General features: G+C 41.5%; 3 protein-coding genes across 5 annotated transcripts; 1 reads left to right on the top strand and 2 right to left on the bottom strand.

Moving 5' to 3' along the window:
- Positions 1-34,489: 34,489 nt before the first annotated feature.
- On the bottom strand, positions 34,490-217,527 carry utrn (utrophin). 3 transcript variants are annotated; one of them, XM_080047940.1, is made up of 79 exons: positions 217,103-217,527; positions 215,404-215,571; positions 198,275-198,336; positions 197,178-197,270; positions 195,802-195,879; positions 194,277-194,369; positions 193,727-193,899; positions 192,638-192,753; positions 191,834-192,000; positions 184,855-185,079; positions 182,763-182,944; positions 181,745-181,895; positions 181,247-181,366; positions 180,861-180,962; positions 180,366-180,473; positions 180,044-180,223; positions 179,323-179,489; positions 179,097-179,220; positions 178,894-178,981; positions 177,683-177,927; positions 176,755-176,923; positions 175,318-175,445; positions 173,366-173,503; positions 173,133-173,246; positions 172,752-172,907; positions 172,359-172,529; positions 171,428-171,619; positions 170,690-170,824; positions 169,039-169,188; positions 168,302-168,463; positions 167,573-167,704; positions 167,082-167,255; positions 166,734-166,889; positions 166,438-166,608; positions 165,358-165,537; positions 164,615-164,743; positions 163,798-163,968; positions 163,578-163,634; positions 163,196-163,357; positions 162,098-162,235; positions 161,866-161,961; positions 161,544-161,714; positions 160,832-161,004; positions 159,188-159,338; positions 157,644-157,819; positions 157,167-157,302; positions 156,301-156,450; positions 156,031-156,183; positions 155,834-155,935; positions 154,941-155,061; positions 154,299-154,516; positions 154,030-154,147; positions 153,625-153,830; positions 151,564-151,718; positions 150,927-151,116; positions 104,486-104,658; positions 102,736-102,892; positions 90,641-90,770; positions 88,774-89,045; positions 87,241-87,387; positions 84,484-84,562; positions 83,084-83,144; positions 76,940-77,001; positions 75,980-76,054; positions 73,457-73,658; positions 72,555-72,640; positions 70,568-70,725; positions 66,990-67,156; positions 64,403-64,514; positions 60,828-60,964; positions 55,658-55,696; positions 55,054-55,119; positions 53,254-53,319; positions 46,626-46,775; positions 44,924-45,161; positions 41,119-41,194; positions 38,374-38,457; positions 36,803-36,828; positions 34,490-35,917 (listed from the first exon to the last, which is right to left on the bottom strand). In XM_080047940.1, the coding sequence occupies exons 2-79, from the start codon at positions 215,474-215,476 to the stop codon at positions 35,909-35,911; spliced, it is 10,620 nt and encodes a 3,539-aa protein (XP_079904066.1). In that variant the 5' UTR covers positions 215,477-215,571; positions 217,103-217,527; the 3' UTR covers positions 34,490-35,908. The 3 variants fall into 3 exon arrangements, with proteins under 3 accessions (XP_079904066.1, XP_079904067.1, XP_079904068.1); XM_080047941.1 differs by having other exon boundaries at positions 217,455-217,512; XM_080047942.1 differs by lacking the exon at positions 55,658-55,696.
- A 7,517-nt stretch (positions 217,528-225,044) lies between these two features.
- On the bottom strand, positions 225,045-230,814 carry stx11b.1 (syntaxin 11b, tandem duplicate 1). Its single transcript, XM_080048226.1, has 3 exons — positions 230,304-230,814; positions 228,432-229,432; positions 225,045-226,178 (listed from the first exon to the last, which is right to left on the bottom strand). The coding sequence occupies exons 2-3, from the start codon at positions 229,315-229,317 to the stop codon at positions 225,262-225,264; spliced, it is 1,803 nt and encodes a 600-aa protein (XP_079904352.1). The 5' UTR covers positions 229,318-229,432; positions 230,304-230,814; the 3' UTR covers positions 225,045-225,261.
- Positions 230,815-234,078: 3,264 nt separating this feature from the next.
- Positions 234,079-278,333, top strand: mthfd1l (methylenetetrahydrofolate dehydrogenase (NADP+ dependent) 1 like). The gene is made up of 28 exons (XM_080047683.1): positions 234,079-234,480; positions 235,806-235,890; positions 236,150-236,200; positions 236,333-236,386; positions 237,414-237,538; positions 238,186-238,286; positions 239,281-239,417; positions 239,909-240,020; positions 240,362-240,429; positions 240,527-240,624; positions 241,085-241,258; positions 241,535-241,671; positions 242,096-242,142; positions 242,727-242,834; positions 245,649-245,723; positions 246,434-246,536; positions 248,630-248,706; positions 257,203-257,343; positions 258,645-258,713; positions 262,410-262,521; positions 267,107-267,246; positions 267,787-267,828; positions 269,219-269,322; positions 269,668-269,845; positions 271,697-271,804; positions 271,995-272,147; positions 276,747-276,865; positions 277,139-278,333. Exons 1-27 carry the CDS (start codon positions 234,245-234,247, stop codon positions 276,834-276,836), a joined length of 2,925 nt encoding a protein of 974 aa, XP_079903809.1. The 5' UTR covers positions 234,079-234,244; the 3' UTR covers positions 276,837-276,865; positions 277,139-278,333.
- The last annotated feature ends 6,113 nt before the right edge of the window (positions 278,334-284,446 follow it).

Consider the following 284,446-nt stretch of genomic DNA (forward strand, 5'->3'; position numbering starts at 1 on the left):
TGAAGTCACCCTGGGGCACCCAAAGGGGTTAATCCGGGCCTGCATAAGTGTGATAAAACATGATAAAAACCATCAAAACAGACATTGGGAAAGATTTTTACCTGCTTCGCCATTGTAGGCGCATAAACATTCACCCATGTGTCGCTCTGGCGTGCACCGGCAGTGAGACCATGAGTGAGACAGGTGCGGACTACTGTATGAATAAACAGCAATTTAACACTTAACATATTAATATAAATAAACCGCTTACTTCACCTTTAAGCTTCAATTTAAAGTAGGAATGACTATTGAAAGATGTTTAGGTGATGAGCAATTCTCACTAGAGTAAAAAGTGTGCCTACTTACCCCGTTCTCCCCTACTTTCATATCCTAAACTTCATGAAATTTGGTTTCATATTTTTGCTAAAAAGGGGCATTATTGTGTCACACACTGTCAGACCTGATCGACAAAACATTTGACAGAATTCAGCTGGTGTGCTACAGGATAACTATAATAGTGCAGACTTTGAAACAGAGAAAAGAGATAACATTTAAGAAATAGACATACATCTAGATCAGACAAAGCCATTTTCAGGAATTGATATGAATCTTGATAAAAACAAATTAAACCTTCATGAAGTATTGTAAATTATGTGATGATATGCTGAATCTCAATTTCCAAAAGTAGTCATTGAGCTACCTTACAACAGCACAGGTGACCTAACCAGTAACAACCTTGCAAAGAGGGGGCTGGAGTCCAGACGTTACCAATTTGCACATGACATAGGGACATAACAGGGATCACATTAACTGGGGAGCCTATCTATATTGTACTTATTTCTAGCCGACATCAAACAAATGGTTGAGCATGTGTGAGTGAAAACATAAAGGGAACACTGTGCAAATAACAGCTATACAACTCTGATTAGGAAGGAAGCTTAAGTGTAACTATGAGCAATACAGAAAGCATGGATAACATCTGCATAAAGTCGGTGGAAGAAGAAAAGAACAGGAAAAAATAAGAGGAAGAACACAAACAAATATCAAGAGGTTTAACATATCTGGTAGGAAAAAGGATCACTTCTAACCCGCACCCACTGGATATTCTAATGAGAGAAAATGAATACAAAACAACGAAAGCCAATGATGGATGGCTCCTGTACTCACTGGAAGATAATTGAAAGCATCACTCCCTCAGTTATTAGCCACACCAAAAGCAGAGGAATGTCTCTGTCTCAGCTATTAGAAAGCCAAAAGTATAAGCGAGGAATATGAATCACAAGTGATTCAGAATTCAGTTATTCACAAGACTGATTAAAATGGGCTGAATCTGAAGTAGGTGCCACCAGCTGTCAACTTGATTCTCAACTTAACTTTCCTCCTCTTTGGCTTTGGCTACGTTACTATTTCTGCTCATAATCTAGAATATTTGCTACTTGCCTTCCCTCTTTTCTTCGGGTTTGCAGTTTTTTGTCACGCAACAAAATGTAGTTTATATTCTTTCTTTGCTGTGGCAGTAAAGTAAAAATGTTTTAACAGCATTGTTTTTAACAGGACCAAAATGCATTTTCAAGTTTAGTCAAATGAACCCATTAAGTAACATTTAGTCTGGACATTAAAACAAGAAAGAAAACTTTCAGCTTTGAGGTTTTCAAAAACACGCACAAAGCCTACAGGGACAAGTATAAAGAACATTATCAAACCACTTCCATACAAAAGTCCTACTGACATAATTCACTACATTTTCTCCCTTTTTTCACAGGTGGTAACATAGTCACCTGTTGTTTTGACTTAATGTTTCTTATTGGTAATAAGAAACGTTAAGCACAATACATTGTCATATGCAAAGTCAAACAGAAGTTTCTCAACCAACTCTGCCCCCCATGCTCGCAGGGAGAAAGTGAGATACACTGCATAATTTAGAGCATGTACTGTAATTGAACATGTCTAACAGAGAGGTTAAATTATCAGTGGATTTGCAACTGAGAGGCACATTTAATAAGCAAAACACCTGCAGACTATTTCAGAGTGCCCAAAGTTTATCCGCATTTCAACATCAGAACATCAGCTGCACATAAATCAACTATCAATTTACAACCAAAAAAAAATCAGTAACTGCACCTGCAGTATCAGAAACGTTTCCTATATTTTTCTCCACTTTCAAAATATGGACCACATTACTCCAGGTCACAATCTTCTTTCAGTGACTCATCTCAAACTCAACTAGAGCAATCTTTTAAAGCGTTTTTCATTCACTATCTGAAAGATTGTACAGTAGTATGGAAGGGTTTGGGTTCAACAACTGCAACCTGCGAGCCAGAAAGGGTTGTGCATTCTGGCTGATGGTTTGTTATTAAGTAAAGGGTGTGAGGAAAACTCATGACTCAGGGACAGGGAATGTGAAAATAAACCTGCAATTGTTTTGCACAAAATGTACACATTTTTCACACAATTCTCCTATTCACAATTTTCCAGGAATCTTTCAGCAGCCCCCTACAAACAATACAACATGCCTATCATATTGTATTAGAGCCTATGTTGTGTGTTTACAAGTGGCCCAATTGGCTCATACGTCATACGTGTGCAGGAATGTCAGTGTCCTGCCTGCAGCTAATGGTCCATGATGTAATGAACCTGGGAATATAATGACTGATTGATTGATTGATTGATTGATTGATTGATTGATTGATTGATTGATTGATTCAATTTATTTCAGACATAGGGGAGAACGGGGTAATCTGAGCGACTTTTTACATTTGCTCCCCTCTAAGGGAGCTAAAATTATTTATCACTCAAATTTACACATTTCCCATTAATTCAGGATGTTTCCTAGAAATGGGCATTAGCAGAATTTTGTCAAGACAAAGGGCAGTGAAAATATGATTGTTTCAAAAAAAGTTGTCATGTGGCTCACTTTACCCCAGCTGTGGGGTAAACTGATCCACTTACTTTTTCCACTCTGAAACTACCATAACAACACATATTGTAACAGTAAGAATCCTGAAAGCTAGCCACACATTCCAGAACTAATGTCGGACTAGTAAAAGAATGATGGAGTTTGGTCAATTAAGCAAAGCAAATTTTCTAAACACTTGAAAGTAACTCTGAACAAAATCAAATACAACATAATATAATTCATAAGGTTTTAATAAGATTCAAATGAAAGCTAGAACCAGTTAGATTAGAACACAGTCTGGGGGTCGGAACACAGGACCCTTAGAGCCAGCTTGTGTCTGGGGGTCCTGCTCCTCCTTCCCACTCACATTGGATTAGAGACATTATGTCATGTATGAATCTGGAGAAAATACGTTCTACTACCCAGGGATCTGAGAATACATTTTATAAAATATGGCGCCCCTTCCTAATTTTTTTTAAAAAGCCAACCACAATAATTGAAGAGTAGCTACTCCCTCCCCTCTTTTATTTAATTCAATTTTATTTCTTTATGTTTTTTTGTTTCATATTGATTGTTTGTTTTTGTTTTTTGAAGTGTGTGTTTCGTATCTGCCATTTTTTGCATTATTATCCAGACAGTAGTCCTTGCTCTTGTAATTAGTCGCTTGGACTACTGTAATTCACTTTATTTCGGTTTGAGCCAGTCCTCAATTCAGCGCCTCCAGATGGTTCAGAGTGCAGCTGCACGCTTGCTCTCAGGAGCATCTCGATATGAACACATCACTCCTGTCCTGGCATCTCTTCATTGGCTGCCTGTTGTTTTTAGAATAGATTTTAAAATCCTCTTGTTTGTTTTTAAATGTCTAAATGGTCTAGCGCCAACTTATCTCTCAGAGATGATCTCTCTGCACAGTCCTGTCAGAGCACTGAGGTCCTCTGACCAATGTATTCTAGACTGTCCCAGGTCTAAGCTGAAGAGCAGGGGAGACAGAGCCTTCGCTGTAGCTGGACCCAAGTTGTGGAATTCTCTTCCTTTACATATCAGATATGCCACTTCTTTGGAAAATTTTAAATGTCTGCTGAAGACACATTTCTTTGCTCTGGCCTTCGGAACCAGCTGAGCTGAGTATTTTCTTATGTGTTTTCTTTTGGTTTCTTATTTGTAATACATGTGGATTATTTTATTATTATTTAACCTGTACAGCACTTTGGGGCAGTACCCGCTGTTTGTAAATGTGCTTTATAAATAAATTTGACTTGACTTGACTTGACATTATGTATTATTTGGGATTGTTTGTGGCTGGGTGTGGGGGTGGGATGTGGGTGGGGTGTGTTCGGGGGAAAAAAGGGGAAAAAGTTTGTAACCCATTGTGCTACAATTGCTTTGCAACTTTGAAATTCAATAAAAAAACCTTTGAAGAAAACACATTTTTACTAATAATTAGTGTTTTATTTCAGGACATTCAAAGTAGGCTACATTACTAAAAAGACAATTTTCTATAGTATGACTTTCATTAGTTATTAAATACTGCTATGGTCAGCTTTGTTAAGACTTTTGAGAGATTCATTTAAGAAATATTGACAGAAATTGAGGCCTTATTTTACAATGAATTAATTCAATGCCTTTTAAAACTTTTTATGGTTTGCAAGGACACAATATGGCTAAAAAAGAAGAGACGTCCAAATCGTGGTGCAGCTCACTTGTAGGAAATAACTTTATCAGCAGCTTCACATGACTATAAAGAAAACTAGAACTGCAAGCAGTTGTAAACGGGGGCCAAGCCACCCACGCGACTCGCGATCGGGAGTCGTCGTCCGCGGCGCCGGCCCCTCGCTTCACGGAATCCGGGGATGTAAAGTTTTTGAATGTGGGATGTTTGGTTTGGGAGTTATAGACCAAAAGGCAAAAAAATCGCACCCTTTTGGAGCAATTTAAGGAAAAAGTAGAACCAACCTGAGAACCATAGGACAAACACATGTGTGAAGTTTGGTGTTAATAGGATGAATCGTTATGGATTTAGGAGCAGTTTGGTACCAGGTAGCTAATGTGCAAATCTTTAAAGCGCTACCGCTTGGTCTTCTGATGGTCGTAGAAAAATTCTTTACACAACTTTTGCTCGTGGGAGTCGGTAGAGCATAATGCTTTTGGTTTCGTCCAAATCGGGCGAAAACTGTAGGAGGAGTGTGTTTTGGTGACTGACACAGTTTTTGCGATGTAGCGGGAAAAAATCCCATACGCAAATGGGCGTGGCCTATCTCAGAATATGCAGCTGACTTGTGGGCATCTGTGGATATAAAGTGTTTGACTGTGGGATGTTCGGTGTGGAAGTTATAGCCCCAAATGTGTTTTCTTTGCTTTTTGTGGTTTTGGCGCCCCCTATGGATGACAGGGCTTGGCCCCCTAAAAATGGTAAAATGAACCTCAAGAGAATCATATAAATAAATAGTTGGTTGTTGTGTTACCTGATCATTACTGAGGGGTATGAGAACACATTTCTTAACTAAATTAGTTTTATTTATTTTTTCTTATTAACATTATTGACCTTTTTAACATCTATGGTGTTACTAGTCAATTACGACCCATAAATATTTATTTCAGAAAACAGCAAAAACACTTTTATTTCAGCATTATACAAACACACAATCAAAACCAGAACAAGTCACAACACAAAATATAGATTTGTAAGGTCAAATCAACAAATCAAACCAATCGAAATCAATTGATAGTTCCAAAACTAGTAAAAAAAACAGAGTAAAAGTCTCCGTGTGCATATGTTTGGTGTGTGTTCAGATGTGTGGCAAAGAGCAACACTTTCAGTGTTCTTTGCAGAAATATTTCTTGCAGGTAAAGCGCAATACTTTTATCTTTCTGTCCTTAGTGCTTCGGCAGACCTGACACCTCTTATTTTTAGAATCAGGTGGCCATTTTACCAAAAATATGATCCAGAACTTGGCTCACTGTATATCTCCTCATTTTTGAATACTGCAAATAGGAGATGTGCACTCTGCAAGTCAACAACTCTATACTGAATTGACCTCACATGTCTGGATATGCCCGTCTGTTTGTTTCGCTGTTATGCAGGTATAAGGGCAAACAATTTCAAAATGAGAACCCCCCCCAGAGCTCACATGATTGGAAGAGGAGCTGACTGTCATTGTGTTGGCTGACAGTGCACTTATGATTTCAGTTTTGGCTCTAGTTATTGTTTTTTACATCCTATTCTATAACCGGGTCGAAAACGACCTTAACACCATCAGTGTTATAATTTCCACCAGAGCATTTTATAATTAAGTGAAACATTTTTTATTTTTTTTATTTTGTTGAAATAGAGGTTCCTGACAAAGTCAAGAAATCTTGATGCAATAAACAAAATGTAAGTGGTTCTTTTATGCATTTGAAATCCAAAACGGGTCGGTGGCGACCCTAACACGAGAGGAAGGTTAAAACTGTTAATATTTAAATGACACCAACAATATTAATGAAATGTCCAGAGATGCTTAGCAGGGATTTTTAATGACAAAGGAATCAGACAAATAACATGACATGAAATTTGTCATCATTCAGTTGCAGATTAAAACATTTATGACTTCTATGCTTTTATATGAAGGAAAATTAGAAGTTAACTTGAGTTTGCTGCAGTGATTCAGATTAAGATTATAATCTTTTAAATGCAATAATTATTAAAGAAATTAAAAACCTGCATTAGCATCATGGAGGTGAAGATGTTTGTGTGTTACATGGTGAAAAGCAGATGGCCACTGAAGGTGTTGTGGTGATTGTGATTGTCATACACTCTTGAGTTAGCTACAAGACGCACAAACACAACATCTCCAGCCTTCAGAAGCAGCGTGACGCCACTAGAAGCAGAGGACTGATAGAGCGCTCCATAGGACTGCTGGCGCTCAAATGCGATGAAGATGTTCTCTGAGTTCTTCACCAACACAGCGCCGGTAGTAGGACCTCCGAATCCAAAGACGTGCAACTCGAAGTGATAGGCTCCTTTCAGCGGTGCAGTGAAGGCACCTGTGGAAACATTGTTTCTGTCATTTTATTTGGAGAATTAACTGTTTGCTACATCGACCATAAGGGAAATGTCTAGTTCAGGTACCTGTGTCTGGGCTGTAGGCGTTTCCAATGTTGGTGACGACGTGTTTGTAGACTATAGGAGTGTGTGCACGAAAGGGTCCAAAGTATTGACCGCCAGTAGCCAACAGAGAGGCAGAGAAAGCCACATGTTTACCTGAGAGAGAGAGAGAGAGAGAGAGAGAGAGAGAGAGAGAGAGAGAGAGAGAGAGAGAGAGAGAGAGAGAGAGAGAGAGAGAGAGAGAGAGAGAGAGAGAGAGAGCAATAGAAAGATATTCAGCTGTCTGTGAACACAACCCTGGCATCATTATTCTCTGTAGTTTATCATCTACCCATCTGTGACCTGCACTTACTTAGTAACAACAATACACACACTAATTGTCTTTAAAAAGATCTTTTAAAGTTGTATTCTGATCCAACATTGTGACCCAGAAGTTATGAGAAGTGCAGACATTCACACCGCCGCAAAATCGGCGCTAGTTCTGGGCTAGTTTGGAGCTAGAGACAGTGTTTTGGTTTCACACCGCCAGAGAGCCTGCTCCGGGCTGTAAAAACCGGTTCAACTCAAACACCAGGATTGAGCAGGGTTTGAGATAAGAACTGCTTGCGCCAGCGGCTGGGGGAGGGATTATCCTGACCAACCAGACCAACACAAACCTCATGCCCGCCATATTTAAAAACACCGCTACTACGAGACGTAAACATAACATAATTACCGAACGTAGCGATCAAATTGACCGGCGAGAATACGCTGTATGGGTCCTGTTTGGTTAGGAAAGCAAAGCGAGAGCCAACACGTGTAAAAATAAGACGTATTCGCCGCTGTTGTCGTGCTTAAAGCTAGCGGTAGCTTTAGCGTTAGCCACAAGAGCAGCGGCGTCGGGCGACGTACACACACGTTTACAGTGACGTCATGACGTTGCTCTCTTGCCGGCTCCATGGCTGTCTCCGGTCGATGTGAAACCAACCGGTTCATAACTGGGATAAGGCTGTAACCAGTTTTGAACTGACCCCAGCACCAGCCTGGAACTGGCTCATGGTTCTTTTTGGTGTGAAAGGCCTAAGAGAGAATCTATATCGCTACAGCAATTAGAGCCCTCATCCAGGCTTGCCTGCTGCGTTTGATTGCACGTGGGAAATCAGGAAATTCAGACACGGCAGCACAGTGTGCAGAAACCCTTTTCATTAATTTTGAAAAATGTGGGACCTAGAACAATGGGAACTGAGTACTACTTAGTCTGAAGCTCCCATGTCCTGAGTAAATGAACGCACCACTGCAGCAAGGTTAATGCGGCATAGCCTCTCTCATACTATAACAGGGCAAAACAGCAACAGGTGCTTTCATCGGTGGGTCACATGCTCAATCACCATTGTTTTAACTCACTAATTGATGGATAGAAACTTAACAGTTTATTAGATAAAAAATATTTCGGTGTATAATTTTAAACAAAAAAAATATTTTCAGGTTGAACATATGAGGAGACGTGATTAATCCACACACCTTGCAGCTGATCCTCCAGTTTGTCCAGTTTCGCTGCTTGTTCTGAAAAAAAACAAAAAAAACAGATAAAGTTTGACTCCACTGCAGAAGCAGTTTGTTTGTTAATCGCTTTGAGATATATGTGGATGAAGTACAGTTTCACTAGTTCATCTACACCAGGGGTGTCCAAACTTTTTTCACTGAGGGCCACATACAGAAAAATCTACGAAGGGCCGGGCCACTTTGCAAAAATAACACATTTATCAGGACATGTAGCTGCTCTGATGTTTAGTTTCATAGTGTCTTCGTAAATTGTAATCCTTCTTCACGGCAACACTTTACTTGCACATTAAAAAGATACATCCCCCCTCTTGTTAAATGCCATTAATACACCCAGTGTTTTCTGCTTTTACGTCTAATGTCCAGCTTGGTGAAAATAGTAGCCAGCCGAGATCCCGCCCCTCCAAGGGGGTTCCGGGGGTATGCCCCCCCGAGAGATTTTTTTAAGTTTTTAAAGTGAAATGCATGAATCTGGTGCACTTTGAGAGGGAAATTAAGAGGCTAAAGCTGAAGAATTTTGTATGAAAAAAAATGTAAACACTGTGTCAGATGAATTAGAAGCTATTGGAGAAGGACACATGGATTTTCCATAATAATATTAATTTCAATTAAAATATTATGCAGGGTCCTCTGGGATGGCCTTGGTGCTCTTTTTCTTTTATGGGACATATTTCTCTGTAATATAATGAGTGCATTTAGATTATTTAAAAATTAAAAGGGCCATATTACATTATATTTTTAAAATGTGCCAAGGGCCAATCAATCAGTTTTGACACCCCTGCACTAGTGGGTTAACTAAGAAATAAAAAAAAAAAAAAAAAAAAAAAAAAAATTTTCAAAGGGCCATATTGCATTATATTTTTTAAATCGGCCGCGGGCACCCGCGGGCCGTAGTTTGGACACCCCTGATCTACACAAAGCATTCTTGAGGCAGTTCATATGAGCTGTTTAATGAAGTCTTAAAAGGTGGACTTAAAAAAAAACTTCCTCCTTAAAAAGAAAAGATTCTCTTCTAATTGTTTTTCTTCCCTGTGGCCCTGATACTCTCCGGTAGACTGGACACCTAATTATTTTTTTAAACTCATGTTATTTCATGTTGTTATTTTATTTCCACAGTTCCCTATCAAAGTTCTATGGCTATGAGAAAGTCACCTGTTCACATATATCAGACTGATTGTATGAACAAACAAACTCAATAAATAAAAGAAAAATTGTTATCAGTAAAGTTTAAAATACTTAGTGACTTACTGTAAAGGAAAATATGCCATGACACTGAAACCGATGCAGAAAAACAGTGTTTCTAAGGGTTTAAATGTGTTTCTATTAACCTGACAGACACTGTACCTTTATTCTCTGCTTGCAGGTTTTTCACCTCCACCTCCTGCTTAGCCAGTGAGGCGGTGATCTCTCTCAGTGCAGCGTGGACGTCCTGCAGACACGGCTGTTGGTTTGACAGAGTCTTTATCTCATTGGCGTAGACGGAGCAGACGAGCATCAAAACCACAAGGACCTTCATCATGACGCTGATGGTTGAACTGTGTGATGTGTTAACCTGTGATGTGTTTATGTAGAACAGCAGAAAGAGGCGTGGAGGTTTTTTGAGTATTTCATGATTCCCAGAAACAAACACATGTGGATTATCTAATTTTCAGAATCATAAACACACTGACAACATCTTTCACTTGAGGAAGTTCGTGCCAACCAGTGGTGGAAAGTAAGTAAAGCATGAACAGGAAAAGAAAAAAATTTGTTCAGATTCAGTGTCATCAAATTAGACAAAGACTTTATTCATGGTAAATGTTTGGGCAAAATGTTCTTTAGACATTTGTCTTCCTAACTAGACAGTCCAATGTTCAACAGAACCAACAAGTCACAACTCATTAACAAGAGCTGGTTAATATGGTGAAGGGAAAGAGACGTTTGGGGTCCCCTGCTGGAGCTGCTGCCCCCGTGACCTAACCCGGATAAGAGGAAGAAGATGAGTGATCGGGGAATCCCCAGAACTGAAACACATTTGTATTTTAAGTTGGTTTTCACTTTATATGTTTCTTAAATGATTATTTCCTTCTCTTGAATTAATTAATATATATATCAATTTCAAACAGGAAGGCTTATATTCGTTGCATGTTTCTGAATATACTTAGTCTAAATATTTTAACGTGCAGCTTCCTTGAAGTCTGTAGCTTAAAGCAGGGCTGTAACACTTATTTTCTTAGGTGGTAGCACTGGTGCTAGCAAGCAAAAAAATTCAGTAGCACAAAAATAAATTTGGTAGCACACAAAGTATGATCGAAAACTTGCATAACTTTAACCCTTACATTTCGCTCTAATTACCTTTGAGCATGTCATCTTGGTCTCATTTGAGATTCTGAATTAATATTATATCCTAGTGTGTGCAGTAATAATTATATAAAAATTAATAGGGGTGCACTGATTGCAATTTAGACAAAATAATCTAACCTGCCAATTGCAATTTTTTGCTGATTCAGAATTATTTCTCCCCATAAAAATATTAAAATAATATCTATATATGTTTTATATATGTTCTATATATATCTATTAAGTTGTGCAACTTTTCACTCTATGTGACTTTAAAGTAAGGCCTTGACAGTAAAGTCTCCAACTCAAATATGTACATATATTTCAGGGTGTTGTAAATCCCTGGCAATAAAAACTTTAGATCTGGAATAAACTGTTGAAGAAATATAGCTTTCGGAAAAAAAGTTGTCTTGTTGCACAACTTGCCCCCGGTGTGGTGTAAGTTGTGCGGTTGGAGAGAATACCATGGGGTAAATTGTGCCATTGCTATATATCTCATAAACTGTAATGCAAGACAAATCCATTAGACAATCACTTATTTAAGGTGTATTTAAAGTAAATAGTTGACAAAGATTGAAGGACAATTTTCTTAAACAAGGCCTATCAGATCTAATGGTTTTACCTGCAAAGCTCACAATGACAAAGTCACCATCATCATCTTTCTGGCCATCTGAACTCTCATCAGTGGTGTCGTTAAGTGGAATTGAGATGTCACTCTCTTCTGAGCTACTGTAGACAATCACTTTCTTTTGGTGACCAGCGTATACAGCCATGCCACTAGCACAACTCTCAGAAATGTACTTTGCACTAGTTGCTCCGTGCTTGTGGAACCAACTGCCACCTGACAAATGTGATTCCCTCTACATTTCTGCCTTTAAATAAAGGCTCAAAACCCATATGTACACCCTGGTGTTTCCTCCCCATTAACTATCTTACCTCTGCACTACTTTTTTTTTACCTTTATTTATACAGGTAAATCCCATTGAGACCGAAGACTCTTTTGCAAGGGAGACCTGTTTTCCTTTCCCACGTTACCATTCAGACACACATTCATACACCGATAGCAGGCTAACTATCGACATTCACACGAGGCAAGGTGGGTGAAGTGTCTTGCCCAAGGACACAACAACCATGACACAGGTGGCAGGATGGGGATCGAACCTCCAACCATTTGATCATCAGCCGACCCGCTCTACCAACTACTATCTGTGTTTATGTGGATGTATGGGCTTTACGTCTTTTATTTTGGTTATTGTCATTTTACCTTCATTGTTTACCTACTGAATGCACTATGTACAGCACTTTGGACAGTGCAAACTGTCATAAATGTGTTTTTATAAATACATTTTACTTACTTACTTACTTAGAACTCACCTAGGCCCTTTGGCACAAATCACCCCAATCCCAGAAATTTGGATAATAAGCATGATGCAGCAATTTAGGGCTGACATCGTGCTAACTTTATAGACTCAAAATGTATCATACCAAAGCACTAAAACATGTGTCAAATGTTTTCAAACTTGTCTATAAGTGTTCAGACACAATAATCAAAAAACCTTGATCATGGAAATTTTACTTTGAAAGGCAAAACACAGTTTTTTTAGCTTAAATGTCCTTATATCTTATTCCTTGTGTCTCCCTTCTTTACAGGATGAGTCAAATGGATGGCTCTTTTTAAATATGTGGTCACATTTCCATTTTCTTCCACGGTTTTCTAGAAACAAGGGGTGGCACAACTTCCAAAATGCACAACTTAGGCCACTCTCCCCTACATATAATTATTATATTAATAATAACAATTTTTTTTTAGAAAATGTCCTTCTGTTAATAAAAACCAAACTTTAAAACATTGAACATAGCCTATTCAATAAATAAGTATACATATTGGTACAATTTAGGATTAATTAAATAGGTTGTTGTGAATGTGTTGGGAGTAGTTTTTCAGTGGCTTATTTCAAACTTTGTTTAAATAGACTATTGTTGACTTTTCTCTGCAGCTGAAGGATTTGCCTTTCAAGCTAGAGCACTACAGTGCTGTAAAGCACTAACTTCCTGTTCTTACCGGCTTCAAAATAAAAGTCAACTCACGTTTGGCTAGACACAGGCTTTTAATGTGAAAGCGCACAGGAAATGTTCTGTTTGCACACACAACTTAACTGCGTTAATGTTAAGAGCCGTCTCCTTCCGGTTATTACCGTTGGTGAAGTTTATTAGACGCTAGAATCGCTGCACGAGCACAGATCCCGAGCACACATCTTTCACCAGCCAAAGTGGAGGGTGGACTCAATAACTTACTCGCCTAAGACTACATTTACCCGCATTTGGAGTGTTAATGTACATCCCTCTAAGCAGTGTTGTGCAGCGCTCCTCTGTGTCTCAAAGAGACAGCATCTGCTAATTAGCAAGCTGTCGCACTAGTGCGAGTGGACTTGGCGGTCCGCTCTGTGGCGTCGCTGTTGGCGTCTGTGTTTCGCTGCCCGGCGTCGGTGCTCCTCCGGCCGGTCCTAGCTCTGGGTGTGCCGATGGCGGCGGCGGATGCGTCGCGCCCTTTGTGCTTGGCGCCTCTGGCCTTGCCTCGTGGGCTGGGCATGGCCGGTCCGGCGGGCCTGAGTGGGGCTGTACGGGCCGCCCCTCTGGGGGTTTCGGCAGTGGTTGCTCCTCGTGGCAGCAGTGCATTTGGCTATTTCCCTATTCTATACTCTATTCTCTATCTATGGCCCCGGTCCTCCTCAGGACTAGTGCCGCACTGGGGCGTGCTCTCTGGGGGCAGGGTGCTGGTGGGCAGGCTCTGGGTTTGGGGGGCTGGCGCCGATTGTGTGTCGGTGGGGAACGGTAGAGTGTAATCAATGTAATTTAATGTTAATTGTGTTCATATTGTTTAAACATTGTTATAGCGTTATTATTAACAGCCTGAGGAGCTGCCTCGGTCTCGGTTTGTCTCGGCCTGAGTACCGGCTGTCCTCCCACTGAAAATTGTCCTGCCGACGCTAATTGCATAACTGATACCATTTCTCTGACATTTGTTCTCTTCTGTCTATCTTCCATGATTGGCTGAGCGTTGCCCTGGGGGTTCTCTCCCTCGTCTACCAAGCACTCTCCATGCTACTCGACTGACTCCGAGTTCTGTGTGGAATCAGCTGTCCTAGGAACGGATGCTCCCCGCCTGCTATTGCTTCACATCAGGATAGTACTCTTTCTACTCGCTTGCTTGTTCAATCTTTAAATTCATTTTGCTTTGCTCACTGGTTGCCTGTCTGTCCTCTTCCAGTTTTCCCTGGTCGTGACGAGACGGTGTGGATCTGGTCCTACCATCTACCATCTGTGTACACTCAGAAGACTATGCCTGTGCACAAAGCAAACATCCCACATCAAAATGACATCAATCAGTGGCCTCATTTGAAGAATATTCACTTACCTGAACTGGACTGTGAAATTGAGTTGCTTATTGGCTTCGATGTACCAAAGGCTCTGGAACCACATCAAGTCATCAGGAGTGTGGGAGATGGACCGTATGCCGTTAAAACAATGCTCGGCTGGACAGTTAATGGACCTCTGGGAGGAAAAGATGATTATGCTCAGGAGCAGTCAGACATCAGTGTTAACAGGATATCAGTTGTTACACTTGATGAACAGTGGGAGCAGCAGTTCAAGATTGACTTTCCTGAGTGTGTCAAAGATGACCAAGAACCTTCAAAAGAAGATCAGCAGTTCTTGGAGTTGGTTTCAACATCTGCAAAGCTAGTTAATGGACATTACTGCTTTGGTTTACCATTGAAGGACAGGAAAATCTTCTTGCCTGACAATAAGAACTGCACTGAACAGAGGACACTAAACCTAAAAAGGCGTTTCCAGAGAGATCCATGCTATCACTTGGAATACACCAACTTCATGTCTGACATGATATCCAAGGGCTATGCAGAGAAAGTACCAGAAGGGATCTTGGAACGCAGTGATGGCAGAAAATGGTATCTACCACACCATGGAGTTTTGCATCCACAAAAGAAAAAACTTTGAGTAGTGTTCGACTGTGGAGCAACATATCGGGGAGTTTCTCTGAACTCTCAGCTCTTACAGGGGCCAGACCTCACCAGCACCTTGATTGGAGTGATGGCTAGATTCCGTAAATAACCTGTTGTCATCGCTGTGGATATAGAAGCAATGTTCCTCCAAGTGCAAGTACCAAATGAAGATCGGGACCTGCTACGGTTCGTCTGGTGGCCTGATGGAGATTACAGTCAGAACATGGTGGAATACAGAATGACTGTGCATTTATTTGGAGCAACATCATCTCCAAGTTGTGCAAATTTTGCCCTAAGGAAATGTGCTGAAGACAACACTGGCCAGTTCAGCCCACAAGCTATCAACACCATCTTGAACAACTTTTATGTGGATGACTGTCTCGCTTCAGCAGCTTCAGAAGAGGACGCAATAGCTCTTTATCACGAGTTAAGAGCCATTTGCTTCAAGGGAGGCTTTGTACTCACCAAGTGGATAAGCAATAGTCGTCATGTATTGGCTGCCATATCTGAAACGGAGAGAGCAAAAGAAATGAAGGATCTGGATTTGGACCATGACAAACTACCTGTGGAGAGGATGTTAGGTGTTCAATGGTGTGTTCAGTCTGACGTCTTCAAGTTCAAAATCATCCTCAAAGACAGACCACTGACAAGACGAGGGATTTTGTCGACTGTCAGTTCTGTATATGATCCCCTTGGAATGTTGGCACCAGTAGTCCTGACTGCAAAAAGGATCCTACAGGAATTGTGTCGGGAAAAGACTGGTTGGGATGATGTGATACCAGACGCTATTGTGCAAGAATGGATGAGCTGGATTCAGGAACTCCATAACCTGGAAGACTTTAAAGTCAACAGATGCTTCAAACCTACAAACTTCGGAACGGTAACATCTGCCCAGCTACACCATTTTGCTGATGCGTGTCAGGATGGTTATGGAACTGTGAGTTATTTGTTACTGCATGACAACCATGGCCAAACGCATTGTGCATTTGTGATGGGAAAGGCCAGAGTGGCTCCTTTGAAGCCAGTCACCATCCCTCGCATGGAGTTGATTGCTGCTACCATGGCAAGCAGAATGGACACAATATTGAGGAAAGAGCTGCAGATGGAACTAGCAGACTCTACATTTTGGACTGACAGCACCTCTGTGCTCAAGTACATAAAGAACAGGACCACACGATTTCGAACATTTGTGGCTAACAGAGTGACTGAAATTGCCAAAGCCTCAGATGAACATCAGTGGAGGTATGTCAACACAAATGACAATTCAGCAGACATGGCTTCCAGAGGTCTGAAAGTCAAAGCTTTCCTAAAGAAGGAAATGTGGGTGTACGGACCTCCGTTTCTTCTTGGTCCTCAGGAAAAGTGGCCTCAGAACCCTGATGGATTGGATGCAATTTCACCAAAGGACTCAGAAGTCAAGAGCATAACCGTAAATGCTGCTCAGATAACAGCTGAAGTAGTGGATCCAACAACCAACTTCATCCATTACTTCTCATCCTGGAATCAGTTGAAAAGGGCAGTAGCATGGATGCTCAGAATTAAAGGACTGCTTCTGCAACGAATCAGGAAGAGGAAAACGACAAGTGGTGTTCTCTCTTTGCAAGGAAATCTTGACACTCAGGAAATCTGTCTCACAATCGGCGAATTGGAGAATGCAGAGATTGAGATAATCCGCTTCTGCCAAAAGAAGAGATTTGGAGATGAAACCTCAAATCTGAAAAAAGGAATGAATGTTAAAAGGACAAGCCACATTCATAAACTCAACCCCGTTCTGGACAAAGATGTGTTAAGAGTTGGTGGACGCCTAAGCAGAGCAGCAATGCCAGAAGAAATTAAACATCCTGTAATTCTGGCCAAAGACTTTCACATTGCTGACCTCATTCTACGACATATTCATGGAGAGGTGGGACATGGTGGTCGCAACCATATGCTATCCAGACTGCGTCAGAAATATTGGATTCCTGGTGCCACAGTATTGATCAGAAAAATCCTGTCTAAATGTGTTGTCTGTCAGCGTATAAATGCTACTCCCGGACAACAGCAGATGGCTGATCTACCCCTGGATAGAGTCTCTCCAGATGAACCACCATTCACAAACGTTGAAGTCGATTACTTTGGACCCTTTGGAGTGAAGCGTGGCAGAAGTGTTGTGAAGCGATACTGTGTTATTTTCACCTGTTTGGCTACAAGAGCAATTCACCTTGAAATGGCCTCATCGCTTGACACAGACTCTTTCATTCATGCCCTTCGGCGCTTCATAGCCAGACGAGGCCAAGTAAGAGAACTACGATCAGACAATGGAACTAATTTTGTGGGAGCACAGCGCGAGTTGAAGGAAGCTATTGAAGGATGGAATCAAGGTCAGATCCATAACGTACTGCTTCAAAAGGGAATAAACTGGATATTTAATCCCCCTGCTGGCTCACACCATGGAGGTGTGTGGGAAAGACTAATCAGATCAGTGCGGAAGGTTCTCAACTCAACACTAAATGTGCAAAGTCTAGATGAGGAGGGACTCCACACAGTCTTATGTGAAGCCGAAGCTATCCTCAACAGTCGTCCAATCACAAAGGCTTCTACAGATCCCAATGACCTTGAAGCACTCACACCAAATCACCTTCTGCTTCTTAAAACTGCGCCATCTCTGCCACCAGGACAGTTTCAGAAGGAAGACCTATATGCTCGCCGCAGGTGGAGGCAAGTTCAATATATGGCTGACTTATTTTGGAAAAGGTGGATTAAGGAATATCTTCCCCAACTACAAGAACGACAGAAATGGTCCAACATAAGACGCAACTTCACCCCAGGAGACATCGTCATCATTGTGGATGATTCAGCGCCTCGCAACTTCTGGTTGACTGGAAGGATTGTGGAGACCATGATGGACAAAAAGGGACTTGTACGTCAGCTTCGGATCAAGTCAAAGACCGGATTTCTGACCAGGCCCATCAACAAAGTCTGCCTACTACTGGAGGCAGCGGATCATTGACTGACCCGAACTAACTTGACCTCTTGACTTTGTTCCTGGAGACTTGACTGTGACTAATCACTCTTTCTTTGGACAACATATTGGATTAAAAATAATGAAGAAAGAAGATCAAGAATATATTCATAAACTGTTGATTGTCATGTCAAATGTGTAATTATTATTTGAAACATAATAATTAGGGGCCGGAATTGTAGGGGCCAAAATACATTTGGTCTATTTGTTTATTGTTAATTTTGAAAAGGCACGGACACTTTTTTGGTTTATGTCACTTCCTTTTGATTGACACATGTGGGTGTGGGTGTGGTTTAATCTATACCTGGGCACTTGTGGCAGGCGGGGTTGGTAGACAAAGGGGGTTAGTGGCGCACCTGATATTTTCTGTTTACCGTCAAGTTATCGTCAAACTAGCGTCAATTACAACAGTTTATCTTTTCTTTATTTGTTTTCAATACCCTGGTCATGTTTTCATTCATCCGTTGTCATTCTGCTTTCATTTATTACATTTTCAAACTATACTCATCACCGGACTTGCCTAATTGAATGACGTGTAAATGCCTGGAGCCCACTTAAGCCTCTTAGTGGCCTTTATTGGAGAGCAGTCGCTATATATGTAATGTCAGACCAGAAAGAACTTCTCGCAGCTCTGTCACCGAGAACTTTCTTCTTTCTTCTTGCGGAGTATGTAACAGCCTTTATTTGAACTGAACAACAGGTTTGTTTTTGAGACAATTTAATATTTGGAGTAAATTCTGTTTATTGGTTACAAACGCACTGAAACCAAACTGCCTCTGGTCTTTCCCACGGCCTGTAAATTAAGTTTCTTTAATTGAGAATTTACACAAGGCATATCGAAATTCATCTTTTCTCATATCCCTTCTCAAGTTCCCACACTCTAGAGGGGGTCCTTACACTGGGTCAGCCATAGTACAGCGCCACTTTATCTTATTTTTAGGCTTATATAGGCCTATTATAAATCAAAATGAGTTTGCTACAGGACATGATCCCAATTCAGTTATATTGTGTAATCCTAATTCTCAATAATAGCATATGACCCATTGGTCTATTGAAATGGGTTTTGTGTAAACGTGACAGTATTGTATTGACGGTAAGTCAGTGGTGGAACGAGAGATTCGCATCATGGATGAGTCATGTCATCACAAAAAATGACAACACACAAGCAATGCAGCTACTTCTGCTGGATCTATGCTAATTGCTAGCTCATTCTCAAGACTGTCTTATTACTGACTGGGAACATGGTGTCTTCAACCTCCTCTCTTGTCCTAACTGTCTGATTGTTATCAAAATTGGATTTAGAGCCAGAGGCTTGGTTTAGATTCTGCTATATTAATTCCTTTTTGTTTTATTTTCTCATCTTCTTATGGTGGTTAATAAGGAACTTGCCCTTGATACCCAAATACAATATAACTCAAAATGCACTAGTGTTCATTCATAACTCAGGCTACTCTAAAGACAGAAAATGAAACACATACTTTATGAATTCAGTATGACTGTATTAAATCTGATGTGCGTTGTAGATCAGAGTAGAAACTGTCCAATCCTTGTTTATGTCAAGAAGATCTACCTACTATAAAAATGCAAAACATATTAAGCCCTGGGGGTGAGAGGTTTCGTAGGCCCCCTGGGAGTCCGTCTTACAACACAAAACCTGTAATATTTATTTTGATTAATAAACAAATCATTTTAAGGTAATACTCAGGGCCTTTTAGGAGGGTCCGGGGGCATGTCCCCCCAGAAGAAAAATGTGAAACTTTTAAAGTAAAATGTATCAATCTGGTAGCCTGGCATTCCCAGACCTGCCACTAGGCGCTGGCAAATTCAATTTGCTGCGCGTGTTGGTCTGGACACGCTTCGTTGAAGCTTTATCAAGAAAGCCAGAAATCTGGCTGGTGGTTTCAATTGGTTCTATCTAATATGGGCGCGCCAGAGCCCTTTATATGGTGCTCTGGGGAGGACGTAACCGGAGGACGACAGTGACGTGCATGCGACGTCGAAGCCGTGATAGTAAACATCAAAGATGGCTGCGGATATGTTGTGTGAGTTTGAGACTGCTTTGGCCTCGACCCTTAACGATTTGGAAGACGGCACTCAAATCTTTCATTAGCAAGTAAGTGGAATGTTCTATTTTGCCGACCGAAAACGGCAAACGTTTAATTTAACAGTTTAACAGCTGTTCGCTAAACGAAAGGGGCTTACGTCGCCTTGTGCATCGCTCTGATTGGTTGTAGTGCTATCCAACTGCATGCAGTGGCATTTGAAATGCACGAGTAGGAGCTGCCCCTTGAGTTGGAAATTACTATTGATCGTGGCCAGACCCTCTATCGTTCAAGATATCAGGGTCTGGATTTCCAGGCTATCAATCTTGTGCATTTTGAGAAGACTACTAAGGCTAAATCAGCTGCGTCCTATGTGAGCTATTTAGTACTATTTTCTGGAATAATTTTGGCACACAGAATTACCAAAAAGCAGAAAGAAAAAATGTACAGGTTTAAAAAAGTTTTTTTTAATACAGTATAACTTAATATAGGCCCCTGATCTTCGTAGCCACGAACAATGTTATTTGAAAAAATGTACTGGTGCCAAAATGTACTGGTGCCAAATCTCTGTATGCCCCCCCCCCCTACCTACTAAGGCTAGGGGCCTATAATGAGCCAGTCAATTGTTTATTTTTTTTAAATAAAGTTGTTCGGGGCCTTCAAAGATTAGGAGCCTATATTGAGCCAGTAAAAAAATAAAAAATGTATTATTTTTTTCAAGAATGCCATGCGATCTACCCACAATGTCTTCGCGATCGACCGGTAGATCGCGATCGACGTAATGGGCACCCCTGCGGTAGAGTTTTTCCTTCAGGGTTTTCTGTCAGAATTCCAACCAGAAGTTTTAAGGTGAGGCGTTCTGGATGAAGACTGTGGTGAGAAAATCAAAGCACAGTGATACGTTGTAATAGCAAAAGATTTATTTCCAATCAATAATCAAGAAAACTCCGCGGAGTGGTGCACTGGTTCCAACACATGTAACGTTGTTGCAAAAAGTGACAATGTTCCCTTAAAATCATGAACTATTTAAGGACATTGGCAGGAGACAGGAAGGAGACAGGTAGACAGGTTCAAATATACATACTTAAGGAAGCTGGGTGGGGGAAGACGACTAAATTGTATTACAAGAGGAGGGGGAGACAGGTTGGGAGGCAGACAGGTTGAGATACAACAATGGCTTCAGTTCACCATCTTAACAATGCAATGTTCTCAATTTGGCCAGTCATGTGAGGGGGAATGGTGGGGGGGACAGTTTGAAGATGGCACCGGGGAGTTCTGAGCATGGTACAATAGGAGAGGTGTGGCCCGTCTGAGTGGTTTGTTGGATACGCATTTGAGGAATCTACATTTCAGTTTACAACTAAACCACATTCAATATATATATCATTACACTATTATTATTATCCCAAAAAGCCACCGGCAGAAGAAACTGGACATTACAAAACTTCAGTATCCAAAGAAAAACAAAGAGTTTGTGTTGGAACTCAGAAACCGCTTCAGCACGCCAGAGGCTTCCTCTGAAATGGAGGAAGAACCCACCATAGACAGCAAATGGAATACTATCAAGACCATATACACCGAAACAGCACAAAAGGTCCTGGGCTTCAAACAGAAAGGGGCCAAAGAATGGATATCGGCTCACACTTGGCAGAAAGTTGAAGAGAGGAAGCAGCTGAAGGCCAAGATGCTGAACACTAAGTCCAAACGACTCCTCGAGAAAGCCAAGATGTCCTATAAAATCAAGGACAGAGAGGTGAAGAGGAGTGCTAGGAGAGACAAAAGGGAATTTGTTGAACACCTGGCAAGTGAAGCCGAGAAAGCTGCAGCCTACGGAAACCTTGGCACAGTTTACAAAATCACAAAGCGACTCTGTGGCAAATGTACAAACCAAACTACGCATGTTATGGATAAGAATGGCAACATCTGTACATCAGAGAGGGAAAAAGCAGCCAGATGGGTTCAACACTTCCAGGAAGTACTCAACCTCCCTGAGCCGGAACAACCAGCCAACATCACAACAACAGAGGATATACTGGAAATCAACACCAACCCCCCTGACTCTGCTGAGGTTGCAACTGCCATCCAAACCCTGAAGAGTGGCAAGGCATGTGGCATAGATGCTATTCATGCTGAGATGCTCAAGGCCGACATTCTAACATCAACACGAGTGCTGACAGACCTATTCCAAAACATTTGGAACAGTGAAACCATCCCTGAAGACTGGTCCAAAGGTCTTATTGTTAAAGTCCCCAAGAAAGGCAACCCCAAGAACTGCGACAACTGGCGTGGAATCACCCTTCTGTCTGTTCCAAGCAAGGTGTTCTGCAGAGTCCTTCTTAACCGGATGGAGACAGCCATTGACACCAGGATTAGACAGGAGCAAGCAGGCTTCAGGAAGGGAAGAGGATGTATGGACCAGATATTTGCGCTGCGTAACATCATAGAGCAGTGCTTGGAATGGAACACACCCCTCTTCATCAACTTCGTAGACTTCAGGAAGGCCTTCGACAGTGTCCACCGAAACACCCTCTGGAAGATACTGCACTCCTATGGAATACCATCAAAGATAATTTCAATCATAAAAACATTCTATGAACATTTTGAGTGTAGTGTCATCATGGGAAATGAGCTCTCTGAGTGGTTTTCCGTGCAGTCCGGAGTGAGACAGGGGTGCATCATCTCCCCTATCCTCTTCCTGGTCGCCATTGACTGGATCACAACCAACACCACAGCAGACAGACCCAGAGGCATCCAGTGGACTCTGTTCTCCCAGCTGGAAGATCTTGACTTCGCCGACGATCTTGCCCTCCTTTCAACCAACCAGTACAATATACAGGCTAAAACGGATAGGCTGAACAACTTTGCACGACAAGTTGGGCTCAATATAAACACCTCCAAAACACAAGTGATGTGTGTCAATTTCATCCCCACAGCACCCATCCTTGTTAATGAGGAACCACTTGAGTTTGTGGAAGATTTCACCTATCTTGGCAGCCTCATCAGTAAGGACAGCGGGGCATCAGAAGACATAAAAGCAAGGCTGGGAAAGGCTCAGGGTGCCTTCTCCCAACTCCGTTCCATCTGGAGATCAAAACAATACAGCCTTAAAACAAAGATGCTCATATACAACAGCAATGTAAAGTCTGTTCTTCTGTACGGTGCAGAGAGCTGGAGAGTTGTCAAAACAGACATGAGGAGAATGGAAGTGTTCCATAATGGATGCCTCAGACGAATATGCCAGATCTTTTGGCCTAATAAGATCTCCAACATTGACCTTCACAAAAAAACGGGAAGCCGGAGCATCACCAAGGAGATTACGCACAGACGCCTGAGATGGCTAGGACATGTGTTGAGGATGGAGCAGGACCGCATCACAAACGTCGCCTTAAGATGGACACCACCAGGCAAAAGAAAACCTGGGAGGCCAAAAACCACCTGGCGCAGAACTGTAACAAAAGAGCTGGAACAGATGAACCTGTCATGGGGAGAGGCCCAACATGCTGCCATGGACCGAATGCAATGGAGAGTGCTCATTGAAGCCTTATGTCCCATAGGGGACGAAGAGGAGTAAGTAAGTAAGTAAGTAAGTAAGTAATTATTATTATAACAAATGTTTCCTATTGCATTAATAAGTATTCCAACATTTGAGTCCAGAGATATATCATATGCAAAATCTGCCATCACAAGACACATGAAGTTTCAACTGGGGATTAATGATAATGTATTTCCTCATTCTCCTAACAGTGTGACAGACACACAGGCACAACAACACATACTTGTCAGCCATACTGTTATCATCTCTTGCACGGCACTAGACTTACTTTTTCCACTAGTAGCAGTGCTGCTACATACTGATGATCACAAGCACATGACCACAGCAGTTTTATTACAGCAGTGCATATATCAATGAACTTGCATGCAGAGGAAAAGTTGACACATGTGAGTTATGTACCAATGTGTCTGTCACAAGATTCAGCCCATCACAGCCTGAGGAGAATGAGGAAATACATTATAATTCATTCTGATAAAGATAAAGATCAGACTAGCGATTGTCCACTTGTTTACTGTCACATGGAAGGGTTTTTCCTTCAGGGTTTTCTGTCAGAATTCCAACAACAAGTTTTAAGGTGAGGCGTTCTGGATGAAGACACATGATGTTTCAACTGGGGATTAATCATAATGTATTTCCTCAGGAGGAGAGACCCTGCCCGGAGGAAGCCCGGGGCCCCCGTCTGGAGCCTGGCCCAGAAAGGGGGCCCGTTTGCGAGCGTCCTGGCCGTGGAACAACGGACCAGCTTTTCACTCTCGTAAGGATCCTAGAGGGAGCTTGGTAGTATACTCATCCGGTCTACCCGGGAGATACAGTGGGGGGGAGGGGGTCTCTTCTCAGGGCCATCCAATCTCTGTACGCTCAAAGCAAGAGCTGTGTCCGGGTTCTCGGTAGTAAGTCGGACTTGTTTTCGGTGGGGGTTGGCCTCCACCAGGGCTGCGCTTTATCACCAATCCTGGTTGGTATTGTATAAGGATATCAAGGCGTAGTCGTGGTGGGGAGGGGCTGCAGTTTGGTGGGCTGAGGATCTCATCTCTGCTGTTTGGGGATGATGTGGTTCTGATGATATCATCGGTCTGTGACCTTCAGCTCTCACTGGATCGGTTCACAGTGTGAAGCGGTTGGGATGAGGACCAGCACCTCTAAATCTGAGGCCATAGTGCTCAGCAGGAAACCGATGGATTGTCTACTACAGGTAGGGAATGAGTCCTTACCCCAAGTGAAGGAGTTCAAGTACCTCGGGGTCTTGTTTGCGAGTGAGAGAACAATGGAGCGTGAGATTGGCTGGAAAATCGGAGCAGCGGGGGCGGTCTTGCACTCGCTTTAGTCGTAAGGCAAAGCTTTCAATCTACCGGTCGATCTTCGTTCCTACCCTCACCTATGGTCATGAAGGCTGGGTAATGACTGAAAGAACGAGATCGCGGGTACAAGCGGCCAAAATGGGTTTTCTCAGGAGGGTGGCTGGCGTCTCCCTTAGAGATAGGGTGAGAAGCTCAGTCATTCGTGAGGAACTCGGGGCAGAGCCGCTACTCCTTTGCATTGAAAGGAGCCAGTTGAGGTGGTTCGGGCATCTGGTAAGAATGCCCATGGGGGGCTTCCCTAGGGAGGTGTTCCAGGAGCGTCTAGCTGGAAGGAGGCCTCGGGGAAAACCCAGGACTAGGTGAAGAGATTATATCTCCACACTGGGAACGCCTCGGGATCCCCCAGTCAGAGCTGATCAATGTGGCCCGGGAAAGAGAAGTTTGGGGTCCCCTGCTCAAGCTGCTGCCCCCACGACCCGATTCTGGATAAGCGGTTGAAGATGATGATGATGATGATCCTAATTTTCATTAATAGCCTATAACCATTGGCTTATTGAAATGAGTTTTGTGTAAACGTGAGTATTTTATTGACGGAAAGTCAGAGGTGGAACACCTTGTTGAAAGCATGCCACAAAGAATTAAGGCAGTACGGAAGGCCAAATAAGGGCCAATCCGGTACTAGCAAGGTGTACCTAATAAATTTGAAGGTGAGTATACTGTATATCCGTCTCAACGCTGGTTGTGGTTGTTTTCACATGGAGGCTCCATAAAAGCTCTAGCCAGCCAAGGCGCTCTGCTCTGGGACACAGCGATGGAGGCGTTTAGGGGCCTCTCTACCTGGGTCACGCAGATGGACTTACTGGTCTCCCCCTGCTCACCTGCTACCCAACCCCTAACCCAGTGCTTCTCAAATGGTGGGGCGCGCCCCCCTGGGGGGGCGCCGTGAGTTGTCAGGGGGGGGCGCGGGCTGCCTTGATTTCCAACTGACAAAAAAAATAAATAAATAAATAAAAAAAATTTAAGTGCTAGCTAGCGCTATGTGTGCTTGTGTATGGTCATATCCACGCGAAAGGCCGCGATTTGCAGTAAATAAATGTCCACATGTGTCTCCAAGTGTCTCTGTAGGCTATTTAAAAAGAAATCAAGCAAGTAGACTAATAATAACGTTAATGAATTATTGGTTATCGCATCACAGAAGGCCTATTGGCCTATAATAATAAAAAAAACACCACCTTAACTATGTTTACAGTTTAAAAATGTTTTGAATGAAATGCAAACCTCAGTGAATTATTTGCTCTAGTTTCTCTGTCCTGAGATTCACACAGACTGAGCAGTCTTGTTTAAATGTTACAATTTGAGCTAATAAACTGAACTTTGAATGTTTTTGCTGCAGAAGTTATCTCAGCTAATTTTTGTTATCTAATTTGATAATAAGGTGATTGTATGCAGAATGCTCGTGCCAGAAACTCATACAGTGGTTTTGTACAGATAAATAAATAAATATTGGCAGGTTCTCAATAGTATTTCAATTTAGGGGGGGCGCGAAAAAATTTCTGTCCCCTAGGGGGGGCATGACAGAAAATAATTGAGAAGCACTGCCCTAACCCCCGAACCCCTAACCCAGAGAGCCTCTAGTAAACAGACTAGAATATATTTGTTTGGACCTTGACATGTTTCCACTAATAGAGATTTACTGTCTAACTATTCAACTAGCACCAACTCCATTCATGAGTAATTTTCAAGTGTTAACTCCTGTAGGACTTATAGTGATGCTAGCACCTCATCCAGCCACTAGGGGTCCCGAGCATCAAGTTCAGCCTCAATATACTCTCCTGAACAAACTCTTAAGACCGAGGGAAAATTACAAGTATTTGCATTTCGAGTTGGTTGATCATAACCAAGTTGTAAGTAAAGGTTCAAAATGCAAACAGGAGCAAGAGACAAAAAACTAATTAAGCAATATATTGAAAACTGAAATCAAACTGAATTTAAACTCAAACAGGCTGTTCATCATCTGATCAAAAGTTAAAGACCAGAGAAAAGAGAAAAAAATGGATAACCTTTTTTTTGTAGCCAGCCTAGCCCCCCCCCCCTTGTGTGTTTACTGTATATGCTTAAAGAGCACCTATTATGCTATTAGGCACCGCCCCCTAGCTTCACGTTACACTGAGCGTACTGCAGTGTGAGCACGGCAGACATTTTTATTTTTTGGGCATTTTTATGCTTTATTGATAGTGCAGAGAGACAGAGGTGAGTGACATGCAGAGAACGACCGCGGGTGGGAATCGAACGCGGGTCTGCTGCTAGGCCTGGCCCGGGAGGGGGACGCCTTACCAACTGAGCTAAAGGCGCCCCCAGGACAGGGACATGCCTGAGCGTGTAGCAGCCGGTAGAAGCATGACTATACATGGAAAATCCGCTTTGTACACAATCCAAGATAGTAGGCACTAGGGTACAACAGCTAACCCTAACCCTAAACCCTTTTGTGCACAGCCACCTCAGACAGTAAGCAGGGAATACGTCTAAATGCATGTATGTCATTATCTGACACCTTGGTATTGTTTAACATGACTATATGACATTATAACAACATTCATAGGTCAGAAAAGAAGAAAAAGTGTAATAGGTGCTCTTTCAAAAGTAATGGTTTCATACCATCTTCTGAGGGCTCAGTGGCGCCCTCCAGAGGCGGTAACGTGATTCCTGAGTTCTGGTCTAAAGTCGGCATCACTAGCTGTGACAAGGCGCCAATGTCTGGACCTGGACACACACACACACACACACACGCCAATCAGGAGGGAGAGTTTAGTTTAGTGTTTAAAAAAAATCAAACAGTATTTCTGTGAGCACTTTCAATCGTTTTGTGTGTTGTCGTGTGAACAGTAAGATATTCAAAATTTTCAGCAAACAAAAGAAGGGAAAATGCATATTTTTTTTAAATATCCCTGTTCTTGTGTAAATGGCCTTAAAAAGTTTATTCAGTAGGTTTTACTCACGTTTCCAAGATGGCGCTGGAGTTCACACTGTGGCCCAATCTAGATCCACCCCCTACACCCTATCCCTATCCCTATCCACTATCCCTCCGTTTGCACGTTCGCGGGGAGGGCCCGCCATATTAAGTGCTGTCCCAAACCACCGAGCCTCGAGTGTAAGTGGGTTATAAAGCCCTCGATCACCGAGTCTGCATCGATGTTGGCTCAGCCCTACGTTTGACACAGGTGTCCGCCAATCAATTATGTCCAGAATGGAAGAGCCAACCTACAAATGAGAGTTCCAGGGAGTTTGTTTCCCGAATTATAAATTAAACGTTCTCTTACCTCAAACAGACATTTGATTGATTATTTTTATGCATAGCCCTAAATGATGGAACCGGAGGGTAGCCTACAATATCAGAACGAATATGTTGTTTTGCACTGGCTGAGTTGTATTAAACTGGCTGAGGAGCTATCTACAGAACAGGCAACAGTTTGTGAAGATGGGTGAATACGTGTCAGTTTGTTTGGACATTGCTTGTGGGGTCCCCCAGGGGTCAGTGTTAGGGCCAATTCTTTTTATTCTCTACATAAATGACATATGTAAAACATCAAATATTTTACAATTTGTGTTATTTGCAGATGACACAAATATTTTTTGTACGGGAGAGGACTTGCAGCAGCTTCTGGAGTCAATTACATCTGAAATGAGCAAATTAAAAAGGTGGTTTGACAATAATAAATTATCATTGAATTTAAGCAAAACAAAAATCATGTTGTTTGGAAATTGTAATTTAAATAGTGATGTAAATGTTAAGATAGATGGTGTTAATATTGAAAGAGTGTATATAAATTAATTCCTGGGTGTGACAATAGACCACAAGCTATGCTGGAAACCTCACATAAAACATGTTAAATCTAAACTGTCACGAAGCATCTCAGTCCTGGGTAAAGCAAAGCATATATTGGATCACAAATCATTGCATATTCTTTACTGCTCAATGATCTTACCTTATTTAAATTACTGTGTGGAGGTCTGGGGGACCACTTACAAAAGCTCACTGCAACCACTAGTCACACTTCAAAAACGAGCCATAAGAATAATCAATAAAGCTGGATATTATGATCACACCAACCTCCTCTTTTTACATTCCCGCATCATAAAGTTCAAGGACCTGGTTGAATTTCAAGTTACACAAATCATGTTCAAAGCTAGAAACAAACTGCTACCAGGTAACATTCAAAAACTTTTTTTTGACAGAGAGGGTGTTACAATTTGAGGGAACAGTTAAACTTTAAGACACTGGCTGCACGCATGACTTTAAAATGTCATTGCATCTCAATTGGTGGTGTGAAACTGTGGAATGGTATGAGCACGGAGCTAAAGCAATGTCCAAACATGATTCAGTTCAAAAAAAAATTCAAAGCAATGATTTTTAACAGATACAGGGATGAGGGAGAGATTTAAGACGGAAAGTATATGTAAGTGTGGATATGGATATGTGAGTTGTACAAATATGGAGATATGGACGTATGAATTGTATGGATGCATATGATGGATGTATTTTTGTATGGATGTATGTGGTGGATATTTCATTTCATTTTTCGTTTGATTTTTGTTTATCCTCGGGAGACCAATTGAGGGGTGGCCCTCATTTGCAATGGCGTCGAGTATATATGGATATATGGATTGTATAAATATAAAAAAACATATATATAAAAAATTATTATAAAGTTATTGAGCTGTGGAAAAGGGGTAGGATCAAATAAGTTTATACTTCTTCCTACTCCTTTTCAGGCATATCAATTCAATATGTTATTTGTTTATTTTTTGTTTATTTTTATTTGTGAAATCATTTGAACATATTTTTTATTGTATTTTCATGCTTTTAATTTTTCTTTTTTGATATGTCTGAAATAAAATTGAATCCATTAATCAATAAAATGTAATCAATCAATCAATTATGCCACTTGTCTACCGTTAGTGTATTTTCAGGACCGTGGATAAAAGATAAAACGAAGCAGCTGAAGAAAATGCCCACAAGTTAATAAGGGACAGTGATTATTATTTCCTTAAATTGTTAGTAAGATTTGTGTTACTGTTATTTAAAGCCGATGAGGGGTAATAGCGGCGGTGACGTCAGTCAGCTGGAGCGCATGGCTTTTCTTATTTATGACCACCCTTGCAGTGCATTACAATGTATGCACGCTAATTAACTGCCGCGATTCGCGGGTCGTAATGGCAGATTAACGTATTATGACAAGTGGAATACATGCCTTAGCAGACTATTGTTCTTATCCCTGGTTTTGTATACTGTGCATGTAAACTAAAAGGATAACTAGAACTGCAAGCAGTTGTGAACGGGGGCCAAGCCTCCCACGCGACTCGGGATCGGGCGTCGTCATCCGCAGCGCCGGCCCCTCGCTTCACGGAATCCGGGGATGTAAAGTTTTTGAATGTGGGATGTTTGGTTTGGGAGTTATAGACCAAAAGGCCAAAAAATCGCAGAGAAAGATTCTCAAGTGTGTTTTTGGCGCCCCCTTTTGGAGCAATTTAAGGAAAAAGTAGAACGCACCTGAGAACCATAGGACAAACACATGTGTGAAGTTTGGTGTTAATAGGATGAATCGTTATGGATTTAGGAGCAGTTTGGTACCAGGTAGCTAATGTGCAAATCTTTAAAGCGCTACCGTTTGGTCTTCTGATGGTCGTAGAAAAATTCTGTATGCAACTTTTGCTCGTGGGAGTCGGTGGAGCATAATGCTTTTGGTTTCGTCCAAATCGGGCGAAAACTGTAGGAGGAGTGTGTTTTGGTGACTGACACAGTTTTTGCGACGTAGCGAAAAATCTATATATACGCAAATGGGCGTGGCCTATCTCAAAAGATGCAGCTGACTTGTGGGCATCTGTGGATATAAAGTTTTTGACTGTCGGACGTTCGGTTTGGGAGTTATAGCCCCAAACGCGCTTTCCTTTGTTGTAGCGCCCCCTAGTGGTTGGCGTGTCTGAATTCTTTTGTCTGCGTACCAGGCACGGACCTGGATCTAGTCATGCAAGTGGCATGTCCCAACCATTTATGGTTTGGGCTGCAGCACCACTTTTACGTAAGGAATAGGAATAATCCCAGCAAAAACAATAGGGTTCCCTGCCCAGCAGGGCTATGGAACCGCGTTGTTCTGCAAAACGTGGTCCCAGGCCCTTCTCGGGCTTGGCCCCCTAATAAAAACAAGCAAAGATTCTAATGTTGCACCATAGTAAGATATCCAGTTAGCTAGCTTATCTTTAGACTATCTTAGCTTTGTAAAAAATAGCCTACTGAACAAATAAGAGCTTTTTAAGAAGAACACTGGACCACAAATTGTAAGTTGCAGCGCAAATGAGATGTAAAGCGCCATTGAACACTTTTACCTTCTCCTTTCTTTAGAAAAACTCCCCACTGTCCGAGGACTTTGGCGCGAAATCAAGCAGCATCAGCAATATTAAGAAATTATTATTAAGACTCTCCTAAACATGTGGGAAGGTCCATAACTTATCCAGATAGAAGGGATTCATAAGCAACGTTACCGTGTGGAAACATATCTGGAAGGTGTAGCCTACGGTTAAAAATATACATTTTATCCAACTTGGTGAGGGGAACTTGGATGTTATGACGGCAGCATGGGACGGCAGGTGGGTCCTCTTTGATTTGCTGGCGGCTCTAAACTCAGTGCTTCCACCTGCGGCCAGGATTGCATCAATCATTTGCTTAGTTTATTTTTTTATTGATAAACCTTACAGTGCTCAGAGGAAGAGAAATTCCAACATTAACAAAGATGGTAACTCATTTTCTTAAGGAAAATAATGATTGAAAGCTTTGTCTGTCAGGCTCAAACAGAGGAAGGGCAGACAAAACACAGAGTAAAAGTTCAAGGTCTTTGATACAGGCAAGGTCGGTACGTGGGTAATCAATCCACAGGGATAGGTCTCCAAAACGGCAGGCGAAAAGGATGGTCAAAAAGCACTATCAAGGTTCACAAATAGCTCTACTGAAACACTAGAAAGCTCACATGGAGGTAAAGACAATCTGGCATAGCGGAGTGGGGAGACAGACGTTAGCTGGATCTCAATCCAGAGACCGGGTCCTTGAAAGGACGCGGTCTACGCTGTCTATGAAGGCTATAGCCTATGAAGGCCGATTCGAAGGCAAAACCAGGGCCGAACGAGCGTTGTTAAACGAGATGGTCTCCGCAGGTCTCCGTTTACGAGCATTTCCAGTTTGCGTAACAAGCCGTTACCTTGCGTGACGACTCGCCGCTCCTGTGCTGCCTAGCAACCCTGATTGCTGCCAACGGAGACAGCCTTGTCAACAGAGGAAAAAAGAAAAAGAAGTTGCCTACCCGACGAAAAGAAAAAAAAGTACAAGAAAAAAAGAAAGGAAGATAAAAGTTAAGAAGATGGAGCAACACGTTGCTGTTTTGTTATTTTTTATTTTATTTTATGCCATCTCTGAAAAAACGCAATGAATCTTAGGATATGTTGGGCCGCGAAGGATCCATCTGTTGCAGCCTTCAAAACCGTGAAACGAAGGCTGCATTTCTCGGCCGCATATGAAGGAGCCTTGCAAATCAAGCCTTTGCGCGCCGCTATGCCGCAATCGGTCTTCAAATGCAGCCTACGTAGGCTGTAACCCCTGAATTGAGATCCAGCAAGAGACTATAGGCTACACTGCGGCAGGTGAGACATGACACACAGGTGAAACACATTAGGGCGGGGCAGGTAATCACACTAGAGAGAAACTTGACAGGAATTGGGATCAGAAACTAGAGGAGAAAAAAAGAAATGAGAGGAGATGTGAGACGAAAATCAAACAGGAAATACCAAAACTGACAAAAATAGGCAAATGAACTGTGAGACATGACATTGTCAGCAACTGAGTAGACTCTTGTAGTGTCTGCGTAGAAAACTAATTATCCTTCATCCATTCCATATGCTTATTTGTTGGTGTGAAATGAACAACCACACGGCTCCAGGGCAGCACCACTCAGCTGAACCAGACCTTTGACCTCTATCTAAAATTCCCTTACATTGTCATCATGTGACATATTTTGTTAACAGCCGCATTCATCCACATTATTCCCATACATTTTGTAATCTCTATGTGATGATTGTGTCCTAAAAATGTGTACAAACTGTGAACTGTTAACACAGTATCTATTGCATGTCTGTGATGCCAGTGGGATCCCTCCTCTGTTTTTTGTATTTTGGGGAAGTTGTTGTTTATCCAAATCAAGAGTGTTGTATGCTGAACAGATTGGTAAACCCCCTGAGGGAAATTGTGATATTAGGCTGTAAACGAGTCTAGCAAGCAGACTACACTTCACTGGAGCTTAACCGTCTAATCTAAAGTCACAGAGGGTTGCTTCTGAGCAGGATTAAAATACTTTGGAAAGATTGCTGATAACTCAAGCGATTCTGTTTTGACTAAGTTTCAAATGAGCAAATCAGATTGTTACAGTAATTAAACCAATCCGTCTCGACATGTAGCCTAATTGGAACATGAATATTAATAACAATACCAGTACAGTTCTTTCTATAATGACATGCTAAATAATGGGCAACACCTCTCCTTTGTGTATGCTAGTTTGCAACTTACAAACTTTTTTCTCCCTACAAACAAGTTGATTCCATTAGTGCATTACAGAAATTGGAGTGGTAGACCAATTAAAACACCTCAGAGAGCCCAGAGGATGGGATGGGAGCACATTGTCTAAAAGGAGTCCGAATATGTACAGTTACCCCAGATCCAATTAGGGTGCACTGCTGCTTCGCCTCTGATGCATTATTGAAGAGTGTAATGGAATGGGTGGACCGTAGATGAGTTAGGGAGTTCTATTAAGTCAAAACTTTTCTAAATTAATTGATTTTGAGATGGATTTGCAGGAGAAAGGATCTGGGGATATGTCAGTAATCACTTTTTCTTCTGAATTGCAGTTAGAAATAAAATACTTATGCAACTATAACTCGCCTTTTAACATTGTGTGATGAAGCCAGAACGAGAAAAAAGTACTGTATAGCTATAGGGAGGAGCAGTTGAAGGAAGGACAAAAAAACTGATTTGAGTCTAGTGTCTTCTAGTAACTGCAACATTAGTAGAACAGAGAGTTTCCTGTTGAGAAATGTAATCCAACTCCTTAACACGGCAATTTTACACCATGAAATGACTTGGGGGGTCAGGTCTTATTTATAACCAAAAAGAGGTGACAGCAGGGCTGAGCTGGACCAAGGTCAATGTCTTTAATCGAACATCACACAACCTTTAAGAATAATCAGTGCCTGCGACCACAAATGAGCAACGCAGCTCAGATAAGAAAAAATGGGTTTGAAAGTACGGAGTAAAAGGTGAAGAGGCTAATTATGTTTCATCATTCATCTGGAGTTCTCATTTAAAGCTCAGCATGCTCGGAGCAAACATGTTATAATAATAATAATTCAACCTCTCCCTGCGTGATCAGTTCCTTTGATAAATAATTATGTGCATGCTGGGTGACAGTGAGGAGTTGGCTGTACTGAGGACTATATTCCAGGTGTGGGTGTAGAAGCTTAAAATTCAAGGCATGCACTGCATATGAAAACGCTTTTAAGCGGCGGCTGAATTTCTGATCAGCATTTATTAAATTATGTGAAATGATTAGTCTGTATCACTTTCTATAAATATTTACAGCCTCACTCTATCATAACAGTCCTAACAGTTAAATTCACAGAACACAGCGTGAGTAAAAACCGAACGACAGAGGGGATGTGTACTTGTTATAAAATTTTTATTTAGAATAAAACAACGTAGCCATATTACACGTAGTGTGGTCAATCTATTTTACATACCTCGGGAGAAGTGACACAGTTCTGCCATGGTACGGTTCATCATGATTGGAATCATTTAAATCATCACCAACATCATCATTAGTCTACAGTCAGAGGAGGTTATAGTAGTGTTGTTCAGTCTCACAAGTTTTACAGGATAGCATATAGCACAACGACACAATGCAGTGAGGGACCAGTGCTAGAAGGCCAGTGGAAAAACCAACCACAAACAAAGTAATACTCATCAGAATGGGGGCAGCTAGCTTCAGCAGGCCACACACCCATTGTGGTACAGTAATAGTTACCTTTTTTTAAAAATTGGTATCTCCTTGCTGCAGTGTACACTAATACAGTAAGCTAAAGCCTATAATGCTAAACCAGTTGTTCTTGTTCTGTAAATGATCACAAGTGTTTTAAACAACTTTACAAACCACAAAATCAAAACTGTGTCTATAAGTCTGAGGTAGCAAGGCAATCATGGCTTTCCTCTGATTTCTGAACATATATCTTTAAAAAAAAAGCTATTCTACATAATGACGGTGGGCCTCTTTCAAAACCCAAATTTGTTTCAGAACAACTTTAGATTTAAATCTCTATTTTTCCAAAACTACTCTCTTTGTACACAATCCCACTTGAATTCATCAACTCTTATCTCTGTCTTCCACATGTGGAATGACAAACTGTATAGGCACAGAAGGGGTAAAGTTTACATCAACAAATTGCAGTCGACACAAAGTGTACCGGCATTTCAATGCTTTAAAGGGGAACTTGACATCAAACATGCTACAATTTTCAAAATCAAGACAGATGCTTTCAGAAGTGACCGTCTAACATCTTCAACATAATCCTTTCATCCAATAGATGTTATCACTCAGGTACTGGGCATGCTCCAGGATGTACAACAAACACCTGTAGCTTCTTTCATTAACAAATAATTTCAATTTGGGGGCTAGAGGGTCAAATGCAGTGGAATGACAGAAATAAATGTAACAGTTTGATTCCCAGTGAAGGCAGAACTTAAAAAAGGACAAAACACAAATCTCACACCACCCTCTGAACAACAAAAAAAAGAGCATATTATACTATACAAAGCCCCGTGTCCATATACTCATCTGCATATCTAAACAAATCACTGACAAATGTTGAACCAAGTCCAGGTACAATCTACAGTTCATAAAATGTACAGTTTGCATAGTACAAGACAAGGTGATAAAAGTAGTTAAGTTGTCTGGTCCTGTGCGTCTTTGGGATTAAGGGGTCGTGGGGATTGTTTGTTTGGGAATGGTCCTGTCTCTTCCCCCACACACACACACACACATTCGCATGTGTGCACACGCACAAACACGGCATCCTCTGTGCTGACTGTCCTCACATCACCTGCAAAAGAGAGATGACAAAGCTTAAATCATCATGTCGAAGCAGACAACAAAACCTAAAACTTTTATAACAAGCTGTGTGTGTCTGCCTGGGTTCAAGTAGGACTAGTGGAAGTCACTTCTCTTGTCTTTTTTTCGTTAGCCGAGTGCGGCAGGTAAACACCCACCTCATTTCTCTTCATAAACCCATCACTAAGTGGAAATATCAGAGGTTTGTGCAAAGTAATCGGTTTTGAAAGCTAGTAAAAGGGCTGCAGTCCCTCAAGCTACTGCTAGTCTGTAAAGAGCTCAAAGCCGAAAAGAGGGAGGAGGTGGGTGTGGAGATTTTAAAAAACACAGCTGTCTTTTTTCCGAAAATGTAGTTAAGCGCTCAAACCTATTCGCCTGTGCAGTTATGCAACAAACAAAAAAAAAACTGAATGTGCACAATGAAGTGTGGGTCACATCATTTCCTGAAGTCTACTGAATACTGTGTGTTTATGACAGGATTTTCAGAGAGTCATGATAAACTTTATCCAACTGAAATTGAAGGGTATAGAATGCACCTTTCACAAACCCTCTGTCCCACAGAGCACATTGGCCTCACAGCATTAATTGCCCTCTCCAGATATCATTCACCATGTCTTTCTCACAGGCCCCAGAATGTTCAAGGCAGGTGCAGGCTACATTGTGGGGGACTACTTTTGTCTATTGCAGCAGCTATAATCACCTCTGTGGCTGTGCTCAAACTTCTCTCACATTGGCCAGTTACTAAAACAGTGAACCGCAAACACACGCTATAAAGCACAAAAGAGGAAAAACAGGAATGTCTCTACAAACTGCAAATACACACACTGATGTATAGAACTGTTGAGTATCTAAATAGGTGGAGGAAACCACTTCTTACCTGTGGTCTTGGGGAGAGGCTTGAGGCTGTGGGAGACAAAGCAAACAGACAAGAGCTTAACATTTGAACTTCACGGTCTTTGGCCTCCCAAATGTAGGTGGACACATTTAACGCTGTTCCTCTTAGGTTCTGTTCAGCAAAGCTGTGCCTAAACCAAATGCTAATAACAGTGGAGCGTCTGCCAGATTAAAATTGATTTTTTTAACTCAAGCCCTCACTGGAGTTTTGCCAAAGAAAAAAAGCTCTAACTGTCTACACGACCATTTTTGATTGATATCCAACTAGGTGGATAGTTTTTTCAAATTCCAGTATTAAAAGTATTAGAGTCCAAGGTGTTATGTCAAACACCAAATTTAAATGAGAATTTAAAAAAGCCTCAAGGCTGTATTTACAATCAATGTGACTGAGAAAGGGTTTTATCATGATCAAAATCACATTCACAATGAAGAGGAACCAGCATGCACTACAACATTCATGATTTTTGAAAAAGCTATCCCTCACTCTCTGTCTTTAATCTCCTCATTTAAAAACATACACAGGCCTTTTGAATTCATGACTACACACGTACACAAAGCTGCTATCATTTATACATGACACCTCACAGGCCCCACAGACACGTACACATACCTATTAACATTTACCACCCAAAATCAAAGCCAAATGACAGTATGAAGTCAGAAAAGAAAGAAAATACATATGTGGGGCAAGAGTGTGTGAGGTGGTTAAAGACAGACACATGGAGAGGAGAATGATAGGAGGTAAAGGAGAAAATAAGGGTGGATGATGAGTCATGTGGAAATTACATTGAGTGTGTCTGGAATCTAACAGTTTCTCCCCCGCATCAATTTTCTGTTGCAATTTCTTTTCAGCCTTAGCCTGGTGTACCTCGTAAAATATGTCATGGTAATGAAAGCATAACTAACATGGATAGACAAAATAAACCACTGTATGAATACTTTCATTAAAAACCAAATTGATAATAGGAACAACTTAATCAAATTAACAAATGAACCCAGATTCCACTTAAACACTGCATTAATAATAACATATTAAATGTACAAAATATTGCAGAAGATTTAAGCTCAAAACAGCCGTCATTAGTCCAGTCCATTCATTGGTTTAAACATAAATGTATTAGCAACTCTGTTTATAATGAATGCATCATCTCAGTCATGTTTCAAATCATAATACCAACCATTCTCTTGCTCAAGCTTTTCAATTGTGAGGATGTGGTGTGTAGACTTAACGACTGATGGGCAAAAAAAGCTGTGGATAAATTGATTGATGCTGCCCTATAAATTCTTGAAAAGTGCAATAAAGTCTATGGAATCACATCCTGGCGAAAGGCAACCATTCCTCATATTGCTGTACAAGGAGACCTCAAACTTGCCTAATTCACACATCTGGTACGCTACACATGAATTTTCCCTGTGAGGGATGAACTATGAAGAGTCAAATGGAGTGATGCGCACTATTTTTTCTGCTGACCAGCGTCCCTGTGGGCGAAACACAAATTTTGCCTTCAGTGACTGGTGAGACACGGTGTGAGAGAGGAGGAGTGGGAAACTTACGACTGCATGCAGGGAAGGAGTTGTTAATCTGCTCCATTACATCTGCCAGGTCAGAGCTGCTGTTGTGGGAGTCCAACAGCTCATCTAGACACACACACACACACACACACACACACACACACACACACACACACACACACACACACACACACACACACACACACACACACACACACGTTGAATTTCAGTTAGTACACACATCATTTATGTGCTGTCTTAGCAGAGTGAGCAACAAGTTTTCATCTGCAGAGGAACAGTGCAAGATCTGTATCTTTTCTCTTTCTTCTGTATACAGTGGCTCGCAAAAGTATTCATACCCCTTGAAATGTTCTACATTTTGTCACGTTACAACCACATAGGTACATTTATTTTATTGGGATTTCATGTGATACACCAACACAAAGTGGCGCATCATTGTGAAGTGGAATGAAAAACTGAAAAGTGTGGCGTGCAAAAGTATTCAGCCCCCTCAGTCAATGCTTTGTAGAACCACCTATTGCTGCCATTACAGCTGCAAATCTATTGGAGTATTTCTCTACCAGCTTTGCACATCTACAGACTGATATATTTTGCCCATTCTTCTTTGCAAAATAGCTCAAGGTTCAGATTCAGCATCAGATTGGATGGAGAGTGTCTGTCAACAGCAATTTTCAAGTCTTTCTCAATATTCTCAATTGTTTTAGGTCTGGCCTTTGACTGGGCCATTCAAACACATGCCTATGCTTTGATTTAAACCATTCCATTGTAAATCTGGCTGTATGTTTAGGGTAGTTGTCCTTCTGGAAGGTGAACCTACACCCAGTCTCAAGTATTTTGCAGACTCTAACATGTTTTATTATTATTATTATTATTCTTTCGGACAATTCCACACAATTATCTCTTTCACATCATACATCATACTTTGTGTTGTCCGAAGGGTGACGGAAGAAGCCAAAGGCTTACCAGGTCCCGCCCCCATTTTCATCAGATTCAGATTCAGATACACAGATACACATTTACTGTTACAGAAAAAATAAAAAAATAAAAAACACAATTTTGTTTTGTTTTTGATGATTTTGCTAATTTTTGTTGTTAAGCAGCTGCAGTCCAATACACAGTCAATTTCCATTCTCATTATTCATTGACACATCTGCAAAAGTATTCAAACCCATACAAGTCTGTCTGCTGACCTCTATTATTTGTTACAATAATGTTATGATAGTGACATTCACCTTGTGCTCAGCTTATTAGTAAGCCCAATGTGCTCAGCTTTCAGTCTGTAATTTTCCATAATTTTTTAGACATTTTTTTTTTGAAATTGCGCAAACTGCAACTCCCTGTGATATCTTCATCAAGTTCATTCCATAATTTAATACCATTTACAGAAATCGAAAATGATTTAAGTGTGGTCCGTATATTTTTCTCAGTGAATTTTCTTTCTCTTCTTAAATCATGCGAAACTCCTCTTTCTTCAAACATTACTTATAAACTGTTAGGAAGGCTTTTTTTTAAGCCTTATAAATCATTTGTACGGTGTGGTAATTTACCACGTCACGTAATTTGAGAATTCTACCTTCAATAAAGAAGTTATTAGTGTGTGCCCTGTAATTGGCTTGGTATATAATTATATTTGGCTCCATCCATCTTCCCATCAACTCTAACCAGCTAAAGAAAAGCATCCCCATAGCATGATGCTGCCACCACCATGTTTCACGGTGGGGATGGTGTGTATAGGGTGATGTGCAGTGTTAGTTTTCCACCACACATTGCATTTTGCATTAAGGCCAAAAACTTCAATTTTGATCTCATCTGAACAGAGCACCTTCCTCCAACCCTTGCCAAAAGCCATGCATAGTCAGATGAGACCAAACGTGAAGTTTTTGGCCTGAATGCAAAATGCAATGTGTGGCGGAAACTAACAAACCACCCTATACACACCATCACCACAGTGAAACATGGTGGTGGCAGCATCATGATATGGGGGTCCTTTTCTTCAGCAGGTACAGGGAAGCTGGTTAGAGTTGATGGGAAGATAGATGGAGCCAAATACAGGGCAGAAAACCTGTTAGAGTCTGCAAAAGACTTGAGACTGGGGTGGAGGTTCACCTTCCAGAAGGAAAACTACCCTAAACATACAACCAGATCTACTATGAAATGGTTTAAATCAAAGCATAGTCATGTATTAGAATGGCCCAGTCAAAGTCCAGACCTAAAAACAATTGAGAATATTGAGAAAGACTTGAAAATTGCTGTTGACAGACACTCTCCATCCAATCTGATGCTGAATCTGAACCTTGAGCTATTTTGCAAAGAAGAATGGACAAAATATATCAGTCTGTAGATGTGCAAAGCTGGTAGAGAAATACTCCAATAGATTTGCAGCTGTAATGGCAGCGATAGGTGGTTCTACAAAGCATTGACTCAGGGGGCTGAATACTTTTGCACGCCACACTTTTCAGTTTTTTATTTATAACAAAAAAAATTAAAAACACTTTTCATTTTCATTCCACTTAACAATGTTGCGCCACTTTGTGTTGGTGTATCACATAAAATCCCAATAAAATAAATGTACGTGTGTGGTTATAACGTGACAAAATGTGGAAAATTTCAATAGGTATGAATACTTTTGCAAGCCACTGTAAATTATGCTGTAAAATGTAGCTTCTGGCATAGTGACTGAATTCCAAGAAAATATGTTCATATAAAAAGATCATTGTGTTTGTGTGTTTGTGAGTAAGCAAGACTTTGTGAGCTCGAGTGTCTCACCTGAGTTTTCAGTAAGTGGCCCTCGTTCGTGGACAGTTGGAGAGGACACTCCATTTATCCTCAAGTCCACATCCGGCTGGGAGAGTGAGAAATAGAGAAGAAAGCAAAGATGAATACTCCATTATTATAACTGAATTATGCTGCTTGGCATTCACTTGACAACTTTAAAATGAGCCATGCAGACAAGTGAATTAACAGAGGGCGGCACAGAGCCGCTGTTTTCGTGTACATAGGAACCTCAGACTTCAGTTCATCATGCTACAAGTGTAAATCTGCAAAGCTGGACATTTAGTTTTGTGACTAATCAGTTCATTTAGCATTAGGAATTCCTGGACTGCCAATATGAACAATTTAAACTAGAGAAATAACACCCTGCCAGAAGGTCTAACATATTGTGTCCGTAATAAGACACAACAAAACAATAAGGAGGTTTCTGCACTGAGGCAGAATATGTGTATTTGTCTTGCCGTTGTATCCACATGATTCTGCTCTGACAAACAAGAGCTGAGCCGCTGTTTGAAAACCCATTTTAGGGGCTGATGTGACTGACACTAATGCAGCTGCTGCAGGTGCTGAGGGTAGCACACAGTGAAGGCAGGTGGCCAACAATAATCTAGCAATGTCTGTATTCGCTATGTTTTTGACAGATGTTTTTTTCTTTTGGTTCGTACTGTACTGAAGTAAAAGCTCTGGTGCCCAAAAGATGTCCTGAGCATTCATGAAAGGGAACAGAGAGGATGCATATAATTACAGATAAAGTGATAATGTGTAATCCCATTGTTTACATTCTTATTGTTGAAACAAATGAATGTCAATGACCTGTTTTCACGGCGGACATACAAAACCTGATGAAATCAATTTGTTGCTGTACTCCAAAAAAAAACAATATCTTAATCGATCAACTACAGATTAGGAGTGCATAACTTGAAAACTGTGGACAGTGGATCAGTTGGTGAAAAAAAATAACATGCTGTGATGCACAAAAGACTTGATGGCTGGTAACAATTAGTGTGGAGTGACACATTCCCTTTAGCTTGTCAACTGCAAGAAATCAAATTAAATGTAGCTCCCCCTCCACCCCACCCCACCCCTCCTATTTTCTTCCATCCCCTGCTGCCTCCCGGGTGCCAGTAAAGGGTAACATGTTGGAAACGTCTCCAGAGCACAGCCAGAGTCTTAGGGCTGGGGCTAGAATAGCTAAGGTCAGCCGTCAGGAGTGCAAATTGGATATGTGCCATCAAGCTGGCTGGGTCTATCATTCTGCAGCTTGGCAGCAACGTTGCGGTTGATGGAAAGACATGATGACATATCGTCAGGACTCCGGGGACTTCAATGTCAGAAAACAGAAGTTCTTATTTAGCGCGGGGATGTTTGTGTGTGCCAATACGTTTGCCGTTTGCACTTCCTGTCTTTTAGAATCAGCACCGTATAGACACTACACAAGAAGTCTGACAGTATGTATACTCATGCATAATGAGTGCTGCCAACATACAGAAATTAAGAGTTGTACTTCAATACAATTTTGAAGTACTTGCACGTAACTAAAATACTTTAACTGAAACTTTTCATCTTCAAATGATTTTTTTTACTCCACCACGTGATAGTTAATACTACTTTTTTTTATTTTAAATTAAGAACTTAAATAGAAACCCTATGATTAGGTTTAAATGACCCGCTACAACAATAAAATACTGTTTGAATGTTAATATATCATTAATAATAGTCCCAAAATATGATAAACAAAATACTGAAACGGCTCATTGCATTACCTTATTAGTACTTTTACTTTCACAATGAAATAGTCATTCATTTTACCTTCATAGAAATATTTCAAATCTGCTGTTTTGATCCTTTCACTAAAACGTATGAAGTCGTATACTGAACAAATCCCAACGTGAAAAACTATAATGTCTAGAAATGGAGGGAATTCTCCGATAAGGTGGAGGGTGGGTGCAAAAATATGTTTTTTCCCGTCAAAATGTTAATCTTTCTCCTTTAAAAGAATCTGCAGAGTCACATCAACTGCCTTCCTCGGGCCATATTTGTCGTGAGTTATTACTGTGCTTCCAGCTCCACAGCTTCCAGAGAGCCAATACCTGCCCATGTGTTTGCTCAGACTGATTTGTCGGGATTGCTATTTGTTTGGCTTGAGGCTTGTGCATTTCTCACTTGGCACAAACAATCCAAAACCAGGAGAGCAATTAGGTCGAGCATAAACAAATCCTTAGGTTATTGATAGAGGGACTGGAGACTAATGCTGTAGAATGGTAATGATGTGATTAAGACCTAATCTGAGCATTGATGAGCAGGTATTGTTATTCAAAGGCACAAACAACAAGTGAGAAATAATAACTGAATGGGTTATTGTTTACACACAGACAATGTGTGGAGGTGAATAGGTGCACAAGTTTGTATGATATGACGATGATTTATTTAAGGAAACCTTACATCTATTAAAACGCATTCTGGATCAGCATTGCACTTTTTAAAAGGAGTTCCATTTATTTTACGAGTTGCACTGAAACAGCCCCGCCAGCTGGTCTGTGTGTGTGAGCCTGTGAACTGTGATTACCGGCCTGCTGCTCTCCAACCGAAAGCTTAATCAACTAAAAGAAAAGATAACTTATGGAAGAAATAAACTTCGAATTACGATTGTGTGTGTACTGTGTGTGTGTGCGTATTTGTGTGTTGATTTAATTATTTTTCAAGAGAGCGTCACCAATATCAGAGGTGAATGACCAGTGCACACTCAGCTATACAGATGTATCGTACTAAGTTTTAACCCATTGATGACGGCTGCTGCGCGATGCCACATTGGCTCTCCTGCCTGATGCTGCATCGCGCAGCATTATTACTTTATCTAATTTTCATGGCATTTCCAGCATAGAATGCACTGTCATTGGTTCAAATACACATGAGGTGGGTTTTGTTGATTTTTTTAAGACCACGTGACCACCCAAAAGTTGTGTGGTTTGCCGAAAATCATGTCAATCAAAAAAATCAAAAAATAAAACAAAATAATAAAAAAAATACGCCAGCTATGTCGGCGACAGAACAGTTAGTGGCGTTTGGTGCGCAGAATCAAGGTCTACTATAGACTACTGACGAAAATCACACAACACATTGCATCTATTTATTAACAATATTTAATAATTTTCTAATTCATCTAATTTTGACGATTTTTAGAAATATTTGTTGGTTTGTAAGCGCTAAGGGAGCATGTTTAAATGAAACCTGTGAACCTTAACTTTTAAATGTTTTTTATTTCATGTTTCTATGTGCTACACAGGCTTAGATATTAAGGTTTTGGTAGACTTCACAATTCGTACTATTTTTTCAGAAAACCCTCAGGCATTAAGGACATGCATCCTAGATTGCCATAGTCATCAATGGGTTAATCAAGCAGTAATTATATACCTCCTATCTGTCTCTTGTCACTTTAAAAGCTCACATACAAAGTCCTCTGAAGCTGACAAATGCTTCTTACTTCCATTTATACCACCTAATTGTGATTGAACTACTCCAGGTCTGAGTTCTTTTTCCATTACAACAACATCTATGTTGTTTACTGTCAGCTAAGCACCAATACAACAGAATTTCTCTTTACAGCGGCAGTTTCAATCCCTTATTTTATTTTTAAATCCATTTAGCGGTTGTCAGGGAAAAAGTACAAAGTAAGAGTAAATGACCCAGATATACGGTTCATTTCTATGAACGTCCATCTGTGTCTCCTCTCAGGCATAACAACCTTTTTGGAGGGGATATACTGTAACAAGCCCCGAAATTGGTGTCAGTGTATGGTTACCTGGTGCAGTAGCTGTCGGAGGCGATGGAGCTGAGACTCCAGCTGTTTGTTGTGTTCCTCCAGGATGTGCATGCGGGCCTCCAGTCGGCCCTTGTGTTGTCGTAGTAGTTTAGCCTCGGCTAGAAGATCGGCCTCATCGGGTTGGGCAAAAGACGACTCAGACTCCCAGGGGCTCCCAGCAGGGGCCCCTCGCTGGCCGTGCTGCTCCTTTAGCTGATCGTACTCTCCCTGCAGGGTCCTGGGGAGAAAGTGATAGTATAGTTATATTTTATCATTGGATCATTACTTAAGCTGCATATCGAGATAGCTTTTTCTGTTTTAACGAGTAGCAGGTGGAGCTGGTTTTCGGTGCTTTACAAGAAATATTGTATAGGATATGTACATGTTTTGTGTATAAGAGTAACTCCAGCTGTTAGATAAATGTAGTGGAGTACACACATCATTTTGCTTTATTTTGTATGTATGTAACAGACAGGTGACAATTTACAGGGAAAAATGGTTGGGTGATGTGAAAATGGTGCGAATAAGCAATGACCTTCACAGTCACCAATTCTAAACCCCCTTAATTTTGACCGATATGTTACACAGTGCTCCTGTAACTGTGTGTATATACAGCACCTGTGCATTATTTTGATATGATATTGTACACACTGTTTAGCAGAAGGAGATGTGTGAGCCATGTGTAACCATTGATTCAATAGTGTTGTATTCTTTGGAGCCTTGTATAAATAGACCAGAGGAGGTGTGTTCTGACAGCTGAGCTTTATTGTTATTTTTACATGACTTACATGACCATGTTTATCATATATATTTATGTAGATACTGTAAATGCTATAATATGTTGTCCTGTGGCAAGGCTTAGAGGGGTTTTCTCTCTCGCGTGATATTTGCTATGATTAAATAATAATGAAAACAAATATGGTTACTTATTATTATAATGTTTATCATCATCACAGAATGACTCACAAAACCCCCACAGTGGGGTACCAAACAACAATACCACAGCCATGCTTACCTCTGCTTGCCAGTGAAATCCTACACAAAGGACCCCCATCAAGATCCCTCACCTCACTCTCTCCACACTCCCTCTCTCTCAGTACAGAACCATAAGCTGTTGTGCTTTACTTAAGTTGGCATTTATGAGCCCGGCACTAAAGCTCTCTCTTTCTCCTCCTTGCTCTCACGGAGCGCCTGTGTATGTGTGTAATCAGTGTTAAATCACTCCAGTCAAGCCACTGGCTAGGCGAAAGCCCCCCTACAACAATACATTGTTCAGTGACTCTGTCTCTAAGCCTTTCCATCTCCATTTACTAATCAAACCGGAGAAGGACTTGGCGAGTGAGGTAGACAGGGCGTACGGGAAGTGTGTGTATGTTTATGTATATTGTACATAGGGAGTGTGACAACAAGCCCATGTACTCAGATGACCCCAAGGAGCTGTGAGTAAACGTAAGAGCAACTAAGAGCAGAACCATTTTAACACTGATTTATATTAAGTATTTGAAAATTTCAGTTTCCATAAAACAGATTTTTCAGTACTACGGATATTAATAACTCCATATTGATCTTGAAGAAATCTCAACTGGGAAATCTTTGTTCTTATCTTGTTCAAACATGATAGTATATAGTTTGGGGCTTAACCACGCTCTCCTCAATGCCGAAATCTCTCAAGTTAATTTGACAAACATTTGTAATGGGTTACCTCTGTTCCTCCTCCAGACGGGCTATGATCCGCTCCAGCTCCCCACGTTCCTCCCTCTCCACAGCCTGTAGGATCTGTGGCTGACTGCAGGGGGAGCCCTCCCCTCCCAGCGTCTGACAGTACTGCAGGATCAGGGCATGCTCGTCGTCCCTGTGGAAGTGAGTGCAGAAGAGTCATGCAATGAGTGAGGAGCCCAACATGTTGTATCCCCGCGTTAGTCAGTTCAAGTCACATTTTGTCCATTCACGGACAGAGGGCTTTTTTTTCAGCCCTTGATGAACTTGAACAGCTGGAAACTTATTAGAGATTTTCTATGAACTAATCAAACAAATGCAGAACATTCGGATTCCTTTGTAAAATTCATTTTGAACAAATATGTTGCTGGTGACATTTGGCCTAGGACATTAAATAGCATATTGCAGTAACAAACGTAGTTGTGAGAAGAATGCCAGCTTCCAAATAAAACCTGAAGCTTTCAAGCAAAAATCTCCAAAGACTGTGGCAGGCAGCTGCCATGATATATTTAAGAACTTCAACTACTGTCCGCCTGCTGCGCTGTAAGCTCCACAATCCCTGGTGGAACACAGATGTGTCAGTCTCTACCATCTGATAACTGGAATTAGGGAGCGCTGCGAGGAGATGGACGGAGCAGAGAAGAGAAGAAGCCTGGCAGGCAGATGGAATGAGAGCGAGGGAAGGAAGGAGAGATGGCTGCTGGTGTCTGCTGTTGTGTATCAGTATGTGTGTGTGTGTGTCTCCGTCCCTTTATGTGCTATCTGAGTGATCTGAAAGACAGTGGCAGGTTTTGCCAAAGCCCAGCTGTCACCTTCATAATGAAACACAACCCGAGCCTTGAAGACTAAACCTTGATAAAAAAAAAGATGACAGACTGTTATTTAAAAGTCGTCTTCATTGCTAAAGTGACTGTCATTTCTAGAGCAAGTCTGACAGCTTGAAATATGTTTGGGCGAAGAAAGTTTAGAGGCAGGGCGGCTCCGCGCGTCACTTTCTATCCACTACTAACTTTATTTTGGCATTTTTTGGCATGGATTTAGCCTGTGCAAACACCCAGCAGTGCTGAGGCTGTCACTCTGTCACGGTATAATCCCGCAGTTATATAACATAAAATATATATAAAATCTCTGGCCTATAGGAAAAAAATACTATTTTAAAGAAATGGTCTGCTATTACTTATTATTTGTGTATATACACGATGTAAAGGGAATTTAAATTGTATCACAACTTTGCTCGTATTTTCCCAGCTTTGGCTGGTTATGACACATGATACTCACCATGGTAACTGTTGAATCTATCTAGGAACATGGAATTTCTCATTTCTCTCCTAATTAAGTTTAATTTACACACAGTCTGTCTCAGTATATAGATCATTGCAATTACCTTGAGTGAGCACAATAGTACTATTGCCAACAGTAATGGTGGCCAATATTACAAAGACAGGTACAACCTCCTTTACATTACTAAAGAAAACAGCCAAGCATGAAAATCAAGAAGCAGCCATTTTTTAGCATTTTGTGAAATAATATGCTTCAAGGGACAGAATAATGTATAAATTAAATTACATAATATTTATGAGCTGAAAACGGTGCTTTACTCTAAGCCACAACTCAATCAGTGATAACATCCAGACACCTTTTAAAATATGCGGCGACTCGCTATTAACTGGGTTCACACACTCTTATCCGGTACAGACCATAATGGAGTGCATAATCTTCTGCTATAATGAGCAGGTTAATCAAATAATGCTCCGGAGAGCAAACTGGCAAACTGAAATATCTCAGGTTTTTCATGAGACACCCTTTATTCTGACCATAGGAAACAATCAATAAGAAAAGGTATTCAGACTGATATTATCACCACATCACATGCATCATTTCTCAGAGATTACATGAATTAAGCAATTTCATGAGCAAGGACTGGGCCGAGTGGATAGCTGATGAAAGCTTCGCAGAATGAGGCTTTGAACTCTTTTCACTTTAAAAAGGACCAATATACGCAGCCAGAAGCCTTCAAATGTACACTGGAGAATAAATAAAAAGAACTATCATTTACCAACCAGAGCTCTTCATGTGGGTTGAAGGTAAGAGTTTTCTTTATTTAGGAATGGGTTAGAGTTACGTTTTGCCTTTTCACAAACCAAACCAAGGATACAAAAATTACATTAATTAAACGGCCTAAACCTCAGTATGTTTTAAACCTTTCAGCATTCTCATTTAAAGAATTTTTTTATTTTTAATCTCCTTTAACCAGCAGCTTCAATACAGTTATCTTCATTCATTCTTTATGTAGTTTTGCCCTTTTCATACACAGACCTGTTCTAGCAATTTACCAAAACACACAATTAACCTCTTTGGAATATGGGTATGCTGTGACAATGGAGACGACAGAGATAGGCTTAGTGGCCGTGGAGAAACTTGAAAACTGGTGGCACTGTTGTCTGCTGGGATTAAGGGACAAGAGTCCTGCACGACTGAGTGACCAATTTGGCAGGACTCTGGCAAACTCTGCAGCGGGACATTATGGCTGGCAGGGGGAACCCGGAGGACAGATCATTACGCCTGGAAAATTGGGACAGAGGGGGTAGAGAGCTGGTTCACAAAGCACCTGCCCAGGAATATTGGAAGAAAGGGGGTAGTGCAGTGAACTGACTGGAGGCTGAGGCAGAGTGCTGGTGTTTTAAAAGGTGGAAAATAAGAGATAAAAGGGATGATAGAGGTGGAGAGCCTCAGTGTGGGGGAAGAAATAAGTGGGAATAATGGCGATGAATGGCGAGGCTATAAGCCGTAGAGCATTGTGAATGCTAGGGTCACGCGTGGTGAGGGCGAGCGAGGACACAGCTGTGGAAACTTTTACGGTTTAACAATGACAAAAGTTTCCAGGCCTGATGCCTAATAATGTGCCATAAAAGGAGGCAACTTCACTTGGGCTGAAACGCTCCTAGCCCTGCACTGAGCACAGACAAAGGGAGAAGGATAGACAAGGAAATATGAAATATGAAAGAGAAGTATGACGATGCTGAAAGAAGACCAGAGTAAAGTCGAGAGCAGGGCTTTAAAAAATGTTTACCTCTGTGCTTATTGTGGCTTCTGAAGGTTACCTGGGCCCAAAGGTAAATCATGCTTTGAGTAGGAGGAAAAGTGAAAGAGGGTAGGATGGGGTTTTGAAGAAAAGGGATGTAAAAGAAACAGAGTTGGTTAAATGAAAAGGGACAGGGATAAAAGGGCAAAATATCAAAAGACAAGAAAAAAGGACAGCTCTGGGGGAAAGACTGGAGGTGAGAGATAACCAAACAAAAAAGCAAAGCACAAAGAAAGGATGTGGGAAGTCACGCTTCTCGGTGAAGTCCCGAGGCATCAATGACAACATTGTGCTTTGGTCAGAGAAAACAGGCAACACTGACATCCTAATTAAGAATTCCCTTTTAGATAAAAGCAGTGCAAGAAAAACAAATTAAATTACGTATTAAAGCCACTTGCGCTCGCGCACGCACGCACGCACACACACACCTTAAACAGATCTCTCTTATATACACACACAACACACACACACACACAACCACACTACTTATTAATATCACTGCACAGCTGAGCTGGCAGCGAGTCCAAATAAGTGTTTGCAGGCATTGGATGATCAGAAAATACAAACCAGAAGCCAAACATGCACGTAATTGGCAAATGCAGTCATCCATGTTATACTATGCAAGTTTTCAGAAGCTCAGATGCTGCCATCAAGGCACCTTTCACTATCATGTCAAGCACAGGAATCATTTATGAGTGTGTGTCCTCACAAACAACAAGATGGAGCCGTGTGATAGACAAAGAGGCTTGGGGGGCAATCCGCTTCAGGCCCAAAAGAATAAATATCGTGACAAGAGAGGAAAGACAATCAACCACCCAAAACCAAAGGCATTAAAATGGAGGAGGAAAGAGAGTAAATTCTGTGTGGAAAGTGTGGCAACACAATGCACAGCTTCTTCTGAGAAGTGGGCTATTTTACTTTAGTGGTATCTATAAAGCACACTGCTGCTATTTTTCAAAGGAATTCAAATTGACTTTCTTCTTAAAAGCGGGTCTTGATAAACACTTTGGTGTATAAAAAGGAAGTTGATTCTGGCTTTTTCAAAAACCGCCCGCACTTCAAGCACCACTAATGCAAATGACATTTAAGTTTATGACGCAGAAGAAAAAAATATCCTTTTAAAGACCTACTACGCACAATACATTAACTGTTTTTTTTAATGTATTTATTTATTCAGGGAATTAAGCTGGCTGCAATGACTGTTTTCAGAAGTGGCATTTTAAAACACAGGGATATTAACATTATTTAGCTCTTAGTCAAAATTGAGAGCCAATTTGTGGGGAATTCATTCAAATGAGTTAATTGTCCTCCACAAAACAACCAATTATAATTTCCAACAGCAGACAAACTGGATGTAATTTAGTTTTTCCTCCTTATTAATGGCACAGTTCCCACTGCAATTAATAAAAGTTTATTTATGTTCCCTGTTGAATACTTAGTAATTCACGTTGTATAAATAACTACATCTTGCTTTGCGTTACTAAAGAATATTTACAATAAATCAAAAAAAACAGAACCATTCTTGTAGGAGGAGACTACTGGAAAAATGTACCAGCTCTAATATATTCTAGGATTGTGGCATTTAAATTCTACTTTTTCTCTTCACAGCTACATTGAGGCCATCGTTGTTTTGCAGAAAAGCGGAACGAAAATCTCATAGCAATGACACTGATGCATAAGTGAGTGAGAGTGCGAGGACTATGAATATGTTCAAAATGCACGCTGGTGGGCGTTTTTTCTTCCCTCTGCTGTTAAACCCATTAGCCTTCATCTAACCATCATCTCCCTCACCTCATTAGCGCTCTACACACTTGCAGACGTCAGTGTTGTTTCAGAGCTGGCTAAAAGATAACGGCTTGTTCTCTTAAATAAGCCAAGTACAAAAGCATGGAGCAAGCAGGAGTGGGGGATTATGTGTTTGTGTCCCGCATTACGAGAGCTCAGAGGGGAAAATAAATCCACTTCCGTTTCCTCCTTCTGCTGCTCACCAAAACGTTTTGTCTTTCTTCTATTCTTCTGTCCTTCTATTGATCAGCTGAAAAGCATGGAGAGCTTTTGGGAGCCTTCAATGCAACTTCCTCAGTTTCTAAAAAAACGCTATTGTATACGGCAAGTTCGGATAGAGTTGAAGTGTGGGAGCAGTGGTCCATGATGCAGGCCCCTCAGCAGAGTATGCAAACTACAACAGAATAAAGCCATCTTCACTCACAATTCTCAAAAGGTTTTAAAAGGTCTTCCCATGTGCCTCTTCACTGCTGCGCTGTAAAACTCAAATTTATTTTCCCTTATGCACAAATTCATTTCCATATGTATACACACACATCTCTGATTTCCACACCTCTGATGACGATTTATGATCTGGAAAATATTTAGACTGTTGTGTCGAAACAGGTGAACGGAAATGAAAAGTAATCCCCTCCAAAGAGAAAAACACAGTTAAAGTGTGCACCTGTGTGTGTGTCAGACTGTTTAAACACTCCGGTTAGTGTGTGTACACGAGCTTAGAGGGCACTTGACCCTCAAAAGCTCATTCCCCCGATTAGGATCGGAGTTGAGAAAAGGGGAAAATACGTCCTTCAACTGGAATGAACTGCGTGAGACATACACACGCCGTCACACAAAGCCCATCTCCCCTTCAGCCCTTTATTCCTTTTTGTGCAAGTTCTCATTTTTCAAGTTTGTTCCAATCCGCTCTGATCAAAGATAATTGGCCGTTATCAGATATGCTGAAACCAGTCGCGCTCGCTTCTCATTGCTGGCACCCTAATCCATTACATGTCTTCTAAAGGGCTGTCATCCCTGCTGCATTTAACCGCACCCCATTGTCTTTTTTCCCCCTCACTCCACACTTCTTTTATTATCTCGAAACTGTTCTCAGTTCACACACACACACACACACACACACACACACACACACACACACACACACACACACACACACACACACACACACACACACACACACACACACACACACACACACACACACACACACACACACACACACACACACACACACACACACACACACACACACACACACATGCCCTCTATTGATCTCTTTCCAGGGAATGTGAAATGTCACCTTGTTATTTCTTAGACAGGGTTTGATACACTGAAAGCAGGTAAGGCAAGTTTTTTGGCTACCATGACAGGTACACATGAAGGGAAGATGTTCAAGAGTTATAAATTTTTTTAAAGATATGTTTTTTAAATAGTTTTCACCTTTATATGAGAGTTGAAGAGGAACATAGAGTATAATGGTGAGCGAGAGGGGAATGACATGCAGTTTACTGAGCCTTATTGATACGTGCTCTACCCACTTTGCCACAGGAGCAAAGATTTCTATTCACAAGAGTTATATTAAAATCATGTCGACATTTTACTTTTTCTTTTGGACCACAATTTTAGTTTTCCTAAAATGGGAAGCATTATATATATATATTTGTATGAAAATGTACAGTAGCTGGAAAACATAGACTGTGAAGAAAGAAACCTGTACACATTTTCAAAATGACCAATGTTGACTTACATGCTTCCTGTGGCTGAGCTGCTATCGGTGGGCAGGGAGCCGTTGGAGCGCTCCATCTGGGCCAACCTGAGAAAGAAACCCACATCAGTGACTTCATTTAAAAAAACAAAAATGCCTTTCTGCATCTTCATCATCTCATCAAAATGCAGAACACAGTGAACAAATTAGGATCTCGGAGCCACATTAAAACACCATTTAAAATACAATGTATGTAGTGAAGTCTCCAAGCAGGTTAAATGATGAATGATATATGAAGTTATCACCAAATACAACTTTATGAAGGCATGCACTACAGTATATTTTTCATAACCATTTGTTGAGACCCTATATGTAGAGCAGAGATGGCGCATGTGGCACATGGGGAAGCCAGCAGGGTTGACCAGCAGATTAAGAACATGATCCACACCATCAACTTCAGTAGGAAATAGATTTGTATTGACTGAATATAAATGAAGGGAGACGATCAAAGTTGTAATTTTGCTTGTGAAATTTTTATATGCATATGTTCAAACTGCACTACAATGTCAGCGTCTATATTTCAGTTAGTTTGTAATTCACAAGGCTCGTGTCTCTGTGTCATTGGTGATAAAACAATGCACCCAGAAACAGTAAGTGAAGGTTAATGGTGTGTGACCAATAGAAGGCTACAGGCCAGACAGAGCAGCGCTGCATCAGAAAAGCCCTTCATGATTAAAGCTTTGTTTTTGGAGAGAGTACGCTGCGGGTTCTGTTTCGACACAACTAACCCCTTGTCCATTTGAGATAAGATAAGCTCTGGACTGATTAAAGTTCCATCTAGGGGGCAAGATAGGATTTGTGTGACGTGTGGGATCTCAAAATCAAACATGGCAGGTTTTCACTCTCAGCGCAGAAGAACATCAGGGTGGTGATGTTGGTCATGATTAACAGCATGTCACACACTGTGCACGTGTGTGTATCCATGTACGCAGCAGGATCCTTTAAAGCACTCGTCTAAAACAGCTATCAATACGATCTGTTGCTGCTTTGATCTCAGCAGTAATAAATCCATAATGTAGCCAGCAAAAGTGATGGGTGGCTTAATGTTTTTTGAGTTCACTCAGGGAGCAGGCTTTGACAATCAACCGATTTGATGTATGCGAACACCGCAAAATGAAAGGCACATAAACCATACAGACACTTCTTATGTCACCGCAGCATATTCCCACTTCATTCTATGTTTATACACTACCTACAGATGAAGTGTTTTCCGCTGTGTATATATTAAAAAGGTTAATAAGTCTCATTTTTAACTGAACTTCTGAAGAGCATTCATCTCATGAGTAGTGCTGGCTGAGGGGAAACTGGAGAATAACTTTTCAGCTTTCCCATTTGTCCGTAATAGCATGGTTAAAACAAATTTAAAAATGACAATTTCAGTATATAGATGATGGCAAAATGTTTATTTCTTCTGGAATCTAGTGGTGAATGTGCCAACACTTCTTTCAAGGTTAATGTGAAAATATCAGAGATTTTCAATGTGTTCTCTGACTTTCCGATTTTGATGCTTTACATTTCTGACCCTTTTCCAAAGCATAATGTAGCATTTTCAAATCTCAAATGTGATTTTCCATCACTTCCGGGCAGACACTGGTAATCCATTTATCTTACTCAACTCTTATAATAGTTTTATGAGGGTTAAAGTATTTTAAAAGTCCTTTCTCATTTTCATAATGGAGCATTTTAAATGTGCAACATCTAAATGCAGTTAGCAAATTATTTTGATGTGTTCTCTCTGGCATCTGAGATGATGAAATGATGATTGGAGAATGCAATGCCTACCTGCTGGCATACTGCTCTATCCTGGAGTGGGTGTCATCATGAGAGAGCTGAGGTGACTGGGACAGCCTGGAAATGAATGGCGTAATGGAGATGAATGAGATTCAGCGTGCTCACACAACCTCATTAACACAAAGAAATTCACAGGCACATGCACACGCTCGATCACACACACTGGCGCAAACTAACACACACACACACACACACAAACTAATGGCCTTGCACAAAATCACCTAGATAACACGTCTGATGATCCTAGAAAGAGAAATAGGAGAGAAGAATGATCTATGGAGCTGTTGGGTGGTTTTTGACAGCCGCTGCTCTGATGAGCAACTGAATGCTAGTTGGATGCTTTAGGGAGGAGGAGAAGAAGGTGACGGTAAGGAGACGGTGGATGAGTTTGGAGGGGGGGGGGGGGGGGGTTCGTGTTCAGCCAGTGAATCGACAGGCAGTCAGGCAGCATGCAGTGTGCAAATCGTGGCTTAGTCGGAGTGAAAACTTAAGGAGGGGGGATGTGAGTGAGGAGAGAAGGGAGTAAAGGAGGTGTCATTAAAATGCATTCCAGTCGTGGAGACGAGGTGTTGTTGCCGGTGGCGTAGATACTCACTCATACTGCTCCGGACACATGCTGATGAGGGTGACAGGGCTGTAAGAGAATCGGATGGGAGGAGGGAGGGGGGAAGGAAGGTTTAGGTACCACAAAACATTTTAAGGCCAAAACCACTCAGAAACAAACACAAATAAACACAACAGGTGGACAAAGAAGTGGAAGGAAAGTCAGTCCAGCAGCTGAGTGGCTAGACACATCACAGAGGGAAGGTGTGTAAAACAGTGAGGAATACAATATATAACCAACACGGTTGTCAGTATACCCCATGACATTATCCAAAACCTACTTCAAAGTAGACTTGGGACACAACGTGTACAGATTATAATGTGTAAGTGTCTTTTGGAAAGGGTCAAGAATAGCAAGTGGACATTTCAGCAAACTGAAATACACCCAGCGTGTGACTAAAAGCTCGCACAGGAAAGAGCTGATAATGCTAACTGACTAGTACCCCGCTGTCACACGTTTTTAATGTAATTGGTTTTCTACAAATCCCACTGCATACAGAATGACATGGCCAAAATGTAATTCTCTTCTCTTGTGTATTTCCAGCAGGATTTACTCAAAATGCATGCTAGTAAAAACATATATAACAACTATTATATAGTTTATCTTCTAGTAAATAATGTATAAGTACATTATGTTACAAAAAAAAAGATAAGCTTGGTGTATTGAAACCAGGCAAACAAAGCTCCGGGCCATTAATGTTTTTGGAAATAAAATGTGGCAAACCAAGATGCTAGAGGGCATAAAGTCTTTAAAAGTTCCTGGTTTATAGTCTGTGATAAATGCAGCTATTCTTAGAGACGCAGAGCATAAATAGTTTTTTTGTAAACAAAGAGGAAAACCTCAAACCTAAAAAACAGAAGAAAGAAATGTGTTGTTTTCAAGGAGGAGGCTGGCTAGAAATTAGTAAGATATTGGTAGAGCTTGACATAAAGTTCACCTCACGCTTCCGCTCCCACATTAAACAAGGGGAATTCAGAGAGACGAGCTGTGTGGTGTTTATATTACTCACAGCGGAGCAGCCAGCGTAGTCACACTTCTGTAGCTGCAAGGAGAATTTGTAATGACGCAGGGGATTCAGATCGAGAAAAGAGAAAATTTGATCGGGGTCGGCCGGGCAGACTGAGCTAACTATTCAGTGCCAGTGGTGCTGGCGTATTATGTGCCTCCGCTTACATCTTTTCCAGAAGGAAATAGTCAAGGCTCTCATTTGGTTTTCCAGGATGGGTGTTGTCAGTTATCATCTTTACCAAAAATGTACAGCCCTGTAGAGTTTAGATGGTTTTCCTTTCGCTCAAATTCATCTAACTTTAAACTTTAGATGAAGTTACTGGTAGAAGGAGTAGTTTGTAGTGAAGACAGGAACACAAGTAACTGCAGCACTGAGGGAGGGAGGGAGGGAGGGACAAGAAATTGGAAATGAGGCGTGACAGGAATATGTGTAAAGGAAAGGCGACTAAAGGAAAGAGAGGGACGGGAGAAATCATGACAGGAGAGACCTTGGGAGTATTTGGGGTCTGACAAATGTGGCCGCTGCAAAGACTGTGTTTGGATCGAAGGCTTGTTGCCCCTGTCCAAGTACAATAACAGGGAGCAGAGCAGCGCCCTGTTCACATTTGACTTCCACTGATATTTTGGTGATAATTTTAAATTTTTTAATTTAACCTTTATTCTTCCAGATAAAGCATTAAGAACAGTTTCTTATTTACAATATTGATCTGGAAGTAAATCTGAGAGCATGTTCGAAATACTATGAAGCAAGGTTATGTTTTAAAGACAACAATATTCTTAACGTCTGTATTTGGCACTGAATGAGCTCATACAGGGTAACTCAAAGCTCGGTTGGAAAAAATATTACAAACACACTCAGTAGTAAGATGACGGTGACATTTTAATAGTATTTGAGCCTAGGGCAAATAAATGGTAATGGGCCTGTGGGCATGTTTTTAGAAGAAGTTGGCTCAAATAAAGCTGCCCAACTTAGGGCACTTGCTACTTTAAAGTACTTTAAGCCATGTCTCTCTTTTTTCAAAAAATTATGCAGCATGTGTTTAACTGTGTAAGCAACACTTTTCTGATGGCCCTAAAAGGTTTCTGAAAACCAATTTAGTCTGTCACACTGTTGCAGTAACTCTGTCACATTGCTGTCCCTGTCCTCAGTTTACCCTGTCAGGGAGAAAAGACCATCTGCATATGCCGACACCTTTACCCGTCTGTCAGAAAGACAGCTCGAGGGCTGGAAAGAGACACAGATGTGTGAATGTGTGAGTGAAATGAGCGTAAGACACTGACACACATTCAGACTTCTGTTTTCACCTTTCATATTCATATTGAAGTAAACACAGAAGGGACTTTTGTTTAAATGTTTTTGCGTGTGTCCATCTGCAGATTCTGTAGACGTACATACAGAGTATGATTAGAAGTTTAACTGCACAATTTGGAGGCTGAGAATAATGCAACATGTTATCTACTCGATGCCTAAGAGGAGTTTAATTACCAACACCTTTATTACTATGTCTCATTAGTAAACACAGACAGCTGCTGTGTTATCGCGATCGTTTGTAATGTTTTAATGTTCGATTATCTAGGTTGAACAGAAGGTTTGCAATGCAGATATCTTTGCTACATGTGCGCAACTGAAAATGAGAAGACAACTATGTCTTCCTTGAACTTAAGGAATGTTGTCTTCACAATACCGATTCCCCACAGGCATCTGAAACTTGCAAGAGAAAAAACACAAGCAGCCGTTGCTGATCAAAACAAAAATTGAGGAGAAGAATTTAATCTACAGTGATGTTATGGAGCAACAATTGCATTGATGAATCCGAAATCCTATCTGCCGTGAAATGAAGCAAAGGCATAAGTAGGAGGTAAGAGTAGGTGGTGTGTTCTGCTCTTTCAAGGTGGTAAGAAACACAGTGGGTGGAATAAAAAAAAAAGAGAAATATTTATACAAGATCAACATATCCAAGGGGGGTACATTTTTCTCCAAATTATTTAAAATTCTACATAGTAAGCAAAACTAATCTTTCAGCATGATAGCTGGGAAGAAGTTAGAACTATGATAGCTGAATTATCAGATTTGTATTAATCAAATATATATAGAATATGTTGCATATACTTTGAAGTTGAAAAGGGTTAGTCTTATTAAAACAGACGGATGGTAATGTTATGTTTATCTAATCTGTACAATTCCTCTTTTTAAGCAGGGACCTCTACTTTATTGGAACTGCAGACAAAACCTATTTCAATTTAGGCTAGAGTTTTCGTTTTAATGACATGGAGATAACAAATGCACCTACACTTTAACAACACAGGTTGAAAAATAAGTGGGGTATGAAGAGCATTTCTTGACACTGATTGTATGTTTGAGGCAGGTTTCACAGAAAGTCAATGGGCAAAAATGCACTCTCAGGCTTATTTCTGCACATACAGTGTAGACCAGCCTCTTACCGAATGACTAATGCCGTAAACCAGACGGGGAACTGATGATCATAAAATCGCACTACATTTCTTTTAAGTCTCCATTCCCTTCTGCCATACTGTGAAGGTTTCTCTGCGTTTCGCCACAATTCCTCTACCCTTTAGAGGCATTCATCAGGCAGACATCTCTGCAGAAGTCATTTTTCAAAGAGGAAAGGGAAATGAGAACCGAGCAAGGTGGGAGGTGAGAAAGAGGACGGACAAGTATGGGAGGGATTAAAGATGGAGCGCAATCCATCTGGGAGGTGACTGTGTGCGACTGGCTGTCGGGGGAAATCTATCACCGGTGAACAGGTGAGTTGTTGTGAGAGGAGCACGCATAAACATCTTTGAGATTTAGTTTTGTTGCCTACAAGATGCTCAACTGTATTGTACAAAAGACAGCGATGTCAGAAAGTAGCATTAGGAGTTACCGAGTGATGGCATATTCAAGAAAAATACAAAATGACTGAGAGAAAGGAGATAATAAATAGATGATAAAATGTAGGAACAATACAAAAATGAGTATCAAAGGCACACGCAGCAAATCGGCTGGTATTTCTAAATGGCCACAACTCAGATATACACTACACAAGGGGGAGGATGAGGAGGCTGCCTGGGGCATGTGCATAATGTGGTCCTAGTTAAACGACTCTCCAGGGGGGATTTATGGCTGGCGGGAGTAAGGGCATAAATCAGACGTAGTCGCTGGGGCAGGTGCTGCAGAAAGAAGAGCTACGGTGTTGCGATGGCACTTGGTAAAGACTGAACCGACAGGTAAATAAACACATAAACTGAGAGAGACATTAACACTCTCCTGATACTGTGGCACAGCTGTGTGTGTGTGTGTGTGTTTGTGTTTGTGTGTGTGTGTGTGTATGTGTGTGTGTGAACGGTGTATGTTTTTCATAACAAGCGACCTAAGGATACTTATGACTAAGTGAGAATTCTAAAAGCACACCATCAATTTTACATTTCCAATTCAGGCATGGGGAGTACTACTCAGTGTGGATAAGATGTGTTATTATGTCATGTGTGGTTCTTGAGAAGCTAATATTATATTAAGAATTATTACTTGACTAATCTTGGCCCGGAGACTAAAAAGCAGTAAAACCAAACAGGGAAGTTCTAACAATCGACACTAGCAAGTTGCTGTTAAAGCCTTTTTTGATGACTTATGTATGTTGAGCTTAGGGCCTTCACATAAATTATACATACATTTGGGGTGATTAGCTTACTCTTCCCATAATGTAAAACAACAATTGACCAATGCCTTGTGGCAATTTCTTCCCCTCATCCTCTTCCTCTTGAACTAACGAGACCAATCTATATCAAAATCTATAACTTGCTGGAGGTCCACATCGAGTTGTTTGCACTAAGCCACTCACATTTTTCGAGCAATCCAATCAAATTCAGAGATCTGAGTAAATCCCCCCGGGTAGCTAAACCTCACCAAATATTCCATTTCATTCACAGACAAGTTAAATTACTGGAGGCTAGAGACGCCTTAACTTCCCTTTTACAGTGACTTAAGGGCCGCTGAAATGCATTGTGGTGCATGACACAACATCAACCTAAACAAAGGGGATTCTGATTTTGGTCTAGACATAAACATGTAAACAAGGAGATTTGTAATGTTTCATAACTAAGCAGATTTTAGCATTGAACTGTTATATTATAAAGGACAATCAAGTGTACATACGTTTCCATGTTGTCACCTTCCAAAACTGTCTGGACTGGTAAGTAGCCGAGCCGGGGATGTTTGGCAAAGTACTTCTTCGATCGGAATTTGTTCTTCAGCACTTTGGTGAAATCACGCATGTCTTCACCCGACGTGGTCTACGAGAGAAAGATAGACAAAAGAGATAACATTTAGTCAGTGTTATTTACTGCAGTGTGTGAGTTTGTGTGTGAGGTTATGCATTCCTAACAGTCACTTGTACACAAACACATCGGCAGCAAATGCATTCGTGTTGAAAGAAAGTGTGGTTTGTTAATTAGATACTTAGCCAAGGTGTTCCTCCTGCAGAAGAGGTTTTTGCCGTGCAAGCAAACAACAAATTACCACAGCAATCTGACCAGAGGGGGAGAAATTCCCTTTGCAGAGGATTCAAACAACCACCGAACACACACACACACACACACACACACACACACACACACACACACACACACACACACACACACACACACACACACACACACACACACACACACACACACACACACACACACACACACACACACACACACACACACACACACACACACACACTTGACAAAAATTCGTAAGTGAGCAGATTCTATTAAATTCTCTTGGCAAATTGACTAAACCAAGCATTTAAGATGGTAGGTTGGGCAAATCAACAGCAATTACTGAGCAATTACAACAACAAAAAAGCTAAAGGCGAATTTGTACACATTTATATGTGTGTGTCTGTTGATGTTCCTTTCTGTATGGCTTAAAATATGTGTTTTATTTTCTTTCTGCCTTCATGACATAAAATGAAACCAGTCACAGTCAAACCCAGACAAACATCTCCACTGAGGGAAGGTAAAAACATTGAAATTACAGTTATCAATTCAGCATGGCGTCCAATGGAGCTTGCTCAATACAGCTGACAAAGCCCACTGGGACTATGAAAATGACACTGCCGTAAAAATAAAAACATAATAAAAAAAGAAAGCAATGTTGTGGCCATAAACGAAACTGTAGGGCAAAGACAAAAGAACGAATCTTATTAAATGGCCGTATAGAGTCTCACAAAAGCCACTATCAATCTTTAGCTCCCTGTAAAATTTGTTATTTTGTAGCATCATTATTCAATATAGGCTTGATATTATAGGTATAAAACTCAAACAGAATTGGCTTGAGCTTGGGGAGATGGGGAAATATAATTGAGTATGATACTGATGTATTTTCGTAGGAGAAATAAAAGAACTTCATATGTATTGAATAAAGTTGAGTCAAACTGCAGGATTTCAAATGACTCTGAACGTTTCAGATGACTCATTTCTCATATTTCCCTCCGGCAGGAATTAGAGATTTAGGTCTTGGATAAATCGAACAGCTGGGAGCTGGGAGATGTGGGTGATACCCGAGCAGTCTACAGTATCTTACAGTTGGATAAAGCTCTGCTGAGTTGGATATGTAGGGTTTATGAGCACACTTCATATCACAGCTTTTCCAGCATTTCATAGGTTTTCTTACTTTTCATTCTGAAGCTGTTTCAGTATTGATCTTACTGTATTGTATGCCTCAGGTCATTGTTTTATTTAGCAGAACATAAAGCATTGCAGTCCAATTTATTTGGCATGGCGAAACAACCGATCCTCAATAATTTGCTTGTTTTTGGCTCCATTAGCTGTTCTTTTAATGCCCGCTCATCGTCTTCCAGTTGTTTGTGCTGAAAAGCCTGCGGACAGCATGCAGCTGCCACAGCCATTCTTCACAGCGGTGACGGTGATAAGTTGGGACTGCTTTCTGGCAGACAAAGAGCTTAACATTAAGCCAGATAAGTATACATTTTGATTTAATCGGTGCATACAATCGTTTTTCATGTCCCCAGTTTTTCACGGGACATTTTTGCTGCTTGCTTTCAGGCTGCTCTAATGAGCCGGATTTTGATCTTATGCTGCACTGATTATTGTCTTAACAAGATCTAACAAGGGATCATAGCTGTTTAATCAGCGTGGTCCTTGGGTTCATGATCTCATCTAACCAAAGTCTGTGTTGCTTAGCTACTCAGGTTGTTGGGCAACCAGCTCTCACTAAGTCAAGGAGACTCATAATGTCCTTGTTGATTTACAGTACGTAGATATGGAAAAAAAATATTTCAAAATTACATCTTATTAATTGAACTGGCCGCAGACGGGGTCAAGTGGTTCAGGCACCTTAGAATTTGGATCAACCTTAACTGTCATTTTGGGTTGCTTGGTTTTCGATTAATTGCAAAACTCTGGCAACACATACTTTAAAAAAATACATTTTGATTTAAAGATGTGACACTGACAAATGTGGAAGAAGTTGGGGGCGAAATCCTCTTTTTCTTCTTTCTATAAAGGTTGACAATCAGTTAACTCTTGAGTGATTAATGTAGCCTAAAGCTGCATAATAATCTTTAAGCGACATTTTAAGTGTTTGTCGTTGCAGCAGGGCTGAAAAATAAAATAACATTCCCTCGGCCTTTTGTAATTTGTGGCAAGCAGCTGCTGGGCATCTCAACTCAAGAAAGAATGATCACTGCTCCCTACAGCTGTCTCCTCTCAAGTCAATATCTCTCCCATTTGCAAAATTGAAAGAAGCAAATTATAAGACACAAATGTGAATAGTCCCTACTCGAGTCAATCAAGGTTTGACGTTAAGCAATATTGAAAAGAGTTGGCCCACAAGTGAGTAATTCAAATTGAAAGAAGAAAGCAATGTTCTTTTTCACCAAGCTCTCAATTTTCTAATTTTCTCTCTGTGTAGCCGTAAAGTGAAATATTGCTTCTTGGCAGAAGTAAAGGGAAAGAGAGCCATGAGTATTTTACCATTTGCTCATGTAAATTCAAATTAAGCCAAAGGTCTTTGGGGAGAGTTTTTGATTTGTGGAATGAGTTGGGGAAATCAACTGCATGGGAAGTTGAACCTAGATGCAAGGGGGCAGGGGCAACCCAACCTGAATTAATCTCAGTCAGGGGATGGAAATCTGTTCCCCACAAGGTTGACCATTAAACATTAGGGCTATGATTTGTTTTTTTTGGTTGAAGGTAAGGTAACATATACATTGGTGTGGGTACTGGAGTCAGCATGCACAGGTTAATGTTACGGTTAGGCATGTTGTGTGCCTAATGTGTCTGATGTTCTTGTCACTAATGCACAGTTGCAATGCTGTATATGAAAGACCTTAACAGATACACTATTAGGCCGTGAGTGTATTCACTCGCTCCCTCTACTTTGGGTCTGTTTGGACATTGTGGACTGCAGAATAAAGGAAAACCTACTGCTAAAGCATGCAATAATATATTCAAACAGCAATTTGCTTCCAAATGTGTTGGAAGTGTTCGGGGGAAAAAAGCCCAAAGCATTACAAATAATGTGGAAATATAAGTAACAGCCTGTGATCGGTGCAAGGTAATAACTGAAAATTGATGATCAGTAAAAAATGTGGGCCGTAATAGACAGAGTCTGGGAATGTGAGTTTATGTGCTTTCATTAAATGGATGGAGATATGAGATGAGCTTCTGAACAAAGTGTGGGTCACTGTGTGTAGTGAGTGTGTGTTACTAACTCACCGGTGTGCAGTACTCAACCATGGGGTAGTTGAGCTTGTGGCCCTTGGCGGTGCGCCCAGAGAAGAAGCAGCTCTGACATACGTCGTAGTTGAAATGTTTGAGACTGCGATACCTAGACAGAGAGAGAGAGAGAGGGAGAGGGAGAAGGAGAGAGAGAGAGAGAGAGAGAGAGGGGGGGGGGTGAAAAGTAAGATAAGTTGACTTGGGAAGCAGGGTGGGCAGATGTCACTTTTGTGTCCTCAGGGTGTGGGTGTGTTCGAAACGAGCACATATGTAGCGCTACATCATGATACATCTCAAGGCTCTGGGGCCTGCTGGAGAGTTGTAGATTTTCAACCATCCTTGTCTCCACACACACACACACACACACACACACACACACACACACACACACACACACACACACACACACACACACACACACACACACACACACACACACACACACACACACACACACACACACACACACACACACACACACACACACACACACACACACACACACACACACACACACACACACACACTTATATGCTGACACTGAGACGGACACTGGATTTCCACCAAGACACAACAACGTGACAACTGTCAGGGATGTTGTCCTCAGCAGAAGTTGTAGCCAGAAGGCCATTTAACGGCTAAATTGAGACAGGGGCCATTCAGACATAATAGCTTAAGTCTTTTATCTTTCTCTCCTCTCCAGCTCTCCCAAGGTTAGCTGACTGATGAGCTACGAGAGGGTGCCATATATCAAAGGATGAAACAGCGCACATGACACCGCCAAGTCAAACGCGCCATTACGTACTGACATGCAGCATATTACTATGAGGAGGGGGCAGTAATTTACCTTCACAGCGGGAGAAGCTGAGAGGCCTTGAATTAATGAGTTTATCCACTAACAATTTTGGTTATTTATGCCCCTGTATTGTCTGGTCTTATTAGGTGAAAGCCTTTTATCTGTTAAAAAGTGATTTTTTCTTTTCCCCTGATGTGCAATATTCCAGCGCAAATTATTTACAAAGAAATTATTCAAACATGATAAAACAAGCTGTGATTGAAATAGGAATAGGAACAAAAACATGACTGCCGGGGGCGCCTTTAGCTCAGTTGGTAAGGCGTCCCCCTCCCGGGCCATGCCCAGCAGCAGACCCGAGTTCGATTCCCACCCGCGGTCGTTCTCTGCATGTCACTCCCCTCTCTGCCCCATTTCACCTCTGTCTCTCTGCACTATCAATAAAGCATAAAAATGCCCAAAAAATAGTTACTTAGTTACCCTACAATTTCCCCGATTTCCTCTGGCAACTGAAAAAATACCCATTAAGGTACAAACAAATATCCCCTTGTTGAGAATTACTGATCCAAACCATTCCACAATGAGAGCAAATAATGATATACAAGGGTAGAGAAATAAAACTGTATTACAAAAATGAAAGGGCAACATCCAATTTCACATTATTATTCCTACAAATTATGACATTAAAAGAAACCTCGAAGGCATTTTGTCTCGCTGACATTTTGCAGAGGAAGCTTTTAAGTTAAAATAATTACTGGCAGGTCCAAAATTGCAAGTAATTATGTGAGTGTAACACGTGTTCTTGACAAGTTTGCTTGAATGCGAAGGAAATAGTGAATGACGACTGTGACTGGCTGGCTTGTTTACTAGTTAGTATCCCACTAATCTGGGGTGGTTGAGTTGACATTTATCGAATGCAAAACCTAGGTGCTGACACAATACCCTTTAATATCAGTTGACTTTTTTTTGAATGATCCCATGTAGAATGCCTGTTTAAAAAGCTACTGCTACTCACAAGGAAAAGAAATTTAACAAAATGCCTGCTATGCATTTTCCTTCTCCTTTCTCTCTCCCCTTTCCCTCCCTCCATCTCATCGATCAATGACAGAAGTTGGGAGACGTGTGCTTCATCAAATGTCTGAATGTATTTCTCTTTCTGCTGGCAAAGCAGGCAGTCTAAAGGGGACGCTCTACTTCACTTGGTGTGTTTTTACACATATCTTGAACCACGGGAAAAGCTATTCCCTGCTAAACTGTTACAAACTGTCAGCGAGAAAAAAAAATATGTTATGATAAATTGGCTGAAGCTGTTGAACAGCAATGCACATCTGTTGTTACTGTATAGGTGTTAGATATTTAAGGATTAGGAACCAACAGAAAAAAGGCAGCTACGTGTGTGTGCGTGTGTGTCAGTCCTGCACAGTATCACAGGGCGGTCTGTTATGGATTATTTGCCAGTGAATCGGCTTTTTGTGAACTTTGTGAATGTGTCCGTGCACTGGATGTTTATGTGTATGAGCGTGTTGTTGTGTTTGTGTGTATGTTTCATTGCAAACCTCCGGATGGTATTTAGTCAGTGGTGTATCAGCTGTTGACATTTAGATAAATGCCTGCCCTCCAGAGCAGATCTGCCCTTTATGCTCAACCAGGAGAGAACAACACAGAACACTGCCACATTTGGTGTTTGTGTGTGTGTAGCCGGTTACATATTGCAGACTTGTCTCCTTTTCTTAGTTGATGTGCATCAAATATCCTGAATTAAATGCAGAATGCGAGCGTCCGTGTGTTTACCTGAAGCCGACAATAGGACACTCCTTGCAGATGTTACACTTGGCCTGATGTTTGGCCGTCTCTGCAGCAGCCACCCTGTGCAGGACGGGTAGCCAAACCATCGACTGGGGCTCCAGACGCATCCAATCAACAAACTGCCTGGGCTCCAACTCCACCTTGTTGTTTACCTGAGCAGAAGAGGGGACATTCCAAGGGTTAAAAGCCTTTGAATCAAAAGTAAAGCAAACATGTACGGTAACAGTTTCAATAAGGGTTCAACAAAGAGAGCCGATAAACAGAACATGATACACAAACATACACACAACATCATTCGCACAAATTAATAACAGGCTATAACTCATCGCTTGTTAATACTTGTGTAATAAAGACGCAGACAAATTTAAGATGACCATACAGAATGAAGCCAGGATCCCCTCATGCACATTATTGCCATGAATTGTGGACCAGGACTAAATAACTTTTACGAGCTCCTTATTCATGTTTATAGGTTGAAATATCTTACGCCCAACGTTGATTGATTTTAACACCGTCACTGCCCTTTTCCTAAACAGCCATAGCTTTTTTTTACTGATTGCAAGAAAGAAGCTGTGAGAAAACGCCACAGTCTCCTTCCCTTAACTGCTGCTCCTAACTCATGGAGGTGTAACTGTTTATGTAAGGCTCTGGATGTGAAACAATTTCTAGGTTTCTCCGAGAACGAGCTAGAAAAATAAATTGCTTCCACTTTTCCAACATTTGTCCCAACACGTCAACAAGAAATAACTTTTACCAAATGTATTTGAGGATAATCTTTGTCAAACCACTGATTACAATGAGACAATTTGAAAAGCCAACACAGGGAGAGAAGCTTTGACGTGGCTGTTGTTACCACCAAACAAATCAAAGGGTCGACCTTTCCATCATCCCTGACACTCAAAAAGGGCAGCAAATGCAGCAAAAGGGCTGAATACATTTGAGAAAAAGGGGGGGGGGGAAACCATCCAAATGGCTAGAGTGTGAGTGTGTCTGTGTGTTCCCCTGATCCGTTCCCAAGGCCTATGGTGTGCAGTTTTATTAGCATATCCTTTTGGAAAATAAATTCATGCAAAAAAGAACAAACAAGAAAGAGGCACGCTCCAACCTGAATATTGAAATCGAGGATTTGCTTTTATAATCTTTTTTTTTTTGCAGTCGGTTCAGAAAAACTACTTTCGCCAGCCACTTTGTTGTGTGCTGAGGTTAAGTGTCTTTATAGCTCCAACATTAACTGGCATTAAATATTTACTCTGAGTTGTACTTCTCTCCACGCATGAAAAGTTCCTCTCCCCTAAAATATACCAATTAAAGACCGCATTCCACTAGGCAAGTTCTTCTACAGTTGCCTATGTGTATACAATTTAACATTGGAGAACTTTATAGAAAGTTACAGAATAACATTAATAAATTAATAAATGTTTATATTCACGAGATATCCAGACCACCAAACGGCAATCATTAACTATGTTTAATCTAGTCAATTATATGTGTGTGGTTCTTTTAGATGGGTTAAGGTCTATAGGAAGGTTTCTCTTAGTTATAGCCAGACAAGTCAGAATACTACCAATACAACGTTCTCACTGATGACACCTCAAATAATATCTAAATCCTTCCCATTTTCATTTGACCTTCCCCTGAACAATCAGATAACCTGTGTCTCTACTTTCTCATAGGCGAGTCTCATCTCTGCCTCCCTCCTTCCTCCTTGCCATCTGATGGCAGATTTATAGCACCTACAGGTTAATTACTGCAGAAAAGAGACGGCTGAAAGGATTTCTAGATAGATGGATGGATGGACAAATGAAGGAGAGGGACAAAGTAACAGTGGAAGAGTTCGTATTTATGGCGGAACAACTCGTTCATCACAGGCTCATTAAACCAAATGGACTGGGTGACTGCGCTGCCACTGGCAGGGTTATACAGACACGCAGGTGGCATAGGGCTTTGCCCTTGCATGTGTGTGTGTCAGTGCGAGGGAGATTTAAGTGTGTGTGTGTGTGTGTGTTTGTGTGTGTGTGTGTGTGTGTGTGTGTGTGTGTGTGTGTGTGTGTGTGTGTGTGCGTGTTTGTCAGCCTAGTTGCTACCTGCCAACTTGATGATTGAATGATTAATGAGCAAGTGGACTACTGTTGGCATAGTGATTCATAATCAAATTTGTGAGCAATTTGTGCATGTACTTGTGCATGCTCAACTCTCAGTGTGTAAGTGTGAATTGAGAGTCTTCAAGAGTGTGAATTGAAGGCAAGGAGTCAAGTTGTTTGAAGGAGAGAGAGAGAGATTAGGTGTAGAACTGCTTCACTGTGCTATCCTGAGAGGCGCAGCACAGGAAATGAGCGAGTTTTATAGCTTCTCTAATTTTAATGTTTGGCTCCCATTTAATACTGCCGAAGAATGAGCCAGGAGAGAGAAAGTGTGAAAAATTGAAACGGTGATCCTGGGGGACGAAGAGTTCATAAATACGTCCAGAGATAAAGCCGGGGAGTGGTTTTTCTGGCCGCAGTAAAATAGGAGAGCCAGCAGAAGACTGGAGGCTATCCGAGGCTTCATGGTTGGTCAGCTCAGCAGAGCTCAAACATTGAAGCAATTTAACTAGGATTGAGAGCGGCAGGTGTTTGATGGCAGCACAATGTTGAGAAGACTGAGATGCATGATGACCATTAGCTCTGCAAAGATGCATTGAAACTTTATCTCTGACATCATGATTACTAGCCAAACAAATACAGTATTACTAGTAATGTTACCAACTCTAAAGATACTGACTATCCAATCTTTACTTACTCTGTGGAAATGCTTTACATGTACATTTATAAGCCGAAATGTTGTCAGACAGCTCCAGCTCTGTGGCAATGCTGTAGAAAAGCTCAAAGCTGTTTGCACACTGTATCAGGCAGGTGTTGATATGTGTCAAAAACTGGCTCAGAGAGTGTGACAAAAAGGAAGAAACCAGAATCTTATTTGGATAGAAGTGAAATATCAGCCAAGTGTGTTTAAGCTGCAAAGGATTGCAGCCACCACTAGTTTATTTCGCAGCAGATACAAATACAAAGATCTCCAACCCTGGCAGAAATAAACATGATATATTAGGTAAGGTTTAAGAGGTAGGTATGAGGAATTTAGTTCTATATTGCAATATTGCTATATTCTATATTGACTCACTTTGTTGTGTGGTGAAAGACTTTCTCTCGCCAATCTCATATTTGTCATTAAATCCGATACGGTCTGTGAATTACGACTTTATTTAGTATTGTGATGGGTAAATATTCAATGTGCATTGTTCATCCTTTGGTTTATAGAACAACAGTGGCCAAAATAGCATTCCAAAAAAATATTTCTTCCTCTTGCCTGCAATCCATCTTTGTATTAAGAACATCACTATACAGTATGTGCTTATACCATCTATTCCTTAGATGTGCATATGAGTGCACTAATATGCATGTTGCCAGTGCACATCTGACTACTGCGTGTGTGTGTGTGTGTGTGTGTGTGTGCACGCATGTCTGTGTGCGTGTGTGTGTGTGTGTGTGTGTGTGCGTGCGTGTGTGTGTGTGTGTGTGTGAACATACGTGCTGGAAGCAGCTGCGGACACTGGGTTCGATGTTGGAGCCTCCGAAGGCGGCCACCTCTCCCAGCTGCCTGGGGACCTGGATGGCTTCATGGAGCAGCAGACCAAGCTGCCTCTGGTCACAGGTGTCACCTGCCGACGCGACCTGACTGAAGAGGTCTGAGTGAGGGAATGGGGGAATGTGGGTGAAGCAGAGAGAGGGAGTGAGAGATAAAGTTAAGGGATGTGGGTGACATATAGGTATAAATAGATGAAAAGGGAGAAAGTTTGACAGTATAGCACGGAGTGGGAGGAAAAGTGTTAGTGTGCGTATATATCTATATATATAGATGTGGGTGGGACGTGGTTGGGAGGACACAGGAGAAATCCTGGAAAAAAATCATAATTTTTTTATATATATCTGTGTTACTGCTCATATGCCTTTCTTCCCTAAAAGCTACTTAACTGGATATATATATGGATATGGATATGGATGCATGCCTATAAACATGCAGGATCTGCCAGTTAAAGGTGGCGTCAGCAATTTTGTCAAAATAAGTGAATATCTCCTCACAATCCACTACCTGTCTGTACTGTGTGTGTGTGTGCTGAAAAAAAGTCCAGTGTTAATACACAGCATAGGATTTGTAAACGGGCATGTTGCTAGCTACGGTGGGCCCCTTTGTTTACATACAAGTCTACAGAGCCTGAGCTGTGTATTAACACTGGATTATTTTTCCCCCGGCGCGCACACAGTACAGGTATGTAGCAGATCCTGAGGAGATATTCACTGATTTTGATAAAAAGTGATTTGAAAACAAGCGTTCTCCAGAATCGCTGACTACACCTAACACATTGAAAGAGTTACATTGCAAATGAAGGTATCAAAGAACTCCAGAACCTCATGTGTTAACTGAGGAATGAGAAGAGACCGTAATCCTGAGAAAGAGAGGGAGAAAAGAAGGGCATGACAGGTCTTTCTGCTCCGCTTGCGGTTGACTTTGATCTCTGTGTGAGGTCTGGCCCTGATGCCAGCTCCTGTTTTATATATGTGACTATGTGTGTGTGTGTGCGCGTGTGTGCACATGTTCCTGTGTGTGTTTGTATGTGTGTGTGTGTGTGTGTACGTGTGTGTGTGTGCGCGCGTGTGTGAGCCTGTTCCCGTGAGGTACATGCAATGACGTGGGTTTGTGACCTAATTCCGACACACGCCTCATGTCATCTGACTGATCAACATCCATGTCTCCAACTCACTCACTTTCTGCTACAAGATTACATTTGACATACGCAAGTGTCACAAAAAGAGTGTCAAATGGCAGCACGCCTGGTTAAGTGTGTATGTGTGTGTGTGTGTGTTGCAGACAGTGTGTAGCTGTAAGCACGGGACATGCAGCCAATAAGAATCTAAAAGAGTAAAGGAGGAAGGATGCAATCAAGCGTGCCTGATACCCTTCTCAGGCTAATAGGAACTGCCAGTGGAACGAATAGGCTCAGGGATGCCAAGGCAAGAGAAAGGGAGAGAGAGAGATAGAGGAAGAGGGGAAGGAGGATGGAGGAAAGAATGGGAGCAAGAGTAAGCAAGCAAGATAGGGCAGCAGACAAAGTGGCCCTGTTGGATGGATGAACAATGGTGTGAGCAGTGACAGCAAAGTAGCAAAAACAAAGAACCAGGAAGCCAAAATGACATGTCTCCTCCCAGTGCAGCAAGCCTATATTCACGCTACATAATCCTCAAAAATAAATCAGAATAGAAAATTGAATAAAGAAACAGGGGGAGCGCGTAGGAGGTCTCTCATCCAATTAGAAGACCCATTCTCCAGCTTGTCGTTCTCTCTCTCCCTCTCGCTTGCTCTCTCTCTTTCTGCCAGTTTGATTAATACTGCTGGGAGTGGAGCCAGGCCAGAGAGCAGACTCCCCGCAGACTGGCCTGGGCACAGGGGGTTGGGCAAGCGGTGTGTTTAAGTGCATGTGTACATCGGCAGATATCTTGCCCACTCGCTGGCACTTACATTTGTATTTCTCCTCCAGGTGTCCCTTGGAGAGAGAGAGCAAACCAATCTTCATAGATAGGACGCGGATTTTCCCACTGCGACCACTGTAGGGACCACACAAACACAAACAAACACACACACACACACACACACACACACACACACACACACACACACACACACACACACACACACACACACACACACACACACACACACACACACACACACACACACACACACACACACACACACACACACACACACACACACACACACACACACACACACACAGACTCATTATATTTATTGACTGAGTTCTTTTGTGTATAAACGAAAGGTTTGTGTGAGTTCAGCTGAGTTCAGATCTAAATTCAATGCAACAACAGTGACAGAAAGTCATTATGTGTTTTGAAAAGAAGCATCTTCTTTTCTGTTTACCTGCAAACAATGTTTAGAACAGAAAAGCATGTTTATTTAATGTGGAAAGTGTAATGTGAACACACAAGTGATTACACAGTACATCCTTGCTGTCTATGCCAGTGCATTGGAGTGTTTTGGAGCGTTTGCGTATGCATGTCTGCTCTTAAAACAAACGCAGCGTTCAACAATCCATCCCATGCCGACTGAGGCACTTGCTAGTGCGAAAAGCATCATGACAATGCCAAAATGTGTAAAGTACGAGCCTATGAGTGTGCAAATAAGTATAACCAAAATAATTACGCACAGATGACATCAATGAAGATGCATTTGAAAAAAGAAGATGATGCATCGGCTCGACCCCTTTCATTCAATTTGATGTATTTTGTGGTGTGGCGTTTGTTTAAATGTGTCAATTTACATGTTTTGTCATCAAAAGGAGGGAGGTCAAATTCATTATCTTCCATCTGAAGTGCCAACCTGACAGACATATTACGTACGTGTCGTAAACGTTGAGCAGCCAGTTGAGACACATGTCCACGCAGAGCGGCACGTTGACCAGGTCTTTGTGCTCCTGCTCCAGGCCGTCGTAGATAGACGTCAGGCAGTTGATGACTTCTGGAACGGACATCAGCTGATTGTTGTTGGTGAGCTTGTGCTGCTCGAAGGTGTTCTGGGCCACGCTGAGGTCCAACAGGTCCACTGCACAACAAAAAAGAGCCTTCAGTGAGCATTCAGACTTTTTAAATTCGGCTTTCACAATCGACTCAGGTTTTGGTTAAAAATGCCAAGCAAACAAGATGAGGAGCTATTCATAGAGGCTACTTCAAAACCACAGCCTTCCCTTGACTCGATATTCTTTCTGTCCAAAATAGTTCAAAACAACTAACGGAGAGAGTTTGACGGGAGTACAGGCAAAAGAACAGACGGATCACTGTGATGAAATATTAATTCCGGGTAGAAATCTGAACAGGAAAAGAGAAACAAGAAAGTAATGGAAGAGAAGCCGACTGAGAGGCAGTCTAATTTCCTCTAATTTCATTTGATGGCTATATCTTTAAGCAAAAAGAAGAAAAGGAATGTTGTATTTATATCAATATGTCAATTATACTCCCATCATCTTCTTTGATGTAGCTATTACAAATATATTTTGAGTAAAAGGGTAGAGAAGAAAGAGAAAAATATGGAAAATAAACAAAAGTAATATAAAATGCTAAACAAATACTTTATGGGCAAAAATACCAAACAGAGCAGGGATATATAGACAGGTACATTATATTATTTTCTTTTTTTCAGATTCATCCAACAACAAAGTCCAGAAGTGTTCTTTTCACAGATAAATAAGAGAGGGAAATAATGGACACGATTCTCGATAGGCATGAACCTTGGTCTTGTTCTGTCTTCATGTCAACCTCTGACTCTGTAGTACCTTTCCACAGGCAGTTTAAATTCTTCTCTCTTTCCTGCAGCCCTCATCCCTGTCGCTTGCCCCCTGGTCATCCTCTCCGAGGCTTCCCTTGCCTTATGTTACCCACCCTGCTCCCCAGACAGTGCTAATTGCTCGGGTGTATCCACGTGGAGCGGAGGGGGGGAGGGGCACAGCAGCTCAGTGTGCTGTCAGAAAGCAAAAAACTTTACTTCTCTCCGGTTTTCACACTTCACACGCAGATATGAAGCTGAGAGGCTGTGGTACATTAGCGGGATGCCACGCAAGCTCATTTGTACTTCTCCAGCCCCCCCCTGGCACAGACTTAACCCAATTAGCCATAGTATCCCTGTCGTGTGTGTGTGTGTGAGTATGTGTGTGTGTGTGTGTGTGTGTGTGTGTGTGTGTGTGTGTGTGTGTGTGTGTGTGTGTGTGTGTGTGTGTGTGTGTGTGTGTGTGTGTGTGTGTGTGTGTGTGTGTGCATGTCATTCCCTCAAACACAGGCATGTACACACACACACACACAATTACAAACCTTCACGTAGGCAACACACAGGTCTCCAAGCATATTTTCCACATGAATCCAGGATAATAATTAATAACTTCTCATTCTACTGCTGTTTGAGTGTGTGTGTGTGTGTGTGTTTCTGTGTCTGTGCGTACGTGCGTGCGTGTTTTGCTTTGTAACTGTTTCTAATCTAATGGATGAAATTGAATTGCAGTTCCAAGTCGAAATCACTCACACTAATGCATTCCCTTTGCAAACACACATATGCAATCACAGAGGCAGTACGAGATAGCAAACTCAAATGCTCATTCAAACTCATTAACAGCTAACAAACACAATAACACACTTTGATACCCGCAATTATTCAGGTACATTTGGGGCACACACACCTACAACATGAGGCATTTGTGTCAGACATGCACACAGAGCAAACGTCCTACAAACAGCAGGATGTAAATGAGCAGTGTTTGCTCGCAGTGTGTGTTGCTATAATAATGTCAACAGCTGGATAATGGTTAAGATTTGTCAACATTGCTTTGCTATATTGCAATGCGCTGAGCCCAAGTAGCTGTGGCCATGCTGTTTTATATCTCAGAAAGAGAGAGTCTGCATGCACCTGCAGAGTGTGTGTGTGTGTGTGTGTGTGTGTGTGTGTGTGAGAGTGTGAGTGTGAGTGTGTGTGTGTGTGTGTGTGTCAGTATGTGTGTAGATGGATTTGATAGCCACCTGAGACTGTAGAAAATAGCCCCCTTTATCAAAGCCTCCATTATAGACGAAAAACAGCAGCTCTCATTTTGAGGGGGGAAGTGAGCACTGTCACAAAAAAAATCCCCACCTGTGCACACCAAATGAGTGTATGCGCAACAGGCTTCACATAAGCCCCAGCTGTGATTTTGTATGGGGATGAAAATCATACACGTACACACACGCGCTGACAGTACGAGTAATTCTAAAGCCAAAATATCCTTGGTTCAGGCAAAGCTTCAAAACATTACTCCACCCCCTTCGTTGCACTAAGACTTCAAAAGCAGCCGACCACAACTGTGTGTGTGTGAGCTTATGAGGTAAATATGCGCAGGTTTTACTTACAGCACAGGGCTTTCTGTAGTCTGCGGATCTTCATGGCTGTTCGGTATGCCGAGAACCTCACATTGTTCAAATCCGCTAGAGCCAGGGAAAGGGAAAAATAGTTGGACAAAATGAAAATCAGAAACACAAATCGGCATATTGGGCAACATAAGCAGGACCTCCATATCTAATGAAAGACGACTTTTTGTCAGTTATCGTATGTGGAGGATGACAGATGGGAGGGGAGGGGTGGCTGATGTGGACTGTGTAATTAGGTTAGTGAGTTTGGTCTCATCAGGGGGCCTGTGCTATTTGTCGAGCTGCTGGCCTTCAGAAAAACTGCTCCCAAAGTTTCACAGCTTATTACTTATCTGACTGCTCATTAAGGACCAGTCATGCCGGGCCGGCCACCCCGCTGAGGCAGGCACGTGCATATGGATACTAACAGAGAGCAGCAGTCGGAGCAAAAAGATCAGGGTGCAAGTTCCATCAAATTAAATGGAAAGAGTGAAGTTACTAGACAAGGGGAAAATGGGTCTACAAAAATGTTGGCGATCCCTCATAAAAAAAAGTAATAGTAATAGAAATAGACACATTTCTACAATCAAAAGCATGATGTGCCATGATGTGAGCAATACATGATCATGATAGAACCCTGTATTAGTTGCAAATTATTTATTATTATTATATTAATATATTTTTTATTATTATTATTATTTGTGCCACCATTTATGATTGATACTTTTAAAAGTATTCTTTTGAACTTTTTACATAAGAAATGTTCTAAATCAGTGACAGGAACATGGTTTCTCGGTAGAAATATTGCAGATGGAATTTTTTAATTACATTATCTTAAACTTTCAAGCACCACAAATCTCCACTGTTCTGAAGGGTTCAGGAGCAGTAATGTGAGAGAGAAAGAGTATGTGTAAGATCTCTCAAAACAGTGCCTGAAGAGACTGTTGTGTGAAAGTTTCTTACCAAGTGACTGGTAAAGCTCTGTCATCTTTGGATGGTCCCAGCAGGTTGTCTGTGTCTGATGACTGAAAACCACAAAAATGGAGAATGGACAACCATTAGACTTGAGACACACAAAAGAGAAAACACATAGGGTGACACACAAACAGAACAGGAGCCGCTGACAAAAATTGTACACATGCAAATACTGACAAACAATATCGAGCCTTATCACAAAAGGGAAGAAAATGAGGGACAAAAATACAGAGGTGCACAAAAACATACACACAAAACAGAAGTACACAGAACAATTTGGCAAAATTAATACAATCGTATCTCTGAATTGCACACAGGCTCACATTAACTTTAGCTGTTTTTGGGGACACGAATTGGGGCCAGAAGCTTTTTTTTTCTCACAAATCATAAACCACAAACAGAAAACAAACAAGATATACACAGACAGACACACTCAGACATAGACATACAGTATACCACAAATCCCCCTCTTCACCAAAAGGATCTGTCTTTCAATACAAAAAGAAACATAAATATAAGGGGACCACGTCTCAACTCCCCCTTTACATTTCCGCTTCAGAGAGCAGCCTCACGAAAACACATGTACACAGTACACAAATAAAACAAAGTTAACAAACCAAATCTACTGAAAAGCTAACACAGTTAAAAAAAGAATAGAGAAAAAGAACAACAAACCAACAAATAACAATGCATCAAACATGGTTGCTTTCACTCACAGGGCTGCCAACAAACTGGCTTTTCTCTCAAATTGAAGCTACCAAAAAGAGCATCTATTTCAGATCTGCTGGCACTGATGTATATGTGTCAGTCCGCCCTACTGTGTGTGTGTGTGTGTGTGTGTGTGTGTGTGTGTGTGTGTGTGTGTGTGTGTGTGTTTCAACAAGGCAACTTGCTGTCAGAAAAAAAACTCGGGTCTGTGTGAAATGTTTGAGGAGATAGGTGGAAAAGGGTCTTTTGAAATAAAAAAATACTTTTCTGAATGCAGGGGCTCCCTTGTGGTTTCTGCTATGGCTGCTCTCTTCTGACAGGCATCAGAAGTGAAAGCCAGTGCTGACACTGAACCGAGGTGGACGACAGGGGCAATCCACATGCACAGATGTTCATCGCTATTCAAAGGCCGTACAAAGCTTATGAGCACTTTCGCACCTGCACTGGCAACCCTTAATGCTCAGAACTACCCGTGTTAAGGGTGAGCTCGTCTTTTATTCAGAGCGACTACAAAAGAGCTTGCCTGAACTGACAAAGGATTTCAATGAATCAAAGAAAGGGATTTGCTGATATTTGCACAAACAGACTTCTGGGAGGAAATATTCAGGCTAGCCAGGCCACAATTCTCCAACAGCAGTCCGTCATAAAACCTATTTATCGTAGACGCTTGGAAGGGTAAATCATGGACAAGACCAAGCCAGCACAATGATGAAAAAGTCTGTATTGTATTTATGTTCACACACACTCACATATGACAGGCAGCGTTTTCATCTACAAAAACATTAGGATGCTTGTGCTTATATCCACAGCTCATGAATCCCATAATGAAAACGACCGAGTTGTCAGTTTCGACTGTCCTCAACGCTCCCCCTTGACACATTCCTTTGCTCTCTAAGCTATTTTTTTTTATTCTCCTGTAGGAGCAGAAAAAATCAAACTCGTGCCAACTCAACTATAAAGATGCAGATAGAGTTAAGATAACACAGTCTGAAACATTCATAGGTGAGAGGAGAGGCGTCAGAGAATATTAAAGAGCAGGGGACCAAACTGAGCTTTTCTGGTAGATACTTGAAAGCTTCTTGGAGACACATACAGTACAACAGTACTTCCTAAAAGCAGTGTGAGGACTTCTCAATCATTGCTTTCATACCTGTAATATGGTTTTAGTTTTTCCTTCACAATACAAAAAAAAAAAAAAAAACTTTTCATGCATCATAGATCATTTAAACTAAGACAAACAGTTCATCCTTTGAAACCTCCTCAGCAAAGGGACGCATGTGCATAAACAACAATATGATTATCCATATACAAGTTAGATGACTACTTCGTGTCATATTTACAGTTTATGGTTGCAGCTTTTTAGACTAACAATTACTACTGCTCTCTGTTTTACATGTAAATTGAATACGTTTTGTTAATGGCCTGGGTTCTTTGGCCTTTTATACCATATATTAAAGATGTATTCAGAAATGAATCAATAAAAGGCAATAAGTGGGAATTGCAGGCGTATAAATGACACCACATCTCTATCCATGCTGTATTTGACAAAACTGTTCTTTAGGCATGTACACAGTATCTCCCAAGCAAGAAATTACTTATTGTCTTTCGCAGATACAAAGCAAATTAAAACTGCAGCGCTAAAAGTGGGCTGTGATGTGAAAAGGTGTTTTTTTTTATGTTATTTTCTTTCACAAGATGAGGGACAGTGTCTGAGGACGAAGCCCCTTGGGTCTTGAACAGCGCACGTGACATTTTCCTTCATAAATATCATTAAATGGCATCTCGGAGTAAGCATCAACAAATCAAATCGGGTCACGGGAGGGGGTACCGCAGCAGGCAGAGAAAGGATGAAATTAACTGTAGCCACAAGGGTAATGCGAGGGTGGGGGAAATAACCTTACACAAGATGTTTTTGTAAGATTTATCTCTTAGCGCACAAACAAAGTAGGCTGCTCAAACCATCCAACAGGAGTGTGCGGTCTGACCCTCGCAGACCAACAGATCGCCATGATAACAATTAGGCTTGTCAAAAATAATTGTGATTTCCTGTGACATTTTCCATGTAGCACAGCCTTTTCCAGAGCTGCTACAGAGTCCCATATAAGGTTAAAGTATTGGTAAATAGTCACTTCTTCTCTCCTGCTCCACAACTTAACCATAACCAAAATGTTCCACTAGTAATGACTAGGCCCGTCTTTATTACAGAAGGACAGTAAAAAAGATGAGAAATAGTCAATTGCTAAATCTGTCTGGGATTCCATCACGCTATTGGCTGCAGACCAGCAAACACTTGTCTTTGCTGCTGGGAGTTTGTCACTGTCGCGGCACCGAGAGTGCGTCCTGAATAACCATGAGTGTGCAAATGAATTATTACCTCCCGATCGGGATATCCAAAGAGACAAGAATTAGTCAAATGTCAGTCTAAGCAATGGGAAGATATCAGTAGTTTTTTTTTTTCTTTTCTTCACAGTGACAGCAGCCTGCCAGACTTCTCAAGACGTGTCTCTGACAGGTGATAAGTGCCTGCAATCACAACCTGACATCTTACTCTGGCTTTCACGTCTCCTCCCCTGCGTCTTTGTTGCAAAAAAAAAAATCCTCTCTTTCATCCCAAGGTTATCTGGATTCCATATAAAAAAACACACTTCAAACAGCTGTGCATTCTTCCTAAAACATTGTTCCACAAAATTTTGCATAAAACCCCCCCGACACACACACAAACACCCCCCCACACACACCGCATGTGAGGCTGCCAGCATGAGGCAGCAGACACAGAAGTTGTGTGAAGCAATTTGATTTTCCCCCCAATATGTCGCTTGAACTGCTCGCGGCAGGGGGTGGACAACGAAGGCACAGTTTTAATCAGGGCCCTTTTGTCGGGAGGAGTTTGGAGAGGAGACGAAAAGGGTTTGGGGGAAATGGATGTGTCAAAGACTGACGAGGGTGTCCCAAGGATGTCACGGCACTGAAAGCGACCTGTGATTAGTCCCGGAGAGAGATGGATTCAGAGTTCACTGTTCAGGCTGAAAATAAAGTGATAATGTAAGAGTGTGAGTGTAAGCCAGCCTGCATGTACATCTGTGTGTGAGGGAGTGGGCACTGCACAGCAGACCAGCTTCATTTTACAATGAAAGAAGAGCCACACATTGAGGTTAAAGTTGAAGGAGGTTTGATTCCTTTCTTCCCCATTTCTCAAAAAAGCAATTAAGGGTTAATTTGAAAGCTGCCCCATGGAGAGGAAAAAACCTATTCAAACCAATCTAGAGGCGTGGATAGAACGTGTGTGTTTAGTTTCTGTTGGGACACTTCATACGCATCTTTGGGTGTGTGTGAGTGTGTTCTTGTAAATGTTAGGATGTGAATCTCTATTTCTTGTGAGTAGATGCATGAGAGTGTTTTGTTTTGTGCGAATGCCCTTGTGCACACACGTGTTTTGTTTGTGCGAGTGGGAGGATGCGGGTTCATTGGCTGGGCACATCTGTGATCACAGGCTGTTATTGACTCTTAAGTTATAAGCCTGTCCTCCTGTGTCCAGCTTTCATCTCTGATCCCCCTCTAGAGAAAAGCTGCAGGCCCAAACAAAGCGCAGGTGTCCCTCTGCCTCCCCTCTTCTCTTGGTCTAAAAATCCCAATCTCTCTCCTTCTCTGCCATGTGTCCTTATTTTCTGTCTTATCTTGACCTCCCCAAAACATCAACTCAGAAGTTCCAAAATGATTCAATTCACCGTTTGAACTTACTGGTGTATTGTTCTGTATCAAAAACTATTTTGAGACATTTCACCTATCACCAATATAAGACCAGACCTGTACATCTCCACAGCTGAAGCTTTTATTGCGTGTTGTTCTGTAGACAATGGCACAAGGGGGAATCTTTCAAAAATGGCAATTTCACATTTTAACTGAGACAGTGACATTGCGAGGCAGGGCGCAAGGCAATTGAATGGGCCAGCCCTGAAAATGACTCCCATTTTATCATCCTAAACCACATAGGTAAGGCTATAACAATGTCCCAACTTAAAGAAACAAAGAAAGCAGGACTGACAAGATAACTGCTACCCAAAGGCTTTTCTAACTAATGGCTAAAATAAGGGTGAATTCAAGTTGGAACAGCAGTTTACTGACATACAGCTACATGATTTCTGGATAATGAGGTCCTTCTAACTGTCAAGACTGACAATTCATGAAGAGTAGAGAATTCTTGGTAGCCGCCTGTTTAAGTAGAAACCTGCTGTTTTGGCCTGATTTGGCAGAAATTAGATGGGGGAAGCAAGGCCCAAGCTGTTGTAGCCACTATTAGAATAATCTGGAAAGCTTTCCTGGGATTCAGGTATTATCTATTTAAAGGGAGGTGCTAAGGTTGGACTGAATGAGAAATGTGCAACTGAAACGGCTTGAATTTTAATATGCACAGAGGAGCAAATCGGCAGAAAGGAGCTCCTAATTGGGAGAAGAAATAAATGATGTTCGTGCACAGAATATATATGGACCAATAGCTACCTGGCCATTTGTGATAGATGTATATAAGAGGTAACTAACTAGAGGTCAGGCTTTAATGTGAAAAAGATTAAAAGACTTAAGTATTAGATTCCCTGCAGAAAAACGTTTAAGATAATGGACTATTTTATAGTCCGCTATGGACTTAAAAAAAATACAAAAGGAAAAACCCTAAATTCATCACCATCGTCATCATACTGGCCACACCATGAAGAGAATACATCAGTGGGAAATCTACATTCACATCCATTTTCCTTACAAATATGGCAGTTAAAGCAATCAAGATCACACAACAATCTGACAGTATGTCAGGCATCAGCATGATTGCATTAACCTGAATAACAATGTGGTCCTATAGGTGGCTTAGAAAGCATATTCCAGAAATGTCTTTTTGAAGATATTTTGCACAATATGCAGGTTTGAATTAGGTCAAGAAACACAGTTCCATGACCGCGGTTCCCAACTTGGGGGGGGGGGGGGGTCAAGACCCCAGCTGTTGCCACAAAATTAATCCAAGGGGTCAAAAAGGGGGGAAAGAAGCCAAATAAAAGTAACGTGCTGCACATAATTCTGTTCATTTTTATCACTGTTATCTAACCTTCGCCTTTCAAGAAATGCACAGTTTATTTCCTTCGGGCAAATGAAACAAATAAACCTGAAATGGGGTATCACCCTTCAGAAGTGCTCACAACCCAAACTGCAACAACTAAAAGACAATGCATTGAACAAATGAAGATGGGGATAAATACCAAATAAAAATGAAGCGTTTTGAAAGCAACAGCATTTTACTGACAATATCCTCACTGTTCTGCCTTGAATGCTTACCCCCATCCAAAAAGTTTACTGACACACACTGATGCACAAACAAACAAACACACACAATTCATACAGACACAAAGATGGCTATCGAAGCAATTTCTCGCCACTTACTTGATGTAATATGGAACCTTATTCTGAGAAACAGCACGTTGCCAGGGGAGCTGTACAGAAGCTGCAGAGAGAGAGAGAGAGAGAGAGAGAGAGAGAGAGAGAGAGAGAGAGAGAGAGAGAGAGAGAGAGAGAGAGAGAGAGAGAGAGAGATAAATAAAAAGAAATCAGTTAAAATCCAAAACACCATCTTAATAAACATTGCACAGTTTTGCCACGCAATAATCCATTTAGTGTTTGGGGCTTGACTTACAATTATTCACACACCTAACACATTCATAACAACAAAGTGTAGCTATGAAAAGCTGAGTCTTGCTGTGCATGAAATTGACAGAGAAAAAAATAAAATAAACTGGTATTGTTGTCTTGGCAGAATGAGGGAAAAGAGCAAATAGGTCATGAAAATGATAAATAACTTTTAAACTGTGGAGAAACATAACATGCTGACACATCAAGGAAATGATGGAAGTGACAAGCCGACACGGTGTTGAAACCATTTGAATAAAAACACTTGAGAAGCTTTCAAGAGCAGATATGTCGCTTGAAATATCCCCCTCCCACTTTCCCACCTCCTTGACACAGCTTTACGCTCAGATAGAGAGATGAAAAGACAGTAAGAGAAAGAGATTGAGCGAGATTGGGAGGTGTACGAGACGGATGGCACGAGATAAGGACGCGGCCCTTTTATTGATCCCTGAGGGAATATTAAGCTTGTGGTGGTAATGAGAGGGAATGTGTGATGGAGTAGATGGAGTCATAGTGCCAGGAAGATGAAATAAGAGGCGGAGTGTGGTGTCGTGCTGAGCTCCCACTAGGACTTACATGGTAAATGTGTGTCTCCACGGCGGCCTGACTTACCACCTGCTCTGAATCACACAGCATCCATTTTGTGTCTGACAGCCAGTAAAGTCAATCAGGTGGAGTAGAAAGGAGAACCACTAATGGCTGTATCAGTGTAGCAAATGAAAATAGAGGGACACGGGAAGCGAGAGACCAGCTGCATTGTTTAATGTTCACACTCCTTTGCATTTGTCTCGTCTCTGTAGCTTCTTCTCGAACCTTCTAAGTTACTCTCTCTCTCTACTAATGACCCCCCTAAAGAGGAGGGAGTCAGTGGAGAGCTGTAATTAAGATTTGCATTATTGAGGAGGAGTAAAACGCGTCAACTGCAAAGTAAGTGTGTGTGTGTGTGAGAGAGTGAGTGAGTGAGTGAGTGAGTGAGTGAGTGAGTGAGTGAGAGAGAGAGAGAGAGAGAGAGAGAGAGAGAGAGAGAGGGCTGAAGGTTAGAAGATGGGACAGGGGAAAAAAAAATCAGGGGATGTGTTACGGTGTCAGCGAGTAGGGAAAAAAAGCCCCCCAAAATGGTCTTGTTTCCTACGAGAGGTAATTGGTTCTGTACTCACTGGAGAGGAAATGTTGGGAGGAGGGGCCAAAGTCTCGGTGGGCTTCCTGAAGCAACTTCAGTCTGTCCTCCACCGCCACCTGCATCATGAACGGACACGCAGACAAGGACACAAGACGGTCAGCTGTGGGACGGAAAGTTGGACCAAACCTGAACTATACAGTTGGTGGATTGGGCGTCATGGTTGGAGTGAATTCAATTTAAATGCAATTAAGTTGGAAAAAGGATTTGCTGTAAAACCCCAAGCTTGGGAAACGTTTTAGAATTATAAATATATACTGTGTCATATTTTGAATGGGTATAGAGTTAATATACCCTATGTTTATGCTATGTCATTTACCAATGTACAATTGTATTGAAATGATATAGCACAGCTGAAAATCTGATTTAACTAATGGAAAAGAGGAGAATTTTCCCCCAATCTATATTTCACATTGTTTCTAACCTGGATACCAACTGCAGCTAAGACAGTGTGTTTACATACAAACAAGTTGGTTCATTGGGTCACAGTTGCAAGCTATGTCTGGTGAAAACAAACATACTAGCTGCAGTAAACTTATCCATGATTCCTGATCACTGTTATCCATTCTTGATCCCTGTTTAACTATTAGCATAACGTTTATAATATTTCCAACCACATGTAAATTGTGATAAACTGCAATACATTTTTTGGGAATATAGAATTGTTAAGAAATACAAAAAACTAGATTATAACGTCTGTTTTTGGGTAATCCAGAGAATTAAAATATCTGACAAATTAAGGTATTTGACCACACGGACCAAAACAAACAACAGCCACAGTAAATACACAGCAGATAAAGTTATGCAGAAGATAGTAAGTAACACAAGAAAAAAATATATTAAACATGACAATATCACTTTTACACTAAAAAGTCCGGCAAGAAAATGTATTCCATTACTAGTGATTTACAGTGAAAAGTAAAGCAGACTTGGTTCATCCTCTGCAGTTGTGGTAACTCAAGCGGTACAGAAAAAAAACATGGCGAGACATGGAGGAGTCATGTTTGTATCACACACAGATCTGTAAGCTGAATAATATCAGAATCATGCACTGCCTCGAGAGGAATGTATCATATCCTGAATATGATCAAAACCATCCGTGCACAGTTACCCGAGATGTCCCCATAAAGGACACAATTACATGTTATTGTTCCATACTGTATTTCAGAAGGAAATGGATACCTTCGACATAAATAATGCTAGATTGACTGTTCAACTTTGCAAGCAGCGTACTCAGTGTTAGGGTAAGTGTCACACAGGTTTGAGTTATCAATCACGCACACCTTCCCTCCTGCATCCCTGGGAAGGATGTGTATTGACCTCTCCAGCAGTGCACCTGTGCCCGACATGGCTGTGAGGTTGCTTTGCACCATCGGGCTGAATAGCAGGACAGAACTGGCTGTCAGTAATACTTAAACTTTCTCACACACACACACACACACAAACACCAGGCATTATGGCCGCAAGATATCAGCTATCCACACAGGGATCCTGGAAATGGGCATTGAAAGGCCAGTAGCTCAGTTTCTTTCTGGACACTAATGGCCACTGCCCCACAGAGAGGAAGATGGGAGCTGTCTACATATGAAAACCAAATCATCAAACTACACAGTCGGACCTGGCTTATTAGTGGCGCTGTCAACTTCCTCTAAACTGAAAGACATAAAAAGAGCGGACAACACAGACACAGTGTGCAGCCCGCTGAAAGCTTCCATCCTGTGACTCAGTATTGGAGTTATAGTCATTCTCCTTGGGCAGTAAGACTATTAGTGGATGTCTGTACAGTACAAGGGGAATATCACGAGGAAACAAATTGGCCCAACTACCCAAGTCTGACTCTGCGCCAGCGCCCCACTTTAAAAGGGATGACTTTAGTTTTCCAAAGATTTCATTTCTTTCTTGACACATTGCTTCCCTTTCCTTGCTTTATTCTACCCACGCGCCTTTTTTCTGCCCACATTACATATGCCTACAGCTGCAATGTAGACAAGAAACACTTCAAATGAAGTCTGCAAAATGACAACGTTTGGTGACAGTTGTCTTTGAAATCTCTGAATGTGACTGCTTTGTGTCTCTAACAAGTATGCCACCGCAGCAGGGCGGTCTGACCTGTATTCGGTCCTCCACCAACTGACTCAAGTCACGTGCACACTATTCTGATTTGTATGCTCATGTGCCCATACAAACTCAACAGAGACGATTTCCCTCCCCAATTCACAAACGATACCACTTCTCATCTCTCCTCTTTCCTTTTGATGACTTGTACATAAACTTCTTTACATAGACTGAGAAATTCTGCCGCGCAGAGATAAAAAAAAAAGTCCCTCTCCGAGAAATACAAGTGCGTGGAGAGCCAAGGATGGGGACTGGTGTCGTGTCACAATGGCGTCATTTGATTTGCAGTGACAAAGTGTTGCAGCGAGAATAGAGCTGCATATAAATGAAACAGACAACACAATGGAAGAGGGACAACTAACTCTATGGTCCCATACGTGTTTGGCTAACGCAAAGTGATGCAGCCCGACGAGAGAGAAAGCCGAGGGAGACGGAGACAAAGACAGGAGGAGGAGGAGGTAAGAAAAACAAAAAGAGGGAGACAGTGGGGGAATAAAGCCTTAATTTAGTCAATTGTGGACAAAAACGCTGGGGGAAGAAAAGTGGCAGAGAACACAAGGGAAAGCGATACAAAGTACAATATGTGTGCTCTGGCGTGACGATTGAGGAGGATTTGAACTACCTGTAGTAGCTTCCACCTCATGTTGAGCTGGTCCAGTTGTCTTGAGGCGGTGGATGACAGCTGAATGTCCAATGGGGTCAGCTCTGCAGAAAGCTCGTTGACGTTTCGGACATCCTGACGTAACGGGGCGACCTCCTCTCTGAAGGCCTGAGCAAGAAGTTAGATGTTGTTGCAGGACTAAGAATTGATATTTTAACTTTATTATAACTGTAAAAAAATAAATAGCATCACTCAACACTTATCCTGTAGCAAAGAAGGTCAGTTATCCTCAATGTCATCTTAACTGCTCTTTATTTGTGTTGACTTTATTATCCCTTATTGGAGATAGAGAATTGAATTGATTTTTTTTCCACCTGCTATCATTTGTATTTAAACTCTCCAGAAGCTTGGAATAGAACTTCATGACAGCATATTTTGACTGTGTTTCACTTACAGTTGCAGCAAAGTCTATAAATAGATTTTTTTAAGTAGATGCCAACAGGAAATGGGCATTAGAAGATAATTGGACAGACATCCGTACCACAGGGGAAGCAGTCTCTAAGATATGAGGTGGTGAAACAGAGAGCCAAACGAGTGCAACAGCAAAGGAGCAGCCCTCTATTCATGCAACCTGTCAGCCACCATTTGACTAAGTTTGGTGCCACGGCTTCTCCTCGCCTGTCCTCTACTTCTCCTTTGTCACTTTCCTATTGATTTTTTCCTGTTTATTAGGAAGTGCTCTCAAATTCCTTCTTGTTAGCTAAATGTGGTGCTTGTTCCTCGGCCAGGTCCGCTTGGGAAAAGACATGCTCAAATTTGACGAGTCGCGTTTGCAAACAATACGAGACAGAAAGATCAAACTCCATCCTGCCTTCCATCCTCAAATTAATTGGGCGAGATTTCACGGCCAAGTCTCACTCACAATATTGCACAGACTTATTTTTATGGATGTGCCGTTTCCGCTAGTACTTCTTATACTGAAACAAATCACAATTGGCAGCGATGTCTTTGCTTTTGAATTTACAAGTTAGACTTTGAGCAGTCTTCCATGAGATCCTGCAAGTTAACTGTGGAGTCAGTCAGTCTGGAGAACGCTTGTTGATGAAATCACTTTGTCAAAATCAGTGAACATATCCACACAATCCAGTCCATACTATGTGTGCGCTTAAAAAATCTGGCGCTCATACAAAGCCTAGGCTCTGTAAACAGGTATGTTTACAAAGGATATGTCGACAAAGGGGCCCACCATAGCTAGCAAAATAACCGTTTGGCTGTGTATTAGCACTGGATATTTTTTTCAGCACACACACAGTACAAACATGTAGCAGATTGTGAGAGAATAATAACTGATTTTGGCAAAAAAGTGATGTTGACAACCAGCATTCTCCAGAAGCGCTTATTCCATCTCTAAAAAGGGAAGATGAGATGTATTCAAATTGATGTCGGAGCAGCGCGCTGTAATGATGATACAGATGGATTCGGCTGTCTAACTCCGGGCCTTGATGTCTTGATTATGACTGTAGTAGTGCGGCAATGCCTACTCCTGTGACTCACCACGGTCTTTTCGATGTGGTCCTGCAGAGAGTCTATGAGCAGATCCCCCACAGGCTGCCAGGTGGCCTTGGTCTCCTCTGCCTGGGTCAGCCTCAGGTCCAGCTGGTCCATGGAGCTCTGCAGCTCCTGGAGACGCTCCAGCGCGCGCTCCACCTGGTTGTGCCAGCCGCCAATGTGTCCCTTCAGACGCTCCCACCGCTCCCTCACCTCGCCCGTCTGCACGCGGATGGCCCGGGCCAACACTCGGGCCTTCTCCTCCGGGGTGTTGGGATCTGGAAGGAAGGGCAGGAAGGGAGAGACAGAGAGAGAAAGAAAGAAGAAGAGGTTAATTGGGACACCTCAGAGGATGCGGACTGCGGAGGAAAGAAAAAGTGTAGGCAGATGAGAAGACTGCTCTCCAAATACCAATTTTAACTACAGAAGAAAGAAGAAAGATGAGCAGCTTTTATGAGTTCTAAGGTCTCGTCTCCAGGGTAGTGACTGGATTACCATCTTCACCCGATGGCCCCGATGCAGTCTCTTTTTTAGCAGAAATGGGAGATACTTACTTCATACACACACACAATGTGATGCTGTCTGTCTTTAGTTATTTAGTACATGTGGTGTAAACTAAGTGGAATAGACAAGGGGAAGTGACAGAGATTGAATGGAACACAATTTTTAAGACTTTTCCAAAGTGTCACTCTGAAAAAACCCCATCCCCTCTCTGATTAAATAACAAGCACAGCTTCTGATCTTAAGTCAGCTTTTTTATCTATTTATACAATGAGGCAACGCTTTGATATCCATATCAAAGATCACAGACAACGAGCCTATCGGAATCCACTCTGAAGTCTTGCCACGCCCCTACACAGTCCCATGGGTCAGTTTAATTATTTACACAGTGGGGATTCAGTTAGAAGGGGAAATGTGCTGACTTAAACAAGACTTCCCTGCCACATCACAAGAGACAGAGAGGGAATGCTGAATGAGTTGATGCATATTTAATTATTTGGATCCTCTGTTTGATATGGGTATGACCACCAGCTCAGCTTTTACTAAATGCTGTTTCAAGGGCACTTGACCTTAAAACTGGGCCAAATAAGTGTGTAAGTGTGTTGTGTTTCCTTTAAAGGCAACACGACAGGCTTATTGTGAATTTTAAAGAGATTTTTGTACAAAATGTACCAAATGAGCATCACTGCTATTCTGCTACTACTGTAGATGTGAAGTCTACAAAGGCATTTTGGTGAGATTCAGAACATAATCTTAACATCACCCCAATTTTAAATACAGTCAAGAGCCTTTTGATGCATGTGATCGCGCCTCTTTCTGTCCACTAATTTTCTCTCTGCTGTGTTTCGTTAAATATTCAAACAAAAATGGATATTATTAAATGTATTAATATGTAGTCCTGCTGAGAATTCTTAAAGACATCCCACTAATGACAGATATCTATAACTTTGCGTGATGTCAAGGGTCCGTGTCAGAAATCCCTCTCCCAGCACAATTTTTATCATCCGCCATTTTATTTTAATGTCCGAGTGTAAAAGTCAACCACTACTTTTGATTAAGTGCTGAAAGACTTACTGTACTGCTGCAGGATCAGACTGCTTGAGACTGATATAAGGTCCTCTTTTATACTAGAAATTGCTTTATTAGGAAGCAGGAATAAAAACCATGAAAACTGGTTGATATGGACTATAAGGGACAGTTTTAGTAACATTTCTTATTTCAAAATAGTTTGCCGGGGCCATAACGTTTTGACATTTACTCCGTGCACAGAGTGATGAAAGCTGAGCTGATGCTAAAGATAATGGTCGACTTTTCCCCCCAGACAATGGTATAAAAATGCAGATGATTTTTAAAAAAGGGAGTAAAAACGTACCAGTCTTTGGCTGCAAGTTCTTGCGTGGCTCTCCTGGACCCTCTATGGGCTGGTCAGCTAGAAACATCCGGGCCTGGTCCAAAGTACTGTTCACCAAGTGCTCCCGTTCCTTCAGTTCTGACCGTAGCGTCTGCAGGAGGAAATGTAAGGCCAAAGGGTTAAAGGGGCTTCAATTTATATGGAAGCCATTGTGTGTTATCCAGTCAAGCCTTCGCAATGACTGAAGACAGAACAAGCCATCACCAATGAGAAATACAGTTTACTTTTGTAAGCTACGTTTGTTTTCAACATAGAATACAGAAAAAAGTCATTGATGCTTCTCCGCTGCAGGTATGCGTACTGTGTGTTTTGACTCCAGATGTCGTCTGCACCAATGAACTCCCATTGAACCTGTATTTATGAACCAAGCATTGTATCCAGATTGCTGCTCCCCCCGCACAGAATATCTACTAATCAACAACTTCTGTTTAAATCAGCTCTGACTTTCATTCTATTATGAAAAAAGGCATTTAGGATTAACTAGCACACGCAAGTATACTGCACGAGCAAAGAACAAGAGCAGATGTTCGCGTTCACCTTATGGACGAGATAAACAACGCTCTCAACAGCTCATTAGGGGATTGCATAACAAAACACTTTCTCTGCCATGTCTTTCCTTAATAAAGGGAAAAGAAAGAGGTCAGAGCAGGAGAGCTGCTATGTTAGGAGTGTCTGTGGGTAGGTGGAGGGGGGGCGGGGGAGTCCAAGAGCAGAGCAGAGATTGAAGGCAAGCGTACGAGGTCAAACCGGGCATTTCCTCGAGGTCGGTGTGAAATTAGCTGAGAGATCAGCAGAATAAGTGGAGCTGCTGGGAGCTATAACCCAGCAGGAATTCTCATTACAGAGCCAGCTAGCAACCCCGCCACCCATCTTCCCACACAGTAGCTCACCACTCCAGTATAAAAAAAAAATAAAAGAAAATGATACCAAAAGTTCTGAAACCAATTTGACGGACACTTTTCTTAACCTTATGTTAAGTCGGCCTTGCCCCAGCACACAGAAGGCGTTAACACTAGATATGGGGAGTGAGCATGGCATGTAACAGTATAATTATTCTTGTTTTAATACAAGTGTGATCCCGGGGGACTTCAATGCCTATTGGAGTGTGTGATTGCTTTGTGCGGAGGCGATGTAGTTTAAAATGCTGCGAGGCAGGTTGATTAGATGGGATGGCTCGCTTTGATAAAGTCTGAAAATTATCAGACTTTATTAAAAACTGAGGCAGCGGAAAAAAGGAGATGCAAAAAACTAATTCTGTTTTTAACATGTGCCCACAACATGCCGGGGACAGTCAGTGTGATAGAGACGAGAAAGAGATGAAGTGTGGGAAGACTGGAAGTGACAGTCTGCTCGGAGGCCTGGTGATGTAAACACTTCACTCTATGTTCTAATTTTTTTTAAAAATCCCTTCGGAGAGATTCTGTTTCTGTAAAAGTTTCTGTAAAAGTTAAGTTCAGCCCTCTGCGATGAGAATTTTACACAGCCTCCCGTGGACAAACGTACCATCATGATGGAATGTAAAATCCTGCTAAACACAAATTAAATCACCCCTGCTAATAAATGGTTTGCTCCGTTTCAGTGATTTCCTCCGAGCTCACACGGCGGTAACATAATAGACAGGGAGCTCTGAGAGGGGACCTTGAGAGATAGAAACTAAATGAGAGGGAAAAATAGGTGCGTATGCAGAGCCGAGACACTAAGATGGAAGGAGGGTGGGGAAGCGAAGCTGCGAGGACCACAACCGGTAGAAACCAACCTCTTGCTTTTTCGGTTTTGCACTCCCAGATTTGTTGGTGCCTTAAATCAAGCTTAAAAAAGGGATTGCATTGAGTTTGATAGAGGTTGTTCATTCACCAATATTATTTGCATGTTGCTTTGAGTGCAATATTCTGATATCAGTTTTGTAGAGTCACACAAAATTCATCCTTGCATATCACAGATAGTGGCTCAGTGTGAGCTCAAATAACATCCTGGAGCAAAAGTCTCTGGTTGGATAAATCCAGATAACAACCAGACGTAAAAAGGGACACAAAAATATTTATGACATCAAACGAGCAAGCTGTATGCTCCACAGTGTGCTATTCTATGTACTAACCTAGCATTGGTTTAGTTAGTGTGAAAATAAGCAAATTATGTATGAACTGCACATACTTCATCCACAGATAGATAGCACAAAGATGTGGTTTAATGTAGGCCTAAGTGGACCTTGAGTTTGTTGTTTTCAAAAAAGATGATGCCGATTCCTGTTCTCAACTGACAGGCATGAAAACCACTTTCATCTGACCTGCATAATGATAAATACTCAAATGCTACTGCTGCCTATATCTTCACCTACTCGGACCCTGTTTTTATACTGTTGACTTTTATGAGATTTGAGATTATATACAGCATAAGGCATATTTTGTAAATGTTGAAGGTTGATAATTCATCATCGGATGGATCATCATTTATAAAATGCCTAAATAGGTTTTAATAATATCCATCAGTATATACAGTATATCCCCAGCTCCAAAAGTGGCATCTTTAGATTGCTTGTTTTGTTCTACCAAAACCCAAGTTATTTAAACTACACTTACATAAAAACGAGAAATTAACATAGTCTTATATTTGCAAAGCTGGGACCAGATGTTCAATTCAATTACATTTATTTTAATTCAAGTAGCAAAACTTTGTTGATTCCCTTTCCATAGACTTTTGAATGAATTAATCTGTTAATTATTTCAGCGCTAGATTGCTGTTTAAGGTCTTTCAGTGTGCGATAAAAAAAATCTGATTACTGTTCTGGAAATCTATGCTGTCCAATTTATAATGATTACAAGCAAGCTATGAAGAAATGCAAAATAAGTTTGTTCTAATATTTATATATTGTTTTTGTAATAAAAAGAACACTTATGAGCTTTCCCTTGAGCTTAATTGTTTAATTATTTTTTTCTATTGTTCAGAAAAAAATCCATTTTAACATTGACATATGATTGAAAGCTTAGGAAGGCCCACAAAATGGACCTCATGATCAGAATATTTTCTCATGTGTTGATTCTAAGTTCATGTATGAACCCTGAAACTCAATAACAACATCATGATAACCACACTTAGATCTCTATCTTGCCAAATGTAATTGTATTCATTGTCTACAATCAATAAAGGTTGATTCAAAAGGTTGGATTTCTGACGGCAGCATTGTTCTTCCAAACATTGCCCTTCAGTGTTAACCGAAGGCTCCAAAGAGACACAGCCAAAGCCACAGAAGGTTGCAACAATGGCGACACAAGTGGTGCCAAGTGAATCCCTCTGTTGAGACACAGCCTCTGTTTCTGTCATCCAGCCATAGGGGACCATTGCACTTCCAACAGACAACAATACCAAAGACCAACACTAAGTCTTTCAACGCGTTGAAATGATCGCGTGTCACACAGGGACACACTTTTCAAAGGGAGCATAAGACGTAGATATCAAACACATGTACAGCTTTCAGGTTGAGAAAAAGGTGGGTATTTCTTCTCTATTGAGTCCCAGCTGGCCTATGAGAGATAAGACACGGGTGTCTATGTCAAAGATAAAAAGGGACAGGTCTCGACTTTTACTTTACTCCTTTTTGATAGTTGTAAGCACTGGCACATAAGAATATGATCACGCTAGAGGAAGAAAGGAGTCTTATCAATCCACAATACTTATACGATCTTCTACTGTATCTTGTTGCCATGAGTGACTTTGACCTTGGTCAAGTCTGTTTGGGGGGAGGGGTTTGTCTCCAGGTCTGTGTATGTGTGTGGCCGTAGTAGTGCAGCAAACTCTTATCACTGTGTGCCCTTTACTGTCGAGGCAATAAGATAACATCACAACACAGCTAGTTCCAGAGCTGTGCCAAACAATCCTCTTTCCGCACTCCCTGCCATCTCAGCGTCTCCACATATTACCACATCTTCTTCCAGGGGGGAAAAAAACTGATGAAAAGACCACAACAATATATCATCTCTCAACATGGCAAAAGCCCCTGATGGGGAATGAAGCAGCCTTTCACAATAGGGGCTCACTCACCTCCAATGAAATTGCCCATTGTCAGAAAACTGATGAGTTCTTATTTTCCTCGAGCAAGAAAAGATTAATAATAGAAGTGAGAGAGTATTTTTAAGTAATTGTAGTGAAGGCAAGTGTGTGAACTTCTGTTTTCTAACCCAAATTAGATTTTGTGTCAGAACAGCCCCAGTGAGTGCTCTGCAGCTAATGAAATAGTAAGGCACAGTTAATAATGAATGCATACACGAGTTTCTTCAGTGACAGTTACTGACACAACATGGTTATTTGAATATTTTCTTTAAAATATGTATTGGATATGTATATTTTACAATGGTGTGTCACAAGGTTTTCCAGGGATTTTAGATCACTGCTGACACATTTTATGCTTCTTACTGCGAATAATATATATTCGAACCTAGTCAGAATCAGAACTACTTCATTGATCCCCGGCGGGAAATTCGGTTCGTTTTAGTTGGCCCAATTTAAAAAAGAAGCATGGGAAAGAAATAAGTGTAAGAATATTTGCTTGATGTATAACCTAACAATGAAATATAACAGTATTTATATAAGAATAAGTAAACAAGTATGAACATTATACTAAAATATTTACACAATGTAAGTACAGGTATGCAATATGTACAAATATTGCCATCAGAAGTGTTATCAGTATAAATATAGTTTAGACAAGTAACATATTAAAATATAATTACACTATATATAAATTCATTTTTAGAGTTAAATTAAATTATTGCACAGCAGAAGTATTGTACATGGGGGTTAATTATAAATAATAATTGCTTATTCAGAAGGTTTAAGTTATACTCTGTGCTGCATCTTGGTAATGTGAGTCTGTAACTGAATGTGCTCCCGTGCTGGGCTAGCACATGATGGAGAGGGTGGGAGACAGTCATTCTCAATGTCAATTGTAGACATGAAATTATAGCCCTTCTGGTCTCTTTTATTATGACTGATCACAACTATTCAAAGGCAAAGAGATTAATCATTCATGTCTTTGTTGTGTTGAGATAGGCAAGAATATTGCTTTTCAACTTTTCATTGTACATATCTTGTTCTTAGGAGAATGTGAAATGTATATTTCTTGTTTTCGTAGGGAAAAGTATGATATTTTGAATAAGACAGGCAAGGTAACAAGTGACCTTTAATATTAAGGTAGAATCACTAAAAGTGTTGTATTCAAGTTTTTATCCTGAAATATATACATAATTGTGAATTCATAAGGCCTCTCTGAAAAGGCATGTCTGGGCTTGTCCTGGGACAGGTCAGGGGTGAGAGAGACAAGGGGGGCAGTGGGTCCTTGAGCTGGACACACACACCCTCATCTTTACCCCCACCCTCTCTCCTCCTAATACACACACCCACTCTCTCTGTCTTCAGACTATTTAAGGCCAGGGTTTTGAGCAAGAGAGTAGGGTTTTTGGGAAAGTTGACTGTTCCACTTTTTTGTTCTTTTAGCATGGACGAAAAACTTAGAAGAAAAACTCGAAAGAAACACTCTGAATCCTTTTGAGTGCAAAATACTTAGAAAAATTGAGGGGAGTTATTTTTTCTTTTCAAGAAGGGGAAGAGGCTCGGAACCAATTCTTCCTCGTCTATTCTGAGAAGTTTGGTAAGGGACTATTTGGGTTATTGATAGTAACTAATTGATGAACCAGGTTGGAAAAAAAGCATCGAGTTGAGGTTTTAAAACTGTTGGAACAACTTAACTTGACTATTTGTGTTGCAAAATCACCATTGTTATAAAAATTTGAAGGAATTCAAGTTTATATAACTTTGGTTGAAAGCTCGGCCATCAGTCAAGGATTTAAAAGTTGGCAGACAGTGGAGCTTTGAAAAACCTGAAGATGAGAATACTCCTGATCTCTTGTGGAACAACAAAATAAACTGTTGGAACAACTTAACTTGACTATTTGTGTTGCAAAATCACCATTGTTATAAAAATTTGAAGGAATTCAAGTTTATATAACTTTGGTTGAAAGCTCGGCCATCAGTCAAGGATTTAAAAGTTGGCAGACAGTGAACAAGCTTTGAAATAGGAGAACTCATGAACTAAATTCAATGTGAACAAAGGACATACAACACATAAGTTAAGTCTTATACTTCTCTACATATATTAACCACTTTAATGGGAGTGTAGGTACTTATTTTCCTTCCTTTAATTTTATTTTATCTTTTCTTTCTATATTGTGAACGTATAATCTTTTTATATTGGTTGAATAAAATTTCTTGAAAACGTTATAAATCTTTGGCCTGAGTTTTTAGTTTAGTGTTGGGAACAAGGACCTAATTAGGGTTTTTCTTTAAAGAGATCGCGGCGCCCTTGAGGTAAGCAATTCAAATCTACACTACGGCTACACTACTGATAACAAAGAATACACATCCCATAAACACACTCCTTGAATTAGGAGGGAATTGCATTTATCTATTGGCCAAGCTCATCCAGGTGCATGAACTTAGTGAGGACTTAACGGTAGTCTTTTGAAGCCAGGGGTAAATGTGAGGTATTCATCCACCAGAATAATTAAAAACCTATTATCTAATCTCCTCCTTTCTAAAAACTTATCAAGGATAAAGGTCTGAAATCTGGACTTAACCTAGGATAAATTAGAAGAGACAATTGTAAGGGTCATTAGGGGATCAACACAGGGGGAGATCTGGAGATAGGCAGGGGTCAAAGGGTAACATGCTTTAAAACCAGAGCCTTTAAGGTAATATAAGGTGTGAAGGTTTTTGGGTGAAAAGTAAAACCTTTTGGGAATTGTGTAAATCGGCTTTTGGTCTTTTTTTGCCATATAAAAGTGTAGGGGTCGATGAACACATAAACTTTATAGTGGAACAGGTTTATTCAAGGAACAAATAGACTTGGCGGGCTATATATACACAAAAACGTCCTGATATTAATTTAGGGGTGTTTAATCTGGTGAAGGGAATACCGGCATAATCATTAGTTGATTGTATTGTTTTACCTTGTCTCCTGCCCCACAGGGACAACAATGGAAATAAGCCTTTTGGGCTTTATTGTGTCATCCCTGACTATCCATGTATTTTAAATGTATGACACAGAGTGCTGTTCATATTTTATATAAAATAGTCAAATAAAATCAATCAATCAATCATTGTCCCTAAAGTTCAAAGTTTTTACTTTACTGATGTCGTGATGACTGTGGAAACCAGATGCAAACATCACACATCCAGCACACACAGAAATGTTAGCATTCATTTAAAGTCACCTGAAGAATGCACTGAAAATCCAACATTCACTGTCTTTTTACCTCTGTGTTTTTTTTGGTCTACACTATGCCTGAGGGAAATAGCTGAGTCTCAAGCTGCTACGTGCTACGTCTGCTGCTTGGTGCTAGGCAGGTAGCTTACACTCAGTTTTGACAGTAATTTTAATGCAACAGCTGCCAGCCAGCTCTGAGAGAGAACCAAACCAATAAAAGTGGTAAAACCGAAAAACAATGAGCTGAATGGAGTTAAACGTTATTTAGAGCTTTAAGGGGAACTCCTGAGTCGGGTGGGTTCATCAGTGCTATTGACACATTTCACATAGTCATTTAAGCCATTTGCCATTGAGAAAAATGGACCAAAGCAGCTGTAATGTTGCAATGCGTTCTACTGCTGAGGTGTGAAGAGGACATATGATCCTTTAGTGGACGATAAAGCAATACCATTTTTGTTTTTAGCAAGCACTTGACTCAATCCAGCCGAAAAAGTGTCCTTAGCCAGCTGGAATACAGACTGTCAGGAGACAAGTACTGCTGCCAACACACACAAAGTAAGCAGACAGAAACAATTAAAAGTTACACAAAGAGAGGCAATTGTGATATCTTTTTTTAAGTCCTTCCTTTCCTGGGAGATAAGGCAACATCCAGCACAGCAGTTTAATCCATTTTATTCTCCTTTATACGACCTGTCCGTTCAGGCGCAAATGGTGCTAATCAATCATGCAGGCACAATGATTAAGATGGGTTCTGGAGCAGATTAGAAGACCCTCTCCTCACTCTGGACAGGGTAATTGTACGCTGCTTAAGCATATTGAGACTTATTTAACCGCCCAGTTAAAAATTCAATTTCAATTCAAATAGAATCACACTTTATGCCCGTTTGTCTTTGTAATTATTCATTCAGAAACATTTGGAGGAATGTTTGAAAAGACCAGACTGGACCGTCCTATCGATGTCGACAAAAAGGCAACTGTTGCTCGAAGATAAGACTTGTTTTAAAATGCCCACAAGCGCTTGGTCCCTTGATCTGAAAGCTGTTCATTTAATAGAGTGGATTGATGAGTTTAATCAGCTGGGTGTTGACAAAAGGGTCTTATTTTGGATAATTGAATGTCCGATTAATAAATGCTATTGTGGCCAGTTTGGCAGGGCAACACCCAGACAAGGATCAATACACAGAGGAGAGAACACTTCCCTCTTCCTGACACATTTTTTCAGAAATTCCCTTGGCGAGTTTCCCAATTAACAGCCGCTTTCGGGCAGAATTGAATGTGTTAGAAACTAAATGTAGTGAAAAAGAAGCTGATGAAAGTGCACAATATTTATCTTTTTCTGTCTGTGCTAACCTCCTTTCCTTTCCTTCACATATAAACCATTTTCCATCATATTCCCCCAGTCTGATCGCCTGATCTAATTTTGTATCAATTTATTTCCTCCTGTCCATCACTTTCTCCTCTGTTCGGACCGCTGCACTCCAATATTTTTTCTTCCCTCTTGATTCTTAAAAAACAGTAATATCAATTACTCTCTGGTTGGGTTAAGTGGCTTAACCCTTACTCTTTTATATCTTAAAGTCTCCCAGAAAAGAAGAGGGGAAAAAAATATACCTTTTAACTTGCCTGCCCTGCCTCATAGATACCAATTTCCATATATCTACACATATTTCCCCCTTCACACTGAAAGAGCTGGGGTGTGTGGGTATCAGTCAGTGTCTGAACTGCATGTGCTTGTGCGCGTGTTTGTGCGTGTGCATGCGCGTGTGTGTGTGTGTGTGTGTGTGTGTGTGTGTGTGTGTGTGCATGTGTGTGCGTGTCAGTGTACGCAAGTAATAGAGCATGACGTGTTCAAAGCCCTAGCTTTTTTGTGCTGCTCAGCACCCTTGGCCTTCTCAGGGTCGCCAATACCTGCAGGCCAATCTATTAAGAATACAGTGTAGCAGGATGTGACGGGGAAAAATTATAACAGAGCCAACATGAAAAGTTCGCCTTCGACTCCCCCTGTTCCATTATTTCCTGTTCTAGCGTTCTCAAAGCTGAAGACACGCAGATGAACAAGGGAATGGACTTGAGGGAGGGAGGAAAACTAATGTGTGAAGAAAGGCTGTAAATAAATAGGAGAAGCAGGAAAGGCAAGGGACACCATCAGCAGGACATACACCGCAGAGAAGAAGAAAACCAGATAGAGGGGCTGAAAGAGGGCAATGATAGCAGGGAAAGTGAAAAGTGGAGATGCAGGAGAAGATTGTCTTTTCCAGCGGTTATTGTGCGCTCCTCAGCCCCCATACCTTATCTAATGGACCTTGTCTGATCTGCTGGGTAGAGGCCTGTCTCTGTTCTCTGTCAGCCACTCGGCATCGACATCTTAAATGTCAGGAAAACTTCATTTGATTAGCCAGGACAGGCGTTTATTGTCGCGTGGCTCAAATCACAGACAGAAATGAACAGCACGATATTCAGTGCTTGATTGCAGGTCCTAACTGGCAGACAATGTAGCAGAAAAACACTTTCTTCCAATAAATTCCACTGAATTCCTATACTCTTTTCACTCGGCAGACTGCATATAACGAGGGCCAGATCATTGTCAAAGTGTATTTTCTGCTCCCTGGATACAGTATGGCATTATGAGGTTTTTTAGCCACGGTCTTGGGGAAAACTATTCTTTAGCGTTATCTGTTCCGCGGTTAAATGATGCTTTTTCATTAAATCATTAAAAGACTACACCTAGCAGGCATTACAGCAGCCAAGAAATTGATTGTCTGTCGATGACAAGAGCTGCTCTTTGGCTCCAAAGTAGATCAGTTATCTGCCTTTATCCATGTTTTGTCACTTAAATGAATGGCCGCAATAATGTCAAGTCAATTCAATTTATTTAAATTGCCCAATATCTCAAATTGACATCAAGGGGACTATGAACGCACAAAGTCGTTATATAGTATAAAGCCTGTGTTTCTATTTCTGGACTTCTATTAAGCGTGAAAAAAAAATATCCTATTGCATTCTTTATTACTTTTTTCTTTTTTTTCATTGTTCTCTCCTTCCATGGACTCATATTGAGGCGTGAATGATTAACTTCTTTATAAGTGAGATCATATCTCATTTCAACATCTTCTGGTGATGGCGGTCTCTCGCTGCATTATTGCTTCATTAGATTATACTGGTAATCTTATCCACCAAATGTAATAAGAACAGCTAATGTAATACATAATAACCTAATAATACATTGTAGTGAAACCTTAGACATCTGAAAAATAGGTGCACGTGCACTGCGCGCAGGTTATTTTGTTAAATCCAGTAAGCATCTTACGCACCCTCACACATATGTGATGGATAAGCGTGTGTCTTTTTCACTGGGAGGCTGTTCATTTGTCTCAGTGTGTCTTTTACACTGCGCCCACACAAGACAACACATGTGTTTACTCCCAAGGCGTTTTGCAGGAACAAAATAATAGTCTGGTGAACGGTGGTGCGATGAAACGCATTACGATATCAAGAGCAGCATCAACAGTATAGTAGCGGCCAGCAGACACGGAGTAAACAGAAGCCAGAGGGTGAGTCATCTATCTGAAAGCAATTACACGCCAATACACTATCACGGTAACCAGTAGTTACGATAAATAATACAGTGGGGAACGAGTGATGACAAATAGCATTGATGATAAAAGGCGTGAATGGGGCTCGTACAATGAAGGAATTGATTGCCTTTTCTTGGAATAAATGATACAGTTGGTTATAGAGGTGATGGATAACAATAAGTATAAGGGAAAAGAGGAAGGAGCAACGCTAAAGGCGTAATAGTGATTTTGACGTCGGTCATTAACCTAGCTCTGTTACAGGTTTGGTGCATGAAGACTGCTGATTGGCCATGACAACATTGCTGATGATAAACCATGGAGAGCTAAACTTACTGTAGACACTGTGCTGGCCAGCTTGATGCCTAATAATGTCAAGGGGGAGTACTGCTGCTGCATTACGATCACAGTCACAGTATCCTCCTGTTGGTTTCATTCTAAACTGTTCAGCACAAATGGATGTATATGAGCAAATGCAAACGCAATATAAAACACCCTACATCAGCCAGGTTATCGGCGGATGTCGGGGAACATTACAGAGTATTGGTAGTGTGTGCAAGATTTTCTTCAGAATAAGAATATTACAAGAATATTACAGTCTAATCCAGTGTTGTTTTGATTGACCTAGTCTGGGAGCAGATTGATGCTTAATTAAGCAGAAAGTTGCCACCTCAGTGTGTTTTTATTTATCTAGAGAATACAAAGTATATAGGCCATTTTCGAAAGAGCTATTTTGAAATGTAGGACAGTAGGACAATGTAGATATAAATAATAAAACGAAAGAAGACTGAGGCACACTTTTACTTGGGTTTACTGCTCTGATACTGTGCAGTCATCGTTATTGTTAATAGTAACACCTGCACTTTTCTTATTATGACAAGAAAGATCAACAAACTCCAGGAACCAATAGGAATGACAAAATGAACCATAGTAGCAGGAGCATAACTAGTTACTACTTTGATCAGCGAGAGTCTTGAGTGAATACATTTTAACAGCCTATTAACATAGCACATTTGACTGTAGATAACTGAATGCATAATACTCAACGTGAGGAGCTTAGCGTATGCTTACAAAATCCATATACATAAGCGATGAAAACACATAAATCTTATTTGGAAAACTGGAAGAAACAAAAACATTCTTGAAAGTTGAAGAAGACTGTGAGTGACGAGGTATGATAAATCTTAAACAGCTTGGCGGGAACATTGCCTGTGGCCGACGGTACGTACCGTGCAGTGGTTTTGCTGTTGCAGCAGAGTGGGCACATCTCCTCCAATGGGCATCTGCTTGGCGAGCTCCTCGTCCTTCATGCACATCCACCTCCACAGCTCCTCCAGGAGGCCCAGCAGACGAGACCAGCGCTCAGCACTCGCCTCCAGATGAGCTCTGCCAACATTACACCATTTGCATATTAAATGAGTTAAATGATGCAGTATGCATTTTTTAAAACCTTCACAGATGAAGCGTATACAGTCTTTTCCTGATAAGATTGATGTCTGTTCAAGAAACACATCTGTCCTGCAGCACTGCCTCTTCCTTTTTATGATATGTCCACACAGATTTTCACTAACAAACATGTAGACTTAGCACCTATTACAGGCAGATAATTCTATATAGAAGTAACGCCACATTTGTTCTTGCATTTTTATGAAATTGATTTAAAGCTTATAAGAAAAAACACAAAATCTACTTAAAAGCTTTTATTACAAATCCCGGTAGAAACTCGATGTCTGACCCCCTGGGGAGAGCTTGCTGCCCACCTGGTAGGAGTTGTCACTCGTAAATGGGAACACAGTTGGCTGCTAATTGTGTGGGTGGTACAACACATGCAATATGTGTTGATAAGCACGTCTATTTTTCTCCTGTCCTCGGGGCATAATGCATCTGAACACTGTGTACAGAGACCTCCTATTGCCGCTCGCCGAGTTGGCCGTAATTACACATGTAATGGAATAATTAAGGCATTAAGAGCCGTATGCAATCAACACACATGCACACTCCAATGCTCACACATATGGACACACAGAACGCTCTCTCACTCTCTATTATTTTCCTTCCCTTGTCTTCCTGTGGAAAAAGTCCAGCCTGTAATTTCTGCACTGCTTGACCAAACTATTTCCAGTACGGAATCTTTCCTGGCACCTTATTTAATTTATTTATTTCCACCGGTTTCTGTTCAGGCTCTCTAACCTTTCCCACCTGCCCCTGTTGCTTTGTTGCGCTGCTTCTCTCAATCCTCCCTCCTCCTTCTCTTTGTCTTCAAACATCTCCATCTGGCCCTGTCAACTTGACTTCCACCTTCCCTTTCTTCACCCTCCACTTCCCCACCCGTTGCCAAATCTTATTTTATTCATGCCAAGGTTGTGGCTGACGCGGCACAGTCTCTGTCCTTAGAAGTTTATGTGCCAGTGGTGTGGCTGGCTCTCTGGTTTGATTCTTTAGCTGTATTTCATTCCTGCCCTTCAGGGCGATCTTGTGCAAAACAGGAGTTACTGTATCTGTGCAGCTGATAGGAAACAACAACCCACGTGAATATTCCACAATGTGCTGCACGTCAGGTTTGGCTATCCAATCATTTACAACATGTAAGTTATGTTCCATCATGAGAGTAGGGAATGGTCCAGATGAAAGCAAGAACATAGTGTATCATATTGATGAGTTTAAAGTGTATAGTAGCCTTGGCCTTTATGTGCCTGTGAAGAATCTGTACTTTTCAGAAATAGTTCGTTTTTGTTGTTCTGTTTTCTTTGTTGTAACAAGAAACACAAATCGCTTTCACAATGTTCCATTTCCTAGAATACTGGAACAGCTGCAAAATTACCAGTATCCCATGTTCTATCCATGGGCTATTGATAGAAATCAGAAAGCACAGACCTACTTGAACCCATGCCATCTTCCAGACATACTGTCAATATGGGTTTTTCTTACCAGAGTTGAGAACATCAAAAGAGAAGGAAATCTGGATAGGGATTTACTCACCGGATGTTGGCGGATTTGGCCTTCAGGTCACTCCAGCGTTGGTTCATGTCATCCAATCTGTGTTGGAGGAACACAGCCTCCTCTGAGGTGCCCAGGGCCTTGACCATCTTCGACTTGTTTGCGTCCACATTCTTATAGATGTCATTGTGGGCATCAATCTCCGCCTGGATGTCCTACAAACACACAGATGAAGGAGAATTGTCAAAAATTGTCATTTCTTCAGGGGAACACATTTTTCAGAGCAAATGTACAGTCAAGGGCAGCAATAAAACAAGTTCCTATCAAAATCACCCAAAGCTGGACATCACAGTCTTCTAGGCTGTCACAGCTGATTATTCACGATTCAAAAAATAGCATTGGATTCTGACACGAGGCCAAGTTTTGCGAGAGTTCACACACAGCGTGCTGCACACCACATCTCCAGAGGGCAGAGAAGTTGATATTTTCATGGAATACCCTCGTGATACTTTTTGACTGGCTCTTAAAAAGGTTTTTACTTCTACCCTCTCACTGATTTCGAAGGCTCACCCTACCCAAGAGCTGAATCCTAAGCTATGTCTGCCTCAATACTTTTGCTCCAATAGGTTGTACCAGACATAGACAAATGTTGATATCCTAACATTTTGCAATATCTTCTAAAATACTTTATTGATGTGTGTCTGTGTGGCGGCAAGAGGCCACTACAATCAATACTGTGACGAAGCACATGTATGTGTGTGAGATTCCTTAACAAGGCAGGTATATTACACAACCACATCCCAAAGGGTGTCTGTGAGTATTTGTGTGCGAGCGTTGAACCACGAGGGGAGCTGACGCAAGCATAGGATCCTGTCAAACATTTTATTTTTAGATGAGTAGAACCACTCCATTTTCTTCTCTCTCTCTCTGTCTATCTCTATCTCTAGCGGGACTCCCTTCAGTTCAACCCATCTGAACTGCCGATAAAGAAAAGACTTCAAGACCATATGGATGTATCACCGCCTGCAGCGCAGAGATTTGCAAATGGGAATACATTTGCATAGATAAGAGAAGTTTAATGAGACCTATAGCCTACAACAGCATAGTTATAAAGAAACTGACTTTGGTCATTGTGTGTGAAATGACCCGTCTTTAGTGCCCGAAGGTGCTGCAGTGTATTTTTTTTCCCCCATTGTGGCAGAAAAGATTGGAAACTTTACAACCAACCAAGTTTCATTTTACAAGGTCTGTAAAACTGCCTTATCAAGGGAAAGGTTTGATTACATTTTCAGTATCATTAAAATCATTTGGCAACTACAAAGAGAAGTTATTAACAGTAAGCAAAAGAGTGTTGGCAAAAGTGCTTTCACGATTCTGTTAATTAGGCCGGTGTATTCTTTGTTAGAATGTTTGTATATTGGAATCGACCATAACCAATGTCTTCTGAATAGAGGGGAAATACTATAAAGGAAACCCTTTCATCAAATATACAGCATACACCCACCACCGAGACACACAGCAGCAAGGGACAGAATATGTGGGACAATGCATGGGAGACACACAGTGGATGTACAGTACAGCTACAGTAAAACCAGACTACATTCAAAACAACTATTAATTGCCACAGTCATCTGTGGTACGGTGTTGCAATTTGCGAAATGCCAATAGACATTTCACAATGGCAAGAGGCAAATCCCGCCACTGTGATCTGTGTGGATAATCACCCGCTGGCTTTTCGACACAAATCAAATGCCTCTAATGAAGGTCATAGAGGAGAGAAATGTAAAGAGGGGGGGCAGGCAGACAGACAGACACACAGACAGACAGACAGAAAGAGAGAGAGACAGACGAAGAGTGAAAGGCAGCGAGTCATTCTGTCCCTGAGCCAGCTGGCCGGGTTTCAAGTCATTACCCAAGTGCTTCCCTTTTACTTTTTATTTAGCACTTCTACTGTCCCTGGAGGTAACACTAACTTTGCGCACACACACACACACACACACACACACACACACACACACACACACACACACACACACACACACACACACACACACACACACACACACACACACACACACACACACACACACACACACACACACACACACACACACACACACACACACACACACACACACACACACACACACACACACACACACACACACACACACACACACACACCACTAAAGGCACTTGCTGTGTGTGAATACAGAGGCACATATATTCATTTACAGAGCTCCCTTTAAAAATTTCTTACTGAAAGACTTCCTTGAGCTAGTTGGATTATGTATGTCAATGTGTGTCCTCTGGTGCTGCAGTGAGGTGATAGTTTGCTTGCTTTCTCTTGCTCTTTAACACACCCATACACAAACATTACACAAAAAATTAATAAAAGTAAAAAATGAAAAAAGCATTTGGGTGCAACAGGTCATCCTGTCAGCTGGAAACTGCCTCTGTTTGCCACTGTTCCAAGCTTTATTTATGGGCTATTGATTGAAATAATCTCAATATGGGGTTTTCAATCCTGGCAAAGGATCTCTTCCGTACACCTTCATACACTCTCACACCCAAGCAAGTAAGCTTTTAGGCTAATTCACACACCGAAGTGGCTAAAAAGATGTCTGCATTAATCGAAGAAAGTGAAATAAATTTGTGAACACACCAGATATTCAAGCATACACAAGAAGTACATATACATTACTTAACACACAGGCAGATAATGCTTCAAGTGAAACTCTACTTATCTGACTTGCTACCACACACACTCACACGCATAGATCTTCGTGTGTGTGTTTGTTTGTGTGTGTGTGTGTGTGTGTGGAATAGGCAGCGGAAAGGTTAATGGGTTCTGGATCTACTGCACACTGTAATGAGTGTCAGAGATGTGTTGGCCATGGGCTGGTTGGAGCGCAGATAGCATGCAACAAAATCTCCCCATGGAAACTGATGTCACCACTACTACTTAGAGCTTTATGAAGGATAAAGGCATTAAACACACAGTTAAGCTGTGGCTGAAGTATAAATGCACATAAACACAGTATTTTCGATGATTATTTTGCCTATGTGAAGTGCTTTATGTTGACAAATTACAGTGACCCTTACCGGGCTAAGCCATGTTTGTCTTCAGCACTGAATAACGCAATTACTGTCGAGGTTTGTTTTGACAAATTGAGCCTGATGCAAGGCTCCGGGTCTCTTTCTATACTAATTCTGTCTATGCATGGTAGCTGTTCTCTAATAACTAGCAAAGCAGGCCAGAACCGATTATTCCATTTTAATGAGTCCAATAATGGCTGCTCAGACCTCATAAAGTGTACAAATTAGGTCCACAACCACAAACAGAGAGTGGAGAATGAATGGTGGCGGTGTATTCATGGTGCTTAAAAAGGCTGCTTTCAAAACAATCTGTGAGACCAATACCAAGTCGTCATTAAAAATGCATCCTCAAAAAATCAAGATGTATATACCTGTTCAAACTTTCTAAATAGCTCCTGCAAGCCGAAGTTCAAGCCAATCATGTTGGGAGTCTGTACACTGACTCCTCCTACACTCTCCAGTGCCTACATCTCCTCTGCTGTCAATACAGGTGGAAGATTGTCAGGGAGTCAGCACAGGTAGGCGAGTCCGCCCGTCGTTAAGGTCAAAACAGATACCACGTCCAAGGTCGGGGATCGAACCAAAAGTAAATCCAAAGTTTGAGCAATCTTGAATCCAGACGCAGAGAAACCCCTCTCTAGTAAAAAATTCAAGCGGGTCAAATCTGGGTTGCAGTCCCAAAGCAGGAAATCTACACACATCACACACCCCTTGGCAACACTTGTGCATGCGTGCCGGTGTGTGCGCTCGCCTAATCCCACCACATGTTAGTGGCATCCTCTTGGGAATGGCAGCCAAGCAGAACGGGTGGGTTACAGCTACCCTGCGGGCATGCTTTGGACTGAGATAAACGGGACGATTGGTGCCACTGGAGGTTTGACAAAGCAGAGGCTGGCAGTGGTGATCCTCTGGCCAGGACCGGGCCACTGGAACTGCAAAGGAAATCCAAAAGAATCTTGGGTGGAGGGGTCTGCAGCGTAGTGATAACGGTTTTGTGTCTTGAGGGACGGGCAAGCTGATGTAAACGTAAGACCAACCAACCGAGGACAGGTCTGGCTTTCTTCTATATACTATACCCTCCCTCCACTTCCTCTCTGGGCATGAAGGCAGCTGTTTACACCATGTCCGGCAGTTCAACCCAGGGCAGGGGCATTTTTTCTCAATTACTCTGATAAAAAAAGCTCTCTTTATGCCTGCCAGTTACACAACCCCATACACTTCAAGAGGAGAGACGGCAGCACAAAGAGGCACATGGTTTACCCCCTCGTTCCCTTAAGCAAAGGTAAGAGGCTCAAAGACACAAAGTCACCTCAGTGTCTGCCTTCCTACCCGCGCCTCAGGTCTCCAGTCCCGGTCTGTTCTCGCTCTATCACACCCTCCTAATCACCGCCATGACCGGGCCACTTAGTCAAAGAATGCCTTCTTCTTTTTCTGGAGCCACGTGTTCGCAGGGAGCAGCCTGGGGACTCTGCGTTCCGATCCTGGACAGGGAATCCGACTTGCTGCCCTGTTTGTTTGGAAGTTCTGCCGATTAGTTCTTTGCATCTTGAGAAGGAAGAGAGCTCGATCTATCCGTCATCCTCTTCTTTCCCGAACCCGGTACGAGGAAACTTCCTAAAAAGTCAAGGTTCCTCTTTGGCTCTGGGCTCTCACAAACTTGTGATGGTATCCACATCCCTCTCTCTTCTTTCTCTGTTGCTCTCGTTCTCGCTGGCCACTGGCCCCACTCTTTCACACAGCTGTTTATTATTTTGATCAGTATCCTCCCTTTCCCCTCCTCTCCCTACCTCTCTCTCTTTCCCTCTCTCTCTCCCCCACCTAAACTAACTTAACAGTGCACACCCACTTCCTGAGGCCCGAATGGGCAGAGAGCATGGTCGAGAGAGGAGAGTTTTTAAGAGAAAAGTAATGATTTCATACAGACTTTAGTAGCAACATAGGTATCAGTATTCAAAGATGAGAACGACTTAAAGATGGAAAAGATGGAGGTGGGATAGTGGGTGCATCGAAAGTCCAAGATGGATAGAAACCGAAAAAATAGAACGAAAATAGGATGTCAGGGATGGTTCAAAGAAAGAAAGTGAGGGCAGACGGTCAAATGAATGGAGCTATGCTCGTGGAACATTATACCTATGAGGAAAACAAGGCTTCTTTGTTAAAAGAATAGAAAATAAAGGCATGGGAGTTGGGCTTTAAATAGTTTGAAAAATAGGGGTTTGTAACATGTTTGAAGAAGCTTGTGTAGAGGCAGCGCTCTATTGGGATATATTAAAGAGGTGCACATTTAAAATGCGTTCCACATATATTAAACCTGTACGTGGAAGTGTGTGTTTGAGAGCCTGCGCTGGCGTTTTGAACAGCAGGTTAGACATGTGGTGTGCATCAAAGACATGCAGACAGATGGCTGTCAAGTGAGAAAAAAATAAAAAGCACAATGCAACGTTGCATATTCATAGGAGAAAGACTTTGAAGTGCGCTAAGGTGATTGAAAATACTTACATACTCAAGGCCTCTAAACTGCATTTTTGATGTAAGCCGACAAATATAAACTATTTGAGGGCTGTCTTGTCAGAGACGCAAAATAAACTGGTGGAAAATTTGCACATTTGACGAGCATGACTAATTCAACAATGAGCGGAAGCTGAGATCAAAGAAGAGAAAACGATGTTACAACCTTTTTGGAGATGTTTGACAATTTCGGCTCACCGGGGTTTTGATACTTTTACCTTGTGTTAGGAACTCCAAGAATGTCAGTCACAAAAAGCGACACCCATTAAGAATGCACACACACACACACACACACACACACACACACACACACACACACACACACACACACACACACACACACACACACACACACACACACACACACACACACACACACACACACACACACACACACACACACACACACACACACACACACACACACACACTTTAAGAATGGAGCAGTGGGGGTTAATGTTGGGCTTCATTACTAAGATAAATAGATTAGGACCATTACAGGGGTTGGAATGTAACGCTTCCATGGCCTCGAGCAAGTAAAAGTTGACCGATTGAGAAGAGAGAGGCAGTGACAAGTAGCATTGGGACGATGTGTGTGACAGGGGGGAGGGGGGTAACATGAACGATAAATAATACAAGTCATAAGAGCAGAGAGGAAAGCGTCAAAAGAAAAAGTGAGAGGGAGGAAAGAGTCGGAAATTAAACGGTTCCCACTTTTTACACCGAACTTCGGTGTAGGAATCAAAAGAGTGAGAGGAAAGAAAAAGTTGAGGCATTGGAGGGGATTGTTTTCCACAACATTGATGTGTGACATCACGTTTATGTCACCAGACCCACTCTCTCTGTCCTCTCTACTATGGCTTGGCTTGCTCCTCTTTTGTACATTCTTTTTGCGTCAGTATAGTTGTGACTCAGCCTTCCTGGCCTTCGAATTGGACAAAGAGGTTATTTTTTTTACTGAAACCTTTAAAAGCAACATAAATCAATACTCTTATACACGTATTAACAATGGTTAAAATGCCCATGTTATCGTGAGAGTGGTGAACACAGTGAAAAAAAGCCACAGAGATTTTTTGCATCTTTTAGCTCATGGTTTTTATGGTCATTTTAGGAACATTGTGAAGCGTTAAGCAGCTACATATTGTCGGCATATATTCCCCTCAGGAGTTGGGGGAGAAAATAACAGAACTGGGAGCGCAAAAAACAGGACTCCAAATGAATGCTAATTTTGCTCAGCTGGATATGTAAATAGGAAAGCGTTTGCTAAGACATTCGCCACGACAATTTTATTAGATGTTAACATGTTAATGTTGTGCTTACGGCTTGATTTACTGCCCCTTTAAAAGTAGCTGAAAATACTTCTGGTGATTTCAGTAAAGATATCTTTGACAAATAATACGGGTCGGTCGTGCATGATGTTTTTGTTTCTCAGAAAATTATGAAAAGGGTAAAGGCCAGGATGGTTTAGGCTATGTTTTACAGATTGATATCACTTCAGTGTACCAGGAAGACAATGATGTATTCAAACAATCCATTCATAAACCTGTAAGAGCTGTTAAATCATGTTACTGTAGTCATGTTTCTACTCTCTTTCTGGTCTTGGCCAATTGCATATCGCAAGAAGCATTTTTTACTTTCCCTAACAGCAGTAAAAACGTCAGAGACACCAGAAAAGAGAACATTTTGGACATAAGAGAGCCAAGAGACACATTTTTCATCTAAAGCGGGCTATGTTTGATTAAATCCTCAAACATGCAGCCAACCTTGCCTCACTAAAAACCAGTTTGGCTTTAAGAAAAAAATAAATACAGGGAACACTGCCAGAAAGGGAAAATGTGAAAGAGTCAACGGGCATCAACTGAAGGAGAGAAGGCAGAAGCAGAATAGTTTTACTGTCTCAGATGATGTAAAGAGGTAAGAGAGGCCGTACCGTCTAAATAAAGTTTGACGACTATATCGCACGATCACAAACTGAACAAATGAACACCGGAGTGAACAAACACAAACACCGCCACATGAACACAGATCCACAAACAGAAGCAGAGCCAATTTCACTGGCAGACCCATCTACTGTGGTGTAGCTCGGTAGCTACTCCCCAGTGGCATCACTTAAGATTCATCCAATCCCATCTAATCCAGACTTTCTGCCTCTACAATGTACAGAGTCAGAAGAAAATCAATACAGCTGCAGCATTCCACTAAAATTCTCAACCTCACAAGTACGCCTTAAGCAATGAAGTCTCTTCATGTGCCGTGGGTTATCACAGGCACTCCTCTTCCTGTTAGGAGGGCAGCACCCTTCTGGGGAGATTAGGGGCCCGATTTGTGTGTATGTGTGTGCGTGTGCGTGTATGTACATGAGCTTGTGTGTGTGTGTGTGTGTGTGTGTGTGCGCGTGTTTGCGTGCGTACAGAAGAGAGTAATCCCCCTTTGCTTCTCAGTTGGGAGTACAACAAGTTCAGAGATACAATCTCTTATAGGGTTCTGGGGCTCTACATTCAAATGTTTATGCACTTCTATTTAAATAATTGTGCTGTGGTAGGACCACTTTGCACATGAAGGTCATAAAAGGTCAATGTAGTTTAAGCCTTGACATCCTGGGAATGTATTATTGCTTTTGTCAACACAAGGTAAGCAGAGCTCTCAGTTTGATTGTTGTGTGAGAGGATAAATAGATTGGAATAGCTTGGAATATGAAGAGAACAGCATTGGCAAAATGGTTCTGTTTGACAGTAGGTTTGTGTCATCATCTGTATCCTAAACCTGAGCATTTTTGTATGGCCACATAACTCAAGATTAAAATCAAGATCACTCCATAAAAAAAAAAGAGAGAGCGATTGGAGTGTAATAAAAATAAGCAGAAAATGACAGATCAAGGCCAAATAAATCAAGTACGTCCCTGAATCAGCAAACTGTTAATGTGAACATTATAAACCCCCTGTCCACCACTCCACCAATTGACAGCTGACCTCTGCTGATGTGACAGATTTGCCATTAGGGAAGTCAAAGGTCACGCAAATCGCTAATAACTTATTCCAGGGATCCAAGATTTGACCATGAGTCACATTCTTGTAATCATAAACGAGTAAAAGGACATCCTGCAATTCATATACATGGCCCCTAAACAGGGAAATTGAAATTGATTAGTTGCGCTGTGTGCTGCTGCCTGATAATCAGCTATTGATTCTGGTGGGGTTTTTTGTGTTTGTGTGCGTCAACAAGACACTTGGGAGATGTCCTCAAGACTGAGGCTCTTAGATGCTACAGCTGCCTTGGGGTTGTGTTTAAATGTTTTATTTATTTATTTAACTTTCATTTATCCTCGAGAGACCAATTGAGGGGTGACCCTCATTTACAATGACGTCGAGATGTATGTGTGCATTTAATTTGACGGCTCGACAATAAAAGACATCTTGTGTTTTGCCAGTTGACTGAATTTGATGTGAACCGGCATCAGTAGAACAATTTTGTTTTGCAATAGCAGTAACTTAATACAGCTCTTAATTGGATGTAGGAAAGTGAAAGTTCAACAGTGAGGCCGATATCAATGAAATAAAACAGTATTAACTGTACCTTTGAATTCCTTGTGTGCATAGGTAGGCAATTTATGTCCCTCACCGGGAATTCCACTCCACCGGGTTCCAAACTGAACCGGATTTCTCGAGTGCAATATTTAAAAAAGATAAGCGCTGCCCCCTTCTGCAACGGTACAATACTGACTTGTGCTACAGCAACATCTCCCTGAAATTATTTAAATTGACTGCACTGACCGCCATCTCTGTAAGGTAACACACTCACTGGGCATAACTACCTCATACAACCCCCACTTCAAAAATACTGAACTATCCCGTTATGCAAAAAATTGTTTCCGAATCAACTTGCTGAATTGACAGCCAGCAAGCAGAGGCCTGCTGAGGGCCCTTTAAGTTCCTAACTAGTGCTAAAGGACTTCTGCCGCTCCCCATTTCCTTTTATCACTGCTCTTCTCCAGCGGGGCATCTCTTTCAGTTTCTCACCAATCCTCACAACTATTTGAAGCTTTGCCTCCTGGGAACTGAAGAGATCTTGTAAGTGGTTGGTGGTCTGTCAGCACATAGCAGCAGTAAACCTGATGCTGCTGTCGCCTCCACCACGGGCCGACAGAGGTGTAGAATTAGCGCATGGACCAAGGCTAGGTGACTGCACCAATTAAGAGTGTTGCAGACAGTAAGAAAGTGTTGTTTCCTGCTTTAGGAGACCAGTGTGAGAACAAAAACTGAGTGGATGGTCCTGCATTGTATATGGAAGACCTCAATGTTAGAGGGGGGACTCACTAAATGTGTTGAGAGACATTATGTTGTACAATGGTGTATTGTCTCCTATAAAACAGAAAAAGGCCAATGGTCTGTTTGGCTGGCCCAGAACAAGGAGATGATGATGGATAAGTAGGCCATGTAGTTAAGTTAATGAAATACAAAAAGTATCACAGTAGAGAAATACAGCAATAGAATGAGTATGAAATGAGTAAAGAGAATGTTGCAGCAAATGAGGCGTCTAGTTACAGAGGCGTGACGGGATAGCCTACGGTTGTGTTTCAAGGCCCTCGAATTGTTTGTTTCAGTAGCAGAGCAAACAGACAGATGAATTACAGGTAGTGTGGGAAAACGGCTGGATTCAAATCATTCTCTGCCCCCGCACCCCCCAACAAAAACATTCCAGTGAAGTTTGTGATAACAGCCACTAAATCCACCAGGTAATCATACCGTGTGCTTTCCACTGAAGTCACATGTACATCAACATCACCACCCACACACACACATTATACACTTGCTCTCATAAATATTGACTCTGCCCTGTGTTTCAACCTCAATGTCAATAATGTTCCCTCGCTTCAAATGAAAAACTAAAGAAAAACAGAAAGACTATCGGGGGGAACAAAAGGAGGAGCATAAAAATCATGGACACTGTGAACTAGTTAAAAGTGACCTGCTCTCCACATATTGTTTACAAGCTGCCTTTTATTGTAGTTGGAGACTTGCTGTGCCGCTGACTTGTTGCGACATTTACCCCCCTTCTGTTTCTGAGACAATTTATTGAGAGTTCACATCGTTCAATGGAGGAGAAGAGTTTTCCCGGTCGCAGTGGCTGTGCTGGTTTGGGTTCAGGTTAGAGCGTGCAGAGATGAAATAATCAGACGGTTTCTGTGTGCACCCTCCGAAATAACTGCTCTATCAATCATACAGATAGCCCGGCTGGGATTTTGAGGCGATGTCTTGGGTGACACTTAGAGCTTCATTAAAGTTGAAAAATCGATATGTAACACATTTCTCGTTGATTAAACATTGTTTGGATTAATGACCTGTGTTAGACTCAAATGTGATGAGGAGTAACACCACTGATTTGATGATAAATGATGATGCATATTTCCATGAACTGTAATCACACCATTGCAACGGGTGTGTGTGTGACTTCCCACATGCTACAGGCACAGTTCCTGTTCTGTCCCCTCAGGGACTAACCACAGGGTGGGACTCACAATAGTTCTGCAGTCCAGATGAAAGATTAGACCCCGGAGTTTCCAAACACCATTCCCCTATGCTGTTACAGGACAATACAGCTAGGACATTTGAAGGGACAACAAGCAACACCACACATTCAGCTTGGTTTTAAAAGAGGGCTCACATGTTTACAATTGTTTTAAGGTAGAGTCAGCAATTCAGGAGAACGCTTGTTGTTAAAAAACAAATCAAAGTCTGTAAATATCTCCTCACGATCCACTACTTGGCTCTACTGTGTGCATTGAAAATAATCTAGTGTTAATACAAACGGGGCTTGTATTCAAACTACCGTAATTTTCGGACTATAAGCCGCGACTTTTTCCACATTTTTCGACCCTGTTATTACACAGCACAGTATATGTTCTGTAGCTACTAGGGATGGGCGTTAGTAATCGAGTACTCGAGTACTCCTCGTTTCAAATGAACTCGATTGGTGGATGAGGAAAATAATTTTTTTATTTTTATTAGTGTCTGTAGCCTTTAGGCCGGCGGGCCACGGCCGCCCCTATTTTAAAATGTTATATACGTGTACAAAACGGCAAAAACGGATAAAATAAAGTTTAACAAAATTAAATATTTTGATGCAAGTGCAATAAACTGAGCGTTGTGTCAAACATCAACTGCAAATAACTGCCACCTCCGTGCCACCGCAGCGCAGCCTGTGTTCTCCACAGCGGAGCTGAACACGGTGATAAAAGCAGATGATAAAATTACGTTTATAAAAAGGGGAGATGACACCTGTTACTCTCAGTTAGTAATGAGTAGACTCCAGGTGAGCATGCAAGGTGCTCTCCGCTTGGAAAGAAAAGAAGAAGCAAGGCTTACTTCAGGCACATTCGCTCCGAGCCAACAACAGTTAAGAAGCCTTCAATAGGGAATATCGGGATAAGATTCAAAAACCGACCGGTGTAACGTTCCGTTAATGAGGAATTAGTCGCGGTAATTATTCACGGACACGGAGTGAGCATTACGCGGTTGGATATAGGCCTACAACTATCTGCTTTGGTGAGTTATTTATATGTATTTAAATTGTAGGACAATAATTTTATATTATCTGCTGCCCTTCTTATTTCAAATGGTGACTTAGGCTATTTTTTTTTGTTACAAGTACAGCCCATGCTTTTTTTCTCTTTTTTTCTCCCCATTGCAGACCTACTGGATCGGTTTAAATTGTGGCCCGTCTATTTAATTGTGCACGAACTCTTACATATGGTAATTAAACATTATAACACCTGCGGCATATAGTCCAGTGCGGCTTATAGTGCGGAAAATACGGTAGATTTTTTTTTTCAGCGCACACACACAGCACGGACAGGCAGCCGATCGATATTCACTGATTTTGACAACGGTGATTTTAACAACAAGCATTCTCCAGAATCGCTGACATTTAAACAAAAACCTTTTGCCGGGGCCCCTGTGGCCATAGTGTTAATGGCACTACACTGCAACTTTGTGATTTCCCCTGTTGTTGAATAAAAGTGGAAAAAAAAGACTGTTAAAAGAGTAGAAGTTTCCTAAACACTCAAAGGACACTGAGGAAGAATTGAACAAGATAACAAGCAACTTGACTGAACAAAAAAGAAGTGTCGAGAGAGGTAAGAATAAGTACAGGGACTTGATTTAAAAAAGTTCTCTAACCTGAGGGAGAAGAGGAGGCTGCAAAAATTGCAGAGATGCCTATCAGAATCAAAATAGCAGTACGCCACTGAGTCAATGCTGACTAAAGTGTAGCTGAGATGACGGGTAAGATACATCAGTGTCTAATAATAAAAGCTGTGTTGTTAACAAAAAAAAAAGTGGTACCTTTTAAAAAACAACTAAAAAGAGGCTGGGTATTTTTCTCTAAAACACTGACGCTTTGCTGTGATGACGTCCTAGGTGAGCGAGTCAAACCTTGAGGGAGATTCAACCAAACACTAAGAATTCTTTGTGTAACACAATTAGACCCACGCCAAGGTGCCAAACAAAAAAAAACAAAGACGGTGGTGTTCTAGGAATAAATAATAACAGTTTGCCAGAGCCGTGTTGAGGACAGGAGACAGCGAGGAGGGAACGATGACACTGACATAGTGGGCGCTTAAGTGTGTGATGAGTTCTTTTTTATTGCAGTGCAGCTCTCCCCGTTATACGGCCTATGTATGTACTCCTTCCTTACTCCTGCCTCTCCATCCTACCCCTCAGAATAAACTTTTCATCTTTGCTCTTAGTCATGTTCGTCTTCCTCCACTGCTCCTCTTCACTCCAACTCTTCTTTCTTCCCCCTCCTCCCTCTCTTGTATCTCTCGGTTTCAGCACCTCTATTTCATCCTACTCATTTCTCTCTCTCTCTCTCTCTCGTCGTCTCCATTTTCCAGTTAGGTTATTTCTCGGGGAAGGTGAGTGAGATATCTAAAACCACAGGTCGCCCTTCCCTCTGAGTTCACCCCTCCCCCCTCCACTACAACAACTGCCTGACGGTTGCCTTATTACTTTCTGTAATGTCTGACTGTAGGGGAGCTGTCTGATCCATAGCACCGCTAGTGTGTTCTGTCGTGCTGTGAAAATTACCTCAGCCATCACTCTCGCAGGACTCTGGTTGACGTTTCTGTCTTAATTTGTCCTCTTTCCTTTTCCTATCCTTCATTCAACTTCCCTCATCATGTATATCTCACTACTTATGTTACTGCCTTCACATTCCATAGATCCTGATATTGAAGACTAGTTAGAAACGATTTGCTGTTCTTTAGTGAAATGACTATTTGTATGCACAATGATATTCAGTGTGCCCATCACATTTAGAATAGATTTGACTTAGAGTCATCTTAGCAGAAGCACATTCTTAACTTGGTCTAAACTGACTAAATTCTCATGCTCATGTAGTTTCATATTCAGTACCCCACTGTGAATCTAATAGAAGTTTTAAAGAATGTCATCAGCGTACAACACTATTCCACTCCCTGAAGATGGTTTCGCACAGCGCAACAACACTCAATTTCCTCCATATGGACTGGCTGCTTTTTTCACTCCGCTGGGTATAAGGTGAAAATTATAAAAATTGAAAGCAGAGAGTGTCCTGTGGTCTTTCTCAAAGCTCTTCCTCTCCAGAGATGCATTTCTCATTTTCATCACAAACAAACGCAATGTTCTCTAGTCTTTAGCATAAAAATGGTATCCCTTCTGACTAACAAAGATCTTGCTTGTTGGCTTTTTACAAAGACAGAACACAGGGGTCTAACCATGCAGTCTATGGGTATAAAGTCGGCTTAGGTAATATTCTGTGCATCATGGCATGTCTTCAGGTTTCTCTCCGGGGAACAGATCCAGCTCTATAATTGCAGTCAGGACAGCAAACTCCTGCAGACCTGCATTCACTCCTACTCGCTCCAAAAGGGGGGGAGTTAGGGGACGACTTGAAAGATTTTTTATTTTCTTCACTTTTGAGCATGCACACCTCCACTGGAATTTGAGAGGAGTCAACCACCAACACCAACGCTGCCTTCAGGCTCTGCTGTCAATTGCAGCATTCAGCAGTTTCCCTGAGCTCTCAACACTGAGAACTGACAACTAGCAAAAAAATATTTTTCAGACTTTATGTGACTGGAAATAAAGAATGAGTGAGGGTCTCCAAAGTTATTGGTTACACTGGTTGGCCAATTTACTGAGGTATGTTACACACTTAATAAATGCCTCAGCACTCCTTAATAGATCAGAGTTAACTGAGTGATAGAGCTTCCCTTTGTCTGGCTGTGAAACAGGGTGATGCAGATGATAAAATATAGATTCCATGCAGCGATGTTTGTCTGCAGGTGATATGCCTCATCACTGCACACGCCCCTTAACCTTAAATTCCCCTGACTCCCTAAACAACTGGTGTCTGCTAATGAGGACTGTTCTGTCAGACGTTAACTGAGGCGCAAATTTGAGATCTGACGATTCAGTGTGCTGGAATGACTTTCAACATTGGTTTGGTGTCCCTACGGATGTCGGCCAAAAAGGCCCTTTTATCATGCGATGAGAAGTAAAAAATAATTAGACAGAGTATCATTCAGCTGACTACCAATCAGTTCTTGGAGCCACTATGACATAATGGTTCAATCAACAAGGGGCAACTATCAGTAAATAACAATTTGAGAGTTGAAGAGTGACATATTGTATAGGCATGAAGGATCATTCCTGTGAGGCCAGATTATCTGCCTCGCACAGATTCACATAAGCGTTACCTTTTAATGGATCTGGTTGTCTCTTGGTGTGTGGCATGTTTATATGTGATAAATAAGAATTCAAGGTAATTTATTTGCGCTGCTCTTTGAAGTCGCTCTACAGAATATATAGGAGTCCCACATTCTTGTGTGCGATGCCGCCATTCCTTTTAATGACATAACACCTCTAACATAAACACACACACACACACACAGGCGCACCAAGCAGTTCATCATGCACTGTACTGATGGGATAGTGGGTGCTTTCAGCTTCCGTGATAAAACTCTATCGTTCCCTTTCCTGCGGGTACAGGGTCAGTCTAGGACAAGCGGGGGTACAGATACACACATAACAGATGTCAGATTTGTGTGGGAGCAAGAATACATCCACAAATCCTGTTCATTAAAATGAATAGCCGTGATGCAAAATGCATCTACTCTGGAAGAATATCATCCGTCACCTATTATGTGGGTGTCTTCACAGCAATTTCTCATAGTGGAAATATGGAGGGAATGACATTTTTAAGGATTCCAAAATTCACTGCATTTCCAAATGTTTTTGGTAGAAAAAGTAAAGAGGAGGTGGCTGTTCAAGGTTAAAAAACACACACATAAGAAACCTGGATGTGACAATTGTGGTTTTAAGCAAACTAGGTTGCTGCTAAATGCACTTTGCACAATGATAATGTCTAGTGTCTTGACTATATACGGCTTAGCCATCCATTTTCACAGTAGGAGATGCTGTACATAAAAATGCGATTTACAATTTCTTTCATTTACCCCACTCATTTTGTGTGACTTTTAATTTTATTTTGCTACACCACATACTCTCAGCAGGCATTACTGAAAGGGCAGTCATTATCCAGGGTACAGTAGAAAATCAAATAAAAAAAACTTGACAGGCTGTAAATGAGATCTCTGGGGGTTTGACAGGGCCAATTATAGTGGATTTGCTTCTGCTGTGCACACGAAGATTGATGGGGGTGCAAAAATCAGTTCTAAAGTTACATGCCTCTTATTTGGAAGTAGCATACCCCTCTGATCAATCGGTGAGAAAAGTTCACTCCTACTTGTCATAGCAAAATTTGTGCAGATCATGTACATTATAAGATAATCCTAAAAACACAAGCGGAGAGGGAAAACCTAAGCCTGTCAAGCTGTTTCTGTATGCATTAGGCTGACATGACCTCGCTGCGGAAATCAGGACAAATAAGATTTCAATCAAATTTATGAGGAGAGGACACGGTGACACTGCTTTGAGCTTGCAAGTTCACCAGGGGGGTTATCCAAATTAATCTAAAAGAGGGACATGGAAGGTGAAGAGGGAGACATTCAGATCAGAGATTGTGGCCTGAAAAGACTGACATTTCCTTTTCTGCTTAGATTCCCACGGGCGGTAATCATTTTGAGCCTGTACGAAAATATATACATCCACCAGTTTGAGCCGCGCCTTCTCTCTTGCGCAGATTCTCTTGACTAATCAAAGAAGAGATCCACTCTCGAGAGGGGTGTTGTAAGATGTTTAAGACCCTTAAGAGACAGAAACAAACAATGAGAGAGCAAGATTGAGAGAGAACTGTGCTGAAAGGAAAACAAGATGTCTTGTGTGTATGTTCGTGTGGCAGTGTCTGCGGCACGTGCCTGGATATCTTCGGGTGTGTGATTGCACGACCACACCACTTAAACACTGTATGGTATGTGTGTTGCCTATATACAAAAGGCTAACGAACAAACAACAGCTGCTTCCATCACTGAGGAACAGGAGCACAAAGAGTGGGAGGAAAATGAGAGAGAAGAGAAAAGTAAAAGGAGCACTGCTTTTGCTCATCTGGGGCCTCTGCGGTATCTTCCATGGCTCAGTAACTCCAATGAGGAGAAGAGGGGGGTAGCTAGGGTGAGGACGGTGGCAAACACAGACACAGACTGGGTCAGCCCCGTGGAGGCTATACCCTGCACACTACTCAAACAGCCCGGGAACGAGACCCAAATGTTGTGCCTCGTGACTTCAAAGCCACAGATGGATGCAAGTGTACATGTTAAACATCTTTCTGCATGCCTAGGAGGTCTGTGTGAGTCATGTTGGGTCATAAGAGAAGCCGGGGACATGTTGAAGTACGGAACATGTGACATTTGAATAACAGCATAACACAAATCCTAACCCACAGATTGTGTTAATATAATACAAGACAAAGTGTAAATAAAATAATCCAAGATAAAGTTTGAAAAAAGGAGAAAAACTGGTAACTCTCACCTCGAATGTCTTCAAATTTCACATCCATACTTCTGGCCATTACTTATCATGTTGGCCGATTTTCTTGGTCAATTTCCACAAAGCAGGGAAAAATACGTCAATAGATGCACCAGCAGGACATTTTAGATTGTTGTTGCATCCAAACTAAATGCTGATTTTGTTATTGTTGGCTTATGAAACATCTTGTGAGTGGTGACAGAAAAAGCACATCTAGCAGTCACTAAATCAGATAGACAAATACAAAGGATTTAGTGGAAGTTTAACTATTAAAAAGTCTTATGTCTCTTGATATCGTCACAGTAGATAAAATGTATGTTAATGTTTCCATGGATTTTTTTTATATATTTTTTTTTTATCTCAGAACCAATTTGTTAACCTTTATGGCCCATGTGCTTTACCTTTATATGCAAACTGGCTTCAGACAAGTACAGCCACGTCCTGTCATTAAAAGGCTGGAACATTCTGTATAACTCTACTGTTACCGAGCAACCCAACTCACTGTCACCGTGATTTTGCACTCACTTTCCCCCTTGAAAACTCCATTCATCAAGTTCGCTACTCAGAAAGGTCAATCCTTTTTACAAAAAAAAGGACTACACTTTTTTCTTAAGATAGCTGTCAATAGGACTACACCAGTGAATGAAAACATTTCTATGTGTGCTGAAATACTGGCCCACAACTGTAGAGCAGCTGCACAGTAATACAAGAAAAGGCTCCTTCGGTAATTTATATCATATTAACATTGAATTAAGTGATTCCCTACGACATGAAAGGGTTGCTACATGTGCCAATCCAAGTGAAAATCATCACCAAGTCTTCAAAATATTCTCAAAAGTTTCATAACTGCATATAAGCTCACACAAGACAACTTTGTTTGATATGTGTCCAGCACAACATTAATTAAATTCCAAGTTGGTAGTGATGAAAGACAAAACATCAGGGAAACCAATGGGAACTATTTTTTTTGGAGTTTGAGATCCAAAACAAGGATAAATTGGCAGACTTGCACGCCACCTGCAGAAAAAATACAAATATAAAGACTCCAATGAAGGTTTTGTATTGCTCTGGTACTGCTGCACATTTAAGTAATATTGGTGAAGTGTCTGCTCACATGTTGAGAATAAGTAAACTCAGTATAGCAGGGTATAGGTCTATGATAGCCTTTCGGCCTGGTGCTAGGGCCGGTTCAACTTGCGTCCCTTGTACGACCTAAGACCTACTTTTCCACGGGGTTTAGACCAATGCCATTACATTACTCTGTACGTGTCTGCTTTTCCAGTAACACTTGCGGCAACTTCAAGCACAACCACAACAATGACGGTCTGCATTGCTAGCTCAAGTTTTTTGGGAAATTCTGCTGTGGAAAACATTGCAGTGAGACAGTTTGTATCTTCTACGGACCACTCATGTAGATTTTAAATCCATGCTGAATTTTAGTAGGCCTTGGTCATCACGATAATCCCATACTAAGCACCTGATACAAGCGGTTCTGGGTTCTAGACCAGAAACAGTGTTGGTGCAAAGCTGGTTGCTGCACAGTTAAAAAGGGACATATTACGAAAAACATTTTCCGTGCTTGTGCACATCTATTTGGGTATTCGGTGTGCCTATCAAGATCAGAACAGGTCAGAAAATGTGATTTAGCTAACTGTTCAGATTTGCTGCTGCTTGTTCGTACTTCCCAACTGGCGATCACTAGAATTATACCGCTGGGTGGAATGGGAGGAAAATTAATGACTAAGAAATGCTGGGTTTTTCCTAATGGGTTTTTTGAACAATAAATCATGAAAACTGATTAACACCAAAAATACTAATTTAAACAGAAATTAGCACAATGTCCTTCCCTTTAAGTTAGATAAGGAGGATTAACACAAACAAAAAGTGATAAATACAGAAAAGAGGGAGTTGATATCAATGCTCCCTCAGATGTTCTTTCTGTGATGAGTATTGAGACACACATGCATGGATGCAACACCATCACACACATATTTATACCGTCTTCTTTTTAATCTGTAAGTGGTGCCTTTGATCTGCTTGGATGAGGAAACTCATATTCAAAAAGGAGCAGGAGTGAGAGATGAAAGGCCTGTCCAATTATGGCAAACTAAAGGGATCCGTAAAATATGCAGTTGTTCATAAACACTTGTACACATTAGTTTGATGCACTGCGAAAAGACCATACGCCGACACACAAACAGCAACGCAGGGGTTAGAAATCGGTGCGAATACATAAATTAATCCTGTTAATGATTTGAACAGAGAGGAAGCATAGTCTCATTAAAACAGAACATTTTGGCTACGAAAGGCAACACAGAGAGAATGTACTGCATTTTAATGATAAACTAGGAGACATGATAACTAACTGAATTGTTTTAATAAAGCTTTCCATTACTTAGTGACACCAGTTCTGACTAACAGTCTAGTAATGTAAAGGTGTGTGTGCTTGTGTGTGTGCATGTCTGTGTGAACATTTTCACAGCAATCATAATCCTCTACTTACTCTCTAATCTCCTTGGTTAAGATCAACCATATCTACCATCCCACCATACAATAAATTGCCGGCACACAAATATTAAAACATTTAGAAAATACAATAAGCAAAATGATATAATAAATTATTTTTTAGAGCACTGTATATAGTTAACTGTGTACTGTTTGCATTGCATACATGTTATGCCTAACCTAAATGGATTGTTCTTTAAATGGATTCTGTGGATTACTTGTTAGCTTGTCATCAATTTCATGGTAAGCTTCAAAGGCCTGTCTAATCATTGAGACTTCTGCTATTACAGCTGTAACAAGGAGATGCTTTAAATAGAGCAAAAAGCTGACATGGAAATGACAACTGAGACAGTACTGTTTCCAAAGCACATTTTGTATGTGGTAATACAAAAGGGATGTTAAAAGAAAAAGACCAAACTAGCACATCTAACATAACACATTACTATGATTTGCCTCCTTATTTCTGCTATAAATAGCATCAAGAGTCTAAAGCCACACTACAGTAATGGCACATAGAGGTTGTATTGAGGCACAGCAGGGCTTTGATCTAGATAAGTATGCTACCATGCTACAGTGACAGTGTTAACATGCTCATATGCTGCAGGAATAATTAGTATTTGGTTATAAAACAAGTAGAGGACACATGCATTGATGATGACAATAAAGAAAGGTTAAGGGATCACTGCAGTTCTATCTTGAGGGGCACCTGAATGCACGTTACGGGTTTCCCTGCAAACCATCCAGTAAAACACTAAAATGCCACATTACTTATGGTGCTAGTGTCATTGTGATGGCTGTGTTCATGTCCCTTCCCTGTGTCATCCCAGGTTTTCCCACACACCCGGTTTCAATCCACTCATCAAGTTCAGTATATTAACCCCTGCTGCCCATCCACTTTTGGCCAGATTGTTGCTCCATCTCATGTGGTACCAGCTTAAGGCTCACCTAGTGTTATATCTACCTCTGTCGCCCAATGAGGAATTATATGTAATAACAACAACATGGTCGGTTCATCTACATGAGGTAAGCCTTCTGTGATCATCAGTTACTTTCTTTTTTGAAATTGTATTCCTTCTGCTGAACATCCAGGTTTTTCCTTAGCAGCAGAATCAACAACTGAAACATTTTGTGGACGCCCCTTTTGAACTTTGGCGCCAATGTCAGGGGGTGACACCAGTTCGTAAAGACTGCCATACTGAGCAATACAGAGAGATTTTTTGTGGAGCTGATGGGCTTAATCAACTTTGTGACAATTTGGCAATGGCATTTATATGAAAAAAGTTCATATAGCTAACGACTCCTTTCCATTCTCATTGTCTGTGTTTCACGCTTGGGTCCACCTCTGCACAAACCCCTAACAGCTAGACAAAAAGGCAGGGATTGCAAATGTCATTAAATAGCACATCTTCTGGGAATCAAGCAGAACTGTACAATTATATTCCCGGACCATTTAGTAGATAATGAGATATGTCAGAATAAGTGACAAATATGCTAGTCAGGTGTTCAGCATCCTTTGGGGACTACAGGACTCTGTACCTAATTTAAAAGGCAATTCATTTTGGAGTTGTCATAGACATTTGGAGGTGCTACAGTAAAGGCCTGGAACCCCCTAACCCTTGGAACCATACATGTATTATACATAACATCATTGGAATCCATCCAATATTTGTTGAGGTATTTCAGTCTGGACTTGAGTCATGGACAGACAGATATTGCCACCCCTAGAGCCATACCTCCAGTGTGGCTAAAAATATTAAATATACTGCTGTACTAGTGGACACACTCAAGGCATTTGCTCATCTCCTGAGTGCTCCTACCAAAGACGAAAAAAGAAAAAAAGTTAAATAACATTCCATGTCATATAAATCACCTTTCATGCCATACATCATTCAGAAACAGCAATTATGCATTTTCTAATGTGGAACATACTAAAAAGTACATCAGAACGTTTATTGCAGATCCTTTTAAGTGGCCGTAATATACCTTAACAGGTCTAAGTGAGAGATGACCGCTAAGATCAATTTTCATGCCTATGATTTGCATCTATTTAGTGCTTTCAGGTATGTGGGGTGTCAGCAGCTGCTCACCTTTTGATCCTCAATTAACCCTCCTCTAACCCGATGTACCCTTTGCAGCTGTATTAAGAAAGTAGAAAATGACAACTGAAAAAACTGTTTCGTTTTTTGTTTGTTGACCTTACAGATTCTGGAATCCTGCAAGAGAAGGTTGGAGACAACAGAAGCCAGCCGTAGGCAAGCTTGGAACTAATAACGCTATGGTGCCAAGTGCACACAAACTGTAAAATGGAACGAAAAACAACAACACAGTAATATTACATAGCACTGAGGCTGCAGTGGCTGCGACATGAGACCTTTGAAATTCATTTTATCAGGCACATAATCAGCGATGTAGAAGAGAGAGAGAATGAGTAAAGCAGAAATGCCTCAAGTGTATAAGAACACTGAGTAATAGGAGGCGATTAGTTATCCGTTTGAATATCTTCCTACAATCTCTTGCTGAGAAAATAATAAAAGTGTTTAAATCCACTTCCCATTGAACTGATTCCTAACGTGAGTCATGTAAATTACAACGCATGCCACACGGTTTCTTTGTAATTGTAAATATAAAAGCATGTCCATAATTGTATGCTGTCCTTAGTAAAGATAAACCATAGAAGGGTCAGACAAATCCTACGTGTAGCACAGTTTTAGTTTCACAACTGGTGCTGTGTACATTTTCAGGTTTCTGATAGGCAGTGCTTAAAAATATCATAATAATGCAGCTGACGTTTCTTAACGAAGCCTGAATTGCAGAGCCGTCCTCCCTGATGATAGCCGTCTCTGTAATTGAACCTAGCATGTGGCTGAGATCCTATTTTTCTAGGGTAAAAATAATGAAATAAAGAAATGCTTTGAAGAATCCAGGACACGCTGGCGATAGATGTTTACCGTCGCGAATGTTCCAAAAACAGACTCACTTTCTAAAAATGTTATTCACTGTGTGATGGCCTCAAATCAAGTCAGTTTAATGCAGAAAACAATAAAAAATGAGTTACCATTGATGTTAAGGCTATCTGCACTCAACAATCTGATTGAGTGGAACTTCGAAAAGGAACATTACAGGATTATGTTTTTATAACCAAATTTAAGGTCCCAACTCTGCACTTATTTTTTTCCATAATTCCCCCCCCCCCCCCACCACGACTGTCATCAGACCCACTTGGAGGCACGACGTGATTTACGCTTCATGCCTCTCTGTAAGTCCACTTAACCCTGACTGGGAGAGTTGTGATGCAGTAATTGGCTTGACTTGAAGCCCAATCTCTAAATCATGTTGCAAGCATACTCAAAGACCCCCCCACACACACACACACACACACACACACACACACACACACACACACACACACAACCTCACATTCATTTTACTTTGCTTGGCCATTTCTCCCTGATACAGCACTCTTCGGACACATTCAGACGCTCTAAGGCTTCAAAATGGACACCATGCTTAATGCGGCCCAAGCAGAGAGCTCTTTCTCTGTCAAACACAAGGAATATATGAGCACATTTCAAAAAGAGTCAATGTAAATACAACGGTCCAGAGTAATGTCAGTGTTACAGGGCTTCTCTTCCATGGAAGACAGCATTGATTCAAACTCAAATAAAGTGCTCTAAAAGCTTTAGGAAGAGCACAATGAGTATCATCTCTCTCCACGTTAACTTGTTTTTTAAGTATTGCTGATGCGGAGGCACTGCAGCACAGTAAGGCTGCCATATCTAGCTTTAGATACACATTTGGGGGAAGAAAAAATATTCTGCCATTACGTACTGTTCTAATGGGCTAAAACATTAGGCAGTCAATTGTAGTCATTAATCCGACTGGCTCGTTGACTTTTAGATATTTTCAAATCTCTACCATTGATCCTGGAAAATTAAGCCAAAACGGATGGCTCTTTAATGTTGACAGGCATACAGGAAAAAAAGACTTTTACAATGCATGCTAGTTAACTGTGACCTCCAAATTGCCAGGCACAAGAGACACTGAATCGAAAGGCAAATGGGAGAAAAGGAACAAATGCTGCATAGGTCAAAAGGGCAAAAGTGGGTGATCTGATGTGACCCACTAAGTGTCATGATTGATTTTCTTCCACTTAGCTGCACAATGTTCTTTAGGGTGTATTTGTGAAAAGGTCATTTATGTGCATTGAACAGTGTGAAGGGCAAGGGAGACAAAAGGGTGTTGGCCTAATTGCAACACTGGCTGAAAAACAATTTAAGGTGACTCTTTTGATTGATTCGATGAGGCAGATAATGCATTGTTCTTGCAAAGAGAAAATGTAAAAGATAAACCTCAGGAGCACAATGTCAAAAGGGTTTATCTTAATGGGATTATTCTACTCCATGTAGTGCATTTTACTCACATGACCCTTTTATTGTGTTGGAAGTCTATACTTTGACTCTGAAACATAAGTACATCTGTGGGATCAAGGCTAGTTTTCAAATCACAGCACTGTGGTGCAGAAACGAGGCATATGCCAGTCCCACGTCTGAAGGCATAACATCTGTGCCAGTTCTATGAAGGGCTCAGGGCGAAGCTAATTAAAAAAACCACAGAGCAAATAAATCGAGAGATATTTTGTATTTTTTGGGAAAATATGTTTCGTAATTGGTTCTGAACAAGGTCATGCGTTATTTTTCCAAATTTAGACTGGGAACCTTACACAATGCACTCTTCTTTCTTTGTTGCTGCAATAACTACTCTCTGCCCCATAGTCTTCGCTAACAGATTTGTATTTTGCATAAAATAATTGGCTTTTATGAAGTCACAGAAAATTCTGTAAGAAAGATTTCAGATTAGAAATAATAATGATAATAATAAAGTTTTTAAATGGTATTTGAGGCAGGAAGTTACATCCCATCCCCAGAATTGATATGAACAAATAAATCAGACAATGCACATTGACAGTTTAAGGATAAGCCCAGCAATTGTGGTCTTGACAAGTCTTGAAATGAAAACCAAGTCCTCTTTGTCTGAGACGGAGAAAAGACAAAGTTAGAATTTTGTGGATTCCGAGACCCTTCAATTAGAGTCTAGACCAATCAATTTCTTAACGCCATATAACGTTTGTTTGTTTTTAAAAGTCTTGCAGTCAAAGAATAAACTTAAAAAATCCTAAAGTCTTAATGTGTTTTTCTAGGATCCACTGCCTTCTTTCGATGGCAGTGTTTTTTTGAATAGCATCCGATCAGCATATAAATGGTTTCATAAATCAGTGATCAGTGAATTTTCTCAAGGCATAGAAGAGCAAGCAGGTGATCCTTCAGCTGATTTGGAGAAATGAAAATCACCTGCCAACTGCCGAAATATGCAGCATATGATATTATCATAAAGGTCACCCCATAAAACTAGAAAGCATCAATAAAACAAAATGCCACAGAAAGGCAGCATGACAAACAATCTCACCCGACTCAGCCTTCAACATCAATAAAAAATGTGAGATACTCCAGGCTTGGATTAAAAATAATATCAAATCAATTCAGATTTGTTTTCCCATTGATGAAACAATTAGAACAGCAATCCTCGATTAAGAAAGGGGAAGGATGAGGAGCTGGAAGGTGAGTCCTTGAGTAAGTGGAGCAGGACAGCCAATTTTAGAAAAGTAATAAAACTAGAATCTGTAGCCAGAAACTGGGTCTTTTCATGTACTGGATGCAGACTGTTAATGTGCCTAGCTGCTCATTCTGTCGGAGGAAGGGAGAAACAATGGGCTAATAGTGAGTCACCCTAATGTATTGGCAAAATTACCTACTTTAAGTTAAACCCTAAAAATAAAAAAGGAAATTTCTCAGAATAGGGATTTTTCCTTTCACAAACATATTGTTACAAAAGGGGCTCTCAAGACATCAAAGCAAAAATGGATCATGAATATATGAATCATTATGCAAAAAACAGCTTTCTTCAGGCCAAGTTTCCTGTTTGTGCCGGTTGTTTTCTCTCCAAATTGATTTTCTTTCAAATATAAAACAATGTGTCATTTTGCTATACCAGCCCCCATGAAGTGGAAAACATTTGAGATGTTGCTGGCAGCATTTAAATCACATTTGTATGTTGAACTTGAATAACTAGAATCCCTCATGGATAGTAAATAAACATAAAAATGCCATTAATTTTCATCTGTTGGCTTGGTTGACAAACTACAACCAGGTGTATCTTTTTAAACATAGTTAAAGGTAATTATCAAGTACAACAAGATTCCATATCTTCTCAGTACATATCCCACTGAAATAATAAAAAAGGAAAAAGGCCATTGTAGAAAGAGATTGGTGACGTCCATAAAATCAAAGCTGTTTCAGTGGTTCCATCAAATCTACGGCTCAAACAACATAATCATTATTAAGGAAGCAGCCACGACTGAATTTCAGTCAAGCATAAACAAGGCGCTATATGCTGTAAAGAGACAATGGAAATAGGAGACTTAGAGACAGTGTGCATGTGACGTCTTAACTGTGCAGCCAATCAGCATTATGGTTCACAAACACCAGTCAGCACCTTCTGTGTTAAAGTTGTGAATCAATCGTGCGTGTGTGTGTGTGTGTGTGTGTGTGTGTGTGTGTGTGTGTGCGAGTGTGTGTGTGCGCGTGTGTGTGTGCATGTGTGCATGTCAGTTAATTAAAGTATACTAGTGAACTGAGCAATTAGGTGATGAGTGTTAAGTCTACAGAAAGGTTGGAGCCCTAAATTGATTGACCACCTGCTTAAGGCTCAGGCCTGTCAGTGCAAATGGTGTATAGACTGAAACAATGGGGCTTGGACTCAAATAAGAAAAAAAAAGTGTAATCTCATATGACCAATTTTTTCACCATTGGAGCATATCAGGTCTTTCACAAAAACACTTGAAAAAGTAGACGGAGACGAAATAGAGGAAAAACCCGCACTACCTCCTATGGAAACGCTTTACTGAAATTGGAGGACGGCAGTGAATAAAACCCACAATAGCCTAGGAACCTGAGTCCTATCTCAAAAATAGCCTAAGGCCACCTTCCATTACAGGGACTATTTGTCCCTTCCAATTCATCTCATACATGCAATTTCCACAAGCAATTCAGCAACACCGCATATCAGCCCAATATCCTTCATATACTACTGGGAAGGTACCATTCTGTGGTTTGAGAGCCATCCAATCAGCCTAGCAACTGTTTCATATGATGAAATGGCATTGTGGCAGCAATATAGCCTGCAAAGCCCCAGAGAGCTTTGGTTGGACATTATGATTCAGTATGAATTCGCATCCGAGTACTAAGTGCATTACATCTCGCTCAGCTGTCAGTTTTTTGTAACTTATAATTGTATTTTTACAACGGCAGTGCAGAGCTGCCTCATTAGTTTCCATCAAAGATGAACTCTGGACAGTGTTTCAGTATTCATCTTGCAAATCACACTTCCTTCCGATCAAACAGTTATATGCTTAGAGTATCTACAAACACAACAATGGTGACAAGCTATAAGCGTTAAGGTGATTCGAATTTCTAACAGCCGCACACAGACTTCTCTTGTTTAAAAAAAAAAAGTAATCAAAGATCATATACCTACAGAAATGTTTAGCAGGTGAGTGTTTCAAAAGAACTGTTCTAAACAAGACGGATACAATAACATCAACGCTGGGAATGGATAACTAACAGTCTATTAGAACCAAATAACTCTTAAGGTGCGAACACACTGCACAGCGCGGCGCGGCGGTTGGCCGCGCGAATCGCAGGTTCCGCGCCGCGTGGTCATTTTGGCTCATTTGTGTCCGCCGCCGGCCGCCCCCCGCCGCCCGATGACTCATTGAATGTGCACGCCCAGTTTCTTCCCGCTATTTACATCTCTCTCATCATCGTCGTCATCCTCACTGATTTGTTTTTGTTGGGAGCGTCTCTGAAGTAGGCTATTCTGCCTTCATCATCTCTGCCATCAGCCCTTGTATTGGTCTCACTGCACCTCTCACACATTTCTCCCCGCCACCTGCCACCCAAGCTTCGTAAACACACCCACACATGCACCCACACACACATACACACACAACCCGCCCACACACACACACACACACACACACGCACATATGTATCGATGGCCGTGCATATAGGCTACACATTCACGCCGGCATATCAACATGTAGAGAAAACCCAAACAGATTTTCAGATGTTTAGGGAAATGTTTGGAAGTGTCAGTTGTCGTATTTAGTTTTTATTGTCTCTGCATATTCACTCATCTGCAGTACATCTTCCCTGGCTTTCTCTCCTTCTCTCTTCTATAATGTGAGTCTATTCCTTGCTCCTTTTACTAAAAGGTGTCTCATTAAACTGCTGTCATACATTTTATCGATGTGTTGGAACTTTCTCTCTCTCTCTCTCTCTCTCTCTCTCTCTCTCTCTGTCTTTTCCTTCTTTTTTCCCTTTATCCCTCCTTTCCCGACTGCACCGCCAGCCAGGTTTCACGTGTCTTGTAGCTCAGCAGACTCACCCGAGTGACGTCGGGAGGAGCTCAACGACGGTGATTGGCTATCGCGGGGCGGCCGGCGGCGAAAAGTTCAATATTTTCAACTTCTGCGGCGGCCGCGCCGCCCCATTCGCGCCGCGCCGCCCCTGGCCGCGCCGCGTGATCCGCTCTCCGCCGGCCGGCGCGGCGGCGCTCGAAATACATTGACTTTCTATTGAAACTCGCCGCGCGGCGATGTGCAGTGTGTTCGTACCTTTAGAACTCTTTTAGGCACTTAGGTCAGTTCTGTGTCCAGAACTCTTTGGAGCCTGTGTACTAACTAACAGGTATTTCTGATTAAACTATGAATCTGCTACTCAAGACTAGTATGTAGTCTAATTATTCCAAGAAATATTGAATGTGTTTTTTTTTAACGTCTGCTGATAAAAATATTTCAAACATATTATCTAATATGTTTGTATTAGTCGTCTTACATCAATGTAACCTGAAACAAAATCAGTTTGTCCACTTCATTATGTTTGTTGTGGTAAATGTTGTGCTACGTGTATCTGTCCATGCTGGTAAAAAAGGGGTTAGTGTGGTAAATAATAGAGTGGTGGTAAGATGGCAAGGGGTATATTGTTCTGAGACCTTCTCGCAAACTGGCTCTGGCATTTATTAAGCTGTGACCAAGCTATTGAAGTATAGCCTCGCCACATGTGTAGGGTGTAGATGACATTTCTTGTTTCTTCATTATTTTCCCTTTTCATTTCCTCTCACCCTGCCTGCTGCTCACTGGTCCTTTTTCTCTCCCAAAGGGCTGCCAGTGACACTGTCATGGCAACCAGCATTTGCTGTTCTTACTTTCCGGCTGTGCAGCATTGTAACCCATACACAATGAAACCCACACCGTATTAATACCGTCACTCTTTTCACACAAACATGACGTGTACTGTAGCTAGGGAAAGGTATGGTCCCTTCTTTGGAAGTATCGAAGTATGTTGATGAAAAAAGATTTGAGAGAGCAGAAAACAAATTGGAGCACAACAGAGTCCAGAGGTGAACCTTGAGCAGGCACAGATTTTAAGAGCATAATTAGATGTGTGCAAGAAGAAGAATCGTTAACCTAACAGATTACTTAAGCCTGCAAGAGTAACTGTGTAACACATTTGAGGCCAGCAATAGGGAGTGTCGTGTTGATAATGATCAAAGCTACACACGCTCACTTGTGGCACTCTAAATGCCCTGGGTACAAACTCAAACTGAGGAGCAGAGTGTCACCTGTTGTGACCATTGTCGTTCAGTTTCAGCTTGTTTGCCAAAGATACCTCTACCTCTTCCAATCTCAAGTGCTCATGCTGCCAAGCTGGAGGATATTGAGAGAGCCCTTGACTTACATTCAAACTCCTCAACTACGGTCACAAGTTTGGGTCCTGACCGAAGTAGATATATCATAGATACAAGCAGTCGAAATTGATTTCCTCCACAAGGTTTCTTATTCCCTTGGGTGTTGAGCAATCTGGCAACTGATTGCGATGTGTCCCAGACACCAACTGGTGTAAGTATTTCAGTGGGAACTTCTCACTGGAAGGAGACCTAAGAGGCAGACCCAAAACATGTTGGGAGGATTACATTAAGTATCCCACTAGGCCCAGGATCCCCCAGGACTAGGTGAAGGACATGGTTGGGGTGAAAACCACTGGTGCCACTCCACTTTCACTGCCATGGGTGGATGGACGGATAGATGGATGTCTTTCCATGACAAATAATCGTAACACTTGCTTATATTGCAAAAATATATAATAACAAGGACGATGAGATTGAATGATAATACTTCAACTGACAGATGCAGATAAGAAGGGAAAACACTATTATCTGCTTGACTCTCAGACTATGCACTTTCAAATAGTTTCGTGGCCAAATTCTTATTTTCTGACCCTATCTAAATGCTATAATGCTATCTTCAGACACTACGCTCCCCAAAGGTTATCAACAAACATTAGAAATGAAAGATAGTAGACTTTAAACTTATTTTTTTGCTGCAAGTATAAATCAATTTGAATTTAGCACCATGGAGTGGTTCGATCAAGCTTTGGAGTACAAATAAGTTGGTTTGGGCTTGTAATAAACATTGTGAGTCAATAGTTAATCTTTATCTGAATAAACAAATCTCAGTCCACCTCAAAAGTGGGGTTTGGCCTACCTGCCAGCACGTCTATTGATTTTTTCTTGCTGTTATTTTTTTTTTGCCCTGAACCACTTGAATGTGTCTCGCAAATGAGTTGTTTTTTCTTGGAGATCTGATCAACTTCATGTTCAAGTTCAAATGGTGCTCTTCTCTTTGAAAGTGCAGCTATCTCCGTCGTTACTGCTACTTTCTTTTAATTATGAAAACACTGTTGCTGCTATTGCAAATGTAAAACTTGATCTCCTGAATACAGACACTGGTGGTTAAGAACCAATTAACTTGTACGAGTTTGACTGCTACAGTTCTTTAATCTAGCAGGATTAATCAGTATAGCAAAACTAATCTCTAGATAAATCTGCGAAGTCACTGTCAAAAAAAAATATATAATCAAAAAAGAATTATCATCAACAACAAAAAAAATCAAACAATCTTGAACAAATGCACAACTGATTTGGATGCAACCCTTATGTTGTCTAGATTTTTAGTTTTACATGACAGAGCTTTTAAGGAAAGCTCGAAGTGTGTTGGCCCAGTTTATATACAGGCACAAAGGTTGGGGCTAAGGTGTAGGTAATGAATGTAGTCAAGTATAGTAAAGGTAGTTTATGTGAGTGAGTGTGTGCTTCATGACCCATATCCCCTCTGTGAGCGGGGTGCTATATCTCTGTGTGAGGGGACATTTAGCAGTAGCGTCGCCCGAACTGAGTTATGATCACACACACACACACACACACACAGACAGTACAGAGTGAAGCCAGACAGTCAGACACTGGTGATGTCACAGGGAAGGTCAACAGGAGGATGGCGAGTGCCAGATGGATCGAGAGTACTCCTCTATTGGCCTGTCAATCATTCAGTTGCCATGGTACCGTCTTGCAGGGTGGGGCTTAAAATGGACTATAAATAGAGCAAGGCATGATGGAAAGGACAATTATGATACATCAGGCAGGGATAGAGGTGTGTTCTTGTTCCTGTGCATGCGAGTGTGTACAGTGTGTGTGTGTGTGTGTGTGTGTGTGTGTGTGTGTGTGTGTGTGTGTGTGTGTGTGTGTGTGTGTGTGTGTGTGTGTGTGTGTGTGTGTGTGTGTGTGTGTGTGTGTGTGTGTGTGCGTTTCTGCTTGTGTATTTTTTCCAGAGTGGTAATTAATGGACTCTCTCCAGGACGGAAAACATCAATCCAAAATGAAATCCTGATCTACTACCACACCACACATAATCTGTAGCTAAGTTTCTTTGTGAGGACCCTACATATTAATGTTCTGTGTTTGTAAGTAGGGGGGATTCTAGTTTCCAGACTGTTTTATTCTGCAAAAACGTTAGTCTTGGGTTGGACTTTTTTTTCTTTTTTTAAATGCAACTTAATATGAAAATTCCCTCTCTTTGGCTCTCTGACTATTCCAATTATGTGCGTCGATGCGTGTCATACTTTGCAAATAGATATGCAAAGCCCACTGGAAAGTGGAGAGAGAGACAGAGTCAATGCTGCTGACCAGAGGAGGCTGGCACTATAACCATTGACAGTATATCAGTGCTCTTCCCGCCACAACTCCTTCTCTTGAAGAGGATCTAATTCAATATTTCAGGATGTTATACTTACATGCTGGATCTCGCCTAATATGTGTATATTGCTTCTAAACCTATGGCTTATCAGCTATTTGAGATTGTATATATCCAGTGGTGGTGGGCCGGAGAGCCATATTATTTGTTGGTTTATTGCTGTTGTCAGATTAGTTTTTTTTTTATTTGTGAGAAAGTCTTTCAAGAGCAGGCTTTATACAGATATAGAGAACTGTAGCTCAGAGTGACTTTGCCCAGAGAGTGGCACTCTTTTCCCAAAGGACAAATTCGTAACCCCTTGCCCATAAATCTTCAGTTTTACAAGTGAAAAGGGAGCATTCCTTTGCATTCAGAAATACAGGTCAGTGTTATAGTTAAGGAAGGGACCCCACACACTGGCAGTTTTTTTTTATAGATTTCCCTTATACCTTTTGAAGCATAGAGGGATTTTTCAGCGTATCTTAGAGAGACGATCTAATTACTGTCATTAGCAACATTTAATTGGAGCTTTAAAATTAAAAGATTGGCTGTGGTGGTAACTGTGCTAACCTCTTTTAAGGGTTTCAAAGAGCAAGAAAGCAAAGATCTAGTAGAGAGATAAAGAGAGAGAGAGAGAGAGAGAGAGAGAGAGAGAGAGAGAGAGAGAGAGAGAGACAGAGCATGCCATCACAGCCCTTCATAGAAAATGAATTTGGTTCTGGGTGTATCACTTGCCTAGCCTGGAAATCCTGACCCTGATATCTTGAACGATAGAGGGTCTGGCGACGATCAATAGTAATTTCCAACTCTAGGGGCGGCTCCTACTCGTGCATTTCAAATGCCACTGCACGCAGTTGGATAGCACTACAACCAATCAGAGCGATGCACAAGTGACGTAAGCCCCTTTCGTTTAGCGAACAGCTGTTAAACTGTTCAATTAAACGTTTGCCGTTGTCGGTCGGCAAAACAGAACATTCCACTTACTTGCTAGTGAAAGCTATGAGTCCCGTCTTCCAATTCGTTAAGGGTCGAGGCCAAAGCAGTCTCAAACTCACACAACATATCCGCAGCCATCTTTGATGTTTACTATCACAGCTTCGACGTCGCATGCACGTCACTGTCGTCATCCGGTTACGTCCTCCCCAGAGCACCATATAAAGGGCTCTGGCGCGCCCATATTAGATAGAACCAATTGAAACGTTATACCAGATTTCTGGTAGTCTTGATAAGCTTCAACGGAGCGTCTCCAGACCAACACGCGCAGCAAATTTAATTTGCCAGCGCCTAGTGGCAGGTCTGGGAATGCCAGGCTATCACTTGCCCCCTTAACCTCATAAATAAACACACATGGGCTATGAGAGGCATAGGGGAATGCATTATATCTGTCCCTACTGTCCCTTCAGTCCCCTTTCAGCCACCACCCCTCTTCATTTATTAACAATTGTTTTAATCCTCCTTTAACTCTGCAGACAATTGCACAATTTGTGTGCGTGTAGGTGTGTGTGTTGCACGCTAAGGGTCCCTCACACTATTTACCAGATTAGTCGAACCACTCTCGCCCACAGCGACGAAAGGTAATTGCTTTTTAATTAAGCCCCAGGCGCTAATCCCAATGATATTTAGCGGGCACGAACTGGGCACATATACACACACACACACACACACACACACACACACACACACACACACACACACACACACACACACACACACACAGACGAGGTGACAGAGGCTTAAAGAGGGAGACATTCAACAAGACCCATCCGGCTGTAAACTGGACAAATGTCTAATAGGCTTTGTTGGTCTTTCTCAATTGTCCACAGTGGGAAGCAACGCATACGTGAAAATGAAGTCATTCATGTACTGAAGCAATAAATTAATTTTCACCCCAGTCACAATCTGAGAATATCCTTTAGCCTGAAAATGAGCATGTGGATCAATTCTGGAAAGTGTGTGTGTGTGTGTGTGTGTGTGTGTGTGTGTGTGTGTGTGTGTGTGTGTGTGTGTGTGTGTGTGTGTGTGTGTGTGTGTGTGTGTGTGTGTGTGTGTGTGTGTGTGTGTGTGTGTGTGTGTGTGTTTGTGTGTGTTATAGTCTCTCCAGTGACCCTCAAATAAGCCCTACACACCTCAAAGATGGAAAAAAGCCATTTCTAAGATTTCTATCGACCATCTTTTCTCCTCTCCTTCGCTCCTCTCTCGACTCTCCAATGCTTCCTCTCATTTCTTCTCATCTTATTCCACCATTTCGCCATGTCCTATGACCTCTAATTCTTGTCACAATATGCCTATTTTTTTCTTTTTCTATTCCTCCGCAATTTCATGTTTCCATTTCTCTTCCTTCACCCTTTTCTATTAAAAATAAATGAAACACACATTTGGCAGCCATTTTCTTTTCAGTCGTGACATGCTTTTCTTCCTCTCCTGTGGTTTGAGTCACCCTCCTCGCTTTCTTTTTTGCGAATCCAGACTCATCTCCTTCAGGGTGGTGAGTGAAAATGTCCCTCTTTTCAGACATTTGGGTGATGGCTATGAAATATGCTGAACCAATGAACCCCCGCACTGTAGTAAATCTAATTTGCGTCAAACAGCTCTGATGTCTGTGGTCCCAAATGTGAAGGTACCCCTCAAGAGGATTTAAAGCTGGTGTTGTTGGACAGTTTTTTCCCCCAAACATTTTCATTTCTCACACTGATCCTCTCCTGACATCTCTGATCCCACTCAGAACTTTCTTGAGTACCATATTTGACAGAGCTGTCTCATGTATAATCTTATAACCACGTTGGGTGAAAAGGATATTTTTGGTGGAGAGCATGTTTTTTTAGTTTCACCGAAAGCTGCTCGGCTCAGAAAACTACATGTCAACAGCAAGAACTCATTTGGACGAAGTTGTGATTTAAAAACAAACTCTGCTCAATATTCCAGTGAACATGGATTCTGACAGCCCTTCATACTGATCAAACTCAGTTGTAGTTCTACTGGCATTCGACGCTAACTCCTCTTGCACGCCGTAACCTTCTGCAGATTACAGACTATATATAGCACGATTCCTCTTTAATCTCCCTGTGATATAACAGCGGAGGGTAAATACAAAAAAAAACATTTTCAGTTGCTCTTTGTTTTTGCCGGCCCACAATATTTACCTCCGAGGGCATTCTCCTCCTCCTTTAACCAATGGACACTCCCATTTCCTTCATCCTGGTACCTTCTCACATAGCATCATTTTTTCTGTTCTTCTTCTACTCTTTTAACTTTCCAATGTTTTGATCAGCAAGGCATTATTCAAGATAATCTATACGATGCGTGAGCGGGTGTGGGTTCAGCGATAGGAAAACCAGTCCTCTGAGGATCGGACCCTGCATAATTAGATGTTGCCGTGTTGATGAAAGCGTTTGATCAATGTTTCAGCAGCATGTAATGATGTGCTTCATAAGCACTGCATCATGGCGGGCTCAAGAAGAACGTCAGCCATCTGTCTAAGACCTGAGGAACAAGATGGGCATACAGTTTGAGAAGGATGGGAGGAAAAGAGGGAGACCATGAATGATTTAGGAGTGGCATGCGAAAGGCAGATGATGGAATAAATAGAAAAAAGGACGATGGGAGCCAGAGCATATGCTAACTTACCGGCTTACTGAGGGGTGGTATTATGGAAATGTGTACTAAAGGGAGTGATAATAGAAGATGAGGAAGACTTGTACAGCGAGAGAGAGTGGCTACATATTTTTTCAGCAAAAATACAACGCTTAAGTTGTTTGTTTTGCCTCGCATGTGATTGTATGAGGATCCTATATGTTGGAACCTTGACAAATGAACTGCACGTCTCCACGGAAAGGCCAACATTCAAAAAACAGAATGCTCGCAAAACAAAGACATATGCTAGGATCTGAATAAGAGCTTTGAGGAATTTTGCGTTTTCCACAAAACAGAGGAGAATCATTTCGGCTCAGTGCATCACGGAAATGTAACACCAAACCACAGACAAAAAAGGAGGAGGAGAAGTTATCTTCTTGCAAATGTGCTTCTTGTTTTTAAAGAATTAACTACGCATAACAGGGTGTTACTGTCAAGGTGAAAACACAGAAGGAGAAAGCGGGAGAAATGAGGAGAGAAGTGACAGCGGCTGAGAGGAGGAAATGTCACCATGATTTGTGGGTAAATTCTGCATAATAATAATTGGGTAAAAAACCTACTCTGGTGATTATTCTGTCCTTATAGTATTTGAGTGTGAGTGTGTGTGCGTGAGTGTGAGTGTGTGCTCACGTACACGAGTGTGCATGTTACGCTGATTGAGTGAGGGCCGCTATGTCTTTGGAGGAGAGATTACGGTGTGTAATCCTCAATCAGCACCATAGCGGTACAGACGCTCACATACCCACAGAGAAAACACAATATGGACCGTGAGTCAGCACTGAGTTTGTGTTTGCCTACCATAGATATTGGCAGGGTGGGACGCTGGCGGGGTGCGGAGCTCAGGCCTTGTCCCTGTGGATTGATTGTCGGGCCAAGAATAGAAGGAGCAGCAGCAAAAATGATTGCACCCCTCATCTTATTTCCCCCACTTACGTCGCCCCCTGGATCACACCCCGACTGTGTCAGGGAAGGGGAAGTGAGCGAAACTCGAAGGTCAGAGAGATTTCAAGCTGGATGCTGGACGTAAAAAAAATAAAAATAAAATCGCTGCCTCTTGTTGCCTCCAGGTCATTAGAACCCTTTTCCTCTCTTTCCGTGTTAATTCTCTAGAAATCTCTCAGTATTGTTGCAACATATTTTTAAAGCAATTCTTCGCTTAGGGGCAAGGCTGTCGTCACATGAATGAGAGAGAAAAAAATGGCAATAACCTTGAGATAGAGTTGAATGCATCACTGTGTGGTTTGTGCATTTTATCAACATTGCTAGGATATCGTATTGCTTTCAAGGTGGTGTAGTTCAATATGTCAGGTAAGTCAGAGAGTTCTGGCTGAGTCTAAAAACAAACAAGTTTATCCAGTACAGCTTTGGATGACTCCCTGAAATGTGTCTGTAGTGTCAAAATAATCATTAATTGATTTTTTCGGATCAGTGATTTCTTGATCTAAGAGATGCATTTTTCATAGTATCTTTATACTTATCAAATGATTTTGACTTGTTTCTGTAAAATCCTCTATCCAGATAAGGAAAAGCTTGAGCCAGGTTATCTGTTTCCCTCTGCTTCCAGTCTTTATGCTACGATAAGCTAAGCTAATCACCTAAAGACTAAAAAGGCACACACCAATGTAACCCAGTCATAGCAGTACTGCAACATTTCAGCTAAAAATCCAGCTCTAATGGCAAGAGCTGAATACTTCCCTAAATGTCACACTCTCCAAAATATAATGAATCATCACACTTAGAAAAGCAATATACTAACCAATTAAAATGACTTTGTGATCAAAGACCAAATGCCCAAAATGTAATGCACTCTAAAGATAAATACACGTTATTCTCCATGGATGGCCTAGCTTCTGTCTCTTCCTCCTTCTCTCTCTTTTTTCAAAGCTACAAACTTGTTGTTTACCCCCACCATCCCATTTTGAGAGGGTGATAATGCTTTCCTGCACCATAAGTTTATCTGATGAGAAACCACAAAAGACATTAGCAGGTTTAACTTGTTGTTGGGACTTGCCTGAAAGCCAGTAATGGAAGTGCGCTCACCGAATCCATCGATATTGTGCACAAAAACACAAACGAGCATTACTGGCTCAATAAATGGACTCGCTGGATGTGGATGATGTAGAGAGATACAAAGTGCAAAGATGGAGAAGCCGAAAAGTTGAAGGACTTTCTCTCCATCTTTATTTGCATCTAATAATACATCTTTTAGCTCGTTGCATATTTCACCTCATCCCAGGAAGGCATTTGTCAGTCGCATGGCCTATTTCGCCTCATCTCCTCCTAATCGAACGGCCACTTGCTGCAGTAACGGGGATTTAGAACAGGAGTGCGTCTTAACTCTGGGTTGTATCAGTGATTTAAACGCTATTTGAAATCACAACTACTGCCAATAGAAGTCTATCTGCAGTGATTTACATGTAATGTTGATTGGGGGCAGAATCCCAATCTTCATTTTTCTTGTATTGTCCCTGCTCTCTCCCAATACCATCCTGATGAATTTAAATGATCTATATTTATGAATCTGTTCGCGCATAATTCTCCAGACTGTGACTCATCACTTAGGCTAGCTGCGGAGTAAGTCGGTGTCTATGTCTCAGTGTTTGAGAGAACAGAATATATTGTGGGCATGTGTCTCTTTAAACTAAATGTGTCTAAGCATGCGTGAAAGAATAATATCTGTCATTTGACTGTAAGCCAGGTTACCGAAGGGGGGTGTATGCCCTACATCTAAGGCTCCTAGTGATAATGCTAACACTTGCTAATAACCTAGAGGACCCCGGTGGAGCTCAAGGACGGGGAGGTCAGACAGCTGGGCTCTATGCCCATGCCCGAGTCACCTGTCATTGGGGTAGCAGTGGGCCGCAAGCAAAGGTAGAAGGACTGTGGAGCACATGGCCAAAGAATTTGCCAGACAAACAACAGGGAAGACAAGGCATAACTCCACACTGTCTACGCTTTAGGGCTGTTTCCAACGTGGGTTTTGGCTGCACACACACACACAGTCGTAGCCAATGCCACAGTAATGAGAGTAGGAGGACACTCCTCAGGAGAGAGGTGGGCCCTTCAGCCAATTCTCAGCTAGTGATTACACACAGAGAGACAGAGGAGAGCAAAAGTGAGCAGATAGAATGAGCTGTCGGGTCTTTCTGAGTGTCCCAGTATAAACTAAACCAGGCATGCTACTCAGAAGTACTCTTTGCCAGCGAACTTCTCATGTACAATATACAACCTCACCTGATTAAACATTATTGCTTTGAATTGGAAAAGTGGGAGAAAAAAACTATTTACGCACCAAAACAAAAATGCAATTCTAAAAACGGCACAAAAAAGGCATACACCCAAAAGCTACCAGCAAAGCCTGGTTACCAGAAAAAGGCCAAAAGAAGGTTATGACTCAGTAGATCTTATAAACTTCCTATTATTCAGGACGTCCCCCTGCTCTACCCTGCCACTGTTAAGACATAGTGAGGACCCATATGATGGAGGTCAATATGTTGAAAATGATAAGCTTGGCTTTGCAGCTTAATAGGACTGCCAAGAGTAAAATACAGCATGCTTGTAATATACAGCCTTTATGTGAGAGCATGATGACAAGAAAAAAATGTACTTGGTCATTCAGCTCAGCAGAATATTATTCATATGTTTTTCAGTTACAGTAAAGTATTAGTTAAGCATGTTTACCAGGACAATGAATAATAATAAACGTATTAAACGCGCTTAAAGGAAGGGCACTCGTATATTTAAAAACGCATACTCCCAAAGCAGACAATAGCCAGGTGGCCTGGTTTAGGACTGTCCTGAAACAGAAAGAATGGCCAGACCCCAGAGGTTGAGCCTCGAGCAAATCCATCATGGAAAAGTCACTGTTCCAGGCTGGCAGCCAGTGAGAGCACCCCACGGAGGCAGGACAAGCCCGGCATTACTGATTCCCCCAAGGGAAGGCCAAACGAAGCTGGAATGACTGATGCGACCCAGGGGAGGGTAATCGAGTGTGGAATGACTGATGCCTCCCACCGGTAGGGACACGAACCAGGAAGGACTGGCCTCTAAGGGCGATGCACCGAGCAGAAAGAGCATCCAGCTCTGGAGTAAGTTTACAATGAAATAAAGGGCAAGTGCTGATTCCGCAGATGCTTTACACATGTAGACCTGTGGGAAGGATCTGATTGCACTTGCACATAATTAAACAAGATTTTTTTTTTTTAAACTGCAGTAACATTTGTGGACATTATCTTGCACGCCATTTCTTATGACGCATTTACATTTTCTTAAGAGGCTACAGAGGGTAAGTGATATCTGTATAAAAAAAATAGAAAACAGTATATGACTTTACCCACGACACGCTTTGGCAAAAATACAAAGAAACACTGACAAACAACCCAACACACGCAGTACAAAATAGGCCAGAGCACTAAAAGAGTGATGGATTTATAGATTAGGAATGGATTAAGTCCAACCACCACATGTTCGTTGAGACAGGATTGAAGCTGGCAAGCAATCAGTAACTGGTCTGATGCATTTGTCTCTCACTGTCCAGTCTCAACAGCTGGCCTCCTCTGCCCTCTGACTGAGAGTCCGTCAATGTTGTGGAGCACGAGAGAGAGCCATCGCTCAATAATGATCAACAGTAGTACAAAATGACACCAGGTCCACCACACACCGCTGGTCGTTTCCTCTAAGGTGAAATCAATAGAAGCTGACAGGCTGTAGCAGCTTACAAAGTGATGCAACAGACTTTGTTTTTCCATTAACATCCAGAAGCACAGTCCATTAAACTCCTTTCAAATGAATGTGTGTGTCCAGCTGCGTGTCATTTTAGCATGTATATGACTTCATAACAAAGTGAGTTTACAACTGCAATTAAGAGACTTAATGGTTCAGAGGAAAGACTCTTGTCCTTTCTTTGACCACAGAGAATCCCATAGCCTCACGACCCATCCACTTCACCAACACAAGATATACTGTCAGGATGCCTCTCACAAAAATACATCACAACACATACTCTTCTCTGCCTTGTTGGTTTGTTTACGCCTGGCGTCACTATAAAGCCAATCTCACTTCAAAACGAACAGTATGCAGACAGAAATATAAAGCGTACACACAGGGATTCACAGCTGGAATCATTATTTGTTATTCAGAGGTATATATTTAAAACAGCAATACTGTGGAGGTGACAGAGTCCCAAAAAACAACATTGTCTGAAACAGATGAATGACCTATGTATAAAGAAAAACTAAAATTGAGAAGAAACAATATATGAGGCAGAAATAGACTACTTTGTGAGCCACTCCTTGTTTATTTTTCATACAAAAGGTCATTTTTATATTGACAAATCTACACAAACCCAGCAAAAACTTTGCGTCTCTCTGCTGATACACAAACACAAACAGCCTTTACAATGGTAAAAGGTCCAATTCTCAAAAGCGTCAAGCTCCCTCGAAAACATGCAAAATCGTGAAAGTTTGGATAGAAAAGACAAATCATAAAAATAAAAAAAAGTAGAAGTTTAAAACAAATTGCCATCTAATTTAGTAAAGTAAAAGAAAGGGCAAAACTAAATGAGAAACTCTCCATACTCCAGCCTGCTCTCTCTCTCTACTCGAGCCCACATACCTTGCAGAGTTTCTGGTAGCGCGGCGAGGAGATGGCCATCCTCTGGAGCCTGTGTAGGAAGACCACCACTTTCTGGAGGGAGGTCCGGACCATGGCCATCATCTTAAGACTGCTACAAGTCTGCAGCAGCCTGCTCCTGGTCCGCATGCTAGCACTGCCCTACCCCGCTCATATTGTTCTCCCTCTCCCTCTCCCTCTCCCTAGCCAGCCGACGAGACCCCAGCCAAGCTGACGTGATGCTCACAAACACACACACCACACATGCACACACAAGAGAGAAAAAAAATAAAACACGCACACACTCGCGAGCGTACTTAACTCAGCATGCCCCTGTGTTTTGTCACACACACACACACACACACATAGACAGAAACAGAGTGAGTGCAGCCTCAGTCAGCTCTCTCTTTATAAACACTCTCGCACAGCTCTCGGCATGCACACACAAACACACACACACTCAAACAATGATGCAGGCGAGTAGGACAAGATGAGACACTCACTTTCTCCTCCACGCGGACATTTACACGCGCAACCCCGACCGCAGAGCCAGATGAGAATCAAACAAATCACTTGTGACGGCACCGCGCAGAGTCAGAGATGAGTGAGAAAGAAAAAAGAATACATAAAGAGAAAGAAGAAGAGAAAGGGGGAGGACAAAAAGAGACAGGGAAAGAAGAGTGGAAAGTGGCCGAAAGCAGGGAGGAAAGAAGAGAGCAAGGCACGAGTTGCACTGGACTGAAGAGAGAAGCCGGACGTACGCGGTTCACTTTTTACTGCCACTGATCCGGAGAGAGAAAGAGACGAAATGAGAGAAACACACAGAGAGAGCGAGAAACACACAGAGAAACACAGAGCGAGGAGAGAGGGAGGGAGAGAGAGAGAGAGAGAGAGAGAGGAGAAGAAAAGGAGAGGGACGGATGAAAAGGATTGTAAGGGACGGCATTCACTGCCTCAGCCTTGAATGGAGCAAGACATTAAGCAAGGCAACAAACAGATCAATGAGCGTGAGACAGGCAAAGAGGGAGAGCGAGAAGAGGGAGAGGAGGAGTGAGAGCAGGGGACTGAGCAAGAAGAATGAGATGCAAAGGAGGAGTAATTTTGGCCGTCCAGGGTTCCTGGAGGCAAACGTCCCATTCATTTTCTGCCTTGGCAGTGACTGACAGCTTGGAGCATTTCCACGGCTTGGATGGATATGAAACTCACCTGGTTGAATCATGGGTACAAAAGCTGAGTAACTGTATTCATAAATAGCTGATCCTTTCATAAAAGTCAGTAATACAAGTCTATGTGCCCAAAAGACGTGCTGAAATAAAACAAGGAGCATTTTGGTAAATAACTTAAATTCCTGCTATGCCTGCAACGTATGCAGGGCTAACACCAGAGATTAGACTGTCCATGTGTTTTAATACTACAGGGTTAATCAGTTGACTTTCATATAAAGGGTACATTTTTTTTAGATGAATTTAGCAAATTCCCAATTGCAACAGCACAGCAGTTTTTTAATTGCAGGTACAGCTGTGATTCACACAACTGACTGACCTGTTCTCCGTAGCAATGGCAGCTGAGGCTCATGGGTATCGTAGTGTTTAAAGCCCGTCGTTTTACCAAACTGGCAGAAGAAAACTCATTTTTCTTTTTTATTCAAGCAGCAAACCATAGAAACAGGGGCTTGAAAAATTCCAGTCAAATTCCACTTGCAATCTTTATCTGAAGCTTTCATTTGCATCTCACCGTCTTCCCTGGCAAATAGAGTTTGCAATGCCTGTGGTTGTCTAAGGCACCTGAGCCCTCTCAAGGACAACTTAACAAAATTAATCTGTCGAAGAATGCTTTTATCAGTATGAAAGCAACAAAACAAATTAAATGGATCTTGAGACTTTTGTTGCTTTTGGTCAGTAACACTTTCTCTGCATTCCATATTTTCTCTCTACTATGTCATAAAAAGACCAAACAGAACAATTAATAAAATGTCAAACTAAAGGTATATATATTATAGGTAAATGTATAAACTGATGGTTAGAAAATACAATCAACAGGAGTATTTAACAATCCAGGAGACCGATGGTTTTCCATGTTGAGAAACCCTGAGGATATCATTAAAATAGGAAAAGTACAATTGAGCAGTGGATGACAACAACAGCTCCACATATTTATTGGATTTCTAGTGTGTGTGTGTGTGTGTGTGTGTGTGTGTGTGTGTGTGTGTGTGTGTGTGTGTGTGTGTGTGTGTGTGTGTGTTATTTGTTATGTTTGTGTCGCCAAAATGCAAGCTTTCAAAAGACTAATGGAGACAAAAAGCTGGAGTGCTCAACGGTGCTCAAAGGCAGAGATAAAACACAACGAAAAGTAGAAAAGTGGGAGCAAAGGTGCGCAGGGGAAGAGATGGTGGGAGGAAAAGGTCAAGAGAAGATAAAAAGGCTTTTAAGCATCTTTTATCGATGCAGAGAACAGCTAGGTCTTTGGAGAATGGATTTGTTGGATGCCCGAAAGTGGCGGAGTGATGAAAGCCAGAACAAGAAAAAGAGAGTCACGGAAAAGCAGAGGTAGGTCCTCTATCAACACAGATTATCATAAAAGGCTTCTGAAGAGCCACTGGTCACACAGTATTACACACAGGTGGGCATTTTCAAGCTATTCATGTTGCCCATGACCCTCTGTTGACTTTTATTTGAAGTGCTGCTAAAAAAATAAAAATGTTTCTTCCTTCCGCAAGACAAGAGGCATTTATTTAAAGTGATGATGAAAACCTCTACATGGCCCAAGAGCAGCAGGCACGCTTCACACCGACGTTGTTAGGCTCCCCCGTAACTGTGACTCATACATTTCAAATGAGCACAGGCTGACACACATACACCAATGGTGCACTCTGTGTGGTGCTCACAACAGGATGCATTACAGCACTCAGTCCCTGCTCGCCGTGTCTCTCTGTACAGATGAGGGGAGACTCCGAGGCAGAGACGAGAAACAAACGCAAACAAATTCCTTTAAACCAACATGCAGCTTACCTACACAGCCAGCTAGAGTAATCATCATTCACAGAGGGGTTGATGCACAAATATACACACACACACACACACACACACACAGTCACTAAGAGATGGGATCATTATGAGCTTACTGAAGAGATCTGTTTAGTCAAGGTTTATCTGAGTACAGCGTCCATTTCAGTTATTCCACAGAGTATCTATCCACTCTGGGAGAGTGGGTGTGTTGTTGGCTTACTACTAATGGCACTGACAGTACCAGGCAGCTCTCAACTAAAAGGTTGGGGGAGGCATTTATGTCTCTGCTGCTCACAATGCTACAGTATGGTCCACACACACACACACACACACACACACACACACACACACACACACACACAACTCTAATGGTCACAGACAAGCACATACATGTTCAGCTTCATGAAAGTACATTGATGCTTGATGCCATTATTGCTAAACCTGTCAACAACTCCAAAAGCTCCCCTATTTAACACGGTGTGAGTTATTTGTTTAATCTTTTCACAAATTAAACGTACAATCTTGTCCCTTGTTCCTTTATGAGTCCCAATTGGTCTTTAAGCTCCAGTTTCCGTAACTCACAGTAAGGTATCAATTATCTCAACACCAAGATACAGGTGTTTGACTCACAACTCATTGACTGTGGACGTTTTATGAAAACAGCAGTGAGAATGACAACGGCCATGTGGCCAAAAATTGTGATAGGACACGCAACAGAGGCAGAAGAGTCATTGCATTGTGAGTTAATGAAAGAGTTAAGTAGATAACTATGTCAGTACACGCTCTCTAAGGAACAATGTTTCATTATCCCACTTTCTAGGCCCAATAGCTGGCCATCAATCTCCACACCAACTGAGACAGAGATGGAGAAAAGAAGAAGATAAAAGTAGGCAATAAACAATTCAATAAGATTCCAGTAAAGCAAGATATTAGCCTTTGACTGATACGCAATTCCTTTCAATAATGAATTCCTTCACTCATCTTTTTACTACATATACCAGACAGTTGACATTTTTGAAGAATAAAGTGCAGTAGTTGTATACAGTATGTGTCCTTTAAAATACTGAAAGGATTTACTAGCGATCTGAATCGTATTAAACCAAAGACCAAATCCTGCCTGGCCTCAACAATGAGATGCAGTAGTCTCTCTCATTGTCACGTCCACACCCAGTAAATGAATCTTCTAAAATACTTTGCAGCCATTCATGCAGTCATTCCGTGTCATTTTTCTCTATAACCTTGGCCTGCTTTAAATAATTGGGCACCGGAATTTTGAGTTATAGCACTGTGGCATTCATGACAATGAGACCAAGAATATTATTATTGGACCGGTGCGTTTGGTTCTGAATGTACGACATTGCAGCATTTTCTCAGGGACAAAGGACTGGATTCAAAGAGCAGCCGGAAGCCCATCAAATCATGAACCATTGCTGAAAAAAGAGATAGAGCAAATGAAAGCTTCTCAGTGAACGATCCAAAAGAGTTTAGGACAAGACTGACTGCATCAGCATTAAAAAAGAAATGTTAAAAAAAAAAAAAAGATTACTACCGGTTTTATCTGTTAAGATGGCGAAGGGATGAAGTGATTTTGGGATTTAAATGTTACATAAAGCATAAGGCGATGTGTGTCAACCCATCCCTCTGGGAAGGTCTGGGTAAATGACAAGCAAGTGAGAGGAAGCGCAAACACCCTCACACACTGTCACACACACAGAATTTCTAAGCAGCAAAAAGGACAAGAGGATCAATGAGCCACACTCAATGCATACAAGCACTTACCCGCCCTCTGGGTGCCCTCCCATTTACACACCTTATGCAGCATCTTACACACGGATGCACCCACACACACACACACCCACCCCTGCCCTGCCTCAGTTCCACTGGTGAAGGATTCGTTAATGAAGGATGACACAGAGATAATAGGCTATCACCTGTGCATAGATTCCACACACACACACTTTCTGTTCTGATTACTGCCTTACCTCCAGTTGCCGCCTGAGTTCCTTGACATGGGCGGAGTCCTGCGACAGGTCTTCCCTCTGGGAGGCGTCGGCCAAAACGTTGACTGTCGTCTCGGCCTCCTGGAGCCATTTGAGGAAAGACTCCAGCTCCCTGAGAGACATCTGCAGGCCCTTCAGTTCACTGTCCAGCTGGGCGTGACGGTCACCCGCCCTGCCAATCAATAACTATGATTAAGATACAGGGACTATACAAAACGCATGACTATGGAGTCAGCGATTCTGGAACAAATGTTGAGCAAATCACTTTTTGTCAAAATCTGCGAATATAGTATTAATACTGTACACAGCCTAGGCTCTTTACACTGGTATGTAAACAAAGGGGGTCATCTGTAGCTAGCAACATGCTCGTTTACTTAGCCTAGGCTATTAACACTAGATTTTTTTTCAGCACAAACAGTATGTACAGGTAGTGGATTGTGGGGAAATGTACTGATTTTACTGACAAGTGATTTTTACAACAAACATTCTCCAGGATCGCTGACTCCATCTTCATGAGTCAATCATGAGTCTAACTACTGAAGCAGTTAGTTCACGCTAAAATACAGCCTCCCATGTGACACATTCAAATGTAGAGGCAAACACGTGAGTTTGTGTTCACCTATTGTTGATGCTGTTCCAGGCGGCGTTGTGTGTATCTGTGACCTCTTTGATCCTCCGGGTGTCGTCAGTAGAGTACTCCCGCAGAAGATGATTGGACAGCTCGTTGAAGGCCACAACGGTAGCTTGGCCTCGGCCCAGGTCTTGGTGGAACGCCTGTAAAGCGATCAACGCAGAGCATTACGGCCTCCACACACATCCTGCGTCTACCTCTGGAGCGCGTCGCGTTACCTTACTGCTGCCTCTCTCGGACTTTTCTCGGACACACATGCAACGTCTCAGCAGCTGCTGCTGCTGCAGCGCTGCTTCTAAAAGCCCTATCTTTCTACATAGAGTTTTCATAGATAATTCCCATTAAAAATAAAGTTCTTTCATGTCATCTATGATGCATATGATTTATATTGAGTCTGGACAGTAATCCGTGCGCCCCATTGCCATTTTTTTTCTTTTTTTTTGCCATATTTTCGCTTGTTGGAAGTTTTATTTTGAAGGGGACACACCAGGAAATGGTGAAACTACAGCGAAAGCTGCCAGTATGAAGTCAATATGACTCTCAGCAGAGTATTTCAAAAATCACTTTACTGATTTATACGGGAGAGAGAGAGGGGTGTGTGGTCGGTGAAGAAGAAGGCCGTAGACACAGATAGAGCAACGGAAAACTGTTGCGCTCATCATGATCTTTTTTATTTCTTCACTATATTGGATCTCTATATGTCATTTATCCAAAAATGAAATGCCAGAACTAATTGAAAATTAGGTTTTAAATCCCTCGGATTTTGATTGCACAATTAAATCGTGAAATAAAGGGATTATTCGCGTATACGACTGAGGGATGTTTTATTTTGAAATAAACACACCGGGTAAACGTGTAACTAGAGTGAATGCTGCTGGTATGACTGTCAGCAGAGTATTTCTCTATCAGTTAAAGCACAGAGACGCGAGAGAGACGCGCTGCTCTCAGAAAAAAAATAGGCGAGCCTCCTGAGGTGAAGGGGAGCGTCGCTGCAGACGTGCCTCCGACGCGCCTCAGCAGTGCGTCTGAGGTTGGATGTGTGCTCGCTCTACGTTGATTTCACAGTCACTGTGACAAAAAGTCAGACGCAGACGCGAGGTAGACGCGCAGTAGAGGTAGGATGTGTGCGGGGGCCGTTAGGATCATCATGACACCGAAAATGTGACGGATATGACTCAACCATTGTGTGTCATTTTGAAGGACACTGTTTTTATAGATATAATTTATTTGCACTGCTCTGCTTTTTATATATTGTTAAGGTTCGTATATGCTTGAGCTAAACAAATAGCTATGCAAAAATAATAATGACCTATTGTCTAAACTTAAAAATCTAATTAAAAACTAACACAGGCACTTAAACACCAACATGTAATATTCTCCTGCTCAGCCAGCTGACATTGTTAATGCAACCTCTACTTAATCAAGCAAGTTACATAAGACCCAGCTGTTATTCATGAGGCCAGATTATTATTTGCAATTTAGCATTAGCAAATAAGTCATCCATATATGACCCCCAAGGCACCTATTATTCTATCCAAAAAGGTACACCAAACCATTTTTAATAGACAATTACTCATCTTTACAGAACAACACAAAGCAGGAGGAGAAAGCTGTGAAACCTGCTGGATTCTGTTAAACTCAGTTGCCCTCTAGTGTTTGCTTCCTGTAATGTGTCAGAAGCAGAATGTGTGTCCAGTTACTCTCGGCCCGAGTCATCATCTCAAATTAAAATGATGGATGATGTGGGTGTGCGAGTGTTATTAAGGCCCAAAGTGAAACTGCAGAGAAGTGATTTACTGTTTCTCACTTTGTAATGACTTAAACAGCTGTGTGAAAGACCTCTCATACTTTATAAAATAGCGTTTGGTTTGGCCTGAGATTCTTCTCTCTCAATTAGCAAGGTGAGCAGACAAAGTCCCTGGAGTGCATTTCTTGTCTTCCGTAAGGACAAGGATACAGAATAACAGTAAATGAACTCGGGAAGAATTGGGAACTAGACACCCAGAGGACAGGGAGGAGAAGTTTAGCAGCGAAAACTTTTCCCCTAACCTTGGTGTCAGCAAGCTGTTTAGTCAGGGGATCTCTGGACTGCTGAAGAAGGTTGTGGAATCGTCCTTCGTGGTGTCCAATCATAGCGTTCACCTCCTTCCTCTGATCCTCCCACTGGTTGCTGTGGCCAATCATGTTGTCCAGCTGCTGGAGCCGCGCCTCCACGCCATGCTGAGTGCTGTCCCACTGGCTGCGTACCCGCTCCACTAGAGAGATAGAGAACAGGTAGAGAGGGAAAACAAGTAATGATGATGATTTACAACAAGACATTGTTAATACAAGTGCTGTTCGATAAAAAACAATCCAAAAACAGGCACATTATTTTAAATACTAAGGGGAAATAAATACGTTGTTACGTTGTTGTTTTTTTGGCTTTCTAGTGTGATCATCCAGCTTTGTACATACGTTTCTCGGTAATGGATGTGCGAACGTCCAGATTGGAGGTCTTGTTTTTGATGTTCTGCGCCAGGGTGAAGATGTCCTCGAGCTGGGGGTGACGCTGTTCCAGGTCACTCTTTGTCACCTGCCAGGACGGGAGCACAACAAGACACAGACACACAGTCAGACATCAGTTTATAGCTCGTAGGATTGAATTTAGCAATTACATTTTTACAACAAAACGTGTTCTATTCGATTATAAAGTGTTGATCCACAACTTCTCTCCCATTTCTCACCTGAAGACGTCCCATAGTGGTCCTGATCTCCTCCGTGTCTCCCACAGTGACAATGTTAGACTTGAGCATCTGCGTGATGAGGAGGAGCCAGTCTGCCAGCTCTGTGGCCGTTTCGTTGAGGTCGGTGGGCGCCACATTGTCCGGTGTGTGTGGGGTTTGGTGGTGGGGGTCCTCACTCATCAGGCTGGCCATCTGCACAGCTGAGGGGACAGGCGACACTGGGAGGGGCCAACAAAATGCGGGTAAGTCAAGGTAAGTAATGTTGACCTATGGACTTTCTTTGAAAGGTAAAATGATGCGATGGACATTATATATGTTAAAGCCCCTGTAAACCCACATCCACAAAATCCTTCTAACTCTTTAATATGGGGTGTTAGTTGCATGATAATAATCATCAGAAAAGTTAGGCATATAACTTTCATAAACTTTACAGAAATTCAGTTTAGATGTGGCGGGCAATGTTCTGGTTCTTTTGACACTGTAAGTATTATAAGTACTTATAACCTCCAATACAAGTACATGTTCAATATATTTGCTGTATATTCATTCCGACACTATTGATGTACAATGAAGATGGCGCTAGTGATACAGAAATGAGAGACATCGTGACTTGTAAATGAGTGCGTTCCTAGATGTCTTTACCAAGCTGCTGGTACTGGACGACTTGCTGGTGCTGCATCCATGGAGAGATGGGTGGCTGGAGAGATTCCCTCAGTCGACCGTCCAGATCTTTCCAATCAGCTGCTAGCTCCTCAACCTTAATCTGTAAAACATGCAACACGTTGTTATCTTTAATAAATTATGGATAACAAAACCAAGCGAGCTACTGATGGATTGGATTTATATAGCGCTTTTCAAGGCACTCAAAGACGCTTTACAGGGTTCCAGGTTCCATTCATTCACACAGAGTCATACTGGTGGTGGTAAACTACCATAGTAGCCACAGCTGCCCTGGGGCAGACTGACGGAAGCGTGGCTGCCATTCAGCGCCTACGGCCCCTCCGACCACCACCTCAAACATACAGCAGTCATACACATTCACACGAGGCAAGGTGGGTGAAGTGTCTTGCCCAAGGACACAACAACCATGACACTGGTGGCAGAGCGGGGATCGAACCGCCAACCCTTGGATAATTGGCCAACCCGCTTAACCACCTGAGCCACGGTTGCCCGGGTTGCTAAGGTTGTGGTGCTCTAAAGCTGGAGTCAGCAATTCTGGAGAAAGTTTGTTGTTAAAGTCTGAGTATCTCCTCATAGCCCGCTACCTGTCCGTACTGTGTGTGCGCTTATAAAAAAGAGCCCGTTTTAATACAAAGCCTAGGCCCCCTTTGTTTACATACTCATTTACAGAGCTTAGACTCTGTATTAACCACATATATATTTCAGCACACAAACCATACTGATAGGTAGTGGATTGTGAGGAGATGTTCAATGACAAAAAGTGATTTTGACATCAAGCTCTCTCCACAATCGCTGACTCCACCTTTAAAATGGTGCAATATGGTATATGTATATGCGATGATTAGCATGATTACCTTTTCATGAGGCGACAGCTGCTGTCGTCTCTGTAGCTCTATAGAGTGAGCCAAAAGGTCCTCCAGGTCCTTCTTCCGGTCCTTCATGGACATCTCCAGAGCCTAAAACATGTAAGAACCCATATAAGGTGCCACAGCTGTGTCTGTGAAAAGGTGGGCGTGTTGTTGTTTTTCTGTGACGTATTCAGACGTTGTACCTGTGCTTGGCCGGGGTTGAGTCCTCGCGTTATGATGGTCTGGTGCGTGACCACCACCCAGTCAGTGAGTCTGTTCATCCTGTCCTGGAACTGGCCATGGCTCTGCAGGTTGACCTCCACCTCCCCCACTTTTTCCAACAACTCGTTGGTCACCTGCATAGGAAAAAGGGATTAGAAAATAAAGGAGTGGAAGGAGAGACATAAAGACAATTGGGAGGACAGGAAATATTGTGACGGAGTGATAAACTAATCGATCTATGTTACGCTCACCTTGCTCCAGTTGAGGTTAATGGCTCTCAGTTTGCCAACATGCAGGTCTCTGCTCTGAGGGTTCACACTTGGACTGGCGAGGATCTGAGGGGCGTGCTTGTTAAGCCATCCGAGACGTTCGTTATTTGAATCCATTTCCTCTGCAAGGGCCTGTGAGGAAAAAAGAACTGACCCTTAATTCCACAGGGATTGATTGATTTGGTGATGTATTAACAAATGAAAGTAAAAAAGGCAAATGGGAATTAAGAATAAAGTGAAGGTACAGCAGTTAAACACAGAGTTGTTCCATGTAGCCTCATACATATGTATCATTCATTGTGCTTTTCCCATTGTGAGTCTGGCTGAGGTGGTTGTCAGGAGGAAGGAAAAGAAGACATAAACATTGAGTGATTGTCATCCCTTCAAAAAAAATGAATTGCTCTAAACAAGACGTGAGAGTTTGGTTCTTAGCGTGTAAGTTTGCTGGGTTTGACAAGTGTTGCTTGTCATTGAGAAAACAAACAAACAGACCATCAGGGATGGACAGTGATTAATAATGACTCTATATGGACTTTGTGCTGACCCGCTGTGTCTTGGTAGGTCTCCTTCCCATCACGGGAAATAATGTAAAAGCAACCCTTCTCACATATGATTTAACTATTGATATTGAGTTTTACTTTATTACCCTCTGAAACCTGACTGTTATGTTTCTTAAAGGTTTATGCGCTTTAACCTACAGACCAAAAAAAAAGACCAATGAATAACACAACATAATCAAAGCTGACCATTGAAAAGAGCTTGATCTAACAAGCTCTGGAGCCAAAATAGAAATCGCTGCGTTTCCCACGAATCACAGCGTCCAGGGCATGTTTTGTGCTTTGCTGTACCTTGAGTTCGTTGAGGTCTCCGTCGGTGGCAGTGACGGGTGAGGAACGGACAGCGTTTTCTGCCTGCTCCAGCCATGCAGCCAGCTCCTCGCGTCTCCTCACCAGGTCTGTCAAGGCCGAGTCCCCTCCAGCCAGCCTGCCCACACACAAACACATACACAGACTTATATGATGTACCCAGATTAGGATCTCCATTCCCCGCAGGTCGCAGGCCTTATCATAAAATTTACATTTAAATAACTCCTACACTCCGATTGACTACATGGATAATGTTAACCTGCCAAACACTGATAAAGAAACATGACTGTTGGTGGTGATGGAAAGGGAACGTTAACTTCTGTGCAGCAGTATACTGTAAAACCAAATGTAACATAGTCAAGAAGACACAGCGATGTGACAACCCACATTTGAACACATATCCTTCATTTTTTATCCATATGTTACTTAACATCCTATCTGTTTTTGAGGAAACCATACCTGCGCTGCCTTTCGAAGACTTGTCGGTTGACGGCTCTCCAACGCAGGCTGATGGTGTCTAGCTTCTCCTCCAGCAGGGACGCGTCAGGGGATGACAGTTGCCCGATTATCTGCTCCCCAGTGCGGGTAAGCCCGACCAGGACAGGCTGCTGGCTGGAAAGACCTTCCTCCAGCTCCTGAAATACATATAAAGGAATTAAGTAAGACAATGCACAAGGGACAGAGGAGGAGGAAAGACACACAAAGAAGGTGGAATTGGGGGATCGATCCAACAGCGTAAGCGATTTCACTCAGGTCCAAATCCCTTTGCTCAAGTCCATTTCTCCAAGAAAATCTCTGATTGACACACTGGCATGAACTGTGGCACATCCAGGTTTTAAGCTGCCAAATCTCCACTTTCTCTAAGAGAGATTTAACTTGCCAAGACAGGCCCGTAAAAGCACGGGTGAGTGATTGTTAAAGGCTGCTAAAAGGTTGGTTCAGCTAATTGATTTCTCAATGCCAGTCCACTTGATCCCTCGTCTCAAGACTACAGAAACGTGTGAAAGAGATAGACGGATGAGGAGTGTAGCTCGAACTTTGCAAATCACACTGATAAAAGGTGTGAATGGTGGAGGTTTGCTGTCAGCGATAATGCAGCGGCTTCAGAGAATTTTAATCCGTCTGGGAAATGAAACCGTGCCTTAGTCATCATACAAAGCGAATTCAGAGGGTCTTTCTCATCTCGTTCTTCAGTTCACTTCTCTCCAGTTCTCGCTCTGCATAATGAGCAGTTAGATATACAGTCTGGTTTGTTATTATTAGGTACAGTAAAGCACAAATTCTTCCCCTTGGGGAAGAAAATGCAATTATCTCCTGGGTTACATTCTCTCCCACCCACCTGCTTGTATATCAAGCTTATTAATGCTGCATCCAGGGAAGGGTTGAGCTTGGAAACAAAAGCATATGGGTTCGTGTGAGTCCATATTTGCCTAATTAGTGTATCAAATGAACTGCCAAGAAATCTTTTTTTAAATGTAATATCAATATGTAAAAATTTCAATTAATGAAAAGTATATATATCCTGTACTTGTGAGACTTAGTCGTCTCTGAGGAGGAGTGACAAATCTGGTTATACATCAAACATATTATTGCTGCATCCAGGGAAGGTTTGAGCTTGTAAACAAAAACATATGGGTTTTTGTGAGTCCATATTTTCCTAATTAATGTTTCAAATGAAATGCAGAGATATCTTTTTTTTAAATGTAATATCAATAAGTAATTAAATAAAATATCCTGTACTTGTGAGACTTAGTTGTCTCTTAGGAGGTGTGAGAAATGCACATGTTACAGTCAGATTTGTAGCAGTCACACACACACACACACACACACACACACACACACACACACACACACACACACACACACACACACACACACACACACACACACACACACACACACACACACACACACACACACACACACACACACACACACACACACACACACACACACACACACACACACACACACCTCCACCTGCTCATTTACCCTCCACTGACCTCTTGGTGTTGCCGTGCAGAATCCAGGTCCAGCTGCCCATCAGGGCCAACACTCTCAGACAGCAGAGACTCTGTGTCAGTCAGCCACTGGCTCAGGTCATTGGAGTCACAGTGGAACTGTCTCCACTCCTCTATGGCACGGTCAAAACTCCTGCAGAGGAACAAACAAATACACACGTCACACTACTCCCATGACCAACAGCAGTTGTAGGGAATATGCACTAATGCCTCAACAAAGGCAGGAGAGCGGAAGAGTGCTGGGAAGTAAACATGGACGTAAACAATGCAGGGTTTAAAATACTGCTTAGTAAAATCGGCTTTGGAAATGTTTCGTGAGGAAGGAAATTATTCAGTTTGTTTTTTAGACCTCAAACTTCAATACAGACAGCTAAAGCCTCAGACAGCTAAAGCCTTATATTGGCTCCGAAAAAACAACCTTAGATAACAACGAGTATGAATTATTTCTCTACACTTACTTTTAAAACCCATAAAGAAGGGATATTTTACCGATCAGTATGAGCAGGAGGAAGGATTAAAGCAAGCAAAACCTCTTTCAATGTTCACCTAGCTATTGACAAAATTGAAAAGGCAGAGTGGGCTAAATATATAAGCGGATGTGAAATTAATCCTGTTTACCCAATGGGAAATTCCGCAGTTTTTGATAAGAAAAGATGGCACAGCTGACCTCCATTAAACACCAGGAACCTTTGACAACACTGGAATGTTCACAGAGACGCGTTTGAATAAATGAGCATAGACCGAGAGGCTGATTACCCAAACTGCCTAATACGAAAAACAGATCTTTGTCGCACTGATGGTCTGCACGCGGGCTATCTCCTCTGACAGCATCGCTTGGAGCACAACCAATATGATCAGAGAGACAAGGTCGGAAAATGAGTTTGGGATGAGCAGTTTTACAAAATATGTACCATTCTTTTTCGTATTAAATGATGCCCAGAGGTTATTTTGATTACAGACGGAATGCTTCAGCATTCGTGTGCTATGTTCAAAATTAGCTTACGAGTTTATTCTAGCATGTGCACATACTGTGCTCAGCAAATGAAGACTGTTTATGCCCAAAGAATTGTGTCGATTATAGTCAAGGTTGCCCAGTGTGTGTGCATGCATGTGCGCGTCAGTGTGTGTGTGTGTGTGTGTGTGTGTGTGTGTGTGTGTGTGTGTGTGTGTGTGTGTGTGTGTGTGTGTGCGTGCGTGCGTGTGTGCATGCAAGCAGGTGAGTGAGTGAATAGGCATGAGATTGTTTATGCCGAAGGAACGGTTTAGATTGTAAATCAAGGTCAATGTGTGTGTAGGATTCTTGATTATGTGCCTTGGTCTATCTCTTTATCCGTTCCTGCTGTCTCCCGACGAGCAGACAGCTGGCATTTAATGTCCCTGCAGCCCTTACCATATATCCTGACACACATTTTAAGCTAAAAATAGCGGTTTGTTTGTCTCTACACAGTCAAGACTGTATCGGTGAAACACTTTGGAAGGATTGAACTATAATTCAACACTTTACTTCTAGTTGAAAAGCTGCCGCAATGAAGGAGCTAATGAGGATCCTAAATAGACAACAGAGGGTTGATGAGTACAGATATAGGGTTTATCTGTTGCACTTGTGTGTGAAGTAGGTGTACACACCCTTTGCGGTGGTTGTACATGCGGTTGATGCGGTCCCACTCTGCGTTGAGCTGTGTGAGGGAGTCTTCGATCTGGGCGACCTCTGCAGGTGAAGCATCCCGCATGGCATCAGGCTGACGCTCGTGGATCCCTGTGATTTGATCTCCTAGACGCTCTAGATTATCTTTGATAGTCTAGAAAAAGATCGATTCAAGATGAAAGAAATTAGGTACAGCGAGGTGACAAATAAAGACTACAAATTAAAACAGTGTCTGAAAAGTTAGTAAGATTGGCGCCAGTGGCATTCACAAAAGAAAATCACATCACTGTAAGTGTAGCAGCTAAGTATCTGAAACAGACTGACTTTAATATTGTGTTGATCACTTTTTAAGAGATTCAACCACGGTTTAATCCAGTTTAATCCTTTATGGTGTATGGTATAACCTTAAATTCCATAAAAAGGTCTCATTAACTTTAACTCCAGATGTGAGGCTTTGGCTGTTAGAATACTTTGTTGTGCAATGCCCATCCCTTATGTGCAGAGCTAGTGTTCATAATTATTCAAAAAAATGTAAATGTCCATTACCTTTCCCTTTTAAACATGTTTCATAACACTTTTTATAATGCCCTGGATTTGCTTTTGTATTGCAGTTTTTATAGACAATTTTTGCAAATTCTTCACAGAAAGAATTTTATCTAACATAGTGGCTTTGGTATGTGAGTAACAACCCACCCTCAGTGTGTCATCCTGGCTAGAAAAGTCTTCGTAGAGCCCCCCGCTGAGCTCGGAGGAGTTCAGAAGCAGCTCGTTGTCTGCCATGGCGAGCAGCACTTTGTTGATGTCTAACAGGTAGTCGGAGGGAGTCAGCGAAGGAGCCATGCTACACTCCGCTGAAGACATTTCCTATGAGGAGCAGGAGACAAACACAAGGCAGACAGAAGTAAGAGAGTAATCATTTTACTGGCTGTATTACATGACAATACAGCATGGTGCAGTATGCTAAATAAATGCTACAGTCTACGTGTACATGCACATGCATGTGTGAATCGCTCACCTCGGCTGAAAACTCTGTTATCTGCTCTGTGAAGGTAATAGAAGAGGACGATTCCACAGAGATATCCATCTGCCTGATCCGTAGCCCCCTCAACTCCTAAATCAGGCAACATTTAACACATAGAACTCACACGTGACAGGTAGCCAATTCTTATACAAAACAAATATATATATTCCCATATAAGCCCTGCTTTAAGAAGACAGAACAGGGTTTTTTTTTTAATGCTTCTCACCCTGTGAGCAGAATATTGGCTCTGCAGCGGGATCAACATAAGTCTCAACTCCTCCCTCTGGGCCTCGTCTTCAGTTTGCAGCAAGAGTTCCTCCCCTCTTCTCAGCAAGTCTTCCATGCCGGCTTTCTCCTCATCCATCTGGTGCAGAGAGACAGAGGGGGTCAAATGAGCAGTTCAGGAGGATGTGATTCCGTTCCAACCTCTTTTTTCTTTATTTTCTTTTTTTTTAAACTACAGCAGTCTGTAAAAGCAACTTAAAGTGAACGATGGCATTGAGCTGTAAGTCGCCTCTCCCCTTACACACAGGAAAAGCTGTTCAGAGTGAAGACGCGTTAAGACACTCCTCAGGAAAATGCTGTTTAAAACACAATAAGAGCTTTCCGACTGGCGCACTGCACTGACCTTGCTTTGGACTGGTCAGGTGTGTTCAGGCAGTGGATTTAACGTCATAAACCTTGATAACACAGATTGAATTCCAAACTTGTTTGGCCTTGAAATGCCAAATCCAATCCTATCTTATCAGGTGGCGGCTTCATGTAGCCTGTAGACCGGCATATGCTTCATAGGAAATCTCGTAAGACTTCAGAACGGGAATAATGGGCAACCTGGGGCAATTTTATATTTGTGTTGTGAAAAATTGCGAGTGATTTTTTAACAGAAGCATTTGACCAAACATATAACAGAGTGGGCATTTTCCTGTCCACAATAGTAACAAAGCAAAAACTACTTTGAAGGACGATGCATTGGGGCCTCTTTAAAAATACAGAAAAGCATACATAGCAGTCTCATAAAATGTGTTCTCAAGACTGGAGGTGGAGATAGATTAAGCTACAGGACAGGCATATGGGAGTATGCTAAAAATATATGAGCTAGAATTTTGGTTGCTAAATCACTTTAAGAAATCACCTCAATTCAGAAATGAAACAGACTTAAAGAAGTCGGCTTTGGGTATTAAGTGGATGAATAAAAAATTGGGGCATATGTGAATAAGACATAATGAATATAACCATAATTATCAACCCTCCTAATTATGAGCACTCAATGAAAACTCAATGAAAATGCTACAAGAAGATGAAATTGAAAGGTGACCTTGTGTACCTTGTCATCATCCAGGATGTTGGCCAAGTCGTGCTGCTGTTGCAGAGCCCTCAGTTGCTCCCGGAGCTCTGCCTCCAGGTCCTTGACCTCACTGAGAAGTGGGGCCTCAGCAGGGCTAGTCTGAGTCTGACTCTCTGCCCGGATCTCCTGGCTGAAAATGACCTGAAGAGAAAGAAGAAAAAACACACCTCAGGCAAGAACAGGAGAAAAAAATGTAATTAATCCTCTGTGGTATAATTTGTGATCATACACAGATTCCAAAATAACCATTTGTAGATGTTACAGTGCAGTTTGGATAAAATTAATCGTTGTCACTGGCAAAGTAGTTTGTTTCGAGATGTGATTTAGTCCCCCTCACAGCTAGTGCCACGGTGGTTTGTACCTTCTGAGGTGTCTGCTGGTTCATATCAACACCACTGGACTCCAGACAGCTTATCATCTGAAACACAAGGAACAGATGGAATGACGTAAACAGACTACACCAGGTGCTTTATATCTGACAGACTGAACTTAAAAAAAAAAAAAAAAAAAAAAAAAAAATCCACAATGAATCCACATAATTATAAATGACAGACACACAAATACAGTTTGTGCTTTTGTACCTGTGCAGTTCTGATGTGTTGGGAGACCTTGTCGAAGTTGCAGTTGAGGTCAGCCAGTTTGGGTTCCACCACATCTCGACAGGCGGGCCCCCTGCTGGTCATCAGAATGATGGCCTGATCCCTCACGTTGTCCACACGCAGGCCAATGTCCTCCAGCTCCTCTAGCATGCTCTGAGAACACACCAAGGAATAGCTGCGGTTATTCATTTGTCACATCAGTTTTTTTCTTTCCGCTATCAGTCACTCTCTCTCTCTCTCTCTCAGACTGGATGGCAGCGTAGCCTTGGTTCTGACCAAAGAGTTTAGCACAGCACGTACTGATCAAGGTTTTAAGGCACAGACACCAGCTAATATTCAGAGGAAACCTTCAGATATTGTGGTGGGAGGAAGGGAAGGGTTAAGAACTTTATATAACTACAAGATAAAGGAATTTGACACTACTGTAAAATGCTCAGCTTCTCCTTTTTTTCATACTTCAACAAACATCTTTATTGGCCATAAAGACGTCGTCTTCATCATTTTTTTTATTTCATTCTGTGACGCATGGTGGAGTTTGGGAATTATAATAAAGAACTACACAAAAATGGCCTTAAACGTTCTAAATGTGTCCTAATGGGTTTGCCTCTAAAAAATTGAGCATAAAAAGTTTCTGCTCAAACAGTGGAAAATCTAAAAGGGCCATTTATTATCCCAATCTCTCTATTAGAAAAAGGCAACAGGAGGGAGTTTTTCTTCATCGACTCCAGTAAAATGTAACGGGCAGTAACTTCCATGAAGTGAATCTAAAATACTAGACTATGGACTCCCTCTGCCTCACCTTGACCACCTTTTCCCTCTCTGTCGGAGCAATCCGCTCTGTCTCATCCAGGTGGATCTGGGTCTGGTAGAGCCAGGTGCTGATGTGAGCCAAGTTCTCATCGAAAATTTCCACCTCATTCTGGTGACTCTGCACACATACAACAAAAAATGTGTTTCCATTAAGAAATAAAAACATTCATCACTGTCAAAAGGTCCCCTTGTGTTTTCCCCATTTTCTACTTAATCTAAAACAAAGACTATTCGCTGATTCTCCAAGTTTTCCACAACATCTTTATGACTTGCTGCCGTGTGCAAAACAAGACAAAACCCTTGTATTTAGTTTGAATGGTAAATATGTTTTATTGAAGAGGTTTTTTGTACGTCCTTAATTCGAAGTAGCAGTACTTGAAGTTGACCTTGGTAGCTACTGCAATCACTCGACTAACACAGCATAATGAGGGAATGTTTTCATTGAGTTCTAAATCTTTTAAAAGAAATAACCTTGTAATGACATGTGATATGTCCCAGGTTGGGAAAAACAACTTTCTTAAATCATACGTAAAGGCCAAAGTCATTTAAATAATTCTAACTACCAGGAAAAATTGCAAAAAGTCAAAGGGCGCAAGTAAAAGTCTTTGTCTACGCACATTACTATGAAAGATTAAAGCAGGTAGGAGATATACTTACTCAAGTGAATATAAAATAAAGAACGCAGCAACTCTTTATTTATTATGCCTTACTGTACAAAATATTTGCACTCACCAGCACAGCACTCAGCCAGTCCTCGGTCCAGGTGCGGACGCGGCCCCAGGCGTCATTGAGGCCACAGAGTTTGTCCTCCAACTCCACCTCACTGCCCTCCACCAAGGTCTGCAGACCAGCGCTCGTCTCCGTCAGGCTGGACAGCTCCCCCTTACGACGCTCAGACTCCTTCAGCAGGCCCTGTTGGAGTCAGGGACACACACACACACACACACAAAACACTTATATAAAGTGCAATAAACAGTATATTTAACAGATGCAATGACCTTCATGTTTCAATAATGTATTGCTACATCAGCTATGCTGTTGTGAGGATTTATTGTAGAGCAGACACACACACACACACACACACACACACACACACACACACACACACACACACACACACACACACACACACACACACACACACACACACACACACACACACACACACACACACACACACACACACACACACACACACACACACACACACACACACACACACACACACACACACACCAAAAAGAATAGCCTGCCTTTACATCCAAAAACCCAAGATTGAATATTGAGCTTCTTATACATTTTAAGACTTTTTTTTAAAAGTGTTTTACTTTCTACATACTTCAGAACATACTGCAGTGCTGGCTGAGGAATAAGTGTGAAGCTGTGGATCATTTCAAATTCACACTCTTTAAGTTTGAATACTGAATGTAAAGTCATAAGGGGGGCCTACTCAGTGTTTTGGATCTTTAAAAAGTCTGTCCTTTTCAATTAGAGTAATTGGGTTCTCATAGAGAGAGGGGTCGTCCATGACATGACAACATCCATACAATTCTCAGCACATTAGCTCCACATAAAAAAGGTGGATTGATTGGATTCAATCAATGCTGTTTAACACTCAAACATTCCTAACAGTCCTGCTTCTCTTTTCATATCGCTGATACAGTTAATCTCCAATGGTAAGACAGAGAGAGACTGGTGTCTTCAGGAACATTCCACTGTCCCTGTGCGCCACCTGCTGGCTAGGGATCAGAAGCACTTATTTTGCTGCTGCTGATATGATTTGATTAAAAGTACGAATGAAAGGTTACTCACATTAGCCCATGCAATCTCAGCATCAATGTCAGCTGGCATGTCTCCACAGCTGTTCTTCTGCTGGAGCTCAGCCTCGTTAGTGGTCAGCCACTCCTGCAGGGCGGCGCTCTCCTTCTGGAACTTTTGAGACAGAGACAAAGCTTTTTCCAGGTCCTGCTTTCCCTCCGTTACCTGGAAAGAGAGGGGATAGAAAAAGAAGAAAAAAAGGTGTTTTAAACTGGTTTCAGAGATATTGAATGTTACCTATGATTCAACATGAGTTGCATTATGTTGTTCAGTTCACAAAAATACATTACCTGTGCTCCCAGGTCATTGTAGAGCAGTTTGAGAGCCGTGAGCTGTTCGTCCATGGCCTTTGGGTTCTCTGTCTGCTGTTTCTGCACAATCTGTCGACCAGTCTTTATCACCGTCTCCACCTCCAGCTTCACCTCACTCAGCAACTTGTATAGTTTCTATGAATACAAAATACAAAGTGAATATTAGCTTTTGAGTGGGGTTGAGATGGACTTTTTATCTTTGTGTTAGTATATAAATAGTTAGCTAGGCTGACATATTTGTATATGTATCCTTAGATAATGTACACCTTGTTGAATATTTGTTAAGTGCACACAGAACAGTTCATTCATTCATTGTATTTCTCTCACCATGCAAGCGCTGAGGTGGGGCTGGATTTTTTCGGGGTCCACATCACTGACATCCAGAACGTGCAGCTCGGCCTTGGCACCATCCAGGACCCTCTTACAGTCCAACATGCGCTGCTCAAAGTTTGCCGGTTTCTGGAATAGTTGGAATTTTGTGGTGATCTCCCTCAGTTTCCTCTGCAAGGAGTAATCGTGGTTAGGAAAGCCATACATCTGTATCACACACAACACAGATAGCAAACACACAGTTCCCTGACCATTCTGCATTGATTTAGTTTAATTTTTTTCACAGTTTTTAGGGTGAAAAACAATTATCTGATCAAATCTGATAGAAATCTGGCATGATCATCAGAAAAGCCCTTAATAATTCTCCACTGAAGGAGGATCAGTTATATAGTATTCATAGTAGTAACGCATGTGGCATGATGATGGTGGCAAAAAGGAGTAACCAGTCCCTGCAGTTCCTGGTGTTCCCCAGCAGGAGTCAGTGTTACCTGTAGTTGGTCCAGCATGGTCCCACCTCGAGCAGCTTTGCCGTCAGCGGTGGGGGGAGGCAAGTTGGCCACGTTCTTCTTTTTCATCTCCTCCATTGTCACCTCGTGGGTTGCGATCTCTGCCCCGATGGTCTAAAGGAAAAGTAGATTTTTTTATTTTTTTTAAATGACTGTGTTCATGCATTCATTAGGTCTTCTCAGAGTGTGTATGTACATGTAACACCCTGTGTAATACAATGATTTGCGATTCTGGAGCAGGCTCCATGTCAAAATCACTTTTTGTCAAATTCTGTGTGCATATCTCCTCCAGTCCGTATTGTGAAAAAAATCTGGTGTGAATACAAAGCCTAGGCTCTGTAAATTGGTATGTAAACGAAGGGTATGTAAATAAAGGGAGTCCAACCTAGCTAGCAACATGCCAGTTTACAGAGCCTAGGCTGTGTATTATCACTTGATTTTTTTTGTCACCGTACACAGTGACATACTGTACACAGTGACATACCGTACACAGTGACATACCGTACACAGTGACATACAGGTTGTGGATCATGAAGAGATATTCTCTGATTTTGACTTGAAGTGATTTTGACAACAAGCGTTCTTCAGAATCTCTGACTCCGCCTTTAAGGGTGAGACTTCAGAAGCAATGATTCAGCTACCTCGAGCGCCAGGTTCTGGCCTTGTCTCCTCTGGGTGTGAGAGGGCCCGTTGTGCACATGTGTACCGTACCTGTGCCTCCTGTGGGAGCTGGAAGGCGTCAAGGCGGTCAGTGAGGTAGGAGGTGAGCGTGTGGTCCAGCTGGTTGAGAGACTCCTGCAGTGTTTGGAGCGCCTGCTCGCTCTCCTTCAGAGACTGCAGCTGCTGCTCAAGGCTGATCTGCCTGTTCACTGCCTGGAGGAACATCAAGGGTTTGAATGGTTCACAGTCAAGGAGCTCAAGGGGAAAGTTCATGAAACTGTTCATGAAACTGTTCAGGAAAACAGACTGAAGATGGAATATTCAATGGTCAACAATCTTACACAGGAATGTTAAGTATTTTGACGTGATAGTGCAAAGTGAGTACTAAAGTGAGTACTAAATGCTTTTTAATATACTGTGCAAAATGAAAATGCAAACGTTGTGCTTAAATGGGTATGGTAAAATGGTAAAATACAATGGAAATACATTTATTTTATACAATTTTATTAACAAATGTGGTATAATTGTCAATATATATCTCGATAATTTTCAATATAAATCTCGATACAGTGATTTCAGCTTTCTGTGTAGCTTACGGAAATTTTTGGAGGAAGTTAGATAAAATGAAAACAAATAAATGCTGGTAAATGAGAAAATCAAACCTAAAATCCTACTGTAAAAGAAGAAAATGCCAAAAAATCTGGAAGAAAAATTAAATAAATAATTGATGCCTTTTTTCTACAGCAACACACACAGACTAACATCCCACAAAAAGACAAGGTCCTGACCTGGTGGTTGAGTTGTTCGTAACGGGAATTGAAGGCCTCTAGTTTTTCGCTAATGAGTTCGTCCAGTATGCCCCCATCTATCAGCGTCTGACCCAGCTCTCTGATTTGCGTCCTGTTGTCCCCGGGGTGGCGAAGCGCACTCTCCAAAGACTAGTTGTGAATAGAGAGACGAGAAAATTGTTATTGTAATCAAGCAAAAAAAGAGAATTTATCCCTAGAACACAATAAAATAATCCTTTGAAAAAGTCCCAACAAAGATCAGGAGAGTTAAACAGCTTCACAGTTCCAAACAATGTGCCTAAGAAAAGAGAAAAAAAATACAAGAATGAGAAAAACATGGACCAATGTCAGAAACCAAACACTCAAGGCCAGAGAAAAATAAATAAATCCAGTGAATGAATGAAAAAATATGCATGTGTCCATATGTGTGAAAGATTGAGAAAGAGGTAAATAGCTGAGCAAACAGAAGAATGACAGATGCCGAAAGTGCCACGTTAGGTGAGTAAAAAAAAAGGTGATAACTAAGCGAGAAATGAGAGACAAGTGAGAGAGCGTGACGAATGACGGCTCTTGTTTGGATCCAACATTCATTATTTATGTGGGGGTCATTAAAATTAGCTTTTCCTTACCGGAGGTAATGGACAGAGAGAAAGAGTGCGCGCGAGAGAGAGAGAGAGAGAGAGACAGCCCTCCTCCAGGGGGGGTGAGTCTATTTAGGAGAGAATGGGACGGGCGAAGGGGTGAGAGAGGAAGGTTTAGATAAATGGAGAGAGAGAGAGAAAAAGTGAAAGACTGCGTTGGAAGAGGTAGCAAGAATGGAAGGAAGAGAGCAAAAATGAACTGGAAGAAGAGGGAATCTTGTCTTCAAGGGTCTTCATTTCCTTCCTCACTGTGCAATGTTACAGAAACAACACTGTGATATAAGTGACTTTGACAGTGACGCTGCAGGCCGTCTTCAGATATAGCAACAGAGCAAAACTAGGCAGAAGGAATTTGGAGGACAAAGCCGTAGACAAGGAGATTATGAACATAATTAAAATATCAAATGGACGGTTTGTTTTATGAAATGTTCTATTTTACCCTACATTATGCCTGTCTCAAACCCAGCAGACCATTTGAGAGCATACAGATTGGTAAGGGGAGTTTTTAAAGCCTAGTAAATTGGCCTGGGTGTTGGATCAAGCAACAGTTTTTCTATATAATAAACCAATATAATGTATGAAAAAATGCAACTCCAACCATATTCAAGGATGGACGGCTGGTCCATCTAAACAACTGCCGGTACTTACTAATTTCCACAATAAGTAAGAAAAAAGTATACAGGATATCAGTCTACTACTCAGTAAGTGCATTAAGTGCAGTATCATTTTATGTTTTTTTGTTGGTGTATTAAATCCCTTTGTATAGTTTGGATGTTTGAATTCTAGCTGTCTACATGTGGGATTGACTCAATGTTTTTGGCATGAAGAGTAAATAAAAACAATTGGGCAATGTTAAGAAACAAATGTAAAGTTAATTCAGATCCACAACAGCTCTGTGTAAAAAGACAGTGTAGTTTGGCATCATTGACACACCCAAAAGAAAAAGAATCATGTATAAGACGAAAGATGAATCAAATGTGATTGCATTAAGTGTGCGTTTGCATTTGTACCTCCAGAGCTTCATTGACGGCCTCTGTGCTCCCTGGTAGGTTGTCAGTGGCTTGGACCTTCTCCTCCAGAGTGTTGAGCCAACTCTGCTCCATATCCAGATACTGAAGCAACTCCATCCAACAGGACCAAACCTCCTAAAGAGCACACCCCCAACACGACATAACACAGTTAAAAACATTTTTAATTCAGTTGTGCACAGTCAGACAAAAACATAAATTACATTAGTGTAAAGTGACAGCTCGATTACGTATGCCTTTGCTAACATCCTAAAAGTCCAATATGAAGAAAGAAAGTCGCTGTGAGGCATTTTTACAAGAACAGCAAAATGAACAAACAAATTAGCCGATGGGAGCCCACGAATGACGATAGACCAACATGTCATTCCGTTACTGAACCATGGGAAGTACAAAGTTGATGGAAAAAAATGGCCATTCATGCATTCTACATTCTGAATGACGTTAATGTGAATCGGTCTCACAACAGCTTTTTATCCAAGCGAAAGACTTAAACTTAAAGCTAACTTAAATGAACTATGACCAAGCACTTCTTCTTTTTCCATTGTCAGTTTAAAATAACAAACTGTGAAGTATATTTATACAACAACACAAATATTAGAGGCCATCATTTTTAACTGAATTCAGTCCAGTTCACATATTTTCATTCACACACACAGATAAAAATGCTTTTCTTTTAACCTTCTCCCACAAAGGCAGACCTCACATAAACACACATCATACCTCCAGAGTGTGACACTTGCTCTTGAAGCGTTCGCAGAGCTTGCTGTAGTTGGCTAGTACCTCCTCTAGCTCTGAGGTCAGCTCCTGTTTACTGCCCCCACCAGGTGGGGTTGTTCTGGACACCAGCATGTTGATGCTGTCTTTCAGGATTTTGACCTTCACCTCCTTCTGTAGCACATCCTCTTTAGCCCTCTGTGTGAGATGAGGACAGTTTAGAGGAGTGTGATATGGCAGCGATAGCAAAAGAGGAACATTTGTTAAATTAGATTTAGATGAGTTAGACTATATTGACTTATTGTGCGAAATGTAAAATTGAGCTTGACAGTTTTCCTGTCATAGATATGGCCTTTTACTTGCGTGTTTGCTTACATAAAGACATTTTACCCAGTCTTCTTCCTACTTTTTTTTTTTTTTTTTTTTTTTTTTTTTGGCATTTTTATGCTTTTGTTGATAGTTCAGAGAGACAAATGGGGCAGAGAGGGGAGTGACATGCAGAGAACGACCGCAGACAGGAATCGAACCCGGGTCTGCTGCTGGGCCCGGCCCGGGGGGGGGGGGGGGACGCCCTACCAACTGAGCTAAGGGCACTCCTTCTTTCTACTTTCTAAACGTCCACCAACCTACGTATGACTTTGCTTTGCGTGTGTTTCATTTTTGTTATCAGAGCCAGAGTCTATTTTCTTAATTGTTTTGGCTGTGTTAGATTTATTTCATTCATGAATCAAGTTTCAATTCCAAAGTTGAATATTCTTGACTGTACCTGCATTATGATGATATATTATCAAAAAATGGCCTTGGACGTTGACAATAATATCTTTTATCGTGATAGTTTATAGGGAAAATATATCGTCCAACAAAATGTAAAGGGCCTAGTCAAAATCAACCTATTTGCCATAAGTTCCCAAATGTTCATCTATGGTCATATCCACACCTTCATCTCCTCCAGTGAGGATTCCAGCTCCTCTGGACTCTTGTATTCAAAGTCCCTCATGAGAAACTCCTCATCCACCTGGCTCATCCACTCCTGCATCTCCGCCAGGTCCTTCCTCAGATTCACCTGCTTCTCCCGACTCTCTGCCACGCGATCCTTATGGCTCAGCAGCTGGAGGGAAGCACACGGCATCAGGTTTATACATGAAACAAATGTTACGGTGCCTCAAAAGCAAAGCTGTAAATCCAAAAACACAATGAAAATCTGCTGACGACTCCCTGAGACTTTGAACTACAGAAGAACAAGCACAAAATAAGAAGACGCATTCGTTTCATACATGAATTGCAGGACACAACAACACACGATGCTGTCGGAGAAAAGTTTTTTCCTCACCTGTTTGCTGAGAGTGTCCCATTTTCCGCGACACTCGTCCAACGCATCCTGTCCCCACTTGGCAAGTCCTGGAATTGCAGCCGCCTGTATTGCGCTCACGTTCTCTCCCATCTGCTTCAATGAACCTTCCACTGACTCCATTTCATTCACATACTCCTTGTTACCGGAAAGATAAAGAACGAGGAATAATGATATTTTGCAGATTAATAAATACATTATAGTAACAAGTAGTAGTTACCAATTCAATTTGAGTGAAACAGGCAAAATCTATATTGTCAAATGACTGCATTCTTTGCATAAACGACAGTAAAAGTAAAATCGCAGTAGTAATGAAATGATGTCTGTATCGTGAATGTCAAAATCCAAATTTCATCCTCTAACCTTGCACTGGTTAAACTCTTCCTGTAGACTCTCCTTGTCGCCTAACCCTGTGGCATCTCGAGACAACAGTTCCTGAACCGCATCCAACCAACGTCCCACTTCCACCAAACGCACCTGACAACAACAATAAAACAATTAAATAACATTCAATTGAATTAATATTCCCATTTTAAAAAGTAAAGACAAAGTTTACACATGTAGGCTTTCTATATCATTCATTTCAGCTACTCTACCTGTTTGTCCTTCATGCTACCCAGAACGCACTGCAGTGTGCCCAGCTCCTCACGGGCCCTGGAGGAGAGTTGACTCCATCTTTGTAGTTCTGCAGGATCGGAGGCTTGCTGCGTTTGCTCAATCTCTAGACACAGGCCCTGTGGTTGAACAGGGGTTAAGGGTTATAATGAAATGTCCAAGCTGTGTGTACAAGTAATGGTCAACAATGGAAACTCTAATGGCCTGTAAAAGGATTTTGCCATGAGAAAATTGGGCTGTAACACTAACAATAACAATGGTTAACAGTGAGTCATCCCCTTCCCTGTTGGAATAAAAAAAAGTTTGCAAACATTTGCGGCATTCATGTCTATTTTAAGTAAGGATTCTAAAAGTTTGCCAACTTGGGATTTCTCCCAACTGATACCACATCATTTGACATAGTACGTCACAGTGACATTACATAATGAAACCCTTTAAAAGTATTTTCATAATATCCTCATATTTGGTAGAAATACATAGTAGACCTTTTTGTAAACAAGGTTGATTTACTGTTGAGTTGTGGTGTGACAGTTGAAACTACAGTGCACTAACAATATAACACTACACTGCGTTTGGAAATCATTACCTTGATGGACAGTGGACTTTGGCAGACATGAGGCATCACTGTTTGTTTGGTTTTATACGTGAATGCTACTTACAAGTCGGAAACCAGTAATTACAATAACTCAAATATGACATGTGGAGTGACAAGTTTGTTCGTTTTGCCACTGTCAATCATGGAACCTGCATGCAGTAATGGGTATCATATCACTGATGTACACTGGGAACTGCTCCTCAAAAGACTCAAAACATAGGGCTGCTAATCTCTACTAGACACATTTAACTGAGAAATCCCTGTACATAAAGTACACAAATATTAGAGTTTGTTCAAGGCTATGTTACTACTTTGCAATTACAATTCCTTCCTCGAAAACACATTTTTTACGATTCATTAATAATTTAATAAAGCAAATCGCCTTTCTCAATAGTGAAATATAAATCTATTTTAACATAAACAAACAATATTTAGTCAATCAGATCCCTATCACCTGCTAGCATTAGGCTAATTAATAGGACTCAGGGATGCCGTCATGGTATGGCATGTGGTGGTGGTTGACAGGCTGAGTGACTGGTCGAGCGGCTCCACACAGAGCTGTTAAGAGCCCCATGCTGCACGCACGGGCACGCTGCCCAGAATGTGCCGCGTCCCAGCCTCCCTCCCCAGGCACCATGCCCTATCTGCCACGATAACAAGAGCCCGGCCCTGAGCCGCATTCCACCAAAGGATGGAGGGGGGAGAGAAACGCACAACCGGTAACACACACACACAAACGAAACACACGTCACCAAACTACATACCACAACACACACACACACACACACACACACCCCCCGTTTTCCTCCGACACGACACTGAGGTTTGATACAGTGCAGAGGGAAGTGACTGGCTGATAAAGGGGCCTATTGTGTGCTGGAAAAGGGAAAAACTGACAACTGACTGAGATAAGCACTCGCTGTGATATAAGTGCAAGCCCATAGGCAGACACAAACAAAGCAACTGGTGAGAATGAAATCCTTTCAGCTTAGAGGTCAGAGGACACTGGAGACAGTTATCAGCTACAGTCTCCAGATAAATGACACCAACAACAACAAAACAAATCTTGAAAATTTGCATTCTTTGAAATATGATGTGCTGTTGTTTCTGTCCTTTTTCCTTGTCTCTGTCCTTGAGACAACCTAAAACTTTAATTTTTTCTTTTTTATCCTAAAAATATCAAAAACTTGTGGCCTACTCTGTGATGATACCTGGGAGTTTAGGGTTTTGGTTCCTGGTTGGTTTTCTGTCCGTAGTTATCCTGGTGTGTTTACTTTGTGGGTACTTGACCATTGTTTTTATTAGTGTTTTTTTAACGGCATGACTTTCTCCACTCACCTGTGCTCGCTCCACAGCCTGCTCAGCAGTAGGTATGTCTGCTATTCCTTCTTTCAGAGTTGCCAGCCTGGCCTCGAGACCCTCCACCGGGCTTGGTAACATCTGTTGGGCCTCATGACTGGCCAAAGCTGGAAAAAGAAATGGGGGGGAATGGGGGAGCAGGTAAGAAAGAAAACTGTTTATAAAATGAAGTTATCAAAACTTTTGCATCAAGGGTAAAGCATCAGGTTTTCAACCACAAGGGGGCAGTGAGCCGGTCTGGTTTTCCCCATCTGTGCGTGTGGTGTGTTTTCCATGCTGCAAGAGGTTCCCAGATGTTTGACAGTCTGTTTCTTAAGGCAAAGTCAGTTGGGATCTTGTAACCATACATGGAATTCAGAGGAACTCGGAAAAAATATGAAGTATGTTTACTAATAGACTGTAAGGTGATTACATGAATGAAAAAAGATAAGCTGTGCCAATGTATGACTATTGCAATCTCATTTATATCAAAAGGCTACATCTGTTTCGGTTCCCATTTCTCTCCTCCACTGTCTCTCTTCTCCTCTCCTTCTCTGGAAGCATTATTAATTACCAGGTGATTGAACGCTTAAATAGTCTGGTTATGTTTGTATACACATGGAACAGGGATAGAGGGTAACTGGGAGGGGATGGGGTGGGGGAGGGGGGCAGAGAGTGGTCCCAGTGCGAGGCAAACTGCCCTCAAGCAGAAACAAAATGGTTTTCCTTGGCTCTCATCCAAATCCTCATGGTCATAAAAGCCCAAGAAGCACAAAAAGACAAACACACACACACACACACACACACACACACACACACACACACACACACACACACACACACACACACACACACACACACACACACACACACACACACACACACACACACACACACACACACACACACACACACACAAACAAACACACCAATGGTCTCGGGCGGACCAGAAGAGCATTTAAGTCTCCCTTTACAGACTCACGTTTGGCCAAAAGGAGTGCACATAAATCCTTGGGTTAAAACAGTGACTGGTTTTTCAGGACTGCTCCCGGTCCAAGTCACGTCAGGTAGAGATGGAGCTGACACAGAGGGTGTGATCTTACTCTAAATCGTTCACATATACACTCAGGCATCTGGGAGAGCTTTAGGAGGCCATATAAGGGCAGCATCTTTTACTGGTGGCCAAGGATCCACATAAAAAGTGACGTCAAATTTACAGAATGCCTGTGGGACTGTGCTCTGCTATCACTCTTTCAGTCGTCCTGTGAACCTGAAAGCTCTATAGGCTGAAAGAAAGAAGAGAAGGGGTAGGATTTGTTTTGATGTCAGCATATGAAAAGCATATGTTGCTGCCAATTCCGAGGAACCTGCTCGTAGTGTTCCTCTGCACAGATTTTTCAACAAAAAAAAAAACTTGATACAGTTCGGCAAAAGTACCTTTGTTGACATCTTGCTCTCTGCTCTGCAGCTGCTGCAGCGTGGAGGCTAGATGTGCCGATACCACCACCATGTTGTCTTTCAGAGAGGGCAAGGCTCCCAGTGACCTCGCCTCTGCAGAAAGCTGCTCCAATCGCAGACTCAAGGCGGTGACCTGGACAAGTCGGGACTGGAAAACAAAAGAGGAAGACCAAAGTTCATCCATCTGTATGAAATGATGTCTTATCATTGGTGTGTTACTTTTGTTTGCCGGTCCAAGTAAAGAATTTGGTGAAGAATAATTCAGCAGGGAAAATCTTTCCTGTACATCTGCACAAAAAGGGATTTTTTATCGCTAGGCTTTAAATAGGTTTATTCCCTTGATTTTTTTTTAAAAGACAGTAATTTTGATAAACAGACCTGACATTACAGAAAGCTACAGCTATTATGAGTAGTCAGTTTGCTGATTGGACAAAATGCATGTGTTTGAGCAATTTGTTTGATTTTTAATTGATTTATTGAGTGCCATTAATCATAATCAGTGTCATATTAATGAATTTAAATACAATTTAATTTAAATTAGGGAAACCTGCAACACACACAACACACACACACTGCAACAATAATTCAATAGATTGAAATGTACCGGTTACTGGATGGAGTCATGCATTACCCTCACAGCTTTTTCCCTTCCCTCTCAAATTGAATTCACTGACTTTACAAGCACCAGAGGCGCCTCCTAGCCTTCTTTTTCTTATTTACTGCATTTTATTTTGCCCTCATGGTGGTATAGATCTATGACTGTGTTTTAAGGTGTTTCACCTCTGCTATGAAAACTGAAATATTGCAACTGCATGAGCTGAATTTCAGAGTAACGGTTAGACAGAAGGGTTAGGGGATGAAATTCAGAAATGAAGTGACAATATGGACGGGGGGCAGAGGCTCTTACCTGACATTCCCCACTCAGGCTCCTAAGCTGGGCCTCGTCGCACTTTTCAACAGCCGAAGTGGAGTCCAGCCACTGGTCCTGTTCCTCGAAGGCTCGGTCCAGGTCTGAAAGCTCCGTGGACACAGCGCTGAACCGGCTTAGGGTGCCAACTCGCTCACTGGCGGCCTGCAGCTCTCTCGCACAAACATCCCACTCAGTTTGTATCTGGTCTATGTCTGCCCTCACCGAGTCCACGCACACTCCCTCTACAGACAGACACACAGAAGCCAAAAGATGCTGAGGATCGAATCAAATACACTTAAAAGATGGGTTTTTTTTTCCAATTCTGGAGAACGCTTGTTGTCATAATACCAATTTTTGCATTATGCTTCTGCCTGCTCCTTTTCGAACTTATACATTTTCGTACTCTGAAATAGTCTGAATGCTTTATCTATGTTTGCGAAAGGGGCCTCTCACCCTAGCAAGTCACATTTTACCAGTTTACAGAGCCTAGGCTGTGTATTAACGCTGGATTTATTTTCAGATATTCACTGATTTTGACAACAACCGTTCTCCAGAATTGCTGACTCCACCGTTATTATCTTTGTGTTATTATATGTTATTGTTTGTGAGTTTTTGTTGGGAGAAAAAGACCCAAGAGAGAGTGAAAACACAATCAAACAATTGGAAAGCAGACCAAACAGACGAGAGACCTCCAAGTATGAGGGAATTAAACAAGTCGAGTTCAGTGGAAAGTTTGGTGAACAAATCCACTCAAACTTAGCAGCGCCGCTCCACCACCCCTCAATGCCTCCAGAACAGTGTAAACACATAAAAATCCTGAGTGCCTATTCATTTCAATGAGCAATGATATGAAGTCAGCAACCCTGCAGGCTAACGGATTTTACTACTCCGTCCACATACACACACAAATTCTGATAACTGGCATAAACTGGCTAAAACTGAATGGCAGTAAAATATTTAGGCTTGTAAATAACCAGAAAATACCAGGCAGCAGTGGAAAAGTAATAAAATCGTTCAAGAGGTAAACTATTTAACAGGGAAATGGAAGATTTCTGGTGGAGTCTGCAGTCATGGGCCTCGAAGTAACGATAAATATGAGCCATTATCTTAGCCCACTTTAGAAGAATGAGTGTAACAATTCTTGGATAGATTTGTTTTGAAATACTTTTTGCCCAATAGTGCAGAATCCTTTCGGTGTTCTTTCATACCTCTTTCCAGCTGGTCCATCAAGACCCGTCCCTCCTGGGTCACTTGACTAACTGTGGCTTCCTTTGCTGCGAGGTCCAGCTCCAAACCCTATGGTGATTGGTCAACACATTAATAAATGAGCAGTGATCTTCTAAACGTATGCTCTAACCATGAGTCACGAGGAATAGTTTGTTTTAAAATCTGCATCATTGACGGATTTTACCTTTATTTTCTCCTGCAGGTCTGACGTGTCAGGTGTGGTTTCAGGGTGTGTGGAGGCCAGCGCCTGAGCGGACATCCTCCACGTTTTAATCCAAGTCAGGAGGTCAGACAGCTTCTTTTCATACCTACGGAAACACAGAAAAAAAAGTGAGTTAGTGTGGTTTTTTGCATTTCTATTGTTCTATCAAGCAAGCTATCCTCTGTGCAATGTGTGTCCCAGTTCTTACAGTCGTCTGACTTCTGCATCCGTCTCTACCAGTCGTTTCTTAGGGGGAGCGGGCGGGGCCAACTCCTGATCAGCGCACGAAGCAGCCGCAGCCGCAGCCACAGCATCCACGACAACAACATCCTCTCCCACCTGAGTCATCCCAGCATCCGTCACAGCTTCCATTACCTTTGTGGAGAGTTCAAATATCAGTGAGAAACTGCAAAAATAAGCAGGAGGATTTTTCTATGTAATTATTTTTACCATTTCTTCAATGAACCTCAAATGAATCACCCCCCACCATACTTCCTCTACTTCCCGTCATACCAAGGCCTCTGCAAAGGCCAGAATTACAAATGTATAGGTTCCAGCTGCTCAAACAGTCTTTTTTTAATTTTAAGATAATTTTTTGGCATTTTCAAGCTTTATTAGATAGTACAGAGTTGAAATGGGGAGACAAAGAGAGAGGGGGGATGACATGCAGTAAAGGTCCACGGGTCGGATTCGAACCCGCGACCACTGCAACGAAGGCCAGAGCCAATATGGTACGCGCTCTATCCACTACGCCACCGGAGCGCCCTCTCAAACAGTCTTTCTTTACAAAATAGGATAAGCTTTTGTTGTAACTTAATTTAGATAACCTTCTATGTATTTTGGTCAGATGGATATGTACACCTGTTAAAAGAGCTAGGAGAACACCCCCACACACAACCACACAAAAACACACACACACACAAACACACCTGGAAGGAGCAATCCTCCAGCTTCTGCACCAGGTTGTCCCATCTATGTGTCAGCTCTTCAGTGTCTGCCGTGATCTTGGCTCCTGCCTCAGGGCTCCTCAGTAGCGATATCACATCCTGTCCTGCATCAGACAGCTGGTCCAGAGTCTTCCTCTTCTTTTCCATGTCTTCCTTTAAAATCTAAAGGATTTAATGACAAAAAAAAAATCAAAAGGCATCACCAATTATGGAAACCTTATTATAATAAGTACACATATTTGAAGATGATATAAGTATCTGCTGTGGCTGCATGCCAACTACAGAGACCTAAGAGACTACTTACCGCCATTCGACGCACGTTAGAATTCATTTCACTTGGGTCCTTAAAGTTGCTGGTCTGTACTTCACTCAAGGCCTCCTCTTTTTCTGCCAACCACGATCGAAACAAACTCTATAGAATAGTGAGGTGGGAAAAAAATGTATTAACTTAAGTTACTTAGGAAACATTGCCAGAACCGACACAATTGGTGTCCCACAGCCTAGTTAACAGTGTAAAACGTTTTCAGTTCTCAATTCAGCAACCAGATCCATATCTACTGTATATTCAAAACCATACCAATATTTAAAACAACAGTGTGTTCCGTGTTATACAAGAATTGCAGGATGAGGAGCATAATATTTGAATGAAAAGGTTTCTAATAAACAAAAAAATTGGGGTTCTGAAAGGCTGAAAGGTTCGTTGTTCATTGAAAAGTGTTTTCAAGTGGGCCTTTCTAACTGGTTGTTTTATAAGAAGGGGGGGAGGAAGAAAAGATGGAGAGCTTGCTTAATGTCCTACCTGGTCGGATAGAAGTTGTTGCCACACCATAAAGACTTCCTGCAGCTTGTGCCACCTCTCCTCTGTCCAGCGACACACAGCCGCCCAGCGCTCACCCAAAGTCTTGAATGCAGGACAGAAACAAACTTCAATACAACATGTTTGCATTCAGAGACACAATGTAAGGCAGAGGAAATACTTGAGTACACGGATCTCTATGTCCAAAGACACCTGAAATCAAAAACAGCTTCCTATTAAGGTCTCCGTCTTACAGATGATGTCACAGAGAAACTATTTACAGCCTTACAATCTATATAAAATGGATGTTTGCTAGAGCACATGGATGAAGTCATTTTTCTTTAATGGGCCTTAAAAGGTCTTGAATGTACTTGAGGAAGACAACGTACTTGCAGTTGATCCTCCAGAGCAGCAGTGGCACTCTCACCACTGTTCTCATCTACCACGACCACCATGTGTGTTAGAGAGTTGACCTTCACCTGCTCCGCCTCCAGGTCGTTCTGAAGCTCCTGAACACAAACACAAGTTGTTTATTCAGCACAATGACACGTTTGTTATCCATTCACAGAGCTGGCAGTGAGGCTACTCTGCAATATGGTGCCACAATTGAGACAGTACATGACTCATTAAAAGAGCCAGATCAAGCATTTGACAACACAATCACAAGACCTCATCATTTTAAGAAAAAGAGCTGTGTAGTGGGATGGTGGCAGTTCCCTAAAGAAATACAAATATGCGATCATATCCATGCAGATAGCTTGAGAAACAATCAAACAGAGACCTGGATTTATTTCATATTATACTTGGATCATGTCCACAATACACCAATGACACATTCTTCATTGACGTGATTCATGCAAGATAGGCATCACACAAACTCTATTTACTTTGTGCTGCTCAATCTGTTCTTTGTACAGTTCCACGTCGTTAGCTGTCGGCTCTGTCTCTATCTTTCTGATTCGCTCCTCTGTCTGCGTCAGCCAATCAGAAAGCTGCTGCAGCTGCTGCTGCTGGAGGTCCATCAGCACTTCATGGAGCCTGGAGAGGGAGAAAGTAAGGACGGAGAGTCAGTGAGATAGGCGTGTAGAGGGAGAGAGAGGACATGTACGCAATATACACTTTAAGGTCAAACCGCTTGTTCAGCTACTTGTTTAATTGCCTCACAGTAGCACACACACTACAGTGAGTGACAACACTGTGTAAAGACTCCAGGGAAAATGAGTCATCGAACACAGAGCACATAATATATCAGGGCCAACTAATGCTCATGTGGATATCATGACGTGTACGATTTATGAATTGTTGTGTTGTTTTTGTTGATGTATGTGTGTGTGTGTTGTTTTTGTTGATGTGTGTGTGTGTGTGTTGTTTTTGTTGATGTGTGTGTGTGTGTGTGTGTGTGTGTGTGTGTGTGTGTGTGTGTGTGTGTGTGTGTGTGTGTGTGTGTGTGTGTGTGTGTGTGTGTGTGTGTGTGTGTGTGTGTGTGTGTGTGGCTATCATAAACCTTGATAACAAATATTGAGCATCCGACTTGTTAGACCTTGGAGGGCTCAAGGCTTATCAGGTGTCACCCTCACACACCAGCTTACAGCCTTGTACATTCTTCAAGGGAAAAACTCGTAAAAGATAACACTTTGAGAGACAGAGTAAAATTACTTCCACTAGACAATGTGTGGTTCATGATGCGTGGCCACTGCACACTACACTGTATATAAAATTAAAATAAAATAATTCAGTTTTAAGTCGTGTCTTACGGTTTGCTTCTCTTTTCTTTGAATGACAATTTCACTTGTCTCCAATGGAAATTTAACTCATGTCATGTTACCCATTTTGAAATAAACAACCGCAAAAGGTATTACAATAAATCTAATGAAGTTATTCAGGTGTTTATGTAGGTGCATCTACCTGGCCTGGCGGTCCATGCTAGCCACTCGGAGGCTCTCCCAGCGGGCATTGAGGAGGCTCATCTGCTCCCGGATTTCATCCTCTTCCTCCTCCATCAGGTTGGCCTGGGCAATCAGTTGGTTTCCTGCTTGGAGCACATTACCCACACTGCTCTGGTGCGCCGTCAGTTCCATCATGAAGGCCTTTTAAGGAAGGAGGGGTAAACAATAGTTAGGGTTAGGGTTATTTAAATGTACTATAAATATCTGTCTCTGAAACTATTTCAAAATTAAATGGTAAATCCAAGTTCGTTGATTGCAGAGTGGTTATGCCATATAATCGTGACATGACCGGTTCGATTCAAGATGATTCATCTTTTGAAGCAAGTCATTCCCCCCTCTTGCTCCACATGTTTCTTGCCTCTTAACTTCACTACTGTGCATTAAAGGCAAAAATGTCAAAAAACACAACAGGCCTGAGACATATTTCGAGATAATAAACATTGAGAAAGATACTCACCATCTCTTTGAACACTATGTTAAGTCAAGGGAGGCAGTGTAGAACTACATAACCTTAATATTATCCAGAACCAGTCAAAGGCCTACCATTGCCAATGCTTATATAATCTACGGCTTCATGCTGGCACTTGGCACCCACATTTTAACATCTGGATATGTTTCTCTCCTCAACCTCCAACTTCACTTGGTACAACACTTAATAACGCCCTGCAGAAGCACTGGGCATCACCTCTGCACCATTGTAGGTGTGAGTGTTGCTGTAGCAACAGTCAGACAAGCCCTTTAAGCACAAACTGAAGGGGAGACTGTCAAGTAGCCAACTGAGGCCAATTGCGAAACAGAAGAAGAAGGAGAAAATGCTCCAAGAAAGAATAAAAGACAGCTTTGAAGGAGTTTGGTTGTTTCTTAACTCAACAGAACAGCTGCTTTTTGCTGCTTTTTGTAGTGAGCGATATGAAAACCAATGAATTGAGTTATTGTGTGTTCTTTGTGAAGCCCGCTGGATGAGTAAGCATTTTTGTCTGCACCTCTGAGCAAATTGTTTTTGATGAGGCTTTGCTGTAGCAGTTGGTGTATGTAGGTGAACAGCAAGGCCGAAAGAAAACTGGATTGAATTTTTTTTTCTTTAGAGCTTCTGAAAAGCCTCTTTAACAGCCAGCTGTTAAAGAGGCTTTGGGTCATGTTGCTCACATTCTAACTACCAGCTTTCTGCTTTGACCTGGATTCCAGACACAAATATTCACATTTTAGCCAGGGGAATCCTGCCAAAGCCCCTTTACACACATGCAGACACAAACCCCATGCAACTACGCCTTCTGAAGCAAGCAAGCAAGCACTGCGCCAGGGCACCATGGGGTGCTGCGCTCCACTGTTCTCAGCAGAATTCCTGGCATTCCCAACAAGTACGGAGCATGTACTGTAGGTTGTGGGAGGCCTCTATCTCTAGGACATTATCTGCAGTCTCACCAATGTACTGCTACAAATAACACACGTGTTGAATACAAGTGTCAAATGAATTCATCTAAAAAATGTGGTCTCTGTGGGGCGCTCCGGTGGCGTAGTGGATAGAGCGCGTACCATATTGGCTCCGGCCTTCGTTGCGGGTTCGAGTCCGATCCGTGGACCTTTACTGCAGGTCATCCCCCCTCTCTCTCTGTCTCCCCATTTCAACTCAGTACTATCTAATAAAGCTTGACAATGACAAAAAAATTATCGAAAAAAAAATGTGGTCTCTGTGTTTGTTTGCAAGATTTGTGACCCTTTTACATTGTTACAGACAGCTTTTTTTCTATATGAGCATGCATAACACTGTGCTAGCCTCAAGACTCTTGCACACTGAGTCCGTATATTTCATCTGCATTTCATGTATCCTGATCCTATGCAGCGGCTGGCAATATGGTAGAAACCCATAGACAACCAACAACACCTGAAGGATGCTTAAAAACACAAGAAAATGGAACCTGATCCGAAAACATGTAAACGTGATTGACGCAACGTGAGCTCATATTTATTTTTTTAACGTCTGACAATTTTGGAGGAGAAATAGGGACTCAGTGTGCAAGAGCCTGTAAGCCGAGCTGCGGGTCACCTCCTACCTCGTGAGTGTGAAACTGCTCTTTGACTTCTTCCACATCATCCGAAACCTCGTCCTGAATCTGTAAGGCGTCCTCAGCCGACAGCAGCCAGGTCAGTACCTCCTCCAGCGTGGTCTGGTAGCTGTCCAGGTCCACTTCCATCAGACCGCCCTCCATCTCCCCCTCTGTCTCTGTCAGGGTGCTGGGGGTCTCAGGCCGGGGGCTGCTGCCTTCCATCTGCACATTCTGACAAAGAGGTCAAGGAGATTATAGAACATTACATAAGGGGGTTAATCATTTCTGCATTCAAGGTGGAGTCAGCGAATCTGGAGAACGCTTGTTGTCCAAATCACTTTAATTATTGAATATCTCTCCACGATACGCCACCTGTTGGTTGCTAAATCTGGTGTTCATACACGACCTAGGCTCTGTAAAATTGCATGTTGCTACGGTGGGTTGGTCCGAGCCCCTTTGTTTACATACCCTTTGTTTACATACCAGTTTACAGAGCCTAGGCTGTGTATTAACAACCAATCTTTTTTCAGCGTGCACACACACACAGTACGAACACGTAGCAGATCGTGAGGAGATTTTTGCTGATTTTGACAACAATCAGGGTTTTTCCTGCATAGAGAAAGTTTTGGCGCGCGCCAAAGCGGATTTATCCAGCGCCAAAGGAAAATCAGGAGCGCCAAAATGATAGAGATTGAGAATAAATATAGGCTAGCTATTTAAAACCTCTCCAAATTCAGCCCAATTTAAGTCGACCTTCTTGAGGGGCTGGGCAATAACTTGAATTACATTTTCGATTACTATTACGGTTTCCCTCAATCATGAAAACAAAATAATCGTTATTAAACTATCATTGTTCCGCACGCCGGGGCATGCAGGCTTGTAAATGCAGCGAACCCTTCTGCTATGCGCTCCGCTCGGCCCCTCCCTCACCTGCTCCAGAGAGTACGAGGGAGATGTTGCGCATTGCCGGGTGTTTTGAAAAACTTCTAGATGACGAGAATAAAAGGTAAAACTAATTGTGTTGTCTGAAAACACTTCAGACTCACAACAAACTAAAATAATGTGCAAGATATGTCACGCGCACACACGCGAGTCACGTGACATAGCCTAAGCGACCGCGAGAGAGAGAGAGAGAGAGAAAAAGGCATATACGACCTGATCTGCACCTCTAGACATCCCGACCAATTTGTCGAATCATAGTGGTCTATGACCAAGCAATCAATGAATAAAGAACACAGGAGGTTTAAAGCTCCTTGACTCCACAACTGTCACTACAATGCAACTGCCAATCCACCCTGCTCCTTGATGTAAATAAATCATGCCCTTACATTTAATGCTATCAAAAGACGTGCCCTATCAACACCATTTACAACTGGTTATTTTTATTTTGACATATTTATTTTATTCAATTATTAAAAATATGTTTCACTTATTTAGCCTATTTCTATTCTCCCTGTTTTCAGTTCAATTAGGCCTTTGTTTAAAGTCCAAAGTCATGGTGTTATTAGAAAAAAACCTTGTTGTCTTAAATCAATGATTAACTGTTTTTAATAATCGTGATAACACAATGTGATTACTCAAAATAATCATGATTATGATTATTTCATAATCGAGCAGCCCTACCTTCTTGCAATTTCCATGGTTTAGATCAATTAGAAACAATTAAAGTATTAAATAGGTAGTCCTAGGCATTATTAGTATTTTGACTTCATATCTACAAGTTGTTTATTGTGATTTCATAAGCGTCAGTGAGCTCCATGGTAACGCAGTGATTGACAGGCTGACTGAAATGCTCTTTATATGGACAGAAACTGCCCTCTCCCAACCCCACACCCTCTTAAAATACACAAACCGTTTGCCTTTACTGTTGCACAGAGTCGTGACCCCAAAAAAAGTCGGTCGCGTACTGACGCCCCAAAGGCCCATTCTGAGCCAGGAAAAACCCTGCAACAAGTGTACTCCAGAATGGCTGACTATTATTTAACATCTTTATTGTAAAATAGTAAGATGTTGGCTTAAAGCTGCGGTATGTGATTTCTGATTGGTCAAAATTAACATGAGCTGTACACTTTGACCAATCAGAGCGAGGCTCCGATCCTCTGTTCTTATTGGCTGTTGGGACTGTCCATTCACTTTGGCACGACTTTGTTGGTAGAGCGTGTCTTGGAGGGACCATAGGGGAGGGACCAAAGAGAACAAGTGGAGCGGTTGAGGCATTTGGATTCGAATCTCTATCCCAACTGCCATTTTCTCCCCGAATCCTCCACCCCAGCTTTAACACAGACTACATGGATCAGGATACAATTACAACATGTACAATTGTATCTTCTATGTCTTTATAGAAGGTCACATCTATGGTATTTAAAACAGGAAATAAATGTTTTTTCTTCCCTGATGTCACATCAAATGGTCATGATAAAACGAAAAGCTAAAGCTCCTTAGACAACAATGTACATGAAACACAAACATGTTCAAATCATCTTGTTTGTCCTCTACTATAGTTGTCATCAGAACCCATCAGTTGGTGAGCTTTAAAATAGAACCAGACATCTAAGAGGGGCCTTTGCTGCACTGAAGCATGCAGAGAGACATGCCCTGCCCAGTTAAGAGAGAAAAAAGAAAAATGAAAGAAACAACTGCAGGCCTATTATGGGTAGCTGGGAGTTGCCCCTGGCACGCTGGGCAGGTCAATCCTCATTCTAGGAATAGCAGCCACTTTGAAAACATTGTGGATGGCAGTGGCGTTTTCTCCCGGAGGCCAAGGGAAGCCAGGCTTCCCTGTTTTTTAGGCTGTAGTTGTCATCCAATAAAAAAAAATGTATTAACAGTTTCAGTAATTCTTTGGTGCTGTGTTGCTGTCATTTCTTCCCCATTTTTCTCCTCTCATTGGGCATTTCACAATGCGCGAAACAGCGCCCCTTTACATTTAGAGTCTGAAGACGCGGCGAAACACGATACTGCACACTGTATGTCCGCGAGGAAGCCAGCCCGAGCTGGCATCCCTTGGTGAAAAAAAGAAAGAAGGATTGACCAATCAGATGAGGCTATTGTCTTGACACTGCCTTCCTGTGATTGGTCAGGAGGGTGCCACTCGGCCCTTGACTTCACACCAATCAAATCAAAGCATCATTATCAACGTCACTGAAATTGAACAACAATAACAATAGCGGGAGATTAGCATGTTTGCATTGTTATCATATTAGCAAGAACAGTTATGGAGGGTGGAGATTTTGAGTATTTAGTAAAAAAATATTTTACCAAACTGCCAATTGAGGAGCCATTAAAAATCTAATCTGACGGCAGGCCAATGCGTGTGGAGAGAAAGAAAGTTTATCGCACTTTCAGGGAGGAGAACTATGTCCGCACCGAGTGGCTAGCTGGTAGCGGCAATCTTCAGCTAATGGCCTTCCTCTACAAATAGTGAGTAAAATACACACCTTCTCCCGGCGCGGGTTAACTGTTCCCTTTACTGTCCGTGTAGCTATGTGTTATGTTTTGTGTTATTTTATTGCTAATTGTGCCTTGATTAAGTTGCATTGGTATCCACTGAAGTCGTTCTGGGTTGTCTTAAGTAGTGTTGTATAATGAACATTTGCCCTAGTTCTTAAACGAAAAGTATGGATAGAAAGTATGTGTGTATGTCAAGCACATAACTGATTGTGTGAGTCATGTCTCACGTGAACGTGAAACTTAAGGACGTGAAAAATAGCCTATAAAACGTCCCCTAATTATATTGTGAATGAATTCAAATTTGTATTGGGCATTACGCGGCTAGTTGTGCATTCCGGTCGGGTGGGGGGTGCATTTATAATACATTGTATAATTTAATAAAACAATTAGGAGGTGTGTGAGTGAGAGAGTGAGTGAGTGAGTGAGTGAGTGAGTGAGTGAGTGAGTGAGTGAGTGAGTGAGTGAGTGAGAGAACGAGCGTTGTCGGACAGATTACAGGCGTGTGTAAATCCTGGTAAAGTGACCAGGCGCTATAATAGCTCTTGTAGTTACATTAAATACAAGCTGCGACGTAGCCTACTCTTTTCTGTCCCCCACCTCCCAATACACATGTAGATTAAAAGGTGTTGTCTCACTTGGCTTCCTCAAAAAAAATCCCCACGCCACGCCACTGGTGGATGGTGCACCCTCAAAATAAGAAGTAGAGAAGGAAAACATGTCTGACTGTTACACATTTTTACTTGGCAATAAACCTTGTTCTGAAAACAGGGTTAAACAACAGCATTAACAAACAATCCCAGATGAAATGTGGGGGGAAAAACATGACAGAGCTTAACGGATCTACCTGATGCTGAAAATAACGGGAGATAAAATCTTTGCAGCAGCAGCCATGAAGTCAAAGATGACAGAAATGCTAATGGGCTTCTGGGGCCTGGTACAGTAACCAGTCAAATGGACCTTTGTTTTCCAGCCTGGAATTATCTAGCAGTAATGTCTGTGTAGTGAACTCAGGAAAAGGTCACCTGCTGAAAATATTCAATTACCTTTTGGGATATTTCGGAATAAGGCACAAAAATACTATAGGTCAGGGGTGTCCAAACTTTTTTCACTGAGGGCCACATACAGAAAAATCTACGAAGGGCCATGTAGCTGCTCTGATGTTTAGTTTCATAGTGTTTTGGTAAATTGTAATCCTTCTTCACGGCAACACTTTACATTCCCCCTCTTGTTAAATGCCATTGATACACCCAGTGTTTTCTGCTTTTGCGTCCAATGTCCAGCTGGGTGAAGATAGTAGCCAGTCGAGATCCCGCCCCTCCAAGGGGGGTCCGGGGGTATGCCCCCCCGGGAGATTTTTTTAAGTTTTTAAAGTGAAATGCATGAATCTGGTGCACTTTGAGAGGGAAATTAAGAGGCTAAAGCTGAAGAATTTTGTATGAAAAAAAATGGAGACACTGTGCCAGATGAATTAGAAGCTATTGGAGAAGGACACATGGATTTTCCATAATAATATTAATTTAAAATAAAATATTATCTCTGGGATGGGCTTGGTGCTCTTTTTCTTTTATGGGACATATTTCTCTGTAATATAATGAGTGCATTTAAATTATTTAAAAATTAAAAGCGCCATATTACATTATATTTTTAAAATGTGCCACGGGCCAATCAATCAGTGTTTGACACCCCTAGTGTACTAGTGGTTTAACTAAGAAATGCAAAAAAATAAAAATAAATAAAAAAATATATATTTTTTTTTTTCAAAGGGCCATATTACATTATGGGCCAGTTTCACAGACATGGATTAAGCCTAGTCCTGGACTAAATGGAATTTTGAATGGAGATTGTCCATTGAAAGTACAATTTAGTCCAGAACTAGGCTTAATCCATGTCTGCGAAACCGGCCCTATATCTTTAAAATCGGCCGCGGGCCAATAAAAAGCGGGCCGCGGGCCGCAGTTGGCCCGCGGGCCGTAGTTTGGACACCCCTGCTATAGGTCCTTATGTTGGACCAGTGTGGGTTGGCAGAGACAAAGCAACAAGGAGAGGAGGAAAGACATGGGAAAATCAGAGTAAGAGAGAGTAAGAGAGAGAGAGAGAGAGCGAAAGAGAAAGAGAGAGAGAAAGAGAGAGAGAGAGAGAACTGCAGCCTTGGTCTATTTATTGACTTGAACGGCTGTAAAATAGCTGTGGTCTGGCTCACCAGAACACTTTATTATCACCAGATGATTTGCACAACTCCATCCCTGTATTCATTACTTTTGCCGTTGTGATTCTGAAGCATGTAATGCACCCCATGCATGCGCCAGTGCACTTATCGGTGATATATTCCAACTTAAAAGCGGGTTGTGCAATAACATGGAAATAGATTGAAAACAATCATTGCCTAAAAAACAATCAGCCAATAGTATAAATCTAAAAAAAAAACTAAGGGGTGGAACCAAAAACATTGGTCAGAAACAAAAGAGCCTTTATTTTTCCTCCACTCAGCCTCACTACCAGCAGCATTACGCATCACATCCTATGAGTAGGGGAAGTGTGCCAGGAAAGTAAACCCCTACTTGGACCAATCAGAGCACTTTTCAAAAAGACTTTTCCAGCAGTCGTTCCAGGACGTGTGAAGTATGTGCCCATTGGGCAATACAAAAAAACATATGAGATGGTTTCTGGATCTTCTGACTTCTAACTACAAACCTCTGAAACTGGCTGCATCTATGTGGGTGAAAGCAAAGAGTATAGTGTGCTAGGAGGGACTGAAAACAAACAAAGTGGAACAAGTGATAGTAGGCTGGGAATCTCCTTCTGTCCGTTTAAGATACTACAGAAATAGTTATTGAGAAATGTTCACAGATGTTGGGAATTGAACGTGCATATCAGCCACCTGCCCACTATCACAGCGACGTCCTTAATGCTAAAACAACCTTTCCTTGCAACTCCCTGCACTCCCAATTTATTCCCTTCATTTCCCTCAGTCCATTTACAGCCCTGCGTTTCCAGCGGCATGTGGCTCGTTCCGTTGGTTAATGTCAGAGGGGTGAGTCACGGCTCTCCTCCCCGTTTGCCTGCGCCTGCTGCTGTGCTTTTCATGAGCAGCGGCGGAAAGAAAGAAGGAGATGGCTTTTTCAGAGAGGGAGTGACTCATTCTATCTGGGGTGGGGTGGCTCTGACTGACAGCAACTGGGGAAGATATATCTGCAGGTCTGTAGCACTGTGTCACTACTGAAACAATGTAACCAAGGGGATTAAGGAGGTTGTATAATACTGTATTCTTTTTTTGTTTCTAATTTTTGTTAAAGGGGTGTATCCCTACACATAATCATCATGTAGGAAATCCGGTAAGCCCTATTCAGTTCAGTATGCACCAAATAGTCACAGTCACGTACAGTAAGATCTTTTTGCAGCCTGTGTATTGCCATGTGCAGAGCACAAATGTAAAATTCAAAAGGGAAGTTTTGTTCTCTGTTGGCTACTACAGCATCCTAGTGAGGTGAGCCCAGCTGAAGCACAAAATGTGCCTTGCTGTGTTGTACATTTTTACCTGAGCTCTTATGCCTGGACCCGAGTCCTCGGACCCCGTTTTGTATTTGCGTGGCAGCGTCTCCACTTCTCTGATAGCCTCCATGCTCACGTCTTTGGGCAGCACAGCAAACAGGGACGTGACGTACATGAGGATGGACTTCTTATCTGGTAACTGAACCGCCACGTCTGAGAGAGAGAGGGAGAGAGAGAGAGAGAGAGCACAGAGATCAGAGACACAAATGAAGCATGATAATGGGGGATAAAGAGGTGTAAATTGCAGGAGTGGAAAAGCGGCATGGCAGATGGAGCGATGCAGAAGTTAAGGGTGACGGATAGATGGTAAGAAAGGTGGAAGGGGAGAAAAAAGGGCAGGTTGAGGCAAGTCTTGTTGATTACAGCTGGCATTCACACAGGTCATGTGTGAATGCCCATCAGCTTTGACATAACAAGAAGTACCCGAATAGACAGCTCATATACATGTACACAGAGCATCTACGTGCTGCAGGAACTTGACAAACGGCCTGAGCAAACACCAATTATTACAGATCTTCAGCCAAAGAACACACAAGGTATTTGCTCCACCGTGACTTTCACTGGCAGGACATGAAGCTAAGCTTTGTGAACACATATGTATGAATATGATGGGAGATTTTGGCAGTAAAATGGTTGTCATTTCCTAATCAACTTTAGTTTTTTGCGGAATACTATAAAAGGTAGTGAAAAGGTACTTTTTCCCTGGCGATATTTTCATAAATATTTCTACAGTTTTTCTTTTATAAATCAGTGAATAATATGGGAACATTTAAAATAGCTCAGAGTGTACCTTCGGAATCCAGTAGCGGTTCAATAGCCAGCTTGTCTTTGGCTACAGTGAAAGCATGGTCCAGTCTCTCCACAGGGCTCAGTCTGACAACCTGATCCCAGCTGAATGCATTGGGCCTGAAAACACAACAAACATGTAACATGTAACAAACATACAAATAACATGTATAATTGAGTGGGTGGGCAATTCTAGAAGATTTTTTGTAGATTTTATTTTTATATGCAGTATTTTTATTTTTTAATGTAATAGATATTTGGAACTTATATGGACCCTGGGTACAGAAAAGGTTTATCCCTTGGTTGTGCAGGAGACTTGCAACTGAGACTTGTGTTGAGGCCAGTCGGGTGTGGAATGTGTGTGTTCAGTGATCCACCTAAACCCTGGCCCAGTTCTAAACCAACACCTTTCTCATAACTCACAGGCTTGTGTGCGTGTGCGTGTGCGCTTGTGTTTGTGCGTACGTGTGTGTGTATGTGTGTGTGACTAGTAAGGACAAGGGGTTACAGAGAAGGGGGAAAACACCGCTAGCGCCTCCCCCCATACTCTTTCTTTCACTGACAACAGTGTACACGCACACACCGAGCGTGTGCAAACAGTGACATGGCAGGCGTAAACAGACTAAGTCAAGCAGTGTACACACACCCGGCAGGCGCTGACCTGTCACCCTGACCTCCCGCCACTCACACAGCCTCAGCGTCCTCACAAGCTCTCCCTCACACACACACACACACACAGAAAGATTCATACATCTGCTATTTCTAAATTCCAGGTGTTGGTTTCTTGACGGCATTTGGTCTGTGATTTACATTCAGAGTCAAAGGGCGTACGTGAAATATGCAATGTCAACTTGGAGCAGAAAACTCATCTCCCAGCAGCAAATATCACAACATGGCAGATAAGACACAGCTCTCAAGTCTGAAAAATGCAGTCTTGCAAAATATGGTATGCAATAAAGCACTACAATTTAATCTAAATCTACCGGAAGATAAATAATTTTTGACCTTTTATATGGTTCAATTATTTTGCTGCGTTAAAAAAAGTAATAACTGTTGTTACCATCACTTCCCGGAGTCTATTATCACAGCTCACCTGAAGTGGTGTAGGATGCTGTTGAGAGCCAGGCCATCAGCCCAGCTGGTGGTAAAGTTTAGCACATTGACTTCTGGGTATGAGCGGGTGCACTGGCGTACCCAGCTCAGTAAGATCTTCTCACTGTTGGTCTGCTGCAGGTGGGACATGATATCCTTCATGATGTCTTTCACCTGTGAATCAAGAAAGGCAAAAACATACAATTTGGGAATTTTTGAATAAACTTCTCGTTCACTTACTTTTGCTGTCATGGTTGCTTAATAAAACCTTTGGATCTTACTTTTTTTAATTTAATGGCTGTAACAAATTTTGGCAGGTCAAACTTTACATAAAGAAGTGGATGTTAAGCAAGCATGTTTACAAACATGAAGGCATGTCTGCACATCAATAATAACTTTCCATCATCTGTACTTTTTGATCCCACTGCAGCATCAGTCGGTTGTGAGCTCACAGTAGACGCAAACACCAATGAGCCTTTGTGTTTGTATCTGTGTGCAGGATGCGTGTGGAAAGAAATGATCAACACATGCATGGGAATATGTGTGCTCACCTGCCAGTGAAGGATAATGCTCCAGATGAGGCCCAAAGTCAGCTTGTGGTTCCCGTCTACAATGTCTGTGCCTCCTATGTTTACCAGATCAACCTGAAAGATGTGAAAGATAGTGAGACGCTGCTGTAACCATAATGTCCTCTTAAAAATATAGATGGTTGATGCTTTATATTACAAAACGTAGCACTGTCGTTAAAGTCACAACTGTGATCTTTAGTGTGCCTTTCTGGAGAGTATTTCTTCAAATCTTAATGAGGGTCCACACCGTTACAGTTGAATACTTGTGAACCATGCGTCTCCGCCTCACAGTGGATTATACCACCCTAATTACAGCTTTTCCAATGCAACCTATAAAGTCTGACAGTGGCCTTGCCAGACACGTAACATATGAGGTGAGGCCAAGTGTGGATTGATTACATATAAATATTTCGAAGAGGATCAAGGCACAGGGCGGAACATGAGGTCAAGTGTCTGGTCAAACTGAAAAGCAACCTCTCCATCTAAGGCGGAGCTGACCTCTGACCCATCTCTAGTCCCAATTAACTCCATCCTGCCACAAGATCTCACGTCTCTCTCTCTCTTTATATGCCTCTGTCTCCCACACACAGAAAAACACTGAAAAAACCTCTTTTCTATAAATGCAAAGGTGTCTGGGTCGCCATGATTGCAGACTACGAACATAATGACCGTCATTCACGTTGCAGGTGACAGTGGAAAAGCTTTACACTTGCCATTCACGTGATTTTTGCACTTTATTGTGACATTGTAAGTAACACATGTTTCAGTGCTGTCTGTGGAAACCGCTGCTCTTTAGATGCAGCTTCAGACTCAGGTTAAATGTGCACGAAAAAGTCACATTTGTCCACCGCTAATAGAAGACCTTAAAGTCAAGATATAACAATGATATATGTGGTTTTTATATATACTTGTTTTCCCCTTTTGCTCCATTCAGCAAACTTTAAAAACTCGTGGGAGCTATGGCTTTCAGTGCCAGCTGACAATCTCCGGCTCTTGCAGGAGAGAAAGACGCCTCTGCTACTTCCCATTAGTATGCCCTGCCCATTGTATTCTACCGCTAAGGTCAAGGCATTAAGACCAGCTATTGTACACAGAGATGAGAAGGAGGGATGAGGGAATGAAGGAGCAAACGAGGACGACAGAGTGAGGAAAAACACAGAACTGTATAGACAAAAAAAATGACACATTCAAATAAAAGGACACAGGCAGACATGTATCCTTATATTTACAGGAAGTGTTACTGGTTTGAATCTAGTGCCAGCTAGGCTAGAAATGTACACACCTCTGGTAGCTAGAGAGTTTGTGTGGTTTTACTTCAACAAAACACAGTTACATCTAATGTTACTTCTGCGCATTGTAGTTCCCTTTTTCTAGCTGTAGCATGCTGCACTGTATGTTACCTGCAGACTCTTTAACCTTAATGGCACCTGGTTGAGCCCATTGATTTGGCTAAAAGCAACCACAAAACACGCACAAGACCACAAGCAGAAAAACCCAAGGTACTCACATTATTTTGGTGCAGGACTTGAAGTACTTTGTTGACATTGTTGAGAGCGTGCACTCTGGTGGAGCCTCTCTCTTTGGTCTGAGGAACAGGAAATACAGCGCAAATCAGGTGTCAGCATGTTTACTGTTCACTGGCCAATAAGGCCACAGGAAAAAATAAACATCATGTAAATCAACAGTGCTCCAGTCTTGACAGCTCATAAAAGCATCCTAGATGGATGGTGTTTCAACATATGAAGGATGGAATGTGACATTCATTTACAAGCATTCATTAATGACATTAAAAGGAAAATATTGTCCAAGGTTCAAACTACACAACGTGAGGCCATTCTTAACCAAGAGAAGGTATGCCATCACTCAGCATAGTGCTACTCACCATACATTCATCACACCCATTACCCCATTAGTAATGTCCACAGGCCAACTTATGGAAAGAATGGGAAAATGAAAAGCTGCCAACTGCAAATCCTTTTTAAGTCTCCACATACCTCAACCACTCATTAGCACCCAATTATAGTATTATTCTGGTATCAGGGAGAAGGAGTGTGTGTGTGTGTGTATGTGTGTGTGCCACACATGTGCATACCTCTAAGTATGGCATAGAGGCAGTAAGCACTTAGTATGATGCAGGTGCTAGAAAGCAGATATGTTGCTGAAGGGGTGACAGGCATGTTGCCCTGATAAAAGTGGAACATCCAAAAAAAGCATGCCTGTAAGCACATGGTTGGTCACTGAAGACTTGCATACATTGGCATGGCCATGAAAAAAAGGATCCATCGGGCATTGTACTGTAATACCTTCTTTTTTAATCTATTTCTATTTCTCATCTTATGTTGAGAAAATCCTTTGTAAAGAAGGAACTAAAATGTCTTTCAGGAAAAATGCAAAAATGGGCAAAAGTCTAAATAATATAAGACCATCTATTAATTTACAATTGATCAAATAGGAATAGGATTTGTTTGTTTGTATTCCAGGATACATAAATAATTGTGCTGAGGCACTTTGTGTTGCTCTGAAGTTTACATTGGATTTAGGTTAGATTTTGAAATGCGGGTTAGGACATGTGCTTGAACAAGCTTAAGTGGATGCAGCAGCCACGTCTCAGCAACAAAAACACTTTGCTCCTGTATTTTAAATGCATGGGTTTCCCAAAAAAGTCTGGAGTATGTTAGTGCGCTTGGTGTAGCTTGATAAAATGCACTCACAGGTCAAGTTCCAAATGAAGTCAAACTTTGGCGAGTGTGTATTGATAAGAAAAACCAATAGTAGTGACGCCAAACAAATATCAGGGATTTTGTCCGAATTCTTATTTCTTTATAATTTGCTGGTTATCGTGTGACCAAAAAAAGGTCTTAATGCACACATATGCAAACTGACCAGGACAGTGCCAGTGAGACCCTCCAGCAGGTCCAGCAGTTTCCTCCCATCCTTCAGGTCTGAGAACATGTCCTTGATGGGAGCCTTGCCCGCCTGATTGGAGAAAAACAGCACAACAGGAACAGGTCAATTATCTTGATTCCAATGCAGCTAGCGATCAACCAACAAGCCAAACGACATACACACTCAGACATTTGTATTTCAAAAGTAAAATATCAACTATGAATCAACAAAGGAAATACAAAAGTGGACATACATATGTTGGGAAGGCATAAAATGTACATGGTGTTGAAAGAAAAATGGAACCCAATGCAGGCCATATTCATTAAGATATGATGCAGCTACACTTAACAGGCAACGTTGGAGAGTATCATAAGTGGTCAAAAATAAAAAAGAGAAAGTAAGGCAGTTAATAACAACTGCTATCACAAAGACAAAGACATTTAACAACCAGAAAACATCGAAGAGAAGTGGAACTAGGGCTCAATCACACTAGGCCATCTGTACCGTTAAGAGTAATGAGTAAGAGTAAAGAAGGGCCTCACAGATTACGTTGGCCTGTCTGAGGAGAGTAGGGCAAATATTTAAACAAGACCAGTTAGAAAAATAGTCTTAAAATGTTTAACACAATTCTGTGAAAAGCGTGTTTACGAGCATGATGAGATGTAACAGGACCACACATATAAAGCCATTAGCGCTCTGAAATAAACTGTTGCTGGGTATTGGAGTAATGGACTAAGACATGTCTTCAAAACAAAATCATTTGTTAAGTCCACTGTTTAGAATATTTGCAATTAGGTTTGGTGCTTTGTTTTTTCAAGTCAAGAGGAAAGATCCCAATGTATTGCCATGTGCCAAGTGTAAGTGCAACAATAGTTATACAATGATACGTATACATTGTAAAAGTTGAGTCTATAGCAGTAAATCTATAGTACCTCTTCAGATTAGGACAAAGTCTCCTGGGACAGTTTTGCATCAGAAATAGACTCATAATCTTAGGACTGAAATAACCACTACAGTCACACTTTAAAGACCTTCATTTGTTGATTCATTTGTTTTTGCATTGATTTGAACTGGTCCCAAATCCTTCACATTACCTTGGAGAACTGTGCGTTAAGCCATTTGGTGAATGTTTTCTTCTGTACTGTATCATGCTCATCTGAGGAACAGAAAGAAGAAGAGCTGTTAGAAAGGTAAAACAGGTGTAACAAAAATTGGGCCTCAGGGCAACAGGTACGGTCAATCTCATGATGACAGCAAAGTTCACAGTTAACACTTCGGGAGCCACCGACATGCTAGTAAATGGTAATTATAGCTGGAGGTGTCAAGCTTAAAAGCATCAGGGTCAATGTGGCTGGAACATTAGTGAATTACTGGAACACAATGTTGGGGTATTTGGATAATGTGTTCAGGACATCAAAAGGTGTGCCGTGTCAGAAGTAAAAGGTAACACACCACATAGTCCAAAAAGAAAAAAAAAGCCCAAATATAATGTTCCCCTGTTCTCAGACTACAATTGTCCAAATATTTCACATTCTCTTCCCGCTTGACTCCACTCCCTCACTGCTCCTTCGTTGTGCTCTCCAACATGGCTCTCTAATAAGGCCTCATTGTGTGTCAGGCAGAGGGTCAGCTGCTTTGAAGTGCCTGCCCGATGGCTGGCTCCTGTAATGGAGCAGCTCACACAAAGTCTTGGATTCGACTAAGGAAAATATTTTTCAGGTCATCACCCTGGATTGTAAATGGAAGCCACTCTGATTCGTCAGATCAGCATCAGCCCCTATACTGAACTTATTTAGCTGATCGGATATTGGCCAGATGTGACAGATAAGCACAGAATACGTTCATATTTTCTGTTAGACTCCATCAATTTGCAACAGTGAGCTTATTTTGATGTGCTGAGCTATGAACGCGTTTTAACGTGGATGAACTGGTAGTGAAGTGCATACAGCAATGAAGCACTGTAGCAAAGAGCACAGTTATTTGGCATCGGGAAAGAAAGATCATATGACAACAACAACAAAATCAAAAGGAGAATTATGAAAAAAAATCTTTATTTGTAGACAGCAGTCCAAAGTCCAGGCCTTAAAAAGCCTTGTGGAGAATTTATCATGGACATATGGACATATAGTCATGTAAACTAACAATCACAGGATGTAGAGTGGTAGATCATTAAACTCCATACACCAGTACATCAAATCATTGCAGACACATAATGACATTCCTAAACAAAGCTCGGCAGTAGTAGGAACTTCCTGTGGCAAAGACAGAACAACAGCAGCAACAACAGGATTGTTCTTAGTTTTACAGGTGAGGAAACAAGCGTTATCTGTCACACTATACCAGAGAATCTACACCTAAAATACACCAGCTATTCACTGATGTGCTGTGAGGAGCTTGCCATGTTGTGCGAGTTTAGTTTCTGTCTCTGGTGTGCCCTTCCAGCCCTGTTGCCTCCTAAATAAACACTTCATAAAGCTGTCTGTCCACCTGAGGGAATGGGCCAAGAAAAAAAGTAGTAGATTTACGTCTGCTTGCAAGCACCGTGACTGAGGTCTAAGACTGTGATCTAGGGGTGGAGAAGTGGTGGAAGGCTATGTGTTTATGAGCGTTAAACTGCCACTGTCATTCAACTAGCCGCTGTGTAAAGCACCATGAACTGAACAAAAGGTCAAAGGCTATGATCATCGTCCCCCGCAGTAGTCGGCCTCTTTGTTTGGGGTGTGTGGAGGGTATGGTGTGTGTGTGTGTGCAGTGTGCACAGCCGCTGGCAGGGTGAGAAGGGGCATAAAAACAAGAATGTTCTGCAAGAGGGAGGCCAGAGGTGAAGGGGTGAGAGGATGACATAAATAGTGGTGGAGGAGAAGGTTGTTTTGGGACTTTTTCATTATCTAACTGAAAGGTTTAAGTATCGGGGGTGTGAATGTTATACATTTTCCATTTTGTTCCTTGGAATTCCATACGTTACATTAATCCATGGCCTGAATTTGGAAACTTCTAAGTTGATAAATATGTTGGACGCAGCATAATACATATAAATGCGTGGTAATAAGTTTGAGGACGAAATGACATTACATTCACAGCAGGAAAGAGACAAACATAATTGATATGACATAACGTAATGTTCTAGAAATCAGAGGAGAAAGAGACTAGGGCTGATAAAGCAAGTATGGAGGGTTATTTTTGTGTCAAAAGATAACTGGAATGAGTCAAAGGCTACTTCGCTAGACTGGATACTTGCACTCTGTCGTTTTCTACGTGCCCTTGTCTTTAAAGTGTTATTAACCATAACACTGTAAAAGGCCCTCCTGAGGACATGTTGACCCATCTTTCCACATAAATCTCTAGTATCTACAATAGCACCTACTGGATTCTTTCTTAAGAGGTGACAAGGACAAAGCGGTGATGGGTGAAGGCGGTGACTAATGAAGAAGATGATGGAGAAAAGGAAACAGGAGACAGAAAAAGGGTCTTGTTGAAAAATAGAAAACGACAGAGCGATTGACAAAGGGTAAGAGCCATAGCAGAGGGAAAACTGATGGGAAATCAATCAAAGGGGAATAACTCACAGGTGGAATGGTTACACACGTCCTGATAGATGAGAAGACTTGAAGAAAGAAAGACAGGCATGTGGAGTACAACAAAAAAACAAAATGGAAAAAAAACCAAGGGACAAGATTTAGAGAGGCAGTCAAAAAGAGAGAAAACTGCTGGCAAAAACACTTAGCGAGGCTTAGGCATACAATTGCAGAACTGTGAGAGTACAGTGGTGGTGGGCAATGCTTTAAAGAAGGTAAAGCTCCTGAGAAGTACAAGGTCACTGCAACCTGACAATATGTAAGGTTGCAGTGACCGACCTCCAAAATGTATTAAGTGCATCTTTGAAGTAGAGAGGACATTTGTGCAAAGTTTGAAAAAATTCCCTCAAAGCGTTCATGAGAAATTGCGCTCACAAGAATGGCCCTGCCAGAAGGACAGATGTACGTACAGGTGGAAAACTCGAAAACAAAATGCTTTCGGCCTTGGCTATCACCGGCGCGGAGAGATAAAAAGACAGATGAGGAGCAAGTCAGGAGCAGGACAGGTATAGCACAGGTATGCTTTCAACACACTATCAATTTTCCTTTTCTAAAAAATGTGGCCCTATGTGGAGGCCCTCCTGTGCCTAAAGCCCTATCGGCACCCTATGTAGGGCCTCTGAGGAGAGGGACCCTGTGGGCTCACGTCTCCTGGGCTTTCCACCGTTCCAACTTGACAGGACAATGCACTCGATTCATACACGCTGCTCCGTCTCAATCTGTCCGCTGCTCCTACTCACCACCGCACAGGAATGTCTTACCACCGCACGGATCAAAGCATGGCACAGGTTTCCGTGTGCAAGTGTGTGTTCAAGAGTGTGTGTGAGCAAGAAACAGGAAAATACCCTTACTGGAGGGGAAGTCTGTTTATACAACATTAATATATCATTACACGTGTATGACTATTTACAACTGCCCACACAAGTACCGCCGTGGGTGTGCTACATACCTCTTATGTGCTGACATATATACGACAGGAAATGGAAAGATACACACACTAAGGTAGTTGTAAACAACCTGCCAAATCAGCTGTGATCGTAAATGTACATCTGTGGTCAGTGGTGTTGAGTGCATGTGCCTGTACTGTACAGTGAGACCAAGCCTAATGTACTTGGTGTTCATCTTCACTTGAGTGTTATAGCTTCAAGAAGATTAATTCAGAGGGTCCAGTATGACACAAACAAAAGTCTATTAAATTCAAAACTACCATAGAATGGATTTTTAATGCAAAAACACACTCATAACTTAAGATGGAATATCAAAGTGAGGCAGTAAACATAAGTATTTATTTTTAAAAAATTATTAAAAAAAAAAACCCCATACTTTGTCAGTATTCTGCTTTTAAGGGGCGCTGTTCTATGGCTGTCCCTTCGCTCTGACCCCCTCCCAAAGTGTGGTTGTCTTTGAGAGCGGATATGCGAAAAGACACATTTCAATGTGCCTTGTGTAAATTGACTGAATTTACTAACTTAAAAAGGCTCATCATCATTGTCACTGAACCTCAGGGGTCCTAATAAAGCCTTGTCCTATCCAAGACATCTCAGCGAGTCTGGTAAAGTGTTCGCTGGAAATCTGTTAATGGGTCACTAGGTCATTTGATAACAATATCCCATCATCAGCCCATTGAGTAAATGAGAAGACTGCACTAGCCTGGTAAAGCAATAGACTCATGGACACATTTATTTGCATTACAAACAGTCAACCTCTTTCAAATAACCACACACTCACACACATTAGTAAAAAGCAGAGGGATGTCACAGACGAGCTCTTTTGAAGACAGCGCAGAGTCATGTACAGTAAATTTGCTGAGAGACAAACAGGAAATAGTGATTACATCAGGAAGAGGAATCCCACGGCTATATTCTCACAGCTCACTGAGCACACGCATGACGCAAATACATATGTACACAAATGCACGTTCACGTCACACAGCATAAAGAGCACAGTGTTTAGAACAGCTAGCGTTTAAAACCCCACCGCTGTTCTCCAAAGGGACCGCTAAAATAATAATAACAAACTGAAATTTCCTCGGAGCCACTTTAATAATTGAATTAATTCATTATGAAAAAAAAAATTAAATCCTTGACCAAGTGTTAACCAACATTACGTAAGGAAAACTCATCAGCTCTGAGAAGATTGTCAGAAATAAACCACAAAAGAAGCCTCACAACATGACATAACAGGGCAAGAAAAACATTTTGCGGAAACACACATGTTACTTGGAGCAGCCAGCTGGGAACACAGAGCAGACACATAAACATATACAGCCCCCAGTCTATTAGCACAGCCCCTCCCTCTCTCACAGGTGGAGAGAGCCTGTGACCACACAGCAGAGTGAAGGGGGGGCAGTGGGAGGCCCTGAGGTGAAAATCAAACAAGCCATCAGGGTTTCCAAGGCAGCATCACACAGTCAACATGAGAGCCCACAGCTTATACAAATATAGATATTTACAAAGTGTAGCCTCACCAGTGAGCAGCAGTTACCCTACTGACACCAAGTTATACTTAACAGCTCAAACCGAGATTTTCCATGTTGTTCAGAATTTTAACTGAATAGATCAGCTGAAGTTACTGAAAGTCTATTTGGCAGAATCACAAACTGGGAAGTGTGTTTGAAAGCTGTCAGTGTTCAAAGTCACTTTTTCTGTGAAACTGGCTGCAAAGTGCATGCTTTACTTGGGTCTCTACAGATGAAAACAAAATAAAAAGTAAAAAAAAAAAGTTTCCCAGGGTGAACTCCACCTTTGATGACAGTAAAGACGAAGGATCAGCTGCTGGCTGTCTTGTATTTCAGCGCAGCACCACCCACAGCCTACTGGGATGCAATCCTTACAAAGGAGGACAGACACACAGACCTACAACAATATGTAAGGAAATCTTTCTGCTTTCCTTACATATGTAGGCTACTCACAAAACTGCATGTAAGCTCTATCCTACTCACAGTTTGATTGCATGTGCTTGTATTTTGACTGTATCAGTTGAGTGGAATGCATAGAATTCCTATCATTTCCCCCCCTGCATTCCTCCCTCCTCCCTCCAGTGGTCACTTGTCTAAGCTTGTCCCAGCCGGCACAGCTTGTTGACACTCTTCTCTCGCCAAGATCTGGGAATTTGTAGGGAAAACACTTGGAACGTCCAGTGAGATTAGTCCATATCCCCGCTAAAAAGCTTAAAAAAAACACCTCTACGGTGTGCCTAGGTGCGTGCACGGGTGTAATTAGGGGTGAACAAGCATGGGTGAGAGGTCCTCGAATCGGAGCAGGCTGGTGTGAAGTGTGAGTAGTTAGCCAAGTCAGAGAGGTATAACAAGCAAACTGTAAATCAGCTAAGAAAGGGTATACAACTTGAGAGTGTAAGAGTGCCTGAGCAGCAATGAAAAATAATCCAATAAAGTATAATTAAGTGGCAAATGTATTTAAAGTCAAACATATTAATATAAAGATACAGAGGCCACTTACTGAAACGTTGCTACTCAACTATTGGCTTAACTTACTGATAGAGGAATACATCGTTGATATGAAATCTGGTTGACATAATGAATGACATTGCTTGCAATGCATATTTGTATACTCCTCCTTAAAATAGTAATTGACAAAAGCTTTAAATATTTGTGGTCATAAAATCAGACTGCAGGATGAGCGCTAACAATATGCAGCCTTTGTCACCTTTGTCTGCCGTCTGAGAGCTCCACGCCTAGCTTCTCCACCTGTGGCACACCTCATCATCAAGCCATGTGTCACACAGACATAGACAAGACACAGACACCTGTCAAAAAAGTTCCTACCTCTGAGTTTAAGCCCACACTCTGCCATCTTTAACCGTAAGTCGACCACAAGGCTGAATCGAAGAAGTAGCAAAAGCGGAAAATGAGCGATAGTCCAAGAGTATCAGCGCAAGACAGAATTTGACATTCCTGCCTCCCTCTCCTCTGTTGTCTTCTGCCTGTGTTGCTCTTTGACCAGCGACAGAGGTAAGGATCAGAGGAATGCCGCAGAACAGAGCGAGAGAGGGGAGGGAAAGTGGGGACGCTGTCAATGAAAGGGAACCAGATTGGGGGCTGAGCAGAACAGTCCGAGGCAAGGCTAGGGAAGGCAGTCATAAAGTGTGGTGGGATAGGGGATGAACACAGATAAAACATTGTTCGGCACCGTGTCTGCGTGCAACGGGACAGAATGCAGGCAAGATGTGCAATAGAGACAAAGGAGGGGGCATATCGGCCAGAGATCAGCACACACACACAGACACGAAAGATCAACGACTGTTAGTGGAGGCACATGCATTACCTATCTGATCCACCCAACTCAAAGTTTGAGAAACAAACAATCTATAAAAGCCAATCCCCTACAAAAAAGGTATGTTCTATATGCCAACATGGAAACTTTTACATAATGTATTGATATATATGTGGAAGTAGTGGAGTCAGGTGTGTGTAGCCCAGTTAAAAAAGTTCAAAGATTTAAAAAAAAACAAGCGGGAAATAGTCTTTTGAACTTATTTCACTTTCACATACAGTTTTGCACCTAAAAAGCCTCTATTATTTGTTTTCTAAAAGGGTTAGGTTAGGGGTGAAAGTGAGACATCTATCAGTGTATTTTGTTTTAAAGATATAACCCAATGCCAGTGCTGGTTCACAAAAGAAAAAGTAGGTAGATGGTTGATGGTTGATAAGATAAGATGCAGCAAAGACTGTGAGCCACACAAATGCGAAAAGGATACAGGTCATGACATCATCAGTAACCACAAATATATGTACGTATATATAGAGAAGTGAACACAGACGTTATTAAATGTGCTTTAAACACTACAGAGGCTGATCACTTCGTACGTTAAGTGGATGAAGACGTGTTTATCCACTTCACTTAGTTTCCTGCAATGCTTCATGTAATTCAGTCAAACTCCCCCAGCAGATGGAACGAACTACAGATGTGCTCCTCCACTTACCCAGATCCAGACTGTTTTCATGCTTTGTTTTCCTCTTGAAAAAGTTACGCTTTCTCCACGACATCCACTTGCTCAAATTCATGACGGAAAGCAAGTCTTTGTACAAAGAAAAGAAAGAAAAAATAGGAAGAGAGCAACATAAACAAAACTAAATCCGGAAGAGAGACAGGAAGACAAGGTGGTGGTGGTGGAGGAGGAGGAGGGAGTCAGCGTAAGAGAAACAGAGAGAAGAGAAAGAGGAAGTAGAGGTGTGAGAGCACTTATTGGGTACACCGGGTCTGTTTATTTGGGGTGCTGGGCCGGGTTTTAAGATGTGACATCACACAAGCACGCTCACACACACACACACACACACACACTCTCAACAGGGGGGTGAGAAAGTGAGTGACAAGAGCAGGGACTACTTCAGCTTGCAGAAACAAAAAGTAAGTAACAGGTGAAACAAACAGGTGTGTGCCGTATGCAGTGCTGTAACTGACAGCTGATTCTCCCCTGAAAACAGCACTTCCTTTGCTGTTGTAATCAAAACACCCACCACTGAAACTGCATAGTGCACCTTTAAAATTGAAACCGAAAATCAAGGAAAACGTGTCGGAAAAAAGCAGGACAGACGGTCAAAGCTGTGACATGGCTTTGTGACCTTTGATGCAGGTATGTGAGCCAGTGCACTGGAACAGGGAGACCAGTCCATTTGTTCACTGACATATTTACTCAATGAGGGGCAACTGAGAAAACAGCTCAATTCCCACAGAGAGGGTAAGGTAGATAGAAATGGTCAGGGGAGTAGAGGGGGAAAGAGGGGGGGGGGGGGCAAAGAGAGAAAGTTCATTTTCCTGTGTTTTGTTTTACTCTTTTCCTTCCCTTCACAAAAGAGGAAGCAGAGGAGGAATAGCAGCCCGGGCCACCCGTGACCAACTTCCAGTCTGAGTCTGACGGAATTGAATCCATTTCCTTCCTTCCAGCAGCTGGTCTGGGTCACAACTCAGAGGAATGACTAGGGGTTGGGTGAGGCCGGCCTTGGCAGGGACTGGAGGAATCAGAGACCAAAAAAGGGACTTTCCACTGGCCTGGATCCGTCATGATGAACCCCAGAGACAAGTGTGTCCCCCCGCCCCTTCTGTCATTCCGCTCCTCGCACACAAGGCAGAGTGGATCCATCATTGAGCTGCCTTCAATGAAGCCATGCAAGCGGTCATCTACTACACTGACATTAATATCTCCTTGTGTGTCTCCCTCTGTTGTATACACAATGAATGTGCATACAGTAGGTGTTCGAACATAGCTTGAGATGAGCTGATATTCAGAGCTGAGTCCTGAATGAAAAGTTTCTGACTGATGTGACTGTGAGTCCGCTTTCAGCCTCCCCCACCATAAGCCCAAGAAACCGCTCCAACTCTAGTCCATGCGCTAAATAAATAATTTAAAAACAAGGATAGTCACACACACAGTAGCATTAGTAGGCTTCACTATCGTCCACTTTCCATTAAAGCCACTACGAGTAACATGGCACGTTGGCGTCCCCTTTGGACAAAAGCGGTAGTATTTTTACGATGCCCGCTGTCGCAAAGCGCGTGCCAGGCGCGTGAGAGTGAACTGAGAAGGGAGCAATATAGTGCATGTCCGTGTGTTGAAAGTGTGAGGACTCTTTTCGGCTCCGTGAGAGTGGTTTTGACACTGCATCAACTAATGCCAGTCACTGCCACACACACCTGATTGCAATGAGTTGAGCAGTGTCACCTAACTACTCTCTCTCACGGAGCTGAAAGATTACGTGTCCGACCGTGTCCGACTCCTCACAGAAAGCGAATGAACGATAGACGGCAGTTAGTATGGATCACGATGAGGTAATGTGTTTATGTTGTTGTAAATAATGACTATTTCAGATAATGGTTATCTGATTATGGTGAAGCAAAGCAAACTTTGTGTTAGTACCAACCGCTCATTCATTTAGGAGTAAACACTGCAGTCTAGTTTCGCTCTCGTGAAATTGTATACACGTTGCTTGGCAACGCCCTCGTCCCCCGTAGCCTATACATCAGGTCGGCAATACGTCATCTGGACGGAACTCTCGTGACCACGCCCCCTTTGGGGGGAAAACAATACACAGCGCTCCATTCACTTTGTATTGAATGACACCCGTATTCGGCAAACAAACTTAATAAAAACGTAATACGACATGCCTTTCACAAATACACGTTACTTTCTTTAAAGTCACGGCTCTTGTCTGTCTATACGAGCTGTTTTGGTGAAAAAGTATTGAGTCATTTTCAATATCGAGACAAAACTCTTAACTAATGTATGCTGAATGCTAGGCTAATGTTAGCCTTCTGCTGTAGGCTAACCATAGGCTAACCCTCACGGACGGGAAAAAACACCTCAATATTGAAAATTACTCAATAATTTTTCACAAAAACAGCTCGTATGGACAGACAAGAGTCGTGGCTTTAAAGAAAGTAACGTTTTCTTGTTAAATGGATGTTCGATTACGTTTTAATTAAGTTTGTTTGCAGAAGACAGGTCTTTTCAATACAAAGTGAATGGAACGGTTTTCAACGGTTTCCCCCACGATGGGTCCGACCCGGTCCGACCGGACAAAAACACCTCAATATTGAAAACTACTCAATTATTTTTCACAAAAACAGCTCATATAGACAAACAAGAGTCGTGGCTTTCAAGAAAGTAACGTTTTTTTCTTAAATGGATGTTTGATTAAATTTTAATTAAGTTTGTTTGCAGAAGACGGGTCTCCTTCAATACAAAGTGGATGGAGCGCTGTTCAATGTTTTCCCCCCAAAGGGGGCGTGGCCTGATTGCCGACCTGATGTATATCACTCTCCCTTTTAGCTTTTCTTCATTGCATTCTCTTTTTTTTCTTTGATGGTTCAGCCCCGTTATCAGTCATTATGACGACAAATAACTGTCTCAAACAAGGCTCCCGCTCCCCTTCCCTCACCTGGAGGGATAGGCTTCTCAATTCACGTTGCAGCGCCACACTGAAATCTGCGACCAATATGGATATGTGACCATAGAGCATGTACGAGCGAACCGAAAATCAGACTGGGTGTGCGAACAGACCAAAAGGAGTAATAAAAACTATTTAAAAACGTCTTTCTGTGCACTGATGGTCTCGTTTGCTGTTAAAGGTAATTTATGATTATCAGAGGAAACATGAGGCTGTTTAAAAGATATTTAAATGTTACTCGTAGCCGCTTTAAGGAAACTTCCACCATACTGTGTGTGTCACTCTTTGATATTCAATGCATGAATTTGTGATGAAAATTAGGGAGTGACTCTTTTGTTGTGCCCTCTTTCTCCCGTCCCGATTGCCAACTTTGATTAGGGATCCGCACCAGTCACCAAAAACAACAAGTCACACCCTTTTACTCAAACTCAAACATCTCTTTTGTTGCAGCAACCCATTATGGCGTTCTGGGACTACTGTTGTGGAGAAGATGTGGCATGTGCTAATTATTTTAAATTAGGTTTCTACTTGATTGATTATTTCGTATACATTTTTGGCAGCAGTTAACTGGACCAACAAAAAGTGTATGTGGGGTGAATTTTTCCTTTAAAATTTTCTTTCAGAAGTGGCGGTGGTAGTCATGGCTTTACACACACACACACACACACGCACGCAGATGAGTCAGTGGTCCCACCAATATCCAAGAGCAAGAAATGGAAAATGCAAATCTCCCACGTTGCCACAGGAACCACCCTTGGAAAAAGTAGATTCCCGTGTCCAAATCCTCAAAATCACTTTGTTGAGTTGCATTACGTGAAGCCACAGTGTCCTTGATTCGAATCTGACCTGTATTATTTTGCTAGGTTGATTTCTGCCTCTCTATGCAACACATGAAAACCACAAACACAACGGAATTTAGGAAGGATCCATAATTGTCTAAACAACCCCCCCAAGGCTAGGTAATGAAAAACCACCATATCAACACCACTTTCAACACTGTGTAAAAACTTGAAATGGTTAGACTACCCACCAAGTTTTACAACCATAATAACTACAAGTAGGCTCACACAAATTTGTTAAAAACCTAAGAGTGAGCATTTCAATATAGTGATTCATTCCCTTCAGATTATAGAATACAACAGTAGCTTCTAAGGGTTAATCTAAACTCTGTTGGCCTCAGCCTCTTTTTTTTTTGTTTTAGTAAATCCTGTCATGCGAGGGGTCATAAGGTAGATTGGCCAACATGGCTTTGTAGCCCTAATGGGCCAGGGAATAGGGGGCAGAGGGGAGGATTTAGACTGGATGATAGGCCTCGCTTTTGGAAAGGGAGATCCACAGAAGGAGGAGACCGGTTTTCTATGTGTTCAACGACCACAGGAACATTTCAAGACTGATCATTTTCCGCCATTTCCAGCCTTCTCCAGAAGAGTTTAAATGTCATCTGTGCTGGGTGGGGTGTCTGTTCACTGCACACAAGCGTCACACACACACACACACACACACACACACACACACACACACACACACACACACACACACACACACACACACACACACACACACACACACACACACACACACACACACACACACACACACACACACACACACACACACACACACACACACACACACACACACACACACACACACACACACACACACACACACACACACACACACACACACACACACACACACACACACACACACACACACACACACACACACACACACACACACACACACACACACACACACACACACACACACACACACACACACACACACAGAATCCCACAAACAACCGCACCCAGGGGGAGATGTTTTGGCCGCTGCTTCCATTCCCAAATTTCCAGCCAGGAGTTTTGCAGAGGTTGCTTCCTCCTACTTCCCAAGCAGCCACATCCAGCAGCAAGCAAACAGACAAACACAAGCAGAGCCTTGTGTCTTTGTCTATATATTGCTTGTAGGGCACATCCAGCTGCATTCCCTGTGGAGACTTTGCTTCCTCAGAATCAAAATACACTCATGAGAACTTTCCCTGACCACAGACCGCGTACGAGCAAAGTGAAGCTCGAACACCAGAGGCAAAGAAAAACACAAATTCAGGTCATGACATCTCAGGACCAAGGGGGCGGCGGCCACAGTGAAAGCTAGCTTTGTTTGGATTTGCTTTCCATGCTACCCACACATGCAGATTCACACCCATGTGTTCTGTATCTTTTGCGTAACACTGCATACCAGAAGGCTTTCAATTTGACAGCAAAAATATCAGTCCAGATAGCTTTAAAGTTTCAACCATTTATTTCTGAAATATGTAATTCAATCCCTTTCTAAACACACACACACACACACACACACACACCAGCTGAGACATTTCAAAGAACTCGGTCCACCCTGCCACAAGAGGCCATGGCTACAATTAAGGACCCATGACGCGTAGTTGAGCTTGTATGGTGACATATGCTCAGAGTAACCTTTTCCGCTCCCTCCACGCCCTTTGTTAGGTGACAATCGCATTCCTGTTCTTTTGTAAACAAGACAACATTTCTTTCATTAAGCTGCATGTCACACCCAATCATAATGTGGAAGCAGATGGTCCTCTGTCTGTGTGGCCCAACAGGTAAAGCTGACAGGGTTATGAGTTCCATTCAACAGGGAAAAACATTTCACAGCTGCACAGTAGGGCTGCACGATTCTTGCTGAAATGTGCATCATGGATTTTTCTCACCAAGAATTTATGTTAGATCACGATTCTCTCATACAATTCTTTTTCTGTTCTTTTTTCAACAAAAGACATTTACTGACACATCCTTAACATAACATTTGTGCTGGACTTCCAACTTCAAAGTTTCTTTTAACATAAAAAACTACTCTTTTCCTCTCTTATTTTGGTATTATTTTGTGTAAATGCTACTGAACAATAAAAAAAAGAATGTGGAGCCTTACAATAAATAATCTTTTTTTTTTAAACAGTCCGTTTAGACAACCAAAAGCTTATTGGTTAAGTCTACATGATCAACATTTTGGGGCTTCAAGAAGGAACATGGAAAGTTGCTAGCGTGAATGATACATTCATAGCTTGTTTTGTTCAACATTGTGTAGCCAGTTGTCATTGATATACCAACTGGAGTTGTTCCCAAGCTAAGAAGTGACCATTCAGCGTGAGTAGGGGAATATGAGCGAGAGACTCCTCATCATTTATAAAAGAGATAGCATAGATATACGAATCAAGATAACGATTTTAAGATCAATTATGCAGCTCTTCTGTCACACACTTAAGTTAAATGTATACTACATTGCTTGGGAATGCACAGACATACACTTTAGTAAAAAGTAATGGGTGAAGGGATGAAAAAGGCAGGAGGGGAAGAATAAGGCCAGGTCAGGTAACCAGAGCTGTGGGAGTGTGACTTTGAGAAGGCCCTTCCACGGCACAGCTCTCAAGTGACAAATATACAGAGAGGGAGTAAATGGGTCAGGTGATTGTCCCATTATTGTGTAATGGTTGTTAAATAACAGCCAGTAACCCCATGGATGATATTTAACAAGGAATGGGCGAGGGGGAGGGGACGTGCTCTGGCAGACTACTGTAGGTGGATAGGACTTCAGGTGGTTAGAGGGGTTATCCAACATATGTCAAAAATATGTTTCTAATAATCACCCCTTAACATCTGTTTCAGCCTTTCCAGAGCTGATGTGGAAAAGAAGAAGAAAAAAAAACATACATCTGGGTTAAGACTATTTTAGGGCCGCAGTTTGTGATTATTTTCAGTACGGAATGTCTACAGATGATTTCTTTGCATGAATAATCTTTCATTAAATTTGGGACTAAAGTCTTACTGTCCAAAGGTAATTTGAGGATTATCTGACAACGAGTGTAAGTCATACACACACTAGGTTAATGTTTGTCAAATCTTTTAATGCTTAAACTCGACAATCACATGCTGTAAGTCGATACATAGCAGGTTCAAGATCGGTATAAAGTTATTTCCAAATTAGAGCAATTCTTTACACTTTTCTAACCTTCACCCCTTTCTTTTTACTGAACATTTTTCTCCCTCTTTCCCCCTGGTCCACATTGCAAGCTTTCATAACAACGGGACATGCTGGAAAACATGAGCTACCCCCTCCACACAACCACACACACACACATACACACGCCCTTAAAGAGGCAGGACTCAGGAGTGTGCGAAAGGGGACAGACTGTCTAGCATGCCGAGCTCCATCATATGAGGCAGCGCAACACACACACACACAGTATGGTGTTGGTTTCTCTTTTTAGTACTAGTTTACAAACGGAACACACCAGCTGAAATAACTAAACAGGAGCTTCAAAACAACAGAATTGGCTCACTCTCGACAATCCACTTTCTGTCAATAAGTAACTATGACAAAAAGAGAGAGAGAGAGAGAGAGAGAGAGAGAGAGAGAGAGAGAGAGAGCGAGCGAGAATGAGAGATGTGTGTGCGCATGCTGTTTGCAGGTACGCTCTTCAAGCATTCAAACATGCCCCCACGGTGGCCAGCATGGAGATCACATGGACAAGTGCGCTAATGTTTTTCTCATGAGGCTCGTCTCAGCTGTGAAAACATCCTTCCACCTACCACAACACACACACACACAAATCACTGCTCAGCATTCTGACATTAGACACCACAGGAGACAAACCCAGGTTTCTTGGGCTGACATGTTAATAATCATTAGCACCTAAAATTGCCTTGACTTCTAAAGCCATAACGTTGTGTGTGAAGATGGAAAAGAAAAATTACATTTCGGGATTTTCTCATTGTGTGTGCAGACGTTTCCCCCTGTTTAACCTGGTTTCACAGAGTTCACATATTCTTTGCATCGTAAAATAAGACACCTAATTTTAACCACATTTGTGTACGCCCTCCAACTATGCACAATCCACAAAAATCCCTCCAACAGTTGAAGATAAAGAAAATTAAATTAAAATAAAAACAGTTGGGCTCTGCTATTTTTTGTGGGTTTGTTTGAGTCTGCAGCTAAGCTACGAGCAAAATGTTCTGCTTTTTGCCATAAAAGAAAACAACATTACTTTTGGGGTTGCTATGGGGATAAGCAGAAATCTTTGTAGGAAAAGCTCTGTGGTCTGAACACAAGTGTTGTAAATTACGAACACCATCAGCAGCACAGTGTGGAATTCCTGGCAGGGAATCTGCCAGCACTCAGAGGCTGCGCGGGCAGAGGAAGCTGGCACAGTTAGGCAGGGACTAGTGGACGGCATTGATAGAATCTACACACTTTCTCTTATCGTTACTTTTCACGTTACAGTAGAGTGAGAGAAACAACCCGTAAGTATGGAGAGTTGGCAGGGGGGGGATGCTGGCCAAGATTTGTTACGAAGGAGATGCCAGAAAGAGCAATTCCTGATGCCAACATAAACCTTTCCATTAGGACTCTCCTCAGTGCACCTCAAACGACCAATGAAAGGTTCATGAGGCACATATTAGTGATTGTCTCCCTTAAGTTGTTTGCTGATCTAACTTGTGTTTCCACACATGGCTCAGTTATTTGTTGAAGGGTAACCATCACCACATGGCAGTGTTGCATGCTTCATTTTGTTGCATTTCAGTCTAATATTTGAGACATGTGAATATAGAGACCCACATGTTTTCTCTTGCTTTCCTCTTTGTTTTCTCTTGCTGCTGTATTGCATTACATACAGACTCAGGATATGTGTCATGTTCTATCCCAGTACCACATTTGTATGACACTTAATATGGATGTATTCATTTAATAACTGCATTATGATCAATATTTTGAATGCCTTACATTGTCTACAAAATTGATTATCAACCAGCATTTTGAATGTGTTATTATTCATCAACCTTTTCAGCCTGAGATGTAAGTATTCCTAGTCTTTTATCAATACATAGTGTGTTCTTACACCTTTCTTCTGATCAAACTAAAGTCTTCTAAGTCAAAAAGAAGATTATAAAAACACTTTTTTTGGTGGCCTATTACCTTCAAATGTATTGTTTTTATCTCTCCCTAAGTTAGTTACTGATCATCACACCAACACTTTTTTAGGCAAATATACAGCATGTGATGAAATAGCCCACAATAATGGACAAACAATATCAGATTCAATATTCTACATTATGTGCTGATGTTGACTGTTTACTGTTTGCTCAGCTAAAGCACTCCTCCTGCTAGAGCAACAACTTGTTTGTGTGTCTCTCTCTCAGGGGGTGGCGTCTAGAAAAGATTAACCTATGGAATGATCCACAGAGAATAGGATCACAGGGTGCGGCCCTCTCAACCCATCCCTGCATTCTTGTATTCCCTCTTTCTCTGCTGCCATTGGTCACCTCTCCTCTGACTTTCTCTTTCTCCTATAGCAAACGTGTTAGTCAACCATCTCCTCTTCTCTTGGAGCCTTATTTGCTTTGCTTTGAATTACCTCAGACCCTTTCCCCCCTTGCCTCCATGGGAACTGAGGTTAACCATGCACAACAGGATTTCTGGCTCTGTCAGAGTTTCCCTTTCGGTGAATGCTCTTGTGCACGTCGGACAAAATGCACTCTCTGCGCAGTTATAAGATAACCAACCACTCATTTCAATAAAATAAGCTATCCGTGATCTGAAAAGCATTTCGGTTTCTTAATCTTCACACATCTGACACTCAGCAAGCAGTGTGTGCTGTGTGGAGCATCAAACATTGCCTCAAGATAACAATATTAATTATTACCAAAACAAGAAAAAAAAAACATACCAGATCTCCACTTGATGATGTCACTGAACTCTTCATTGGCTCCTCCCTCTGCCATGTCACCGTGGGATGCCATAGTAACGAATCAATTCAATGCTCCTATAAGTCCAAAAATGCCTTGATACAGTATCCGGCCTCTTGACACACGGTGCAACAGCCTTATTTCTGCACCTGCAAGGGAGAAGAAAAGCATAAACTCACATTCATTTCCACTGTTGGTAAGTTTCTCACTGAAATCCAGGCTTTCTCCTCTCGAGCTTCCCTTCTGCTTTAATGTGACGTTAAGTGGTGGAAGTAATCTCAGAAGGAAGCCTGGAGAGTGGAGGTATCATGTGCCATCGGGGCTACACACCCAGACAAAAACATTCAAACGTGGTCTTATAAAGGGAGATCTGGCACTTCATGAGGGAACAACAGCGGGTCATTAAAACACTAACAGCTGTCTGTGAATTCACCTCAATGGACAATGGTCATGAACTGGCTTTTACGCCATGGCCTTGGGCTGACAATCTGTTCATTGATTTATGTGGAAAACGGCTCCTGTAAAAGGTAATTGGTACTGTAATAATGGGCAATCACGTTGTACTTTTTTTCTTTGTTCAAGCTCAGGAATGAAGTAGAACCATAGTCTCAGTGTTTGAAACACTGGTATAGGAATAGTTATTGTTATCACCAAAGGACGCTCTGATGTGTGCACAGCTGCCAAAACAAAAACACCATTTATGATTTTCTCCAAACTTGAGCAAGGTAATGGGTCAGTTATAACTGCAGCTTCACATGTTCACTTTCTGAGTCTAGTTGCAACTTTTGAGAGCTTGCTTTTTTCTAGGTGGAAGGTTTGAAGCTGTAGGAAACATGCTGCCTTTTTTTAATTCAGGGTATGCTTTTCATTTAAAAACAAAACAAAAAACTCAAGCATGTTCACTCCCCAAGATAGCTTGCCTTTACCATGAAAGGAGTTTTATCGAGCAGTGCTTGGGGAGGTACAGTTCTTGAGGGATGATGCAAGAACCAAAAATAACAACTGTAAACTAAAGGAAAAGACAGCCTCATCTATCTTGATGGTGACTTTTTTCTTTTCCTTTTTTTCAATTTCGGTTCCTCTCACTGTGGAGGGGAGTAGCCTAGGCTAGCCTAGGTTTGACAACGGAGCCAAAACAACTGAATGGATACAATCAGCCAGTTTACTATGAGCTCTGTCAAGCAGTAGTCCTAATTTACAAAAGGCACAAGTGCAGTTGAGTAGCCTAATTTCTAGTTTGGATGATTTGAATATGAAGGCTAAACTTTAACCAATTAGTAGGCCCTAAAGCACTTGTGTTGTGCTGAACTGACTGAGATTCCTAAAAACACACACACACACACACACACACACGCACACACACGCACACACACGTTTTTGTTGTTGTTTTTTTACTGAAAATCCATGTTGGCTTTGTCACGTTATCTCTTTACTGCTTTAAGGAGCATATCACTATGCTCTTTAAGTCATTTCCAAACCGGTTACCATGCACACCATGCGTGCGCGAGCTCGCCTTCAATAACAGCGCGCGACTGACGGCAAGTTTAAACCTTTTATCGGTTACTTTAAAACCGAAATACTATTTTGAATGTCACAATAACCATTGTATTTAGCTGATACGGTCAAGGTTGAAGATACAGGTCGGAGTAATTTTAATGGCTTTCAAAACCACACACTCACCTCTGCTGTCACCGAGGAGTCAGGAGACTTGCTCCTTAAAATTAAGTCCAAGGCGTGTTGTAGAGTGTGAATAGACAAGCTACAAGTAGCCTACAAGTAAGAGGGGGTTTAAAAAGTACATAAATCCATTCTTCATTTAAGGCATGTTCTACGAGATACGAGGCACTCTTCTTAACTAACCAGCCAACTACAGAGAACTGACCTCAACGCGCATCCAGTATCCACAATGTGCCAAGAAAAAAAGTATTTCAGAGACGCCTTTTTTGCAAGGCAAAGCAAAACGCACAAACTACCGTAAGTCCTGGAAGCACACAGTGGCCTTTCTCTTGGAAACGAAAGATATGGTTATTACATTTCACGGGTGGACGCCGCAGTAGGCTACTGTGGACTCAAGTCCCACAACTTTGTTCCTGTTGCTTACTTGACTGTTTCTCCCTGCTGCTCACATCGACGTCGTTAAGCTCCGCTGAGTTACCTAAACACATTTGGAAAGCTAGGGCATGTCCTTCAAAATAAAAGGATCTAAACACGGTCAGTAGGCCTAGGCTAGGCCTAATGCAATCACTGTCTGGGAGGTGGCAGGTGCAGTCGTTCTTTTTGACTTTTCTGACTATTGTATATCTATATAATGCAGTTAAAGCTATCTCTTGAGTACTGTAATGAATAAGTAACGCTTCAAACATGAACAGTTCCTCACCCAGCCAAGGCCTCCATTTTTTAAACATTAAATGTCATGAGTTGTTGTGACAACATATAGTTAATGACAGTGCTGCTGATACAGCAGCAATGCACCCACAGACGGCCTAAATTTAAATTATCGGAAGCTACTGTATAAATGTCGCTACCTTTATTTTGAAGTTTAAGAGCGGAACTGCGGTGTTAACTCCTGGATACTTGAAGCTTGTCTCGAGCCTTTTCCCTCTGGCTGTAAAAGTTTTCCTGACGCGAAGATGGAAACATGGCGCGGTGTGCGTCACGTGACGTAACACCAACGAAACCAGTGATTCCCACTGCGGAGCATAAAGCATTTACAAGAAACTTTAATGGTGGAATAATAACTGGAATGTTTATTGAGCCTTCTCATTGGGTCTTCGAAACTTTTCCAAGTAGCCTAAATGCACCATTAAGTGACTATTGACACAAAGCCATGTAATCCAATATGGGTTTTATTCTAATAATAGGCATATAGCCAGTGTAAAAGTGACATGAAAACTATAGGCCCTAACGGTGGTGAAAAAAGTTGGAGTAAAAGTAGCAATATCACAGTATAAAGAGTTTCCTTCATCAAAGAAAGTGAGTAAAAGGAGCCTACATAAAAGCATACAAAATCTACAGTAGCCTAGCCTATGGCCTTAGAGGAGCTATTATTGGATTTGTATAACTTGTAACATGTTGGCATCATGTGGTACAAGGTGTTAATCAGAGCTACTTTATACAGTTAAGAATTATATTTTAATCTAGTGCACTATAGGCTATGTAACATTTTGTAAGGTATATGCCTAATAACTGAATTAACAAACTTTCCCCATATGAAAATTTGATTCCTGCAACACTTGAAAAGTTACTGTTTCACTGTTGTTTACAGCAGCAGGGCCCACAGTTTTGTTTACAAGCATATTCTAGCCTTACGTTTGGTACCAGCCAGGTGCCTCAAAATAATTTTGTTATTTTATGATGATATGATTATTAAATACTAAGAATTACATGTAGGGTTTATATGTTTTATAAACTGACTGCAGGCTCTGAAAATGTAAAGAAATCCCCGCTCTCCCTGAATCTGCATAGTGCACCTTTAAAATAAATCATATTGATTGATTGTCACGGAAAATGTCTCGCTACACGATTTACATTTACAGTTTAATTTCCAGATGGTATGCAAACAATAAGTTAGTTAAAAAAGTAGCATTTATATTAATAAGAAAAAAAGAGACCAGAACTAACAGATAAAATTAAGAAAAAAACTTTAAAATGCATAATAAATAATAGCCATTTAAAGAACTAACAACAGTGTTTATCATTACCTTAAACCCTTCCATCACCTTTTTTATATTTCTGATTGATGTGTTGGCCTGAAAAGCAACAACTTTTCCAGTAGCCTATACCTGAGGGGACTGAATAATGGATTAGGGCCAATTGGAAGAGTATCTGAGGCTTTGTGGATCCAGAGACGTGGATCCTCCATTGTGAGCCCTCATCCTTCTCCCTCCCTCTTATAGGTTGTCAGGGCTCTTTTGTGGATGCACCCTCACACAGCTCAGAGGAAGAAGCTCAATTTCACAAATTGGTGCTCTCTTAGGCCTCAAACACTTATCAAGTTACAGCATATTCATTTTGGGTGGTGAGGGAGCAAGGGGACAGGCGTGAATGCTTGCCGATAGTTCACTGCCATTAGTGAACTTTTTCTTTAACACACAGTTAAAGTAAGGCCTGTATGGGATTTCGACAGGTGGAGAAAGTTTCAAAAGGCTTATTTTCCATCTACACCCTTTTATGGAACAATCTTTTTGAAACTACTGTTGAAGAGTACATATATTTTCTGTTAAGCGTTTTCCTGTGGCAGATGCAGATGACGGGGTATTCATGAGTCCAAGGCATCACCCTGGGAGTGAAATTATAGGGGTTGAGAATGTAAAGGCCGTCAGTGGGACTGTGTTGGACTCCAGCCCAGAGACTACAAGGAATGGCTTAGAGTGCCCTCTTGTGTCACGCCGATGGAACTATGCCTTAACACATAGACCACAATTAACTGGAGGACTTTACAATAAAATACAGCGTAAAAAGACAGATATACATTTATGGATATGTTTCCCATAATTAGCATGACTGAAATCAGTGATTGCTGTCATCACATAGGCTAAGCAGTTACATAGCATATAGGCCTACACTTTCATATTACACTAACTATAGGCCTAGGTTATAATATTTATAATATCAGCCGCTCTGGATGACATCCTTTTAATGTTTGAGCACCTAGAGTAAGCAGCCTAATTATACCATTAATAGCCTACTGGGATAGGTTGTTGCCAATCTAGGCCAGTGTCTTGCCAATTTCTGCTACCCATCAAATTTTGCTTCCTATAGTGGCAAATAATAATCCTGCATGAGCATCCATCAAATTGACCTACCTTTTTGGCTGATGGCGAGTATTTTCTTTAAAACATGTTTTAAACTGTGCAATTATGTTACAAATATGTTTCACATTGCGGCGTTTGACTTATGAGCATGTACAAATGTGCATGTAGACACTGGCTTTGCTGCTGAATGTAGAAATAAAATTATAGGCTATGTGTTATCGTTAAGGGACTCGGAGCGGAGAAAGTTTGGGGGGTGTAAATGGGGTGAGTAGGCTAGTGGAGACAATTGGTCTCACATTGCCTAGTATGTACCCCTGAAATCTTCAATAAACACGTTAAAAAGCAGCATCAAAATATGCTCCCCATATTCTTACATAGTACACTAGGTGAGTAGTGGTGTAAAATAATGTGATTCTGTAGTGAGGTAATTGGTCTACAGATCAAATACGCTACCAAAGACATAAGGTAGCATTTTCTGATAGGGTAGCATGATTTGATAGACCCTGAAATCAAGTAGGCTAACACTATGGTATAGCAAAATCTGACAAGGGAGCAGAAATTGGCAGAACACCGGCTAATTTAGAGAAGAAGACAATTTCGTCCAATCAGTGTACAAGCTCTCCAATATGTTATTGGATTTCGGCAAATCAGTGAACGCCTGTCCAATAAGGGAACTGGATTTCGGCCAATCAGTTAACGGCATGTCCATTAAGAAGTGGGTTGGATCAAATGCAGCACCGCTTCCATTTAAGCTCAGCCCATGAGATGTCTATGTTGTTTATGTCTTGCGAACTACGCTGCTGGATAATAACCTGTCTGATATTCCTTCATTCTAATCAAAGTAAGTAACCACTTAATGTTTTTACATCCGTATTAGCTAGGCCTATATGCTTCACATTCAGTCAGTCAGTAGCCTAGCCTAGTTAGCTATCGCCATTGCTGACTACATTAACGTCGGTCAGCATTGAAATGTACAATGTTAACTAATCTATTTCACAAGGCTTTAGTTCTCGTTTATTTATGTGCTTAAGCTTAAGTTGTGTATGGGTTTCTAAGGGCTTCATTTATTCATCCAGCACCCGCTCTCCCCGGGTTTCTTGCTGCACTTGTCCGTTGGCCCGTTAAAATCTCAAAAGGGACCCGCTGGTACTGGGGGCATCCTGTAACCTCAGCTGACACCTCGGCTAGGTCCCGCCCCAAACTCACCCGCAGTTCCGCGGGCATTCAGCATATAGCCTAGTTCGAAGCATTCACTGTTAGGGTTAACATTTCACATAGGCTATTATGGTTATCGATAACAGTAAAGTGCTAAGTGATATAACCTCAGTGTAGTAGTTCATAGCATGTTTACATCCAGTGTTTAGGCTACTTGTTGACAATTAAATGTGGGTTCCCTTCAAGCAAATAATGTCAACATTAGCTCATTATCTGTGTCTGACTTAGTTATCAAATGACATGGATTGTAAGTTCTACAAGGGAATAATGAAATGTATTAGCCCACCTGAAGCCTAGGTAAGATGTCAGCTGTTAATAGTTGTAATAAATAGCCTACTATCTATGCTGTAACTGCATGGTTATTATCTGTTTGTTTTTTTCAGGCTGTAGATGAGTGTGTGTATAAAATGTGCTAAGATTTGTGAAGTGCCTTGTGACCCTGGTCTGTGAAGGGCACTCTATAAATAAAGCTTACTTTCTTACTTTGGTGTGCCAGGCATGGACAGAGTTGACAACATGGCAGAGTATCTGGTGGAGAAGAAAAGTTTTTCCAGCAGTCTCACCACCGTTGGTTAAGAAGCAGAAACGGTTCCCTGCTCCACCCTCTGGCCCTCAGCTGTTGCTGCTGGCTCCAGCTGCCTCTCTGCCCATGCTGGTTGCTGCCCTGCAGGTCCTGGCTGCCACCCTCTTCTCTTCCCCTTTTGCTCCCGCTACCGCCCGAAAACTGACCTTCAAATTACTACACAACGGGCAATAAATGCGGGCCTCATAGGTCTAGATGCTTTACTGACGTGTGTGACAGATTATCCATTTTCGAAAATTAAGAGCGAGTGCCCGCATCTCCCTTTGAGTGTAAGGTGTGTTCATTCATTAAAATATGAAGAGGCAAGCTTTTCATTGTTTGTTTTTAATTTTATTTTTCATATAGCCTACCTAAGTCTCTTGATCTCCTTGTATTCATGGTATATCGTTTTACTTCTATCCTTTGATTTGATTTTTATTGTAAATATAACTTTTTTATAGCCATATCTGTCCACTTGTCTTCATTGGTTTTTCTTATTTATTTTTATACCTTATTTTTTTAATTTTTGGATGAAGTAAACATACATTTGAAAAAAAAACAGTTAGGTCACTGAAGGCAGGGCATAATAAAGCTTAACATCTACAGTCAAGACACATGTTACGGGTTACTTTGCTATATTCCTGAGAGGGGATGGACACAAAATCAAAGTATCCCCAGCATGTCATCACATTCCATGTTATAGTGATAATACAAAAAAATCATATAGACACATAGGAACCAATATAAATTAAATTAATGAATAACTAAGAAGATCAAATCTAAATAATAATTTAAATAAAGTGTATATAATAAATAAATAAAAAATAACTACGAGTAGGAAGGACTACAGAGAACACAAGTTTTCCTTTTCTTTCTCCATACTTGTCTCACTCATGTGATAACCATTTTAACCAGTAGGCTACTTCTGAAATGAATTAATACAAAGTCTAAGGGTGAATGTAAGTTTTTCCATCTCATATATTTATTTTACAATTGCTGACCACTCTCTTTTGGTTGGTGGATCCTTGTTTAGCCACTTTTTGGTGATTGCTTGATTTATGGTTCAGAAATCAGAATAAATACATTTTCAATTGTAATCACAATGAGTCAATGTCTTATTTGTATGAATTATTAATTCATATGAAAACAGTTTTGTAGGATACGTTCTGAGGTAGAATAATTAATAATAGGCCTACATGTCTTCCCTCCCCCTCAATTTTCCACTTTCCCTATTTTTTTTTTTTTTTCAGTTTTTCTTCTTCGGGAATGGGGTCATGTCACGTGACGTCTCAGCTAAAGCTAACGACTGACTCTTTGGCTGCAGCTGACTTGCATAAAAACGAAACCTACTAATCTTTATCTGAGTCTGCAACAAACACATTTGCAGCGACTCTGATTAAATGAATTACATACACCTATTTGAGGCTGAAGACGGAGACACCAACAAAACGATCTACCAGGAGTGGGGTTCGAACCCACGCGGACATATGTCCATTGGATCTTAAGTCCAACGCCTTAACCACTCGGCCATCCTGGTATACACCGCACTCCGCCACATCGCACCTACAAAAACGGACCTTAATCACATGATTTCAGTCCAAATATTTCATATTGGACGGAGCTAGCATTGTTCAGTAACCTATTTTATTATACGTGCCTCAAATCAAGAACGCTCGAGTTAAACGATGTACCTAGCATGGTGCTAACAGCTAACTTGTAGATTGACAAACGGAAGCTCAAGACAACACAGATGTAGGATACACAATATAACTGTAACTAAGGCTGTGTAGACGATATAAAGTAATATCGGACAGAAACATGTCAACTGTCGACAACTCTTGCAATGCACAAAAGAAGTTAGCGACCTAACTAGAAACCAGCTGCTAATCAAATTAGCATAATATGCTAATAGATAGCACAAGTTTAGAGCAGGCTTTCAGCTCGGCACGACGCGTTCCCTGTAATTTCAGCCGTGCTAGACTGCGCGGGGAGCAGCTATTATTATCACACATACTGCAGCCAAACGAGACACACGAAAGCGAGCAAAACACAGTAAAAAATAAAATAAAAAAACAGGAAATGTAGTAATTAAAGAATGCAGGCAGGAGAAGAAGTTTCCGAAATCTGTATGTCTGGGAGATTGAATCGAAAGTGACGGCTGCTCCTGGTTATTTCTGGTCCTGCCACATGGGGCACTGAAACTGGACACGCGTCGTTTACACACATTTCTTTTTATATATGCTTGAATAACAAATATTTCAACAATACTGAAACTCCACTCTTCAAAATAATAGTTGATAAATCTCGATAATATGCTTAATTAAAGTTTGGCTACATGTAGTCTCGCAAAGCCAGACCAAATGCAGTTTACCCGACTCGAAGAAGAATCTAGAAAGAGCCATCTGATTATTCTCTAGAATAATCTGGAATGTGCCAGCTGATTATTTTCTCTTCCGCATTTTTTGGTTGGCTTTGTAGCGTCATTTCTTTGTATCGTTATTTCTATTAGCCTACTTTCAGCACCTGTAGGCTATCAATGTAGGCTACCTTGTACATCCAATTGCCTTCTTCCACACAAGACAACAATTTAGCTTTATTAAGCAAAAGTCGTATTGTCCCCAACATGAAACACCCCTTATCATCTTTGGAAATGTCATCTTTCTCACATCACATTTTATTCAAGGCTTATCTGGCTGAATCTCCTCCCACTAAAACAATAGGCTACAAGTTTTGTTTTCTCGTGAAGTTCTACCTCATCATGACTCAATGAATTCCATACAACTTTCGAATAGTTTGAACTCTTTTAAATGGATCTAATCTGTCACCGCTAACTACAATTTAACTAATCAACTCTCCTTCGCATCCTTACTACTACTTGTCCACCGTCTCATGACTCCAATTCCTCCACATTTAAAAAGATCATGTGTACTTATTATCCCGTGTCCCAACATAGCCTATGTTAAAGTTCTGCCAAGAACAACAAACTGATTTTGATTTAATACAACATTTATTTTGCACAATTCTCTTTTTTATCCAAAATTAAAATGTACCTTTCTATTACACACACACATAAACATGTTAACTCTCTGATCCAAATAACAGGAACAATCATTTTAATGTAAAGCTAATTTTAGGCAGCATTAATTAGGGAAAAACAGTGTGCCACAGATCTGTTTCTGTTAAAAGTTTTGCTCATACAAGCAAGTATGTAAAGACTGAATTTTCATAAATAAAGCACATTTCTTTTCAGCTGTCCATAACCTCTTACATGGGTAAATGTTTATTCAATTTTAAAATCATCCATTAAGTCAAAGTGAGCCCTGTTGGTTGTGTCTCCAACAGGGTAGACAGGGGCAACACTGCAGAAAAGGATTTTTCCTCTTGTAATATAGGGCCCTCTTGATGTGCACATTGATTTTTTCAACACAATACTCTGTGGTGCACACATTGGCCTCAATGTTATTGATCATGGATCCCTGCTCCTCCACCAGCATGGCCATTTGTAGGAAGAGTTCGTGGACCTCCTTCATCCTGGCCTCCAGCTCCACCAGCTCCTTGTGTCTGCCCTTTATGTCACACATGGCCCGGCCGTACGTGCATGCGCCTTGGGTCTGCAAGCTCTGGGACAGCTCGGACCATCCCTCACCGCCCTTGTCCACCATCCCATCCAGCTGCTTATCATTGATTTCTGTCCCAATTATTGAGGCCTGCCTCTTGATCCTCCCTCGACATTTGCTCCTCTGCATCTCCTCTGCATCGTTGTAGTCACTCATGGCAGCATGGAAGGCACGGGTCAGGGTGTTGTACTGGACCCGGGCAATGCGACTCACAGCAGCACTGGGTCCTTCCTTCTCCTCCAGCTCGGCGCTCTGCTTACCCAGGGCCTGAAGGCGGCCGTACAGAGACTCCCCACGTTGTTGGATGGCCCTGGCGATGGAGTCAGAGTCCTTTTTGAGTAGGGTGAGGCGGCGCATTGACGTGCCAAAGCGTTCATTATGGGCACTCAGGCGCTCCACCCCTAAGTGGAACAAGGAAATCTCCTTGCGAATGGAGTGGGCCTCCTTTAGGATGATGTCAGCAGTTGAGGTGTTCTCAAACACCACAGCCTGTTGGGACAGAGTCACCTTGTCTACATCATACTCAGGCCCACACAACTCTGGCTCATAGTCCTCCTGCTCCTCCTCACTAATGGTCTGCAGCCTCTCCAGCATGTCCCGCATTCTACCTGAGGGACCAGGGTAAAACAATATGTTGGTTATTGTGCTTTGATGTAATCATGTGAACATACAGTTTCAGATATGGTAGCACAACCAACAAATAGCCTACATGAAATCTATCATTCAAAGTTATGCGTTGTGTTGTGAACACCCATATTGTGGTATTGTGATGGAACCCCCCCGCTCCCTTAAAGAAATAGAACCTTGGTGACAATAGCCTAAATAACAGCAAAGGTAACTATATGTGCACACAATGACTGATCAGTTGATCTGCAGTAGTATTTTTTGTCTGTGGGGAATCAACAATGACAGCAGTCACAGCTCAAAGGCTAGTTGGAATGTCTTCATTTAAACCAGGAACAAGGAAGACATTATCTTTAGAAAAAAATGTGCTTTCAGAACAGGGATATGGCCGAAGGTAGAGCAGAAGGGTATATACGTTTTTTTTAAATAGAGCAGTTTATATTGTCAACCTCATGTTGCACAAAACCTTTGAAATTGGGGTTCTTGCCCAGATCTCTGCTACTGACTCTTTCATACATTCTCAGTCTGTACAGATTATCCATTTCCTCATACCGTACATTAGTCAAAATTGATTAAACATTTTTGGTCAATATGTAAAACATGATTAAAACCATTAAATATCTTCTGCTTGATGACCATTGGCTACCTGGTCAGTATCACTAATTAAGTCCAATCAATTATCCACTTGTCTCCAGGTGCATCTGTTACACAATACACATTTAAAATTATTAAAATCATATTAAACTATATAAAAAAAGTGTCTTACCTGTTGAAAGTGGCTCCCACGACAGAAAGCAAGTTTCTTCAATGTGTCTCACTCTGATTTACTTGGTCCAATGCGCTTGGGTTAAACATCTTTTTGGTGAACGTTTTCAGTCTGCTCTGTCTTAATTTTGTGAGTGTGAATGCTTCCGCCCCTTCTCAGGTGACAGACATAGGACTTCCCACTGCAACACCCAATACTTCCTTGAAGGGAGATGATTATTATTATTATTTTTTTTAAATGTTGATTTCTAGTTAGGAATAAAGAGACTGGGTCGATAAATAAAAGTTCCTGTAAAATAATGCACCCAAGTGTTGGTTAGAAATGTACTGAGGAAATCTGAACACTGGACTAATGAAGAGCCCTTGTTCTGTCAGTGATCAATAACTTGAATTAAGAAAATGTGTTGATGTGTACCTCTTACTCATAGATAGTAAATAATAGCTCTTACTACATTAACGATTCTTCATTGTCATATGTTGATGTAGAGTTAATGTTCAAAACAAGAATAAACCCAGACTCAGTTGGATGTTAATGTAACTCTTTATATAATATTCATGACACAGCGGAAGAAAGGCAGACAACATAAAGGTATTACGATACATGTAGTCATAAATAGCAATGCAAAGTAACAGATTATCACAATAAATTAATTGTGTGATGCATAACAATGATTATAAATCTTAATGAATCTGCGGTCAAACTGGTGACATGAGAAAAATTATGAAAATATTATATTATATAAATTTTTCCCACAGATTAGCTGATCACGGTCAACCCACTAATTTATATATTTAGAAATGCAGAAAATATTTGCAATCTTAAGTAACAAGGACTATACAATTTCTAAAACATTTGATTTGAGCCAAATGTCAGAAATATGTTTGATTGAACATTCATATAATAATATCTCTTAAGGCTTATTGCAGTTTACAGCATCAGAAACAATTGTGTTGGGCAAAATGCAACATGTATAAAATCTTAAAAATATTACTATACAGCCATTTTACAAAAATGCCTCTGATAGTCACAGCATTGTGTTATTTGGGAAATCCCTCCCATGTGGAAACTATAAAAACATGAAAAATGATTTCAAAAACTATTTGTTTCAGGCCTGCACCACACCTCAGTCATGGGGAAATTAAATCTCAATTGAGATTCTGTCTCAAACTATTCATACCAGCATTAAAACTTCAATTAAATGCTTGAATACAAATCTAAAATAGTTAACCTGGGACTTTTTGTCTGATCTAGACACAATAGTTTCAAACTTTCAATCAAACCCTTATATTACTATGTTTTTATGCAATAATCCCACAGGCCATTTTAATCGATTCTTTGCAACAATATGAACAGTATCCTAAAGAATTATCCAGGAAATGTTTAAATGTCCTAAAGATTTCCTACTTCTCTTTGTCTGGACAGCACATTGCATATATTAGTGTCTCTGTATTGTCCTGTCATTAGTTGTAGCACGGGAAACAGCCGCAAAACATCTTTTTACAGGGGTTGCTCTTGTCAAGGCGTTTGGCTCTGGCGAGTTTGACCAGGGCCTCCTGTATATTTTCGTCTGTTTTCTGAACGTTGGTTTGGATGGTGGTCACCATGGGGCCCTGCTCCTCCACCAGCAGGGCAATGTCCAGGAATATCTCATGGATGCCATTGATGCGGCTCTCCAGGTCCAGCAACTCTTTGTGGCGCTTCTCGATCTGGCAGAGAGCTGAGCGAGCCGTTTTGCCCTCACTCATAACGTTGTCGTTAAAGATGTTCCACTGTCCAGCCTCGATCATCTCCTCCACCTCATCTCCCGTCACCTCACGTCCCACTATCTCCATCTGCCTCTGGATCTGGGTTTTAATGTTCTCCCTGTGGCCCATCTCCACCTCGTTATATTCAAACATGGTGTCGCGGAAGCCATTGCTGAGGCAAGCGTACTGAGTTCTGGCAATGCGCGCAACGGCGGAATTTGAGCCGTGCTCTCCCTCGAGCTTGCGGGCCGCCCCGTCCATTTCCTGCAGGCTCGTCAGCACCCCCTCGGCTCGGGACTTTATATCAGCACCGATGGCATTGGAGTCCCTTTTGATCACGCTCATGGTTGTGACGCCCTTTCCCACACGAGAGTTCTGCTCACGAAGCCTTTTAGTATCCAGGCGGATGAGCTGGACCTCTCTGTGAACATCTTGGGACTTGGCAAACACGTCCTCCAGAGCGGGGCTGTTGTCGAACACCACCGCTTCATGGGTCAACTCGTCCTCCATGTCCACGTTGCTGAGGCTCTCTGAGCCAGTGGAATCGGCATACTCCATGGGCTCCACATGACCGTTGGACAGTTCCTGCAGGTGGTCCAGTCTGTCCCTCATGGTTGGAGATCAGGTGAAGGTTGCAGAAGTCAAGAGGGATTTTCTCTGTCCGGTTATCTTCCCTCTTTGTGTAGGCTTACACATCGGTCAGGATCTTTCAGTAAAGAGGACTGACCTGAAAGGGCAAACAACAACAACATCAACAAATTGAATTAGCAGCACATGGATTTTGATACTTTCTTTTATCATATAGATGGCTTGATGTAAGAAAAATAAGAAAAAAAATAAAGGACATTCAAGATCCAAACAGAAACCCTCTAATTAGCAAGTTTGAACACACCCAGTTGCTGTTTTTATATAATGCCTTTTTCTCCTTCCTTGAGTTCTTTACCCACCCAGCACTTGCTTAACAGGTTCTCCGAAGGATGGTTGAAAGGTGTTGCTCCTCACCAAACTAGTTATTTAACTTGTGATCTGTTGACGTCTTTCTCCAGACAAATATTCTGACTGTTCATCTATTTGGAGCATCAGAGTTAGCAGTTACTGTACATCAGATATGAGAATATACTAGAGGCTATGTAAGGGCCCACAACTTCAGGAACCTGACTGTTGTTGTTTACATCAGGTTCTAAACCATTATTCCAGGCAGATTATTTTCTCAATTTAATACAGAAAACATTATATAGGATTCGATAGGAACAATTATGTTCAAAGGTATAGGCCTACAGGCATGTTGTGATTATTACCTACAACTAAAGCTTTATTAGTGTACAGAAGGTAAACAATATAGTGTCTATGATCATTCCTTTCAAATATATATTTTCCTAGAAATCCGTAATCTGTTTTTTTTTAAATATCGCAAATAATTTTTTGTATACAGTATGGCTCGCAGTTACCACATACAATCTCAAGCATATTTTATGATACAACCCAACCAATGGATATAGATAAATAAAGCATGTCCTACAGGCTCGGATCTGCCGCTTGTTGGAATAAAGTATTTCAATTTCATGGAGGATTACAGGATTTAAATGAAAACTCCTTACCTGTTGCTCTCTCAGCTAGGGACATCAAACTGTCTCCCTTATCCTAAAGTGGCCGAGGTGCTCCAGCAGCATCCTATGGTTATGAAGTCGACTCTCGATGGGCTGCGAGCAGAAACAAAGGGCCCCACTTGCGCACTGCAGCTATCTTTAGGGAACCAAAACTGGTATTCATCTGTTTTGTTAAGAGCGATGGGTTGCGCCACGCCATGAAACTGTAATGATGTGACTTTATGGAATGACGCCCGGTCGGTTTGTCTTCTCTCTCAGCAGCGTCAATTGGTTAGGACTCGGAGGGTGTGGGAAGCCAGTGTACAGGCCTATAAGTCAAGTGAGAGCCATTTTGGCCATTAGGAACTATTATTTTCCACGGTAGATAAAAGCCGAATTGTTAAAAAATTTCAATCGAGGCCCTAGACAGCTGTTTTTTGACAGAGGATGTATCACATACCGACACTTGTCAATAACGATGCGCCTTTGTCTTAAAGCTGCGAAATAGCAGTGGAAGCGTTTAGATGTGATCTGGTGGCAGTGATACCTGACGGTCCTGGAGCCAAGCCCGTGCTGAAGTGAATTGATATTTATAGATTTTTCCTAACCTTGCCTCGCCCAAATAACTTTGTAGTCACGTGTGTGTGTGTGTGTGTGTGAGAGAGAGAGAGAGAGAGAGAGAGAGAGACTTCATGATCACTGCATTGCTACATACAGTAGGCTATGTGCTTAATTATACCACACAATCACATTCATTGGCCCACATTCCATTGTTGACACGCTTTCTTTAATATTGTCCCATTAAAGAAAACTGACCTTTGCTTAGATATCATCAATTAGTATTTCCAAAAACATTGAGCAACATTGATCACAGCGTTTGTGTATAGAATGAAGAAAGATTCCTTTATTGTCATGGCACAGAATACGATATAACAAACACATACCAAGCTTGATGGTGCATTCACATAAACAGCAATTATATAATATATAATAATTCTTTATTTCAGACCCAGGGGGATCCATATCACTACAAACAACAAAAACAAACAGACAAACAGAGTAAAAAATACAAAGCCTTCCACAATATTCAATGTCATACAGACATGTTTGCCAATGGTTCCACAGTCTGGAAGAAAATCTGACCGAACTGCATACAGGGTTAGCCAAGACTGCAATTAAGTAGTTTTCTGACTTAGATGCCCTAAACATAAATATATACATTCAATTCAAGTTAATTCAGTTTATTTAAGAAGGGGACAGTGCAAATTAATAAAACACATGATCATACATGCGTTAAAAATGACAGAATTAGCCAAATGGCTAATTTTTCATCTGTAGTCCCCTGACATCGATGTTAAAAGAAAATACAATTAAACAAGAAAAAAACAACAACGACATAAACATGACGGAACCCTACAGACAAAACAGGGCATCACAGAACAAACACAACTGACTAACTAAGGTAAAACAACAGAACCCAAAACACAAAGCACCAGTGAAAAAAATGTATTAAAATAAATACATAGTGTGTTGACCACATTCACAACAAACGATCTTAGTGCTGACATGTATATGTATTGATCTACCATTGTCTTAACTGCTTAGTAAACGATTGGTATGTGTTTAGTTCCCTGATAAAACATCAGGTTACGATACACAGCAGAGAAGGTATAGGTTCCCCTATATGGCTTGCACTGGAACTTCTTGGAGCTCAGCAGCAGCCTCATGCTGTCATTATAAGCCACTGTAAGTTTTCTAATTCTACCTTGTTTATATGACACCACAGGTGGGCAGTAATACAGCAGTGTGTACAGTACGCTCCAATGAGTGAGATTTTGACAGGTACAGAGAACATACTGAACTTACGACACAGCATGTTCGCTTGTGCATACAGCTTCTGACGCTGCCAATCCTTGTCATCAGACAGGTCATTTGCAATAATAAGTATGTTATTTCACTCTGTCTTTATACAGATATAAAGATAAAACATTTCAATATATAAATAAAGAAAGTTAAGTAGAAAATGAGTGTTGGCGGTATAGAACAATAGGATATGAAAACAATACAACAACCTTAGAAGCTTAGATATTCCACATGCAGTGGCCCTATACGTACAAGCAATGCAGTTTGGAATATAAACATCCATGCTGTGTTTTATGACTGTGATCGCCAGTATTGTGATACTAAACCGGTTCCAAACAGACTGAGTCAGTGTTTGGTTCTCGTATGGCTGTGAGGTAGCAACATTTCGTCTGTTTGTGATGGACCAGAAGTGTCTGACAGAGGGCAGAAGGTCAAACAGAAGATGTCCAGGGTGGGATAATGGGTCTCTCTGCTCTGCTGAGACAGCAAGACCTGAATAAGTCTTTCAAAGAGGGCAATGAGCAGCAGCCTCTGATCTTCTGACCCTCTGAAGGGCTCTCCTGTCTAATTCTGAGCAGCTGACATACCACAGAGATACAGTACAGCGCTTTGAGTGCGAGAAAAGCGCTATATAAATCGAATATATTATTATTTCGAATACATTTTGTTCTCTTTCCTAATTAATGTACAAAATTATATGAATGATTTTTTTTCTCACAAAACTTTAACAAACCTTTGTGTTAACCCAGTGTCAAAGCCAAGGCACTGGCAGTAGCATAAAGCCATGTTTAAAAGAAGAAGAAAAAACTTCATTAGTTAAAATGTACAAACACTTTGGTTTATTTTATTATTATTCACTTAAATGTTTTTTTAACTTTGATAATTAAATGTTGCATACATTTCTCAAGTTGGTCAAAGTCTTTATCAGACCAATCGAGCAGACATCTCAATACCATTTGATCTTTGGGGGCCTACCTGGTCCATCACGTGCCATTTATTCCAGTGGCAGCACTGGCAGTCACTTCAAGCTAGTGCAGAAATTAATGTCGGTTACGGTTACCTTTGAGCAATTGCAAAATTATTTGACAGAAAGTCGCTCAACAAAACTATCTCTGTATTTCTCAGTATGGCAGCAAACTGGTGTCACCCTGTGACACTGGTGCAGCAGCTCAGAAAAATCCCAAAAGCCCAATATCACAAATTGACATTTGCCTCAGTGGTCTTTACATTCCATACACTATAGGGCCCAAGAATTGTTTCTGTTGATTCTACTGCCATGAAAAACCTGGCTTACCTCATGTAGATGCGCTGACAGTGTTGTTGTAATTAGGCTACTAAGAATTCCTCATGGGGGCAACAGAAGTTACGCACAATAGCTTTATTGCAGGTTAAAGATTATCATTAACAAGAATTCCTCACCTTCTTTATAATATTGTTGGAGTAGGCCTATATGGTTCTGATATGTGAGAGAGTTCCACTGGTCCCAGTGCTGAAACAATTGATTTTAGTTTTATTTCTCATCCACATCACATCATGAGGAAACATGCATATGAGAGTTGGCCTCTCTTTGATATGCAGCCAGGCCTATAGCCACGCTATTTCTATTTTGATGATAATGAGTGAAACCATGTCCTCAACTTAACCCCTCCACTCTTCCTGATTCAATACAGCACGTAAAGGCGCGTGCTCGAAAAAGCGAGCATGTTCAGTCTTCTGAAGGTGGTGCTTTCAAGTATACCTCGGATTTTAAAGAAAAGTCACAAATTCGAAGTTATTAGCCTATTCAACAGTCTTTGGTTGATAACCAAATAGAAACCGTGCCATTATTTGCATATATTTTGTTGTGGACCTTTGCCAAGATAAGTTGCTGAATTTTACGAGTAGGGCTGAATATCTTTAGGAGTAGGACACAGATGAAGTCTACACATTTCCGACTACCCCTGAAGACACTGAAGCTCCATCAGGACCCCGTCGCCACCTCAACTTCTTTTTTTGTTCCATCCGGAGGTTGTATCCCTCGCTAACAGCCACACGAAGCGATCAAAGAAACACCTATAACACTCGGGTAACAAAAACAAAAGGAAACGGCCATGAAGTTGTCTATTGTTCGTAGTGCGTGCAGCAACCTTCGGATACATCCATCTTGTTCGGGAAGAAGGGTCGGCGGCTTGTCGCGGAGATGCCTACCGGTTGGTCCTACCAACAGCCGGCTAATTTTAAGAGCAGCCAGCGCTACTACCAGCGGTGGTACCAACCAGAAACTAGCCGTCAACTTTGGGAAAGTGTCCAGGAAGAACGATGGGTTTGAATGCGATAGTTCTTTGAGGTGAGAAATATGTTGGTACGCTACAGGAAAATGTGGCCACATGTTACTGAATAACCCTATTTTTATATGCTTTCCGACCGAAAATAACACAAGGAAGAGGTGAGTTTTTGGTAAACTTTGGCGAGCTCTGATCTGCACGTGTCATCAACCTTTTTTTTTTCTTCCGTGTCATCAACATCGTTAGAGGGACTCCAGCCAGCTGATGCAACGTTTCCCCATTGTTACCAACACGATGTTTTATTGTAGACCTAACTGAATTGATATGATATGGAGCTGAGACCCTAAAAGACGACTTTTTTCCCCCATTAGCCTAGATTCGTTTTTTATGCGTTTTATAGTGTAGGTAATTTTTAATAGTTTAAATACTACTAGACTACACAATGCATCGTTTACTTCTTAACTTCTTTGAAATATTGTTCCATAATAGCTATAGGTGTACTTGAAATAGTAATGTTTACATTTTTGTCAACATGTAGGTCAGTGTGTTAATTCATATGCATTTACACATACGCCCCTCCCACGCAGTGTGACATGCGTGGCAAGGTGGCCAATAGGTGCAACGGCACCTCACAATTTGCATTTTATTTTTTATTTCCATAGTAACTTTCTAATTTCTAGTGAGATCTGGTATTCCAATAACTACAGAAAATCACATTTCTTTTGCAGAAATGACTGCTTAAAAAGGTTCCCACAAGGTTTAAAGAGAAATTGATTGATTTATTATTTGTGGGTAATTTAGGATCCCAGTTAGCAACAACACACACACCAGAGAGCTTATCGTACTTTGTTTCGAATATAAAATACATACAGCAGACAATCATGCCTTTGACATTTTGTAACACGAAATAGGTAAAAAAATAAACAACAATGAGATGAAAAAAAAACCATTGGATTATATTTAAACAAAAAAAATATATATTTAAAAAAAAAAAACTAAGAAAAATAAATTCACACTGTCGTTCAGCTTTTCTTACCAGGTGTTTTATTTATTAATTAATTAATTTGTTTGCAAACTTTTTAAAGGTGTATTTGCTAGTGACAGTAGAAAGTGTGTTCACAGTTTTGAGAAATATTTTTCAATTGAGTGTCTCCCCCCCTACAGAATGAACTATTCTTAATGTTATCTTAATCTCTGTCTCTTTGGAGGTTAACACATTCTTAAAGAATGGCTGTCTTTGGACTTGTGCATGTATCGGACTTGAATCTATTATTAAACCGTGTGTGTGTGTGTGTGTGTGTGCGTGTGTGCGCGTGTGTGCGTGCGTGCGTGCGTGTGTGAGAATAGATGCATGGACATTGCTAACCAGTTATTTTTTCTCTCACAGGGAATTGACTCAGACCACTAAGGAGGCAATGGTGGCTCTGCAGAGAAGAAATCCATCAATACAACCTTTGTTAGCCATTATACAGGTAGTGTGAGCTCAAACAGAAGTACTACGTAGGATTTGTATTTCCTTTTGTAGGTCAAAAGACAGTTAAGCCATATTTAAGTTACAATTGACCTTGCCAGCGTTGTATTGTGCTAATAGGGACATAGAGTCCTGCTTTGATTTAATGCACATTTGACCTAGTATTATCTGTTTTGGTTGAAGCCATTGCAGATTCCTGTGTTATGAGTGTTGTGTCTTGTGTTCTTCTCAATGTGCTATTTTTCAATTAATCTCAAAAGGCAGGCGAAGATGACAGTTTGTTTGAGATCAACAAGAAGATGGCAGGAAGGGTAACCGTCTCTCTTGCTGTTCCTCCAATTTGAATTTCGCCCATTTTGTCTTTTTTACACAAAATCTACATCTACACACATTATCTACGATGACTCAAGCAGTTCACCCTCTCCTTGTCTGCATGTCCACAGGTTGGCTTAAACATCACTCAGATATGTCTGGCAAAGGAGTGCAGTGAAGATGAAGTAAGTGAAGCTGAATGGCATGTTTGGTACATTTCTATCACTGCGTTAAACAGGAAAAACTCTTCCTACGCGCTCATTATTTAGCAAGTCAGTGCATGATTAATTATTCCCCTGGCTGTTTGACTGTGCAACATGTTATCATGCTGCCTGGGTGAAGTGTCAAGATAATCAGTGCCTCAAATAAGCTTGTATGTAATTAAAACTTAACTGAAAGTCATCATACATCCACTGTTGCCTGTATAATCTTTGATTCTGACTGCTCACTATGTTATTTTTTTCTCTCCACTTCACAGTAGTTTTCTAACATTATGTTACTGGGACTGGGCAACAGCCTCTCACCTGTCGCTCTTTATCCAAAATGTCTCTTATCAGTATAGATAGAAGGAATCCCAGGGATTCCCTTAGGAAATGCTCAGGCAATTCAGCTGACAGTCAATGATTTACTTTACAACTCTTGGCCTAAATTACTCTCTGTTGCTCTACTGATCCACTGCTCTACTTTCATACACCTTACCTACCCCCCCTCTCTCTCTCTTCTCCCTCCCTCTCTCTTCTCCCTCCTTAGGGATTCCTATCATTTTTTATGCTCAGTTAGAAGCACTCGCCTGTTATGGAGGAGATCTTGTTTCAATCATTTCTTTGTTCTCAATCAGTACCTTCATTTTAAAAGATCAAGCATACCTTAAGTGTGAAGGCTGAGTTTTTCCATAGTAGACCATCTACAGACAGTACCCATACCAAATTGTGTGATATTAACATGTTACTTTTCCACGACTGTTGCAATCCTGCCTCGTCAATACTGTATACTTTTTCCACAAACGTTATCCTTGTGTGTGTGTGTGTGTGTGTGTGTGTGTGTGTGTGTGTGTGTGTGTGTGTGTGTGTGTGTGTGTGTGTGTGTGTGTGTGTGTGTGTGTGTGTGTGTGTGTGTGTGTGTGTGTGTGTGTGTGTGTGTGTGTGTGTGTGTGTGTGTGTGTGTGTGTGTGTGTGTGTGTGTGTGTGTGTGTGTGTGTGTGTGTGTGTGTAGATTGTAGAGGAGGTGTTGAAGTTGAATGAAGACCCCAAGGTGCATGGAATCTACCTCCACCTCCCCCCTGCTTCCCTCACCAGTCGAGTGCTGAACACACTCAAACCTGAGAAGGATGTAGACGGGTAAAAACCTGCACTACATTTAAAATGGCTTGACTACTCTCACTATGAGAGATTTAACAGCAAAGAGCATATCTCTTGTTTTTCTGTCAAAAGATGTCTACTGCAGAGGCAGACATTTTTAAGTAGCAGTCAGCTTGGTATCAGTCGTGCGTGCTTCTCTGTCCCAACAGGGATAAATGAATTTACTCACATGGCTCATTAGATTGAGCCTACATTAGAAAGGGCTGCTCAGAATTAAGACTGCACAAATGAAGAGTGTGTGCCTTCAAATAAAAAGGAAATGATAAAATTAGCAAGGCACCCTTCACAATCTTCACAAAATGAGACTGCAGCAAGCTACTTTGTTCATACATAGTGTCAAGCAGTGATAGATAGTTGATCTCCCTGTCCAATATTAAAAAGTATTATATATATACTTTAAAGTGTTACTCAGCATTAGTAAACTTATCCAGTAACTCATACATGATGTATGCCTCAAATCTAGTTTTAAAATGTATACATTTTCTCGATATTGTTTTTCATTGGATTTAAAAAAATAATCTCAATGCTATGGCCGGTGAGAGGGGACTAGCTACCTTAGGATAATTGATATATATATATTTAAAGTTAGCTGTATTACATTTTTGCCAATTTTTGTGTTGTTAAAGGATATCAGATTTGAATGTGGGCCGTCTGGTGCGAGGTGACCTGAGCAAAGGCTTTGTGCCACCGATAGCCGGCGCTGTCCTGGATCTCCTGGTGAAACATGGTGAGTTTCTGGGAAAGGAAATCAGTACCAAGTCTAGTGCTTTAATCTCCTTTTTAAAGTGACTATTAAGCATTGAATAGGGGCAGGTGTAGCTGATCAAGTGAATTAGAGACTTTGAATACAGTGAGATACAGTAGCAGCAAACCCTGACAATCAGTTTTATTGATCCTACTCGTTACTTGTCTTATCAGATGCCGCTGTGTTTAACAGGCTGTGTTCCAAATGCAAAGTATACACCACATGTAACTGTTTTGAGAAGAATGTCTAGTAGTGCATAAACACTGGGTAAAATACAAAACAAAATGTATTTCATTCGAGTACTGACATGGCATGACAAAATGCCAGTAAACAACTCTATACTTTTGACAAATACTACGAGTATAAGCTACAGGATATAGGAATGTTCCTATTATAATTCCTTGTAGTTTATATATATTTTGTGATGTGAAACTCCAGGGCACCAATGTGGACCACTGTGTGGGTTACTCATGCACATTAAGCACTTAAAGGCCTACTTCACCGGTTTGAATATGAAGGTGTATTGAATTCTGAGATCCTATATAGTATAAATGTGCAAAAAAAATTGAAATTGGTTCATCCTAGCCTGAGAAAAGGCAGAAAGAGTGTTTTTTTTAACCCTATATTAATCTTACTGTGACATCACAGTAAGATAAATATAGGGTTAAAAAAAAAACCTTACTTTGTAAATATTACTGTGATTTCTCCTACTGTGACATCACAGTAATATTTACAAAGTAATTTTTTTTTAACCCTATATTTATCTTACTGTGATGTCACAGTAAGATTAATATAGGGTTAAAAAAAAAACTCTTTCTGCCTTTTCTCAGGCTAGGATGAACCAATTTAAAAAAAATTTGCACATTTATACTACATAGGATCTCAGAATTCAATACACCTTCATATTCAAACCGGTGAAGTAGGCCTTTAATGAAGTAAGGTTGTGTCCTGTTTTTGCATTTCAACATTTCTACAGATGCTCCTTTGGATGGGAAAAGTGTGTTGCTGGTTGGAGGAGAAGGACCCCTTGGAGTAGCCCTGCAGTGCCTGATTGAAAGAAGTGGAATGGTAGTTCTCAAGAGTCATTGGAGCTCCAAGAGCCTACAGAGACAGGTGTGAGAGGGATTCATTATTTACTATTCTTTTTTTTTTTTAAAGCTAGTAGTTTGGTACACGGTTGTTTCTTTTTTTTTTGTTCAGCTTGACAGTTACTTCTTTTGGCTGTATTATTTTTTTAACTGTATTGAGGAATACTTGTTTGAGAAGACTTAGTGCTTTATAACGAAAACATATTTTGATCTTTTCCATATGCTTCTTATACTAATCCATCTGTTGTCATAATTCAGTTACACCACTTTGGCAATAGTTGCAGTTTTAGTGGCTGACCACTAGGAGTCACTCTCTGCATTTTCAAATGTGAAGTCATGAAATGTGATCAGCTGTGGCGGAGATAATTAGAACAGATTTGCAGATAAATATCCAGGTGTTTTCCAGGCACATTTTTCTGGGGAGCCTTTTTTTCCGCTTGTCTTGTTTTCTATTTCGTTTTGCTTTTATTTCCTCTTTTTCAAATCCTTTTCAAATGTTATTTCTTTCTTTACTAGGTGATGCAGGCTGATGCTGTGGTTGTGTTAGGTGCAGGGAATATGGATTTCCCACCTGCCTGGGTCAGACCTGGGGCTGCTGTCATCCGTTGTGAGCCCTCCTTGGACACAGGTATTTGAATAATCACTCAGGAGACTTCCGGGTGCATGAATGGAGTAGTTTCTCCAAGGTTCCACCGCACATTCCTTAAATTGCCAACTTTACCCTTCAACCTTTTAGGATAATCACTCTGCATGGGCTTGAAGTTCTGTGGATAACAAAAGACACATTGCCTCAAGTCCAGACCTGTTTGCTACAGACCTTTCAGCATGCATTCAATGATATTGTAGATGACCAGACGTACTAGTGTTGTCAAATTAATTAGTACATCTTTGTACACTGCCCAGCTCTAGTCTGAAATTCAGATGCATGCTTTGACTCCTCATCATGTGCATTGACCTATTTTGGTTTAGATGAACATGCCCTTGAGATGTCTTCAAAGTCTGGATTAGGATTCCTGACAGCAGCCTACCGAACACAGGTGCGTATCTTTGTTTCTTGTCCCTGTTCTTCCTCACTATACTCTGCCTTTGTTTTCCCTTACCTTTTCGTCTCCATTTCCTCTTTTCATTTACTAGAATGTGGTGCTTAGCTGCAGTCGGTGGCTCCAGGAGCAGCAATACCAACCCTGGTGTCTGGGCAGCCTCAAACTGCAGCCCCTGACGCCGGTACCAAGGTATAGGCCACTATCTGTAAGGGACTATTAGGACTTTAAAGGTGCTCCGAGGAATTTTCAAGTTGTTTTTATTCTTGCACCTCCTTTTGACAAAAGCAGAAGTGTTTTTACCACACCAGCTGTAGTTCCTGGGTGAGCGTACCCAAGGCATTAAGAAAAACTCAATAAAAATAGCATTCTTTTCGCTGATGGTCTCGTTAGCAGTAACATGTCATTTATGATAATCGGAGGAAAACTTTGACTTTCAGAAAATGTTAAAATTTCCTTGTAGCACCTTTTATCTAAATCTACTTAAGGATTATATTATTATGTCATACTGTTCTCTAAGTTGCACTGACACCATACAATGTTATATGAAAACAATGGCGTGTGGTTTGTAATTCTGTAAAAAAAAAATAGTTTTTCCATATCTGATGATTTAAAATTAAATGTAACTGATGTTTTTTTCTGTGTTTGTCAGTGACATAGAGATTTCCAGAGCTCAGACACCCAAACCAGTGGACCAGCTGGCTGAGGAGATTGGTTTGCTACCAGTAGAGCTTGAAGCATATGGCAGGAACAAAGCTAAGGTCCGACTCTCACTGTTAGACCGCCTGCACACACAGCCTGATGGGAAATACGTTCTAGTTGCTGGGTAAGTGTGACTTCCTGATCAACTGTATCCTTTAAATTAATCTTTATATACCTTCAGCTCCCCTTAGTTCTTACATTTGTGACTTAAAAGTAAGCTGGTCCTCAGCAAGGGGAAAAGAAAAAGACAGATGACTTTCTTCTTCCTTTATGGTGTTACCCTTAAGCAATGGCTGTGTGCAACCTTACTACTTGATTGATGTTTATTTGTATAAATTGTTAGGCTGCAGACCGAATGCGATTTTGACAAAGTCACATTATGTATTTTCTGTATTTCCAGTATAACTCCGACCCCACTGGGCGAGGGTAAAAGCACAGTGACCATTGGCCTAGTCCAGGCCCTGTCTGCCCACCTTAAGCTCAACTCCTTTGCCTGTCTCCGACAGCCTTCCCAGGGACCCACCTTTGGGGTTAAAGGTCAGCAATGAATGCCTAGTTCCTTATTCTAAATATACATGACCCGTCTAAAAAGTATGCTTTAACCTCTCTGCCCTCTACATTTGCCCTGGCGACACTCTTTTTTTTCTCTATTAGAATGAATAACAACTTTGGTTACATTCTTAAACAAGGCATCATGTTAGAAAATGTAACAAACTGTTTCAAAAAGTGAATGTTATTTTGGAATGAAACAATTCATTTAGTTTTTCTCTAACTGAATACATTGAGTGGGATTTGTACAAGGCCAGATGCAGGCTCCCAAACCAGCAGTCAGGAATGTATCAAGTAACTGTGTGATAAGATATCTAATGTCAGCGTGAACCCTCCACTCAGCATTCCTCCTTTGTTGTGTCCCTGTCCTGTTCGTCTGCCTCTGACTGTGCCACCTCTTCTTTGTGCCTAGGGGGAGCTGCAGGAGGTGGATATGCCCAGGTCATTCCTATGGAGGAGGTAAGACACACACACTCTTAAGTGCTCCCTAGCAGGACTAGACCAGGCTTCAAAGACCTAACACATGCAGAGATTCACACTAGTTTGCCCGAAAACACATCAATGCACATAAACATAACCCCCCGGAGCTTTGGCATAATATTGCCTGTGACTAAAGGGCACTGTCCGTGAAGGCAGGGGTGAGAAAGAGGAGGGAAGGAGACTTTTGTTTTTTGAACCTCCATATGCAGTCGTGAAAAGGCAGTCTCCTTTTCTCCCATCAAAACACCAGCCCTTTTAGCTTTTTTCCCCCTTCTACCACTCCTTCAAATGTCTTCACAATGTTTTGTTTCCTTTTAAATTGAGGGCCTCCTGCCAAACAGAGAGAATATTTGTCATAACATTTTTAAGGACCCTGGGGACCAAGTCAAAACCATGAGATGATTTACTTTGTTTGAAGTGTTTCCAAATTTTGTGATTAGGGCCTTTTAACCACCTTTGTTTGAGGTTTCATGTGTACCAGTACATTGCAGTGATAGGATTTTGAATTCTTGTCTAATCCCTTCACCTCTGTTTCTCTGTCTGTTCTTCCTCCTTCCCTTCAGTTCAACCTCCATCTAACCGGTGACATTCATGCCATCACAGCAGCCAATAACCTGGTGGCAGCAGCCATCGATGCCAGGATGCTCCACGAGGATACTCAGTCTGACAAGGTAACCGTGTAATGACGTCACTCAGTAATGACTTTCTCTTAAGGCTCATTTATGCTCCAATTCCGTGCGTAAATAGAGACCTACGTTTACAACGTTATATCCGTCACTGCCCTCATACTTCCATGCGTCCTTTATGTTGGAATGGACGTTAATCAAATCAACCATTAGTGGGCAGCAGCTCCGCTCAGAGTAAAAAGTTACTCAAATAGGAAGAAGAAGAGTCAAAGAATGAATTAACTGGAATAAATATTTTATAATAGGTCCATGGAAGAAACAGCTTTAGCGATATAGGCTACTACCGTAGCGATGGAAGAGGCTAAACTGGAGGCTGTATTATAGACAGCGGGGGCTGAGGACATTAATCACGACATGTCAAACAAACTAGTCTCACACGGTCCTCCGGTATTACTTCTCTATTGCTGCCGTCAGCCTGCCGTCTAGCTGACAGCCTGCCGTCTAGCTGACATTCCTCCCCGTGCGATCCCCGCTCCTGCTGCTATGTTGTAGTTGTCTGTCCCTGTGCCCCGGCCGTGTATGTAATTTCGTACCAACTCACACAAACCTCTCCTCAAAAGTTAAGACATTTTCTAAAGTATTATGTCTTTCGTTTATGTTTGTGAACAAATGTACAGTAAGTGAAAGTGAACTGTTGGCTATGCGCCCCCCGTGATCTTTGGTAGTAATGCTCCGTTCTGTCCGTTTGGTACGCATCCACAAGCTTGCAGGATACGTGCAGAAATACGGACGTAATGTACGCAGAGTACGGACAGAAGGCTCCGTCCGTATCCGTATGCGTATCTAACGTAGAGCATAAATGAGCCTTTACACTGCCAACATTGTGGAACTGGTGTTTTGACCTGGACTTTAGTAGAGTGAAATAAACAGTTTCTTTAATGCTTTTATATACATTTTCTGGATATTCATTGCAAAAATTTAAATTTAAGCGGAATACTATATATATTTCTATATATGATAAGTTTAATAACCCTGTTTTAGTTCATCACCACACATGCCTAAAGTGAACCCACGCTATGAGTACATACACTCTCCGGCCACTTTATTAGGTACACCTGTTCAAAGCCTTAGAAAAACAGAAAGCTAGTCAGCCAATCACATGGCAGAAATGTAATGCATTTAGGCATTTAGACGTGGTCAAGACAATGTACTGAAGTCAAACCGAGCATCAGAATGGGGAAGAAAGGGGGTTAAGGTGACTTTGAACGTGGCATGGTTGATGGTGCACGGCAGGATGGATCCATACTTTCATTTTGTTTACGCCAAATTCTGAACCTACCATCTGGATGTCTCACCTGAAATCGAGACTCATCAGACCAGGCATGATTTTTCAATCTTCTATTGTCCAATATTGGTGATCATGCAAGAATTGAAGCCTCAGTTTCCTGTTTTTAGCTGACAGGAGTGGCACCCGGTGGGGTCTTCATGCTGCTGTAGCCCATCTGCTTCAAGGTTGGTCGTGTTTTGCGTTCAGAGATGGTATTCTGCATACCCTGGTTGTAATGAGTGGTTATTTGAGTTACTGTTGCCTTTCTTCATCTCTAACCAGTATGCCCATCCTCCACTGACCTGACTTCAACAAGGCATTTTGCATCCACACAAATGCCGCTCACTGGATATTTTTTCTTTTTCGGACTATTCTCTGTAAACCCTAGAGATGGTTTAGAGTGAAAATCCAAGCTGATCAGCAGTTTCTGAAATACTCATACCAGCCCTTCTAGCACCTTCAACATTGCCATGTTCAAAGTCACCTAAAACCCCTTTCTTACCCATTCTGATGCTCAGTTTTAACTTCAATAAGTTGTCCTGTCCAGGTCTACATGCCTATATGAATTGAGTTTCTGCCATGTGATTGGCTGATTAGTTATATGTGTTAACAAGAAAATGAACCGCTGTACCTAATAAAGTGGCCGGTGAGTGTATACTACAATGTTGCAATCTTTTGACCTATTCACAGGGAGCTTAAAACACGTGTTAACTAACATTAAAGAGGACCTATTATACTACTTTTCTGGTCTTAATTTCTTGTTTTACACTGCTATAGAGCAACCTGACACGAATCACATCACAAAAAACTATGTAGATTTTCGGGAAGCTCTTTCTCTTATTTTGGCGATCCAGCACATCCTGTCAACACTTGAGTGTGTGTGCATCGGCCATCTCCGCTCCCTCCGCCTGTGCTTCGGTAATCTCCGCTCCCCTCCCCCCCCCCCTCCTGCAAACCCCACTCCGTTGTGATTGGTTACCTTCCTTCCGGAACACTTTCAGTGGCGGGAAGCGCGAGCATGGACCTATAAGGGCGCGAGGCAGACGCGAACAGGGAAGTGACAGCATTACCATACATGGAAACATCCGCGTGGTGACTTCACACATTTTTTTGCGACGTCACAAATTATGAAAGGGTAGACCGCTTTGAAGACGTGACTTCTCGACTGGCTAGAATAGTGTTTAGTGCTCTGCACAGACACCCCAGACGGTCAGCAGGGAATACGTCGAAATGCATGTAAGTCATTATTTGATAATTTAGTATGGTTAAGCATGACTATGAATCATCATAACAACGTTTATAGGTCATAAAAGTCAAAAAGCATCATAGGTCCTCTTTAACCTGTAAGAGCATGCATTGTATGTCCAAATTACATTTATCAGTCAAAACCATAACATCCCTTTGCTGCTGTTTTTCTGTATTTGGTTTGATGTACTGTCATTAAATAACACAATTATCCTCCAAGGTGCAGTTGTATTTACTGTATATACATACGTCACACACATCATGTAATTTTCTCTTATACCTAATAGGCCCTGTTCAATAGACTGGTCCCTTCAGTGAACGGAGTCAGAAGATTTTCTCCTATCCAAATCTCCAGGCTACGCGTAAGTCCAAACACTTGCAGTGCCAGGGCCACTTGTGTCAACAATCCTTACTAGCCAGAAGAATCGCTGTGTAGCACTTTTAAAAGAAGAAGCTTTTGTCCACTAGGAGACCTCAGTGAGCCTACCTGAACAATCCCTCTTTCCCTCCACCATGTTCTCATCTCCAAATTGTGTTTATACCTTACTGGAGCTCGTATCTGTTTTACGTCTGAGAGTAAAAAGGTTTGATGTCGTTTTAATTAATAATTCCTAATATCTGTATAAAATGCAGACAGATGTAGGAGGGAGAATATTGAACATAAGTCAACTCAATGTGCGTCTGTCCTGGTTCATGAAAGTCTTTTGATATGAGAATTTTAAAAGGATTATGAAATATTTATTGTTTTTAGTTGATATAGTGAGAGATAAAAAGTGTTGTGTCATATGATAGAGCACTCTCAGTGAATGTTATGGAACCTTTTTAACCTGACAGTGCATTGATCACCCCATCATCATAAAGTCTGGGTTTGTTTTCACATACAGGGATGAAAGGAAATCCAGTTTACAGGGACTTGGAAAGGAAACTAATTTAATTAAAAAAAAAATAAAAATCATATATAATGAAATGTGCCACAGCTGCGACTGAAAGGTGGGAACACAAATCCAAACAATGTGCCTGAGCGTCACCCTAACAGAAGATCTTCTAACCTTCTTTCTCTCTTCACCGCCAGCGTCTGGGGATCAATAAAACAGACCCAGCCTCTCTCACGCCCCAGGAAGTCAGCGCCTTTGCACGCCTTGACCTTGACCCCTCCAAGATCACCTGGAATAGAGGTATCTTCTATTTTTCATTCACATGTGATACTGACACATTTTCCTTGCGAATTAAATAACACAGAACATTCAGTATGATTTTTGTGCAGGCATTGAGACTATCAAATTCATGATCAAAACCCAATATCATGATCATCATACACATCTAATTTAAATTGGAACGAGTTTCGTCAAACATTCCGTGGATCATAAACATTTTTTTATTTTTTATTATGCCATGACTAAATAATGTCACATGCTATCCTGAATTAAACTTAAATTCAGTATTCACTGCAGTATGTCTTCTATGTTTGTCAGGTTATGGTTACATGACCACAATAATCCGATAACAGGGAGTAAATCAGCTAATGGTAATAATCGCGTTTACATGCACCTAGGTAATGCAATAACTAAACAACAACAGGTTTACATGATTCAGTCAATTCTTTCGATTTCTTCCTAAATAGATGACGTAAAACAGTTAGAAAAAAAAATGTTTTTCTTCCTGTCAGCATGCAGTCTCTTATGGCTTCTCCTCCACAGTCAGAGCTGGTCTTATAGGAGAGTTGTTTGGCTTGTTAAACATGCAGAATAAAGCGCTGTGTCTTTGCGTATTGCATATGAGCAGAAACAGGGCAGCATAGGCGATCGCTCAGATTCTGAATGGAGTGAGAATTTCAGAATGTCGTGAAACTGTGATCTAATGAAGGATGTTATGAGCCTGGCCCCAGATCATATGACAGTGGGTCCCGTTACGTTTCCACACATGCGCTGATGTAAAGGAACGAAAGAAACCAGATTAATGGTACACGTGCACCGAAGATAACAGAACATTTGGTAAAAAACTAGCTGTGTTGATCGTATTTCTCATTATTCGATAACGGCTTTTATCCCATAATGCATATCGGTTTATGCTGTTTACATGAGCACTTGAATAATCTGTTTACTCCGGAAATCAGATAATGATCGGTTTATTAGTGTGCGTTTAAGCGTGCTCAACGACTATACAAACTTTTTCTGGCTCTCATGTTTGTTCTGAATTAGCACATCTAGTAGGAAAGTGTTGCAGTCCTCAGTCACAGGATGATAATGGTAGGAGAGGGAATAGCTACCTCTGTGGTTGCTCTGTTGGTTTAAAGTTGTCAGTGAGAACAAGCAGTTGGGCGCTGCTATGACTGATGTGGTATTTACTCCAGCGGCTCCACAGGGCATTCTTAAAAGAAGAAACCAGGAGATTCAAAACAGATTTAGCCCCTAATGTGTTATGTGGGTGTGTCTGTGTTCATGAAGCAAACCATGCTCTTCACCTTTCCTTTCATTACATCAATCCAACATGAGGATAATGTTGAACTAATGTGGTTTTCCATGCTGATGGTAACAACAATATGACCGCAGACTAACCCCTCTGTTAGCCACATTATCATAAAATAGGCTTAGTGCTGAGTGAAGAAACCTGTAAGTAGACAATCCCTTGAGTGTAAGAACCTCTGATGGTGTCAACACCTACTTACAATTTAAGAGATAAGATACGGTGCGTTGGCGTGGTTGTGTGTGTGTGTGTGTGCGCATCTATTTAATAGCATGTGTGGAAAGTGATTTGTTCAGGCTAGAAAGACATACATCTTTTGCATGTTTGAGATACTCAATACATAAATAACAACAAAAAGCACACCAATGCATGCAGATTAAAAAAACACAAATAAAATAAGAGATCAGCATACAACACTTGCAGTATACAAAGATGCCCTCCAATGTCTCCAGAGTGTTGATGAGAACCTGACAGAGCTGAGCCCAGGCTTGACCAATGCCTGAATAATACTTTTTTCAGATGCTGTCAACCTTCACATAAAACGATACATCAAATTCCTAATTAAAGCATGACAGGTAGGCACACCAACATTTACAAACATTTGACTGGCACTAGACCATCTCGGTATTCTGAGAAGCATCCGCATTCCGTCATTATACGCCACAGTTAGTGTTTTCATATTGTTAATATTATCACTATTAAAAATGTATGTACCTTTTTACAGTCATTGATTTCATTCTCAAAGTAGATTTTATGAGAAATCTTCCAGATCATCAATTTAATTTGGTCTTTGTTTGTTTTTTAGTTGTTGACACAAATGACCGATTCCTGAGGAAGATCACAGTGGGACAGGCAAGCACTGAAAAAGGAAAGAGCCGAGAGGTATGCAACATTCATGCTTACACAATCTTCATTCCATTTCAATTCATAACATTCTTAAACTTTTTGTTACCCCCCCTGGCGTGGTTTGTGTATTTTTATGATAGCCAGGCTATGAATGCTTGAATCGTTTTGCACTGAGACATCCACTTAAACTAATATCTAACATTCCTGTTGCATTGCACATATTTTCACACACAGTAAAAAAGAAACTTAAAAAACCCTGCAGTGTTCTTGATTGCTAACAGGCTTTGTTGGTGGGTGTCATTGACATAGCTCTAATATTATTCATAAGGTGGCACCCGTTGCCTGTATTTGTAGGTACTCCTACAATAACTATGAGTGTATAAAAACGTTCCCATGCACGTGTGCACACACATACACACTCCCGTCCACTCCCTCCTATTTCTATGATAAAGCCCAGATGTATTTAACCCATATGTCTATAGTAATGACAGCTAAATGAAATCCTGCAAATAAACACTTCACCTCAATGGGAAGCAAGCTGGCCTAAGTGAAAGCAAATGTTTAAAGAAGGAGAAAAATGACCCACCCATCCTCACACACACACACACACACACACACACACACACACACACACACACACACACACACACACACACACACACACACACACACACACACACACACACACACACACACACACACACACACACACACACACACACACACACACACACACACACACACACACACACACACACACACTCACACACACCTGGGAGAGCCCTTCGAGCTAGTTCAGCATATGCTTACATTTACCGCCATCAGTTCATCCATTCGGTTTCCTTTTCATTCCTCTGTCCACCTCCACCTTCCTCCAGCGCTGGACACACTATAGCCCCTCAGGGTATTATCACTGGGAGTGGGAATAGAAATGTTGTGTTCCTCGGTGGATTGATGTGGTTAAGGTTGTTTCTTTGGGGAGGGAGGGGTGAAATGGAGACTACTTTGGGTTTCATACTCTCCCCCAATGGAAAGTATACTGCCCTCGCTATGAGTGTCGTCTATTCAAGGCTTGACAGTTAGCTTACAGAATTCCGAAATCCTTCAAGAAATACACGAGGTGTTTTCTGTTTGAAGATCTTTACTTTTCTTGTTTGTTATTGGTTGTTTTGTAAAACTGAAACAAAGCACAAAGGCATACACATAAGTACACACCAACGGACGGCACGATGCAATCGCGCAAATAAAAGTATTAAAATGCTGCGTCATACTGTCAACTACCATAAGCAGTATACATTATCATAAACAGCTAACAAAAAGGTAACCTAACATAATAAGAGACATAAATGAATACTTACGGACAAATAGTGTCCAAGGCAACAATATATGAAGCTATGATGCAGTGAGAGAACACCCTGACAGCCTGCACGGCAGCTCACCAATTAACATCTGCCAGAAACCTCTGGAAACATAAAACTACTCCCCTCAAATGGCCTGTAGGGGCACTGTTCTACACATTCTACAATTAAACATCAAATGCACTCTAGTGAGGGCATGACACTCCCCGCCTGGCACAATAAGATTGTGCTACTACAACTTTTACTCAAAGGATATAAAACAAAACAAATGCAGTTTACTGTCTCTCAGACAAAAGAACTACAATCTCAGAGATTGGTCTCAGAAAAACTTTTACAGTTCCTTCTCGTGTCGTCTTCACTTCCACCTTGCGAACCCTGCCGTCGCTGCTGGGGAATGTTTTGACGATGCGTCCCATGGGCCAGTCATTCCTGTGGGCTTGGTTTTCTTTTAGCAACACAATGTCTCCACTTTTGATGTTGGGCTTGTCGTCTGTCCATTTCTGTCGATTTTGAAGAGTGGAAAGGTATTCCCTCCTCCATCGCTTCCAGAAAGTGTCGGCAAGACACTGAACTTGTCTCCATTGCGTTGTATGAAGTTCTGCCGGGTCAAAGTTACCAGAGGGTGCCGATAGAGCACTACTCTTCTGGGTTAAGATCATTGCTGGTGTGAGAACAATTGGCATGTCTGGGTCTGTAGACACTGGCACCAATGGTCTGGCATTCATTATTGCCATCACCTCCGCCATCAAGGTACTCAGTACTTCATGTGTGAGTCGAGTATGTACAGCCTGGAGAAGCATGGCGTCCAGGATCCGCCTGGCAACTCCGATGAGTCTTTCCCACGATCCACCCATGTGTGATGAATGTGGGGGATTGAACTGCCATGTGCAGTCTTTCTCCTGAAGGTAGTTATTCAGTGTAGTATTACTGTGGTCGATTTCCAACTCCTTACAGGCACCAATAAAATTAGTCCCTCTGTCAGAACGAAGAAGCTTGGCAGGTCCACGTACAGAGAAAAATCTTCTCAATGCATTTATGAAGCTGGACGTTGACATGGATTCCACAAGCTCAATGTGCACAGCTCTTGTTGCCATACATGTGAAAAGCACCGCCCACCTTTTATTGTCTGCACTGCCTCCCCTTGTGCGACGTGTCATCACCATCCATGGACCGAAGATGTCAAGTCCGACATTGGTAAAGGGTGGCGCTGGTGATAGCCTGTCAGCCGGCAAGTCTGCCATCTTCTGTATTTGTAAGGTTCCTCTGAGCCTGCGACAGATGACACATTTGAAGATAACAGAGGAAACCAGACCCTTGCTCCCGATGATCCACAGGCCTGCCGCTCTGATTGCTCCCTCTGTGATGTGACGTCCCTGATGCGCCACCTTCTCATGGTAGTATCTCACTAGAAGGATAGCAATGTAGTGAGTACGGGGAATAATAAGTGGATGTTTTTCTTCTTTTGTCACATTAGCTGATGCAAGGCGACCTCCGACCCTAAGCAATCCATCTTCATCAATGATGGGATTGAGCTTTTTGAGTGGACTCTGTTTTTGTAATGTATGCATTGATGTCAGGCATTGGAACTCTGCCTTGAAGATTTCAGACTGCACAGTGAGAATAATTGCAACTTTTGCACGTGAGATCTCGCTTACTGTGGTTTCTTCAGTGTAGCACTTCCAACCATGACATTTTTTCTGCTCTGAAGTCTTCTTGAATGAAGTTGCGACACGAATGAGTGAAGCTATGGTGCGGCACAATGTCATCCAATGTGAGAATCTCTCAAAACGACTTGACTTCAACTGGGTTTCATGGGTTTTTGTGAGTAAAGTGGTTACATCAGGTCGTATCTCCACATCTACTTCAGGTTCCACAAGAGTGAATATGTCTGACTGCGGTGGCTCTGGGTTGCAATGTGTTAGGAATGATGGTCCAGAAAGCCAGTTTGTGTGTCGGAGTTGAGAAGCAGGGATAGGTCTAGTAGCATGATCTGCAGGATTTCTCTCTGTAGAAATGTAATGCCACTGGTCAGGATGTGAAGACTTTCGGATGCGAATCACTCTGTTTGCAACATATGTGTAAAACCTCCTAGTGTTGTTGTATATGTATCCGAGGACGATCTTACTGTCCGTGTAGAATGTCACAGCATCCACATTAATGTCCATTTCATTGCTGATCAGTTCGTACAGCTCCGCTGCTAGAACAGCTGCACACAACTCTAGTCGTGGGACAGTATGTGCAGGCCGTGGGGCTAGTTTTGATTTTCCCATGACGAATCCCATGTAAGACTGATCTTCACTGTCAGTAGACTTCAAGTAAGCCACAGCTCCGATTGCCATCGTGGAAGCATCTGAAAAGATGCACAGCTCTCTTCTTTGGGCAGAGGACTGTGGGAATGGAGCATAGCACCTTGCTATCTGGAGATGTTGAAGATCTTTTAATGATTCTTTCCACCTGTCCCATTTTTCCTTTTTCTCCAAAGGGAGCGGTTCATCCCATTCATTTTGCTCAGCCGAGATTTCACGGAGAAGAGCTTTTCCCTGCATGGTTATAGGAGCCACAAACCCTAAAGGGTCATACAAACTGTTCACAGTGGCCAACACACCTCTCCTAGTGTATGGTCTTTCCTCTCGAGACACTTGGAATGTGAAACTGTCAGTTTGTAGATTCCATAGGATCCCCAAGCTACGTTGTACGGGGAGATCATCTGAAGTGAGATCCAAATCTTTCAGATCTTTGGCCCGCTCGTCAGCTGGAAAAGCTTCCATAACCTCGTGGCTGTTGGATGCTATCTTATGCAACTTCAGGTTGGACTCAGCAAGCATCTTCTGTGTTCTTGTTAAGATGTCGATAGCTTCTGCAGAGGTGGATGTAGACGCAAGTCCGTCATCGACATAAAAATGCCTGACAACAAACTGCTTGGCGTCATCACCGTGTTCTCTCTCACCTTTAGTTGCAGCACGCCTCATGCAATAAATAGCCACTGCTGGTGAGGGGCTGTTTCCAAACACGTGGACTTTCATTCTGTAGTCCCGCACGTTCTTGCTGAGGTCGTTGTCTTCATACCAAAGGAACCTAAGGTAGTCTCTGTGGTCTTCGCGTACAACAAAACAATAAAACATTTGCTGTACATCAGCTATGAATGCAACAGGATCTTTTCTGAAGCGTAGGAGAACCCCCAAAAGGGTATTGTTCAAATCGGGTCCGCTAAGCAGCACTTTGTTTAGAGACACGCCTTCATATTCAGCACTTGAATCAAATACCACTCTTAACTGACCAGGTTTCTGAGGGTGGTATACGCCGAATGACGGTAAGTACCAGTGTTCTGTATGTTTCCCCAATAGAGGAGCAGGCTCTGCATGACCGTTGTCTAGCATTTTCTGCATGAAGTCAATGTACTGGCTCTTCATTTCAGGTTTTCTGTCCAGGGTTTTTCTGAGAGATGAAAGACGCTTCATCGCTTGGTCTCTATTACTTGGGAGGGACTGTCTGGGAGAGTTGAATGGTAATGGTGCCACCCAGCTGTTTGCTTCATCCTGGTATACGTCTCTTTCCATTATGTCTAGAAAAGCCTGATCCTCCACTGAAAGTGCTGGTTTATCATCATCCCTGGTTTTGTGAAAAACATCGGCTCCCAGCATATCTAAACTACTGTTAAAGCACTCTTCCTGTGCACAGGAGGCTGAAGTAGAGCTGAGATGTGATGACATGTGGCTGGGTGACTCTTTCACCAAGATTTTGTTTGGGCATGGGCTGAGATAAGACATGCGGCCATTACTGAGCAAATGTGTTTTCATGACATTTACACTTGATGGCTTGTGAGCTGATCCGAGGCAGACGTCACCCACGATGACCCATCCTAAGTCCAGCCGTTGCGCATAAGGAGCACTGTGGGGTCCGTTAATTTGCTCTCTCACCTTGTGCACCCGCAGGATGTCTCTTCCCAGGAGTATAAGGATCTGAGCATCTGGATCCACAGGAGGAATCTTGTCTGCAACACGCTGTAAGTGTGGGTGATAACGTGCCACTTCTGGAGATGGGATCTCTGTGCGGTTATCCGGAATCATGTCACATTCGATTAAATTTGGTAGGGGTAGCTGAATCTTTCCATCCATCGATTCAATCGTTAAGTTTGCGGCTCTTCTGCCTACTGCTGCGGTCATCCCTGCACAGGTTTTCAATGTGTATGGGTCTGTTGGGGTTGTGATGTTAAAGAGATGAAAAAACTCTGATTTAGCGAGTGATTTGTTACTTTGCTCGTCTAACAGAGCATACATTTTCTTTGCTTCCTGTCTTCTTCCAGCAGGATACACCAACACTGGGGTGATTTTGGAGCATGAATGTTCAGCGTCTGTGCTGCCACATATTTCTGTGCATTTAGATGTAACTGGAGTCAAAGCATTTTCACTCACCTCCCCGCCATCATTTTTGTCGGCTTCTTGATTCCATATTGTGGTGGGAGGAGGACCAGGATGTAGCGCCGAGATGTGCCTCTCACTACCACACTCTAGACATTTCAAAGCCAGTCTGCAGTCTTTTGCCATATGCTGGGTTGATCCGCAACACCGGAAGCAAATACGACTCTCCTTCAGGAATGATTTCCTCTCGTCAATATGTTTAGCTCTGAAGCTCTTACATTTCCTTAGCGGATGGGGCTTTTTGTGTATGGGACAAAACTTGTCAGGGCTTTCCATTATCTTCTCAGTAGAGCTGCACTGGATAGTCGAAGAATCTTGTGGAACATCTGTCTTGTGTACATTTACAGGAGCTCTATAGCCACTCCGTGTGTATTTTTCTGTTTTCACATTGCAGTTGTTGGGGTATGTAAAGGAAAAACTGGGGTCATTTTTAACTTTTGCTTGTTGTCTTACAAAGCTGGAGAAGACACTGAAGGGGGGAAAAGCAACTCTGTTGTCCTCCTTATATTTGGATCCTTTGGAAATCCACCTCTCCTGTAAACCGTAAGGCAACTTGTCCACAATGGGGTTTACTCCACGAGCGGTGTCTAAATATGACAAGCCTGGTAGATATCCACCCTCTTTTGCACACTCCAGTTCCTGTAGAATGTCACCCAACTCTCTGAGCTTTTTATTATCTTTGTTTGTGAGTTTAGGGAAATCTTCAACCTTTTTCAACAGCGCTTGTTCTACTGCCTCTGGTGAACCGTAACATTCTTCTAGTCTTTGCCAAACTAAGTTGAGTGCTGCGGTTGGGTTGAACACATGTACGGAGCGAATCCTCTTTGCCTGCTCTGCGGAATCCGCACCAAGCCATTTTGTTACCAAATCCAATTCTTCCCTGTCGGAAAGGTCGAGATCACTGATGGCACTTCGGAACGATGCCTTCCACGCCCAGTAATTCTCTGGACGGTCATCAAACTTCAGTAGACCTGCAGTCAACATTTCCTTGCGAATGAGATATTTTGTTATATTTTGCACGCCTTGAGTCTCAGAAGATGCCTGCCTAAGAGGATAAAACGACTGTCCTGTTGAAACTGAGAATTTTGGTTTATTGCTGATTTCATCCTTTTGTTGTTCATGTTTGACCTCATTATTGACTCTTGCTCCCTTCATGGCCCTTTCACTGTACACCTGCGCCATCTTGTGGCCGTCTTGCGAATCAACCTTGTGTGGATTTTCCGAGCATGCTCCTGAGTGTTGTTTTACATAATCAGAGGTGCGCTGTGCTGAACTGAAAGGTAACTCTATTAACCCTGGAATAAGTTCCCTTTTTATGGCATTTTCATCTTCTTCGTAGGCAGCGGCTTCAGCTGTTGCAGCAGCAGCAGCCTTCTGGCTTTTTAATATATGAAGATTTGCTTCAAGGTCGGCTTTTTGCTTTATGATTCTGGCTTCTTCTTCTGCATATGAAAGCTCAGTACGGGCAGCCTCTGCCTTGGCCCTAGCTTTTAATGCTGCGGAGCTACTTGAGGAGGCTCCACTAGACTGTTTTGAGCTGCGTGAACATACTGACTGTGCGCATGCATTGGCGTCTTGATTGCGCTCTTGCCGCTCTTCCACTCTCTCGTCCTGAGAAGTGGACTGGTATTGTTTGCCTGAGCGTAGACTCATTTTTCCCGCGAGTTAGCTTCCTTAATTGTGCCCGCTGCGCCCTTGTCCTTTTACTATACTGCCCTCGCTATGAGTGTCGTCTATTCAAGGCTTGACAGTTAGCTTACAGAATTCCGAAATCCTTCAAGAAATACACGAGGTGTTTTCTGTTTGAAGATCTTTACTTTTCTTGTTTGTTATTGGTTGTTTTGTAAAACTGAAACAAAGCACAAAGGCATACACATAAGTACACACCAACGGACGGCACGATGCAATCGCGCAAATAAAAGTATTAAAATGCTGCGTCATACTGTCAACTACCATAAGCAGTATACATTATCATAAACAGCTAACAAAAAGGTAACCTAACATAATAAGAGACATAAATGAATACTTACGGACAAATAGTGTCCAAGGCAACAATATATGAAGCTATGATGCAGTGAGAGAACACCCTGACAGCCTGCACGGCAGCTCACCAATTAACATCTGCCAGAAACCTCTGGAAACATAAAACTACTCCCCTCAAATGGCCTGTAGGGGCACTGTTCTACACATTCTACAATTAAACATCAAATGCACTCTAGTGAGGGCATGACAGAAAGTCCTGTTATTTTTTCTCTCTTTCTAACTGTTAGTTTGACATAAATCAAAATTAGAAATTCACTTCAAAAAATTAGTTTAGCAATTGTTTTTCCCAAATTCCTTCATTCAAAACTAGGTTATGTTCATAAGACTCTTTGCCCATGTGATAAAGCTGGTGACTATAGTGTCTAGATAATCTCTTGTCTGCCAGGCAGTGCTGAAAGTTTTCAGTTTTCTTCCCACAGTATGAAAGCTACTGTCTCCTGAGTCAGTCCAGGAAAAGCCATTTCATACTCTCAAACTATTATTACAAAGTAGTCATAGACATAATATAATACTGTAATGTATATCGTAGCTGCAAGCTTTCACATGATTTCACTCAATAACAATCATGAAACGACATCACTTCTGCTTGTCTATTTTCCAGTAAATGTAAATGTTCGGATCAACCAGAGGCAGGCCACTGAACAAATACCTCAGTGTGTTGCCTTTTGTGGTTTCGATTGTGAATGATTTTTCCCTCTTTTCCTCACACCCAGACTGGGTTCGACATTGCAGTGGCCAGCGAGATCATGGCCATCCTGGCTCTGGCAGACAGCCTGGAGGACATGAGAAACAGACTGGCGCGCATGGTGGTGGGGACCAGCCGCTGTGGACAGCCCGTCACCGCACAGGACCTGGTACGTGTTACTGTGTGGTCCTGTTCATTCACAGAGTGTGGGAAGTTTAAACCTGACAATCTGACAGTTGGCTCATCATCGCTACAAGTCAGAATTTCTTTGACGGTTTTGGATCAGCTCCACTTTTCTCCTTCTTTGTTCAGATAAATGAAGAGACTTTCTCTGTCATTACTATGCAGATAGAATTGTTATGCATCCAACTTGTCTATATATTTTTGGTAGGGTGACCTGTGGGGTTTGGTATGCTCATGGGAGTGTTTTCTGACCCTGGGAGAAAATACTGTTTTGAGATTGGACCGGCCACAACAGCGCATTCACTCCCATTTCCTCACAGTCTAGTGAAGAAAACACTTTTCCCTTTTTGACAACATGCACATCATAGAAAAAAATATTGCCAATCTAATAAAACAGATACATGGCATTTGTTAATCCAGAGAACACAAGGTTATTCTGAAATGCGCTGCAAGATCTTCTTTTACTTTTAAGTCCTCTATGCTACTATTATAAATCTTTCAAAAGTCATAAATGCTTTACAGAGTCACAGTCTCACGGTAATGATGATCTGAAATCTTGTATCTTTGGTAGACATGTGTACAACAAATTTGAAACATTCTCCTCATTTTCCTCATTTAGTATTTACTGTCCTTTCTGCAATTTTCTGTCAACCGAGCAGCCTAGAAATGTCCAGAGTCCCACTTGTCCCACGCACACTAACGCACCACTTCCCCTCTCCAAAACAACATTGCTAATCTAGGTGTAACCTGCTATTACGATGTTAAGCAGAGTTTTCACACCAGACCCATCTGTGGGGTCAGCTGGCACTGGTTTCCTACAGGAGACTGTGGCCTGTGTTGTTTCAGTGTGGTAGAGGAGGATCCCCTCCCTATACAGTTACGTTAGTTTTGCAGATTAGACTGGATGCAAAAACAGCGCCACACCTCAGAGCCAGCCCCAGTCAGAGGATATGGTGTATTACTGTCGGAATACTAAGTATGTGCCAGTGTGTTCAGATTGCTGACAAAGCATTTTTTGGGAAGAAATCTTTATTCTCAGTGTTTAAAGCTGTTGTCAGCGATTCTGCACTTCTGGTTTTACTGACTCCAACTTTAAAGCAGAAAGGACAGATACTTAAAAGTGGACTTTAGACCCATTTAACATCGGTATTAAACAACCATTTCACCATTTTTTTTATTTACATAATCAGTTATTTGTATTAGTGAGGTTAAACCTTTTTCTGAATCCTGATCAACTGATCCTGTTTCCAAAGACAATCCAAATATTTCTTTCCTTCTCCCTGTCAGGGCGTGAGTGGAGCACTGGCAGTGTTGATGAAAGATGCCATCAAGCCCACGTTGATGCAGACCCTCGAGGTAAGACACACAAAAAACCCCCACTCAAAAAGTCATTATCCGGCTCAACTCGGTGTCTATATCTTGTAGAATAAATATTCTGGCCGTCCGAGGGGGCATCAAACGAGTGCACTAGCCAGTACTTCTGCTGTCAGGGAAAGGAAAGAAGAGTGCACCGCTGAGAGCTTTTAAGAAAGAATGATGGATTGATATTTTCCTCCCACGGCTCTTTATCTTAATAGCATTTCAGCAGAGGGCAGGTGGAGCTCTCAGAATGGAGGCAAGTTCCACCAAGATTCATAGTATCCGAAGGAAGAGGTTTAACTTGACGACTGGCGTGACGGCTTATACGATAACTCTAGCCCCTCGCCACATCTGGCTTCCATTTTGTTCTCGAAACATTACCGTTAAATGGAAGGAGATGTGATCTCACAGGCGCATACAGTATATAGCATCAGTGACCCCTAAGCTCTCCCTGTGCTCAAGGGAAGAAGCCCAACCCTCAAGGTGATGGATGGAGCAATGGAGAGGAGTGGAGTTTAGGGGTTTAAATGGATTGAATGAACCAATAACAAACCAAACATCTAGTCTTGATCTTTGGCCCCTATCCGGTACAGCAGGAGCCTTCTTAAAATAAGCACCAAGTTTATGGAAGACCGGCCCCATTATCCACTAAAGGATGAGGATGTAGACCTTTAAATCCTCCTTGTAACCCGGGTTTACATTGTTTCAGTTGGCATAAATAATGCGGAGTGATAAATACTCCTAACCCTATTTTCAGACAATGAAACTTTATCCATAACATTAATTTTTCTCACTTTTCTTCATTTTATCAAAAATCTTGTAAATCCAATTTTGAGAAGGGAAATCGCTTTTTTCATCTCATCTCCTCATCACAGTGAAATGGGATCACACTCACATATTGATTAACCTACTATTTTCTAGGGATATCAAATTAAAATACAAAAGTTGTTGTGGTGTAAACTGGTACCATGGAAAAGCAGTGGAATTTCGTATGACATTTTGATTTCTCATCAACTTATTGTGACAATCAACAGTGATTTTTAAAACCGTTTCCCTTCCCTCTCTATACCTTTAAACACTTTTCCCCTTTAACAGTAATGCAACATTAAATATCTGGTTGTTCCAGTGTCTTGGCAGTGTGTTGGAGTCTGTACATCCAATCAAAGGCGTCTGGTTTATTTCTGATGTTGATGTGCTGCTCAGTGTACACATGCTTCTCACTTAGATTCAATTCACGTCACTGGATTGTGGGCCAAAAGTTTGCTGGACAAACCCAAAGGGTATTTCCTATTGATTTAGGTCACTCAAATGTACAGTGAGCACAATGTTAGTTGTCACGCTGCTGCTGCTGAAAGCTTTGTGTTTATCGTCGTGGGGCTATTCTTCATTTGTTCTTTTTTGTGTTTTGAACAGAAAAGCTTGGTTCCATGGATTTTGGGTGGGGAAAAAATAAAAAAACGCAGTGGGTGTTTTTTTGAGGGTGTAGAGGGGCATGCAGCAGAGATTTGGTTACTTTCTGTTTTTTTTTTTTGGGGAGGAAGAAGCATTGCGGTCCTGTTGTGTGAAAGCGTTTCCTGTGTGGGTTTCCTGTGATTCTGGTCGGGGAGCCGGTATTGGGACCGACCAGGCCTCACAGCTCCATGAGAATTTTCCATTGAGCTTGACCGCCTGTGCCCTTTATGCCCTCTTCACTTGTGATTGTGTGTGTGTGAGTGTGTGTGTGTGTGTGTTGAAAACAGACGCACACATGAGAATAGAGTTGGCATATGTGTTTGGAGGAGTGCAGCACGAGAGGAAAAAGGAATAGTTTTTTGAATCCACTCGCTGTGTACGTGTCTGTCAGGCAGACCTCAGTCATTCTTTGTGTTTGTCAAACATCCTGTCTGCGTGAAATTGAACAGAATGAACTTCATGTATCTTTCCTGGGAAGAGGCATTAGACCATAGCATTGCCAGTCAAACTTGTGCTCTCAGTTTTGAAAGCTTGGGCTGTCTGTAAATCTGGGCTGGGAACATTTTATTTAACTGTTTTGCAGCTGGTGTAGTGGATAGTACAAACGCTGTGCAAGAGAAAGAAACCATGACATGATCTCCATCTTCCTGTTTTTGCCAGTTTCCCTACTCTTCATAAACCTCATGTACACCAGTTTGAAGAGCTTTCAACACCATTGGTGCCTCATTCACATCCTGAATCTCTGCCCCTCATGTGAGGATACGGATAGAGGAAAGTCCAGTTTGGGTCAAGTTTAAGTTCAGGAGTTGCAAACACAAATGGAAATTTTTCTTTGTTTGTTGACCTTCCGTTTCAATAACAAAAGACACATGTTGACTTATGGATAATGCCTTATTTTTCCTTTGAACCTGCCTCTCTTTTCCATGTATTCTCCGTTTCTCTCCATGCGCTTGAAGCTGTCATAACCTCCACTACTAGTTTACATAGACCGAGGCGAGTGGCAGCGTTTGTCAGAGCCTTGTTAAATGGCTGATTTACTCCTCCGAGGGGGAGGCTGTTTATGCTGGCAGAGGGAGAGGTATGCAAACAAAAGCTTAGAAAATCATGCACGGCCTTCCCATCCTTCCTTTTTCCTCCCCCTCAAGGAATTCACATGCAGTGTAACAATGGGTCAGTTGGCTTTCCCCAGTTTTCTTCTCCACCGGTTTTCAAAGTAATTTCCCTCTCTTTTAAAGTCTGTCATGAGTGCAACAGAAGAATTGTGATCTTGAGGAGTAGAGCTCTCCTTAGCAACAGCACTCTTTGATTTCCTCCCTTGTCTAGGCTGGATGCACACAGCTGAATATCTTTTAAATAATTCAGAACGAATATTGCAGTGCCGTTGCCCGCAAACCTTTCAGGATAGGTCTGTAGCTTTTAATCTCCAGCAGCGTTTGTATCCAGTCACCCCTATTGAAAAGAAAATACCATAAGGTAGAAAATCATTACGGGATCATCATTTTTGTCATAGTTCTTAAATCTTTTGGATACTATGTTTCTTGTGTTTTTAAAGGGTTCAATGTAAACTACTCCTAGAATACAAACAGCACACAGGGGCCACTATAACTAAACATCAGACTTTTATATTGACAACATTAAAGTACAACATTTAACTGTGGTGTACATAATACATAGCATCTGACATACCCACAGAGATAACTGCGCACTAAAAATAACCAGATACAATTATTTATTTTTGTTTCACTTGAAGTTAAAACTCCCATGTCATATAACCCCAAAATTCCAGTCCCTAAATTTCCCCTAAAATGCACCAATGCCAGACCAGTATTTAAAAAAAAAAGGTGTTGTAAATATCAACTGTATACTGTAATGTAATTGTACTGGCCCGAGTGTCTGCCAGACACCAGAGCTTGCACTTGAAGTGCTCCTTTAGTTTGGGTGTGTGTCCAGCCTTTAGGGACTCATCCAAATCAGCAGGGAAAGGAAGCTTGGCCCCGAGTCAGGCAGGCAGACCATTCCAGTACCTCTTAACTTATGCCTTCTGTTTACTTTAGACAAACACATTTGCCAGCCAAAGAGCCTCCACACTTCAATATGTATCCCGGATGTTTCTAAAAGATGTTGAATTTAGCATGAAAGAGGTGGTTGGGTCTTATTGAAACTTGTTTGGGTGAGTTACTGTGGGTTACACTGTTTTCTAAACTCCTCCTGCATGTTTGTGTGCCCCTCTAATTGTTGCAGGGTACGCCAGTGTTTGTCCATGCTGGGCCCTTTGCCAACATCGCCCATGGCAACTCCTCGGTGCTGGCAGACAAGCTGGCTTTGAAGTTGGTTGGAAAGGACGGCTTCGTGGGTAAGGGCACACAGTCTGCACATACAGATCACACACACACACACACACACACACGACAAGGCAGATGCACAACCACAAACACCTATGGGGATGACAGACAACAAGATGTTAACTGTAGAGTCTATGAGCCCCAGATGTGGACGAATTTAAGGCGTAAGCTTCCTCAGCAGGGAAGATTCAACTGTACTGTATTTAAAATTCACTCTCGTCATGAACTTCAGCTCGCGCCCCTGCTGTTGCAACCTTAAGCCTACATTCATCTTAGTTCTGGTTCTGGCTCTGTGTTAACTGTCTCTGGCATACTACGGGGCTGCTCTGGTGTTTTGCAGCTGCGTAACCTTCTAGGAAACGTGGAAAGATTGCATTAAAAAAAATGCAGGAGAGAGGAAGGAAGCTGATTGATAATCTTAAGAGCCCTTGGAATGCTTTAGTAAACCACACTAATCCCTTCAACGTCAAAGCATACTTTAGTATTTCCATTTTTTATCTGTATATCTATCCCGCTGCTCTCTCTTTCTGTCTTCATTTACTCTGGCTGCAAAACTATGTCTGGAATGTATGCAAGTGTGTTGTTGACTTTGTAGGTTTTGTCAGGTGCATTTGATTTACATGTGAGAATCATAAAGACATATTGCAGTGTTTAGGAGACAGCTTTTCTGAATGATGGGTAAAAGGAGAAGGGTGACTCTTACACTATTCACACATGCTGTCATCTGCGAGCTGGGCAAATGTGTAGGCAGCGTGAGCAGAGTTGGGTTTCACAACACTGGAGCAGAGGAGCAGGGAGGCTTGTATGCGTTTTTATACCTCCACCCCCTCACTTGTTTTCCATCTGTCCATCTCGTTCCCTCCTTCCCTGTCTGTGTGTTTGTTACCTGACTCTCTGGTATGCCAGGAACTTGATCTCCTTCCTTTTTCTCCTTTGGCAGCTGGGATGGATGTTATCCCCCTCTCCCTCCCTCTCAAACTCTTTTCTCTGATGCTACAAACATTGTCTTTCTATTACTGGCACCACCAAATGATAATGAAAACACCATGTTTAAAATTCTTTATAAAAACATAACATTTCTGCACGTTTTAATATTCTTTGATTAATTTGTTAATCATCAATTAATGGGTCATTCTGGTTCAACTTTGGCCCCTTTTTAGTTCATTTTGGCCATTGTGTATTGGTTATGAAAACATACTCACTAAAGTCATTACTAAACTCTTACAACTTTATGACATCCCAGCTAAAATCTGCTGGGACAGAATACGTCAGACAAGACCTTTGGATAGATAAGACAACAATTTAGCTAGATTATGGCAAATCCATCAGGTTCAAGTTAAACAAGGACAATCTAAAGACTGAATCTTTGTTTTTATCTCCTCAAAATGTTTGGTTAACCTGTGTGTCTTTTATAGCTGCTCAAATCAATATGTTTATATTAACAATGCATCAGATGTGTAATGTGAAAGGGGTCACTAACTCAGCGGTTTTCCTTAGCTGGACTTTCATATCATTGTTTTTGTTTAACTGTCCACAGCAGGCAGGAAAAAAAAACTCTTAAAGAATAATGCACATTACCTGCTAAGCACCAAATAGTCAGACAGATAAAGTTAGCTTCAGCTGGTGAAGAGAGTAAATGATCCCGATACTTGATACTTCATTGATATGAAACCCAAAGCGACGTTACCACAGTGTCCTTCAGAAGTATACAGTTCAATTTAATTATCTCTGAATGCTCCTCATGTGGCAAAGGAAGTACATGAACTCTTTGTGAACTCATCGAGGGTTGTGGGGGGTGTGTATGAATGACCGTGGCCTTGCTTTCTGTTTTCCTGTACTATTGGGGGGGGTTTCCAAGACATTTTGGAAACGGGACTGAAGATTGCGAAATGCATTTGGAGTGGGCTGCTGGGAGATGAATTCCTCGTGCCAGATGTGACGGATTCCTGTATCATTAACAGTCTGGTGTATTGAACACAGACAAACCCCCCCTGATACTGACTTACTGTAAGATTTCCCACACCGCAAAGCCTCCCCTAAACTAAAGAAACAAATTGTCTTGGCTTTTAGGGAAGTGACCCCTGAGAAATGATGATACTTGTAAAACATTTAAAGCTTGAGAATTAGAAAAGAAAAAGACATTTCAATACGCACACAGTTTTAACTTCAACTTAGAAGTGTTTCATAGACATACTGAAGTGGGTTTAAAAGAGATCTTAGTTTTTCGGTAGTTTTATATGTTTTGGTCAAATTGCCTTTTAAAGTGTCCATCCCATATTTCTCTACATAATGTGCATTTATGCACTGGTTAGTAAAATAGAATCCACACTTAATTTGTATAAACGTACAATAATGCATCTACAAAAATACATAAAGCCTTCATAGTGTAATATTATACATTTTGAGGTATTAGTGAAATAATTTCATGAATAAATTCAGTAGTTGGTTGAGAGATGATTATATGATGGACCAGTTCCTATAAAAAACAGCCATTTTCAAATATAAATGTTTTTATTGGCAAGGGTGCTGATGCTTTGACTGGTAGTTACACCATCCAGCTCTCTCTTTTCACTCCCCAACTCGACCTCTCCTTCCCCTCCTGCTCTGCCGACAGTTCAAGGTTGTCACACAGAACAGGAAGTTTGCAAGTGTTTCCTCCTGGAATGTCTTAGTGGAATACTTGTCGTACTTGCTGCCATTACAGTATATACTCGGTGTGTACTCAGTGCTCATTTTTTGGGAGGTCACTCAATTCATGGAAATATCCACAATTCCTCTTAAAAATGTGATTTTCATTGGCAGCAGGGTTCAGTATTTGGAGTCAAAGCTCAAGTGTGTTCCTCAAAAACAGAAACACTACACCCTTTCAGCAATCCGTGGCCAAACAAACTGTGCTTTTCCCTTAGGCTTTATTTCTTGCTCTTTACTCAGTCACTTGTTGAGATGCAGATTATGCAGCTAAGGCCCGTCCAAATGTCCATACTATAATTTATATTCCCCAACATTTTTAAAGGTTCACTATCCAGTTTCCAGAGAGGGGGATTTATTTCCCTTTCGCAGATACTACATTTAGTTTACAAAATAATATTTTCTCTTTTACTGTGTAGATACAAGCTTGTAAAAGATGAGCACATGATATATCATCCTCATTTAATTGGTTTTCCAGACATGCTTCCTTGTAAAATGTCATTATTAGCCCTTTCAATTCAATTAAATGTTAAGAGGGTTAGCTGTTGTTCCTTGTGTGCTTCACACAGGCTGCACACACATAGATTATATAGACAGAAGGTGAAGGCAATTTGTTCTGGTTTGAAAACATACATCTTTCCCCAATGTAAACAGTCTTGACTAGCAACTGTAGTGGTATACTATTTACATTTTGAATTTAAATTCCATTTGGTTCCACCAAAGCAAAGAATTAGTAATCTTGCAATTCCCTTCTAGGCTATTTGGGGTTGAGCTGTTACTAATGTACCATGAGTTTAATATATGGTCACATGGACTACATAGTGTTGACATCCACATTATATGGACTTGCATGAGAAAATGTAACCAAACTGTATTTCGGACTATAAGACTTGTTGGTCTTTTCTGGTGGTCACAAAATGAAGTTTAATATTCAAATTGGACTTGATTTGTGACACATGGCTGTTTCATGATTCATATTCACTTAAAAAAAAACATCACCAGAGTGCACTAAGAATCAGTTTTGGAAGCCCACAATTTTAGTTTTTGTGTACGTGCAGTTGTGTTTTCCCCTTTCCTGGTTCAAATGACCATATTCCCACCAGGCTAAACAGACTTCACTAAATGGGGAAGTACATCAGAAGATGTTAAGAAGTTGGGTGTTAAATCAACCGTAGTCTTCCTCTGAAGTTCTAGTTTTGGCCCATCAGCGAGTGTTTAAGTACAATAGTGCCTTGCATATGCACGTAGTCCCACACACATACTCACAACAAGTGTTAGGAAACCCTATCTTAACAAGGCTGTCATTTCAGGTGGACTTTTTGCTTTGTTTGGATCCTGTTCAAGAGGCCTGTGCCCTCCTATCAGAGGCCCTCTGTCTCTATGAGAGGCCTCACACTGAACCCATTTCTTAATACATGTTTCTGTTCAGACAGAAATACTGTCAGACTCGCCTCTTGTTTTCCATGATTATTTTAGGTAGTCTGTCTTAATTCACTTGTGAATCTTATGTGTCAAGGCCAAATTTGGTCAAAATTCTATTAAAAGGTAGAGAGGACACCATACAAGTGATGGATGTAGGTTGATGACTTGCTTAAGATCAGGCCAGCCTTTGTCAGCTATCACCATGAACTTCACTTATTGCATCATTTGTCTTCCCAGTGCTGCCTCTATGTTGTGCTATGGTGCAGATAAACTCTTTACTTGAAATGCATGGTAAAAAAAATGGTAAAAGTATGGGAAGAAAACTGATTTAAAAACGCTGCTTAATCACTGCTGTTTGTATTCTGATGACCAGAACATGGATAGATGATATCAAATGATAAATGTGATATTTTTTCTGTAAACTGTAAATGTGTAGATGGGTTTTTCTTCTGCTTCAACAAATGAACTTCCTGTCGTTTTCCACAGTGACAGAAGCTGGTTTTGGAGCAGACATCGGGATGGAGAAGTTCTTCAACATCAAATGTCGTGCTTCAGGGCTGAGGCCAAATGTGGTGGTGCTGGTCGCTACTGTCCGAGCGTTAAAGATGCACGGCGGTGGCCCAAATGTAAGCTTGTTGTTTTAAATTGCACTGGATAACTGCAAACCTCACCTATAACTCCACCTGACAATATCCTAATGTGGTCCTTTAGCCTGGCCTTTTACCATATATGTTCTCTGTCACTGATCTGTCACTAATTAATCAATTCTACAGCATGGATGTTTTTAACAACTTAAACTAGGATATTACGCAGTCGAGATCACTCCACATAAACAGAAATGTGATTTTTATTAGTGAGGGCATGAAAGCCATTCAAGGAAAAAGGCCTATAGCTGAGGTTGCAGATGTTTGTGCAAAACGAATGAACTCGAATGAACCACATTCATGCAATTTAAAAACAAGTATAGGAAACGTCCTGTTCTGCATCCCATTCCCTGAAATTAGGCCGTAAACCAATTTGGGAGGCTGTTCAAACATTAAAAAGAGGAGCAAGACATAAAAACAACACTTCTACATTACAAATGAAAAGTAGATTGAAAAGAACTGATACATTGTTGAATGTGATGTTAAACTGATATGTGATGATTTACTTGTGGGTGTTTTCAGGTGTCAGCAGGTGCACCTCTTCCCAGAGAATACATTGATGAGGTATGAGCCATACACATTTGCATAAATGTACACAAATATACGCAGAGATACTGTACCTGAAAATACCTTTTTTTTTTCTAATGTATTATCATTATTACATTTAATCCAAAGAACAGTATGGTTGTAGTCAATTTAAAGCTAAATGAATCTCCTTGGTCTAAGCAAGACTGTGCTCATTAACATAATTCTATTTGGTGGTGTATGTTTTTCAAGGTAATTACAGTGAATCATAACTATCCATGGTGATAAGACATCCTCTTACTGTGGCTTTGTCAACCATGTCATTCTGTCTTGGCCTCTTACAGCCCTGGCAGGATATCATTGAGTTGCATGGAGATTACCTGCTGCACACTTGCAGATTGTTGCAACAGAGTTCAAACAATGTCATGCATCTCTTATTAAATCCTTTTTGCTGGTTTTGTCCTTAAGGCCAAGTGTGTGTGTGGTTGGAGCCAGGAAAAGATGGGAAATGAGCCATCGTTTGACACATGTATTGTGTGTGTGATTGTGTAAAGGATGTTTCAGAATGTATTCCACCCATCTGCCTAAGGCCTGCAGCTGTATTCTCAAACATTTAATTCCCCGTATACATGCATAAGTACCTCGCCCACTAACATAGTTAAGAGCCCTTATTCAATTAACAGCACAAATAGAACCTTTGCATGTGGTTTCCGGATATTTGCTCCTTGGCAAAGTGGAGGTGGGACTCTCTGGATGTGTGTGTGCGCATGTCTCTGTGTCTGCACTTGCACATTCATATCTGACTAGAATCACTGGTCTTTCAAGCAGATTCAGCTGAGTAAATAATGAAGTACTATAAGTTAATTGTAAACCCTGTAATGAGAACCAGAAGTACTGGGGAAAGCAGAGCCAAGGAAATTCATTTATGGGACCTGTAAGGCCACGAGCCTGGGGCACACACACACACACACACACACACACACAAATACACACACACACACTGGGTGTGGACTGACCTGGGCTCATGGAAAAACCCTATATGCTGTAGTACAATACCTGACTCTTATGGTTCCAAATATTAACAATTTACCACATTATAAGGGTAAAACAATTTTTTTCGTGGCAGAAGTGAGTGCCATAAATTAAGGTTAATTTGTTTGGACTTACATTTTTCCTGTTTACCCATTTGACTGGTCAAACTATTAAAGATGAAGCCATTCAAAGTAAGCTTTCAATGGACTTACTGATTTCCTGTCATAACTTTCAAATGATATATGTCTACAAATTATTTTTCAATCAAGGCAAAACTCTCCAATCTGTTTTCCTCTGCTGTGCTATCCTCTGTATTGAGTCTAATCAAAGCTATAATTTATAATAATAGCTTCACATTTTGCTTGTCTTTTTTGTTTTGTTGTGTTTATTTCTCTAGAATCTGAGCCTGGTTGAAGGTGGTTGCCGTAGCAATCTCAGAAAGCAGATCCAAATAGCACACCTCTTTGGGGTACCTGTCGTGGTTGCGCTCAATGTTTTCAAGTAAGTTTCATGCACACACACACACACATCCACAGAAACATAACCCAACTTCAGTCACCAACTCACAATAATTATACCGACAGTTAATAGACTTAAAGGCATACTAAGCGATCTCCAGCACTAACAATGGACAGGTGGTGAGTAGATATTACCTGATTTTGACCAAGTGTTCTAGATTACAATCGCTTAGTATGCCTTTTAAAATTAATAATATGATATAGTCTATGCATTGCCCATAAAGAGAACCATTTGTGTGTAGCTAATTCTGTCTCTAAATGCATACAGTGTTGAGTTGTTATGGCCACCAAGCTCTGCTTAAAAACATGTCCCTTGATGATCCTTTAGGACAGACACCCAGGCAGAGATTGACCTTGTGTGCCAGGTAGCAAAGGAGTGTGGAGCATCTGACGCTGTGCCATGTCACCACTGGGCGCAGGGCGGGCGAGGGTCCATAGAGATGGCCAAAGCAGTGAATGAGGCTGCCACCAGATCCAGTGACTTCCAGTTCCTGTACAACATAGAGGTGAGAGAAGATGGCTGGGAAATCGGTATTTTTTTCTTTTTGTTTCCTAATTGATCATAATTAAAGATTTTCTCTACATATGTTTTTAAGACCTAGAAATACACAGCTTGAATAATATCATGAGTCGGATATACATTTTTACTAGAAAAAAGGAGTTGTCTACCACTTGGAGAAAATAATAAATAAATAACCAGCAATTCAGATGCAGGCCACCCTTAACTAAACGTCAGCAAAAACAGCCATAACGTCCTGTGATGTGAGAGTAGTTTACACAAGTTCTCACCATAGTACAGGTAATTGAAACTAATGTCTGAAAGCATGAAATACGATCAGTATAGTCTGATTCCCTGCTAATCAATCAGCTGATTGCTATTACATTAGCCGCAACCTCTCTTCAAGGAACCAATATGAGGTAAGGTCGCCTCACTTTGGCTGTTTTAAAAAGCCTGTTTTCAGGTTTCCTCATAACGATTTCTATCCCTAACTTAGAAAGAAAACACAGGGAGAATACTTACTCATTAGCTGTTCCAGCCTTTCAGTATTGGATACTTTCTGTTTGCTGTTAATTATGATATTGTCTTCGGGAAAGCAGCCAGAGAATGTGGAGGGAAAAAATAAATAAAATTAAAACATCAGCTGGTTTGAGTTAGGCAGTTTGGGAAGTTGTGACTTAAATTAACTGATCCTGTTACAGTGTGTGTGTGTGTGTGTGTGTGTGTGTGTGTGTGTGTGTGTGTGTGTGTGTGTGTGTGTGTGTGTGTGTGTGTGTGTGTGTGTGTGTGTGTGTGTGTGTGTGTGTGTGTGTGTGTGTGTGTGTGTGTGTGTGTGTGTGTGAATAGTCCAGCAATAGGAGTACAATCGGTCCAGTACAATGAGCTAATTAATACATCAAATATTCATTCACTACATTATTCCAAGTTGACAATGGTATATAGGTTAGGTAGGGGTTACTGCCAACCCTAGGATAGGACTCTTTTGGTGGAGCAGATGGGCAGGGTAATCCCTGTGTTTACCCCGTGAAACCCAGTCTGTCTGGAGGCTAAAGGAGGAGCCAGCAGGGCGTGGTGCAGACAGCAGCAGGCCATTGGGATGGACTGTAGGGTAGAGCAGAACTTCAGGTGGCAATTTGCTGTGGGGCACTGGGTTAAACATCCCGGAGCGGAAGAGAAAACCATGTTCGCAGCACTCACGCTAGTGGAAAAAACATTGATGTGCCTGATTGATTAATTGAATGTTCTTCTTAAAGAGATCTAAAAGTGTGTTATTGTCAAGACTCCAGGCAACGTCATAGGCATAGTATGTTGCTTGTGAAAACAGCCACACATGACACTTTCAATACAAACCAGCACGGCATCAGTAGGAAAGCACATAGATGCACAGAAAACCTGCAATTTTTTATTTATTTTTGTTATGTGTCGGCGGCTGTTCATTGACTGAAACACCTGTCAGGTGATAGCACAGGTTTCTGTGGTGTTATGGTTACCACAAAGGACATCTACAATGTCACTGATCCTCAGTTCTTTCTCTGTAAAGATATTTGCTTCTACTATATTCATTGACCAGCTGCAGCTTCAGTGATTTCAGGTGTAGGATCAAGGGGTTATACATGTTATACATTCGAATGGTTAATATGTAGTCCATGTTTTCGACTGCGGGGAAAGCAGAGGAGAACAAAAGAAGGCAGTATCTGGTAAAAGTCGAACGATAACAGACAAACATGTTTAAATGAATTCATTCTTCTTGAAAACCTTGACGTCATGGGGGATGTGTCTTCACCAAATCTAATTCCCTTTGACTGGAGTGCTCATGTGTTTCCACCTGTGTCTGATGTCCTGTCTTTTTTTCCCATAGATGCCAATAGTGGAGAAGATCAGAACAATCGCCCAAAAGGTTTATGGAGCTGATGACATTGAGCTGTCCCCAGACGCCGAGGCCAAGATAGATTACTACAACCAACAGGTGAGATCACTGCGGCTGCAATAACAGCTGACTCGCTCACTGACAGGACTCAAGCTGTTCATCTCCATTGTGTGTTCACTTTGTCTTTTAACACACACACACACACACACACACACACACACACACACACACACACACACACACACACACACTAACCACTTTTTCTATTTATTGTTTTACCTTTAACCAGGGCTATAGTTCATTGCCCATCTGCATGGCTAAGACTCATCTGTCCCTGTCCCACATGCCTGACAAGAAGGGTGCACCCACTGGATTCGTTTTGCCAATCAGAGATGTCCGTGCTAGCATTGGAGCTGGCTTCATTCTTCCACTAGTGGGAACAGTAAGTACTGTTAGTCTGTTTAGAACAGCAGGCCCAATGCAATCTTCAGTATCTGTGTCTTAAAGCTCACAGTAACAGAGCTTTTATAGGTTTAATAAGTGACTCAACACACCTGTATAGATGTGACGAGCGTATATGCTTTCATTTATTGTACATCTAATGAGTTTGTGCCCTCACTCTCTCTGTTTATGACTTGGTAGAAACTTTATGTCCATAACCCCTTGGCGTGACAGTTCAGTTGCTGACTACCCACAGGGGACCGCTCGTCCTGTATCCATTTTCTCCACATCCCTCTTCCTTCCCTCCCCTAAGTTTGTCTTTTTCAATGAGGTTTATATTTGGGTCCTGTGTTCCCTGCTGACAGCCATATTACTGAGCTGGCTAGAGCTGAGCTGGATGGAGCCTCTTGGTTGATGATAGGCCGGGCAGGAAGGAAGCGGCCTTCCTGAGCGTTTTGCCTCCTGCTGTTTCACCAGTGTGGCCTGAGGGCCCGGCTTTGATAAGCTTGAGGTGGAGGTGTCAAACGCCGGGCATAAATGGGAATGCATGGCAGCGTCTTGGTGTGGCGTCAGTCTCCCAACCTCGCCTTTGATCTGCAGTGGCCCGCGGAGCCACTGGCACGTTGACAACCCTTGAACTTTGACTCCGAACCCAAAGGACGTCTCCAAATTGCTCTTTGAACACTTTGGCTGAGCTGCCGTCTGCCAAAATGATCGTGGATTGAATTTTCTCAATTACAGGGAGCTGAAGTTCCACCCACACGTTCTTTTAACAAGCTTTCAGCCAGACAACAATTTATAATATAGGCATTCAATTAGAATGAAAATGTCCTCACTCACTGTAGAAGATTTACCAAAGGCTGTGTCAAAAGAAACCCTCTTGTAGGAAATGAGTTGGGGCGAGGCAAGTGGAACAGAGGCTAGCATGTAAAGAAGGCAGTACTGAGAAGCTACATGTTCTCTGTGATTGGATGAACTTTTAAGCAAGCAAATATTTGAGTTAATTTGGATTAATAGTGTGCTTTTTGATCATAGCAAACACAGCTGGCTCATAACATATGCATCTTTAGCTTTTCTTTTATTCCAAAAAAATCTGTCTAAACATTCACAAACTCTCAGATAACACAAGATCTCACCAAGAAAAACTCCTGAGGCGGTGAGGGCGTGAGAGTGAGAGGGAGGGGAAGGTTTGGAGGGGGGGGGGGGGGGTAAGGGGTCTTTACAGGGTGAAGAATCAGGAAGGGGCTGATGTCATTCTTCAGATATGTGAGGGAGGGGTCACCAGCAGAACAATAGATCTCTGTAGAGTTCATATCCCATTAGAGCTGCCTCCACTGAACCACTAAAGCCCCCAACTGTTCACATTCATAGAAACCTCCCTCCTTGGCCGGTTAATGAGTAACAACTTGTAGATTGATTCAAGGGCTGTGATTAAATCTATGAAAGAGTGCACATGAGATGAAAGTAGAACAGGATTTATTTTGGTTAACTATGGTCAGATTATTGAGCCAAAAGCCAACAAGCTCGGTAAACCAAGCCAGTGTTTAATCTTTTAAGCATGACTCATGCTTCAGCTGTAGTTCTTGATACAGTTACTGTTAAACTGATGCAGAGATCGATAAACAAGTTTCACAGCATAACAATACTCCTACTCACATTTGAAGGTATGTCCCTGTGCATCATCCCAACAATCCAAGTTCAATCTTGACCGATGAACTCTAGTCATTGTAACTCCACCTGTCTGGTCACTGGCTCATTTTATTCAATCTTCTCTCAGCCAAGAATGCAACTTCAGCCAACATCCTCCCATAAGGAGACTTTTTATTAAATATTTACTCCCACACCTATTCCAACATTTCTCCCTCTTAATTGTCTATTAATCCTAATCTGCACAGTTTGCTTTTGAATTCAATTTGATGAACTTCTCAATCCTCTTCTGTAGCAGTGGTGCTGTTGTTGTCCGAGTCTCGTCTCCAGAATGGGTGGGGGGTGGAAACCAGCTATGTTGTCTCCTCTTGGGTTTTCCCTGACAAAGACACATTGTGTGTGTTGTGTGTATTTGCGAGTGCCAACTTGTTCTCAGGCTGGAGAGGAGGACCAGCCGAACAGCACATCCTTTGTTGGCTTGCTTCATAACCTTGACACTTTGTCTTTAAGTGTTCGCATCTTTTGATATTTAAATGTGCAGCCTGATACTCCATACCTCTAGCTTCTAAATGAATCACTTTAAAACGGTTTTATTTATTTATTTTGTTTTCTTAATTTTTCTTCGTGAGTTTAGAGCCATATGGTCCTGTGATGTGAGAGTTGTTTACACAAGTTCTCACCGTAGTACGGGCAATTAAAGCTAATGTCTGTGGACTTCAGTCCATGATTAGAATCATGAAATACAATCAGTATAGTCCAATTCCCTGCTAATCAATCAGCTGATTGCTATTACATAAGCCGCAACTTCTTATCAACAAACCAATATGAGGTAATGTGGCCTCACTTTCGCCATTTAAATAAAGTTACTATAGTTAATTTCTCGCTCTGTTTTTAAATACACATGCTTGTGCAACAACAGAGGGTTTCATGCTAACACAAAGCAATAGGTTTTGCTTCAATTATTACAGAATCGCATAACATTGTCAATGGGCAATTAAAGTGAATAATTCTTCCCATTTTATGAAGTCATAGTGACATCATGCAATGCTTTTTAAACATTGTGAGGTCACAACTAAAATAGGCCCAGAGAGATAACTCATATCTTCACGGCTCTTAATGCAATCCATTAGAATAAAATGAGATGCATTGATTTTGAATTTCTTTAGACTTGCTCATAGTCTGAGTCATCTGTGGTCGGAGCCTTATCGACGGACGGTGTCAGAACAGCGTCATGTTACAGCAGTCACTGTTGGCATCAGACCAGCCAACGAGACGAGTGACTCTCCTGTCAGATTGTGTAAGCGTGTACTCTTCGTTTTGTTTGTCCCTCGGTTTACTCGAAAAGACGCGTTTCCTCAGACAGGAAATTGGCTGGTCACTTCCCTCTGTCTCATTTCCACTAATGGGCTCATAAAACAGGCCATGGGTCAGAACGAGGGGCAGGCACGCAAAGAATGTCGCTCTCTGTCTAATGAGCGAGATAATTTACTTTTTCAGCTTTGATTGGACGATGCTGCCGGCTTTGAGGAGAGGAAACGGCTATTATAAGTCTGACCGTTGCCTTGGAACAAATCAACTGTGCAAACCAATTCCTCCTTTTTTATCTGCCATGCAAAAAAAATGAAGTTACACGTTTATTGACTTGATTGGTGTTGGCACCTAACCGTACACTGTTTAACGTAGTGCTTCCTGTCAATATCTGTCCTTGTTGTGCTTCCTTTCACATGCTCTCCTGTTCATGTGAGAGATTTCATTTGGAAGAATGTTATCAGGGTCAGGTCAGGGTAAACTTTATTGTCCTGTTAAGGAAATTTGTCTTGGGCATTGTGCTACATTTTGCTTAACCAGTAGACAACAACAATATGACACAGTAAAAACACAGTAAAACCTTGGCCTACACATTGGACAAAGCTAAAACAACAAGAACATCACATGTTATCATATAGTTTTCCTCTTATTGAATCTGTCTTAATAGAACTGCTTGTGTCTCTCCCTGATAGATGCTGGCTATCAGCTGATCATGGTACACTGTAAATCACTTGTAGTCCCTTGAATAATCTTTCTGTTACTCTTGAGCTAAACTCTCTATAGATAACCTTTTTCGGTTCTTGCACTATTTCAGATACAAAATGCTGCTTCTTTAAGCTTCTTATTGGACAAATGAAATCTCAATGTGATTATGAGTTCAGTTTCTCCATAACCCCCTTCTTCTGGACGTTACCCTTGATCAGTCAGAATGATAGTAAATATTACCACTATAACTTGGTATATAGCTTCCTAACTTTAGCTCACATTTGTGAGGTAGCTTCTTGTTATCTATATTCTGACGATGGTGGGAACAAAGCAACCATTGTCAGTGGCTAAATTCATCACTGCCAAAGTGTAGGTTGTCAACATGTTGATCATCTGTCTGCCCAGAGTTAAATGAGTCTAGATTATAGTCATTAAACCTGTAACTGTTGATCATTTAGGTTTGATACCAAGTGTGTTTGGATTGTCTGCTGGGAAAGAACAGCTGTGTTGTGGCAAAGGCTTTAATATGATGTTTGAGTTATTATCTAGATTGTAAGTTTACCTTTTTATTTGGTTCTGTTGTCACTGGCATTTGATTAGAGCTCCCTGTTTAAAAACGAGCTAAATATATGAATAAGAGTAGCTGCATCGTCTTGCTAACAGTTTCTGTATTTATTTACAATATTTAGATAAAAAAAAAAAAAAAAAAAAAAAAAAAAAAAAAAAAATTGACATGTTTTCTTTTTGTGTCTTGCATATTTAAATTGAAAAAGTTGAATTTTTTTTTTTTTTAAATATATAGAAAAAATATAAATGTTCAGCCAATCCAAGAACCCAAACCAATATCTACATACTGTATGTTTGAGAAGGAAAAGTATTCCCAGCACGAGTCTTTTTCTGTTTATTTTTCTCACCCGTTGTTTTGTTGTGCCTCCCTCAGATGAGCACCATGCCCGGTCTCCCAACCCGTCCCTGTTTCTACGACATTGACGTTGACCCGGTCACAGAGGAGATCACTGGGCTCTTCTGAGCGTGCTCCAGTCAAAGACATCCATATAGGTATTTCTCTCTCTCTCTTTCTATCTCTCCTGTTCACATGGGCATACAATATTCCATATAAAATACCATCCCAGTCGTCTGTAGGAGCATCAATTGTATCGTTATATATTATTTAGAAGTATTCCTATTCTATATATAGTGTTACATGAGACTTCATTTCCTTCCTGGAGTGTTTAGATTACTACCTCACTCACTCGGTGCCAAGGCTGCAGTCTGTGAAACTACGTTCTTCTCTCACTTATACACAATTAAAATCCACCGTTCTGTTCCCAGGGTCCTACACTCCACGTCTGCACCATCAGACTCATCCATCCCGCCTGCCATTAACAGGAAACGCTTTCTTACTCTTCCAAGAAGCCGAAACACTCCCCCCTTCAAAGCAAAATGTCCTGGGGAAGAAAAAAAAAGATAACTGAAGCGACCTAATGCTGTATTTACATAACTGTGTAAAATGCCAAAGCTAACCTGCGCCATATCGTATATGCTGTATTTGATCTCTCTGTATGATGTATTTTGTGTATGGAAGAGTCGGTTTAAGTCTTAAAAAAAATGTTTAACGTTACTTTATGTTCTATTTTTCATATATTTCTAATTCCCTTTTCTTGTGGAAAAAAATAACTCAAGTGTAATTTTTTTTATACATATCTTGTAGCTGAAACGGGTACAGCTTGTGTATTTATTATCTCAATTGCTGTTGTACGCACAAATAACACTGGTGGTGTTTACATAAGCTAAAGTATCCTAACCTGAACGATGCTGCTGGATGTCCAGATTGCCTTTCTTCCTGTTAGTTCACTATATGTTACAGCTGGAATCATCATTTCAAAGCCATCCGTTGCCTAATCTTTGTTTTTGTGTGATGGAAAAAAAAGCTATTTATATATCCAGCTGGAGAATTAAATAGTCTTAACAGAAGCCATCATCAGTTAAGGTACTTGTATGGCCTAAAGAAAAACCTTTCAGCTCATTAAATATATTTACATTAACGTTTATAATTGTTAAAGGGCTATTTCATCGGTGGGAATATGAAGGTGTATTGAATTCTGAGATCCTATGTAGTATAAATGTGCAAAAAAAATGGTCTCACTGTCTAACATCACAGAAAGAGAAATGTAGGGTTAGACAGTGAGACCATAAAACACTCTTTCTGCCTTTTCTCAGGCTAGGATGAACCAATTTCATTTGCACATTTATACTACATAGGATCTCAGAATTCAATACACTTTCATATTCCCACCGGTGAAATAGGCCTTTAAATGATTTCAGCGGAGGTCGTCCAACTCCTACCGATTTATTTTTCATACTCATTGTTGCTGGTTTGCATTGGATAACAATGCGATTAACAATCCATTGTCTGTATGTCCTAACTTAATGTATTCTTGTTCTCATTTGACAACAGTTGTATGTTAAACATTCTGGTGTTCAGACATCAAAACTCAGTGTGCCTTTTTAAATAAACCTTTTTATTGACTCCAGAACTGTGTGTTTGTGTTTTCATTTGCGGCAGTTGACTGCTGGCTCTGCCCATCTGTTTGGACACGTGCATGGTTCTCCAAGGACATGCTTCAACACAAACTTATTTTTCTTTCCTTTTCCTCTCTCACGCCCCTTATATTACAAAACTTCATGACTTCAACTTAATTTTCTTTTTGTTGGTACCTTTGCTCCCACAGGGGGTGGTTCCTGTGTTGGAAGCGTGCCTGAAAGCCTACGATCAGGCCCCCTAGCAGCACCCCAGGGTGCAGTATCTGTCATTATGAGATGTTTGGGTTTGCAACATGGAGCCAACATACATGTGTGTGCCTGTCATAGCTGGTATTCCACACCTGCTAGGTCTGTTATTCTCTGTGTTCACCAGGCAGGATCTGGCACTTAAAGTACAGTCACGGCTGCAGGAATGCTCTCATTTATACAGTAGTACTCCTTCAACTCTGTGTATGTGTGTGTAAGAGAGACACTGACTGAACCCTCTTGTTTTGAGCTGATGACAGATTTGGATTTGAAGACACAGTGTTGATGAGGAGGGGGCTTCGTCATTGCGTTGTAATGCGCTGGAAAAATTCCCGCTCTGTCAAGTTGGAGTTCTTTATGTTGAACTTCTAACTTGATCTTCTGAAGACTGAAGTTGTTTAAGCTCTCATCTTTAAGCACTCATATTTGAAAGGCTGAAGTTAATCTTCAGTACCAAGGACAGGTCCCTTTTGAATGTCGCTGTGAGATTTACTCAACAGTTGCTGGAAAATGGGCTCATAGGATCCAAGACAGGCATCTGCCCCTGGGCCTCAGACCTCAAGGGGCCCGAGATTCTCACATTTACTGTTTGTGTCAGTTGCCATCTGTTAATTTAATTTGATTATTTGTATATTTCCGCTACTAAGGTACAATATCTTTATTTAGAAAAGTGTTGCCCTGTCTATGTTGTTCAAACGGTGCATTTTTCTTTAAAATAGATGATAAAATTATCACAAACTAAGTGACCTACAGAAAATCTGTAGCCAATTAGTGTATTTCAGTACAGCAGCTTGGGGTGCTTTCTGGATATTTGTGGAAAATCTAAAGAAAACTACCGTCTATATTGTGTTCAGTGGCCTGTACTGTATTTTTCAATCAGTCCGTTAGTCATTCAGATCATCAGGTGATGCTCCTGATTAAAAAAAAAAAAAGAACGTTACATTTCTGTTAAAGCTCAGTCTTTTGGGGAGTTTAAAAAAAAACGTATATGTCTCACACATTCCTGCCTTTTAAAGAGACCCCTTTGGGTGTGATAACTATTAGCTATATATGCATTGCGTAACTGTTGGACTGCTTTACATGTTAAGAGTCCAGTCGAAAGGTGTTTAATATCCATTTCGGAGAGAAATATGTTTAATACTCAGCATTTCAGGGAAAAAAAATACAGGTTTTGAATCCTGTGTCTTCTAGTAACGTCTGTTTTACATCACTGCTCGTTACAATGTATGAATGTGTCAACCCCCTGCCCTGCTCAGTGCCCACGCCAGACATCAACCCTCAGGGCCGCATTCTTCAGCTCACCCTGTCTGAAAAACACAACACTTCCCACCATTTCACTGTTGCACTTCTTTCTTTCTTTTTTTTATGCATTCCATGTATCAACTGAGAGTCCTGTGGGAATATGTCAGAAATTTCTTGTGTAGATACTTATAGTCTATCAGCATATTTGCAGGCTGCAGATGATGTGGCGATATCTCTCATGCTAAAAGCTTGGAGATTGGCCAATGCTGCTTACAGTTCACACAAAAGGTACATTTGATTGTACAATGATCTGTGGTTTAATTGGCTGTTGCTTCACAAATGTCTTTGTATCATCTTCTTATATTTAGGCAAACACGATTGATCTTTTTCACAACTGAGTTTACGCTGGTCTGTATTTTAATGTCTACAGAAGACAATAAGCAGATCGTAAATGGACAACGTGGATCCCCATTTCCCTTAAGGAGGAGAACAAAGACAGCAAGTGTGAAAGAGAGAGACAGTATTTATTTGTGAGTGTGACTAAACCCTCCCTCTCGTAAATGTGTGCCTTTAATGTGGCTCTACATTACTGTTTTATTGAGCGGAGGCCATGACATATATCCGCCAAGGCTTTCACTTTAATGAGAACCCCCTCCCCCACCTTGCTCCACTCCTCCACCACCACCCCCTTCCAGATGACATCAGCGTTTCTGCTGAAAGGCTGAAGGTCATTGACGAACACATCTATCTACATGGACTCTAATGTAATGTTACTGTAATGAGCTTCTCTGCTCTGGTTTACTCTGTCATGGAGGACAAGTGTTGGAAATAATTCTATAATTTTAAAGAAGAGCAGCCTGCATTCTTCCTGAATCATGCATCAATATGCTATTTAGTCTGTCTGAGGTCATTTTATGCCACAAAGAAGATGAGAACATTTGAGCAGTTTAACCACAGAACTGTACTCAGTGAAAACTGTTAGAGGGAACTAGGTGTCAGTTCTGTCAACTATGATTTAAATTTCCCTGAACAAGTTGCAGGGTGCAGTAGCTCTTTTTAAGGTGTGCACATTTTTGGTTTTACATTTTTATTAAATGAAATCTTGGATTTAAGTTCTGCTGTCACATTTGACAAAGATATGTTATTGTCATTATGTTCCGAGAGAGGCTTATTTTACTGAATTATACCAACTCAATGAATAACACAAATCTTACTCCTCATGGGTCCATCACGTAAACCAAAGTTGCTTTTTGCTTTAAAATGTACAGAAACTCAAACTGGGTCTTTTTGGATGCTACATAGAAATACTGTATGAGCAGTTAAGATCTGAGGCTTCCAATCTTTTTAAGACCTTGGCTACATCGGCAGAAAATAAATAAATTCTGTTTGTGTTCATTCTTGCACCCCCTTTGGACAAAAGCGGTAGTGTTTTTACTACACCAGCTGTAGTTCCTTGGTGAGCGTGCACATGGCAAAGGCATTAAGAAAAACTATTATCAAATTAGCATTCTTTGCACTGATGGTCTTGTTTGCTGTAACATGTAATGTATGATCATCAGAGGAAAAATTTGACTGTCTCAGAAATATAAAAAAAAAATCGTAGCAACTTTAAATCTGATGGCATCCGGTAAATTAAATTTTCATTCATTCATTTTAAGATGTCAAAAAACTGTTATCGATGGAAAAACTCAACCTGCACGACACCAATTTAAAAGAGGTTGTCATCCTAATAGATTTGCAGTTTCTTGCATTGTTTGGGGGAAAGAATATGTACAAAGAATGGGATAAGAAATATAACCTTTAAAGGAATACCCCTTTGCAAAAAAAAAAAATAGGAAAACTCAACTCATTTGATTACTCGGAACCTGTGTGGAAGTATTTTTCGATGAGTCTTAAAACAATCTGGAAATAAAGCTGCAGTATAGCCATGAAGAGTTGTTTGTTTGTCTCCCGGCTCAGATAATTTCCCATGTTAAGATTGATGGACTAATACACTAACAAGGTAACTCGGGAAAATAGTGCAGAACAGAGAGTTCTTTGTGACGTGAACTCATTGACTCCATGCATCCGACATACTGTACACACTTACCATGTGTCGGTGATAAATGTGACCTGATGAAGTTACATTTTATTCAATTAAATCTACATGTGACTCTGACGACCTTCTAATCAACATGGGGGTTTGACAGGAAGCTTTAATGACACCAAAACTAGTTTGCAGTAAAATGGCTGAAAGAGAAATAGCTTATGAAATAGCCTATGTTACAGAAAATTGACAGAGAATTCCAATTGAGTTTTGCATCTGTAGTTTCTGCGGCAGTATGACCAGATACAGAACAATAGAGTGCATATGAACAAGCAGTATGTATAAATAAAATGAAATAAGGTTAAAAGTTCAAATTCATTATTTCTGTTTAGGCTAAGCCTATAGGCCTACTACATAAATGTACTTGAAAAGAGTTTGAAGTAAGTCGTTTGGGCCAAGTGTATGTCATTACAATTTGCCTTGCAGTCCTATATCTGAAAGCAGCAATGGATCCCTTGAAAGGCTCTATATACAGTTGTTGTTATCATTATTTTTTACCATCTGTTCATAGGATATTGATCTTCTCCATATCTACATGCAAGAGCAGCAATCATTTCATTTTATGCAATTCCTAGGTGAAAGTAATACTTGTGTTGCTGAGTTCTCTCCATTATAATGAACCACTTAAGGGCTGAGAGGTGTTTTTATCTTGTGCAAACACAAACTAACTTGTTTGAACAAGATAAAAGCTATCACCTTTCAGGAACTTTGGGGCTCCACAGTCCACACCATTAGTGACTGTGTAAATAAAGTGGTAAGAGATGCTCAAAAATCTTCATTAAATTATGTTTTGCGCACAAGATTTAAAATAAAATCAGTTATCCGGCTTGAGGGGCTCCATAGATATCGTTCTTTTTGTTCCAAGTATTTTTCATCTTTTTCAGGTTGCTGCCTAAGTTACCCATAATGCACCGAAACTGCCACAATTGGGTTGGAGATTCTGATTTGTGATGCTAGAAGAGGCTCAAATTTAGCCTCGGGCCGCCAGCCTCAAGCAGAGATGAGAAGAGCAGGCTGCAAAGGTCTGGTAAGCTATAGTGCTTCTTTCGGTAACTACTCACTAACAAATCATTTTCATTTTTGAAACTTGTTGTCCTTACCCTAAGACCTGTAAACAGACTTTGATGTGTAAAACCAGTGGAGTTCCCCTATTCATTCTTCTTAAGTATCAAGATGTTGAGGGCTATTTGGAAGACCTTTCAACTCTTAGGCCTAATAGCCTAGCTAAAAGTGTTAAGTATTTCTTAATGTTAAGTCTGCTCAAGCAGGCCTATATCACTGTCACAGCAGTGTTTTCAGGTGACATGCGTGTCTAGGTGGTCATAGGCCTGTATCAAGTGTAAAAAGGAGCCAAGTCCTACATTTTGTGGCTTGAAGCTGTATTTGTCAATATTTGTAAACAGTGGCTCGAGTGATGTGGTAGTTACCAGAACAATGAATACATTATTCATTAAGCTCACAGCTCTGCTTAAAGCTCCCATATTATACACTTTTCGGTACTATTATACACCATATTATATGGTCTTAGTGGTCCCTAATACGTTTTTCTTTAATTGTTTGCTGAAAAAAACTTTCAGATAATTTATTGTACTATGCTGATGTTCAGCTAATCTCACAATGGCCTATTTTTTAAAAAGAGCTGCAGCTCCCCTCGTAAATATACAATCTTTGAGCTCCCCCCCCCCTGTCCGGAAGCGAAGCCAGATACGCCTCGCCCTCTGTCTGTCGGGGCCGTGGACCAATAAGAAATAGGGGTGTGGGCTGCACAGTGGAAGCTTCTGGCTTTCCAGTTTGTGAGGTCAGAAACGAGGAGAATTCTGACTGGAGTATATTGGGGGGGAGGGGTGGGGGTTTCAGAAAGGGGGAGAGTGAGAAAAGGAGAGATTGTTATTTTTTTAAATATTTTGGCAGTCTCTAGGCACACCGTGGACCCATGGATATGTTAGAACACATTTAAAAAGTGCATTTAGCATAATATGTGACCTTTAAGATACAGACACTTTTCCCCCAACAGGATCAATCAAATCTACTCTTTGCACAACTACTCCAAGACACATTTCACCATGCAGCCCGTGTTTGTTTGTGCTGTTGCTCCGATTGTTTGGTTTGGCTGCAGGGACCTGGGAGTCTGGGCCTGTGTGAACTTGGCTTTCAGCTCTTGCGCTGTAATTTGTGCCAAATTCCAAACAAAATGGCACATCGCTCAACATGCAATTAACATTTAAACCCACCACATCAAACCCCCCCCCCCCCCATATCCATCCAATTGTGTACCTGTGTTTCACTGTGAGATAAGATCAGATCAATAAAAGATCAAAGTGGATTACACAATCTCTGTTGGCACGAACCAGTCTCGCTACATTAACACTAAAATGCAGAATATGCTGAACTTGATCCAAGTGTATTTACATGTCAAAGTGGATGTCACGAAAAAAAAAGATGTGGGAATGGGAGAAACAATATGGCAGCGGTGATAAGAAATAAACATAACAGTAGCTTGACCATGTATGTTTAGTCTTTAT

Source organism: Ammodytes marinus (assembly GCF_949987685.1).
Source record: "Ammodytes marinus genome assembly, chromosome: 19".
Lineage (NCBI taxonomy): Eukaryota > Metazoa > Chordata > Actinopteri > Uranoscopiformes > Ammodytidae > Ammodytes > Ammodytes marinus.

Bases quoted from the DNA above. Each gene is read 5' to 3' on its own strand.
- utrn (XM_080047940.1), bottom strand. From the start codon at position 215,476: ATGGCATCCCACGGTGACATGGCAGAGGGAGGAGCCAATGAAGAGTTC. The intron at 181,367-181,744 runs GTAAATAGAGTT...GTTTGTGTTCAG, and splicing joins AACAGATTGAGCAGCACAAA to GAGCTTCAGAACGACCTGGA. The intron at 53,320-55,053 runs GTAGGCATTGCA...TTTCTTTCTCAG, and splicing joins ATAGAGCAGTATGCCAGCAG to GTTGGCCCAGATGGAGCGCT.
- mthfd1l (XM_080047683.1), top strand. From the start codon at position 234,245: ATGAAGTTGTCTATTGTTCGTAGTGCGTGCAGCAACCTTCGGATACAT. The intron at 235,891-236,149 runs GTAGTGTGAGCT...TAATCTCAAAAG, and splicing joins CTTTGTTAGCCATTATACAG to GCAGGCGAAGATGACAGTTT. The intron at 262,522-267,106 runs GTAAGGGCACAC...CGTTTTCCACAG, and splicing joins TGGAAAGGACGGCTTCGTGG to TGACAGAAGCTGGTTTTGGA.
- stx11b.1 (XM_080048226.1), bottom strand. From the start codon at position 229,317: ATGAGGGACAGACTGGACCACCTGCAGGAACTGTCCAACGGTCATGTG. The intron at 226,179-228,431 runs GCTACAACTAAT...CTGGTCCCTCAG, and splicing joins GTTTTGCGGCTGTTTCCCGT to GTAGAATGCGGGACATGCTG.